This window comes from Accipiter gentilis, chromosome 12 (genome assembly GCF_929443795.1).
Source record: "Accipiter gentilis chromosome 12, bAccGen1.1, whole genome shotgun sequence".
In the NCBI taxonomy this organism is placed as follows: Eukaryota; Metazoa; Chordata; class Aves; order Accipitriformes; family Accipitridae; genus Astur; species Astur gentilis.
Genome location: NC_064891.1, coordinates 23,709,028 through 23,997,385, shown reverse-complemented (window position 1 = coordinate 23,997,385; position 288,358 = coordinate 23,709,028). Strand labels below are relative to the sequence as shown.

The 288,358-nt window shown below is 38.4% G+C and overlaps 2 protein-coding genes across 5 annotated transcripts in view; one reads left to right on the top strand and one right to left on the bottom strand.

The window, feature by feature from the left end:
• The window catches only part of DCLK2 (doublecortin like kinase 2), a 94,129-nt gene extending 73,533 nt beyond the window's left edge, over positions 1–20,596 (bottom strand). For 2 of the 4 annotated variants that reach the window (XR_007507802.1, XR_007507803.1), the window contains exons 1-2: positions 19,420–20,596; positions 5,419–5,753 (exon numbers count right to left, since the gene is read on the bottom strand). Coding sequence is in view for 2 of the 4 variants with exons in the window: in XM_049815178.1 (XP_049671135.1) it covers positions 5,419–5,753; positions 19,420–19,837 (753 nt within the window). In the remaining 2 variants the exon portion in view is untranslated. The remainder of the gene's footprint in view (positions 1–5,418; positions 5,754–19,419) is intronic. The other 2 variants (XM_049815178.1, XM_049815179.1) reach the window with 1 other exon arrangement.
• Positions 20,597–93,271: 72,675 nt separating this feature from the next.
• Positions 93,272–215,231, top strand: IQCM (IQ motif containing M). Its single transcript, XM_049815576.1, is given in 15 exon segments — positions 93,272–93,406; positions 112,085–112,388; positions 117,814–117,904; positions 121,513–121,589; positions 131,926–132,017; positions 149,012–149,102; positions 149,232–149,325; positions 149,327–149,458; positions 150,777–150,943; positions 154,719–154,783; positions 154,785–154,854; positions 190,706–190,816; positions 190,819–190,860; positions 215,094–215,167; positions 215,169–215,231. Coding segments are annotated over 15 exon segments (1,608 nt in total).
• Positions 215,232–288,358: the final 73,127 nt, after the last annotated feature.

The window sequence follows — 288,358 nt, the reverse complement described above, 5'->3', positions numbered from 1 at the left end:
AAAAAAAACCAAAACCCCCAAACAAAAATCCCAATATATATACCTCTTTCAAGTTGATATTCTGCAACTCTTATGTTGCGGCACTATCCACTGTGGCACCAAGAGGTCTCGGAGGTAATGGTCCTGTTCCCATTCTCTCATATGATGTTGCACACACTCTGCTGATATTTAAGTCTTATAAACCAATATAAAGACTGCAGTCATTTCTCCCCCCTCCCCTTCCCCGAGTAGACATAACTCTCATTTGTGTAATTTGCTACTTATTAAGCAGATTAACGTGTTTTTTTCTTGTGGACATCAACGACTAATTTTGAAAATCCTTTCTATCCAACATATCTGTTCTTTTAGTAATTATATTGTCAATCATATCTATAGTGTCAAATCACCAAGTTTGTTTGGCAAATTTTAAATTACTTTCTAAAAGTTGACTCTACCTCTTCTAACCCTCAGCCTTTAAGATGAATGCTGGGACTACTGTGACTGTTCAAAGTCTTGAAGCTAGGTGAGGAAAGACTCCTTGCTTACAAATGCCAAACTTCTGTGGGATCTGCATTGCAGAGAATTACTCCCTTTGCAGCTGCCACTGACATTCCTCTATAACAATACATAAACCTTTTTAAGACTTGGTGAAGAATGAAAGGGCTTAAGGATTTTTTCCCCTCATGCTTGCAGGTTAATGCAACATTTCAGCTTAAAGTCCTGTTTTAAATTTCAGCAGAACTAGAACTGCAAAAAAGTTGGAGCTTTCTATGTTCTTGCAAAATTGCCTGTAGCAGAAATTCAAATCTGTGCTATTTCCAATACATTTATGAAAGTGCCTATACTAGGTTAGAGCCTGAGACATAAGATAAAGATTTCTTTTGGCTTCAGTAGCTTTCAACTACACATAACGCCTGCTAACATGGAAGCAACTTTCTATTACAGTTGTTTCTTGGCCTGCAATGAGATATCAAACAGTGATATAACAGTATAATTAAATGACACTTTAAAAAAAAAAAAAAAGTACTCCTAACTCTTAGGGCCTAGTTCCTTAAAAAAAAAAAAAAAAGTGTACTGCTGATGAATAAGATACAGTTGAAAACCAAGTAGCCTTTCCACTGTCATTAGGTAGAAGAGATTTGAACTAAAGGTTAATATTTGCTAAAACTACTCAGTTAACTGCAATAAAATTATTTAAAAAAACCCTCATTCAAGTATGACTTTGCATACAAAACTGGAAAACTGAGAAGGTCAAAGTCCCCATGTTCCAAAACTTGTCTCAGTACTAAATAGTCAGCTCTCACTGAGGTACTATATTAATGAAGATTTTCAGATCTGAATGACAGAAGCCTACGTGCCAAAAGAACTGAAAAAAGAATATGGAGAATATCAGTTGTATAATAAACGAGAGGTCTCCTGCTCATCCCTTGTTCGGTTTCTGCCCTCTATGGTAAGTATATTACCAGCTCCAGTTGGTCTCCTTAGTATTTCCACTACAAACCAAATACAAAATTCAGTATACAAAAGCTATCATGTCTACTAAGAATCTTTAAATCTGTCACTGGAAAATAAAAAATTACTGAGAGGAGAGCATGATGAGTCTGTAATATCTGTTTTCTTCAGTTATCCATTCACTTTTAATGAGCACCTTATGAAAAACTTCATTAACAGAAACTTAGGGAGCTTTTGGTTTCAGAGATAGCCACCAACATACCTGTGGCCCATCAAAAAAGACCTTTAAAATAAGGCTTTTTTGTGGTACATTGTCACTATTTTGGGAATGAAGTATAGAAAAGGTGCTTCGTCCACCTTTTCAATCCCGTTATGGATATTAATCCATGAAACTGCAACGCAATGCAAGCTTAAGAGTTCTGTATGGCTTTTTGTGAGTTTCTCACAGGAAATACCCCCCACAACCCCTCTATACATTATATTCTTTTAAACAATTAGTGCAGGTAATTTACAGTTAACTTGCTGCCTTACACTTCGCAATGACTGCAGCTTGAAGCTTGTTCAGCAAGACAGAAACCCTCCATTCTCTTCCGAGATAACAAAGGGTTAACTTCCCAACTGGAGAAGTTTCAGTCTGACTGTCCTTGCCTCACAGTAGGATAGTGACAGATTCCAGGAAAAATGCAGCCAAGTAAGGAAAACACTTTGGTCAAGCAACTATATTAGGCAAACCTCAATGTAAGAAGCACAAAGACTGGAATAGCAGAAGCCTGCACTGCAGAGTTAAAGCCTAGTTACTTTTACAGGAATATTTTCTCTCACATAGAAACCATCACAGAAGTCTTGGGGAGGTAAAAAAAATTTGGTTGCTCAACAACTTAAAAGTGAAAAAGGCAGCCCTGCATCAATGTAGTTAAGAAATTCTGTACTTGGGGGTACAAAGCACTAATATGCTGTTACAGCACCCATATTGAAACTGAAGATAAAAGGAAACCTAGTAAATGTTAGAAAATCTGTTAAAAGCTAGATAATTGTCTGTCTTCATACACAATAATCAAGGAAAACTCCGACATGGATGTTATTCTCTGTGTTACCATTATCATCTCAAGATGTTGCTACAGTCAAGATTAATGAATTCAGAAGAGTAAAAAACTATTTTGAAGACATCCTTTCTGTGGTACTGCTCAAAATTAAGAAGATTTCTTCATAGATCACTGGTTTGATGATCATTTCTTACTACATGTGTTAAATAGTTCTATTGGAAAACAAAATCACCCCATAAATTAACAGAACAACGCATTCCTTAACAAAAGGATACAAATTATATACATGCATGTTTTAAACACCTGAATTTCAGCATCAATTCCATATTAAACAGAAAATAGAACCTAAACCTATTCACTCACAAAAACCACAAAAAACCTTGTATTTCCTCAGAGATAAAATTATGAAGGAACAGGAAAAAGAAAAAAAACCAAAACCCTGAGAAACACAAGAGCTACATTTATAGGAACATAGCCATTTACAAAATGCCTTTTTTTTTAATGGTTGCCTTTCAAGCTGTGCCAACACTACAATGAACATAAAAGATCTGCCTCCCTAGCAGATTTAGAAGAATAAGCAATTACTACATTAGAGAAAATGGGCTCAGAAATTTCCACCAATTGGTAATTGGCAGCAAAGCAACTCTTTATTTGCCAAACCCCACAAAGCCCTGGGGCACCAACCTCTACGTATACCAGCAATGAACAAACAAAGAAAAAAAAAATCCCATACTGCCTCAACACTGGGGTCAGCCCTTCACTTTGGGGAAAGAGAAACAAACAAACAAAAACCCCAGAACTCTCTATCTTCCTAGATAAGCAGGAGGCAGCTTTTATTATCAGAGTGCTTAAAGCCACAGGTCTTCTATCTGAGGCACCATACCCCATGCCCACTTAAATCACAATTACATTATGATTGTGCAAGCAAAGGCTCTGTGCAAAGTCTATGGAAAAGCAAATGGCCTTCCTTCCAAATAGAAGGGAGGTCTCCACATTTATGCACTATTACTGCTAAAACAGGTTACACAGAGAGGCTATTGTTGTAAGGAGCAGCTATTTGCAGGCTGTTAGCAGTGAGAACTAGGGATTTCTCAATCCTGCTTGAGAACACCTACATCTACATCTGCAGTCCAAGTTTGATTATTGCCTTTACCACAAAAGAGCAGGAGGAGGTACTGCAGCAATTAGAAATCTTATACTTATCTTGGAGCAGTACCAACGACTGGTCATCCTCACGGTGGACTGAAGACAGCCATCATCCAAAATGGGTGACAATAACATGCAAGCAATATATGTGAGATTTAATGCTAATTAATTTTATTGATCCCTGATGGACTACTGCATCTTCCACATCAATGCAGGCCTGTGAGTTTCTACTGTATTAACGATGCAGTAGAAGAGGTGAATCTGAACCAAGAATCCTAGTTTTTGCAGTTTCCTTTCTATCTACTTGCTTGAGAAGATTAAAATCATCTTATCTGAGACAGTAACAGAAGACTGCATGGGCAGAAGAGACTAATTACTGTATAATAAGTATCCTCAAAGCTATTTTATTATGAATTTAAACACAACTAAATCACATTTCAGATGTTCCTAGAAAGGATTCTTTCTTAACAAATCGTGTTAACAAATCTCATTAAAAATCAAACCTATTAGAAGAACTGAAGAGGACATTATAGTGCCACCAAATACCGAAAAATCAAGAGTCTCAGTGATGCATTTGCCTCACGATATTTAATACCAAAGAACAGAACAAGTTCTTTTCGAGTACTTAATTATAAAAAGTGTATCCACAGCATGCACAACATAACCAGAGACAGACCTCATATCGAGACAAACTAAGTGTACTTGTTCTGCAATACATTGCTAGCAACTTTCAACACAAAAAGGTGCTTTTTAAGTAGTCTATAGGATTACAACCATTATATAAAGCTTGACAGTAAAAATTCCCACATCTGTTTGAACACAGTTGAAACTTTTACAAGTAGTTCATGCAAATATATAGGTATGCAGGTGTGCAAAAACACCTGTTGAATGAGCAAGGACCATAATATTTAGTCAACAATACAATAGTTCAGGTACCTGATACTAAACATGATCTACTTTGCAACCTGAGTTGCTCTGTATTACTAAAGTCACAATGCTGTCAAAGCTCCACATCAGTGTCAAATAAAAGTATCAAGTATCAAAGTACTGTTCCCATAAAGGGCTGAGTCATTAACCTGACTGATCAACAGCAAATGTATTCCTGACACTTAAACCTGGTGCAGCAAAACATTTTGTGGGCCACTCCTTTGTATTTCTGAGTGAGAATAAAAGACCTACCACATCGTTAATCCTGGCAGCATGTTTTTGCAGTGGTAAAACTAAAAGCAAAAGCAAGTTGCAAAGATATGACCACCCCCCCTAATTATTAATTTCAGATAAAATTCTTGACCTTAGATCATGTCAGTTACTACCTCCAGAAAAACTTTTCAGTTCTTTTGCTACTTAGCAATCTGTGGAACTGAAATGGAAGGAGGCAGCAACATTTTTCTTATACCACTCAGCACTATGCAGCAGTCTGAAAACATGACTCTGCTTCTGAAAACACATATGTATTTTAACAAGTTTGCTTTCAAATGTTTCAAATAAACTGTATTACTTAATCAAAAGGTACCTTTTTTAGCAATGCAATAGAGTTAGTATACAAAAACCATATTTTAAGATTTTTTTAAATTTTTTTTTGTACTTAGAATGTAAAGTGGTCAACTTCTTTTGCATTATATACAATTTTAATTTTTTGTAGATATTAATAAAAAATTTAAAAGGCTGCCATTTATTAAACTGTCCTTATTCAGAAGCAGGTTAAAGCATATACAGTAACAAGAATTCAAATTATGAAAACAAAGAAGATTAGATTAACTTATCATTATTAGATGTTGACAGCAATTTATTCTCCTACCTGCTTTCCATCCAGTGTACAAAGTCTCTTGACTACACCCGAATCTAACTTAATGGCTTCTGTGATGTCAGTCAAGACCTGTTCGAAGGAGTGAGCAGTCTTCTTATTCAGCAGAATTCTCACAGCTTTCCGCGGTTTTACTCCACTCCTAATAACAGTCACTAATTTGGGTTTAATGAAATCTTTACTCTCCTTCACTTCACTCTTTGTGGATGTCAAAGATGTCAAGGATCGAGTGGACCCAGTCCTTATGTTCACACACCAGTTTGGATTGACATTCTTGGTGTAATCAACTTTGCGATATGGTTCATTGGATGCACATACATAACTTTCACCTGAAAAGAAGATGACATTTTCATAATTTAAGGGGGTTTGCAGCTTTTTTTGTCAATTTTTTAAAAAATGACAAGTTTTTCAAAGGAGTGATTTGCCTGTATTTCAACCACATGCCGTTTGAATTGGAGGACTATAAATTATCAGAGTTTTCTACCCAAACAATATTCTCATAGAGTGGTTTCAACAGGTTTCAAAAGACCTCTGGTTAGTTAAAAAGAAAAAAAAACAAAAAACACCCAAGACACTAAAGGGTAATGAGGGAGTTGAAGATATTTCCCATTTCTTTTGGATCATAGGTTCTGACTGCAGTCATTTTGCAAGAGTTAAAATTATTTGAGCTCATAATACATGACATTAAGAGCATTCTCCTACAGCAAACATCCAGGTCCTTCCCTATATATTCCTCAAGTATATTCTTCAAGATGTGTACACGTATACCTATGTTTAATAATGAATTATTTATAAAGGAGGAAGTTTTAACAGAATAAAATTCAAGCATCTCAAGATCCTTGCCCTGAAGGACACATTAATTTAACAGGAGTTACTGCCTTTCTACCAAGGATACACTGTTGAAATGTATTCACTTCAACATCTTTTAGACCAACAAGCACCTGTTGAGGCCACAAGTGAGATTTTGAGACTGCAGGAATATGAAAAGACATTGACACTTCCCCATTTTAATTTCTTTCCTAATTCAAAGCCTGCACTGCTGATATCTCCTGAAGTCATGAAAGGGAGATCAGAGGACAAAAAGTGTTATCACAGGCTAGTAATACATACCTTTGCATAAAATTATTTAAAGTGGCGCTAGCCATGATGCAGACCTAAGGAATTTGTTACTTTTCTCCATTCCCTGACATAATGCAAGGCTGGAGACTAACTGGCTTTTTTTTTTTTTTTTTTTTAGAAGAGGAGAGTTTTCTCTTCAAACTGCTGTTTGTTGTTCACCACAACTCTAAATGTCTGACAGCAATATTCAAGATGCAGATCATGACAAAGGACATCTTTAACTCTGGGTTATTTCTGTAACCCACATCCTTGGGGTCTCACAAGATGACATCCAAAGACTTCTTCTAAGAGGCAGAGTATTGCCAGAAGGATGAAAGGGAAGCATTCCAAACTGACGTTAACACAGCATTCCTCCAGGCAGAAGAGCTACCTGTACCTTAAAAAGCTTAGCCTGTTCTAAGATTAAAGCTACATGCTCAAGGTCACTGGTGCAACAAACCAAACTCACCTCCTATATACACAGCAAGAGGAGTAAAGAGTACATGCACATCTATTGGACAGTATTGCATAAGTTACAAAATGTATACCACCTATGTTTAGATACACACTAGAAAACTTTTAAACAATACTTTTACTTTCTGAACTCTAGTTTGGAGAGCTGATTTAGCTTAGAAGTTGTATAGCTTATTCTAAAAGCAAGATAGTAAACTATTTTCAAACCCCTGAAGAATTACTGTGAGCTGAAAGACTTTTTCATGTTTCTTTCCCATACCAATTACACTGCTTTCTAATTTAGTTTGTATTTAGACCTTGTTGAAAGTTTACTTGCTGTATTTGAAACAGAACAGATTATAGTTAAGTCAACAATTATTTTGTTTGGTAAAGTTTGGCAGCCATTTCTGCCTCCACAAACATCACTGGGACCGTATTCCACTGAGGTGCAAAGAAACAATTTGGTGTGCCTGTATTCTTTCTCTTCACTCATACCCATCATTGCTCCTCATATTCATAGACCAAGTGGTGCACAAAACAGAAACTAATACAGACAAAACCAAGACTCTTCCTTTCCCCGAAAAAAGAGCAAAGAAAAATGAGCTGTTTTCAGCCCATAAAGTCCTTAAATGGGATTTGCACACAGCTGCATGCATACTAGCACTAATCTACAGGCAGGGGGAAAAAAACCCCACACAGTTTAGGAAGAACCGTGGTGGCCTAGATGCTTATGCTGCCGCAGAACTACATGCTAAGTTTCAGCAAGTCTCCAAGCAATCTGATTTAGTCAGACCTGCTTTGAGCAAGACATTGGATGAGATGATCTCAGAAGGTCTCTTCCTAACTAAATTATCCTATGATTCTAAATAGGCAGACAGTTCTCTTTCAACAGCTGTTTTCAGAAACCTTTCACTCATCCATCCTGTTATTGTGAAATAGCATGAGATATTCAAGTTTCATTACAGCAGCTCAGCTGCAACAGAAAGCAAAGGCTTCCCCTCTACATCCTCTAATACAGCCATGAAGCTGTCTGTCTCTAAACACAGTGCTGCCAAATAAGAAGCATCTCAAAGAAACTGGTAGTTCTAATTCATACCAATAGATTTACTAACATTATAACTGCTGATATTTTGTTATTCTCCCCTCTACAACTAGTTTACTGTGTGACATAGAACCCTGGCATGGTTTAACCCAGGCGGCAACTAAGCACCACACAGCCGCTTGCTCACTCCCGGTGGGATGAGGGAGAGAAAATCAGAAGGCTAAAAGCAAGAAAACTTGTGGATTGAGATAAAGACAGTTTAATATGTAAAGAAAAAGCTGTGCACGCAAGCAAAGCAAAACAAGGGATCATTCACCGCTTCCCTTCAGCAGGCAGATGTTCAGCCATCTCCAGGAAAGCAAGGCTCCATCATGCGTAATGATTACCTGGGAAGACAAACGCCATCATCCCGAATGTCCCCCCTTCCTTCTTCCCCAAGCTTTATATGCTGAGTATGATGTCATATGGTCTGGAATATCCCTTTGGTCAGTTGGGGTCAGCTGTCCCTGCTCTGTCCCCTCCCAACTTCTTGTGCACCCCCAGCCTACTTGCTGGTGGGGTGGTGCGAGAAGCAGAAAAGGCCTTGGCTCTGTGAGCACTGCTCAGCAATAACCAAAACATCCCTGTTATCAACAGTGTTTTCAGCACAAATCCAAAAGACAGCCCCATACTACCTACTATAAAGACAAGTAATTCTATCCCAGCCAAAATCAGCACACTTAGGACAATTTTTTCCATGGTTACATGCTAAATATTTTATGGATGCACCTAGCAAGTGACTTTGGTTTTTGTGTATGCATGTTGGTTAAGAACGCTGATTATTATTTTGTCCTACAAAAAGTGAACAGAAGGTAATTTAGTCATTATTCTGGGTGCATGATATCAGGCATTCAACTTTGGAAAGTCCTTGACCACTTGCTTTGAAGTTTACTGATCTGCATAAGACTTTGGTAATGTTCAATCATCCTCTGATAATAATTTATATATAAATAAACCTGACAGCATCCTGCACATGACAATACATTTCTAAACACAGAGTGCCCTAGCATCTCAAAGATTTTACATAAGCTTCAATACATGAAGTTACCTATCACTTCAGAGCAACCTCTTCAATGCAGCCTGTCCAGCTGGCGTGCAAAAGAGTTAAATTCTAGCAATCAGCACTACAAGGTACCTCAAAATTCACCATCATTGAGCATCTTCAGAATTATCCTTTCAAAATCAAAAAGAATGCACTTCCTAGACCATTAAAAAAACCAACAAATGCACACAAGACAATTCAAAGTTACAACTTAGGGCCGAAGCTTAAATTAATAAAGTTTAAAAAAAAACCCCAAACAACACAAAACCCTCTCAAAATTAAGACTATTTCAAAACAGACTCTCCAACTTGAAATAAATTAATTGCTTTATAGAAAGAAGATAGAGAACAAAAGGTCCCTTTGCTACAGGATTTACCATAGAAGAATCTCAATATGGTATGCTAGCTTTGTCTTTTATGGACACATATCATAACAGACTATATACTACCATGAAATGTGACCTACTGTCAGAGCAGTACTACAACACCATTTAGGACAAGAGAAATTGTCCTGTTATAAACTTTTCAGTCAGTATTAATCCAAAAGGATCTTTATTTCTTTAAAATAGTAGTGTAAAACTCTTTGCCTTCTACTAGTTCCCTTGCTCGATTAATGAATAAAATAATTTCTTGATTATCTGAATAGGTTGCAATACCCATTTACTACGGATTTCTTCTTATTATTTCTATTCCTTTATGCAGAGGTCTTAGTTTTCTTTTTCTGATGAAAAAAACAGGAAGTGCTTTCGACTTAAAACAACATAATACCCGTAAAGAATGAATTTCAAATAACTTGTTTCAATTGTATGTAGCCAAGACTTAAGTTGAAGCACAAACTATTTTAGCTTTAAAAAAAAAAAGTATCTGGCAAAACTGATTGCAAAATTTCATATAATTGGCAGATATAGGAATGACTAATTAATTTAAAACTGTAGTATATTACAGATTGTTTACTAAGTGTTTTAAATTCTATGCCTGCTTTCTTATACCAGTCACATAAACTAAACTTAGTAACACAGGTTCTACACAGAAAACAGATTTTACAACTACACCTGCAAGGCAGGCACATATGGCAGGATTAGAGCAAGGAGTGTAAGTGAGAAAACACATGCACCAAGTGATTTGCTTGGTTCATGACTTAAAAGACAAAGACCAAAGTTTTTACTCTATTGAAATTACTACTTCAACTGATGATGATTTCACCACAGCCAGAACTTCACCCACAGTTTCCAAGTTCTATTGAGAACCTTGCAAAATACCAAAAAAAAAATGCTAGAAACAAATATAATTAGGAAACCAATTGTTGCTTTCTGCATAAAGAATGATTTTCTAGGAATGAGTTAAACATTGATTTGTTTAGTTTAACAGAGGTATAGGACTGATTATTCAACAGAAGAAAATATTTAAGAAAAAAAATGGCAAGGTAGGTTAAATCACACCTATAAAGTTCACTACAGGAAACTTTCCTACAGAATAGTGTAATGAAAAAGCATGCCTAAGAAAACACCACCCCTTGATGAGCAGGCATTAATTTTTTAACACTCTGCTATTATTTAATTTGTTATTCTAGCCATCCTCCTAAGTAGAAAATGCATTTGTGTATGTCTGTCAGGAAAAAACATCAAGTCATTTGTAAGAGTATTCTCTCTCTTTTATGTTACATTTTGTAGGTAAAAACCTGACAGTGTAATGTTATACATAATATTTGCTCACAGCTTTAACTTATGACCTGATTTTGAATCTGCTTGGGATTAATTAATGTATAAATACACACTTCTGATAATCTCCACACTCTCCCAGAAAACCAGTATTTATGAAATGTAACATACAGCACCTCATTATGGGGAGGTTTAAACCAGTCAAACTGATGTCAAACATTGTTAACAAAGTAACAGATAACTTTACAGTTAAAATTACATACATAAATAAGCCTGGCTTCACTAAATGCCTTGAATGAGTGTCTAACCTAAAATCATATAATCTCAATTACTAAGAAAATCCTTTCTTAGACTTCAGTGGCATTTTGATCAGGCTGCAGCTCAGGCTGTAGATTTTTTTGTCATTTGTACATCTACCAGCCCTAGAAAGTTGACACAACTTCACAAACAGGCATAAACAATACTTCAAATATTTACATTGCTGACTTTGATATGGTCAATTTTATGGTTTGAAGGCCCACTTTCCATTTATAGTCTTGAAATATTTTAAAGCTAATGCATACTAGCCTTAACTGGCACATAGTCATAGCAGTTACATTACTGCAAAAAAAAGACCATGTTTTTAGCTCACATTAGCATTAACATGAATCAGCTCCCTAGTTTTTAGACCAGATCATGAAGTTAGTCACTAACATTACATTGAGATTTGCAGGTAAAGAAGTAAACTATAGACTAATGAAGTAGAAAAGTCTATTAAGCAACACTTTCTTCTTTTTTTTTTTTTTTTTTAATGCAGAAAAAAATGCAGGAATTACAGACGTAGGTTACAGCTGGGACTCTGAATGCAGCCAGACTATTCTACAGCAGAAAGTTTAACCAGGCTGCAGAGCGGTTTTGACAGAAGTATGAAACATCCCTATAAGTTGGCATTGTAATTTCAACGGAGCATATGTGTCATCCATCCGATGCTTCATGACAGTACCCAGAGCAATCTAAAAGTGTCAGTTCTTTCACGAAGAAATCCTGCTACCACCAAAAATTCCTCAAATGGGGCATATGCTCACTTAAAAGGAGTAACATCTGCTGATATTTTGGGTCACAATACAAACAAATGGAGTAATGTCTTATTAACATCAGAAAAACAACTAGAAGACATGAAACATGGCCTATTAACAAGAAAACATTACCTGCCTTTAAATAATTTACCTGTACTGCATTAATAACCAGATGCACTATCCATGAAGCAAGACCTGTGTGTGTGCTGTGCATATACAGTTTAAGCACACTATAGCATTCCAGTTTCAGAGAGCTAACAGTCGAAACATGCATGATACTTGCCACTCCCTCATAACAGTAAAATACAGATGAACACAGAGAATGGATAAAAGAGAAAATAAGACTACGTTGGTCAATTTGACTGATAAATAGCCATAGACCACCAGTAGTCTAAATACTGGTTTACTTACTTAAAAACTGATCTACAAAGGTTTTCTTTTGCCATCTGTTTCTTCAATGCTGTTATTCACAGGAAACATGTCTAGCTCAGCTTTCAAGATATAAATGCAAGGATAAAGAGAGTAGGGTGTATGTGAACTCTCAAAAATTCAGCCATGCAATTTTAGGTACTGATAGGAAAAGAGGGATGTATCTTGTCCTTTTGTATCACAAGTGCACATCACTTGTAACTACGTGCAGTTTTGAGGAAACACAGCTGCCTGACAACTTGGGGTTCTTCACAGCACAAGTTTTGTGAGCTGAAGCCCACTGCTAGGCATTTAACCTAGAAACATTCAGACTTTTTGTCCTTAAAAACAGACTACTGAAGAAAGACTTGTAGATATTGCACTCTCCTTAGCATTAGGTTAAAAAACAACTGTGGATACGCCATGTAGTAGGTAATGCAAGGAAGCAATTAAGTGTACAACACTCAAAAATCCCAAGTTGGGATATTTGAAACAAAAGTCTTTGAACAAGGTTTTCTGGCTTGCTTTTTGCAAGTTGTTAACAAGCACTAACCACTATCTCCTGAGAATCACATAAAGCATCATGTTTTTAAATGACATGCTGCATAACAGAGAATGATATAGCTGACACAGGTAAAAACATCCCTACAGAAAGAAAACCATTAGTCTCCATATTTTTTAAGCTTGTGCTCCCAGGAAGCAGGTTTCTAGGTACATTTCATCTATCCATCTCATGTTCCTCAGCTTCTTTTGGTGGAACTCATTAGTTTCAAGGGTGCCAAAAGCTGCTTATGTAGCATAACACAGTAGTTATTAGGGCTACTACCCTTCTCACTTTAGGAATCACAAGAAAGTACCCTTTCTGTGTTCTGTAACACAAAGCCAAGCAGATTTCCAGAACAGTACATTTACAGCATGTATAAAAGGACTGATCTAAAAAAAACACCAACCCCTTTTATGAAGGATTAGGTTATTTAGATCTCTTTCCTTCCTTTCACAGAACTTCCTTCCTCATCAGTTTCTTATGATTCCTTCACTTTCACATCACCTCCAATAACCTGTATAAGTCACAATCTTCATCTACAGCATTTAAGCTCCCCATGCACTTTTTAAAACCTGGGATGACAACCAGGATTTTAGCAGAAGACTAATTGCTCCTAGTTCTCTTTTGACTTTATTTAGTCAGGAAGTTCAGGTGACAGCTCCTACAAGCTTTCACAGAACCGTTGAGGTTGGAAAGGACCTCTGGAGGTCATCTGGTCCAACCACCTGCTCAGGCAGAGTAAAAGCTTTCTTTCAGAAGACAGTTAAGGCCACCTGGTATCAAACTCACCCAATGCCACATGCCTCCTCCACAGTAAGTAAATAACTCTTTTTGGGTAAATTACATTTCTCCCATCCCTGAAACTAAGAGATGCAGAGTGGTGGAACTGTTTTATTTTGCTTGGATGGGAAGTTAACTAACAATTACATCCATATTTCACATCCACACCCCACTGCTCCAGGACTGTGTAACTATTTGAACTTATATTTGTTATTCAAACATGTATTTGGAAGCATATGCTCTTAATGTTTTTTAATCTTTCTTTTATCCTTCCTTTTTACCGTTTGTTAAACCCGCTACATTTGCCTCTTTTTAAAGCATTACAGCTTTTGGCTTTAGCGCAGGAAGGTAATCATACCTTCTGGAAAAAGCAAAAATACAAACTGCCTACTTGGTGTTACCATCTGCTTGTCCTGACAAAAGATATTCTTGACCTAATATAACAGCATGCATTGACTAGAATCACAGATACTTAAGGAGGATTAAAATGTAATATGCAGTAACAATAACAATGATCTAAGGCAGAAAATACTTGGATTGTTCAATACCTCATTTCAGAAACATTCTTTTACTCTGTATTAGTGTGGCAGAGCCCATTTCCTCAAAGCAGATGTTGTCCTGTGCTACATGTCTTAGCCATGCATTAGGACTGCCCTGCTCAGAACCTTCCCACCTCCTGCCCAAAGACTTCCCTACAGGTGCCTGTTGATCGTCTGCACAGCTGTGCAGACAGAACTACTGACATTTTATAAAGGACTGTATTAATTAAGCATTGTAGTTGAAAGAATGAAGACTCTTAGCAATGCTTCCTACCTAGGGAACTAGAGAAATTCCCTATCACATGCCAAATCAACATAACTTTTCTTGCCAGGAATAGTCTACGCTTGGTTTCCTCTCCCAAAATCCAACAGTATCTCCCAGCTCTGCAGGAGACCTTAACAATCAGGATCCTCCATGTCTTTGACTACCAAGACAATGAAAGCACAGAATAGCAAGACAGAGCATGACTGACATCAATGTAAAACACAAACCTCAGCACTAAAGAACTGCACAGTTCTTACTATTACCATTGTGCTATGCTTTAGGAAGCTTACATTTTTAAAGAAAACTGAAGGATTTAGACAGACACTTAGTTAACTTTGGCAGAGAATAAAAATTAAACTATTATTCTATTATTGCTATTGAAGGGAAAATATAAAATTACACATGGAATCTCCTATTCAAAACTAAACAGTAGTGTAATGTCTGATAGTAAAGTTGAAAGAAAGAAAACTATATGAAAGTCGTAATATTCCCAATCCCCATCTCCTCTCTGGATCTGACTGCTCAAACAAGATCAGGAGCAGACAATGAAATTCTTCACTCCTCCCATTCCAAGAAAGTAATGAAAACTGTCAAACTCATAAGCCATCATGTTCCCTAATCTACAGGGGCTGGGAATATAAATGATATTTGCCTAGGCTGGTCCAGCAGAGCATGCTTTTTTGACTGTCATATCCAGTTAAGAAAAGCAATATGCTTAAAATGCAGCTTGCCAATTTTTGACTAACAAATGTGATCTGGTCAAATTTTTAACTAACTCACCCTGTAACAGTAATACTTGAAATCTACAGTATGTTTGTGCATTAGCTATTTTCCTCTTAAAATGATAAACAGTAAATCAGGTTGCCAAATACAGCCAAACCCCAAAAAGCGTTCATCAGTGAGTCAATTCAGCTAGTTTGGACTATTATGATACAGAATTTGATATTGCCAGCTTTTACACCCCAGAAAGATATTAACCCAATAAATGGCAAACAGTCCTTAAAGAGCTTGCCTGCACTGGTGCACGTCAATGTCCAAGAGCTACACACACAGGCTTGAGTTTAGGGAGGCTTAATGCAGATCACGCTGGCTTGCCAAAAGTGGCTGAGCACTCACCTTCTGCTCACTTCATAGAGCTGCTACTACTGAACCTGAACTGGTGTGATTCCATGTACCAGTTCAACAACACTGATGAAGAAATAGTTAGTGACCTACTACGCCATCTGGACACTCACAAATCTATGGGACCAGATGGGATCCATCCAAGAGTACCGACGGAGCTGGCGGAAGTGCTTGCCAAGCCACTCTCCATCATCTATCAGCAATCCTGGTCAACAGGGAGGTCCCAGAGGACTGGAGGCTTGCCAGTGTGACGCCCATTTACAAGAAGGGTCAGAGGGAGGATCCGGGGAACTACAGGCCTGTCAGCCTGACCTCGGTACCAGGGAAGATTATGGCCAGCACTCACGTGGCAAGTCCAGGACAAGCAGGGGATTGGGCCAGTCAGCATGGGTTTACAAAAGGCAGGTCCTGCTTGACCAGGTGACCCACCTAGTGGATGAGGGAAAGGCTGTGGATCTACCTTGACTTCAGCAAGGCCTTTGACACTGTCTCTCATGGCATACTCCTTGAGAAGCTGGCATCTCATGGCTTGGACAACTGTACTCTTCACTGGGTGGAAAACTGGCTGGATGGCCGAGCCCAGAGGGTTGTGGTGAATGGGGTGAAATCCAGTTGGCGGTGGGTCACAAGTGGTGTTCCCCAGGGCTCGGTGTTGGGGCCAGTTCTGTTTAATATCTTTATCAATGATTTGGATGAGAGGATTGAGTGCACCCTCAGCAAGTTTGCAAACAACACCAAGTTGGGAGGCAGGGTCGATCTGCCTGAGGGTACGAAGGCTCTACAGAGAGATCTGGACAGGCTGGATCAATGGGCCGAGGCCAATTGTATGAAGTTCAACAAGGCCAGGTGTCAGGTCCTGCACTTGGGTCACAACAACCCCACACAGCGCTACAGGCTTGGGGAAGAGTGGCTGGAAAGCTGCCCAGCAGAGAAAGACCTGGGCATGCTGGCGGACAGCCGGCTGAATATGAGCCAGCAGTGTGCCCAGGTGGCCAAGAAGGCCAACGGCATCCTGGCCTGTATCAGAAATAGTGTGGCCAGCAGGAGCAGGGAAGGTGATTGTCCCTCTGTACTCATCACTGGTGAGGCCGCACCTCGAGTCCTGTGTTCAGTTTTGGGCCCCTCGCTACAGGAAAGACATTGAGGTGCTGGAGTGTGTCCAGAGAAGGGCAACCAAGCTGGTGAGGGGCCTGGAGCACAAGTCCTGTGAGGAGTGGCTGAGGGAACTGGGGTTGTTTAGTCTGGAGAAGAGGAGGCTGAGGGGAGACCTTATCGCTCTCTACAACTACCTGAAGGGGGGCTGTAGTGAGGTGGGTGCTGGTCTCTTCTGTCAGGTGGCTGGAGATAGGATGAGAGGAAATGGCCTCAAGGTGTAGCAAGGGAAATTTAGGTTGGATATTAGGAAAAATTTCTTTACTGAAAGGGTTGTCAGGTATTGGAATAGGCTGCCTAGGGAAGTGCTGGAGTCACCACCCCCGGAGGTGTTCAAAAAGCACATAGACAAGGTACTCCAGGACATGGTTTAGTGGACATGAATGATGGTTGGACTCGATGATCTTTAAGGTCTTTTCCAACCTAAATGATTCTATGATGTGCAGACTAGTCAATTAGGTAATACATCAAGTAGCCATGTTTGGTCTTGTGTTCAGCCTATAGCTGGCATACACAACAGCACTTTAATTTTATCTTCCTTTCTGAAAACTAAAAAGCAATACAACAAAACACCATTCAAAACTAATTCTGGTGCTACTGCAGTTCAAACCGTAGAATATCACCAATGTTCAAGTATTTATTCTAGAGCAGAAATTCAACTTTGCTGTACAAGAAATAAAATAAAATCAAATCAGATCCTCTTCTGGCATCTTAAGAACAAAACAGCTGGCAAAAAGCTCAGATAATTTTAAGGAATGATCTATTTGCTACTCGTTTGCTTTCTTCCCGCCCCTGTATATGCTTTCCTTTCTCTATATAGTGATTAGACTTACACTGGTAAAGTTTTTGGCATGCTAATTGGAGAACATACTAATTCAATTATGATGCTACAGCTTTTTCTTAAGATTCCCAAGAGTTGTATTGGTCATGGAAAGATGACCAAGTAATTGGGACTCTTTTTTTCCACTTTTATTTTACTGAGAAAGCAGGGAAGTGGCATTTCAGTGGTGACATTTGTTTTGCTTTATTCTTCCAGTAAAGAGCAATGACAAAGGTCACTCTTTGTATTTGACCAGACAGGAAGTTTTTATTTTAAAGTTAATAACTGAAAGCAGAGTTGTGAGAGTATACGCTGCATTTATACTGTTGGCCAGCAAGTCATTTTGTCTTTGTTTTAAGCCATAAAAGCTTAGGATCATTCCTTCTGCAACATTTCAAAAGTCAGCCCAAGTAATCATTAGTTTATCCAATTTTTGCTTTGTCTCCTTTCCCTACCATTCCCACTCCAGCATCTCTTTTTTTTTTTTAAGCTATTTCTAAATTAATCACCAAATCATAGAAAAGTCTTTGGTTGATTTCACATTTATTTTGTTATCACAGAGTTGGCATTTGACTCTACAATCATTTCATATTTCCTCTGTTTTGACTATGGAACAGCCTTATGGTAGATCACATGATGGGGAAAGCCATCAGGCACTATGTTACTATTATGAAGTGCATTTTCACACATACCTTTTTTAAGTGAGACCCCCTTGATACAGCAAATGCTGTAGCCTCTCCCTTCCTCTTGCATGTTCTGGAGTAGCTGGTCCCTAACTCCCAGTGCCTTTACTGGTGGATTATATAAAGGTCTTCAGGTTCCCTTTCTCATCAAATTCTCCAGGTGTGATTCAGCATTGCTTTGAAAATGCAAGTTTCCAAATCAAAGCTTAAAGGACTCACAGCTGAAAGCCTAAAAATGATGAGGCATTAAAAGACCTACAAATCCTACTACTTCATTAATGCGAATCAGCTACACATGGCATAGAGTAACTGGGTGGAGGACTGCAGTGGTTGATATATTAGATAACTGAGAAGCATCAAGTGTAAACTGATTGCGAACCTCACAACATGCACAACATAACCAATACATTAGAAAGGCTGATTCATGTAATGCTGAGTTTAAACTGCATTTTAAGACATCAGTTGAGAACACAGGTGAATTCTGCTCCTTGTCCTGCTAATTATCATTCCCTACCAAAAAAGAGGCATATGTTACATTTAGAAAAAAGTACATCTGGCCCCATTTTGAGATGTAGTCAAGTGCTGCTCTGCTCAGATTTGCAAGGTCTACGTAACCTTAGCAGCTAAGTCCCATTATCAAAAGCTACTTAGGGACAATTCTGAAAAGCATTTGATTCTATAAAATGCTTTTGAAAGTCAGACAAGGTAGATAATTCCCTCTATGACTCTGATCATATTTGAAAATAGGACTTTACACCAATCTGTTTTAGTGGTAGGGTATAATATCCCTTTTCACAGCACAGGGGCTTTCTCTCTGTGAAAGCTTAAGCCACAGCAAGGCATCAATGACTGTCAGAGAACTAAATTACAGTATTTCCCTCTCTTACAAATGGAGGTGACTGAAAGGTAGCCAAGAACTTTGCTATGGTTCTTGTAGATGAAAAGAGTACCTGCTGCTTAACTACCATTAGAGTCAACCCCCACACATTACAGACAGCACCTGTCTGGGTGATGGGAGAAGTGGAGGGTCCACACTGGGAAAGCGAGGCCTACCGCACCTCACAGCGGCAGGCAACCCCAGCCCACTTGACCTCAGGGGCTCCCATGGCTGCCAATTTTCAGCAAGGTGACCTCTCTCAGCCCTGAACAGGGTAGCGAGAGGAAAGCCCACCCCAGGGAGAGCCTGCAACCCGCCATCGGGCCCCACGCCACCTCTTGCTGGACCTCGACATGCCAGGGCAGAGCTGCCCACAGCCTGCCCCCTACTTGCCCCCGGCCCGGTAGAGCCCCCCTCACCTTCCACCAGCTCATCCAGGCTGGTGAGCTTCTTGCTGCCATCGATGGTGTAGATGGTGCGGACGCCCTGGGGCAGGTTCACGTTGTCCGACAGGGACCGGGTGAGCTCAACGAGGAGGGCGTCGAAGGAGCGGAAGCGGTCGGTGGAGATGGCATACACCAAGCCCTTGAAGTACCTGTCCCCGTTGCGGTAGAAGCGGGCTTTCCGGGCTTTCTTCTCCGAGCTGAGCGCCTGCAGGGTCCGCGTCCGGTAGAGGCTGCAGTGGGCGCTGTGCGCCGGGCTGGGGATCAGCCCGTTGCCCCGCGGCCCCGCGCCGCCGCCGCCGGAGCCGCTGCCGCCGCGGCGCGGCCCGGCGCGCTGCTGCCTCTTGTCCCGCTCCTCGAAGTGCTCCAGCTCGATGCTCCGGCTGCTCGCCATGGGGAGCTGCCCGCCCGCCCTCCCAGCTGCGCTGGGACCCAGGCCGGCTACGGGCTGCTAAGCCTGCCCCCACGCTTGCAAAGACTCCGGTCGCTCAATTCAGCATCGCGCCCGGCCTCTCTCGCCGGGAGGGCTGCGGGTGACGGCGGCGCCCGACCTGCCCCGCAATCGCGGCTCCGGCTGCCGCTAGCTCCGCCGTTACCCGCTGCTCCGCCCGCAGGCGAGCACAAAAGCATCCCTCATGCCTTATCTCGGCGCCAAGCGGCTACAGGCGATGCCGGGGAGGGTGCGAGCGCACGGCCGGGAGGCGGGAGGCTCGGGGAAGCCCCACGGCCGCGCCCCCGCGCCGTGCCCATGCAGGCTCGCACAATGCGGAGGACGCCCGTTGCGCGCAGGTCCCCTCCTCAGCCCCTTCTCTGCTGACTCCGCGGGAGAGAGGTGGTGGGGGCGCAGCGCCTGTTCCGCCAGCTCCCGCCTGGCTCCGGATCTGGCTCTGGTCCCGGTCCCGGCGCGGGGGCACCAGGACCCCTGCGGCGCCAGCGGCCGCCAGTCAGCGTGAGGAGCGGCGCAACCTCCCGGGTCCTCCCGCGGGCAAGGGCGCTGCTAGCGCCCGCCTCAGAAGGAAAACCACCGCAGCGGATCCGGCGGGACGAGCGAGAGCCGCGGCCCGGCCGCTGGCGGTGAAGCGGCGGGCGGGCGGGCGGGCGGGGCTGCTGCCAGGCCCTAGAGCCGGGCGGGCGGCGCAGCCTTTGGCGGGGACGCGCGGCTGCTGTGAGGGCGGGCGCGAGGAGGGGCGGGCGGGGGCGGCGCCATCTTCGGCTCCAGGCGGGCGCCGTGGCGCCGCTGTCCCCAACGGCGGCGGGGGACGGGCGTTGAGCGGGGCGAGAGCTGCGTTGGTGACGCGGCCGGCTTCTCGGCGGGGCTCAGGTGACGAAGCGAGAGGGGAAGGGGGTCCTTGTAGGAAAGGAGAAGGATTCGGGGGAAGCAGCGCTGTCCCTCTCGCGGCGGTTCTGACAGGACTTGCCCGTCGAACCACCGCCCCCTCAGGCGTACCAGTAGAGCTGTCTGCTAGCCCTCTCCTGGCCTTACTTTGACCCAGTCACTCGGTTAAAATGCTAAAAATGCCTCGAGGGCTCCTTTCTATGTGGCCTTCTCCCTAAAATACATCTCCCAGAACAGAAAACTGCGTGTTCCTGTCATTTCCCTTTTTCATTTGTGAACACCACTGCTACTGAGCTTCCTACCTTCTCTGAGGAACCAAATAAGCCCAACTCCTGTTCCCACAGTCTTAACGTCCTCAACGTGCTTTAGCCCACGGTTCACAGATTCCCCAGGTAGTTTCTCAGTGCTCCCTAGGCCGCTCAAGTCAAAGTAACTTTGGCAGATGCATTGAAATAGATGCGATTTCAACTTTTTTTCAACTGATTTTCAACTACTACAGAATATGTTTTCTTTTCTTGATGTAATGAGTACATTAAAAATGTAAAAGGCATTTACAACTAGGTACAGGTCTTAGCTTTTTTTTTTTTTTTTCAGGTCTCTTGCTTTGGGAGATTCCAGTTGTGTTACATCATTACAGGGGGTCACAGTTTCTGCTCTTTTGTGCTGGGCCCATCCTTCTCCACACTGCTTACTCAGTGTCAGGAGGTGGCATTATGGTTGATCCTCTGCACTGCAAGCGTAACTGCTGCAGGGGGAGCTTCTTTATATGAAAATAAAATTAGTAACTGAAAGACACATACAGGAGAGGATAGGTTTATGAAAGTCCTTTTCACACTTAGGACAGAACTCTGTTCAGTAGAGATGTTCTACAAAGCTTAGGATATATGTTTTCTGTCTATTTGTACATACTGGGAAAGGGAAGAGATTTGGCTAAGAAGATTTATCTATGTTTGGTTTTATGTTTCAGCAGTTTTTGAAAATATTGTTTGCCACACTTTCTATGGATTTATTATTTTTCACTTTTTGTGTTTCAAAATACCAATAAAGTCAAGCATTATCTTACCATTATTACTGGGTTTATTACAAAGTAGATTAAAAATCTAGCTACAGTGTTCCTAAAGACAATACATGGAAAACATCAGTGAATTTCACTCTTTCCTAAAGTGTCAACTTCTGTGATGCCTGGAAACCTCCACAAGCAAAAGGAAGTGATAAACCATGGAGCTGGATTATCTCCTCTGGTGGTAAAATCAACAGAAGGAACTGAACAAGGCAGTTTTGTTACACCTGGGGCATGAATACACCTATTAAGACTAGACGTGCAGGTCTTGCCTAGGAACTAGGACCTAGAAGCCACAAAACAGTAGGTAACAACTTTCTAGGCTGGTTTTGATGTGTAGTTTCTAGTCCTGTTTACAGGCAAAATTACACAGGTGAAGTTCAAACTCACCTGTGTAACTTTGCTCCAAAGTGGATTGGTCTCAGTTGTGAGGCTGTATTTTTCCCAAACGGTACCACATTGCATGGGCCTGTCTAGTCTTTGCAGAACAAGTCAAATTACTTAGTTTAAACAGCTGAAGATTATTTGGCCTAATCTTTTTCAATTTGCTCAGAAGCAGACCATAAACCCTCAGGGAAGTTTAGTCTTCCCCTCATACACACCTACCTCCTCCCAGCTGTTAACTATTGCCTACTATCCACAGTATAGTGCTCAGCTATGTGTAGAGGACTCATGCAGATGAACATCTAAAATATATATATGAATTTAATATATTAACTGTGTCTATGACTGAATTTAGGTTTGAGAATTCAGTGTCAGGGTAGACATTTTATTGCTTTCAAGTTGTTTTGTTGGGTGGTAGGATATGTCATGTGTAGGACTTGCTTTGACTTCTGAAGTGTCTAGCTAGAGATGGGATGGGGGGGAAGGAATTTTATACAACCCCTACAGTAAAGTGAAACTAAAAGGGAATTCTCACACTTTTGACCAGGAAAATTCTCTCTCTGCCTGAAAGGGAATCCCCACTACAGAGAGTTTTTGGAGTCTGCACAGCCACAGTGTTTTACAGAGCATATAAACATGAAATTGACTTCTGGCCTGCAAAACTAAACTACTTCTATATTAAGAGGCTATTTACAGAGAGGTTGCAATTAGACCAGCATGTGTAACTGCCAAGCAAATTCCTAGTGGCACCTCAAACATGTTGCCACAACTTGTGCTCTTCCTTTTTGCTTCTCTTCAGATGTTGTTTGTATTTTTAATAAGCTCTGTAAGCACCCATTGGGAAGGGTTCACAGTGCTTCTATTTGTGTGTGTGCTTTGCCTTTTCCTTGCCGCCTTATTTCCCCTAGAGAGTTATCTGTAGTCAAACAGAGGTGTTTTGAAAGACTTTCAAAGATGAGGAATACAACCCCCAAACAAGCCCATATGCAGTTGAACTACATTTGCTGTCACACATGAGAAAATTAGTGTGCTTGATATGCAGTTCTGTATGGAACTTAGCTATGCAATCCCATTATCTTCTTTCCACTTCATCTTTACAAATAGGGTTGATAAATTAGCAGTTCACTTAACAGCAAGCAATGTTACATGCATAAATGATACTTTGCTTATTAACCTAAATCTCCTGATACCATGAAAATGTTATTATAATTCATTCTTGGGATATTCTTATTCTATAAATATACATTTCCTATTTCAAAAGAAAAGAACTTCCACTTTTCATGTCCATCTAATTAATCAGTTCTCCTTCCTGTCTTTGCTTTGGTTTTTTTTAATTCTGCTTTATGGTGGTAGGCATAATGAATTCTTGGTTTAAATCTCTTCCTGCATCTAGAAGACCTCCTGTGTGTTTTGGTTTATTTTGGTTTTGTTTTGGTCCATTGGTTTGGGTTTTTTGGTGGTTTTTTTTTTTTGTAACAAGCAACCCTCCAAGAAAATTCTAAAAGGAAACCAAGAAAACTTTACCACCAGACACAATGTCTCTTCTTCTGTTACCTGAACTCCTTACCTTCCTGATTGGAATCAGTGGAATTCAAGTTATTTAGCACATTTAAAGGGTTGACAGGCAAAATAAACCAAAGTTTAAGCAACTTGCTAGCGTAGCAGAGAAGTCAGACCGGAACCAACAACCTTCTCTTCAACCGTATTCTTTTCATCCACTCAACAGTTTCTCCATGAACCCCATATAGAATATAGTATTGCTTTTAAAATAGCAAATGTGAATGTAGATAACTATACAGAAACAAAACATACAAAGAAATACATCAGCATAGGTTTATGCCACATAGGTGGCATGAGGAAGATGCTTTAGCCCTCAGTCAGGCATAATCTCCTTATGCTGCATGTTCTTGTACATTAACACTTGCTGATTAGTGGGAATGTGAGTCTGAGGCTCATTGAATATTGAATTATCTTAGTACATCTTAATGTATCACAGTTAGAGAAAGGTCTGAATCCAGTATCTGTGATAAGCCATTGTAAATGTGTATTCAAAATACCTCAGAATTATTCACCTGTTTCAATAGACTAGATGAAAATGCCATACAGAGGTTCAGTTACTTGTTAAAAGACTTTGTACACTTCCGGAAGGATTCCTTTTTAGGAATTTAAGAGTTCTGAAGTATTAAAAAACAGTAGGAATAAAAGCCTTATAAAGCCAATGTGGAATCTGAAACACCAAAATGTAGAGATGGAAAGATCCTCATAGTATTGTCTATTTCAATTTGCTGTACCCAGGAAGACTCAAATATGCCAAAACCATTCCCAGCAAGGGCCTGGTTTTAAAGCCTCTTCGTGGGTGAGATTTCATATCAGCCAGTAGTTTGCTCAAAGGAATGGTTTTCTTAAGGTCCAGTTATTTTTTCTTCCAGATTAGCATCTTCCTGTAGAACTTCTCTAGCACATTGTTGTTATTCAACAGAATCACTTTTGTCCCATTTTGCTGTCCCTGATGTGGGAATGGATGAGAGGAGTGGGATGCTACCTCCATCCAGAGCAGCATGAATGAAGTTGTAAAATATTCTCAAAAGAAGTAAATACTTCACATAAACCTAGCTTTTGCGATATAGTGAACATCTTGGAAGAGCTAGGATACCCTCCCAATAGGCTCCTCCTGAAGACAACTGAGACCTCAGTCTTTTTGCACTCCAGTAAAAATCAGTTCCTAGTTATCGTTGATTGCTCGATGACATGAGGTCATGATCCTCCCCCATTCAAATTTGAACAGAGATTGCCACATTAAATAAATTGAATATGTGTGTCTGATATAAATAAATACATAACTCCCAGTGCCTTTAGTGGTAGATTATGTAAAGGTCTTCAGGTTCCCTTTCTCATCAAGTTCTCCAGGTGTGATTCAGCATTGCTTTGAAAAGGCAAGGTTCCAATCAAAGCTTAAAGGACTTACAGCTGAAAGCCTAAAAAGGAGGAGGCATTAGAAGACCTACTGAAAGCCTAAAAAGGAGGAGGCATTAGAAGACCTACAAATTATACTTCTTCATGAATGAATCTACATTGCAAGATATTTGTGAATTTTGTTTTTGCCAGCTGTTCAAGATGGTTACATTAATTTGTATGACTCATTTAGGCTTTGAATATGGCAAACCAAGAAGGTATATTAGAGGAATTCCATCTTTCCAATACCACTGTAACTGGATAAAAATAGAAATAAATTATTATTCTTATAGAACAGTACAACATTGGTCTGTTATCAGATTATATATTCTGTAACACCTGATAAGTTTCACTTCTACTGGTAAATTGTTGTATTGCGCTTACCAATCTAACAGTTCAGTTTCTATAATTCAAAAAAATATTAAAGGCATTTTGCATATGGGAGTCAACAAGACTGCTTGATATGTTTAATATGAATTAACCACATGTTTCCTATTCTACGCTTAGGATGTCAGCATAATTTTATCTGTAAAAAACAACAAAATGGATAACCTGAAGAGGAAAAAAGCATGATTTACAGAAAAAGAAATGACTCTTTTACTCTTTTTTTTTTTTTTTTCTTAGCCCATTTAGAAAGAAGTCATTGGGGTTCTTAAAACATGTCTATTACCATTTTGCTGTTAACCCTATCATCATTTTTGTGTAATCATTAATAATTTTAATTCCATCTGTTGCTGTTTCAATACAAGATATCAAAGTTCTGTATTTTCAATAGAAATGGCAGTCTGGATAGTTGCTATGAGCCTGGTTGAACAATCCATGATCCAGGATTAAACAGATCATTTCATCTCTTGTCTTACTTGAAAGTATGATTAGTCACACAGTCCTAAAAATAGGAAGCACGTAGGATCTTGAAAAAACCCCTGAAGAATTATGTTATTTCAGAGGTTAAATAATTAATAAGAAGATTCAAATAAGTCTTTCAAAGATCATTGCCAACAGTTATTTGTTATAGTGAATTACCAATATACTTAAGAAAGAAAAATTAATTGTGTTTTCTGAGATAGCTACTTCAGCAGAGAAGTCTAAAGTTCACTAACAACCCATACCTGATGAAATATGGAAAGTAGAGATGAAAACAACAATGAAACAGTAAGTGTTTTGAAACAAATGAACTACTCAAGGAATTTTTTAAAAGTGTAATTTTATAATGTGGTAGTTACTGAAACAAAGCCAACTACACAGAATTCTCCCATCTACACTCTTGTTCCTAGAAGTTTTTTCCCACCCAGCTGGGCTTGCTGCCCTTGTTTGTCCTTGTAGAAATATCTTGGGAATGATCTTGGTTGAATATTAACCCTCACTTCCAAAAATGGGATAGGGAGAAAGGTATGATAGCATATTTAGCTAGCTTTGAGAATAAAGCCATTGTACATTATAGCTATATGTCAAAGGCATCAACTTTTTAGGCCTGTGAAGAAACAGGCAATAGAACAACTGCAGAGAATGAAATGAGTAGTAATTTTCCCAGCTGCTTTCTTCCAGTGTCACAATTGACTTCACCAGCTTCAGGGGTATTTTCATCCAAGGAATGAGTTTTTGTAAAAAAAGGGAGACCGTACAAGTGACATCTTTTGATAATATCACCAAGCTGCAAGAAAATGGGAGGTAACACCTTGCATCAGAGCAGTTAATACAGCTGTTAGAAAAAGGACAAGCTTTTAAGCACACAAACCTCTTTCACATCCGAAAAGAACCAATATATTTAGTACCATTTGGAAACAATTTTGGTCTAAGCAAAATTAATTAAGTTATTAACTATGTTATTCAAATTTGAGATCAGAGTGGCATATTAGCAAGAGAAAAAGTAGCAAGTTTACTAGTCTTGTGATACAGAGAGTAAAATAGGTGATTATTGCCTGTTGGAGGTAGACCCATAACAAGGAACTGCCTATAAGAAAAACATTATGTGTAGAAAAACTCCCAACTTTCATTGAATCTATGAATTTTAATACCTAGTAGAAATAAGAATTTTACTTCTTAAGTATGCTTTCTGGAGGAATCTTGTAACCCTCGAGTATTTTGAAAACCATAATTAATGCAGCAGAGAATGACAAAGATTTATAGAAATACCTTGAACACTGGAGGAGTGGAATGAAATGTAGAAGTAAAAGTATAAAGTCATGTACTTAGGGATTAATTTCTACTCCAAGGTGGAGACTCACCACTTGGAAACAAGAGAAGGAAAGAAAGAGGGGAATGAACTGTTGATCAGAAGTTTTCTCTAAGCTGCAAGAAAGGCAAATGTAGCCTTTCACCACCTTCTTCACCTTAACATTATCAGGTGCAGTATTTAATGAAAAAATGGTGCAGGGAGCCTCTTTCTGAATGAGCAATGGCTGAATGTAACCTATATTCTTATAAAGAAGAATTAAATTTTAATTCTTTGCAGAGAGGAAGGAAGCTATTATTGCTGGTATGTGTTGCTATGTCTAGGGTGAGCATGGTCATGTCTGTGGGTGCATATCTTGCTTTGGAAGCCTGTGTATGGGCCTTACCCTTGTTGCTACTTGGCTGTGGAAGTCCTGGGTCATGGTGCTATTCACAGTAATAGACTTCATGAAGTGTCAGAGCCTTTTCTTGTTTTGTACTGTACCAATACAGCAACGGACATGATCAAGAAGGGATGCATGAATTGCTGATGAGAATTTTATAGCATTATTTAAAGGTCTGTTACCCAGCCAGCTACTGACGGGGACTGAGTTGTATCCCCTTGGAGTTTTTTCACCCTTTTTGTGCTGATGTATGCTCTGTGCACATCACTGGAGACTGGTTTCAGTTTAGAGCTCTAGTAACTTTTGTTAGAGAATTCTTGCATCTAAAGATAAGTGTTCCTGTGGAGTTGAGGGACCAAACCCAATCCTGTCCTTCTAGGTTTTTGTGACTGCTCTAATAATTCTGGTGTGAATATTTTTGTGTGTGTTGTCAGATTTACTGGAGAATGGCATGCTGCTGTTTTGTTCTTAATTACAAGCAAAGGTTTTAGTTAACTTTAGCAAAATCGTTTCGTCTGTTCATAGGCACAATACAAAATTAAGTTCAGTCAATGGAGTCAGCTCCTGTGCAGAAAGGAGAAAGCAGTCATTTGGCTTTCATGTGAGAAGAATCTTGCTTTAATTTTTAAAAGGAAATCAGATACAGGTTTGTGAAATATTCTTTAATCTTCCTACGTTTTGTCTGTATCAGTCATACTTTAGCTTGCATGTTTCAGTACTCCTTCTCAGAGAACTCAAGGAGCGTGAATCTAGTTTCATGATGAATTTCCTCAAATCTCAGAAATGGGAGATTTAAAATGCAATATAACCCTTTTGTCCTGTAGAAGTAAGGAGAAGGAAACTGTGCCTGAAATACTCAGTTTTATCCCTTCCTTATTTCTTTCCATAATGACAATGGGCTAAGTGCCATATGTACACTGAAAGGACTTAGTCCTAAACTCATAGAGGTTACAGTCCAAAGTTCTTATCTTGAAAGGGTGTGCATGCAAATGGTAATTCATTGACTTTAAAAACTGCTCCATGTGTTTGCAGAATAGGAACCGAAATACGAAAATTGTGACAGACACAAGAGTTGCAATAAAGTATCCTGGGGAAGGTCTTCTCCTTACCATTAGATGTTTGGATTTTTGGTTGATTTTTGTTTGTTTGTTTCTTTTTACAAATTAGAGAGTTCTTTAGTCACTCCTATGTTCTTCTCCAGCCATATACAGAAAATATTAAGTCACTCGAGTACAGCGAAAGCAAAAAAACATCCACTGCTACTCAGTTTTTTCAGTTACATACACACAGGTGTTCTATGTCTCTTCTTTCCCTCAGCGGTCTAAAAGTTATTGCATTTAGGCTATTTTGTACAAGTCAGTGGTGAATTTTAAAGGTGAGAAAAATCTATGGAAAAAGCCTTTCTAGGAACTTCTACTCTCCTCTAGTAGAGACTCTTTACAGGTTTTTATAAAAAACCTGAAAGTTTTATGGATATGTATTTATATATATATACACTTACAGTTTCAGCATATGTACTACTTTATAGGACAGAAAACTGTAACACCTGGAAACTAGTAGCTAGCCAGAGCAGATAACAGGGAATTAGGCTATTAATCTGCTTAACAAGGACATATGCCAAAGTAGTTTAAATTGTGCTAGTTTGTAATTCTATTCTTATATAAGAGGAATTCAAATTTAGCAAGACATGCAGGAGTAAAAAAGAGTGTAAGCATAACAGTTCATTCAAAGTCCAAATCCAAGTGCAGTAACTGTCCTATTTCAGTGTTTCAGCCATTAATACACAGGCTTATGGTTCAATGCAAGCTCGGTTTACACCAGCTGGATGGTATATATGTGATTGGTGTGCAAACCTACGTGTTTCAACAGGTATTCCATCTGGTTTTCTGTTCTGTTGTCTGAGCCTTTACTGGCAAATTAGTCACGGGAGTCTGCTGTTGTCATACTATGAAAATAATTCTAGTTTGAGGTTTTGTTTGTTGTTTTTTTTTTTAAAAAAAATTGGACACTTGTATTGCCCACTGACATTTTTGTTTTGAATAGCAGGAAAACAACTGTGCTGTGAGCATGGTAGAACTTTTGCCACTCTGCTGCTTTTTTACTGTAAAGCAGGAAATTCTCAGTGACTTAGTAACCTCTGAAATTGTAGGTCAATATTGTTTGGCCTTGGAACATCTATTGCAAGAAAATGCTTTGGATTAAACCAGGAGAATAAGGGATTAATATTTAGTTTGTAAAGTATTTCTTATGTGAAAACTTTTGCAGATAAAAGGTCATAATCTTGTTATTACTTGATTGATACTGGATTTATTTTAACACCCCACCCCACCCCCCCCAAGGAAGATTTTTAAACTGGGGGGGTGGGGAAATGGTGGCACTAACTTTGCATTAGATTGGAGATATGTAGGTAGGTAATGAAAGAAAGGCAGACTGGTGCTAGTTTCATAATAGCAGAAATAAGCTCCATGTCTTGCTCCTTTCTCTAAAACAATGATAGTTCCTTCCTTTTCAGGTAAAACATGATTTAATCTGGACATTGAAAATCTGTGCAGCTAAATGAAAATATAACTGTAGGCCATGCAGGTGTTCTGTATGAATTTAATCTTGTTTGCATGAGCAACAACAGCAAAATAAATTAAAACTAAGGGTGTGTGAGGAATTTATACTATAGTTGACAGTATATACTGTTTTGTATTCACAATTATTGTTCACTGCAATAGCTATATCAAACTAGTACACACATTGTAACACATGCACAATCATGCCTTTATTTTGCTGCACAGGAATACACAGGATGGTATTTGATTATTATGATTTGTCACCAGTCTGAACTAAGCTGTTGAGTGGGTCTTGGATAGCTAGCCAGCTGGCTGGAGGGGATAAACTGACCAATTTAGCAGCCCTTACATTACTCTTTGTGCTAGAGGTGAAGCCTATAATTATTATTATTTTTTTAGAAGATTCGGAGGCCCGTACATTCACAGAAGAATCAACCCTAAGTAACGTCCTCCAATCTGGCTGTCACTTGTTAGCCTGTAAAATTCATTATTATAGCACGTTAAATACTGCTCAGCCAGTTGCTGAATGGTGAGGGTTTTGTCTGCATATGAGTAAAATACCATCTTCTGACAGCTGTATGAGTAGTCAGGGAAAGCATAGGTTGTCCTGATAATTGGTTTGGTCAGATTACTCTGTATGGTGGCAGCACTGCCATCTTGTGGATAATTCGAGGAGGTGGAGAATTTTTGCTTTATTTTATAAATAGAGGGTTTCTATTTGTGTAGGTTAATATATATAGGAAAAAGGTTGTGGTATTGTTATAAGCAAGGAACAAATGAGAAAAGAACATAATTTCCAAATGCATATTGGTTCTTTAGCCAATCATGTGTTTGTATCCTATTACACAGCTTAGTTGTTTCTTCAGTTTTCATTGCTTTTCTTAAGTTAAGGAATTTATTTCCTACCTATGGCATTTAACAGTAACAAAAAGGTAAACTTAAATCTCATTTTCTGGAGTACAATTCTTTGTCTATTAGAAAAAAACCCCACAAACTCAGAAAAAAACCCAGAACAAACAAAAGAACCCCTCTTGTCTTAAAGAATCCTTTTAGAACAGATTGCTTGACTGTTGTATCTTTGTGTCTCTGTCACTAGGAGTACTGTATGACCTATTCCTGTCATGCTCGTCTTCAGTCCTGTTGTGGATTAGATTGGTTCACAACAAATTATTGGGCATTTCTTAACTGAGAGCTAGGAAGGGTTACGAGAAGAGTTTATGCACAACTGTAGAAATCTCTGGCTCACAAATTTGATCTAGCTAGCCCTATCTTACACTGTGTGCTGTTATGTACTGAAAATAAATAGGCGTTTTGTGTTGTGTACATCTCTGGTCCAAAGAAAAAAAAGCATGGGGAAAGGCTATTTGGGGATATAGACATCAACATAACTTACTAAACTTGATTAATCTAAACCTATTTCTTTGTGGAAGTCTGAGAACTAACATTTGGAAGAGGTCAGATGACTTTTTGTTGCCTTACTGCTATTGCACAAGTACGCTGGCTGTAGCTGAGAGTAATGAGCTGTAAGAGGGTCTCTCCAAACATATAGAGTCATAGAACAGTTTGGGTTGGAAGGGACCTTTAAAGGTCATCTAGTCCAACCCCCCTGCAATGAGTAGGGACATATTCAACTAAATCAGGTATGTACATATATATATACACATAGATATAATGATGCATAGTACCCAAAGAGTTTACCTTTAGAGCAGGCCAGACAGAAGAAGGGAGGAAGAAAGGGCATCTTATCTTCCCTTTAGAAAAGGGAATGAGTACAGCAATAATGTGTGGTGAGACTCATAGACCTAGAACTCATATCTCCTTTTTCCTTGACCCCTTTCATCTTCACAGTTTTACATATTGTGAGCTATTTACAATGGCAGCAGACCAACAGGAAAATAAAACAAGTGAATTGATCCTTATTTAGAAATCTTGTCACATACAGCAAGTTAAGTGAACATCTGAATGGAAATAATACTTAAGCATTACTAGAAACTAAGTTAGTGATTCGCACCATTGAGGAGAGGGCTATGTGTCAAGATGAAGCTCTCTCTGAGAGGACTGAAAAGTGGTATGAAGTCATTAGAGTACAGCTATTTTACGGGTAAAGCTGAAGAATGTGTTGATGTTTTTACGGTATTTTGTGAATACCGTGTGCCAAAATATAACAACAACATATATTTTGAGACTGGATGGTACGCTGTGAAGAATGGGGACCATAAACTTTGCAGGTCTTAAGTACTAATACTTTGCTGTAGGTGTCAAGTCCCTCAGGGTGTTTCTGTTGAACATACCAGAAGGCTTATTTGGAGCCCAGACAGGAAAACAGAACAAAATGCTTGGGGTGAACTAAAGGATAGTCCTGAAAAGCAGAAAAGAATAAGGTAGAAATGGCATCAGAGTACATCCTACGGCCCCCAGAATTTTAAATACCTGGGATGAAATAAGGCTGTAAGTAAAAAAGATGAGCATAAATCTTTCATTCATTTGAAAACAGTTTTGCCTTGGTTATGATTTGTTCCTGCTGTTTCTATTTAAATGTGAGTCTCTTTTGGGAAAAATAACCCAACAAAACCAGAAACCAAAAAAACAAAACCTAACAAACCCACAAAGCAAAACCAAAAAAACACCACCCACCCACCCCCCACCTCCCAAAATCCCACATCAAAACTCAGCCTAGTGTGAATCACTGTGTTCAGTTTTGGTCACAGTTCTTGAAGGGAAAACTTGCAGCCTAGCCCAGTCCAGTCAGTCAAGTCAGCCCAGTACTGAATGACTGCAGTAGATATTCTGGGTGTCCTATGTCCATTCCCTCTGTTCATGGAGCAACTAGTTCAGGGAAGGGTGCCCTCATTTGGCTGTGAGTATCCACAGAGAGAGATTTAATAGGTACTACAGACAGCTTGTTTCCACAATATGTTTTCTTGTTAATTTACACATGTGGATGAACCCTAAGAATAAAAGAATCGAAAGCTATTATTTGGAAGGGTAAAAAAGGAGCTCTGGAGTTCAGTTAAAATAAAAAAAACCCCAAACCTTGCTCTGACAGCTGAAGCTAGCAAACGTGCAGACTCACCCTTGCAGGCTATTGCTCCTTGGACTGCTTTTTCTCTGGTGGAAAGCAGAGGGCAAATAAGTATTTAAAAAAAATGCACAAAGGATGTTTATAGTTTCTTTTGAATGAGGCCCTAGAGGCAGTGGCATGAGGTAGCTGCTTCTGCAAAGGAGCCAGGTATGTTGCTGGAGAAACTTCCCTGTGTCCCTTGTTCCGCTTCTCAAAGGAAACAAAGCTTGTGTGTGTTTTTTAAAAACATACAAAGGCTCTGACAGTTTCAGTCAGTTTTACCTCTGGTGCTTTAAGCTGCTGCTTCCCCATCTGTCTGTCTATGAAGAAGGTTACTTTTCCTGTCAGCTCTTCAGCTCCCTCTGTTCTCTACCTAAGGTACTAGCTGTGGTATGGTGTTTGCTGGTGAATTAATGAACTACAGCAGACTCTGAACTGTGACATTTGAGTAGTTTTACAGATTTGCTTTTCTTGATCGCTATGGGGGAATAGCTTTTCATAGAAGGGAAAACTGTAGGTGACAGTAACTGCTTAATCAAGTGCACCCAAGTTTGAAAGACCATACGTTAAAAGACATGATGACCTGTAACTGATTTTTAGCTGTAAATGGGGAAGTACTCCACAGATCCCAAATTTCTTTTTCATCTTATCAAAAGTGGGTTTTGTGGTTTGTTTTTGTGGCTTAGGTTTGTGGTTAAATAGTTTGTTGAAACTCTAAGAGAAAACAAATTTGGAAGAAACAAGCAGTACTGAAATAGAAGGTTAAAAAAAGTAAAGAACCAAAAGAATTAAAGAAATTACTCTCTGGTTCTTAGGTAATTGTACTGTAGTTAGCATGCAAAAATGACAATTTACATTAACGTTTCTAAAAATGGTTTTGGAAGAAAGTTAAAATTAAAATAATTAAAGTAACTTCAAAAATGTAGCTGCAAGGATTTAAGAATCTCTTGCAAATGTTGCAGAGAAAGCAGCAACAAAACAAGAATGTTGATGCTAGAGCATGGTCAGCAAAACCCCTGGCATTAGATAAATAGAAGATTTGTTGTCCTTGCTAAAAGGCAAATGAGATAATTATGAAAACACAGCTACATCAACAAAAATCAGACGACTTGCAAGGTAACTGGTTGGAGTTGGTTTTAAAGAAAAAAAAAATCATAATTTTAAAGACCTGCAATAAAAACCAGTTACTCAGAGCAATGTGATCTCAGTCATTGGTATCAGCCACCCTGTGTACTGATTTGCAAAGTATTAGTTGAATTAAAAGTAATCTTATTTTTGAAGTTTTATAATGTTGCTGGTTGCCTAACAAGGTATTCAGCTCCTTTTTACAGCTCTTTCAGTCAAGCTACAAAGTCATCTGCCTCTTTGCTTTAAAATATATCCATTCTATCCTGCTTCTCAACTAATATTTTCTATGCTTTCAAATTGTTTTCCCAGAGGAGAGAAAACAAACCACTTTGACAGAATGCTGACAGACATCCAAACAAAACTGCAGCACAGGAGAGATCTCCATCTTTCAGTACTAGTGGAGAAATTTAGAATTCTTTTATGAAACTGATATTTTAAAACTAGATTTGTGATCTTTTTTGCTGAACATGTCTTGTTCTTTACAAACAAGATACTCTTATTTACATTTAGTGAGGGGGTGCTTTCTTCTAGTTGAGAACAGCTGGGTGCTCTGTGCAGTGGAGGATGATTATATGCTATGTGCTAGCACTTATTTTAAAACTTGTAATGATATTCAATTGTCGTTCCACAGATACTATGATGCTCAAATGCTAAGAAGCAGATTTTGCTATTTAAAATTCTATGTCCTACTAGGTTCCTGATTAAGCACTGACTTTGCACAGAGCCTAGCAATATGTTGTATCTGGGGTCTGAAGTCTGCACAGTGATTTGTATGTTCAGGCTGGAAAGCTGAAAGGTACAAAGCAAACTAGAATCACAGAATACCACTAGATTGGAAGAGATGTCTGGAGGTCATTTTGTCCAACCTCCCGTTCAAAGCAGGACCAGCTTCAAAGTTAGATCCAACTTTGTCAAGATCATGAAGCAGAGAATTACACAGCCAGAATTAGAGTTTTGACATTCCTTTGATGTAAAGCTGCTAAACAAGTCACCAGAATCTGTTTCACATACTCCATCTGTGAAGCAGAGATAAGTCTTGCATAAATACCTGAAAAGTATTTTGATCTCTCTGGGTAAAATAAAAGCTCTAGACAGGAGTGGTTCTCTTCAGTACTAGGGTATAATGATTTTTTTTTTTCCCCCTGTTTGTGAAGATGTGGAGGAAGTAAAAAAGAAATTTTACATTTCCTGTCAGTATCAATGAGGATTATAAGTACTACTAATATCCTTTTCATTGAGTAAATAGGTCAGTTTTGCCTTTGCTAGCATTCTTGCTATTCAGAGGTTGAATTGCCCTTTTTGCTGTTTAGCCACTTAGGGGAGATGCTGTGTTTGTGACTGCAAAAGTTCTGAAAGCTTCTATTTCTGTTCAGTTCATGAAACTATTCACATCAGGGAGAGCAGAAATACGATCTCATGACATTATTTATACGAACTGAAACAAAAAGGTCATATTCTAACTGCGCTGATTTTAGTCTTCTCCCTGAACACTGATGAATAAATAAGGAGACTTGAATAGTGCATGTTAGTGACAATGGTTGAACAGACAGCTAAATCTAAACAAGAATCCCCATGCTGAAAGCAGAGTTGCACGTACTGACTGGGCAAAAGGTTACAGTTCTCTGCGTTTCTGTAGGACGGCTAACACAAGGTTTAAGTCTTCTACATGTAGCAATTAATTCTCAAAACGCTATCTGAAAGCCCTTCTTGTTTTACTGGCCCTCAGTCCTGTTGCAAAGGTGAGGAAATCCATAGAATGTAAATTGACTCAGATTATAATGTCAGTCAATGACAAGAATAGAGAAATATTGTTATACCCTCTGTCTTGTTCTAACTCACATTTCACCCTTCTAGAGTAGATTGGCAGAGCAAGGCCAGGGCAGGCATATAATCTGGCACAAAATATGGGGGCTAGGTATGAAGTGTATGTAAGGGATTTTGAAAAGCAGAGTTAGGGCAAAGGATGCCTGAAGGATTGATGAGGGATCACCTTTAATATCTGCTACTCACCTCTTCAGTGTTCTCAGCAAAAATTTTGCCATGATTCGGCCATGACATATCAGAGTTCTGAAAGATAGTTTAAATTTCCTTTCAGGATTTTTCAATTTCTTCCTCCTGCCCCTGAGCTATTTGTCTTCTGCCTTGCTATTTTGCTCTTTCTGGTATTTGCAATATTTCCTAGTTTATTTTCTTCTGGAAATTTAATTGTTATGCTGTTTTACTTCCCTACCAACTCATTAATGGCAAGACTTGTAGAGTAAGTCACATTTGTCAGGAATAAGTCTGGTTTATGTTTCCTATAATTAGGAAAAAATTTAAGTGTAGATGTAATGCTTGCATTTCCTGATATACCTCCTCAGCTCAATAAACAGAAGTGTAATCAATATTCTTTATTTGCTTTCCAGTGATTGACTTTCAAAAGGTGAAACAGTTCAGGCAAATCCCTAATGAATGTGGCCATTAGTCTTTTTCTTTCCCTCATCTGGATTTTTGTTTTCTGGTGATTTAACACAATACTATCATGCACATGCGAATTGAAATCCCAAAAGATTCTATTACATAATTTTAAAAAGTTCTATTTACTATTGCCCCCACTCCCCCCCCCCCCCCCCCCGGTTTTTTTTTCTTTTAAAGATATGTTTAAAATGATGATTGGGTACAGTTTATAACCCATGATGTTTCTAGATCACAGCTCACTTACCTCCTGCACAGGAAATGGTTTAGTTTCATTATTTGGCCAGTAACTGGAGCTGAATTTACTAACAATAACCACAAGATTTTTTTTTATTTGTTAATACACCATATTTGGCTTTTTTTTTTTTCCTCTTTTTTTCTCCTATAGCTTGGTATCTCTCAAGGCATGCATGCCTTGAAGGACAAATACCTCTCTCCTGAGTTCGGAAGTTCTTAGGTACATATGGTCATGTTTAAAAGTCCTCTCTTACCTACAGTCAATACAATGCATTACATATCTCTACCACTTGATGACTTGCCAGTTCTATTCTCAACTTGCCTCACAGAAGGCATGTTTTTATAAAGCAGTGCAATATCTCAACTGTTTGATGTGCCTCATTAATTTCAGCAGCCTCCTCATTTATTAAAAGTTCTTCGTTGTCTCCAGTTTTATTCTTTTCATGATTTGTTATAACCCATCCAATTTTCTCTTAAATGATTTGACTGCACCAATTCATTCTGCATTTTGGCTGCCCTTCTCTTTGCCGCAATAACACACTCTGTATATTTGTATTCTGTTGCTTCCATTACTCAATTTTCTTTTAGTCTTAGATTCACAATTAGTCCCTGGTTGCTTCCTATTCCTTGTATTCTTTTCCAGAAATTTTGCTATACAGCTGATAATATCCCTGCTTGCAAAGGAGTGTTCACAAAATGTTCCATTTCATTTTTCTCAAACTTAAATGAGAAATTACAGAAATGACAATTTTTTGACAAGTCAATGGGAGTCAATAATTCCAAATGGCTAGTACTCCGAGTAGAGGTTACTCTAGTTAGTCTAAATGGAGGTTACTAATATCACTGTTTTTTGTTTAAAAATCAAATGAAATAGATACTGGTAATTGACTGTCTAGTTGGGGCATGGCTAGTCTATTATTATGAGTCTGTATTGTGCTTTCCTTGAAATGCATTCCAGTGTATTTGCCATTTGTAATAATGGCTTGCTGCTTTTTGTACCAGGTGTTAAATTAGGTGAGCTTTACACTGCCTGGTACTGAATAGCTTTAATGTTGTATGCTGCTGAAACGTAGAGGGTGTTAACAGCAGATGGACAGCTACTCTGCTGCAAGTGCTCACCCCAGGAGAGGACAAAAGGTTAAGTATCTACTGCAATCCTTGCATGTGTTTTATGATTTAGGAGAGCTGTTTACACTCCACCTGGGCTTTAATAGGAGCTCTTCAGACCAAGACTCCCTGCCTATGGGAAGAATTAGTTTCTTCTTTGGATGAACTGTCTATGCTGTGCTAACTATTGGAGCTGGGAACAACTTGTCCCCAGCTGATCCTAAAACCTAAAAGGAGTTGTGGGTTGACTTCTACTGAATTAACAGAGCAACTGTTTATCATTAGACACCTATTGCCAAACCTCTATCAGCTGAATGCTGTTGCATCTGCCTCTTCTATTCTATATTCAATTTCTTCCATATATTTGCCTTCCTTCCTCCTCCATCTCCTTTCTCTCCTACAGGTAGTAGTGCTATGGTCAGGCAAGCAGGGATTATAAATTTCTTTAGCTGCAGGAAAAGTGTAGTGACTGGCTGGAAGACCTGTTTGCTCATGCTGCTCAAGTTAGCTTTCAAACTGAGCAGATTAAACATTAGCATTGTATCAGCCAGTGCTAAGGTAAGACAAGTCAGGACTGTGTGATGATAGGAGAGGTGTGATCATTATTACATGTTACAATTTCAAATTTGACATATCGGTGTTCTGGACAGGGTTATGTAAAACTTGGTGGGGAGGGACTAAACCATTGCAAAACTGCAGGGAGAGGGACTATCCCAAGGACATGAGTCAGCAACTCAGGAAGGCCTCTCTTAGAAAGCTGGTGTGCTTGGGGGAGGGCATTACAGAATGAGCACCATTAACAGAGCACTTTGTTGTAATACAGAGAATACCAAGATCCTCATGAAGATCTTCTACATAGCATTGATGTTTGTCCTGGTTAGGCACTTGGATTATATTGTGAACCACTCTGCTAGATTTATTTTGACATCTGTCTTCCTTTTTGCTTTCTGAGAGGATTGTGCTCAATGGAAAAGGTCTTGAATTTAGAGTTTAGGAAACTTTGTGATGACAGATAGCAACTTGAAAGGGTTGATACATTTTCTTTTTTTCTTTTTTTTCCCCAAATAATGAACTGTTTGCATGTTTGAGGAGTGAAATAAATGCTATGCAAATTAGCAGAATAGATGGAAAACGAGTCTCTTTAGATTCTAGCCAAATAAACATTAAGCCTAAGTTTCCTTTTGTTTCATTTCACAAAACTTCCTATTAAATAGGACACTGTCAGCACCAATTTACTATTTTAAAGGAATGTGTTTTAGCATCTCTGCCCTGTAAACAGTTTACTTTTTCTTTATTGTGTCTGGAAATTTGCAGGCAAAAGGAGATAGCTAGCTGTAAGTAAATATCCCAGGAAAGGGGATTTGGTTGCGTGTTACCTGCTGGAGATTCAGAAGTCTGCACTGCGTTGTTCAGCTATTATCAGAGGATAAAGGAACATGAGAGATGGGACTCTGAGAGATTTAGGGATTCCTTTCTAAACAGGTTCAATTTATGTTCCTAGCATTTCTACAGAAAAGGGCACAATACCTCAAAAATGACTTAATTCTGAAAAAGCTTGTGTCACTGTCTTCTCACACCATTGTGTGTTGATGAGTGGGAGGCTGGAAAGAGGTGGCTGGAGTATACAGCAGATTCAGCTCATTTAACCAGGGGTGTTCAGGTCAGGGAGATACCTGTCAAATCCTAAACTTCTAAGTTAGGCACCAAATTTGATACCAAAAGGTGTGAATACTCTGCTTTGTGGAGTCCCTTTTGATGACTTACCTTCATTGTCGTCCACGACTCATTAAAAAATCACTGAATATTGAATATTTGCCCTATACAAAAAGCCAATAGATTTGAATAAAGATGAAAGCAATGTGGTACTATAGTTATTCTAGTTCTTATACCATTTATAAGAACCGACTTTTTATTGTTGTTTATAACTAAGATAAAATTTTCTATAATACTTTTTACAATTATTTATTAAAATCCCTACAGGAGATTTTTTTGTATTATAATCTTATATAAATAGCCTGGGTTAATTTTTTGAATCTGTGTGAACAATTTTATCATTTAAAGTGTGCTTATGCAGTTTTTAGACTCTCAGTCAAACTAGTTTAATTTAATCCAGGTACTAATTTATGTATTCTCTAAATCAGTCTTCTTCCCTGGGTATCTTTGCAAGTGGAAGAGAAGACATCATCTTAGATATGCTTCTAAAATTGGCTTTAACTCCTGTACTACTCTGTGTGAAAAGTCAGACTTCTTTAATACCATAATTTTACTGATTCTCTAAATGTCTCTGAACGTAGCTGGTGCACACAACACACATCATATTTTGGTATCCAGGTACTTGAAAGCCGAAGTAAGAAGGTAGTTTGTAAATAAGATGCTCACAGTAAGGAAGGAAATGGCTTTCTTAGACTGGTGGAAGGAAAAATTTCCATCTTCCGGATGTAGTGCAATTCTCATTTCCTTTCACCAGAAAACTGTTAAATTGTGATCTGTCACTGGTCTCGTATTGGGTTGCATCAGTTATATACCTTGGAGAACTAGATTTGGGAGGAGGCGTGCAGAGAGGGAAGTTGGAAACACTTCATTGGCAAGCTGTGTGGATCAGACTGTTAGAAGAAGACAGAGAAGAGATGGGTTAGTTACATAAGGGGGTAAAACATGCATAAGAATTCAATGAGCTACATGGATACCACCTTCATTTGTTTATAGCAAATGCCAAACTTACCATTTCACTAGGATACACAGCAGCTTATATCTCTACTTATTTTTTTTTAAAAAAACTGCTACGTTGTCTTTAAGATCCTGTAAGAACAGTTTACTTCTGGCACATTTCCATTGTGCTGAGTCCTAAGTCTGCTGTAACAGAATGTCAACAGTGGAACTTCGATGGGAAACACCTCTTGTACCAATTTTCTTGTTGTACTGATTTTTTAATTTATTTCAATAATGAAGATTACTGAAAGGAGATGGGGTTTCAAGTGTACAAAATAAGCATTTGATGCCTAAACATCACTAAAAGTAATACCACTGAAAATTTTCTATTCTCCTCCCTTACGTTTTCTTAACAAAACCTAAATAAAAATTAAAATCAGAAGGGACCTGCGCTTTACAGCTGATCAGACCTGTAGTTCCTCATAGTTATGTTTTTATCATTGCTGAATTACTTGCATGCAAATTCGCCTGCAGATGGATGTTGATCACTGTTTATGTGATGTTTATCACTGCAAATGCTGTTGTTTGGTGTTCAGCACCATCCTTTAGTTGAGGTCAAGATTTGAATGAACATTGAAAAGGTTGACATTTCTGTCTGTAATGCACCTGCTGTGTACAGGATAGAAACTTCCTCCCTCTTCATATAGGAGGTGGCCTTCTTCATGCAGGAATTAAAAGAATTTAAATAAAATTTAAAAGTTTTTAATAAGAAATTGTTGCTAATGTAGATTCTAGGCATGCCTTAGAGGATGGAAAGCAAAGGTTACTGTGCCATTCTGAAAAAGGTGATGTAAGTGTGAAATACAGATGAGAGTGAGTGAACAGTTGGAGGTTGTTGTTTAAGTAGTGCTGAACCATTACTTGTGTTATATAAACTACCACTTAGAAATGCTTCTTTAGCAGAGAAGATGGCAAATGCATTGCTAGTTTTTAAAAGGACTTTGGACAAGATGTGGAAAATTCCTGACTGTTGAGTCTGATGTCTGTACAGTGCAGTGAAGCTGTATATAAATATAACGTTTCCAGGAAGAGCTAGTGTAGCTTCTGCAGGGGACAGTCATGTCTCACAACTCTGCTGTAGTTCCCTGAAGGAATCATTGTTGTGTGCTTGACAAAGGTCATCTAACTAAGGTTGACTTCAGAAGCCTTCAGAAATCCCCCCAAAATACTTAAAGAAACCAAACTGCCATAGGATAAAAGGAAAGGTCGTCACATGCACTAGTAAAAGTTGAAAAGATAGGAAACAGAAGGTAGAAACAAATGTTCAGTTTTTTCATTGTAGGATTTTCACTGGGCAAATTCCACTGAGATCTGCATTAAGGCCCATGTTATTAATGTAAATAATCTAGGAAAGAGAGTAAAGAGAGAGGTGACAACATTTGCTGATGGCATTAAGCTGTACAGAGCAGTGAAAAAGAAAACTTACTGCAGAGAAGAAAGGTCTTACGACATCGAGGGATAAAATGGCAGATTAAGTTCACTGTAGAGAAAGGTAAAGCAACACATCATTTATGGGATGAAGAGTTCTGAATTAGCTGTTACAAGTCAAGAAAGAGATACTGTAGTTATGAGTATTTTTATGAAAATGTGAGCACTGTGCTCTGTGTTGATTACAAAAAATCAGATGGGTGTTAGGAACGACAAAGATGGGAATAGACAACAAAACCAATACCATAACTTTCCTGATCTCAGAACTCGATAGGAGAAAGAGAAAAAAGGAAGACTGAAGTTACAGAATGACTTCCACATGAGAAGTGACTACAGACCTAATGATTCTGTGAAAGTCTGCTGATGAGGAATATAATAAGATCTATAAAATGATGAGTGACGTTGAGGGAACAGATAGGGTCCAAGTGATCATTGTCTTTTCTGGTCTGTGAAAGAAGGGCATCAAAAGGAACTATCAGAAGGTTCAAAACAAATGAAGAAAATGTGTTCATATAGTGTGCATCTGAACTGTGGAGTTTGCTGCTGAAGGATGTCATGCATGCCAAAAGGTTTGCACAGGTTCAAAGCCATGAAAGAAAACTCATCTAAGTTTATTAAACACAATGATAAGACTTCTAGCTGATGAAGTTAATTCCCCAAGTCACAGATCACTGGAAGCTGGAGGAGTACTGGGTCACATCACTGCGTGTTTGGTCTGTCCTTATGTGCTCTTCCATAAGCATCTACTATTATACCAGTACTGGAGAGAATAAATGGACTATTTTTATGTTCTCAGATATTGAAGATTGCAGAGTAATTTTTGTAAGCTGCTAATTTGTGTTTGTACAGTATATAACTAGCTAGAACCTAAGCAAGCCCTTCTGTGTAAACTAGCATTTGGTGACATTAAGATAGAGAAACACACAGATGCTATATTCTGGGACATGGACAAACAAGAACATGACACAGTAAGATACAGAAGATGTATCAGAATGGTGAGGCTGTGACTTAAGTTTGAATTCTGCAGTATTCTCTGAGGTCTTATTCTCAGTTAAAGTATCTTACTTATATCATCAGGGAATTGCTTGAGTTAAAATTAAGTTCAGAGGCTTTAATGCAAGAAAGTAAGGGAGATTTTTGTCTCCTACCCTCTGGTAAACCTATCTAATCTTTTTGCCAGTACAGTTTTCTGTTTCAGGTGACAACATCTTTAAGCATTATGGTTGCTGAATGGGACAAGTGTGGAGATCTGCTGGTGATCAGAGCTGAGGAGCAGAAAATTAGTGAGAAGCATGCTCCTGAGGAAAGTGTAGGCCATGGAACAGCAGAACAGAAAATACACCTGCTCCCTGCTAGCACCTAGATTGTCTAGAGGATGCACAGGCTTTGTTGTTTCTGTGCGATATGAAGCTACAAATATGATTTTCCAGAGGGGGAAGTAATTTCTTCTACAGAGAGGATGAATCTATTCGACCTTTTTGGAGGAGATAGTTTTCCTGTGGAGTTGATGTGGTATCAGTCATAATATTGACATTATTATATTATATTCCTTTTAATGTTCTGGATGTGGGAATTTTCTTGGATAGTAGATTTTTTTTTAAAGACTACATGTAGGACAAAGGTGAATGAAGTTGCCTTAGGTGATAATGGAAGCAGCTGCTTTGACCTTTTGGATGACTAGAGGCCTTTCTAACGACTGAAGGTTTTTTTCTGCCAGTTTTCCTATTCTGGGCAGGTAGTGTGATAGAAAACTTGCCCTTTTAAAACTGTTTTTTTCCTGGGAATTGTAAAGGTAATTTTGAGAGGACTTGGATAGCTGTTTTTTCTTCTGTTAGTTGAACGTTTGTTTGCCTTGGGAAATGTTCACTTTTTCCCTTAGGTGTCACTATTTATCGCTGCTAGACTTCCAGAGGATCCATATTTGGCTGAATGGCACAGTTTTGCTCTATACTTCAGGCATCTTGGCAAGTGCAGTGTGTATAGCCTGCTCTGCCAGTCTGTGCTGCCTCACATACTTGTCTCCCTCCTACATCAGAGAATAGCAGTGACAGCCTGTGTAAGGCTGTTACCAGAGTTCTATATTAGTGCAATGTTCTAAAAGATACCTTGCCAGTAATTTCTCAGTGTGGGTTATGTCTTAAAATGGGGTTAATAGTTGTATATAATTATTTTCTTTAAAAAAGAGTGGTATTGCTAGTAAGCACGAAATTTCTCAGAAAGCTAATTTGTGTGCCCTTTAATTTTTTTAATTTTTTTTTTCTCTCTTTAGTTTTACTTCAGAAAGATTTAGATTCTGAGGAATTTTTCCCTTTCTAGGTCAACTTTTCTTTCATATCATTATTTTTATTTAAAAATAATAAATTTTTATGTTTATTAGTGATGGAAAAAACATTGTTGTCAGCACTTACCATTTACTTAGAGAATTAGTTCTTATCTCAAACCATCTGTCTGATGGCTTGGGTCATAATACTGACTTCTAAGCAAGCCTATTAATTTCTTCCTGCTTCATGCGACTGCTGTATACTCCGGCATACAACTTCAAAACTTGTAAAATTGCCAAAGAGAGAGTTATTTTACCTGCCATGATCCATCTATTCCTACAACGAATATCTAAACTGTCACACCAGGAGCATTCGGTTATTTACAGTTACATTCACTGATCTCACTACAGTAGAAGTGGGACTCCTCTGCAAAGTCCTTGCTCTGAGCGCAACAAAGGCGGCAAGCTGTGTCTACCACCACGTCCTCAGTAGCTTGCTTGCTTTGGTAGACAGGAGTTTGAAACAATTCTTAGGGCCTTGCTGGAAGATGTGGCTCTTATGAGGTGCTGAATCCTTATCTGGTTGGTATGGCCCGGCCTCTTTGACAACTACCATTGCCCATTCTTGAGGGTGTTGCCAGCTCTCTACAGTTCACAAAATGATGGGGAGGTTTCCTCTAGTTTCTTGCAGTTTCCATAGCAGACACCTTGCTAGTAATTTAGGCTTGCAGAAACCTTAATTACTCTTATAGAAAGCACAAAAATCTAATAGTTGCAAAAGTTGAACTACCATACGTAAGAAGTTTACAATATTGAATATTTACAACATAATCTAAAAATATAACTGGAAAAAAAATAATGAAAGAAAAAAATCAGTGAGTTGTCAAGGTCTAGGTGATTTTTTAAATTTTTGTTTATTTGTTTTACAATGTGAAGGTATTAGAGAAGATTTTAGTAAGGGTGGAGTCTTTTGTTTTTAATCCAAGTATGACCTAGAGTTGTGTGTGTGGGGGGGGAATAGACCAGACTGGCTAGCAGATTACCCAGGGAAAACTCTGGTATTTTTAACCATGCAAATACCTAGTCATCTGTTTTGAAATAAAGAGGATTACTTTTGCTTGATAGCTCTGTGTTGTGGTTTTACTGTGCCCGGAGTATGAACCCTGCAGTTTCCAAATAAGGGAAAAATGGCCGTAGATCACATCATAGCTTTAGCTCCAGGAAGAAAATGCTGTGGTCATTTATAATGTTTAATCTAGGTTTTGACAATTGTGTGCATGCTAGGTCATCGATGACTATATAAGCAAGAAGTGCAGCATGGATTTCTACATTTCTTACATGGGAGCTTTCATCTTCAGTAAATGGAAAATAAAGAACAAACTCCACTTTTCTGTCCACAGGCAGAATTTCTTTTTATTTCACCAATAACTAAATCAAAGAGCCATCTGCATTTCCTGCGGGGTTCAACTCTCTCAGCTAGTTTCTCCATGAGCTGGCAAGAATATACACATACAAGAAAAAGTACAGAAGCAGAATGGCTAGCACTGTTTCTTTTAAATTACAAAAGGAATTTTTTCCCTTGTTGCTAAGCTATGTTTCTTGTTATAACTCCCCTAACAATGCTGTTTTAGAAGACTTGTTGATTTGGCAAATTAATAATTCTAACAGTTACATATGGCAAAGAGCAAATTTTGCCCCTGCTTGAACAATCTGAAAGGCCTGCAAATATAAGCAGAAAACTATCTGCAAAGAGGCTGTCCTTCTGCATTTGCACAGTATCGGCCAACTTGCTCGTAGTATCAATAAAATTTTATTGATGTTTCAATGTTATTTTATGAGGAGATAGCTTAGTGGGAATAGCAGGAAGACTTTTTTGTTACGTCTACTTCAGCTGAGAGGAAGACAAAGCTCTGTCACTTCCAGTATGTGTATCTTAAAGTTCAGGAACAGTAGAGTAGTGTCATACTGAATTCAGGGGTTTGGGTCAGGCTTAAACTCTATCTGATATGTTTCAAGAGGAGTGCTAATAATATAGTCTTGTTTTTGCAGAGCAAAGGACACTGGATAAAACATTTCTAATGGCAAATGGCAGTCAGGTCTATTAAAAGCAGAACAAATCATCTTGTATGGAATGTGGAGTGTAACCAATACTTGATTAGTTGGGTTTTGGTTTTGTATTTTCAATACACAGTCACTGGCCACAGATACTTGCACAACTTTTTCTCCTTTTCCTGTGTTAGTGATCAATTTTGTCCTACGTCTGAATACACACGACTTTGTACCTTTAATCTTGTGCATGTCTTTGGTATTCCACTGAAAATACATATTTTTCCAAGTACATATTACCAAGATAAAGAGGTAGAAAGTGCATTTTGAAAATTTTCTAACTGTTCTGTTGAGTGCACTTAATTAGAAAAGATGTCTGGCCATTTTTTCTCTTCCATGTTGTTTGGTTCCTGTTGAATCTTGGTTTTGAAGGTATTCCGAGAAAAGCATGAAACAGGAGAATATTTGTGTATTGGCTATGGAAGTACAATGCTATAAAGAAGCAGTCTGAAGATAGCTGATGTCTCTTCTAAACATCTCCAGGAATTAACTAATTATAGATAGTATCATCTGCCACCAATTTTAAAGTATGCTTAGAAAAATGTTTCTTAAGAGAACTTGGAACAATGCACCATAAAAGGTGAATAACAAGAAACAACTCTCTGCCCTGTATACTCACTACCTACTTATGCAGTGTGGTGTTTGGGGTTTTTTTTAGTTCTGTTTCTATGAAGTCATTCCTATTACTTTAGAGAGTCCTGGTTTATGATATTTTTGAAAGCCTGAGTTTGACATTACTGCAATGACAGGAAGGGAAGGAATCATGGCGTGCGTGGGAGTGGAACAGCAGTTATGCCCTCACCCTTCCCTACCTATTTGGAAATTTCTGTTTCAATGAATCTGACAAAACCATGAACATTTGTGTGATAGACGCACTAAGAGCAGACTGGTCAGCATGAGAGCGACTACTTTCTGGTCTCAGACATGCATAGCAAACCAGAGTCTAGTCTTGTGATAATGAGCTTGTTGGCTTGACCCAAAGATCCTGTTGTGAATTTAGTTGTTCACAATTACTTGCCTGCTTTAATTAAAATGATTGCAAGCTGTCTGCCTCAGTGACCTCTTTACCAAAAAATATTATCCAGAGGTAGAATTCTTCAGGGATTCAACTGTGCTTTTTTAAATATTCTTTGCCCTTGACCCAGGGCCTGTTCAGCCTCATGTGGCACTGTACGCTTCTCCTTGGATCCAATTAATTTCCAAGAAGCTGTTATTGTTGCAGCTATAGGCTGTTTCTGTTGGCTGTCTAGACAGTCTGGTGAGAGAGGAAGGCGTACTGTTGCATTGGCAGAAGTGGGGATCTTCACTTGGGAGTCAGATCACTTTGAAGATAGACTCTGGGCTTTTGTTACCACTACTTCTACTGCACCACATGCTCAGCAAGGGAGAATTATACCCCAGTATGGTGTGGCTGCTGGTCAAGAAAAGTTGAAATAACTTGAGAGAAACCAAGAGGAACTAGAGGAGCAATTCTCTTTGGGGGCTAGACTTTGAATAGCTCATTTGAGTGGCAGATCAGCAGATCTCCAAATGAGGCTGTTGTTGACTGTACTTGACTGAATAGGATAGATAAGAGCAGGCTGTCAATCCAGCTTCTGACAGTTGTCATTTTGGAATAGCTACTGAACAGGGTGAAGTGAATCCAGTTCCCAAGTATGTTTGAACTCTTGCACAACAAAATGAGAATTCCTTTCTAAAAGACTTTTAATGCATCCAAGGAGAACCATGACTGGGATGAAAGCAAAAAGTTTAGAAAATGCTAGGTACTATCCTAAAGAATTCTCAGCAATACTAGCACCCGTGCATTACACTAACTTTTGTCAATTCCTATTACTTGTTCTTTCAACTTTGAGATCTCAGGATAAGGTTTGGACTTCCTGAATTCCTGCTCAAAATCTGTTTCTACTATCTAGAGAAAAAAGGCCCAGGAAAATTATCTTTATTTTAGGTCTCTCAAGCCCAGTGTAGTATGTGTTTTTGTTTGTACAGACAGAAAGGTTGGATGAAACAGACTTCCATTTGCTATGTTCAGCAGCTGGTTTGATAGTTTTATTCACTCCTTCAATTCCTCAGAGTGTATCTCCTTCCAAACCAGATCTTCTCACTGAGGTAATGCCATATCTATCAATACTTTAAGAACTTTAATATTCTCTCTGTGATTGTCTCTCCTAACAGTTTTCAAGAAAAAGATCATTTATTCAGTGATCCTACTGCCTTTGCTTGTCTCAGGAGAGTGTTTTAAGAGAATTTGCAGTCTTTTACTACCTTATGTAGCAAGGCAATTCCTTCTCTTCTGTCAATTCTTGTAGTGTCTCAGAAAGAAACATCCGATCTTTTTCTTTGTTCTTCAGTGCCAAAGAAGAATAGAAGAATACAAGGGTCTTGCTGCCCACAAATCACAGCAGGAAGTTAAAAGCTCTAGCAGTGGTATAGCTTTTAGAAACCTCCTTGAATGTTAATGGAGAAATAAAGAGGCAAGGAAAAAAAAAAAGAACCAGAAAGTGGTTCAAGAGTTCCACAAGCAGTGGGCAATTACAATAAACTTTATTCCTTCTCCTTCAACACCCTGTGGAAAATGTAATTTATCATCTAAAAATGATAAGCTTTATTGTTGATTCAGTTTTACAAGTCCCTTTGGAGCTAGGACCATGAATAATCAAGCTGTTCCTTGCAGTAGCTTTAGCCCTTGCCAGCTGCCCCACCAGGTAACTGTTGCAACACCTTCATGTTAAGTCCCTTAATCCTTTTCCTTTCATCTCACCTACATACATCTGGAAATTATAATACAATTCCAGTATGGCTAATGTAGAAATTAACAATGAAGAATAACTACCTCAACACTGGGGGAAGTCTTAGTGACATTAATTGCTCTGCCTGTGATCCATCTGTCAAAGATTCTGTTATCACAGATCTTCCAGGATGATATTCCAGTGTCTTGGGTCTGTCCCTCATAAGAGGAAGGAACTGGGCTCTGATCACTTCCAACTCCCTCTAATTTTATGTGAGGGAAAGTGACAGTACTACTCTAAACACTGAATAAATAATGACTACGTCTAAACACTGGGATACACACCCAGAGACCTGATCACATGATTGCCCTACTTGAAGACTTGGCCACGGCATACTACAACCCTCTTCCACCCTTCATGCCTGTTTTTCTTCCCATGAGAAGCAAGGTATGGGGAAAAGTGTGGAGGGATCCAGAAAGTTTGTGAACACCTGTCTCGACATGGGATCAGGATGCAGACAGAGACTGCAGGTGGACCAAATGGCTGGGAAGGGCTCCCAGGTTCTGCAGTTTAGATATAGGAAATATTGAATATAAGAAAATATTAAATAAATTGCTGCTAAAAGCACATGTACAAGGAATGTGACAGTCTGGAGTCCTATTTAACAGATGCAAAAACTTAGGAAATTTTAGCAGAAATAGTAGAAGTCACTGGTTTAGCTTGTCCATGACTTACCATTTAAAATTATCTCAGTAATTTGAGGTTGTTTATGGGATGCCTTCCTCAGATCCTCTCACTTAGTGCAGGGATTTAATAATGGATACCTTATGGAAATCAGGATTTGACAGAAAATGACAGGGTGATTTAACGAGAGAAGGTCTAATGATGAGAAGTAGCAGTGCAACGCTCGGAAGTAGCTGGTGAAAAGCAGCAAAGCTATAAAAAAAAAAAAAAAAAAAAAGGAAAGAAACTTTTTCTTTGTAATAAAAGCAATTATAGCATAAGCTGGACTGATTTCCAAGCCACTCTATAACACAGCTTCCCTATATTCTTTGGGATGTTAAATAATTCATTTTAGTAAATCCCTGGTTTTCCCAAATCTAGGTCATCTCAAACATGGAGCAGCATGAGATTCTTTGTTAATCACCTGTATCCTATTTCATCCTCTGTTCCACTACACTAACAATAAAGAGAAAGACTTTAGCCCTAGATCAGCTTTTCCTGTTAGATGCATTTCCTGTTAGATACTACACTTCTGTAGTAACCAGGCGCAGAATTCAGAAGCAAAGCTACTGTGATTCCAGACCTTTACTTCCAAAATCTCTCTAACACTAAATTCTTCCTGGCATGCGCATTTGGCCCTTTTCTAGGCCTGCCTGACTCTTCACTAAGAGTAACCAGACATTTCAAAATAAATTACAACTCTTGGAAGCTATAAAGAATCGCTTCTGCCCTTCTGCCTCATTCCTCCCTCCTTTGTTTCATGCTGTTCTTCTCCCTGATGCATGACCAGAGTAGATTTCTGAGCATCTCATGGTTATTCACCAGGCTGCTGCTGATAATCGCGATGAAATCTCAGTAGCTTTCAACTAGGGAAAGTGTTATTTTTTTTTAGAAGGCATTTCTATTCCAAGTTATTGCATATGATATCTTAGGCCTTGATCTTATGAACATCATACTTGATGCCAGGAGTAGTCAGGTGGGTAAAGTCAAGCACATACATAAATGTTGGCAGTATTTGTTCTTTCCTAATTGTAACAGTGTAATAATTTAACAAAGTGTGTCATACATGTAAGGCGTGTTTATCAGGCCCACACAGAACAGCTGTCAGTAGTTTAGAACTGTAATCCATAAAAAGTATCCATGTCAATATATGTCTTTAAGTGTGGAAGTATACCACAAGTGAAGGTTTTTGGAAGCACCCATCATGTGTTGTATTGTAAAATTAGCTGGAATATGCTACTTGTGTGTTTGGGTGTGGTTAAAGTTTTGGGGTTGTAGGACTGCATCTTGTCACAGTTACAGAAATAATTCTTCCAGGTTCATTACAGTAAAAAAGAGCTCCTGTCTGCCACCTTGTGTAACACTGTCCAAAATACAGAATTGGATATTTGGAGGAAAACCAGTAGCAGTGGTTGTCAGATTTTAGAAATAAGTGCTGTACCTTCATATCATTGAGGTACGGATTCCCTTGGAAAAAATACCTAACAGAGTGCTAGAAAACTTAGGGAGAGAAGGACCTACACACATTTTGAATCCATATTGATTAGGAAAACTAGGCTAAAATATTTCCATGCAATAAAGCAATAAAGGAAATACAGATCACAGCCCTGATTTTAAATGAGGGGAACTAGAAAACTACCATTGCCTTCAAAAAGGGATAAAAATATCCTATCCTTTCTCTCTATATTCCTTGGTAACCTTAGTTTATTATTTTCATAGTGGTGTGAACATACTGCTTCTTGGGCTATTTCTCTTAAGCCTGTCGTGAATAAAAGTTAATAATGTTTTGCCTATCAGAAATGCTCCTTATTTTTGCCTGCGTAGCATAGGCTTTAATTTGTAATTTCTAAGTCCACAGTGCCACAGTGAGCTTCTGCTGATCTGCTCTTTGTATCTTGCTTCCAAAGTGCTCTAGATGATACCAGCTGAGATCTTTTTTCTTGCCCCAAGATATGTTTCCTGCTTCCACTGTTGTAGTCCAAATGGACTCTACACCTCTTTACTTAGCTGTTTCCCAAATGTTAGTCCTTAGAGCTACTGACAGCTTTTAATGGAGTTCATATCCATGCTGAGAAATGTGACATGCTGAGCAACCTTGGCTGACGCTGGAATCAGTAGGAGAAGAGCAGGCTCAGCTGAGGCCATTGAGGCCCAGGTGCATGAAGGTATTTAATTGTCCAGATTTAAACCTCTGATTCCCCATAGATTTCAATGATGAGTAAGCCATCTGATTAAGAGTCATGACAGACAACTTCTGCTCATTTTACTTGCATAAGTAATCTAGCAAAGGCAGTGGCACTGCTTGACTAAATAAGGTGAAGTGTTTGGCTATAGACTGATAACATGTAATTAAACAAACAAATGAACAAGTTGTTTAAATTACTTAGCTAAACTACCTTTGTTCGATATCTAAATGCCTTACCAATACTTAAAAATGCAATTAAACAAATGTGAAATCAAAACCAAGATATACAAATCTAAAATTAGAAAACTAATTAGTGCTGTATTTCCTGGTTCTAAAGGGGAAAAATTTGCCACCAGATTGAGAAAACTACGAAAACTTTCTCATTCAATTAATAAATTATTCAAAGATAATCTTGAAAATTAATGTACTCACAGCTGGTCTTCAACAAGTTGATTCTTTATAATGGTGACATGAAAGTGCAATGGCATTTCTTATGTAATGCTATACAGATATTTGTACATGTATGTGGTGCTATGTACAAGGAAATTTCTAGGGTGGACTTCATGTCACAATCCAACTTTAAAAGTTTCACTCTCTAAAGTTAGACATTTACTCCAACCTGCTGATCTAGATTGCCTTATTAGTCAATGAAGAGAAATAAGGAACTGTAAAATGTCTTTCTTGCCATCTTATGAAAGATAGGATGAACCACAATTTGAAAGTTCTCTTTCTACTGTCAGTGGAGGGGACTCTGGTCAGCTTGCCTTCTACCTTTGATTAACTTCTCAGCAGCTGATGTTTGAAAAGAGAAAAAATACCATTTTCTATGATATTAAATCACTGTTTTTACCAAAGAATTCGTACCATTGGATTGAAACAGTAAGTTATTAAAACTCTAGGAAATCCCCACCATCACTTCAACATGAGACTTTGGGAAGTTCCATAGAAAATTTAAAGCAGTGTGGAAGTAGGGTGTTTTTTTGGGTGGATTGTGATTTTGGAGGGCTTTTTTTTGGTCAAAGACTGGAAGATCTCTTTGTCAGTTTGTTCACCTCTGACTGTAGGAGCTAGTATTCCTGCTTGGGTACAGAATCCTTACTGTGACTTCTGAGGAATGCTAGAAGATGGGAAAGTGGGGAAGAATATTTGCTCAAAAATGTTTGTGTGACTACAAGATGAACAGCACCTTGCAGAATCAATCCCCATAACACCAACCAACTTAATGAGCATTATCCCTGAACCGATCTACTCGTTACTGCTGATCAAAATCTTGTGCTTGCTGTATGTATACTGCCAGACATTCTACTCCCCCAGAGTCGCCCCGTGCTAGCATCCTACACTGAAAGTTTACACTTCCTCGGTCTGCTCTAGTTTATATCAAATGGAGATTATTAAGTTATACACAGGGGAACAGGTGGGTGGAGCAGCTGGCATGAGAAGTGAGCAGCCTGACAACAGAAAAAAATCAGGGTAGATTGCAGTACAAAAATTTTCCTAGGAAATTGCAAATTTCACAATCTGTTCATGAGAACTGATGGTATAGCTCGTGTGCCAGGTAACAAGTCTGGGAGACTCTAGACTTCACTGGAAGCAGACTATTCAAGACCTTCAAAGATCCTGTTAGTTTTGGCTTCAATTTATTACACTATATCATACAATCCTACTCATTCTGGAAAGCAATTCTTTATGAATTTCATCAGTAGATTGAAAAGGTCACAGTGGTTTTTCAGTCTTAATTAACTGACTGACTGATTTACTGTATTTTTTATTACAGATGAAGCTTTAGAGATAGCTCTGTGAACTCTTAAAGTCATGCAGAATTTGAGGGGTGTTTCTTTGGTTTCATTCAGTGACATGAAGAAAACATCAGTTTGAACTGGTTCTGTGTCCTGGGTTTGGCTTGGATAGAGTTAATTTTCACAAGAAGCTGGGAGGAGACACAGCGAGGACAGCTGACCTGAACTAGCTAAGGGTATATTCATTACCATATGACATCATGCTCAGTATATAACTGGGGAAGCTGGCTTTGGGGAGGAGGGATTGTGGCTTGGGAATGGGCTGGGCATCGGGCTCTGGGTGGTGAGCAATTGCATTGTGCATCATTTGCTTCGTATATTCTTTTATTAGTAATATTGTTATTATTACTCCTCTCTTTTTGTTGTCCTATTACGCTGTTCTTACCTCAACCCACGAGGTTTTTCCTTTTTCTTCCGATTCTCCTCCCCATCCCACCAGGTGGACGGGGAGGAGTAAGCAAGTGGCTGCGTGGTGTTTAGTTGCTGTCTGTGCTTAAACCACAACATTTTGAAAAACAACAGTTAAAGAAAGCTAGCCAACTAATTAAGCTCTCCTTAACTTGGGTGCAGTGTAGGGGGTGACCTGGTGGAATGAAATGTTATGTATTCAGAAGTACTCAAAATTTAGATTATAATGAACTGAGATAGCCAAGGAGAATGCCGAAACAGTCAGGACAAACTGATAAGGCCAAAGTGGCAAACTTTCTACAATAAGTAAATGCATAGATGGCTATGAAGGAAGTAGGTGACAAGATCAGATGTGGCAGGAAAGACAAGCTGCCAGTTAGTGTCCAATACCATGGCAGTTTATCCTGTATCATTTACTAGGGAACCCAGGCCGAAACAGCCTCTTGGCTAGGCCACTGTCTCAGGACACAGCAGAACAACGTCTTACCTCTGTGAGCTGAGTGTTGTCATGGCTTATCTCTGGTTATCTCCTGTTTTGACTTGGGAAGCTTTTCTTGTGAAAGTTTCATTAAAACACATACATTTCTGCAAAAAGTTGCACTTCTGACAAATCAGCATTTTTCAAATGAAAAGTGTTTAATCAAGAAGTTTCCAGCCAAGTCTAATTATAGCATCCTCTTTAAATGTTTCAGAGTTTCAGACAGCACTTCAAAAAGAAGCACAATGAAACATTCGTTATTACTAAAGTCTTTCATATTACTCAAATTACAAGAAACAATTAAATATGTCATAAATGATATCTTGATAAGCATTTGACATGCCACTGAATAACATTTGGTGGCTTGAGTTTCTAATTTATCTCCTTTAAACTCAAACTTCCTTCTAGTTCTTATCTGAATTACTGTTGAACATAAGCCAAAGTTCACTCGGACTTCCTTTCTACACAAATTCAATTAAGAAATGTAAACATTTGGAGTCTTTCTTTGGGGGGGGGGAGCGGAAATTGTCAGTAGAAAAGATGCATGTGGGCCAAAAGAAGAGAGAGCTATTTTTATATGGAGAAAAGAGTCATTAGTAGCTTTTGACATGGACAAAGTAATTTGTTACTAGAGGCCGCAGGTTTCTTGCTTATGGCAGAAGGCAGTCAGCCAGCTGTGCATGAAAGCAAGGTAACTCATGTTTGTACAGTCACAGGGAATAGCATGCTGTTAATGACAGGAGAACATGCTTAGCTTTGGAAATATTTTGGCTATTGTGCAACATGCAGTGAGTGTTGGTTTGAAACCAGAATGTTAGAACGTTTTGTTGTTGTTGACATGCTGCTTCTCATGGCTTTTGTTGAACAACTTGCAAACTCCTGGTATAATCTAAAAGACCATGGTAAATTTTACAAAAGCAAAGGTAAAGAGAGAAATATGGTGGCAATAATAGAAGAGAGAATATAAGGCGAAAGGCTCAGTAGAAAGTACAGAAGCTCATCTGTGCATTATTTTAAGGCAACACTTAATCTGGAAGCATGGAAATTGTCAATGCAGGTTTGAGACCACGACACTGGCAAAAGCTGGATAATACATGCAAAGGCCAACACTTTTCTGACTCATTGTCTAGAGTCTGGTAAAGCAAGTGACAGCTGGTGGTGTTCTTAATTTCAGCACCAAATCCAAGGAAACCAGCTGAAGTATGTAGCTGAGAAAATTCATTACCCGTTTAAAAAGTTCAAAGGGTATGTTAGGGAAGTTAGAAAGACTTTGGCTTTTGAACACTCAGCTCTTTCACAGGATCTTCAGGAGTTATATAAACTTGCATAAGAATGCATGCGAGAATATTTCAGCTAAATGACTTTTAAAAGCTTGGCTTACACAAGGTATGAATTCCAAGCTAATTGACAAAATCCATTAGCTGAGACAGACAAAGGACCCCCCCCAAACCCACTAACAATTCAGCTCCCTGCCCCCCAAACTCCAGTACCAGTAAGTGCTTGAAATATCTATTTGCCTTTTTTGTATTGTTTAAATGTATTGATTGAAAAGCACATCTGGAAAGTTTCTACAGCCCCCAGTCAGAGATAAGCATTTAAACCATGGGATCCCAACATCCTGTTTAGGGGTAGACATTGATCTGGGGTATACCATGGCAAAACAAATCTGCAATGCAGCCCTTTTCTGATCACACTTGAAAGAGGAGGCTTATTCCATCAAGGCCTAGGAAATGACCCCCATCTCTTTTTTTTTTTTTTTCCCCCCTTTAAATTATGTTGCTAGTGTTGCTCAAGGGTAGACAAGGTCTAGAAAGGATCACCTGGGGGCTCTGAGAAATCTGTTCTTGGGTGTCCAGCTGGAACACAGTTGCAGATTCAACAGGTTGGTGTTGGGACAATCACAATTAGAGAGTCATTCTGGGCTGTTAAAAAAAGCTGTCTGTGCTGGAAGTGGCTAGGGAGCAGTACTTTACAGCATCTTGATTTAAAAACAGAAGTGGTTTTTGAATGCTAACTAGGCAGCTATTCATGAAAGCAAGTTGGATATTATTACTCAAATGTCAGATGGATTTATAACGTTGTATTAGTAAAAATTGTTTTTTATAATCTGCTTTAAAATACAATTTAACCAGAAAAAATTCAATCTGAATCTAGATATGCACACTTTAGCACATGTCTAACCTTAATTGAATTGTACAGAAACAGCTGGACCAAATCTTTGATAGAGGTTTATTCTTAGATCTTGAAAAGGAAGTTATTGTAGAGTTGCTCACATGGATCTGGAGGCAAACTGGCTTCTGACTGCTATACTGCTGCTCTACTATATGCTCTTTTAGTACAGCATACTAGGCTTTCATACTTTTTTGTATGTAGTTATCAATTATTGCTGAGACAGACTCCATCAGAATTTGGACCTGTTAGGGACTTTATTCTGAGACCATGTGGAGAGCAGACACTTTTCAGAAAACCAGGATGATCTTTACAAACAAGGCAGCTTTTGTTTGTTTACTGGAACACAGCATTTCAAGGTGCTTAAATCAGAAGGAAAAGCAAAGCTTATATGCACATCCATACTGGCAGCGTGATAATTCCACACCATTACCAGCTCTTGATGGGTCTTTCATACCACATCATATCTATGTTCTACATGTTTCTGAGTACGCTCCCTATTTCAGTACTAATTAAATCCTTCAGTGTCACCCTTCAGTGAAATTAGTCTTACCTGCTTTCACAGTGTAAATAGGGCTTCATTTTCAAGAGTCACTTCTTCAGTAGAAACACTTCCATGAACTGAGCTTAAGCACATGCTGCTGCTCTGTTTCCCTGGTAGCCCATTTCCATGCAGCATAAATATGAATCTTTTCCTGAATCATGGCCCTTCCTGTTTGCGAGCATAACAGTTCAATTATTTTAGTGTCCTTTTTTTCTTGTTCTTCCTTTGATCATCTGCTGTATTTTCCAGAAGAGAGTCTTCACTTATTGCAAATTGACCAAGCATTATCAAAGCATAGTTATATTTTTTTATGCTTTACACTTGAGAAACTGAAACAGCAAGAGAAGAAATGTCTGTGGTGACAAAAAAGTGGTTTTGGTCACCTACACAAATAGAAATCAGCCTTACATCTAGCCTGACATTATTATGTGCTTAAAAGGAAATGACACTGAGTTTTGCATGTTCTGCGTCCCTAGAAAAGGCAGGAGCCCTCTTGCTCTTTAACACTCTGTTTGGAATGTGTGCAACTGTCCTTGATGATTAAAGCCCACAGATGCAGATTAATGTAGTCTTTGGTCTTTTTTTGGCCATGATATTGTGGCTGAATTTACTACCCTGTGCATCTTTTAGATATATATTTTGCTTTTTTAGGTTTTCAGTGTTGGAAACAGACATAGTATGGATGAAAATTGGCAGAAAAATGTGAAAAGCTTCAGGATTTTGAGTCAGGTGGCAGAACATTCGGGAAGCTTCTGGCACACCACAGATGGTCGGTATAAACTGTTGTGGCAGAGCAGCTCTGCCAGGAACCCCATGGAGTTTATTTCTAAAGTAAACTTTTAAAAATACACAGAATATTAAAGCAAGAAAAATTAATATAGTTTGAAGGCACTGTTAATATGTTAGTGTGTTGTTATGTGGTTCCCTATACCCCCATCCTTTTTTTTTTTTTTCCTAGTTATTTAAGATTAGTATCCTGATTTTCCTAATTCCATCTTCTCTGATCTTTGTACTCTTTCAAACAAATCATGTAGCTGATCTGGAGGACACAGGGTACTATTGAGCCATGAGCTGAACTAAACAACAGAATTATAGATACTTTTATATTTACAAAAGAACCATGAATAGGATTAAAGAGCAAAAGCATAGTTTTACATAATATATATTACAGGCTTATGAATGAAACCAGAGCATTTAATAAGTATTAAATAATATTTATATTATTGATGTAGATAAAATATTTTTTATTTATGTGTAAAATTGTATAAGAATACATTTATTCTTATATATACATATGTTTATATATAATAATCAGAATATTATATATTATGTAAGATAAAACATGTTTTATTAAATTAAATCATAATCTTACTTGAATTATGCTATAAAGTGTGAAAATTTTGGCAGAGGATTGGGGATAGGAGTGGACGAGAAGACCCATTTGCCTAATACCAACACTCAAACGGATTTCCCTCCCCCCCCCCCCCCCCCCCCGCCCTTGTTGGTTTTGGGAGGGTTTGCTTTTTTTTTTAACAATGGAGAAAATGTTCTTAAGAGAAAAATAATTTTCAGCTGGAAAATTCCCACGCACACAGAACAAATTAGAATAACACAAAATTTGGGAATTTGATTAAGTTTTTTCAAGAATATTGTCCATGTTTCAGAATTTCTTGGAACTGTGATCCATGGTGCTTGGCAAAGCTTAGCTAACACCTGATATTTCAAGAAGAAACCTGTATCCATAAAGTTAGTGTTAGATTCTTAATCACTTCTTTTACTTCCCTTATTAGTTAGAGAAGTCAGCATTTAGAAATGTCAGTCAAAATGTGTATTTTTAAAGTGATAAAGGGATTCCAAGCTGTGACTCATCTCCTAACAATGATTCCATTGTACACTACTGGAAAAATGTAAATACTGTTTTAGCCAGTTTAGATACCAGCTAAAACTTTCTATCTCCAAACAGGTCTTAATATCAAGTTCAAAATAAATTAGTTGCCAAAATAAGAAGAGATTCACCTTTTGTACCGGTAAGATATATCCTCTAAGATAACACCATAGCCTCTCCACCTTAAAGTCCCAAACGTTGAGTACATCTGTATTTTTTCTGAGACATTTTGATGTGAAGTTTTACTCCAGATTTCATTAAACTAGGTCTTAAAAGAGGGCAAACTGAGGTTATCTGGGCTAATTTGATTGTGTCTAAAAGCGATGCATCTGTTGAATTTTCAATGAGTTTTTTTTGCCCTCTGCACCTCAGCCTTTCAATCTGGTGAAAGAACTTATTATTTCTTTCAGGCAAAATCCCCATGAAGTTAGTAGCAAAATTCCATGGGCTGGAGGCTAGACTTTTTGGGTCAGTGTATATGGATCTGTACTGAGAATTAAATTATAGGCTGAAGAGAATAGTTTGAGGTTGAACTATGCCCAGTGGAGTTACTTCCTTTTTTTTAATGTTTTTTCTCCCCACCATGTTTGAAAAGAAGCAAGTAAAACCCTTTCTAGGCTAAATCAGAGAGCATAAGCTATAATTGCAGTAAGAATGGACACAAACAAGCCACGTGTAAAGCTTGGAAGATGTCGAAGATGCATTACTGACATAATATGAGGAGTTAAGTTTGAGGAAAAACTTGTCTGGTTACTGATAACATACATTCAGCAGTACTCTCATGTCTTTTACATGGGATATGAATGCTGTGTTATGCATGCCTCACCATTTTGTCTTGCAGAATGGAAAGAGAGTTGGTAAAAATAACACACACAGTTGTATAATAGCTACAGTAACCTATTCTCATTATATATTAGGTGTAATCATCCTGAGATTTACTATAATATGCCGTTTGTTGTGAATCTGTATGAGAAACCATATTTTTTATGTTTCAGCCTCAAGACTGTTAGACTTGTGTGTTATTTTGTTGTTGTACCTTTCCACTTCCATAGCAACAATTTAGCTATTCTCAGCTCATAGTAATTGTGAGAAAATCAAATTCCATCTGTTTTTGCCAAATGAAGTCTGAATAAACCTTCATTTGTTAAACATCACTTATTTCCACTCCTAGGCTGGTTAAGCAAAGCAGTGTCTGTTGGTGTTGCACAAAGTAAACTGCCTTGATAGTGAGAAATATATGGGGTCACTCAGTGTCACAGCTAACCAATACTGCAAAACTGGGGTCAATGTAAGCATTGGAATAAGAGAGAGTTCTGAAAGCACACTTGAGGCCAGCACCACAGAATCAGGTTCTAACCCTCATGCTATACAGTAATAGTGCTGATCAGGAAATCTAGTTAAGTCTCAATTTGAATAATGTTTTAAGAATACATCAGACTAAGAGTTTCTTGTTACAATAACTGGCAAAATGTAGTGCCAGCATCTTTCCCTATACTTTTCTGCATCTTCTCTCTGCTTGTTTATCTGTGGCATATTGTTATCAAATGCTTTTAGTTCCCACTGCTAAAACTTGAGGGAAGGTCTCAGGCATTTCCATTTGCTGTGAATTACTCAATCAAGATTACATGTTCAAAATCCTCATGGCCTGGAGTAAAGACTTAGGCTATTCTGTAATATAACTCTTCCTTCAGAAATTCTTCAGGATGCCTGATGCTGTGAGAATTTCTTTGCTTCTTTGTGGGCAATTTCTTCAGTGCCTTTTCAGTGCCTTATTGCCTTGGTACTGTTATGAGATGCTCTTAGACTTTTCACTAGACTTTCTACTATTTGCAGCATGAGGAAGCAAAACTATAAATTCTCTTAGAATCATAGAATGGTTTGGGTTGGAAGGGACCTTAAAGATCATCTAGTTTCAATGTACTTTCCGTGGGCAGAGGGACACCTTCCACTAGATGAGGTTGCTCAAAGCCCCATCCAACCTGGCCTTGAACCCTGCCAGGGATGGGGCATCCACAACCTCTCGGGGGAACCTGTTCCTGTGCCTCACTGTGAAGAACTTCTTCCCTAATATCTAATCTAAATCTACCCTCTTTCAGTTTAAAGCCATTACCCCTTGTTCTATCACTACATGCACTTGTAAGAAGTCCCTCTCAATCTTTCTTGTAGGCCCCCTTTAGGTACTGGAAGGCTGCTATAAGGTCTCCCCAGAGCCTTCTCTTCTCCAGGCTGAACAACCCCAACTCTCTCAGCCTTGTCTTCATAGAGGAGGTGCTCCAGCCCCCGATCATCATCTTCCTCTTATGTCTTTAGTAATCTACCACAGAATTCAATGAGAGCTCTGAAAACAATGTCCATCTCCAAGACCTTGACAAAGCAAGGATTTCAGACATGACCTGTAAAACACAGGGAGGTGTCCAGGCTCCTTGTTTCACAGGAAACTGAAAATTAGGATGGTTCTGTTGATCTGACTGTACTCTATCTCTTTCTTCTCTGCCAATGGCAAGAATGGAAAATCAAGACTCAACAACCACTTACTCCATGGCCATTTCAGCAGGCCCATCAGAATTTCTGCAGCTGCTCTCCGCTCAGGGCTCATCAAACACCTCTCCCTTCACAGTTTCTCAAACGCCTCCACCTCAGCATTTCAAGTAACTCAAGCTGCTTCCTTTCTTGCTTGCTCTCCTGCTTTTCTGCCAAAACCAGAAAGACTTTATTAAGGGCTTCCCTATCAATCATCCTGAAGGCCTCTTTGGAGGTCTGATTAGTATTTCCAGCCTATGTTCAGGAACAGGTTGAATCTATCTGGTGCAATTTATACAAAGGGGTATGAAGGAAGGGAATGATTTAACTGAAGTGTGAAGTCTTGTTTCTATGGTGCAAGATATGTTACCATCTCTGTGAGCAGTAGGATATTTTCAGATTGTAAAGAGTTTTGCAAGTATTGCAGGGAATACAATCCTTTCATCTTTCTAAGCCCATACACGCTGGTTAAAGCGTTTTAGAGGAAGATAGAAGTTTTCTGTGACTCGTGCTTTGGATCCCATGTCCTATGATTTCACAAGAATATTAAACGTTGAATTCTGTTCACCCAGAAGAATGGAGAATGAGCTGAATTTCACTTTCACAGGCAGTGCTGGAGGCTGGAGAACTTCTGGGGCTAGGCTGGCTGTGCACAAGGCATGGGTAGACCCACCATGAACTCCCCATCTAGGTAGACTGCAGCCTGTCCAGCCTTATCTGCTAGGCTCCATCGAACAGGAAGTGAACAAGGCACCTGGCTGTAATTAAAAAAAAAAAAAAAAAAAAAAAAAAAAAAAAAAAAAATTTATTTGTGTTGCCCAAAGCAATCAGCTTGCATGCTGAAGAATGAGATTTTATTTAGATATACTACTTTATTCATGCAATCCTGGTTAACCTAATAACTTTACTAAAACTACACTTAAGTGAAGCGGTTTTTCTGGCCTGTTGCTGCTGTAAATTTTGCTTAGAAATCTGGCTGCAGAAAGTTGGTATTACGTGATTTAATTATAAAACATCTGTCAGAGCAAAGTAAAGAGACCAACTGCTGCCTGCCAGCTTCAGGTGCTGTTGAGTGAACTCCACGGAGCTGGAGTAGCAGCGGCGGCAGGACTGCACCTCACCACAACCACGCGTAGCAGAAACTGGCTGTTGCCTGGTAACAGGGACCATTGCTTTTCTTTTTCCAGAGGTTTAGCAAGCAAACAGCTGAAGCAACCGATTTGGTGAGCAGCATAAGGTTTGAAAAGAACAAATAGTTGTTGAGGAAAAAACACTTAAGCGTGAGATAAGAGATTCTTACTTGGATACAGCAAAAGCCAACACAACAGAAGGGTTGGGAGGAGAGGCAAAGGCGAAATAACAGTAGACTCATTTAAGGGCTGGAAGGATTATTATTTTTTTTTTTTTTTTAGTTCTTGTACACCTAGTGGCAATGAAGTTCTTCTACACTTGCTGATCCAGAAGCATTTTCAGAAAATTTTTTGTACAAATCTGTTCTTCCTTACCTTCCAGTCACTTCCTCTTGCTCAGATCTTCATGTTTATATTCCACTATATTTTGTAGTCTCTATTTGCTGTTCAGGAGTTTCTTCTGTTATACCTCATATGAAGTGAGGGCAGTACTAGTTTCAATAAATGACAATTCTGTTGAGAAAACAGGGGCACTTGATACATCTGGGTTACTACTGCTGATTCTGTGTGCCTCAGGTCTTCCTACCTGCAGTTTTAGGTAGAAGACAATACATCATCTTGCGCATCTGAAAGATTTTCTTCATAATCACAAAGGTTACAGAAATAGCCTGAAAGGTTCCCTCATCTGAGCACAAGGAAACCTTCACAGGTTCATCCTCGATCAGAGAACACAGAAACAAGGGTAATATTTTGCAGACTGTTTCAGGTAGAAGTGCTAATTTGAGTTCTGTTTTACAGGTGTGGGGAGGTACAGTCAGACTGCTCAGCTCAAATTTTCCATGTGGTTCCACAGGCAAATGTACATTGCTAAATTCTTCCCGTAGATCAAGTCACAGAAACAAATGGTCATGTGAATGAATGTAAAGCAGACAGGCTTATTTGTGATGGCTTTACCACAGATAGTTCAGGTAAATACACAAGTTCACAGGTATGAGTTACCCTAGAGAAGATAGCCTTGCTCTTGGTGTGTACTCTGGTTGCTAGTGGTACCTATATTTTATAGATTAGAGTTATCTCAAATATTTTTACCTTTGTTGTATTTACATTTTCACTTACATGTGCAGACTTATCTTACAACTCGGCAACAGGTTGTGCAACTTCATCTTTGGTTCCATACAGCATTTCTAATGGAGATCTCCTAAAATATATTGCTGGAAGAGAAATGGAGCATAAGGAGCTGGGTATGAATACATTTCCCAGTACAGCAGGCTTCAGGCTAACTTCTTTTTAGTGCTGCCTTGTGATTGCCTTGCAGCAATGAGCAGTTATTCACACAGATACTCCGGTGGGTTTCCTTTCTGTGAGATGCTACTGACCAGTATGAGGGAGAGCTCATAATCTGCACTCAAGATTTGATATCACCCTTGCACTGATACAATATGGATTTTCACTCCTTGCCTTCTCTGTTTACATTCCTCCTTCTTCAGTTTTCTGAAGTGCTCACCATTTTTTTCCACATATAAAATCCCATTTCTGCACAATCCTTTTTCTCTCTACATATGATTAGGTATGAAAAGATAAATCAAATGTCTAAGGCTTGGAAAACCCTAACCCCTTTTCTAAGGCAACAGTATTTAGGTTCACTGCCTAGCTGTCAAATTTATTCATCCCTCTCCTAAAGCTATTTCAGTCAACTGTAATTCTTATAAAGATATTTTGGAAATTACTATCTTTTACTTGAAGCAGAAGAAATGTGAAGAAATATGTCCTCCAAAAAGATTTTTAGAGGACACAAAATAATAATGATATATTTTAAATACTATTAAAGAAGTAAATACATGTATTTTCCAGTGGGTTTGTGCAACCTTATAAGTATTACAACTCACATTTTACTGCATTACTGTACGCTTCAACTATAGTTATTATATTTGATAATTAAAAGCATGTATCTTCAAAGAATAATGCAAATGAAAGTGTCAAAAATACTGGCATAACATTAAAAATCTTTTGTTAAGGAATTTCAAGGAGATTGTTCTCAAGAATGAGAGTTGCAGCTTTTGGCTTTCCTTCACTTGACATATTTTAGACCTAATTCAGTAGTCATTGACATCTGTGGCTCAGGGTTTTTTTTTTTTATATGCCGTGGCATTCAATGAACATACTGTACGTGCCTTTTTTTTAACACACTACTGGCCCCACAAGAAGATACATTTGCTTTTCTTCTTGCTTTGGGTCTGGAACTATCCTATTCTGTAACTGTTATTCAAGAGACAGAATACCTTTATTTGGGAGTATTCCAGCTTATTTCTCTGAACCTATTTAAAGGGAAAGGCTTTACTCAAGAGTGGAATCTGTCCTTTGTAAATAACTTTAAAATGAGTAGAATAAAGAATTTGGACAATAATTTAAGTCCCCAGAGTTAAATTATGCTATTGGCTGTTATGCAGACAGTTCAAAAAACTTCTGTGGAAACTTCTCTTTAAAAACAGTATTACTGCTAATTTCTAAAAGGAATATTACTAATCTTGGAAATTTATTACAGTATAAACTTTTCTAGCAGCTGACTCTGTACCTGCATTCTCTATCAGAGAAATTTTGGTAATGCAGCAAACAGAGGTTTGCACTCAGACTGTGTCTTAAAATGACCTAAAAATCTATAGATGTTTTATTTTTCATTTCTCAATGTGATGAGCCAGCTGGCACTACTGATAGGCCGTTCATGTGGAGTTGTGGCTCCTCCAGAAGATTTCCTGTAAAAATAATCAGTGAGAACTGAGATGTACTCAACTAAGATGATTTCTGTGTCACAAACCACTTTCAGTATTTGGTATTAAAAGCTTATCTGGTATTTTCAACTTGCTAAACTTTGAGATTTTTTTTTTAATGACATACAACCTAGCATTTTTGGCTCTGGTGAATGATCAGCTGTGAGAGTAACCTCTTTTCCTAGAAATGTTGTAAAGCACTTAAAAGCCAACAGAGTGCACTGTTCTATTGGGTTGTTAAAATAATTCATCAGAGTAGCAGATGTTCAACAAGTTACAGGCTATCATATTGTTGTGCATTATAGCTGCATATGCAAGCCTAAAGACATGTGGACAATATTATACTGCTAAGTCCCTTGTGAACATATTCTCAACAATAAAATGAAAAAAATTGAAAGAACTAAATGAAAAGGAATTCCTTTCAGCAGTCTTTCCTTTGGTGCAGTGCCATCGGCAAGAGGTATGCTGCTTCTGGATCTGCAAATGGCATGTAAAAGCCCCCTCTATATTGCACTGTCATGTGTTACAGACCTGTTAGTTTTGCTACCGTTAGGTTTGGCACCTTAGTCCAAAGTCTAGGTACAAGAAGCAGCTGGCTAATCCCAGGACTGCCTAGATTTCTGTCAATAAAGTCCACGTATCATGTATATTTTTACTTCTGGCTATGCCTAGAAATGTCAAATTCTGACAAGGCTGGGCATTTTGTTACTTGAATCTTGCCACCATTCATAAAGTGAGAGTTCCTCTGCCTTTTTCACTTGGAGGCCAACACTCATTGATGCCTACCCTCAACACAGGGAAGCACGTGGGCACCCTGTTTACCAACTGTTTAGTGATCAGGCTACTTGCCTGGGGTATGAGACTGCAGTTTAAAAATATCTGTCTGCTCTGGAGTCAGATCAGAGTGGTTCCACTTTGCATTAAATATTCATTAGGCCCCTGAGTGAAAAAGAAATGGAAAACTATGTTATGGCACAGGAACAGTAAATAGGGGCTAAAACTCACAAACCCAAGGACTTTCCATGGTAATTGTTCCAGGAGAGAGGGCAAAAAGACAGAAAGCATAGTTTCCAGCAACTTCCAAAAGTTCTCAGTGGCTTCAGTGATGTGGGAATGCGGGCAGTTCAGAACCAGACTGATGAACAAATGTCAACCCTGGCATCTTTCAGATTTGGTCTCATAAACATTTGCTGTGTTACAAATTTATGTCCTGCAAATCCTCTCCTCTGTCCATATATAAAAATCCCACTGAAGTAGATAGGACTGGGGAGGGGAGAGAAGATTCCCGAGTCTGAAGGCCACAAAGACTGCTATTACAAAGTTGTTCACCGTGCTGTAACCTAAAAACTGGACTTGAGATGCTTGGTGAAACTTCTGACTATCAGAAGATGGCAGCATTGACGAAGAAAACAAGTAGAGAAGACATATTAAAGTAAATATTGATTTACATTCTGGCTTTTTACTTTGAATAAAGTAGTATTGTAGCAAGATAATGGCAATACAATAACTGAATGCAAAAGAAACCTTAACATGTCTGTCTTGATGAACAAATCACTGTGTCTAACAGTGTGTTATTGTTAAGTGAGGCAAGATTTTCTGAGGTGGCCATCTAATCACCATATGCACGTAGCATTTGCATGAAGTTCAAAGTTTATTCCTAGTGAATACAGTTATTAAAGTCACATGTCTATGGTAAACAGACTTTTTGACCCTTTTTTTTTCTTTTTTTTTTTTTAATTAAAGTTAACATCTCCCAAATGTAGGCTATGTTTAGACCTGCTAGTCCAATAGGAGGCTTAATTAGATGTGATTTTGTTCAAATAATTGGCTCTCACATTCACTATAGCCAGGAAACTCTGTGTTTGACGTTACTGGCGCTGGCCTAGATTTTGATATGTTTGGCCTTATTGATGCGTGACTTGTCAATAATAAATGTGTGCTGAGACTATGGAAAGGTCCCCTTGCAGATTTGCTCTGTAGTTCAGCCTAAACCTACTCGACATAGATTTGTGTGTGAACAACATGCAAGTAAACGGAGCTTATGCTCTGCTGGGGGAGTGCAGTATTTATCTAATTCTCACTGCAGCATCTTGAAAGAGCAAAGCCTTAATATTTATGACTGAGGTAGATGATTGGTGAGTGTGGGCTTAAGGACATATGTATGTAGAGCATAACTTTTCTCTCAAAGAAACAAACAGTGATTTAACTTCTACTGTTCTGAGAGAGTCTTCCTAATTGGGAGCCAGCTGTAACAGGCAATACATTCAATTCCAAAATTTGCAGACAGGTAACTATAACATTTTACTATTGTGTTACTCTTTTCAAGCTCTTCACTTAGTGACATGAAAATACATGGGTTCAAAAGACTGCTTGCTTGGGCCAATGGAATCAAGCATGCGGCAGATTCATTAAAAAAATTTCAGTATCCATACATTTATGGCAATTTACAAGAAATGCATATAGAAACCAAGCAGCACAATTATAATGTCTTCACCATTTTGCAGAGCCATATACACTAAAGTTTATGGGTGCAGCATACTCCCTCTGTCTGCAAAGCTACAAAATAATTTGCTGTTCTGATGAGCTGGTGTAGTGGTTTCTGTCCTGTGCTCTTTCTGCTTCTTTTTTTTTAGTGCCAGCATAAGTTGGGAAAAGAAATACTCATTTACCTATGAGCCATGGCTCTTTATCCTTATGTACAACAGATATAGTATGGAGAAAGTTCCTTACTTTCTCATTGCATCACCACTCTATTTTCCTATTTTCAAGGTTCAAGCCATGCATTTTGTGATGTGACTTTTTACAAAGTTTCAATGAAGGAAGGATATGAATGAAAACTTCTTTGCAAATGTTCACCCGAAAATTCACTATTTTGTGGACTTCTAGGATTTGTCACTTGGAAAAGAGAAACCAAAGAGTTTAAATTCAAGAAATTACAAAATGAATACATACAGCTTTTTAATACCTTCATTAATATTTTTGATCTGCCTGCTTTATTTGCTGTCCTGGGATGGTATAGAAATATGTGGTACTGTCTTCTCTTCCCTTTCTCTGGATTGTGACTTCTTCAGTAAAGTGGCTCCAACACCTGAGGTGAACAGTCCCATCTTTTCTGTTATTCACAGTATCTCTTGGAGATAAGGATTTTTCCTTCTTTTCTTTTCTTTTCTTTTCTTTTCTTTTCTTTTCTTTTCTTTTCTTTTCTTTTCTTTTCTCTTCTTTTCTTTTCTTTCTTTTTTTTCCCCCTCCATTTTGTGTTCCTCCTTCCCGTTGAAAGAAAAATAAGCAGAGTTCCTCTTTTCTTTTCACTTTTGTCCTGCTTTCCATTCTCTCCGCAGAGTTTCAGTCTTGGGTATCACAGGCTACAGGACACATTCTCTACCACTTTCATTCTTGCAACATCACAGGTTCACAGTAGTTAAAAGGAGAATTAGACTTCATGTCTGTGTGACAGCTAGTTCTTCAGCTTCTTACCTACTTTTTGATAGCTCTGATGGCTTTATTTTTACTGTTCATATTGCTTGAGTAATATACCCAAATTTCCTATTGCTAGGATCTCATTAAAATATCTTAATTATATTTTACATATACAGTTGTGTGATAATAAGTGATAGTAGGGTGATAGGCAAGAGGAAGACAACATAATATGACAGAGAGACTCCAATGTTTTAAATAAAGCCTGTTTGGTAAAAAATAAATAAATAACATTCTTCATTCTTTTGTCTTTCTGCAAATCTTCAGAGTACTGTGATAGGAATGCAGTCAGATTTTGTTTGCACTTGTAGCATGTCTGTTGCTTGTTCCTGTCTTGGTTGTTCCTGGTTTTAATAGTCTTCCTAAAAAAATAATTCTTAAAATTTAAGAGCACCATGGCAAGATTTTGTACATATAATCCATCAATTTCATTGACTCTTTTTCCCTGTTCGAAACTTTCTTCAGCACTACACTCTCGAGTTATCAGCCTTTGCAGAGAACTTAACTTCACCTTTTCTCTTGCTGTTTCCATTTTTTTGCTCAAATTGTGGCATTCTCTTGAGACTTACAGGTCTTTGCATTTTTCATCATCAGGAGATATATATATATATGTATATATCCTGGTTTTATATGTGTATATACATATAAAAAGTATATATATATCTCAGAGGTCTTGATGTTTACCATAGAGAACAAAGAATTGGATTTCTTTCACTTCTGTCTTGTTGAGATTTTAGCGCTCAGTCATCTTGTCAATGAAAATCTTGTCACTAACTTTAATAGTTTGACTCCATAGCATTTGAGGTTAAAAACTTAACAAACCTACCTCTTGGCAAGGAGAGTATTTGTTTTCCTTCGTAGGTGCTATCCTCTTGTTATTGTTGATGGGAAGGGGGAGAATATCCAAATAAATGTTTCATATCATCCCTATACTACCTTAGGTTACAATGTCCTCTTTCTCCAGTTTACTCCTGTAGCAGCTGAACAGATTAAGACATGTAAGGATGGCCTACCTGTTTAAAAGTTTATTTAATGATCTCTGTTCTGCATTACTCTTAACTTGTCATCCAGACACTTTACCATTACTCACTCATGTGAGGTCATGGTATTGATAGAGAAGTGAAACTCCTGTATCATGTTACTAGCAGTTAGACAAATTTATGCGTTGGGTCCTTCATGTTAATATGGGGCCAAGTAGGTGATTGTGGCAATCTGGATAGAGCATTTGCGTTTTGTGGTTATGTCAGCATGAGTGATGAGTTCATTCTGTTATTCCTTTTGCAGTTTGGATTGTGCACTGCTTTTTGTGCTTCCATGTTCCCAATTTTTCAAAGGTGGTAGTTGAAAAGCCTCTTGCAGACTGGCTTATAGCAGTTTATTACAGGTAACTTTCAATCACTAAGCTCTTCAACATCTGATCTCCCTATTTCTGCTAACCTGAGCTGGCTTTGTATTAAACATCTGTATTAAATTAAAAGCAATACTGAAAGCATGTTGGCCTCGGAGGTCTATTCTAATCAGCATGTAGTAGTAAAATTTTAAAATTAAATTCCTGTAGGAATTAAGTCCACCAGTAGTGTTATATGTTTAAAATTAATTATAATTTCAAACCTTCAGTTCAAATGCCTCAGCTAGCTTTTCATGCTGTAACTTTTGTGTGCATAATTAGATTTTTATGGATTTTTTTCTGATACTGTGTTCATAATCTTATCAGAGCAATATATTGTGTCATTGTAAGTACTTATTATGTACTATAAGCCATGAACAACACGTCCTTGTAATAGACCACTTGTCTGGTAGTCAATGTGTATTGAATTTTATGCTGTATACAGCAAAAGGATTAATTTTTTAGGTTATAAAATTAGCATTTTTGAAAGATGTATTGCAGAATATGAAGAACTTCTTGAAGATTCCTGGAACATCAAATTATTTTTGAATGGACATTTTGTTGTAGATAGTCCATTCATTATGCATGTAATTTTGAAGATGTTACTATGGTAGGCAAATAGGAATGGGCATTTCATAGTGACAGTCTTACAATTTTCTGATTACCAGTATATGTTCACCAGTGGAAACTAAACATACAAGACTTGGCTGTTAGGAGAGTCAGTTGTCAAGGTGCTAAATATGCCCATCTCCAGATAGTGCCAGCAGTACAATACGTGCTGCAATAGTGTTAGAACAACAGTGATACTATCTCTTTATAAAGTAGGGGTTGTAGTTACTCAAGTGTAATAAATAACCTTGGTTCTATCATGGCATAGAAATAAAGTGGTTTTTATATGGTACAACCTGGCTATTTTTCTTCTGTAGAGCTGGCATGTGATCACAAAAAATATCTTTGGGAATACTTAGATGGCTTACAGTTCAGTATTAACTCTGAGCTGCTTTGTGATTTCAGTTCTTTTTCTGAGTTAAAAGGCGAAGAAGAAGGTATGTTTGTGGCTTTTCTGGTCAAGTCACACGTACAATATTTAGGTGTTATATTATGAGATTGTATTGGGTCTGGCTGAGACGGAGTTAATTCTCCCCATAGCAGCCCTTGTAGTGCTGTGCTCTGCATCGGTAGCTAGAAAGGTGTTGATAACACACCAGTGTTTTGGCTACTGCTGAGAAGCGCTGGCACAGCATCAAGGCTGTCTCTCCAACATTTTTGCACCCCTTAATGACAGGCTGGGGCTGGGCAAGATCTTGGGAGGGGACATAACCAGGACAGCTGACCTAAACTAACCAAACAGACATTCCATACCATATGACGTCAGCTCAGATATAAAAGCTAAGTAAAGTGAGAGAGAAAGGGGGGCATTTTTGTCTTCCGGAGCAACTGCTACGTGTACTGAAGCCCTGCTTCCCGGGAAGTGCCCAGACATCGCCTGCTGATGGGAAGTAGAGAATAACATCACTTGTTTTTCTTTGCTTTCACCCGAGACTTTTGCTTTCACTTTGTTAAACTGTCCTTATCTTGACCCACGAGCCTTTTGTTCTATTTTCTCCCCCCCTGTCCAGCTGAGGAGGGGGAGTGATAGAGCGGCTTTGGTGGGCACCTGGCGCCCAGCCAGGGTCAACCCACCACAGGCATTCTTGCCCATCTTTGTCTCTTACCGCATGCTTTTACTTTGGAGCAGTGAACTCTTCATGTTGGTTTAAGAGCAACTCTCCTATTTGCTTCATTCATTTCAACATGATATGGGAAATTCTTGTTTTCTTGAGAAATTTTTTTATCCCACTGGTGCATATTAGCTGTCCCCTTTAAAGAGGGATGGGTCCATTTTCTCTGGCTGTTGTCTCCCATATGATGCTGTGGAGCTAGGGATCAAATCAATTTGTAGGGTGCTAGTATCTCAGTCTAGAAATGGCTTAGATTTTGTAATAGTCAAGGAATTGATCAGCCTCTTGTAGAGGTGTAAAAGCTGTTATAAGGGAATATGTTTAAGTGTGTTTCATTGTTCCCATGTGTTGACTTACAAGCATCCTTGTATTCACATACTCCATTTCCACCTGCCAGGTCAACAGGTGCTCTCTGTGTGTTCCTCTGCTCCAGATGTTGATTTGAGTTCCCTTTCTGTAGTGTTGCCTCTCTACTTCCCCTTCACTTTAACTAATATTATTTCTTTTCTTTCATTTCTGGATGATTAGTCTATCAGGATTTCATCATATTAAACCATTGGGAGAAGGTCTAATGATGAAATTGTCATCAGGTGCCATCACCCAGTTCCTTGCTGAATAGCTTGACTGTACACCTGCTTGGTGAAGATGGCTCTGCTAGCCAGGTGTCTGATTCTGTGTGTCTCCCATTTTCCTATTCCATTTTTCTGGTTTGGGGTTTTTTTTTTTTGCAAAACCAGTAGGGTTCTGTTGAGTAAAATTTTGGGGTTGAATGGATGGAATATTTGGGTAACAGTACAACAAGCAAACAAGGAGTCTTATGCCACTGAAATGAGCGTAGTGACTCATTTTGCTGAGGGGTTTATGATGATTGTGGGCCAGAGGCTCAGTGGCAGCAAGCTTGCCCAGTCAGGGCAGCTCTGGTTGGAAGTGAAGTACCTCTAAGTGCACTTTCATCTTGATCCATGTGAGTTATGATCTTGGGGCCAGCTGGAGCAAAAATGATGCTAAGCATTTTAAAATAGTCACCAACATTTTCTACAGTTTGATGTCAGAAGCAGCAGTAACTGTTATGTTACCAAGAGCTGAATGGTGAGCTTTTCCTAACACTGGTCCTCAATACTGGGGATCTGGGTAGCCTTTATATCCTGGACTCCGAGGTCTCCAAGAGTTATGCCAGATCCAGATATAAATATCATTAGAAGCAATTATTAGGGTTATGGTTTTCCTGGTTTGTTTTGGGGCTTTTGCAGCTTTTTATTTCCTTTCTTGCATTTCTCCTTTTGTTCCACACTGGCTGTTTTAGCTGTTCCTACTGCTAGCTGCCAGCTGCTTTTGTTTTATTAACACTTCACTCTCTCATAGAAGAAGTGGGAGGGTTGCAATGCCCAGACTGGTGCATTTCTCCTCTTTTAGAATGGGTGCTGACTGAAGTTGAACAGGTTAGAATAATGGCCAGATCTCGACATTTTATAAGCCTTAAAATGTTTTGTGCTTTTATTAGAGTGACTAAATTCAAGACTTATGTTTGTATTTTATTTATTTACTGAAAGTTACATTTCAAGATTTTCTAGGTTTGTAGAGAAAAGCCTGAAAATACTACTTAAGTCATGATGACCGGAAGGCAAATAAGAGGATCCCTCAGATTGTTCTCTAAAGCTCTAAAGGACATTGGACTGTGACTCATGATTTTGAGACATTCTGGCATGAATCACTAAGCTTTTCCTAGTAGAGGAAGGTCTGCAGACAGTGAACAGCAAACCTGAAAAGAGTAGTGGAACACTAATTGGTACAGTCAGGTTTTGAAGGGGAGTTCATGACATACTGATACTTTGCCAAACTGTATTGCTATGACCATAAATTGCAGTGACTTGTGGTAAATGGACTCCATTTTTGCCTCTGATTTCCCCCTTTCTGCCTTCCAATTCTACTCAGAAAGTACTTTGCTTTTTCTTAGGACACTTAGCAGTAGCAAACCCAAAGCAAAATCAGTAAGTCTCCTTTTGCTTAAATAAAATAAAGCTTTTATTTGGCATAGAAATGGCAAATAAATGAAAATAAAATTGTATCATAAAGCTTCTCATTGAATTTCATTCTACAAGGTTGTCTGCAAAGGCTTCTTTTTAAACATAACACTCAAGGGGAAAACTGTACTGATTTTGGCAATCTAGTTTGTGGGCTCCATCTTTTTGCATTCAGATCATGCTAGTAGAAAGGGTGGCATGTTATTCAAAGTCTGAGCATCCAAACCAAAGCAAAATAATGGAATTATGTGCAAAACTGGAAACAAAGAATATTCAAACCTGCATGCTAAAAACGAATGTATGAATTCTTGGTTAGGCATGTAACTGTGAAGTCTAATATTGTGCTGCACATAGCTGATTAATTCTAGCCAAATTTGTCTAAAAGTTCTTGTTAGCAGTTCTAACTTCTACCAAGGCAGGCACTTGGCAAGGAGACTTCAAGTTTACTTAAACTTAGTTTATATATATATATATATATATATATATATATATATATATAAAGGCAAAACCTTGTATTTATGTAACTCCACACCTGAATTTGAAAACTGCTAACAATTGCTCTGTAGAGCAATAACTGAGGTTGCTTGTGGCTGTATGTTTTTATTAGCACTAAGCAAATTATTTCGGAAGGGGAAGTGAAAAGAAGTTTACTGAAAACTGGGCATTTCATTACTTTGCTGTTCCCTATCCTTGCTTTATTCATGTCAGTGAATGAGTATCTTATTGACAAAATAGTTCAAATTTCTTCATATCAAATAATTAAAAACACTTTTAAATTTGCTGTAAATAGTTTCGGTTTCATCATTTTAGCTGAATGGGTGAGACAACACCCCATATTTTATCATACCCCTTCAATAATACTGTTATTGTGGTGGTAGGGGGCAACTTGTTAACAGTACAAGGGCACAACTCAATTTCTGGGATGTAGCTCCTTGAAGATACAGTATATTTTGTCTTACAAAGAGGAATGGAGCCTTCCTTAGTAACTTATTTTATATATGTGGTCTACACATGCCTTTCAGAGTAATTTTAAATTGGGACCATTATATTCTTTAGTATTTACTATGTATTACTATTATTATACATTACTATTATTTACTATGTATTACTCTGTATTTAGTATTTATGCATTTATTAATCTACTTTTGCCTAGACTTTCTGTTTCAATCTAATCCACTTTGGTTCATATCAATGGTATATAAAGATGGGATTATTTCCATGGAACTAGTTAGAGGGTAAAGAAGAGAAGAAGAAAGAAATAAATTAAAAAAAGCTTGTGTACTTTTTTCTGGTGTATTTCACAGAAAGCACAGACTGTAAAAAAGGGTCATCTATAATCTATCAGAGGCATAAACCCAATGCCTTGGAGACTGTACAGAATCTGCTCACTGCTCATTTTTTGGCCACAAGCATTACCAGATAGAACAATTAGGGACAAATTTAACAGCTATCATGTCTTCTCCCTTTTCCCCCCACCATTATCTCTTTGAGCAAGCTACAAAGAAGTTACTTAATACTGCTGTTCATGTCAAGCCTCTGCATAAGTTCCTGTCAAGATTATTTTATGAGAAAAATGTTTTTATAAAATACTTTAAATTTGCCTTGGCTGTATATCACTTCTTTTGATCAGGGAGTACCTCCTGTACAAGCTGACATCTACACACCTTTCTCATTGCAAAGGAAAAAGAAATCGTTGATCTCCTTTTGATGATTTGTTGCTTCCCAGACCTGTCATTCCGTCTTGTGCATCCTCCTCTGCAGCCAGGAGCTGAATTAAGGCTCAATTGCTCTGGGTTTTGCCTTGAAAAACGCAAAACTTCCTGCCATATCTTATTGCTAGTAAATGCTTCATGGACAGCTGGATGCAGAACTGAATCTGAAAAGATGGAAAAAAATGAAAAGGATTAGAATACTGATAAGAAGGAGAGAGAACATATAGATTAACCTCAGTCTTCAAAAAAAAAAAAAAAAAAAAAAAGAAAAAAGAAAAGACTGACACTTAGGGAGGAACCTGTGAAAACACAGGGAGATGAGAAAATGTTTGGAGAATAACAAATATCAAGAAGAACTTCTTAAAGATGACTTAATATCTGAAAAGCAGTATTTACTAAGGAATGAGAACTGAAGAGACAAGAGCAAAGACAAGAGTAAATTTGAATATCTAAAATAATTTCTCTGGTTAAATGTTTTTTAAAGTTTGGAAAATATGAACATGTTATTTACATACATTTTTTACATACGTACATTATTTACAAAAAACCCCTCACAGATTCCCCAGTTTGAATACTTTTATTTACTGTGCCTCACAGATTAGTGGATGGATAACTGAAACACATGTGACAAAAGCTCACAGAGTCTAATAAAAACTGTCTTTCAGGAGAACTAGATGAAATCAGTAAGTCAGGAAAAGAATTACTTGGTCACTCTGTTTCACCAAGAGCTTTGCTAAAAACCTTTCCAGTAGCTAGCTTATTCCTTCCCAGTGCCAGTAAAGCCTTAGTTTTCATGCTTTATTGTCCTAAAAATAGAACCCTCATTATTTTTTTGGGATTTATTGAGCTAGAGTATAGTCTTGTGCCCACAGCTAGGAAGACTCCCTCTAGCATCTTGAGAACCAAGAAAGAAATATTAACTTAAAAAGTGATACACTGGTAAGTTATTGAAATGTCTTTGTATTTTGTATTTGTCATTTATGTCTCTGTCCCTGTCATGGAAGCTGCTGTTGAAATCTTTCAACATCAACACTCTGCCATTTAAAACTTACCCTGCCAGCATGCCATCTGTTTTGATCAGGGAACCACTTTCTACGTGAGCTGACTCCTACACACATTGCACTTTGCAAGAGAAAAATGTATTTGCTGAAAAGTAAAAAATCTAACCCTCCCTTGAAAAGCAATGCTCCTTGACTCAGTTTAAAAAAAAAAAAAAAATCTTAAAATTAGATAAGTACACTTTCTTCCCTCTCTCCCATTGTTTTAGAATTCTAGGCAATGGAAAAAAGTCATACTAAAGTGAGTCAAGCCTCCTTTGTAATCACGTTATGTACCCCCAAAGCTGGTTGCACATGTTGATATATTTCCAGTCAGGGCAGAGATACTGGCCTTTGAGTTTTTTTCTATAGTATGTTAACTTTGTAAGTTTAAAAACAAAACAAAACTAATTTTTTCATGCATGGCTTCTTCAAAGAGCAATGCAAATACATTTCTCAACATTTTTCTAGCTTTGTGAAAGCAACTGTAATCAATATGATTTACTAAAGGTTATATGTTAATTTTAATAACATACCATTAGAGTAGGTACATCTGGAGGAGATACTGGTCTTGAAATCTAACCCCATTCTTCCTTGATATGCTTTTTTGTTAACAGTTTATTAATGTCTTTCACAGTTGTAACAGTGGTCAGTGCTTTGTGGGTGAAGGGAGACAAGAGAGGGAGATGAGATGTACATCCACAGTCTACGCTGAGGCAACGTTAGCAATCCCATAGCTGGCTTTCAGCATCTTGCTCTATACCCAAAATTCCAAGCCTGAACTTGTGGCTCAAGTCCCTAAAGTGATGTGGTGGGCGATATTGATTACTTGATGGTTTTTCTTTTGGGTCATTTTATGGTGCTGAATGCAGATTCTAGGAACAGTTCTGTGACAGGGTTCCTCACTACAAATATCTCTTTGCAACACAGGATCATGGGGAACACAAGAAAGCACAGAGCAAATGGTGGAGGCAGTGATAGCTGCTACTTTGTGTGTGGAAAGCCTGACTGCGCATGTTTTAAACTTACTTACCAAAAAGGAGAAAAGTCACCAGGGGATAAAGTACTTATATTAGTAAAGACAAAGGAGTCCTTCTTTACAGCCTATTAAGGTTAAATAGCATGCAAAGGAATGGCATTATTCCTTTATCCCCTCTTTGAAGCTCACGTTAGAAAAAATGTGAGGACCTCCAGATTCTCTTCTGGAACTGCATCAGGTAATCCTTTCCATGAAGTTATCAAATTCCATCTTCTAACTGCTTAGGTTCCTTGTCAAGACCTATACTCTTCTGTTTCTAGTTTTGAGGCTGAATTTTTTCATGGCCAGTTTATAACCAACTGTTCTTGTGCTGACACCATCCGCATGCTTAAATAGTTCTTCTTCCTGTCTGTAATTTACCCTATAAAGTAATAATAAAGGGCATATCCATCATTTTACCAATCTAAAATAATACACATTCTTTTGGTCTCCCCCCATTGAAATAACTTCTTCCAAGTTGGTCCCAGCATGATTTACTAAGGGTCCAATACTGGCAAGGTGCTTCTTCCTTACAAGCTCAGCAGCAATCCCAATCATTACCTGTTTTAGGGAGTAACAAATCAGTAAGGGGAATACAGCTTTGGTTGGTTTAGAGTCACGTGAAATGCTGTGAAGGGCATCAGATCAGTCTTCCAAAAGAAAAAGAAAAAAAGAACCAAACACAAGTCCCCCCGCTAGTGTTCCTCTGACCCCTATCCTGCAAATTCCCCATGGCAGTTTCATAGAGTATTATCCTGAAATTTATTATTTTCTATAATTTATCTTAGTACTGCACTAAAATCCCTAATAGAGTACTGATGACACAGATGAAACTCTCCATCCACAGAAATATAAACACTTTTTAGGTAGCCTGTGAAGAGTGGCTCAATGTTAGTAAAATCGTGAGGCAAGCTGTTAGTGAATTATTGTCAAGGTCAGAGAATGCACATTTATTTTTCTGGTAGTTGTATCATTATCAGGCCCTTATGATATATCCACTTGTATGGAAAATGTAGCTAACTTACCTTGGTGAATTTGATTTATTAGCATTGCAACTGACAAGGTTGCCCGTTTGTTAGTGCTTATTTTATATTTGAATAGCTTTCAGCACATAAATTTGAGGAATTGCTTGAATACTTTAGCTGTTCTGTATTTCATGGAGAAAGCTAGACCAGAAGAGTGCTGCTGTTGATATTTCTATTTTGATACTGTCCACTTTTTTTATAAATTAAAGTGATGCCTGCATTTGTCCTTAGGTGTGTCTTGTGACCAGAATTTATTGCATCAGTAAAACTTAAATGTGAAAACTCATTAGCTTTATCCTGAATAAACTGTGACATAACCTTGCAATACAGTTTATTTTACATTCAGAGCTTATAATAAATGCTTTTTTTAAAAAACAAACAAACAAAAGACATGGAATTCAAAAGAAATTAACTAATTACATGAGTTCCTCAGATTAATCTTAAATTAGAGAATGGGTGGAGAAGGAATATGTGAGTAAGTATATGGTGCAGGATGGAAGAAGAAGCTCTCAAATGGGTCCGGAAATAAGGCCGTTAAGTTTCTTATTGACTTCAGTGCCGTTACATCAGGCAGAGGAGCACAGCTTAATTACAGCCAATATTAGCTCATCCTCCTCCCAGAAGGATGTACTTTTAAGTAAACACAATTGTATAAAGAGCCAAATAAAGAAAAAGCAAAACTAATTACTTGCCCCTAACATCTTGTGAAGTTTCTTTAACACGTCTCTATTCTTTCAGGTCTCCTTCTTTGCTGTGAGGAAGAAATGCTTCATTTAACTCACTTTACTCCCCTGTATCACTGTGGGCCACCACCTACATACCTCCAATTCTATAGATCTCAGGTTGTCCTGATTTTCTAGGGATCAGGAGGGAAGCCAATCAGAAGCACAACTTATATAAACTCACAGTGTAACAGGAAGAAGGGGTAGATTTTTTTAGGGCCCCATATCATGATGCTGACACTCAGGACTTCTCAACTTCCAGAATGTCTTCTCAGCTAGTTCTTCTCCCACAGTGACTGCATTTTTAATAATAGAGCAGAAGGAAAACAGGAAGACTCATCTCCCATCCTCCACTTTAATGAATGTATCTTTCCTTCACAGAAGGTGAATGTGCTAGTTTAACGTCAACAACAGCAGTGAGACTGACAGTCACAACTCTAAGAAGGATTGTCCAACCATGCAATGGCTTGGCTGTGATCAGGATGAGAAGCCTCTGGTTGAAGATAATCATGGAAATTCTGAGTTGATGTTGTTCAGTTATTGCCAGTTTATAACATCATTTACTGCTGAAGTAATTTTCAGATTATTAACGCCACCACTGATATCTGGACTCCTCATTCCTTCCAGCCACTCAATACTAACAATTGGAAAAATGCCTTTTTTTTGCAGGGGGTGGGGAGGAACCAGAAGTCGTCTTCTGTTGGATTTTAGTAGTATGATCTAAGCAGATGTTACCTGTAAGCTTTATTGTAAACATCTGTGTATCTACTGTAGAAATCAAAAGATACGCATATAAAATGCTAAACTGAGTTGAGTATGAAAGTTCAGTGCTTTTTCTCACCAATGAAGTCCACCAAGAATGTTTCAACTCATTGCTCTTTTCTCTTAATCCACTGGGTCAAATTCAGGCATAGGGTTTTTGTAATTTCAGGCCTCTGCTATATAAATTTACATTAACTGAAAAGCTGCCTTTCTGCATAGCTTTCACCTCATGTAAGAGCTATATTCCAGTGGGACAACAGAATAGCCAACATCAGTAGAGAAGCTTATGTGTGTAGGAAGTAACCCCCAAAAGGTCGGAAAGCAAAGCAGAGATTCCCAAGTGAAATACTGGGCATCACACACATGTGGTTGCCTCAGTATTTCTTGCTGGGAAAAGACATGAAAAAATATTTTGTTTCTGAACCCATTAGTGGTGTTAGGATTGGTGGTTGTTGAATTGGTCTATGTACAGAACTTTACGAAAATTAGGACTAAGTTATTTTAATTACAAAATACCGACTGTATAATTAGCACCACTTAATACAAAATGTGTTCAGTATATTTTATACGTAATTGAAATTCTGTAAAATTAAACTGTAATAATATAAATAATTTTTTTCAGGATAAAAAGTAGGTTAAGATAAGCAAATTTAATGCTTTAAACATTGAGATAAATATTCCCTAGTGTATTAAAATATTGTGGTTTAGACTGTTAATCTTTTCATTGAATAATAAATACGAGCTTCCCTTTTATGTAATTAATGCAACCCATATTTTTCAGTAGAGAAATGAAATGTTGAATCATACATAAAAAGTAGCTATGAGTATTTCATTACCAAACTTAATTCAGTCATTTCCACAGTCTTATGGAAAACGTTACTCACCTCTTGGGGAAAACTTTTGGCAGTGAAATGTAGTTTTGCTTGGCATATATTTTGAATTGCTTGAATCTCTGGTTAGTTAGTTCCATCTGGGGGGGCTATTATACAGACTGGTTCAGAACAATAGTTAGGTCTTAGTAGTATTTTATGTTTTCAAAGTCTTATTACTAACGTAAGGCATCCTTGATCACCATTTCTGAAAGGATATTGAGAGGTTAACCTGTATTTTCTAGTATTTTAGTTTTCACTCGGTTATAAAATATGCAGTCTAATGTCATTGTGTAAAATCTGTATACAAGAATGACAATTTCCAAAGCATTTCAGAGGACCATGAGTTTTATTTATTTCTCAGGCTGTTACTACATTTTCATGCAGCCATTTCTGTGGTGTAAAATAAGGACATCATCTGAAGTATGATTATGGTCTGAATGCCCAGTGAAGCTTTTAAAATGATACCTGACAACCAGTTGCATAGCTATAGATAGACTTTTTTTTAATTCACTTTTTACAAAGACAGTCCATTAGAATCCGAGAGAAATGGAGGAAAACAAACATTACTTCCCTCTCTTAACATTCACTGTAGCTAAGAAAAACTGTTACCAAAGATAATTCAGTTACACTTCCCCAATTCTGATTTGGCTTTTGTAAGTAAAGCCCTAAGGATTAGTGGGACATAGTCTTTTTATTAAAATACTTTTGTTTATTAATACTATGGGAACTGATATCTGGCATCCTTAGGCAGTCTGGAAAACTAGAGGCTTAGAATTATTACTATAGCATATAATTATCAGAGTAATATAGAGCTACACTGCAGTTTTAAATGGTCTAGGCTGGTTTCTGCTAGCAGAGTAGCTGCAGTGACAGAATGCCATGTGGACTACAAAAATATGTTTGAGGAGACCTGTAAATCCTTAAGATGGTAGCCTTTTCTGAGCTTTGCTCTGTTACTGCCACCCAGTACTCAAGCTAATTTGTGTAAAGCTAGTTCAGACACATCAATGCTAGCAGTGGCTGTGCCTGGTGTACAAGTATTCCAAGGGAATCTGATGTGTGCGTTCTCCAGAGAGAAGATGTTACAAGATCAGACCCTAATTATTTTGTAATTGTGCAAGGCTTTAATTATAAGACCTTAACGACTGGCTTAGTTTAAAACACTTTAGGGACATTGACTTAAATAAAATGCTGCTGTTGAATTATGTTCTTTCCCAGCAGCCTGAGCACTTTTTATTTCTCTCTCTCTCTCTCGGGAATCTGCTGTGCCTAACAAACAGAGGAATAATCCATGTAATTAAGAGATTCTGGGTGCAGGTTCCCTGTTTGTCCTTAAAAAAGCTGAACTAGTAGGCACTGGGCACCCAATTTTCAAGGCATGCACAGTATGCTCCACTTTTCATCCTAACAGAGCTCAAATATTCCCTATTCTTTGCTGTTACATAAATACAGCCAAAAGAGTTGAAATGGCCTTTGCAATCAGTTGCTTCCAAACTGGGGAGAGAGAGGGGAGGGAGTACTAGTGAAATTTTGGCCAAGGTCACCGGTAGAGGATAATTGGTATCAGAACTCAATAAATCTGCATGCAAAGCACAGAGAATCTTCTTTTGTACAGATGTAATCAGAAACAAAAGATCTTGATGTTGCCTTTTTTTTTCTTTTTTTTTTAAATGTGTCCTGTACTTGGGTAAGTATTGCCTCTTCCTACCTGAAGTGTGCACTGAGAGTACTGAGGAATGAAAACGATGTAAATGAAATGTCATAAACTTCTGCAAAACATTAACAATGTCGGCTAGGGATAGCTTATGAGCCATTGTAGATACTTTGCTTGGCCCTTACTGTTTTGAGGTTAAATTCCAACTTAAAATGCAAAACAGCTTGATAAATCTGCTTTGAGGAAAATGATCTTGATAAACTGAGGTCTTTGTCAGTAGGTGTGCAAGTTGAGATGATGAAAAGTAAAATGGCATTAATACAGTTCCTAGTACTTCCATCCTGGAGTCTCTAAAGATATGTAGTTGTGTAACATTTAATTATAGGAAACAATATTCAGCTATTTTTAAGCTGGTCAAAACTCAGAATTTCTGTCCGTTCATCCTGAATCAAAATAAAAAACTGAAAGGCTTAAGAAAAAGATTCCTGAAACTTTCATTCTAGGGATACTGAAAAGATGTTCTGGAAACATTTTATTTCAGTATGACTGAAAGTCTTTGAAGCATAAGTATATAAATTTTGATAAAATACTTTTGAATTAATGTAGTAATCATGCTCCATAGAGTAAGCTGTTGGGGGGGAGGAGGGTGTCAGGGAAGGAATCTGAAAAAAGAATAGTGTAGTTTTTAGTTGAGCAGGTTGTAAAATACTATGCTTTTAAAGAGTGTGTTTCTTTTTCTCTCTGGGAAAGAGACAAATGATAACTTTCTCCAGGTGGAAACTTTCCTTTGGGCACTTGGAGTCTTAATGCTTGTCAGTTTAAGTGTCTAAGCTGGCTGTGGGCTGTGTGTCCTCCTGCTTCTCTGCTGTTCCATGTAAGTAATACTTGAGATACAAGTGGCAAATAGATTTACATAAAATTCTGGGTTGTCTAGTAGAGAATCACATATTTTTATGAAAAAAAAAAAATGGAATCCACTATTCTAAATGTGCTTAAGCTCATTAAAATTATACCAGTATACTTAAATTTTGGGGTAATGACCAGTGTTATTGAATAATATGAATACACTCAAGAAATTGTATTCCAAGAACTACTGTTCTTTATGTTGTGCTAACATAAAGAATAAAGCAAAACAATTATCAAGTCAAACAGCAAATTGGATTCAATATCTCATAAAAATGCAACAATCAGTCATCACAATAATACCTAAAATTCCAACACCATTTGGTTATGGATCCCAAACTTCTAGTCATTGATATGAATGTTTATATAGCTGTATAGACAGAAACTAGATTTTTAATTTGTACCTGAAATGCTGTCTTTCTTAGTTCTTGTTCCTGTTTCAAGTATAACTCTCTGCCAAAAGAAGGGTTTATAATGCTGATCTGAACAGAACACCCTTTACAAGTGGAAGTTTGATAACTCTTGTGTATTAAGAGTTATCAAATGTACTAAAAGCAAGTAGAAAAGTCTTTCATATCCCCAGAAACTATCTTCATCTCAGTCCTTAGAGCAGCAGCTGTTTTCAAGCACTGAAAATTGCACAGCTTCTGAATCCAAGCTTGAAAATTGTTGTTGTGTATGTGATATGTGAATTTACCAGCTTGGACATCTTTGTATCTTTTCTGTGTATGATATAGAATGCCCTTTGGATGCCTTTCGTCTGTATTTTCCTTACATATTCACTAAGCCATCCTTGGAAGTTAGCAGCTTTGCAAATAAGACAGGAATGATTCACTTAAGTTTTTATGATGCTGCAAATGTTAAGTCATCTTGTTGCAGAGCTTACTGAAATTAGTATAGATTGCAGGATGAGCTTTTCATCTGTGCTCCAGATAGGGGGAGATTAGTGGGACAAGATCATCTTTTGCTTTTGTGGAAACACGGAAAGGAAAATTGGACTTTACTGCATTACTTTCAATGCATTTCATTCTCAGGCTGTTAGAACACAGCTGATATCATACTGTTCTTTCTTACAAAAAACAGTGTGGAAAGGGTCTTTAGATAGAATCCTAAACGTCATGTTTCTTGGAGATGGGGTCTTCTGCCACAGGTAAGAAGAAAAGTCTCTTGTGCGTACTCCTGGCGTAGTTGCTGTCTACATGTGCTCAATCAGACCTCTAGACTGTGTAGGCTTTCCTCTCCAGGGAGCTGATTCTCTTCTTTCACTTTCTATCTCTTTGTCTTCCGTATTCCTCTGTCATATGGTTTGGCTGAAGTGGGCTCCTTATGACTTTGGAGACACATATCCTGGTTTTATAATTTTTATAAAATTGCAAGGCACAGAACTTTCTCCAGTTATTTTTGCAAATCATTTTGTTGAAGCAGGTCCTTCTATTCAGCTGTGAGCCTTTTAAACAATTAGAAATTGTTTATTTCTAATTGTATGGTTCGGGGTTTTTTGTTGGGGTTTTTTCTGCATGCTTTTCCCTTTCCTGTTATGGCGAGAAGCTGGTGGTATTAAGCAGTATTTCTTAGATGCCACTTTGCTTGTTTACTGAAGACGTAACTGTTTCCTCAAGCACAAAAGGAATGAAAGAGATGGCAGTTTATTTTCCGTTTCATTCTGATTTCCAAATAGCACAGACTGTCTGATAGTCAGATGGTAAGTATTTCTCTTGCTGTTCCCCTGGCTTTTCTGGCTGTTTGGCTGCCTCCGTTCACACATCTGTAGATCTTTATCAAGTAATAATCAGGTCTTTATCTTCAGTCCACAGTAAAAGCCTCCTCAAACGTAGAGTCATACTACTGGGGGCAGATTTGTGTGAATGCTGTGTTTTAGGGAGCAAGTCTTACAGCTTCAGTTACTATTAAGCTTTTAAATAGAGCTTAACTGCATTTTAAATATACTTCAGAAAAAGGGTTACTGTGCTACACAGTTTCAATGAAACTTCACCCACCCCCCCTTTTAGCAATTGCTTCTAAAAAGACATCTTTTCTTTATTTGAGAGATAAAATGAAGGGGAATCCTCATTGTCTTTACTAGGAAAATAGTGATTAACCCAATAAGTGATTGAATAATTAATGATTAGAGTAATCTAATTGTAAAGATTTATCATACTGCTATAAACTGTGCCATATTTTTTCTTCTGTACCTCATGTAAAAAAAACCATGAACGAATCTGTGATGCAAACTCTGTGCTTTTGCCAACATCAGCCTCTTATCAGGAGACTCATCTCTTCAGAAGAGGAATTGATTCTTGTTTCTGGTATCAAAACATGACAAAGAAGCTATGTAAACTGGATTTTTGTTAGAGCCAAACCATTTCTTTTCTGTGAGATCAAAACCTGTGGCATGAGGGTATGGAAGAAAGATTCCAGATAGGAAATGCTCAGGCTTTCATAAATGTTTACTTTAGAGTAAGTAAACTTGGGATTTAAGGAGCCAGTAAGATGAAGTGGCCACTGTATTTAAAAATCTCTGTTTTCAGTTTAATTCTGGTTTTTTAGCAAATTGTTTTTTTGTATTCTAGTTTCTCATGTTTTGGCTTAGTATAGAGACAGATCTCTCTGTGTATGTGTCTGTGTGGGGGTGTATGTATATGTGTATGTACGTGTCTGTATGTGTATATTTAAGACTTGAAAAATGCTAAGCCCGAATCCAAAAATCATTCATGTTAATATCTTTTGGCTTTATATCCATCATTATTTGGAATGTGATTAAATCTCATTTACTTCACTGGGCCCAAAGCATGTGTTTAAAGTCAAGCATGTGCTTAAGTGTTTTCCTGAATAAGGATGCTTTCCTGAATGAGAATTTAGAATGAATGCACTCCATGTGAACAGGGAACACCTTTTTCCATGTAATTGTTCAGTGTCATACCAAAGTCTGAGCTTCTGTTAATGTATTTTCTTTCTAGTTAATGTGGAAAGAAATATTAGATCACATGGATTGAATTCCTTTTTTAACTGCATATTTTTTCTGTAGTTATAGCACATTATATTACTGTTAGAGCAAACGTCTAATTCAGGGCTGCAAAGGAATAGAGAAATATTCTTTAAAATGGACTAGCATCTCATCATTGGTCTATGAATTTATTAACTGACATGAATATTAGAGATTTGGTTCAGAGGGCTTGTTGTCTACCTTTGGTTATTTTCTGCATAAGCCTCTTTCATTTGTGACCTGTGCAGTCATTTATAAAACATTAAAGGTAATATATAGCAAAGTCAGTGAAGTAGTGTTGGTTTTGATTTTTTGGTTTGTTTGTTTATTGTTTTTTGGGTTTTTTTTTAATGCATTTTTTAAAGGTAATGTGTTTGTACTGTATTGCTACTTAGATAAATGGCTGTTTAGGATTAACTTGTTGTTTGTCTCTGATTAACAATGGCTGTCATTTTTTAAAAATGAAAACAAATATTTGTGGCATGAAATATGATGTATTTATGGCTGAAGCCCAGCATCCAGTTTTAACTTGCTAATATTTTTGTGGTGGTGATCCAAAAAAATTGACAATGTATTGACTCTCTGTTATAGTAATGCAATTTGTGATGTTAAAAAAATCTAATATCAGTTATCAAAATTTAGAAGGTATTTAAGAATACACATTGTTTCTAGGAGTCTCTCTGTAATATTTTTTTTTAAGATTGTATGTAAATTTTTTATTGTGAACATTTATTTTCCTGAAAATGCATTTGAGATTGTAACTACTTGCACCAATAGAATATTTCCCCTCATTAAAAAAAAAAAAAAAAAAAAAAAAAGGTCATCTGTGAGTCTGTCATATTTCTCTTCAAAAATCCCAGTGTATCCTTTGCAAAATTCAGGGTATCTTAAAGTCTACAATGAAATTCTAATATTGTAGTCTTGAAAAATATTGAAAAGCACACTGATTGGAGCCAGACTCTGCAAAATAGTAGTCCAGTGAATCTCAGTCTGTGTTTATATAAGGAATTCTAGTTTGTACCTCATTTAGAAAAGAAACAAACAAAATGATTGAGAAGTGATTGCGGTTTAGATCTATACATTAGATTGAGGTTTAGGATTTCAAGTTGTCTTGAATTTGTCTTACTTTTATTTTAGAATTTGTCTTGTTAGTTTTCAGCATGATTACTTCTGTAATCTAATTCATTCCCCCACAGTCATTTTCTGGAATGTTGATAGAGTATTTCATGATACAGAGCAATCTTAGTTACCTTGGAGGTACCAGGTTCCCAGTGCAGCAGAATGGTACAATATTCTGAAGAGTGCAAGTTGCCTTTCAGGAGTTAAAAAATTATGATGCTCCTTTTAAGAGTGTCCATATGCTTTCAAATCCAGTTCAAAAGACTATTATAAATTTTGAGCGCAATGAGAACTGCAATGCTTTCATTTTTACATTTTTCTTTTAGGTTTGGCATTTCCCCAATTTGCCTGATAGCTAGCATTCTGACATATATGTGTGTTCAAGTGCTTTCAAGTCCAATTAATGCACAGAGTGCAAAACGTAACTCCTGTACCTTTCAGCAATTGTGGGAGTTACTTATGGCATCAGATGAACAGAAAAAAAGTTTAAGGAGATACTGTGGGTTTTTTTCATGTCTTTATAGAGCATCCACCATAATTCTCTCTGATATTTTTGGGAACTACTGTAACAGATGTTGTAAAAATAGATAAAATGAAAAATAATATTTTTTGGTAATGTAAAAAGATTTAATTTAAAATTTAAGAACCTTAAAATAGACTATTCTGCTGATTACATTGTTTAGTGGCCCACCAAACTAGCTGAGTAGCTCTGTCAGTATCTTGACAAAAGTTAGAGGTTGTTACACAAAAGTAGACGTTATCTATTCACTCAGCTAGAAGAACTGAGTTCTGTGTAACTGCTTTTGCAAATGCTAGGTTTTTACCCCATGGCAGCTAATCTTCTCAGGCTTTCTTTACAGTGGGTGGAGTAGATGGGCTCCTGGAGAAGGAAATTGGAAGAATCCTCTCTCAATCTCCCTCTGGAGGACCTGACATCTCTTTACTACAGAGGAAACTTAGGAGATTTGCCTCCTTAGGTGAACCTTAGCCCTTTGGAACCCCTTTCAGGAATGACAAACATCTGCGTGATAGATTGCATTTTTTGCCATGATGTGCAAGGCTTTGGCAGCCATTAATTCCATTACTACTTCTGCTGGTTATTTTCCACTGCAATTGCTTATTGCTGTTTTCTATTTATATTCTGCTCATTTCGCTGGAGTGCAAGGTTATACCCAGAACATTCAGCATCTCTGCAAGTCTATTCTTTGTGGAGATACTAGGGACAGCATTTGATGTTAATCGGAAATGTGCAGAGAGGGCTTGTTCCAGAGTCTACTGAGTCAGGAGAAAGATTTTAGTGGAGTTCTATGTATTTTGGATCAGGCTGATGGTTCTGAAATTTCACCCTGAAAAATACTGGTCATATATTTCATTATATTTGAACATCAAAATTTAAGGTAATTGAGAGTTTTAAAAATAGGACTTAGTGTTGCTGTATATATGAAATGTATTAACTCTAACTTTTTATAGTTGTTTGCTATTATATGAATGTAATTTATTGTGCCTGCAGCAACCTGAGGACATGCTGGAAAATTAGATGATTCATTTCAAGTGTTTTATCCTAGTGAGCAAAATTTTAATCAGTCAGTTTTCTAATCCCAGCTCTGTTATTGGCACACTCTGTAAACTTGGCAAGGTCACAGAAGGACTCCATTGTAGACACAGTGTTGCATCTCAGCTAAATCATTACTGCATATGTTTTCATTTATCTGCATTATAGAATTTTTAAAGAAATAGAACTGTAGAAAGGTGCTCCTCTGATGAGCTATGCTAAAGATAAAATAATAACATAAATTATGAGGAATATAAGATTTATCTTGAGCTATGGTTGCTATTTCCTATGCAAAATTTTTACAACTTCACCTTAAAAAACTCCCTCTAACTTAGTAGAAAAGAAAGTAAAAAACTTCATAACACATGGACTACTGTCTTGTCACTCTTAGAAGTTTATCACTATATTGTTCATTGAGCATTGTGAATTGCACCACACAGTGAACAGGAACTGTATTATCAGTTTGCTGTACCTCAAAGCTTGCTGTTAGCTTTTATCAAGAAGATGCCACTTTTGACGATGTGGATGTTAATTCAGAAATATAAAGTAGTTCGGTATCCAGAAATATAAAGTAGTTCGGTATCCAAAAATTAGTTGAGTACATATAAAAAAATAATGCTAGCGATCGTGTAGAAGATATTCTAATTGCTTTAATTATCAGGCAGTAAATAAACAAGAATGGTCACGTTGGAGTAAAATTTTCAAAAGTATCCAATGTCCTAACTTTAAAGGAAATAAAGAAGCCTAACATCCATTGAAAGCAAATAGAATTAGGCTCCAAAACTCATAATTGACATCTGAAAATGTGACATAGACTCCAAGGAATGTTAAAAAGTTTTACCCACAGATGACCGTGAAAAACACAAGCTCTTCGGAATGATAGGCTGACACATCCCAACATTATATTGAGAGTGGGATCATGAAACATGTTATATGCTGCATTTTTGGAAGTAAGGGTTAAATTTCTTTACCAGGCAAATATGAATTTTTCCTTGGCTATCAGAAAGCAGAAGGCATTTCAGATTAACTGCCACATAAAACAAAACCAAAACAACCCAAACCAGTGGATATTATTAGCAAACTACAGAAGAAGAGAGTAGGAGCCGTGAAACAAAAGAGGTATAAAAGGAATGTCATTTTACAAAGACTCAGAAATGTTTGGTAGGTCATTAAATTAGGTAAATGTGTAAGCATGTTTTTACAGAATTTGAGTGAGAAAGGCACAGGTAAATTAATTCTAAGCAGGGAGGGAGATAAGGATTACATATATTGTAATACATATGTGTATTTTACATACATATGAGTATATAAACGTATGGCTCTTATAACCATAAAAATCAGACTAGGGTCAAAAAAAATTTCCTTAAGTCATACATCTTGCAGGTCTTTCCAAATAGCAGTTTGTATTAAAGCAATTCAATTGATCAGTAAGTTGAAACATCTTCAGCTTTGAATATTGTCTAATGGTATGCTGTTTTTCTGTTCTCTAATTTTCAAAAGTTTTAAACAACATTGCTCTCAAGCCCCTCTTTTGCTTTTGTACTGCATCACATATACTGCCATTGCAGTCTGTTGTGTTCAGTTGATCTACATTCGTTTAAAACAAGGTGGCAAACTCTGATTGCTGGCTGTCCCATGCTGGCGATACCACTTTACTTCTGTAGAAATGATGAAACCTGGCAAATAGGCAACAGCCATTAAGAAAACTGTGGAATGTATCACAATTAAGATGCCAGCAATACTGACCCCTTCTCATGCGATTATTTATTCAAGCAGTAATTTTTGAAGGACAGATACTGATGACTAACTATAATTATGCTGGCCTAAATGTTCCCATTTTCTCATTTTGCTGTTGCGATACACACCCATTTAGAGATTATCATCTTGCTATTATTTTGTGAGATAGTTTGAACAATAGACTTGTGGGAAAAGGTATAAACTACAGCTGAGAGTAATTTCAAAATAACTACCTTTTATGATACATATTAGCTTCTTAAATCCCATGCTGGACTTCAAGAGCTGCAAAACAAAACAAAAATCTCTTAGGGCATCTGAACCACAAAAAATACTCAGAGATCGGGAAAACTAATGAGAATCCAGCAGCATGAGAATGAATGTTTTCTGATAGAAATGGCTTCATTCTAAGAAATAACACAGAAATTGTGAAAAATGGGGAAGATAAATTCAAAAACTTATAGAAGCCACAAATTCATACAGCATGTTGGCAGCTGGGTGGAATAACTGGCCTTATCTCTTCTCTTTCAGTGCTCTTTCACAGTATTCTTGGTGCTTTAGTTTAGAGAAAATTAAATACCAGATTTTGGAGATGTTGAAACCATTGAGCTAGTTCTTGTTCTGCCTTATCACCTATTTATAATGCTATAATCTGTAGGAGTCTGCTTACACATTTTAGTAGTGGAAATCTTTGTACAGACATATATGAGAACCCAGAATGGAAGATTAAATCAGTTTAGTGTAGCCAGGCTCTCTAGCACATCCCAATGTGAATATGTGCGTATGAATATTCCCTTTGGCTTTCCATACAGACAACATGCAAAGTTAATTAGCGTACATACACTAGCCATTTCTTTCAAATTCAGGTGCCTAAAGGCATACTCTGGTACGCCCTGACAGGTCAGTGGAGAAGCCAGCCATTGTGATTTTTTTGAGCATAAAACAGCCTTGATGCAAACAAATTACCCTTTTATACAACTGCCCTGTTAGTTTTCCCTCTTCGCCTGCATCTGGCAACATCACAGTGACTAGGTTTTTATTGTTTTTGTTAGCAGCATGGGACTGAATAGTCAGGTTCCCACCCTGGGCATGGGGAGGGCCTTGGTGTTAGCTCTGGTGACCTGTTTTGAGTGGTGGCGTGCAAATATGTTTTCTTTATAGCAGCTCCAGAACTGTCTGGCCTTACCTGCCTGGGCTTTCTGCAGCATAAGAAGTTTGCTCTGTCCCATGCTGAGCAAAAAACTCATCCATCCACTGCAGCACTCTTACAGCTTGCGCCTTAACCGAGCGTGCTGAGACTTTGCTGACCTTAGTCTCGTGCTTGGCAAAGTTGCCCGCTGTACCAGGCCATGCGTGTCTCCTGGCCAGGCTATTTACTGCTGTTCCCAAGCGTGGTGTGCTTTTTTGTTTGGTTGGTTTGGTTTGTTTTTTACTTTTAATTAAACTATTTCTTCTTTCTACTAACATGAGCATTCATCCCAGCAGCCTTGGGGGACAGCCCTTGCTGGTTGTGGCTGCTGGTGGGCTGGGCTTGGCCATGGGACAGGGCTGGGCAGCTCCCAGTCGCGCCAGTCCTCTTCCAGGGAGTCTGGTTGCTTCAGTGAGTTGTAACGCTCCCTGCAGGCAGGTGAAGCCTCACAGGACAACGCTGGAGGACTCCGAGGGGGTTAAGGGAGCCAGATCTGATGTGGCCTAGTCTCTTTTGCAAGTAAGGATGAAATTGGGTGGGTACTGTACTCGGTTTCCTCTGGCAAGTGAGGCTGGTTGCACCAATACATCAGCGGAGTGGAAGATGGGTAGACAAAGACGTGACTGCAAAGTTAGAAATACTGCAACATGAACAGTAAAGGTACACTATGCTATTTTGTATAAGGGAAGCTTTGTGTAGAGAAAGCATATATATACTCAATGATTCTTCCATTTTGAAATACTTCTTGTTAGAGTTGTGAAAAATCTCAGTAAAATTAACTATGCCTAGTTATTTACAGGATACTGGAAATGTAGGCGATTACAAGAGAGGAGAAGAGGCAGGCCTTTTTAGAGACTCCAGACTTCTGTTGTGGTTGGCTAAGATATGACTACCAAGTGCGATTACTCTGAGAAAGTGTTCAGCAGAGCAAGTAAGGATCCCTTGTGCGTGACAGGAGGGCTAATTAGCCGACATCAATATGTAGCTGCGCACTTATGTCCTTTTTTAATTCAGCAAGGGAGTTAGGTCTCTGTGGAAAAATAGACCCTATCCCTGATCATCAGCCAGGCCAGGAAAAATTGTTTCTGTTTCTTGTACAGGCAGATTGAAGTTGGGAGATAGGTTATGTAAGCAAAAAAGGACATCTTCAGATCTTCAGGAACTTATTTTCCACTTAAGGGCGAAAGCAGAAAAGACTGACTCCTGGGCTTGTCTCTAATGCACTTGATGCACCAGCCCTATGTCAGCCTCTATTTAAAAACATAATCTGGCCTCCAAATACACAGAAAATAGTGCTGGTGTATTATCCATATAAATATTTTTGAATGTTTTCTTTTTAATGGCTAAGATAAACCATCAGAAATATAATGCCTGGCAATATTTTACTGGGTTTTATCATGTTGCTGTCTTTCATTTCAACCATAAGCATCTATTTGCCTGTCCTCTTAATTAAAAAGGTTGAAAAATATAGCAGGTGTGTAAATTGGAATGAATTTATGAAACATTTATTCTGGCAGATAGTTCAGTAATACTTGAATCCTCACAAAGGCGGAAACAGAGTGATGCTAAGGAAACTACCATTCTGGTGTAATCAGGGATTTCCGTTTTCCCAGGAAAATAGTGGATGTTAAAAAAAATATCTCCCTGGGGTTCTGCTGAGCTCTAAGGAACTTCAAGTATGTCATATGACCTGGCCCAAAGTGTTTTCACATTTCTTACCAGTGACAATTCTGCAGCTAGTCATGGCCACTTGTTCCATTATCTAATGGGGCTTATAAAATTCTCTAAATATTGAACTTGCATTTATCTTGTTCATGCCAATCTCATGGACTTTCTCCTTGCTTTTCTTAGATCATGAAGGAATTCGATCTATGTCCTACTCATAACCTTGTTTTATATTTAAAAAAATCAGGAGTGCTTTGCTGCTTTGGTATGGTGGAGATCTCCTCATCATTAGTGAACAACGTGAAGGACATCGGTTCTCAGGTCTCTCCTAGAACTTCCAGAACAAATATTCTGGAAGTAGAGTGGCTATAGAGCTTTTGAGATAGGCAGTTTTAGTCAGAATTCAATTTAAGAATTTCTGGAGTATTTTAAGTAATGCTCATTACCTTGTTGAACACAGTGTCTAAATAATATTAAAATTAATTAAGTGTCTAATAATATTAAAAAATGCATGTGTAAGGTTATATTACCATGTCTTGTTCTTACTTTCTTGAGTTAATGTATCTACTTTACTAAGCCTTTTGTGATGCGTTAACCCTGGCTGAACACCAGGTGCCCACCAAAGCCGTTCTATCACTCCCCCATCCTCAGCTGGACAGGGGAGAGAAAATATAACAAAAGGCTTGCGGGTCGAGATAAGGACAGGAGAGATCATTCACTATTACCGTCACGGGCAAAACAGACTCAATTTGCAAAACATACTCAATTTATTACAAATCAACCAGAGCAAGGTAATGAGAAGTAAAATGAAATCTCAGAACACCTTCCCACCACCCCTCTGTTCTTCCCAGGCACAACTACCCTCCCGGATTTCACCACCAAGCCCCCCCAGCGGCACAGGGGGACAGGGATGGGGTTTATGGTCATCACACGTTATTTTCTGCCGCTTCACCTCCTCAGGACGAGGGCTGATCACACTCTTCCCCTGCTCCAGCGTGGGGTCCCACCCACGGGAGACAGTCCTCCACGAACTCCTCCAACGTGGGCCATTCCCACGGGCTGCAGTTCTTCACGAACTGCTCCAGCGTGGGTCCATTCCACGGCGTGCAGTCCTTCAGGAGCACACTGCTCCAGTGTGGGATCCCCACGGGGTCACAAGTCCTGCCAGAAAACCTGCTCCGTGGGCTCCTCTCTCCACAGATCCGCAGGTCCTGCCAGGAGCCTGCTCCAGCGTGGGGTTCCCACGGGGTCACAGCCTCCTTCGGGAACCCACCTGCTCCGGCGTGGGGTCCTCCACGGGCTACAGGTGGAGATCTGCTCCACCGTGGACCTCCCTGGACTGCAGGGGGACAGCCTGCCTCACCAGGGTCTTCACCACGGGCTGCAGGGGAATCTTCGCTCCGGCGCCTGGAGCATCTCCTCCCCCTCCTTCTTCACTGACCTTGGTGTCCGCAGGCTTGTTTCTCTTACATGTTCTCACTCCTCACTCCGGCGGCAGTTTCTCTCCGTCCCAACTTTTTTTCCTTCTTAAAAATGTTATCACAGAGGCGTTACCACTATCACTGATTGGCTCGGCCTTGGCCGGCGGCGGGTCCGTCTCAGAGCCGGCTGGTATGGGCTCGCTCTCTCTCGAACACAGGGGAAGCTTCCAGCAGTTTCTTACAGAAGCCACCCCTGTAACCACCCCCCCCCCCCCCGCTACCAAAACCTTGCCAAACAAAACCAATACACCTTTCATTAAGGTTTTTTTCCCACATATGTAGTAATGTTTTTGGTTTGTTGCCTTTTTTTTTCCTTCTTCTATTTTTTATCTGTTAAATGTAAAATCCCAAATAAATGCCTAGGTCCAACTAATAGTGGAATAGCTGCATCTCTTTGAAAGCCCTGTGAAACCAGCTCCCTAGCAAAACAAAAGCATACACTATCATCACCCAGTGATTTGCCTTTTCTAGTCTGTTTTTACCTGTGTCTTCTGTCGTTCTAAAAAAAATCTCTGATTTTAAAGAATTCTTCAAAAGTTGATATATTTTGTGGAAACTGAAATGAATCAGTGATCCATTTGAATAAATACTATATTGTCACACATTTGCTATGTAATTTATCCAGTGATTCATCAGTTTAGCTTTCAATATACATAATACTGATAAGATTTAGTAGATCATATATTTGCTTCAAAAGATGTATTAGATTTGGTAGGTCCTGACTTCAATTCAACATAAGATGACTTTCTCTGTCTTATGAGGATATATGTGATTTCCAAAAGCAATGTATCTGTTTTTGAAAAATCCTCCACTGAAAAGGGAAAAAATTAGTTTATTGTAAGGAATGAAACATTCATTTTAGGAATCTGAATATAGAAATTACCTACATTTATATTAAAATTTCATAGCAAAGCAATATACTGTGCATGTCTTCATGTTTCATATACTGAAAGTAATATTTTGATCATGATAACTTCACTGCAAGTATTGCTGAGTTCTGAACTGAAAAGCAGTTTGCTCTGTAGAATAGAAAAATCAATTTAGCATAAGGTGATCTCATTATACTCTATTTATCCAAGATTACAACAATTTAGAAGAAGATTGAGAGTGAAAGTAATTGTTCTTTTATTAATCCAAGTAGCTTTTAAAAAAAAATCTACTGATTAGGAAGCTCTGCTTGAATTCTAACTTGAATCTCCCAGGACTTATTCCAGGAGGTTCTGATTTCAGTGATGTGTTCTGATGATATCATAAACAACTATGGCCATACCTTCCTGAAGTCACACAAACAAGATGGACTAACAGGTTAACATGATCTGTTAGTATATTCAGTATTAATTTGCCATAGAAATGTTAATATTTTTAGATGTTCTGCAAATATATGCTCTCTTGCCAACTGGTGATTTAACAGCTGAAACTTTAGGCAATACTTTCACTTTTTAGTGATGTAGGTTTCTGATTTTAGTTTGAAAAATTAGTACAGTGCTTTGAAGATACAGCGCAATCCCCTGTGCACCAAGATTCTATTGCTGACCCTTATGGATGCCAAGTCTCTGCCTCCTATTCTTTTGCATGTAAGGGTGTAATATTTCCTGCCAAATGCAAGGAGAAAAGAGAGGAAGGACACCTACTGCCAGGAGGTCCAGACTTTCACATCACATCTCCAGCATCAATGTCCCTGAAAATGTCTTTGGACTTGAATGAGAGTTTTCTCCCCTTTTTTTTCTCCTCCCACTCCCCACAATTTGAAATCCATGATTTTCGTTTGAATCTTTCCTTAGTTACTGTATTGGTAAAAGTGAGAGGTTACAGTATACTGGACACTTAACACTTAAAATATTCATAAAATTCAGCTGAAGAAGTGATGATTATGTTTTCAACTTGCAACCACAAATGTTAGCTCACCGTTTCCGTAAAAATCAGTTGCACATGACAATTTTTAGCTCAGCTCCAGTGAATCAAATAATATAGTTGCTGAAGCAGGGTCATGCAGTCTCTATAGGCTTTTATTCATTAAACTTTTTTATCTGATAAAACCCCCTCAAAGTTCTTTGTAGACTCTCATACAAAATTCAGCCATTTAAGTAAAGAATGTCAAAGAAGGCAGAAGTCCTTATGCAGTAATTAAACTAAACATTTCCTTACATTGTGGGGATGAATGGTGGACAGAGGGTCTAAGAATAACAGGAAGATGCTGGTTTATGGGTGTAAGCCAAAAATATGCAAGGATCTCTGTAACTGAGCAAGCCCATGATTCGTGTGTCCCAGATCCCATTCCACTTTGGATTGTGACCATCCCTGCACTCTGCCTCCTTGCAGGCCCAGCTCTGTTCTGCTGTATACCAGTCTGGAAGTACACAACAACCTTTTAGGAAGCAGAACAACTTGCATATTTAGTGAAGTCAGGTGCTCTAGTTACTTTGATCTTTCTCATGCATTTTGCTTTTGATGTTGGCAGAGAAAATTTGTGGCAAACTAAGTTCTTGTATTACACCATCTAGGTATCCACCTAGTTGGTGGTTTAATAAGTGAGATGTAGAATAAATGGAGAGAAGACTTAAAAGGACTGGTAAAACGGAGTATTAGTTTAGAGTATCTTTTTGGTTCTTAGGAGATCTCAGACTGAAAAATGTGCTGCTGCCTTGCAAATAGATGTATAATATCTCTATATAATAATACCTATAATATATTATATCAAAATAGAGATAATATAAAATATATAATATATATAGTATATGGTGTATGATATTTAATATATAATATAATATGTAACATCTAATAACATATATAATAATAGCTATATAATATACAGCAATAGACATATAATAATATATATTTTATAATAATAATAATAATAGATGCCCCATCCCTGGAAGTGTTCAAGGCCAGGTTGGCTGGGGCTTTGAGCAACCTGGTCTAGTGGAAAGTGTCCCTGCCCATGGCAAGGGGGTTGGAACTAGATGATCTTTAAGGTCCCTTCCAACCCAAACCATTCTATGATTCTATAATTTTTTACGTAAGACACCAGTGCTAGGAAAGTTTCTTTTTGGTATATAAGGCCACGTCAATGTTTTATAAGGCTGTACAGAAGATCAGTGACTATGACTGATATAGCTATTGTGCTTTTTAATGTAGTACTTTAGTGCTATTTTAGATCAAGGATGAAATTCCAGTGGTGGTAGTCAATTGGACAGTGAATCCACTCCTCAAGTGTAGTATAGAACCTGCAAAGAGGCTTCTTTCAAGGAAAGTATCTTCCTATATTTTAATTAATTTTTGGTTTTTCAAATTTTCATCACAATTGGCTTTGAGACATTAAGTGGAAAGATCTTCATAAGTGAAATTGTTTCTGAATAATCCTAAATGAAAAGTTCATAATGGTTAAAACTAGAACAGATGAGTAGGAAAATAAATATTTTTAATCCTTTCTCTCTATCCTCTCCAGAACTAGCCAGAGGTCATTGTCCTGCTTCAGTATTCCATTTTCACAGAAGTGATCTCAAAAGAGGTAACCTTTCTGATGTCCTAATCATCTTTTGTTGCAGTTACTATTTTTATTTTTTTAATTTTTTTTCAGTACAAGGTGTGGAGAAAAATGAACAGTTGAGTGAAATTTGCAGAAGAGGGAAGTTTATGGGCTTTACTTGATTTGGTACTTGGGAGTATGCCTCAGAACAATGGTGTCTTTAAATGGTGTTGCGCTAAAGAAAGAGCGGAGCAAACAATGCAGGTTTCTTCAGAATGAGTCAATAGCTATTGTGACTTCATAGAGACATTTTGATTTCCAGAGAATTGGTAATAAAAGGATATGTGATGCTCCACGCTGTGTGGTAGGACAGATTCTGCAGTGTGTGGTAGAATGGTTTCTGAAGGCACCTGGTTGACCAAAAAGAGCTAGACTGGCAGAGTGTCCTTTACACATTGTTTGACAATTGGATTTTAAGATATCTACATGTCCCTGGCTGTGCTAACAAGCTGTTTATAGTTAACGATTTCTACTTCCTTTAACAAAATGCTTAGTAAGTCTCCTGCTTGGAGATTTAAAGTAGCTAATTGACTGTCATTGTGGGGGATTTCTCTATTGATAAGGTATGCTATCATAACTTCTGATATCGTTCACAGAGTGGTGAAAGTAATATTACTTCAAATATTTGTTGAACTGATCTGTAATCTCAAGTTCACACTTTTTTAAAATTTAATTTGTTAGAGTATTTAGGTAAACAGAGGCATTGACTTAAAATGGAGCAAACCTGCAGTATCTCAACATTGGGGTTCTGAAAAGAAGATTATTCTGCACCTCTGAATATTGAATGTCCCAGTGTAATAAAGTTCTGAGTATGCATATTGTTTCGGAAATACTTAAATTTAGGTCTTTTATGTTACGTCTTGAACTTGGTGTTTCTTTATGAAGGACTACTCTGCATATCCTTATGGCATAGAGATAAACCATCTATACACTGTCGAATGGAAACAACTGTATACATCTCTGAATAGTGATGATTTCCATCATCTCAAACCACCCTTACAAAAGTTTCAAAAGTTCTGTTTTGAAAAGTTAAACTACCGGTGCTCAGAGCTGCTACTAAAATCTCTCAAGGCTTTATTTTTTCTTCAGAATACCTTTGCTTTGCCTTTTCCTCCCTTTGTCAGCCATATCTATTATATTTGATATTGTATTTCTCCCATGCTGGACTTACTTTTTCACATTGTGTGCCTTGTTGCTAACACCATTCTATCTCAGATGTATTTGTGGTGTGATACCTATTCTGTTGTGATGTTTTCCTGCAGTACTGCTTGTTATCTTATATTTCCTTTTCTATAGATACATATATCTTTAGACTGACACCCCCCCCCGCCTCCCAATGTGATGTTTACAGCCTGGCACTTATTTTGAACGGTTGTTTATGGTAGGGAGAGTTGGGGACCAATGGCTGTAGATATCTGCACCTCATCACTTGGAAGATAAACAGAAAAGTAGAGTGGATTCATTCCACTGTTGAGATAACAGGGGAGACACCGAGATTCCTAAGTCCCCAGATATAGCCAAAGAAAAAGTGACATAGGATTTTGGAGGCCTAGAGCTCCCCCAAACATAAATCATCAGAGAGCAGAAAAATCATACCATCCTATGGCATGTACCTTCAACTGACAATTCAGTGCTCAAATCTGTGTTGCTACCTATGTTATCAATGCTATACACAGAAGGAGAGAGTTTCAGTTATTCCTTTGGAAGTTATAGTTCTTTCTAGATGCAAATGTATTTCTTCACTTCTTGCTAGTCATATCCCATAAATGAGGAAAGGCAGACAGGTTTTTGGCAATGAAAGAGAAACTTCTCTTACCTGTTAATTTTTATTTTTGGAAAGGAGCCACTTGATCCAGCTGACCTGCACAGAATTTAATATTCACCAACAATGTTTTTGACATGCAGTATTTTCATGCTGCTTTTCTTTCTCCAGCAGGTTTAGATATTTGCAGCTGACCCTATAGTTTCCTCTTTTTTCTTAGCCTTTAACATTTGCAGTTATGAGTCAACCCAATACTTTTATTTCCCAAGTGACTGCTAGAGCTAATACCATTTTGGAATCGATCTGCAACTTTGCAGAAGGTTGCATTACCATGATGTCATTGCTGTATTTTTCTGCAAGGGCCACTGAGTATTCTTATCTCTGGTCCCCTGTTAAAAACGAACAAACAGAAAACCCCAAACAAACCAAAAAGCTGAGCACAGGTCTCTTGGAACAGCAACTAAGAGAAACTTCTTTACTAAAAATATTGGTTGTTTAAATATACCAGATTAGCAAAGTCTTTCGTAAATGGTACTTAGTTGATTTTATATATATCAGGAAAAGCATGAAAAAGCCAGTGCAGACCCAACAGAAGTCAGGAGGGCTGTGGGTGATATTCAGGACTATTGTTAACATTATAACAGCTATAGAATGCTTTGCAACAGCTCCAGGGGTTGTGGCAGTGTCTGTAGCACCATTCACGTACAGATGATGAAAACAAGATAAAGAACTTCAGTCATAAAGCTTAAGTATCGAGCTTGTCTGCCCTGTGAATAGTCAGGGACTCCCCCTGCCCCAATCCTCTTTCCAGGGGGTTGGGCAAATTCCAGGCCCTTTGCCATGGAGCTCCACCTGAGCCAATCACCCAAAGAACTTCTTCAAGGGAAGAAGGGATCAATCTGCAAGATGCTCAGCCCACCTGCTACCGCTGACTCATGCTGGTCTTCTCGCAGGAGCTGCTTTTGTCCTATTTGTGCCCTTCATTTTTAGCTTGTGAGAGAAACACCTGCCACATTTGGGTGTATTTCTTTGCACCTCTGATTGTTTCTGTACTACTAAATCAAATGAAGGCCAGGATCTATTCTCTGGTCCTTGAGGTCAAATGGGACAGACAGGCCACATCCACAATCCTGGGCACTTGGCTGTAGTCTCCCCTCAGCTCATGTTTATCCGTACTGTCAAATAAAAGAGCAAGAGTCCCGTTCAAACACTGGCCTCCTTCTGGCTATGGTTTGTACTACTCCAGAAAGCTTCCTCTAAGAGAAGACATCATCTCCTGGCCTCAAAGGTGGGGCTTGGTCCTGGACCACCATTTACTTACTTATATGTAGACATTGAGGCTTTTATAGACATTCCCCTGGCTTCAAAGTGCGTGTTGAGGACCCACCTGAAAACAGTGCCAGAGCTGGGACAGGAACTCCAGGAAGGCTACCTGGTAGTCCTGTGTTAAAACAGATCTTTTCAGTCTCATACCACCTATCTGTAACACAACTTTATCTCAACAAGGAGTAGTAATGGCAAGTGAGATTTTGCCTTCCAAGAGTTTCAGGTCATATTGCTTCCAAGCAGTCTTTTAAAAAATTATTTTATTTAATTTTATTTTTAAATAAAGCCATAGAAAAATACAGCTGAAAGGACCCTCAGGAGGACTTTTGGTGCAGTATTATTCAACCTCCAAGCACCTGATCTGTGGTAGTTCATAAAGCTTCTTAAGGTGATCTACAAAATGACTCCCAAATCTGAAAACCCTGCACATACACTCATAAGCTGCTGAAATGCAAGCTCAAGTATCATCATTAAAAAAGATCGGAATGTTCCATTAAAGAACATTTTACAAAGGAGTTAGTTTATTTACCTAAAAGCTAAATACTTTTTTTTTTTTTTTTTTAAATTTTTTTCTGGAATGTGCCAGGTAAATCAGATACAAGATGACCCCTTTTTTCTCAGATCCATCATCTGCTCATTAATTACAAATATAGTTATATATCTCTAAGTATCCATCCAAAAGCAGGATCAGCTGTAGCTATACCATCCAGTATATGCTTGCCAAACCCCTAACAATGGTGCTCAGCAGATTCCCATAACAATCCATTCCAGTGTCTCCTATCTATTACATTGTTTTTCCTCATAATTAACCTATATCTACCCTACTGCAAATTCAGTGGTTTATTTCTTGTCTTGTCAGTTGTGGATAGGGTATACCCTTTACAGACAACTATGTACAAAAGCTTTTTGTTTTTCCCATTCAATCATTTTATTAACTGTCCTTGTGAAGTTAAGGCATCTTTGCGTGTATGTATGAATAAAAGTGGTTTGCTGTGAACAGGAATGGAGGGAGAAAGGGGAATTAAATGAGAGTCTCCCCAAAAGTCTGCTTTTGCTTTCATCCTACCTGTTGTGTACCTTCCCACTACCTAACTTCCAAACATATTGTGAGAAGCAATATGTTTAATGACAGCACTCCATAGTTATTCCTTGCTATTTAATAACTGGTAGGAATGCAGTAAGGAGCAGAGTTAGAGTGAGTCTAATCTTGGTTAAACTAATAGTTTGGAGTTAAAACAGTGTGGTGAATTTATAAAGAACTGCAGATTCATTTCACAGAGACATCCCAGAAAAATAAGGCCCTGCTTACTGCATCTGCTCATAGTAAAATCCTCCTTTGACTAAACACTGCTACTTCATCATTGTCATTTTCAAGAATCAGATCAGGAACTCCAGGCTCATTTTGATGAAGAAGAAGTCTTTTCAATGATTAGAATTAAGAGGTTTCTCACAGAGTCTCCTGCTGCTCGACTAGTCATTGTTTCAATAACAAGAAGTTACCCTGCGGTGATGGTATCAAACTTTTCTGCTTCCCATGGTGCGTTCAGAGGTCAGCTGCAATGAGAATATAGAAGTGTGTTTCACAGAATGAAAGGAAAACTGAAACCTTATAAAAATCATCACGAAAGAGGTAAAAACTGATGTGCTAAGAAAATAGGATTATTTTTTTGTTCAGATAAGAGGATAAGGGAACAGGTTATGTTTCTGGATATCTTTGGGAAAAGAGAGAAGTAAAGGATCTGCAGAATTTAGAGTTACATAAAGTAGTGTTGGTTTTGGCTGGAATTGCCACAATGTGAGGGTTGAAGGTGAACTTTCTTTCTGCATTCCCCTTCACATTTTGAAAAATTATTTTCATCTGTGCTGTACTTCTAAGATGATTTTTGAGAAAAATAACTCACGAAGCTTTAAATTCAGGGACAGGGATGTTGATCAAAGCCTTATTTTCAAATATGGTACTCCATATTTGGGAAGAAAATGGTTGTGTTGTACATCTAAATAACTTCATAATTTTTCTTTTGGCTCCTTTGCTTCCTTCCGATTTGCCTCCTACTGGCTATTTATCATGGAACCTACTGTCATGCAAATATTACATTTTATTTTTTACATAATTATATATTTCTTCTCTGTATATTTTTTCTTTCCCTGCAGAAATTATCTACATTGTTGTTATTATTATTTATTACAATAAACAATAACATGTATTTGACAAAATAAAATCAGCATAATCTCAAATACATTACTGCAGCTTAATATTTCATACTGTTCTCTGTAACAGAGAATCTTTTAGAGATAGAAAATAAATTTATTTGGAAACATCACACAGAATACTTCAAGCCTATAATAAACAATATTTAAACCTTCAAAAATGAAGCTGATGCCAAAAGCCTAACAAATTAAAAGTATTTCTAGGTGATTAGTCAATGTGTGTACAGTACTTAGAAAATGAAATGCTATGTCCTTGCTTAATTATGAGTGTCCTTGGAATTACTAGATGCAGTCTGAAGAAATATGAAAACATATGGATGTTCATTTTCATTTCTGATGCCCCTCTTACCCTTTTGTGTCTTCCTTCCCCCCGTTCCTCTTATAAAACATATTTTCAAGAAAGCCAGAAAATGCTGGGTCACCTACCCCTTTCCAGCAGAAGAGGATTCATTTAGTATATGGTCTTTCTGTATAGGCTGCCATTTCTCTATGGTGCAATTTATCTTTTTTTTGTTGCAGTGGGATTTAGGAATCCCTCTATTCTTCGCAGTTTCAATGAATTCAAAGCTGGAAAAATAATCTAGACTGGCTTCCTGCATAAGATTGCTGAGGAATTCTTGCATGTTGCCACAACTTTTGAAATAAATCTTTTAGATTAACATCCAGTCTTGACTTAAAGATTTCAGATTATGGAAAATCTAACACCTCTCATCTTGCAACAGGTACCTTGAGTGTAAACTAGTGCACTTAATTTTAATTCTACATGTTGGGTTTTCCTACACCTCTCTGATTAAAAAGCCAGTTACTATTTGAAATCTTTCCATGTAGGCACATACAGACTATGGTTTGTTGCACAAACCTTCTGTTCTTACGGAAGAGTTTCTCCCTCACTGTAAATAGGGAAATGAGAAGCTGATAGTTGGCACACAAGGTTTACTGCATCTTTGTTTATTAGAAGTAACACAGTAAGTGTTCTTGGTTTGCAAGCAAAGAAACAATTCAAATTTTTTTGATTCGTTTAGAGATATTGTCTGTATTTGGTGAGGTGGTTCTAAAGGAATTGTTCTTTCAACTTTCTCTAAATTTTTCTTTATTTCCAATGCTATGGCTGTTTAAAAAAACCCCCAAACCAAAACCTCCAAAACCCAAGCAAACCCCCCGCCCCCCCAACCTCTGAACCCCATTTAATGTCTCCATATATTGTTCCATCCTCTTTTCAGATCTGTATTTGTCTTAATCCTTCTTTGACTGGCTAATCCAGATTCCTTTGTCCCTTCTTTTTGAAGGAGCGGTGAAAGAAAATATATTCCTCATAGTGTTTTCAGCTGGTGACTAAACTTGTTTATTTTCTGCCTGGTCTGAACATGAGTGGTGATAAGGCAACATCTCTTCCCTAACTCTGGTGTTGTCCATTTTCCTGATTTCTTGGAAAGTAACACTGCCAATTTCTCATTTTAAGAGCAATGATACCCTTTATATTGAGCAGTATTAACAGAAAGCAAGGGAAAACACCTTCTGCAGGTACATAATCAAACTATTTAACAGCTTTTAGTTGCCATCTATCTGTATGAATTCTGTATACATAACATATGCATGTTCCTCTAAACAGCTGACTTTAAGCTTATTGGCTTCCACACTTTCTGCTGGTTTACTCTAGCTTCTCTCAACATGGGCAAATAATTTTCTAGCATTCTCTTGATTAAACTAAGAATATTGACCTTCTCTGGACTTAAGGTAGATTTTTCAGGTGTCAAAATATGCTTTAATCGACTTCTGAAGATATTCCATTTTTAAATATGGTTTTTAAAATGGAAATGTCAGACTAAACATAGTGTTCCAGCATTGGTAACATCAGTTTTTGAGTATGGAAATAATGAAAAACATCACCTGCTTTTCAATATTGCTTTACTTTTTCAAGGATTGAATTAGTTCATTTAGCAACAGCTTTGCACTGGGAGTTCACAGATTCTTACCCACCTACAGTTTCAGAATCACTTTTTTCAGCATCCCATCCTATAAATATGACCCACATTCCCTCTGCCTAAATTTAAGACTTTGCATTTGTCCTTATCAAAATTTATCTTGTTCAAATGAAGCCACCTAACAAATCGAGACAGATCATTCTATAGAACATTTGCCTTATTACTTGCCACTCCACCAATTTTTGCGTGCTCTTCAAGTTTTACCAGCAATTGCTTTGTATTTTCTTCCAGATCATTGAAAATTATATTTAGGACTTAAGATTTAGATACTGGTTAGCCCATATTAAATATACTGTGATTACACAGGCCTTCCTCTTTTATAGCTGAAGAGGAATGTAGAATATATTTATAGCAGTTATAGCTAATAACTAATTAATCATTAAAAAATAAACTTTAATCATTTAAATATCATTTAAGTTACTGTATTTAATACTATCCACCCCTCACTCCAAGAAATCAGCAAGAATGTGGTAGCTCAGAATATGGAAATAAGTCAAATGCTTTACAGTCATGTAAGTAAAGTATATTAACCAATTATCTTCTCTCAAGAAAAACTCTAAAGCTTGCAGACAGAGTGCTCAAGGTACAATCTTCCATTTCCATAAAATCAATTAAACTTTTGGGGGAGATAAGAAAGCCACATTTCACAATCCTTTTTTTCTAATAGTAGGATATAAGCTCCAAAATGTTATTTAAATTTTAAAACAGCAGTTCATTCTGAGCTTGCAGAAGATTATTGCATTATGATGTCCCTGCTGGACCATGAAGAATGAAATCTGAAGCTAGGAAATGGTGTCAGGTGTTTTGGTTTTGGGGATGGTGGCACCTCTGTCTCCTTGTTGGTCTGTGCCTATAAAAGGAGCTCCAAAACAGAGTAAGCCAATCTAAGTCAGAGCTGCTCTAGTCCTTTTTCCCTCCCGCTGCACAGAGCTGCATGTTTTGTGGCAATATTAGCGTTCACCTGGATCTGTGGTAAGCAGGCTTTGGGAGTTAAACTGGCTCAAAACTGTGAGGTTAGTGATGATGATGATGATGATGCAGGAACCTGGCCAGCTCAGCTGTGCAGTAGCCGTGTGAGAACATGGTCTGAGCTGAGGAAGGTCAGCATCAGTGTAAATTTGATTTAGCAGCCTGTGCAATTTTTTTTAGGTCTGTCGTGCCTCTCTGTTTTGTAAACTGGAGTCCCATGATTTTCCAATTCGTAGACTGGCAGGATCTTAAAAAATACTGGGGTTTGTCTAGCTCTGTTTTGTGCGGGAGTCAATGGGACTTACCTTCCTGCTAATGATGGACTGGGAGAGGAAGGAGTTATTTACTCAACTGCAACATTTCCTTATGGAGCTAGTGCTCACAAAATAGTTCAAATGTATAAGCAGCTGTAAGGAGAATAGATAAACCATTCTTTACCATATTGCGCATTAATTTTTTTCATGCAGGCACCATCTTGGTGTTAAATAATTTTTTATTTGTAATGAACAAATCTGTGCTATGTGAGTAAATGTAGAAATTACGCAGAGAAGTGTGACGGAGCGGGCATTTACAAGGTGAAGTGACGTACATTCACAGATAATTTTTTCTACAGGTAAATGATTCGAAATTAAATACATGATGTTTTCCATGGAAACATATACTATAAAGAGTGGTTCAACCTGATTAAACAGCTTATAGATGTGGTGGGCCACATAATTATCTATCTATACACCATACCTCAAGCTGTAACATGCAGGCAAGTCTCCCTTCAGTAATTTCCACTGCTCCATCTCTTTAGAAATATAAATTCATTGGCTCTGCAAACAGAATTATTTACTTCATTCCTGTGACTACACCTCGAGTCACTTCTAGTCAACTTGCTCCCTCAACACTTTCCTGAAACTCCTCTCAACTAGCCAAATCTTGGAATTGCTTGGAATGTCTTCCACTCTTTTCTCTCCTTTATTTTCTTTATACTACTAACTTTCAGTTCAATCTTTCCCATGAAAATGGTATCTTTTGCAGGGTTTGGTGAAACATTCTTCTAATTTTCTGCCCACCTCTCTGCTTAATTCTACAGCATCTCATCTTTCAGTACGTTGTTTTTCATACTGTGAGAATGCCAGGGGCTTTCTATCTGTCCCTAAAGGGCTTTCCCTCTGCACTGCATCCACTACCATTTTTATATTGGTGACTTCTTTCTGGCCCATCTCCTGTAACTATCTATCTTGGTTCTCATTACCCATTTTGGTAGTCCTCCTGTCTTCAGCTTTACTGTTCCCAGACCGTGTATCTCTCCAGATCATCTATATTGCCCATCATAGCCTGTCAATCCTTTTAATGTCTCTTGCCTTCTTGCTAAATTACATTGTTTCTATTCATTATCTTCAAGTTTCTTCCACAGCTTTACTTTTGTCCCATGTACTTTTACCTCTACTACATCATCAGTACTCTCTAAGCCTCTCTAATGAAAACAAATTTGATGAGTGCTATATTTGTGCCTCTTCTATGCCTGACAAGATCATAACCTTCTTGAGACAAGCTATATAGGAAACCGCTCCCTTTTGCACATCCCTTCTAAAGCTGGTGTCAAATTAAATGTCTCATGAAATTAATTAATTCATAATGTTCTGGGATAAGGCAGCTGGGGATAGCTGCATTTTCTTCCTTTTCCCTCTCATTTGGCGTTGCTTGTCTTTGATTGTAAGTGCTTTGAATTTAGCATTGAATCTGTACACAAGTTTGGAAAGTGACTAGCCCAGGATGCAGAAAATAGTTTTTAGGAAAGTTTGTCTTGACTTACAAAGAACGAAACCATCATCATCGTAAAATGTTTAAAATATTACTACTTGCTGTGTTTAGCACATACAGCCAAAACCTGTTAGCTGCCTTCTCCAAACAGTGCATTGTTATGGTGGTTTTTGTTAAAATACTTGAAAACTCACAATTCTCCTGATTTAGAATCCAAATAGGCACCATTAAGCCAACAAGCTCTTGAAGTGTAAATATCACCCAGCACCTCTAAGTTACCAAGCAGAAGACAACATTGTTTCTGACCGTTGAAAATTTTTTCATCTGGGCAAAAAAGAAGGGATAAAGGAAGGAATGTGGCCCCTTCAAAAGGATAAAGTCAACAGGAGAATGAAAAGTCTCTCTTATTGCATCTTGAACAGAGGGTTGGTGGGCGAGGAAGTCACAAGCTTCAAGGAGCATACAACAAATTCAGATTAAGGATAAACCTCTTGAGGAAGGTCTCAGATGATAGAAGTTGTCATAGAACTGCTTAAAATTACCTCCCTTGCTTACTTTACCTTCCATCACCAATGACTATCAAATAATTATTAACATATGTGCAAACGGAGAGGGGGAGTCCAGGCATAGCTTGAGCACATTAGTCTACTGTATTTGTGCCGTGGAAAGATGTGGTCAACTTGCTTGTAGCAGCTTGGAGAAGCACGTGCCACCACACAGAGCAGCACAAATGTGGCCTTTGTTGGGGTGCAGTGCAGGCCAGCAGCTCCCAAAGGAGAGGAGCCAGGAGCTCGCCGTGGGACCACCAGCAGGTCCCATCCCTCCACCCCGGTTTGGGGAGCAGGGCAGCCCGCAGCTGCCATCACCAGGCAGGGACACAGGGATGGCTTACACTCAAGACATGTCCAGGAAGGGTGTCCTTTGCCAGGATTGTGCTTGGGGTGCTCATTTGTGAGGTGGTGTGGCCATAGCAGGAGCTTATGTGTTATTCACTGGGTCCTAGGAAGGGGCCCAGGACGACACTGCAGGGCTGTCTCAGAATGTACCTTGGGGAGAACTTCAGACGGATGGCTGAGATGTTGGGCACGTTTTACCAAGGACACTTTATTTTCAGGGGAGTGAGAGAAAAGGGAGAATTTAAGTGTCATTTAACACCAAAGTGGGAACTTGTTTGTGTCCTTAACTGAAGCTAGAAATTCTGGGACACTGAATGCGTTGATACACATGACCCCTTTCTTTTTGTATCTGTCTTACAAAACCTTTATCTTTTTTTTTTTTTTTTTTTTTTTTTTTCTGCTCAGCTGCTACCCTTCTCAAGTTTGGTCTGAGCTGTTTGTTCCAGCACAGAGACTGGTTCTTTCTACAGCCCCTTCCTACTGGTTCCAGTAGGAACTGGCTTAGTTATAAAAGACCTTTAGAATATTTTCACCTGCTGACAAGAGTAGTTGAGGCCTTGTGAATCCTTGTGAGCGGGCGCCTCTTTTGTGGTATTAAGGCCTGTGGCAAAACCAGGCTCAGAATTTAGATGGAAGAAGGACTCTTTAAAATACTGTGTAATTACTGCAGTAATTCACCTCTGTTGAACTACCTATAGATATGTGTGTAAAATGATTGTCAATTAAACTTTTCTTCATAAAAGCTCTAGTAATTTTACCTACGTGAGAGTTACAAAATGCACCAATATAGTGATCCTTGTTAGAACAGGGACCTACACTGTATGTTCTCTAGATAAGACAGGGATCTCTGTACTTCTTATCTGGGAGCTACCAACCATGCTGTGGGTGTGATAGAATACTAAATAGCAGTAACATATTTAAAATATAATTACAAGTATTTGACTACATTCATCCATGGCATAATGGGGCAGCTGTATTATTAGGCTGTCCTTAGGAAATTGAATTACTCTAATAAATGGAAATGACTGTTATTTAAATGGAAGACTATTTGCATAAAATAGGCCAATGCTAAGTGACCAGCTGTTAAATAGGTGCAAAATCTAATCTCAGAGTTCTGGGTCAAAGATGGATGGGTTCTTGCCAAAGACTTTCATATTTAGGCACTTAGCCTATATATAAAAATTCCGCAGTAAGAAGAAGCTTCAAGATCTGAAAACTGCAGCTCAATTTGTTAATTTTCTTTTTTCATATTTTTTATTTAAGAACAAGCTAGTGAATGTCATTCAACAAAATCAACAATTTCTCTTAAATGGAAATAAAGAATAAAAAGTCAAATGATGCAGCTTCATTTCATAAGGGAAATGAAGGGAAATGCCACTGTTGTGCTTGTGGCATTTCTGAGATAGCTGTTTACTTCACTGTTATCTTATTTGATATCATCAGCTTGGAGATAATTCAGTGCAAAAGAAACAATTAAAAACTATCATCATCTTAATAACATATATATTCACTTTATCAACAGAAATGCAATGTGTCCGTATCTTCCCAGCAACTTTCCGTACCTTATTGTAGCTGGGGCACAGCTCAGACTCCTGTGAGTGCTCCTTCTATTTTGGAAGATAATGCCAGCTTTTATGACAGCAAAGCTTTTGGAAAGGCAAGCTGGAAAAGAGTTTTTCAGCAAGATTCTTGGTTCAGAAAAAGGTTGTACAAGCTACCTGAAAGACCACTCTCTGTAACATTCAGCCCTACATTCCCTGAGAAGTCTATCAAGAGTTATAAGGCTCACATCCACCTATCTCCACAGTACGCTATGGAGCAAGAAGGTGAGAAGCTTTTCCTTTCATGTGTAATTTTTTAAACAGAAGGAAATTCAGTATTTTGCTGTTTGCCCAGTGCTGCCTTTTTTGTCATGAGACCGCATTCTCATGTGACTTGACATTGGTACTTTTCCATGTCCATTAATAGATTTATGCAGCTGATGGGCTACATTACAATCTTCTTGGTCTGTAAGCATGGTGTAGCTTGGTTTATGAAAAAAAGCACTAGCAAAACTGCACAGTGAAAAAAATCTCAAACAGAGCACAATATTGGAAAGGTTTTTTTTTGTTTGTTTGTTTTCTGTTTCTCACAAGTAAGTTTTTCTGCTGAAAGCAGATAATTTGAATATAAAATATTAATTTGCCAAAAGCTTCAGTTTCCATCAAAATCTTATCAGCCAGCAGTTTTTTATTTATTTTTCTGACAGTGACTCTCTGAGTTGCTCTGATGTGGAAGAAAATTAAGCAAGATAGCATATGAATCCTGTGACTGTTCTGTGGCATTCATGTGATGTCATGTGATTGGTCCTGATTTGGGCTTAATTTATTTATTCCATGGTGTGGAATGGAACTTCACTTTTTGTGAAGTTAAAGAATTTTTTTCACTGAAGACCCTGATCTCTGTATATCAGAAGGGGACACATTCTCCACACATCTTTGTGGTGATTTTGCTTTGAAGACTGGAATTTAATACCCTTTTAAACATGAATGTCCTGGCTTTGTGTGTTCCCCTGCCATCTGCTAAAAAAGAAAACTACTGTAATAATAGACATCATAGAAATACTTCCAGCATTTTCAGACCTAGCCAGCTGATAAGTTTAACAACTTTCACTGGCTCTACTTGAGGTAAACCAAAACTTACATAGGGTTATAAAGGGCTGCTGGATGCATATCTCTAAGGAAAATATCTGTAAGTCTGTTTTTTCCTTTTCTGTAGAGCAAATGTTCAAGCCATTCAAAATTGAGAAAACTGCATTTTGGGGAAAATGCCTTCAAGCTTTACTTCTTCGGCCTTCTCAAGTATTTATTTAGAGATAAAAGGAATGAAGCCACTAAATACCGCAAGATATAAAGCAAATCCAGCTTCCTGTCATCTTTAACCTATAGACTTTTATCTGTATTCTGTACAGGTGGCCCAAGTCCCACAGTACTATGAAATTTGGTAAGTTCTGAGGGAAAAAAAAAGATCTTTGCAATTTAATAAGAATGTTGAGAAAGTCTACCTGGCAATTCTGAAGCCCCAAAGAACCACTTTTACATTTATGTTTGTTATTTACTTTTTTTTTGTTTTTCCCCATAAAGAAAGAGTATACCTGCCATTGGTGGACTGCACCTCATTTCAAATACTCTAATTCAAACCAGCTTCTCCTTAAGTATCCATCTAGATATTTAGATAGATAGCTAAAGCTAAATATATTTATCTATATTTAGATATCTAAATATCTAGAGTTGAACAACAGCAAACAGGAACAGGTAGAGGAGACTGATACTGTGATATGTAGGTGAATATGTGACCACTTTGTAACAGGTGACATGGAACTTGCACTGGCTCATTTCATTAGCTAAGTTTGGGCCCAAAGTTTGTTGACTGGTACCTGATATCTTATTGACATATGTGTTGTTAAGTAGTTCTCTCTAGGCATGAGAGAAAATGAGAGCATTTCTGGAGAGAAAGTGTCTAGGGCAAAGTTGTTTCCACAAAGAGAATCCCTAAACAACAGAGAAAAGTGAAGAAATTAGTCTCTCAACACCAACAAAAAAGGGGGAAAAAATTCTGAAATTTCTTCCAGTTTTAGTACTCTATTCATTGAGTTAGGAACATAGCAATAGCATAAATTATTTCTTTTTCTATGTGTCTTTATTCTTGTACTGGTAAAAGTGCAAAATGGACAATAGTAGCTCTTCTCTGCCTCAGTTAAAATTCCAGTTCTCTAGTGGATAATGGGCCAAGACAACTCTCAGAGATTTTACTTTCTTCCCTAAAGAAAGCTTTCTGAAACCTTGAATTATACTTCCCAAAGTGAACAGAGTTAGTGAGTTGCATCTCTTTTAATATTTTCTTAATTTGGGAGCCCTTTCTTTTGGAATACAAGGATAAGATAGCTACAGAATGGATAGAATGGGTAGAACATAACTATATCAGCCCACTGTGGTAAATTTTTATGCTCAGCATGAAATCCCTGTTTCCACATGTTGGAGTAGGCTTGAGCTGCTACTAAAGTGAACTCAGAAAAGGTTCAGGGACTTCTACAAAAATAAGACCTCCTGAGTGTGTTTGTTCACCTAAATATTTCAGTAGACTCAACACAATTATTAATCAGAGCAGGACTGGAACAGAATGTGTAAGTAGTCCCACTTTCTTTGCTCTGTTTATAAAACTGCCCAAATTCCACTAAATAAACTTGTCCCTAAAATAATCAGTTTCATAACTTCCTGTAACCTCTCAGAACTAAACTTTTTTAGATACTTGTGAAGAGAAAAGTGTAATGCATTAGCATTGTATTTGTTTAACTACATAAATACAGGCAAGCAGATTTGTTCATTTTAGCCCTTGGTAATGCCAGTCTTTCAGAGTGCTCTCCTCCCTGTTGAGTTTTTCTAAAGACACTGTTGGTTTTTTTCTAAATGTAAGTGGCAAAGAAAAGTGTCCCAGGCATGTAATTTTAGTAGTATCTTCTTCCCTTATGACTCATTACTGCTGAAATCAACACAACTTGGGATGTGCTCAGAACTTCAGTACCTCTTTAATGTTTTCAAATAGTAACATCTGTGCATGTTTATGACTTCATGCTCTGCCTTAGCGTCAGTCTTGGCCAATGTTTCTGGCTGTTAAATGGTTGTACTGCTAGAGAGGAGGGTCCCTGCACATTGCAAGAAGCAAGAGAATTACCATTATTGAATATTTCATTGAGCAGAACAGCAGCAATGTTGCAGAAACAGACCTACTTTTATCAGAACCATACAGGTGTGTTTAGAACTTGTACCATGTATTCAAAGGTAACTGATAAATGTTCCCCCCCCAGCCTCCAAGTCATGACCAAACCCTTCCTTTCACTTTCTACCTTCATTTAGAGACAATAATGCTTCTGGATTTGAACACCTCTGGATCTTCTTGCAGACTCACTTATTTCAGCTTGCCATATACCATGATGGCTGGCTGAGGGGAAAAGAGACAGAGATGAAGAAAAGGCCGGCTTGAAGACAGATAGTGAGAAAAGGAGAGAGCAGATCTCAGGGGACAGTAGTGACCTAAAACACCCCTCCTTTAGGACATGGCTGAAAAGTAATCTAGTAGTGGAAGCCTACAACCATTCTTGCTTGTACTTACGCAAATGTGCATTTGTATACAGGCTATATAAGAGAAATATCTTAAAGAACAATTACACATAGTCTTGATGGAACTTTTGTCATCACCTGATGCTATATCTTGTGTATTAATACCAGAATGGCTGCTCTTTGAACAAACAATACAATTTGCAAATTGTCAGACATGAATCTGCAGCCTGGCAGGACTGCTGGTTTTGCTACTCTAGACAAAGGGCAATTATACTAGATTGATTTCTGGAATGCTTTCAGGATAATTATCTGTGTCTGACTGTACTCCATCACTATCTTGGTCTACATCTTTATACAGTGAATTCAAAGTTTTGTGGCATCTAGATATAGCAAATAAATGAGCTATCTTTCAAAGCTCAAAGTGCTAATAAAACTGTGAAGTATGAAATGGCAGTGCCAAAGTGTGAGAGAGATGTTGCAAACTTGTGTGCAAAGAGGAAAGACAATATCAGCTGGAAAAGGCATGGGATCAATGCAAATATTAAGTCTTCTCATAAAAGATGTGTACCTGGCATTTGGAACGGTAGTATACTGCATGCTGGGGAAGTTACAGATGTCCTGTAAAGCCTTTCTGTGTACTTGATGACACATAAAGAAATCCTGAAAGGTTTATGCCAGAGACAGAATTTTTCTGCTTGGTTTCTACATTTGAAATTCAAATTCTCCGAGGAAAATTCTCTGTTGATTGAGGACTAATGACATGTTAATAATCACAAGAACAAAGAGACTGAAAGTTGTACAGCTCAGAGGAGAATGGGTTTAGGGTCATTCTGTTTAAAACAGAGTTTGCAAAAATGCATGAATGTGTTGAACACAAAACTGAGGAAATATCCAAAATAAAGAGAAGGCCAAAAATATGCAGCCTGCCTAACTCCCCCCTGTGGAATCTGTGAATTCACTTATGGCACTGAAACAACTTTTACCTGTGTTAACTCAACATGTACACATTTTAAATGCAAAAGAGGAATGATCTTTGATTTCAATGTGATATATTGTAAAGTACAATATAAATCAGGGAGAACTTTATATTCCTAAGCAGGTACAAATCAAGACATCAGCACTGCTACTCTGGGTTTAGCATTCCATCTGCTACAGATACATGCTTTGGTGATATTTTTTTCTGTCTGATACTTGACTGTGGTAAGACTAATTGGGCGTATTACCAGGCTAATGGGAGTGAGCTATTACTGGTTGAAAGTTGCATGCACTGCATTGCATCTGCTGCAGCGAGGTGAGAGGAGTTCACAGGATGAGTTGGAATTGACTGATTTCTGAATCCCCCTATATTCTTTACTTTCAAATTACAGTCCACACTTGTGTTCCACTTTGATTTACTGAATTTAAGGTAGTTCATTTGTTTTCTTCCCAGTGTTTTGCTTCTCTTTAAAACATATGAGTGTTTTCAAGAGAGACACTTAAATAAATATGTTTGCCAGTATGCTGAACTGGTATGGTAGGGCTTGGAGGAATGAGCATCTTCAGTTCTACCTTGCCTATAGTGTACTGTGGTATGATTATGTGGGTACTAAAAGAAACAGAAAGATTCCAAATTCATCTGTCTGTGTGTGTCACCACAGTACAAAATGTAAAACAGTTTTAAAAATTAGTATATGTTAATTTGGGGAAGTAAATACAGAGGCAATATTTTTATTGTTTAAGGAAATCTTCTGAAGGGAGTGAGGGGAAAGGAACAGTACTTACAGTGTACATATTTGAAGGCTATTGAATGTTTTTGCTATCTTTGGTAGTTCTAAAACAATTGCTCTATGTATACATTCCTAACAAGATCTTTTCTAATGCAATTTTGAGGCTTAGAAGTGGTTTAGTTTTCTCCATGCTTGTGAATATAAAACAGAGCTATGTGGAGTGTGTGGTCCACTTGCATAATGGTTTGGAGTGCAAAATTAAATGCAGAGTGACATTGGAGAAGATATCTGTTTGCAGTATGTGCATGTGTTTGTAGTTTTCCTGAGAAGTTTCTCATACTCTTGTAGAAAAACATGATGACTTGGTGTCTCTCTTGAGCTGGCTGTGCTTGTATGTATAGAAAGAAATATATGTTAAATTTTTGTTATATCACTTGCCTTTTTCATAGAGAGAATAAGTTTAACTGAGTTGTTGTCTGGGATTGACTCTGTGAGTAGAGCTTTGGAGAATGAGAAAAAGGAGAACAACTCACCTCTTAGGTAAGACCTGGGATAATTGACTAGACTATGAATTGTTTTTCCTCTCAAAGCCAAATAAGTAGTTGACTCTGCCTTTTTACAGGTTATATGCTATATTTACTGTAAATTTCTAACTGTAAATTCTTTGAGAAATTATGAAGTTCTACAAAATCTAGGAATAAAAGTTCTGTTTGATTGCTTGTTTACATTTATTTTTATGAAGTTCACTATTGCCTCTTCAATATGTACATTATTCCCAAGATTTCACTGAAAAATGCAGCATGAGCTACCTTTCCAACGGTATACTTTAACAACTTTGGTTCTTATAGTAAGATGAACTGAACCTTCCTTTTTATACACATAAACTTACTAGTTTAAACTCCTGATTTTTTTCCCCATTGACCTTAGCGGTCAAATTCATATTTACATCCTGTGATCTCTGGTCAGACCCTATACCGAAACTAAAACACTACTGAAATGTAATAAAACACTACTGAAATGTAAATTAAAAAAAAGGCACTTATATAATTTTTAGAGCACCTTCTTTGCCTTTTTGAAACATCAATGAAATAACCTACCATATCTACAAAACCCCCAAGATCTTTGGTTGCCTTGACCTAAACAAGGTGGTGATCATTACAGCAGCTGAAAATCTGACCCAGTTCTGCACCACTTCTTGTGAATCTGCATAGACCTTGGCTGCACAGCTCTTAACTGTTTGGTAAGTATTTACTCATGGCTGCAGCCCATGTGCTCTTATGAGACTATGTGTATGAACACATGCCCACCCACCATCATGAGTAATGGAGCACACTCCAACCTTGGCTAGTTCTTTATGAGCTGAATCTTCCCCAAAGTTGCTTTATTCTTTTGATAATTTTAAAGATTTCTCAAACATCCTTCTTACTGTTTCAGACCCCCTTCTAAGAATGCCTCAAAACTGTTGACAATACCTTCCTTTTATCATCTGAATTCTAGCACTTTAAGGAACATTCTTAGTGGAACATTTTCAATTTCACTTTGAGATTAAAATATTGGTAGGAGAACATAGAGATCTAAGTGTGTACTTCTAGAGGCTTATAATTTTATCTGTTTAGCAGGGTAATTATATTTGCCTTGTACAAGAACAATTAAATGGCTGCTCACAGAAAATGGTTTAGCTCTAACAGTGAGCTTTAGTTGCTTCTTTCCACATATCCTCAAAGGAAGACAAAATTCTAGCTTATGAAAGACCTTTCATTTGCTCCTGCTTCCGTCCAAAAAGCACAAACCTTAATATGTTTACTAAAATGTTTATTTGATGATTTTACAGGGTTTCCACTGTTTAGTATCCCCTCTCCATCCCCTCTTCTTGTGTGCACCTAGATAGAAAAGAGAAGTGGAATCATAATGAAGGGAGGAAGTCGGGAGTAACAAACAAGGAAGAACACTCTAAAGCAGACAAAGCAAGGGGGAAGGATGGCTATGTGCAAATGGATTTTGCATTGAGGTCTATAATCCTGAATTTTTGGGCTTCTTTTTTTTTATCACTTGGGTTTACCTGCACTTTTGTGACAATATTTTGTAGACACAACCCCCGTTACTGGGAATCCTTGTGTGTGCCTGTTATGATCTCCCACACCTGTAGTTGCATTTGCACCTTCTTACATGTTTTCTAAGTGAAGGTAGTAACATGAACACATTGCCTAGCTACTTTAAGGGCACATGCACATCCACTGCAATTGCATGTATCTATCCAAGTGAAGAGACCTGGCTGAAAATAAAATTGATACCTACCATCATCAGTAGTACATGAACCCTAAACTCAAAATCAATGTAAAATCCTATTCAGATTTTCTTTTTTGCCTTCTTTTACATCAGACTCTTAAGATTCTTCAAGAATTCCAGGAAAGCCCATTTAGTCTCCCCAAATCCTTGTGAGTTTATGTAAGGTTCCAGTGATGATATTTCCAAGGAAAAATAAACTATAGCTATAGCTGTGATGTTATCTTGTGTTGCTTTCAGTGTAACCTCTTTTCAGCCTGAGTATCTCATGTAACCTTTCCTTACACCTGGAATTCACAAACAACTTAAGATCAGCCCCCTGATCACTCCTGAAGTACATTATAAAAGAATCTGAGTGATTTAAAACTAAGGCATATAATCTGGATTTTATTTTTGGAAAATGTAACATATCTCAGTAATAAAGCAGAATTGGGCACTATGCTTCCGGATGAAAACTGTTCTTGATGGGTATCTCAACGTAGTGGGGTAAGCAAAAGGTTGAATACCTTTAACACTGGTGAAATCTGATAAGCCTGTAGTAACTTTCTGTACATACTGTATCCTAGATCTTCATGAACATGAATTTGGCTATTAAATAAATAAAATAGGAAAAAAAAATTCTTTACAAGATAGCATACTTAAATACCAAACACCATTACATACATAAGTTGTGACAGTGATTTCTTTTCCATTAATTTCCTGTTGATCTTTTGATAATATCTGGATCCTTGTGACCGTGGTTGCACAGTAGGTGTGGAAAAAAGTGTTCAAGTTTTAAAAGCACTTTGTGTTACTGTTGACTATGGCAATTCTTAATAACCTTATTTCCAAGCCAGGGCTGAAACTGAGCTGTGCTTATCCCGTAGAGTTATTTCACAGCAGTCCTAGAAACTGGCCATGGGAACAAACTTGTTCCCTGGGATGGGTATATTTTATGCATCTGGCATTATGCAAAATTAAGCAGACTTAAACAGCTAGGTTAAAACAATTTAGATAAACTTATTTATGGTAATAGAATGTATTTATATATTTAATGGAGCCCAAAAGCACAATCTCCATGACTGAATTAATATTCAGCAACTATGTGACTGGTACTCATGAACAGTGAGTAGTTTTCAGTAACTGATTTTTCAAATAGAATATACTTTTTTATTTCTGAAAACTACCCACCATGACAGCTACACACCACATTGTTTTAATGGTAAAATAAATTAAACATCTGGAACTGACAGAATTATTCCACAGAGTAGCCTGTGAACAGATGAGCAGACAGATTGGCATGACTATGAAGAAGCAAAAGCCAGACCAGCCTGCTCCCACCCATCCAAAAAAGAATGAAGCTTCACAGAAGACATTCTTCTTGTCTCACTGACACCTATTATTCACATAACAGCTACAGCATACCTGTAAACACTGCCAATTGCCCAGTCTTCTTTACCAATATGGACAAATCTGTGTTTTGCAGTGCTACCATAGAAAATATTTGTTTACTTTCATTCTTTGACTTCCATACCCACAATACCAACATGCGTGGCAGCTGATTACAGTCACAAGGACAGAAGTCAGTCTGTGAAGAACTAGAAAGAAGCCATCAATTTATTTCCTATTATCACAAAGCAGTTTTTAGATTGTAATGACTTCAAGCACATCTAATAAGAACAGCTAATTTAGAAATTAAAGTCTCTAGTATTAAAAAGTCCCCAACCCAAAAGCTAGTGTTTATTCAAATGGTTAATTTTGACTTTTAAGTGTTTAAAACCGTATTTTTGAAGTGATATTTTACACAGTATGAGACTTTAGCTTACAGTGTAAGCTTGCAGAGATAGAGAAAATATAAAATTTTGCTTTGTTTTTATTTTTTAAAGCAGATCCTTGGATTTCTTGGATCCCTGTGCTTCTCCTAGACCATATGGTATTCCTGGGTTTCAGATCACACACAAAGGTAAAGAGAAGTAAATTCTGTTCTGGTGCAGAGAGTAGATATAAGCTGATTAACCTATACCGAGTATTAGAAAAGAAAAATTATCTTGAGTTTTTGGAGGGAGAGGTATTTTTAAAAAATTCCTCATGTTGAGTGTATTCTTTCTAAGGTTCTGCAAAACTTCAAAAGGTTTACAACATTGATGCTAGACGAATTTAGATTATCTTTTTTTTAAAAAAAAATAAATTCAGATGCTTTTGTAAATCCATGTATCTCAGGGACAACACTCCATATTTATCTCCTAATCCCTTCCTACTGAATAGGCTTTGCTGGCTTGCTTGAAAAACTTTATGCTCTGTCCTTCAAACCCAAAGTGAAATGTATCTGTTTTCTTGTGAGCAATTACACATATTTCTTTGCATACATGAACATGTACCAAGAACTTGGCTGATTGACAGTACTACTGTCAAGTCTCATTGTGCCCCTTCCTGTCTTGAGCAATTCTAGCATGCATCGAACCCCTTCCAAACGTTACTTGGATACTTGGGCACCTAATCACTGTCAATCCAAACAACAGTCAAATAGCCTGGCCACGGTCTGTTCCCCAGTTTTGTGGTTTAAGCCCAGCTGGCAGCAAAGCACCATGAAGCTGCTTGCTTACTGCTCCCGTCCCCTGTCCCCGGTGGGATGAGGAGGAGAAAATATAAAGAAAAGCTCGTGGGTCGAGACAAGGACAGGGAGGGATCACTCACCACTTATGGTCATGGGCAAAAGACGGGCTCAACTTGGGGAAGAAACAAAATCAATTTAATCTGCTACAAATCAAATCAAAATAAGGATAATGAGAAGTAAACCCAAATCTTAAAACACCTTCCCCCCACCCTCCCCTCCTTCCCACCTCAACTCCACTCCCAATTTTCTCTACCTCCTCCCCCCAAGTGGTGCAGGGGGATGAGGTTTGGGGTCAGTTCATCATGCGTTATCTTTGCTGCTCCTTCCTCCTCAGGGGGAGGACTTCTCACCCTTCCCCTGCTCCACCGTGTGGTCCCTCCCACGGGAGACAGTCCTTCACAAACTTCTCCAACGTGAGTCCTTCCCATGGGCTGCAGACCTTCAGGCACAGGCTGCTCCAGTGCGGGCTTTCCCATGGAGTCACGGCCACCTTTGGAGGCATCTACCTGCTCCGGCGTGGGGTCCTCCTCGGGCTGCAGATGGGCATCTGCTCCATTGTTCACCTCCATGGGCTGGGGACACACAGCCTGCCGTCTCACCACGGGCTGCAGGGGCATCCCCTCCTCTGGCGCACCTCCTCCCCTCCTTCTGCACTGACCTCGGTGTCTGCAAAGGGGTTTCTCTCACATTGCTCTCCCCTCCCCGCTGTAGGTCTTCTTAAATCTGTTCTCCCAGAGGTGCTACCACTGTCATTGATTGTGTCGGCCTTGGCCAGAGGCAGGTCTGACTTGGAGCCAGAGAAGCTTCTAGCAGCTTCTCACAGGATCCACCCCTGTTGCCCCCTGCCCCCTGCCAAAACCCCACCACACAAACCCAAAACAGCCAGGGATTTAGATACTGGCTTGAAAGCTTGGCTGATGGTTTTCCCATCAGTCAGGTTTCCCCATCAGGCACTTGGGTGTAGAACTGGTCTGTGGTCCTGAGACCTAACACCAGTTTCTATCTGCTCCAGCCTTGGTACTTGATCCTGACTCACAGATATGTATCCCTCTGTCCTGCCTCCTGTCCCAGTCTGTTCCTGTTGCGAAACAGCCAGCCTAATTCTGCTCCAGCCTTCTCCGGAGCAGGATGGACCTCCGTCTTGCAGGATGGATCTCATAACCCTCAGCTGAGGCTTCCCTTTGCCAGCATTGACTGCTTGTATTAGCTTTTCACCAAACTTTAGCTTGTATGAGCTTTTCACCGGTCTAAGCTGCTGTACTGTAAGCCCAGCTGAGTGCCTGAACTCCTATTTCTCTGTGGAAACTCATTAAAAATAATGTGACTGAGAAGAAATCTGCATTAAAAGCTCCTGATGCAAAATTCGAGACTTAATGCTTTTGGGACCTAAGGAACTTACTCAGTCCCATCTCTTTCAGTCAAAGGGCACTGAGAAATAGATACAAAGATCTGACTCTTGTGAAAATAAGACACTTATCTGACACAAGTTTTCCTTGATAAACAGAAGCAATAACAAAAATGTGTTTGCCATAAATGCTTCTTGGGCCTTTCACAGACTTAACTGGGCTGAGTCATGATAGTCACTGAATATTTTCTTAATCTACTGCACTTAAAAGTCCCCATGTAGGCTGTTGCTATCAGTAAAATGATCTGTCTGCTTTGATCTCCCCTTTTTCTCTGCACTCTATAATCTTGGTATAAGGAAACGTAAGACTATGAAAAGCCAATGGATTCTGAAACAACCAGGTATTGAGAATGAGTTAGCATCCATTCTATCTTCCAATGCCTTCTGTTTAGGTCTTTTACACATTTCAAAATCAAATTTTCATGCAAGCAGACAAAAAATAAGTGATTTAAGCTACTATCAATAGGATACTGCTGTCTCAATGAATGGGAATGTTTAGACTACATCCACAATGTGTTTTTGCAAATATTGTTTAAAAAGGCAAAGAAAGGCTCTGAAGACCTTTATTTGATTGTTCTTCAGGATTAAATTGCAGCATGACAACTTGCCTTAAACTGACTCAGTGGCAGCCTAGAGTTGTCCACCCCCAGATCAGATCAGGCAGTGAGCTAGCTCTGAATTACAGTTTGTGCTTTGGTCCTCCATTCATTACCAGGAGGAAGCAATCTGTCGCAGTCTATTCGGCACAGGATTACTTTTCCTTCCGAGCTGGTCCAGATCTGCTGGCCAACAAGACTGGATATCCTGCTCCCACCACTCATGCTGTGCACATCGCTGTAAGCAATGAAGAGTAGAAACCTCTGTGGAGTCACTGAGAGAGCTGTGATACTATTCAGTGGAACAGAAAAATGTGAGGCAAACACACAAGAAATTGTAACTGTCCTTTTTAAAGGATATAGTTGGTTTTACTTTATGATAGTCTCCTGTTTGGGTCTATTAGTCAAAAATATGTACTCTGGTTCTTTGAGCTGATACTTGTGAGCAAGTCCTAGATGTGCGCAAATTTCCCTACGCGAGTGATGGCAGATTAGATTACAGTGCTGGGGTCATGAATGAAAAGAGAGAGGAAAATAATTTGACAGAATATTTTCAAACAAAATAATTGTTTGTACTATACTGTACTGTACATTTGTACTATAGGTAGAGAAAGCTGAAGCTGAGCATCAGCTCATCTATGAGATGATGTTTGTTACATATCTTTATAAAACCCCCTCATATTTATAACCTTACAATATCTGCAAAAATGTTGATTTCAAAGAAAATTTTTTTTAAAATCTGCTATTTAATGCTTTTAAACCTTTTAAGTCCATGCATTTGTAAAAATGTTTTATTTTTTTTACAATATACTAAAAGAAGAAGAAACTGCAGGTTATACTTCTTTCTGAGGTAAAAGTGATTCTTTCCTTAGGCTGAATAGATTTTATCATTAAGGGCTAAGAACTGATAAATAGTAGTGAAAATGGCCAGGAATATGCAAAAAAAAAATGTTTTCTAATAATTTATTTATTGAGTAGTGCCAATATTCCTCAAACCATATTCAAGCAACTGTCAAACTAGCTGAAAACCTAAATCTTCAGTAAAAAATAGTAAATTATTTGATAAAAAATATCAGGATTCATTCTAAAATGTTTTTAGCAAATGACATTAGTCCAGCTGTCTTGTAAAGTAAGAGGACCAGAACTTTTTCCATATCTTCTGGGAACAAACCCTGACTAATTCTGTAAATGTTTGTACAGATTTGGTTGTATTCCTTTGAGCCTAAACTGCATATTAAATTATGAATATTGTCAAACCTCTTGTAGGAAAGGCTTGATACACTGTTTAAAAAGCTAAATAATTCATTCAATTAAAAATATGAGGCAAGAGCTTTAAGGCTGTAGGGAAACATGAGTTCTTGTATGTTAAGATCAGTGTTTGTGTGTATATCACCAGGCATACGTAAAAATGCATATGAACTCCTAAGATCTACTGATCCGCTTTGCTTACAGATACAGCAAAGTAGACACAGATACCTTGTTGATAGTACAGAATGGATATGATCTGTTTATTTGTTAATGCCAAATAATGAGCAACCTGCCTTTTTTTAAACATTAATAGCAAGAAGAATAACTCTCACTAATGTTCTGTGAGGTTATTAACATAGCTCCTTACGGTATTTACATGACCCTCTTAAAGTTCATACTACCATTTTGCATGATGGAGAGGCAACACATATTTTTGTCAGCTTTTCTTGCTGGCAGTCTTCCTCCAGGACCCTGGAGAGACATTCCACAAGAGCAGAAGTGTGCAAGTGAGGAGAGACTGAGGGAAGAGGGGTAGATATGCTTCTTTTGCTGTCTTCTACCAACCTTTGTTGAATAAAGTTCACGTGAGTAATAGGATGCAGAAGAACTGGATGGGTCTAAGGTAGTGTAAACTGTGGAGAAGCCCTGATTCTTTTCTTCTGGTAGTCCATTGTGGCCTGCAAGAGCCCAGGGGGCTTGCAGGTTGACCTGGGGCCTGTTTTTCATTCCTCCTCCTCTCAGCAGAAGTGTGAAATCTCTTGAACAGAACTTTGAGGCTGTTTTTTTCTCTTTGTTTTCTGCTATAAGTTATTCCTCCTATAAAGGTGATAGAATGCAGAATATTTCTCTTTCAATGAGCTAGATAGCTAAAGATGTCAGTTAAATCAAGGGTCTAGCTTATCTCTATCAGCCAAAAACAATCCAAGCCAAAGGAGCTGATGACAAATATGTGAGAAATCAAACATATTTGATGATAAGGAAATAATGCCAGAAACCTTGCATTGACTTGGTTCATCCTTATTCATGAACAGAGATGAGTCACAATCAGGCACTGGTTTGAACTTAGTTCAGCTTTTTCATTCTGTTGCCCACCTCTATTTCTGTCATATGGAATAATGATCTTCTAGCAGTATACAAGGAGGCAAGTTGGAATTTAGTTTTTGCCTAGTAGGCTGGTTTGGGTTTTGATGGTTTTGTGTGGGTTTTTTTTTGTGGTTTTTGTTTGTTTGTTTGTTTAAAGGTGCATATGCTCAGCAAAGAATAAACTTCAGCTTCAATAGTTGACATTCCTCTGTGTAGCTGAAAACAGAGCACTGTAATGGAAAAGCATTGACCAATTTTGATGGGAAATGCTGGTAACAACGCTCTTGTTGCCCATTCATGCAGAAGCATTGTTGAAGAAAGACTCACCGAACATGTTAGCAGCACTCTCAACATTGTGTGAGGTGCTTCACATAAGCAATCTGATATATAGTTTGAAAAAATAATGCTATGATTGAAACACTTGCAAGACCACTCATCTTTAATGGTTGGACTTAAGGCTATGACAGATCTGGTACTGGAAGGAAAATAGAATCTCAGAAGCCATATATCTATCAATATTTTTCAAACCTATGTTTTCTACAGTTAGGTCCTATATGAAAAAAATACATTAATAGTAGCACTTCTGAATGCCCTGATGAAAATTAACTTTTACAATGAAAGTCAGTTTTCCTCCCCTGGCTTAACAGATAATGCTAATAAGAAATCTTTCATTTTTTGAATGAAATACTTGGTGCAATAGAGGCCAGAAACTGAAAGGCCAGGTGTTGGATGGTACAGCTTTATCTATGAGAGCTGAACAGTTTTGAAAATCTGATCTTTAGAGCTGAAGGACTGCCAAATCTGGAGGCCTTACTATGTTGCTCGGGCTCACTACTAAACAGGGGTTGCAGAATCACACTCTCTCTTGAGTTCACCCAGTGTGAAGACATCTGCACCTCCTTCTTCCTCTGTAAAGGAACATTGGCCAGTTGCTGAGCTGCAGCAGAAGAGTAAGTCTAGCTCTAATTCTCTTTTGTGTCACTATTTTAGGTGATCTGTAGTCAGTCACACCTGGGTAGAATGAAAAAAAAATCAAAGCTGGGATTCAATTTAAGTCCTCAATATAAATGGGTTTTTAAGAAACAATAAAATTATTCCTGTCTGCTTCAGGCACATTTACCTAATTATTTCTTATTGTGTAAGAGAAATGGCCAATTTTTCTGTCAAAAAGAAAAAATTAGTTTCAGATGAGGAGGTGTTATCCTTTTTAGATTCCAGTGTAACCAGTTTTCAATTATGTGCTCCTAAAATGGTGGGGCTATTGGTAATTAACACTATTACAAGTATAATTTCAAACCACCTAGGCCAATTTGTGGGGGCTATGTTTTACAGTGACTCACTTCCATCTTACAACAGGAAACTCTGGAACCAATTATTTTTCTTGCTTTATTCATCACAGTTCATGGTCATCCATCTATCAGAAAAAAATACACTTCTTTAATAGCATGAAGGTACACAACTGATGGGGCTTTTTCATGGGAAAGCTTGTAAAACATTTCATTTCATAAAGGACAGTGTTAGCTGGAAATAAGATTTGCAGGAAGGAAAGGAGAAGAAAGAGCTATAGCACTGCAAATAAACAGTACATTTTCAAATGCAGCTTGAATCATAAAATGAAAAAGGTGAGGAGATTTCACTTTCTAAGACAGGAAAACAATTTGACCTTTACAGAAGATATTCACACTACATATTGCTCAGGCCTTTTGATGCTTTGTTGATAAAATCAAAAGCTGTTTAGAGCAAATTAGAGTTAGCTTGATTTTGAAGCAACTGAAAAAATGAGAACAGTTTACAGCAGTGATAAAACAGAATTTTGCTCTCCCAACCAAGGCCATAGTTGTTTGAACTACAGTCTTTATTCTTTCCTCTGTTTCTTCTGACCTAGTATTATTTCTTCTTCATCTTGTATTTTTGCATTACAGTTTAACAGAAAAGCTTCACTGAATGGAACAGGGTTTAGTTTGGGACTACAGCTTTGTATGTATTTCTAAAGGGATTTGTAGGCAATCTTTATGAGTACTGCTATATTTTTAGTAGTCCTCTCACTTGCCTATTAAATACAGGGCTTAACAATAGTAATTACTGCACAAATACCAGGGTCCCAAAGTAGTACCATTTACTTCAATGAAGAGCTGCTGTGAAAGCACATTTGAAAAATAACCCATGGTGACAAGAGATGGGGAAGAAGGGAAAGAAACTGCAGTTGAAAGGGCTTTTTCTGAGGGAGCATAATTCATTCATGTGTATACAAGATTCTTTTCCCCGTTGTTTGCATTTTCACTACAATAAAATAAGTCCATGGAAGTGCCTTGTGGGCAGAAAGTGAGTTCTGTAATGGAAAGGTTTATATGACTGAAGTAAAGAAAGGCTGTGAAATAGGGTACTGCTGGGAGGCTGGAAATGAGCTGGATCAGCTAGGAGGGGACCAGCTATATAAGGGGTAGAAGGGAAAAGATTAACTGTGGGATCAGACTTAGAGAGTAGCAGGGCACAACAAAAGACCTACAAGGTGTAGCAGGAGAGAAGTCAAGGAGTGCCACTGAAGACATAGTATCTTTTCTGAACTGGAAACTTTAGGGCCATCTTCCATCAATATCTCTGTGCCAGTGCAATGACAGTGAGGGACTCCCAAGGTATTCAGGTGTGTGCTGGTTTAAGTTCTATTTTGTTTGTAAATCCAATATTGCTTTGGTGGAGGTGAGCTGTTGTAGTGGCATGTTTTCATTATTTGCAAGAACTGGTTGTATACTACAATGGAAAACTCTATATTGATTTATTTTTTTCATGTTATTTTTCTGCTCTTTCCAGACTGCTGGAGACTGAGAACTGTTGACTTTATTAAGCTTTTCCCTTTTTTAGAAATGAAAGTTTTCTTGAAAAAGTATCAGTCTTTTAAGGATTTATTTTGTTTTTGCCAAAAAATATATTTTTCTTATCTCTTTAAGTATTTTCTATGTTTATGGAGCTCACAATATTTTTCTTTTAGGTTATAAAAGAAATTAGTGAAGGAAGTAAGGAAAGAGAAAAAGGCATATGTTTCCTTTCGTCCCAAAATCTTAAGAATAGAGAAGACAGGACATTTGACATGTTTTTCACCCATTCTAGCATTTCACATTTTGTCTTTCTTTCATACATTATGTACTCCAGATCTCAAACAAACTTTTGTGTACATGCTAATACATGCTAATACTGCCTTGAGACAGGTCCACTGCTTGGTTCAGTAGACCATGTCATCACTGCACTCTGGCATTAGGGGAAAAAAAAAGGGTCAGTGGCTTTGCTCACATTTTCTTTTAAAGAAGATAGCTTTGTAGATCTGCCTCACTCCATGTTTAACCAGTGAAGTAAAATTCATCACTACCCCCCCACCAAAAAACCCCCAAACCACCCCCTCCCCTCCCAAGCCCCAGGCTTATCAGAGATGCTATCTCCAAATGCTATATGGGAACACTATTTCTAACTAGATTTCTGCCATTCGGGTTGAAGACTCCATTTTTTTCCTCAGTGAGCTGTGGGTGTGCTAACCAAGCAGCTGAACTGGATGAATGATACTCTGATCTTACAGGCACTTGGAAGAGATTTCAAGATTTCTACTGCACAGAAATAAAGCTGATGAGACTGTCATGACACAAACACAATATTCTTCTTAACACGAGCAGGAAAAGAGACCCAATTTTAGATGTTACTGTGGTTTTCTAAGTGCCCTTGAAATGCATAGCGTGTAAACAAACCTATCCTCTGGGTTGGATAACTGGACCAACACATGCTGTCTTGATTCTTCAAAGCGATTGCTTTACTTGCCCATATCAAACTCAATTCTAAAGCCTAAGAAAAGTTGAAGGATATGTAATTTCAACATACCTTTTGCTTTATTTTGACCACAATGTAAAACGCAGTCTGAGTTTTTTATGATTTGAAACATGCTTAGAAAAAACATGGGGAAAAAGAAAGGTAAATTTATTATAACTCTAGTATGGGCCTGCTCTGTTGCAGTATATACCAGCTTTACCAAAGGACATTTTATCAGAGTTTGTGCTAAGCAGAGAGGACCATAACAGAAAGTTGAGTTTACAGAAAGCATGTTTATTTCAAGTATTTCTTGCATGTAGATGTTTTCAACATGAGCTGGCAAAAACGCTTTACATAAAATGTGCAACAATGCAACTACCTTTTCTAAACAAAACAAGGTTGTTCTGTTTGCTTGTTAAGTCAGCTTTAGCAGTTCTTAGAAATGTCATTTATTAAATGTCAAGCTAATTACTTGCAATATCAACCCTGAAAAGCAAACCTTTGTGGCTGCACTTTCAGAAGCTTTATTTGTTTCTGTTCACAGTCTGTCTGGTACATTTCTAGTAAACAAATTCATGTTTGTCCAAAGGTATTAAACTATTTGCTAAATATGTATCTTTGTTTAGAATATAGGAGGATGTTTCATAATACTTTAATGAAAGCAAATGCAGAATATCTCTTTGTTTTAAATAATCAGGTTTCTAAAATGTGACTGTGATACTCAACAGATGAATTCTAGAAAATATTCCATGTCTGGCAGGGACCACTTCCACATCTGTGGGGTAGTGGGGATTGGTTTTGTTCTTGCCACTGAACCCGACACCAAAAGTACAATTAGTACTGACTCAATAGCTATTTCTATACCATGAATCATTATACCTTACACCGCCTGCTTGACACTGGAAGTGTGCTACCAGCAGTAACTACACTGTTAGGAAGAGTAACAGACCTCCTTTTGTTGAGAAAAGAGGTTAGTAGAAAGAAAACATATTTCAGTGTTGTAAGTGCTTGGTCTGCAATGACATGTAAATCAGTGAAAATGAAATGAAAGTTGTGAATCAGTAGAAATAAAAGGACTGAGAATTTCCATACTGTTTACACTACAAAAATGGAATTATTGCATTTGAAAACTCTTAACAAGATCTGAAGTAGCCTAAAAAAGTATCTGCAAGGGAAAATGAAAATGAGCACTGTCATGGTGTGTTAGTTAAATCTAGTTTACATAGGTAACCCTAACGTAAAATTGTAACAGTCCAAAGGATCTGGCATAGGGTGAAAGTTCAGAGTAGAAATGACAAAGGTTGAAGCTTTGAGATGAAAGAGCTTGGGAACAGAAACAGTAATTTTTGCAGTGGTAGCTGCTATGGGCACAGGTAGTTCCCATTCTAGAAAGTATGCATTCTGCATTATCAAAAAAGGCAAGTGCTGACCCAGTAGGAAGCAGATGTCAACTCCACTTCTGAGAACTGAACCTACTAATTCAATAGCTTCAGTACAAATAAATAACGTGAAGTAATTTGGATAAATAACATGTTTTTCAAAACCACACCTATCTTCACAACAGGCAAAGTATACCACAACTGGAGAGGTGTGATTGCACCAAATCCTGTGAAGGAGTACAGCCAGGCAAGGCAAAAAAACGTGAAAGGCAAGGAGGTATGTGAAATGACCAAGTATTGGTCAGGAAGGATCAGCTCTGTGCACATTAGAAATTCTTGCATTTTAGTAATGAACTTTGCTTTCTACGTCAGGGATCTATAATATAAACAATGGTGTTAGCAAAACAGGGGAAAAAAGTTTATAGCTGGGGCAGTAGCCAAGATTTTAGGTCCAGAAAATTCTCAGCTTACCGGACATCCTTACATTATTATGAGTACTGTTAGTCCATTACTATGGACAAAGCAGTGCTTCAATATTGGTGCACTACCATGAGTAGAACTTCATGAATCTAAGTCTGTTGTATAATGTACATGCATATGACATATTACATACAGACCGTCGTATAAAGAACAGATCCCTGTTTTAAACTAAACCAAACAGTGTATCTAGATTTGTGGAATACATAGGATTTTAAATGCTGATAGTGACTATGTGTTTGATAACACAGGCTGATCTCAAAATTGAAACAAGTTTATCTAGACGTACCTTTTCTTTAAGAAGTGGGACAGGTCAACTGATATTTGATTTGCATCTTTATGTCATGGCTCTCTCATTGTTTCATCAACTTGATTTTTATAACACGCTATCCAGAAATGTAAGCTTTTTTCCCTAAAAAAGCTGAAATTATTTGACATAGCCTCATGTAATGTAAGGCAGAAACTGGGTAATTTAAATTACCATACCTTTATACCAGTTTTAACAAATATTTTATGAAAAATCCCGAACACCACAAAGATTACAGATTCTCATATTCATATAGTTAAAATGAGGGAAAGCTCAGAAAGCAATAAATACATTTAACAAAACTTTACACATTCTGTATACACGATTTAGAAACTATATGGTTTTGAGGTACAAAGATTAAATGTTAAAAGTAGTTTAAGGTAGCAAGCAGCTGTTGGCCTAACTTCCCTACTTAAAGTTTTCTGTTTGACCTTAGAAGTGAATAGATCCTACTATTTAATAAAATTATTTTAAACATATTTTAGCCTTTTGGAAAACACTTATGAAGACTGAAAGGCTTGCAAGAAACAAACGTAGAAGTTTTCTTTCTTCTTTAAATATTTCTTCTGTTCTTAAAAAGTAGCATGTATCTGTGAATAAAGCAGAATATAAAAGAAGACAGAAGGTTTGGTACCTTAAATTGAGTTGGACAGGATTCTGGATAGTGACAGTTGAAATTCTAGCACCTCTTCAATTGAGAGATATTATCCCTAAAAGCATTTTATAATGATAGTTACTTTCAAATGAGTGTTGTGGTTTAGGCCCAGCTGGCAACTAAGCACAATGCTGCCACTCACTCACTCCTTCCCCTCCCCAGTGGGATGGAGAGGAGAATCAGAAGAAAAAGGTAAAACTCGTGAGTTGAGATAAAGGCAGTTTAACACAAGAAGAGAAGAAATAACAATAATAATAATTAAAAAAAGAAAATGTGAAGCAAGTGATGCACAATGCAATTGCTGACCACCCAGAACCCCATGCCCAGCCCATTCTGAAGCCGTGATCCCTCCTTCCCCCTGGCCAGGTGCCCCAGTTTATATACTCAGCATGATGTCATATGGTATAGAATATCCCCTTGGCTTCCAGCTTCTTGTGAAAATGAACTCTATCCCAGCCAAACCCAGGACAATGAGTCATCCTCACATAGATACAGTCAGATAATTGTTCTCTGTATTCTTTGGAAAACACTATGAACCTTGCATTTGTATAAACAAGATCTTTTCTTTCTGTACTGTAACTCAGTTCTCTTTGTAAATTCTTCTAACAGTCAGTTAATTCTCAAAGAGAGTAACTCTGGACTGATAAGGGTATTTTCACCTAATGAATCCAGGACCTTGCTGTAGGCAACTGTGTCATTTAGATATTTATTAAGCACTAGTTTTCAACTAGGTAAGTTTTCTTTCGTTCCTACTACTTCCATGGAAAAACAGCTCTTGTCTCCTTTGGTGGTCAGAAACCTTCAGTTTTCATCCTAAATTTAGGCAAGGCCAGTTTGTGTTTACTCTATTTTGTCAACATTGCCATTTGGCTTTACAGATCTTCTCTCTCCTTGACTTTTTACACTCACTCCTGCCTGAATCAGTTGTGCCCACTGTCAGCCTCTGCCTCTCTGGGCTGAAAAATGTGAAACTACTTTTTTCCTCTCATGTGAGACACTCTTCATTGCCCTAATTGTCCTAACGGCCATTTCTCTGCACTTTAACCAATCGGAATTCACCTTGTTGGAATGCTGAGTGACCACAGTGATACAGAATATAACAATTCACGGAGTAGCATTAAGCTTTACCTTGTCTGACATTTCTAGGATCAAATTTACTTCTACTCAGCTATGGCTTATTGTCATGCTGGAAATTGGTTACACATCCAGGTCTTCCTCCTCTACCATTATCTCTAACTAAAAAACTTGCATAGAATTTCTTCTCATTAATCAGTTTATGAACTTGCACTTTCACTGTTCGCTCTGTTTCTACAGCTACAGCCTGCAATATTATCCAGTTCTTCTTTTCCTATATGACACTTTGATCTTCCAGGTTTATTGGTGCTGTACTCCAACTATGTGTCACTTCACTGGTACACTCTTATTCTATGCTGAATACTAATAGAAGTATTATTATGTTCACTAGTGACACAGATTTTGGAGGAAATCCACCAGTAACCTCCTGGTAGCCCATAGTTTCTTGTTTAGATCAGTGCACCACTGGCTCTCCTTTTCTCAGCTCCTTATCCACTTACAAATAATGAGAAACCACAGCTAGGAACTAAATCAGCGTTAGAATTAGTCGAATGTAAAAAATTGCACAGCTAAGGAATTAATTTTTTACTGTATTTGAAAAAGATAAGTTTGAAAGTGTAACTAACTGTGCATCTATGCATACTAAACAACTTATGGTTGTATTTTGAGATTTACTTGTTCTCCATCTTAAACTTTGTATTTTACAAGTGGCCTCAGAAATTATCTGCAAATTGGTGACTCATATTGTTTCTGGTTTGAAAACTGTACTAGAAAGTGTGATTGTCTATATTAATGGCATGCCCAAAGATGTCATATTTAGTATCTGCTACAAACTTAGGCTGATGGTGACTAAAAGCAAAATGTAATATTCAGCCTTAAGAGTATTCTAACAATTGGAATGTCTTAGGAATTTATGTTAAGATATTCAAGCTGCAATAAAGGTGTTAACTGAAGAATCCTGTAGATGTATGCAATGACAGTGCAGTAACCCTTGCTAGCTGATGATGTGCAAACCTTTCTGAGAAAGCCTTCCAGAGGAAGAGTGAAAAGTCCACGGACTACACTCACATTTAAAAGATAGTATGGAAAAAAAAAAAAAATAGAAAAAAAGAGAAATAAAGATCAGATGGGATGGGATGGAGTTAGAATCCTTATCCAGCTTTAGATCAAGAATAATGTTCAGATGAAGAAGTATTGCTGAATGCAGTAAATTTTCACCTTTGACAGCATGTAAGAGTCTTGGGAAGTCTAGATAAAACAGGTTACCTCTTGCCTAGAGAGGCATCTGATCATTAAGTCTAAATTAAAATTGCATTTTATATTTATTTCTAGTGTGTTTTTTCTAATCTTGCATCAAAATGCCTGACCTTATTTAATAAAGAGTTTCTTGATTATTAAGTTTGCTTGATGTTAAGAATGAGATAAGCATGGAATGCTACTTCCATGGAAGAGTAAAAGGAAGGACTAAGTGTCATGAGCAGACGTTGCTGAGAAACTATGTCCCAGGGTGAGTTTATGGAATTTAGGGAGCCAGAGTATCTCCTGCTACACTGCAAACACTCGTATTAGGAACATGGGCTGAGTTTACTGTGTAGCACTTATTGAAAAGTGGTTTTTTCAGCAAGGACAAGCCATCATTTCCTCTACAAGGAGCAAATGACTGAGAAATATAACCTGACTTTAGGCAAATCCTGAAGCTCTACAGCTGAAATGTTTCCCCCACCCCAAAATTAGTTTCAATGGCATTTTTGTCAGAATTTCTCAGGCCTAGAATATCTGCTCTGGGGAGGAAAGGAGAAAAACAGAAATTCTAACCTTCTCATGAAACCAAGCATGCAGATGGGGTTTTGGGTAGGCTATGAAAAAGTAAAATCAAAATAACTTTGCTGATTTATTCAGGGCATTTTATTCAATATAAGTTTCTGGCATCACAAGTGAATGCCTTAGCCACTGTGTAGAACCTTTTGATTTTGTTCTGCAACAAAACAAAACTGAACTTCAAAATCTTAAAATGTCATGTGAAGTTATGAGTGAGCCTGTAATGAACACATTATCCAAAGACAGGACAGTACTCTTCATTTGCATAGGTAACATAGCTAAACTACCTTCTCGAAAGAGGCTTCGATGGTAGGCCTGTATTGCCAATGCAGTTACATTTTGTTTTCACAACTGAATCTGGGGCACATCCTTTCAATTATTTTCAACATCAATTCAACTTTCTATTTGCAATACCCATGTTCCTGGTAGGTAAGTTACCATGTAAACCTATGTGCTTGCTTCATGGAATCTTTATTTGATTAAAGCCAGCTACAATGTCTAATCTACCAAGAAGAAAAGCTAACCTGGATTAAAATACAGACAAGAAGTGGTGAAGAAGATGTAGAAAGCATGTCATGCACGAAGACATCTTTGTTACCGAACGTTTCATGTGAACAAGAATCACCTTGCAGAGTATTTCCATGTCTGATTGCATTTTCTTTAATGAGAAAAGGCAACAGAGTTCACTGTAGCTTATGAATCTGGATAAAACAGTGAGTGCTCTCAGAAAGTGCCTGTAGCTTTGCTTACATCTACACACAAGGGGTATTGTTGTTTCAGAATGGCTTTCATATACTGTTTGAAAGATTAACAGAAACAAAAAAGTGAGAGTGGTTCATTAAACTTTAAAATATGCTTAATACAATCTTTCCCCAAAAGACACGTGAGGAAGAATAGGTTATAGACAAGGTGTTACATTACCAGAATGCCATTATTTTGAATTATTGATTTATTTTCTTTGGGAGGAAATAGAATATAACCATGGTGTTTCAAGAGCTGAGATAGCTTGGTTTGCTTGCAGTTTGCACTTTAGTAGGATTTTGCACTTGACCTAAAATAGGAGACAGTTATTTAAATCAAAAGCTCTTCCAAAGCTAGCTGTGAATTACCCATTTCTGCATTATGATTCAAGGCTGATAAAGAGTTCTACTGTTTATCATGCAAAGTGGTTTCATGGTTCAAATTCACCAGTTTAGACAGAATATCATAATAATCTGAATTGAACAAAATATGAAACATCCTTTTCCACTCTATCTGATTCACAATAGAATGATCAGCTTCTATTCTTACCATGGATGTATGGTGCCAGTTTCAGTGTTCCAGGATGCAACTGCAGGTGTTTTTCCTGTGCTACCTTGTGGGTGTGGCAGAAAATCTTTGTATATGGTCCAAAACAACCTCTTTAAGGCACTTTATGTTCATTCTTAATCTTAACCTTTACCTTTAGTTGCTGGCTGGGTTTAAACCACGACAGTCCATACTGTCTGTTCTAAAGTAACAACCGTTAAGCTCCTGATGTACTGTGACAACTCTGTGTCATGCCAATCAAAATCGCTTCATTGTTTCCTTGTGTTACTTCATCTGTCTGTATTCCTGTTGTCTCTTAATTTTTATTGCAATTGTGAATTATCTGAGATAGTAATTGTTCTATACTTCTTGTATTTAAGCGTGTCCAGCACTATTGGGCACTGGGAACAAGGCTAAGGTCTTGAGTTTCTGTGGTGTGGTACCACTAACTATAATATATGAGCTGAATTTTTTCTCTGGTTGCATCCTAGTCACCTCTTCCAGTCTTTCATATGACACCCTTAGTCCAGTTTCTTCTGGACTGCAGTGATCTGTGGTCTTACTGCAAAAGCGTTTGGGTTTTTTTTTAAACTTTGGGACAGAAGTCTTAACAGTCTTTTGAGTCATCAGGGTCCTGCATTTCAGCTTCTTCGCAGTTTCAGAAATTGCTGGAAATTTTAAAATGATATTTTGAGTAATTTTCCTCGTTGTAGATTAATGTAATTATTATATCCATATATATCCTGTCCTAGTAAGAAAATTTAAGGTACTCACAAATAGATCTTGGGCCCTGTACAAAAGAGGTGGAAGACTAGCAGAGCTAGAATGGAATAAATTAGTTTGCTGCCCCCGATTCTGGAGTAGCTTTCCATGCAGACATTATTCTTAAATAGAAGTTACTTTTATTCCAGAATAATTATTCTGCTCACAAAGCAGCTCCGGCTCTGAGACAAAGCTGAGACTTCTAACACTTTGTAAGTTTATCTCTGAATTCCTGCTGTGCAGATGGCACAGTGGGCTGGGGAGCAGCAGGACTGGGAAGCAATAGAGGAGTTGGCAGGTTGGTGAAGAAGCTAACAGGTGGCTTGTGAAGTGGAAGCAAGGTCTTCATTGCAGGCCACCCTTGTCTCAGGCAGAATAAAATTTTGAATTCAAAGGGGAGAGGTAGTCTCACATGAAAGCATATGCAACCTACTGGACCACATGCTGGAGACTTGAAAGGTAGTTTGGGAAGTAAAGGAAAAGAATTGTAAACTTTTGGATGACCCTAGCTAAAAATTGGAAACCTAGAGGGACGAATGGCTGTTCGAAGGGTAGCTACACACTGAGATGGTGGATCAGTGCAAATAGAGGGCTGTTGAAGAAAAATACTCTATGAGGTCTTCAGATGAGGTAGTTTGTTTTTATTTTTTTTTTTTTTCTCTCAGCAACCTTATCAGAGTACAGATTGCTGTAACAGCCAATTAAATTCCTTTTGCAAGTGGGAAGCAGGAGAATGAACTCAATTGGCAAGTGGCTCTCAGAGTGTGAAGTGGGAACAGCTCATTCCGAGTCAAACACATGCTTCACTGCACTGTTTTATGTGGAAGATTCTGAGAAGATAAAGCCATTTGACTCCTTTGTTATAGCAGTGTATCAAATAGCCTGGCGAGTGCAAATTGTAAAGAACCTTTGCGTGTATTTCTCACCTCCCACTTTTCAGGGGTTGGTGATATGATTTTCCTTACTGTTAAGAGGGAACATACTTCAAGCTATGTGGTCAACTTACTTTAAGGAAGTAAGGTAAAATATACCTTACTTGAGAAAGAATACTTAATACTTAAGAAAGTAAGGTGAAAAATAGTTTTCACTCAGCTGTATTAAGCCTTATGGGTAGCATTCTGCTGTTCAAGGGTTTATCTTCTCAAAATGTTCATTTTTTAAGTGAACAATACTTGTAAGTGTTTGAAACTTGATTGATGAATATCAGAGATATTCACAGGTCTGGTCCTGGCATATAATGATCACACGCATAGTAGGATTTTAGTTTCTTTCGTCAGCTCATAATCAGAATCACATACTGATAAGCACAGCTGGAGGACCTAAGAGTCCCTTGGACAATGTCTTGAGTATTTCCATGGAGAAATTTTGTGTGAATTATTAAGACATGTTGGAAGTAACTTAGAAAGTTATCGAGTATCTATCTTGCTCTGAATTCATACATTTATACCCAGACATGTGCAAAGTCACTTACTGTAGTGTTGGATCTGTGCCCAGAAATTCATTTTTGGAGAATGACTCTTGAGGTTTTATGCAGATAGTATGCTTATTGCACCTCTATGTCCACTCTTTTCTCATGTTTTCTCTCAGACAGCTGGTGTTAACATCCAGACTGCATTAAAATAACTAGTCACATCTTGATTGCACAAGAAGTGTAATTTAATCTTCATATTAAATCATAAATGGTCACTTTATTAGGCATTGGCTTGGCTTTAGACCACATGAACTAAAATGTAGATTGCCTTTCAGCATATACCTTACATGCCTGACAGGGTTTCCAAATGGATGAATGGGATTGATAAGACGATAGGCTTTAGCCAGTCTCGTTCTGGGAGGACCAACTTCAGGACTCACATCCCTACATCAAAATCAGAAGCAAAGACCAAAATATAGCAAGCTAGTATAAAAGCCAACCAAACTGGACAAGACTACTCGGTGGTGACACAGAACTTAATAAATAAATTACCAAATAACTATACATGTATGTTATGGGTTACTGTGGTAGTTTTTTTTGGTAGCGGGGAAGGGGCCGCAGGGGTGGCTCCTGTGAGAAGCTGCTAGAAGCTTCCCTGGCTCCAAGTCGGATCCGCCTCTGGCCCAGACCGACCCAGACAGTGACGGTGGTAGCGCCTCTGGGAGAACGGACTTAAGAAGGGGAACCTGCAGTGAGTAGTGGGATTGGAATGTGAGAGGAACCCCTCTGCAGACCCTGAGGTCAGTGCAGAAGGAGGGGAGGAGGTGCGCCGGAGGAGGGGATGCCCCTGCAGCCCGTGGTGAGACGGCAGGCTGTGTCCCCCCAGCCCACGGAGGGGAGCGGATGCCTGTCTGCAGCCCGGGGAGGACCCCATGCTGGAGCAGTTGGGTGCCCCCAAAGATGGCTGTGACTCCATGGTAAAGGCCATGCTGGAGCAGCCTGTGACTGAAGATTGGCCCACGGAAAGGACTTTATGTTGGAGAAGTTCGTGAAGGACTGTCTCCCGTGGGAGGGACCCCACGGTGGAGCAGGGGAGGAGTGAGGAGTCCTCCCCCTGAGGAGGAAGGAGCGGCAGAGACAAGGTGTGGGGAGCTGACCCCAACCCCTGTCCCCTGTTGCCCTGTGCCGTCAGGGGGAGGAGGTGGAGAGAACTGGGAGTGGGGTTGAGGTCTGGGGGGAAGGTGTTCTAAGATTTGGTTTTTACTTTCTAATATCCTTGTTTTGTTTTGATTTGTACTAAATTAAATTGATTTTGTTTTTTCCCCAAGTTGAGCCTGTCTTTTACCCATGACCATAAGTGGTGAGTGATCCCTCCCAGTCCTTGTCTCGACCCACGAGCCTTTCTTTATATGTTCTCCTCATCCCCCTGTGGTCGGGAGGGAGGAGTGAGCGAGTGGCTCCATAGTGCTTTGTTACCAGCTAGGTTTAAACCACAACAACCTAGGTACAATGAGGTACTAAGACTATTCCTGAGCATGTGCGTGCATTTTAGCTCTGCCACCAGGTAACAGTTAATTGCACTGGTGGCTGATGATCCTAAAATATACAAGGGTGTGCAGAGCCAGGTCTTCTATTTGCAATAGCGATTGCCTGAAGTGCATTAACAGCCTCTAAGAGGAATGTTTTTCTCTAACAGTTGGCTAACTCATACCTCACTGCTTGAAATCTGCAATACAAGTCAGCACACTGACTTACAGCTTTTAAAAACTGCATTCTTTGATTAAAAAATGATAATCAGTGTCTAGCATTCAGGCTCTCTGGGTAGACTTGCAAAATAAACTGCTTGAAAGAGTGGTTTAGTTGTACTTAATGCATTGCTGACATTAATCTAGCATGTACCACATCTGATTTGTCAAAGTCAGTCATGTTTTGTTATTTGTTCATCACAACATTCTGGTAATTGAAAAAGTAATGAAAACATTTGATGGAGGGAATTGCTCTATAACATACACCTGAATGAGCTCTGAATTTGGCATTTTCACACAGGTAGGAACTTGGGACCATTGTGGTTAGTTGTCTGAAATTGCTAACCAAAGGGAGTACAAAACACAGTAGGAAGTTGGGTATGGAACGGAAAAGAACTTAGGGCTTAACAGAAAATGTCACCATGACTGTGTACCTCGAAGCAGGTAGCAGTGTGGAGAGACGCTACAGTCAGCAGTTAGTGACAGAAGCCAAGCACATCAGGTCAAAAGAAGAATCAGGGGAAGTGTTGGGACAACAGCATGGCTGGGAGCTGGGCTGAAGTCTCAGGAAGTCCATTGAACACAATAGGGTCTAACGTAGCAGATAATAAGCAAGGCTAGTGTGCAGTTGAGTACGAGACGCTGGTTTGAGTAAATGAGACTGGGGAGCAGGATCTGAAGCATAAGGTAGCCAAAAATATGTGGAAACATGCAACCAATAGGACTCACTTTTTCATGAAGTGGATAAGAGCAAATCACCTGTCAGGCATGCAGTCTTTCCTTCAGCTGATTGAACGTGTCAGGTCCTTAACTGGCAGGAAGACTCCTGAGGCTAGCTGTGGCACTGATAATCTAATTGGAATTTACTAAGAATATCAAAATACCAGTGTAGCTGGCTGCTGATCAGGACAGAGTTCTTACTACGTCCATGTCTTCAATACTACATGCCAGTCATACTGTCCTAAAAAAGAACAGGAATCTAGGAGGTAGTGTATGGGATTGCCAGAGGTGTGAAATAGTTTCTGTCATAAAACAGACTAAATAAACTGGGTATTGCAAGGTGGGAAAATGTTTCATGCTGTATTTACTGATAATGGATATCATATACTATTTTACCATCTGTAGATTCAGTATCATAAAATCTAGGTGATACGTAACGGATCAGGAATATAATCTTGACAGTAGAGGAAAGGCTAATAAAGAATGGTATATATTTATTTCCTACCTCAAGAACTAGAGGGGCCTGATGAAATCATCAGGTAGCAAATTTAGAGCAAAAATATAAAAATCTTTTTCATATAATGCATAATTGAATTGTGGATCTGGCAGCCACAGGTGTTGCAAAGTCTGAAAATAGAAAAGGGATCAAAAAGGGCGATTAGAAAATTTGATGTCTGATTGGTTATTCAGTGGCTATTAAACATAACGGTATACATGCTGCCTTCAGCTCAGTCACTAAACTGCTGATAATCAGAAGTCTAGAGTGGCAACTAATCACCCTTGAAAGTGTCATGTTTCTTATGTCTGCCTATACCATTTTCTTGGCCATTGTTAGGAAGAGCATATTGGGATGGGTGGAATTTTGGTGTGATGTCAGTTATCTGTTCTTTAAGATGCTTTGTTTATCGCTGCATTTCAGGAACACAGGGATTAAAATGACAAGGACATCTGAGGGAGTTACAGTTACCTGCTTCAGTTATATACTGGGTTATTCTTTTTTTTTTTTTTTCTTTTATCCAAGTCTTTTACAGATGATGTAACCTTTTTAAGAGCTAGGCAGATCAGAAATGCATCACAACAAAAGCCAAACACCATGATCTATACAAGTTATAGCAAATGTTTGTGGGTTTTGTGTTTTCATAATTCATTACATGAAAACACTGTTAGAATTATAAGGTAGCAGGACAGAGATAGTCTTTGAGGAGATAGAAAGGAGAAAGCAATTATTTCCCCTTTATGAACCTGTACATCTGGGCTTAAAGCAAAGTATTGCTAGGTTCATCCCTAACATTTGCTGTTACTAGTTAGGTTGGGTTTATTTCTTAAACTTTTTAGTTTTGCTGGGTAAAGCTGTAAGTCCTGTCTAAATTTAGAACCTTTTAAAGTATATGTACAGTTCTTGACATGTATGGCAGTTATGAGCTGAGCTGTCTTAGATTTTACCTATCTAATTCACTAGGTCTTTCTTCTGTCTTTCCAGGTTACAGTAGACTTCCAAGCCAAGAAAAAGAAGAACATCAAGTGCTAAGTCAGAAAGGAGGAATATAAGTTGCTTTTTTCCAATTCATCTTTTGTAAAAATGGCAACAGATTAAACTGATGTACTTATTTTCAAACTTATTTTTCAGAGTTTTTCATTTGGAAATTAATATTGAAAACTGACAAAGGCATTAGAAAGCATGAATAGGTCTTAGTCATACATTTACACTATTTCCAAGTAGAATCCATAGATTCTCAATGTCATTAAGTTGCAAAACCTCAGAATGGTGATTCTGGGTTCTTCTGTGTGATGAACAAGATCTGTTTGTTTGATGTGTATATTAATCTCCCATTAACATCACTGCAGCCTCAGAAAACTAGGAAAATTTTAGTATCAGGCCCTGTGACCAACTAAATTGGGCCCACTGAGGTTGAAAACATTGTCTTCAACTGAAAGTGAAAGCTTTGTTGTGCCTGTCCTTATGGCTTGTCTTTATGCCTCCATATTGTTTTACTGTCATATTTTGTCTTCTGTGTACATCCTGACTGAATAATTTGGGATGTATTTTGGAGTTTAAACAGTGTTTCATCACCTTAATTTATGTCTGCATGAATTGTAATACGCTGGTCATCAAAATTCTACTCAGCCATACATTGATTATGTATATGCATATCTTCAGATTTTATTTGTAAAGTGATAATTTCTGGATTGAGAACATACTGACACTTATGAGTAATCACTGGGCTCCAGTTCAGCACTCCATCTGTATTCAGGAAAACACTTAAGCTTAATTTTAACTTTAGCTCAGGTAAGCATGCAATTGCCTCCATCCAAATTCAGAATAGCGTTTTAAGTATGTGCCTAACTTTAGGCATATCCTTAAATCCTACTAAAGCTAAAATCAAACACATCCTTAAGTGTCTTCATGAATATGGATAACTACTGAATGTGGTTTGATGAAATGAACTCTGTTGGCCACTAAATAACAAGAAATGCCTGGCCATGATTTCATTAATGTCCTAGAGGCAGCGAAAATATAACAGAGAAATAAAACAATCTATTTGTGTCTTGAAATTCTAAAAGCTAAGCTGTGTACTGCTGAAGATAAAGTATTTTATAAACTGCAGGGGGTCTTTCTATCCTTTAAAGAAGACTGTATCAGTAGGAAATCAAGACTTCATTCTCAGTGTCTCTTTAAGTTCAGAATGTTCAATAAAATTCTGTTTCATTCTTTAAACAAGACATTTCAGATAATGTATCTAAATCTGTTTAAAATTACAAATGATAACGAGAGTGCAACTGGTCACAGAAACTTATAAAGAAAATGAGTAAACTGTATACAGGTGGTAAGGATGTTACAGCTTGTAGCACGTTTTTTATGATTTTGTTTTATTTTCAATGCTAGAGTGTTCTTTGAATGCTAAACCATTCTTTGTTTCAGTCCATTTTTACTTCTGCTGCTTCAATTTCTACAATCTTTCTGCACTATTTATGTGAAAAGCTCTTTGCATTTTTTATTTCAGATCCTCTCCTATTGCAGTTCATGAAGTCTTTCAACAGTAGGCTGTTAATTCTTTGCAGATTAATATGATTTCAGTGATAATCCTTTCATTTGTTGAATTTTTAAGACATATAATCATTAAAGAAAGTGCTTGACAGATTTTCCATTAAAGTAGTACAAAGCAGGTGGTATTTCTTTAATGTATGTTGGTAGCACTTTATGTTGTTCATTTATAAAATTAAATTTGCGGATGAAGCAAATAAGTCTAGGGTTAGTTATTGGTCTTTTCCTTTGGTATTATGCTTCAAATCCAGTCAAGGAAAAAAAAAAATATTCAAGGGTTTGCAGACAAACCAGGGTTTGAATACTCTTTTTGCAACTCCATTGCTACTTTTCATCTGGAGTAAGGGTCATTTTGGGTTCTGTCCTGATACTGTAAAGCATCAAGTTAAGCATGTGGAGAAAAAGCAGGTTATAATTTAATACATGAGATTTGCCTTCAGGTAGGCCATAGGATGTAAATGGTATACAGGAGTTATTCCAGCTCTCTGTACAAGGCTAATTCTTGTCTTCATTGAAGTTAAACATATGACTGAAATACTCTTCTCCAGATGAAACAGAAGTCTATAATTGTCTCGCAATAATGGCACAGATAAATCTCTTGCCATTAGGGTTTTTGTTTTGCTGTTGATTCCCAGCTCACTGCCCATGACTGTCCTTTTCATCCAAATTCTTTACACTCTTTTCTATCTTCTTTTTCCTCTGATATTTCCCATATTAAATTATTTCTCATTTTCCTGTTCTTTTATGCACACTGATGAAACAATAGACAGGAAAAGAAGGCACAGGTATTAAAATACAGTGATACTTAGTATTCTTGTAAGCCACATTATAGTTAAGATCTCAGAAGCAATGCTTCAAAGTTAATATACAAACAGCAGAATTGCTTTTTAGCTAGAGATCTGAAAAACATTCAAAGTTTATTTACTCTGTTTAAACAAATAGGTAGTAAGTGTGGCCTATCATAGTAGGCTGAATTTTTGCTTTTTTTTATACCGAAAACTCATAGATACTTTAGGCAGAAGGGAAAGGGAGCAGACACCACAACTCTTTAAGAAAATCAGGTCCTGAACTTGGCAAACCTTTAGCTGGTTTTGTCACATATTTGCAGCTTTAAAATGATTTGGCCTTTGCAACAGCCAAAATAAGTGTCCTTTAATCACTTCCAACCTATTAACAGATGGGCAAACAGCTTTTATAAATGGGGTATACAAAATACTCCAATATCAGCCAAAACTAATTAGTAGAATTATCTGAACTGAAATTTGTAAGTGATGGAATATATATTAATGCAGATAAACTGTTTGATAGAAATTCCTTTTCAAACATCATGCTTGGTATTTGTTCTGCTCTAGTATGTTCTAAACAGTTATTAAAAAAACCCCCACACTTTTTTTTCCTGTTTAGCAATTTTCTTCTATTAAAATAACAAATTTGCCTGTAAAGTTATCATTAGACATAGTGTAACTGACAGTACGTTAAGCAAGAGGTAGTTTAGTATGCATTTTTTGTGGCATATAAGAGAAAGAGCAGTGTAACTTGAACGCAACCTTAAAATAAATTAATCTTTAAGAACAGCACAAAATACTGATATAAGACATTATTTATACAGCAGTTCCAGCATATTAAGTATTTCTTTACACAACACTATTAATCAGAATATGTAAATTGCATAAAATTAAATTGTGAGATTATGAAAAAATTACCCCATGTATAATTCAGTAGGAAGAGCCATTCAATGCATTGCCATCAGATCTGCAGCTTGAATTTGATTTTACAAAGACATCTGTAGTGCAGACAGCTGCTGTACCTAAGTGAGGATTTGATTGTACACTTGATCTTTCAAACAGCCACTTGTCCATATCTTTCATATAATTTTTATTATCATGTATCTAAAAAAGAGTGTAATGGTTACAAAATCAGAATTGTTCTCAATATGTTTTCATCTAAAAAAAAAAAATTAAAAATTTCTTGGTTTTAGGAAGACTTTCTCTGCTTCCATCCAAGTGCCCTGCTTTCCCAACATAACCTACTTCTACCTCAACTTATATAGTGATTTGAGGATCTTGTTTGAAAAGACAAACTATATCTAGAATTTGAAATAAATCCAAAAACATTTCAAACTTTTTTTTCCGGTAAGATAGCACAATGGGACCTGCCCTCCCAACATAGATAATTGTCTCTGATAAACTTTTTCTCAAAATTTGGAAAATTATCTATAGAGATACTGTGTATGTTGTGTATACCTATGTATCTAACAAGTCAGGTAGTTCCCTTCCTGTCCATCTGACATAATGTTGTTCCTTGGGCTTTGAAGACAGTAGATTTGATCAGTCCAGAGATGTGGCCCTTGGATATCCTCATGCTTGACACATTCTCATCTTTCAGAGTAGACAGGCATCACCTGCAAACTGGCTAGACCTGCCTAGAAACACTTGTGTTGATGAGTCCGCTCAGGGTATTTCCCGTGCAACCTATGAAAGTGCAATTTCTTTGAAACCCTACAAGCAAATTAAAAAGCTGTTGTTCTCTGATAGAATCTTTGGGGTAAATAATAAATGCACAGCCTCTGCTGCTATGGAGCTGAATTAAGCTGGTAGAGGGTTCAATTCTTTGTTCAGTGGAGAAGGTTAGAGGATGTATCAGATTATGAGTGAGTGGTGAAATTGTGGTCCCATACTGTGAGGTTATATGAAATACCTGGAAGACTTTTTAGCCAGTAGAGAGATCAAGATTGATGGAACAGATTTGTCTTTGTGGCATAGAGTGGAATGATGAATAAGTGCAAATGATATTTTTTAATTATAAGAAGATGGTCTGATGAGAAATCCTGCAGGCTCTTGGCTAGAGGGAGAAAGTGCTACAGAATACCAGAAAATAACCAGTTTGAAATTCATCATCTAAGTTATTTTGTTTAACCCCCCCCCCCCCCCAATATATTATAACCTCAAAACCCAAAACCAACCAACCAAAAAAACCCCAGCAAAAGACAAGCTTTTGAGAAATAGTCAGATCTCAATTTCTCAATTATTTTATCTGACTAGCACCTTGCTTAATTAAGATCAGGCATCAGAAAAACATTTTCCTCTCAATTCAATGATATTTCAAGCAGATTGGTTTAGTCTTGGCACAACCTGGATGTGGTAAATAAAATTACAACTGACTTTACAGCACACAGCTACTTCTGGCCTTAACTATAAGATGACTATTTCTGTTCACAATTGTACCTTCAGATAAAAAGAAAGCTCTAAATGTGGTCGATGAAAAATCCTCAGCTATGTTTTGGTTTACATTTCTGCCAGTTACACTGATTGAAATGCAAAATCTAGCATTTTGATTATTCATCATATATATTTTGATCATTTCCTCAGTTGGGACACAGTCAAGTGATCACACAGGAGGCCTGAGAGATGAAACTTTGGAGAGTTCCTTTCTACTCATTCTGTATTAAGAGAAAGTTGAGAGCTTTCAGGGTTTTAAAATTGCTTTTAGTAATTTAACTGTAGCAAATACACGTACAATTCCGGTTATTGAGTATCTTGGCTTTTCTGGTGTTTCTGCTATCTTGTTTTGACAGGAAAATATCCAATACAGCATTTCATGGTGTGTTCTTATGAAAAGGATTGGTTGCAATAAATTTCTGTGTTCTTTTAAAATCTTCTTTTTTTTGGGTAGGGGAAATTTCCTGACAACTTTAATTGAACACACATTAATGAAATCCATGGACGTTAGCATTCAGATGGAAGAGACACTTAAAGGTTTCAATGTGTCTATCTGCTATAGTTTGTATTATCAGTTCAATTGTAAGAGCTGGTAAGTTATTTTTTTTTAGTTTTATTCAAATTATTTTTTTTTGAAATACTGTATTTTCACACAACATATGACTTTTTGTGTTCTCCATCTTGTAAAAACTGTACAGTTGAATAGGAATTCAAAATGTTAACAATGTTGAAAATAATAACTTAATCCTTATAGTTTACAAAGCCATGGGCATTGTGCAAATCTACGCAGCTGCAGCAGAACAGTTGGCAAGCAGATTTGGATGCTAATTCTGTAATTGTAGATGGTAAATGACCAACAGTTTCTTTTCAATCTTTTCAAGCTATTCATGTAAATAAAGGGATTCTACATGATTCTATAATTTTTTAGGTGCACATTGCAATTTGTTTTCTAGAATTTTGATTCATATTTCAAGCATTTGTCCACCGAACTGAAAACCAAATCTTCTGTACTTCAATTTCTAGTGACGAATGCCTTGACCTTCAAACTCAGAAGAAAAATGTAACTCACCTTTGAAGCTTCTCATGGTAGTAGAAAGCATCCTAGCAGTAGAGAAGTACTTAAAGCAGTCATTTGCATTCAAAGAGATGTGAGAGGGTAGCTTGAACACAGGGCATTCAAGAGAGTAAAGATTAAGATAATGTCTCGATTGTTTAATACACGTACCGCATATTCTAGTAGTGTAAGAATTCTTGATTGTTACTATTTTGCTATGAAAACCCCCCGGGTGCTCAGCTAGTTTGTCTGTCATAGCTGTTCTGCACCTTCAAGGTGAAGGAGAATTCAGTGATAGTGAATGCTCTGCTGGGACCCCTTTCCACCACTTGATCTCAAGAAGGCTCTCTATTAGTTTTTAGAAGAGCCTGTGTGACATTTGATCCCTCTGCCTTCAGATAGTCTTGTTGTACATGCATACTGCACTGCTAATTCTGGGGCCTGCAGTATTTCAGGTAGCAAAACAGGCTGTAACTAACAGACTGTTTATTGCACTCGTCTTCTCCCACTCTGTTTTAAGCTTCAATTACTGGGAAAAAAATCATGGATGCTATAGTATAATTACTGTTTTTCATGTTTGTCATCTAGTATTGCTAAATGAAATGGCAGTGCCTGAGAAATGACATACTAGAATGCCATAATATGCACTTTCGCCTTCTATCTCGGAGTTTATACCAAGTTAAAAGAGTTTATGCACGTTGCAGGTTGAGTGCTAATGGAGGCTGCATAACTTCAGTTAAGATATCATTTTTCTGGCAATGTCTAAGCCTCCTGTCTAAGAAGTATACCATAAGAAAACTTGTACCTAATTCAAATAAGTGGGTCAAGTAGGAACTAAGTCATCTATTAAATAATCTATTTTATTAGTTTTCCAGAATCTTAACATAAGGTAATAAAAATCAGGTCATATTATTTGGTAATCATCAACCTTTAAAAATATTCCTTCACTTTATATACTGGAGGAGAGGGAGTTTTTGCTGCTGATATAATTGATGATGAGGTGAGACAGCATTTTTTTGGTATCTACTACTGGGCAGTAGAAAACAAATATGTATTTTTTGTCCCATTACATACTTTTAATCAAAAAAATGAGTGTTGAATACAGTTTCTCACCTTGCCAAGTTTCACTGTTCCACTTTTCCTCTGCTGAGATACAGAACCTTGTCTTTCCCCAAGATTCTGATTATGTGCAGATAGTATTTCACATAGTTTCTGATCTACTTCTGTAATTTGGGATAAAAAGTGTTTATCGCTAAATAGTTTTATCCAATCACCTTTGGAAAGGATAATCCCTTATCAGCAATATGAAGTAATTGTTTTTACATATCTGTCCATATGAGTTTACAGTAATGGAATTTGGTTTTGCTTTCTTTTAAGATTTTCTTATATGCTGCACTCCTCTTAGTTCCACCTCCTCATCTGTTTCTTTAGTCACCCTTCCCTTTTTTTCTTACAGTATTGACAGTGAAACATATCTGTAATTAGAGTCTACAAGTCATGGACCATCCCTACCAGCAGTTGTAAGGTACTACTGCAAAATGATAGCCCGCACTAAATGTCAAGCTGGTGTTTTGGATGTCTCTGCACCACTTCGATATTTTGAATTAGAGGAGTGGATGGACAAGAAAAAATGTAAGTCATCACATTTTTGGGATTGTGTCATTGTGTTGCAGTTCTTAGACTGTAACTTTGTTAACTGTTAAATGATGGGCAGTGTCACAAACTGTCAGGAAGAAGGATTTGTAATGACATAGTAGGTGAGAAAGTGGAAAACTGAAAACTGAGTATCATCACAATTTTTTTAACACTTTATCCTTTGCATTCATTCTTGCCAAGATTCCCCACCCCCACCCCCCCACCCCACCCCCCCCAAATTATTGTGCTATTGTATTTTGGGGGGATTGTGTGGAAAATGAATAGCCCTTAAACATCTCCCATAATGAAATTAATAACTTGTACATTTAGAGAGCCTCTTTAAAGAAGATGTCTCTGCAGATTTTCTTGAGCAATGTATTATATATTTTATTCATGGAACTACTTTTTATACCTGCCTTTGTTTCCCCTGTTTCTTCATGAGTCTAATTCCTCATGAGTTTGATGGCTCACTCTACAGTCAAGAAAGTGTGGTAGAGAAGATAGATGTTGCTGTTCAGCTGTATGCTAGAAAAATTCGTGGACACACACAATAGAATAAACAGCAATGGTCAGGAGGAGCATGAATGACAATAGCTTGAAGGCACAATCAAGAAGACACAGACACAGGGGCTGCTTCTCCTGATACAGAAGCAGAGAAGTGTTGAAAGAAGAAGAAACAGTTGACTAATACCAAAATTGCCTGTTCCTGAGCTCCAGATGCACTACTCACTGCCTGCTGCATTCTTCTGAATGTCTTTATTTGTGTAGTTCTTAGCACCCCAAGGATTATATATAAAGATATTAAGGAAAATAAAAAGCAGTTTAGACTGCAAAATTTAATCTAAACTTCCTTTTTGTCTGACCCATTGCTCTTCAAATTCCTTTTCCAGAGTAAGAGCTGGCTGTCTCATCACAGAGGATATTTAAGATTAGATGAGTGCGTACACTAGAAAATAGCCTTCCTGATGGGAAAAAGCTGAGAAAAAGAGAATTAGTATGAGTTTTCAAACATGCATCAAAACGCAATACTGCAAGTTGGACTTAGGTGACCATCTCATACCTATGGGTTAGAAACGTACTGCTTTTTTTCCCCCCTCTCCTTTAAATAAGCATTAGCATTCCAGAGAAGTAAAAATGTGCCACCTGTTTAAATACTGGAATTAGGTTCTAATTGATTTTTACACCTTTTCAGCTTGATATATATTAATTGTTTATATCTTGATTCCCATTTCCACTCAGTCCTTTAATTCTGCATTCATAAAGCTTTATAATTCATTATAAAGTAGGAGGATTGTAATACTGAATTTGAACATATTCAGTGGGTAGGCTTTGAGTTCCCTCCACATGCGTTACTGATGCAAAACATGTAATCTGAAGATTCACAGCATAGTTTCAGTTTTGACTTTTAAACTCCATAATCAGGTTTTATATTCCTAACATCACAGAGGGGGAAAAAAAAAAAAAGTATATATATGTATGTTATGGTTTAAGCCCAGCTGACAACAAATCACCGTGAGGCTGCTTGCTCACTCCTCCCCCCACAGTGGGATGATGAGGAGAAAATATAAAGAAAAGCTCATGGGTTGACACAAGGACTGGGAGGGATCACTCACCACTTATGGTCACGGGCAAAAGACAGGCTCAACTTGGGGAAGAAACAAAATCCATTTAATCTACTACAAATCAAATCAAAGCAAGGATATTAGGAAGTAAAACCAAACCTTAAAACACCTTTCCCCCATCCCTCCCTCCTTCCTGGGCATCACTTTACTCCCTATTTTCTCTACCTCCTCCCCCAGGTGGTGCAGGTGGATGGGGAATGGGGGTTGGGGTCAGCTCCCCACACCTTGTCTCTGCCGCTCCTTCCTCCTCAGGGGGAGGACTCCTCACTCCTCCCCTGCTCCACCGTGGGGTCCCTCCCACAGGAGACAGTTCTCCATGAACTTCTCCCACATGAGTCCTTCCCACGGGCTGCAATTCTTCATGAACTTCTCCGGCATGGGTCCTTTCCACAGGCTGCAGTCCTTCAGGCACAGACTGCTCCAGCACGGCCTTTCCCATGGAGTCACGGCCACCTTCGGGGGCATCCCCCTGCTCCGGTGTGGGCTCCTCCCCGGGCTGCAGACGGGCATCTGCTCCCCCGCTCCCCTCCGTGGGCTGGGGGGACACAGCCTGCCGTCTCACCACGGGCTGCAGGGGCATCCCCTCCTCCGGTGCACCTCCACGCCATCCTTCACTGACCTCGGTATTTGCATAGGGGTTTCTCTCACATTCCAATCTCCCTACTCCCTGCAGGTTCCCCTCCTTAAAGCTGTTCTCCCAGGGGCGATACCACTGTCCCTGATGGGGTCGGCCTTGGCCAGAGGCGGGTCCGACTTGGAGCCGGGGAAGCTTCTAGCAGCTTCTCACAGGAGCCACCCCTGCAGCCCCTCCTCTGCTACCAAACCCCCACCACACAAACCCAAAACAATATATAATTTGATTTTCCCCATATGTTACAAAAAATATATATAAATCAATAAAACTAATTAATTCCTAAAAAGGTACATGCTTATCCTAGGCTGCATAACTCATAACATACTGTCAAATGCTGGCTGATGGAAAAGTTTGTACTACTCTTCATATTGTAATGAAATGCTGGTTGATGATAGTGTCACTGATGCTTTAACAGGAAGTCTTAAAATTATACCTTCAACGCTTCTTTTTTTGTAGATGTGATAAGATGTTTCATCCCAATGTATTCTCTTTTTTTTTGTTGTTTTGTCTTTATGGTCTTCAAAGATTAGAATGCAATCTCTGCCTTAAAAGGCAGATGCTGTTTTTCTGAAATGTTAAATTGACATTAATTTGCTCTGCATTGAAGACAGAAAGAGACATGTTATAGACCTTCATGCATAACATAGAGTCTGATATGATCTATTGCCGTTAACCCTTACAGGAAAACTGGTGGTTTTGTTAATTAGTAGTAAATCGACTAGACTAGTATCCTCTGTCTCTCAGGGAGAAAGATTTGCAGAATTGTTCCAATTCTGCAAAAGTCTGTGAGCTAGGTAGATGAGCTGAAATGTTCTGTGGACATGAAAGTATTGGAGACTGTAAAGTTTATTTTTATTCTGTACTTTTCCTTCCCTGAGCAGTACAAAATAAATCACACAATACCTATACCTGAGTTAGTCTCTTTGACTGAAGCTTTATTATTTAATACATTAAATTTATCAAGAAAATAATTGACTGTTAGCCTACTGGTATAAGTCCTCTTTGTTCTTTTTTTTCAAGTAGGTGTGGCAAGGCATCTATGAGCATTTCCATTATGATAATACTGGGGACAATGTCTTACACTGTGAGTTTTCCCCTTGCCTTTTACCCTAGGGGGAGCAGTTTAATATACTGCTTTAGATAGGTTGAATGTATCTGCCAAGTAAAAAAGAGTGTTAACCACTATAATTATCCACTTACCTTGACCTCTTTCTACCACCCTAGCTCTGCAGAGTCCATCAGCTTTCCATATTGAGAAATTCTAATATGGGCAAGAGATGTTTTTCAGCCTAACTAATTCTCCTTTGCATTCAGTAAGGATGTGTGAGTTTCACTTCAGTGCAAGAGTAAATCAGCAGCAAACTACCCCATCATATGACCTCTGCATAGGCCTAATTCTTCATCCAAAGTTTATCAAGCATATTAACTTGAATCTGAAGAAAATATTTCTTAAAAAAAAATCAGTGCCTAATAGCTTACTGTAAATACATATCTGATGGGAGCTTCTTTTCTTCAGTTTATGAAACAATGTTTTCCAAGAGAGAATTTGACAAATAGATGGACAGAAGCGATCTGCCTGAACTTTTGGAGAGACTGTGGATATTCAATACCTGCTAGTGGAATACAGCATGCCTTCCAGTTGGTCTGTCCAGGCAAGTGGTTTCTTAAAAATGCTTTGCAATAGTACAAAATTTCAACTGCAGATGCTGCAGGCTTTGGGTTTTTTGCTTTTTTTTTTTTTTTTTTTTTTTACTTGCATGAGTAAAGAAGCTACTATTCTTAAAAGCATAGTTAGGACAAACCCTACCTGATGTTGATGATCTTTTCAAAATGGAACATTTTATCATTATACTTGAAATAAACTACATTTTCTAGAATTCCACTGTGTATAATAATGCTGGAATATAATCCCATACTATCTTGAAGAATACTTAAGAGGGTGTGATTTTGTAACAGGTCTGCACTTGCAAATGTCGCCAGGCAAAACATTTGCCCCCTTTGTAAAGTCAGAGGTGCTTGCCTTCCAACATCCTTAAACAGCTCAGCCCAACAAACTTTTACAAACATTTATAGGTGAATGTTCGTAAATAAAATGTCACAAGGCAAGAATCAAGATATCCTGTACTGTAAACAGGAGGGAGATCATTACCCTTTAAAAAAAGAATTAAAATTGTAACCCATTTAGCCCTTCAAATAAATCTAGAGTCTCACCTTTCTTCTGGCTTTTCTTTTTCCCAGGGCAGTCAGTGGAGGAGCCTGCAATGCTCTGCTCTTCGTGTGGAGCAGCAGCAGCAGCTCCTGGGTGAGACTTTTGGAGACAGCCTTTTTTGGGCACTTCACAAGTTGAGGTGAGAGATGCCACTTGCAATTTCTCCTCTAGCACACTTTTGGTTTGTAGTGACAAATGTAGGTGCTGTAAACCAAAGCTGGTCTAAACATGAATTTATATTACCTCTGTGTCTTCCTAAGTTTGACAGTCATCTCAACTGGGAGATTCTTGCGGACAGTGATCTTCTTTGGAGGTTACAGTTAATTTTATGTAGCAGCAATTCCAAAGAATGCTGTTAAAGTATGACTTTATTTAGTGAGAGAAACCCATGTTTAATTGGTGCTTTTGATTTGTTAATGACCTACATGTGGTTTCTTTTTTGTATGCTTTCTTCCACTTCCAGCCAGTTGTCTGTTAAAGCTGCATCTTTGAGAAGGTGGTCTCTTTGAGTGTCTGACTGCACATCATACTCACACATTATCTGCTTCTCAGTGTTGGCTCCTAATAAATGCAATTAATTTCTCGTGGAAAATCATGTATTACATGTCATTTAGGTCACATTCCTAAGACAGTGTGAATAAGACCAGGTATTTTTAGTCGTTTGCTCAGTCCCCATCACTATGGTAACAGGAGATTTTGTGACTGTGAGACAGATTTCTGTCTTACATCCTAGATTTGAGAGACTATTGCTACTTTTCACTGTGTTCACAGACAGACTAGGGAAGGTTCATGCTTCCCTACTCATTATTTAATTTATTTAGAATCTCCTAGCTATGAATTGTTATCAAGGCTTGTTCAGCTATTTGAGGCAGTGTGTAGGCTTCTTATTCATTTTGAGTTCAAAACTCTCCCAAATTATGAACGTGTAAATGATGAATAATTGCTGAAATGTGGAGATGTGCCTGTGTCTAAAGGGCACCTATAAAATGATTTCTAACATGGAAGCTTTTTGAATAAATGGCACTTATCTGTAAAGTGCCCTCTCTTTCTCAATTTTGTAATACAAATATCATTATTTCTGAAGATAAGTTATTAACAGAGTATAACCTTGCTAAATTGCCTGGGAGAGACACTGCAACCGGTTGAGTGTTTTGAATTGCTGAATACAGATTTGATGTAACTGTCTTCTGTGCCAATGCAGAACATTCTATACCATCAGACTGCCTATTCAGGAATGGAAAGATAAGGGGCAGTGGGGGTGTATGTGTCTGGGTAGAATGGTGGAGAGATCTACTGATAATTACTAGACTGAGATTTTTTTGGGTGAACATTGCATCCTGTATGGCCATGTGACCAATCCATGGAAGGTTAAAACAACAAAAAAAGGACCCTGGCCTTGTGGCTATTTAGTCTGAGCACAGGGTTAAAAAAAGGTTCAGATTTTATCTTGAAAATTTTTCTGTCTCATTTTACTCTTACTGATTTGTTTCTGATTTTTTTTGTTTGGTTGTTTTTTTTTATGAATCTACACATTGCTGAAAAAACAAGGCCTGTGAAAATAAGTGCCCAGATGTTAAATGTCCTGTCACTTGTCCATTTCCAGTAATGAAATGATGAGTACTGTCTTTGGCTAACAATAATCTAGACAGGAAAAACTTGAAGACTTTTTAATTTACATGTTCTCTTGAGAGTTTTAATTACATCAGTCATACAAACTACAAATCTGATTTGTATGGGATCTGCTTATTTGATGTAAAGGTTAGACACTGAAGATAAGGTAGTAAAATTATCAGAATAAACCAAGAATATTCATAGCAAAATGCTAATATTCATCAGTATATAACAAAGAGCTTGTTGTCAAAATAAGAAAGAAGGCTATCTGTTATAAAATACCTGTGAAATGTGAGTTAGAAATACTAGGTGGAATAGAAAAAATATGGAATATATGTAAGGCTACTAGACATACTGTTTTGAGCGTCTGTGTTTATACAAGCTAAGCTAATACAATATTTTGACCAAACGAGACTATATTAATGACACTCTTGGGAACTAAAGAAGACATTGGTACCTGGAGTGGACTTGTGAGTGCTGAATGGAGGCTTATACAGAAAAACATGTTTGCGATTTCCTTTTAAAATCTGCTTTTTAACTCCTGGGGAACAAAGGAAGCTTCCTTTAGGTCAAAGAAATTTAACCACAGATGATTCTCTACATGTATCCATACATATCTTGCTCCTCACAGTGTCAGGAAACATGACTGCATTACTAGCTAACACATTGCTCACCGAGGAGTTAGGAACTGACTAGAAATAATTGAATGCTTTTCTATCAGTGGTGAGGTTTAGCTGCTGGTTTCAAGAAGAAAACAATTAAAATTAAGGTCATAGTGCAGTGATTTTTAGATTTAATACACAAATAATGGTGCTATTTCATCATATTTCAAACCAGTTTGTGCTGCTACTTCATTCTGCTATTGAAAAGCAGGATGCCATGCACTATGCAGTCAGGAGAAAACCTCAGTGCAACACTGCTGTGCTTCATTTGAATAAAATAGGAAAAATAGAGGTAATGAACCAATCAATTTTGGCCACGTGATTTGAAGTATCCGTTGAAATTATACCTAACTGTTATAAAAAATATGTCTTTAAATACTTTGCAGAAAGCAGTATTGTAGCCTCTGTTTAAATACACCTTTTTTTGCTGATTGATTCCAAGTGCTACATGTTCTATTCAGGTAAATATTTCCACTGAGTTCAGAGCAACAATGTATACATGTAGGTTAGATACCGGGACTGCTAGTTATTTTGCTTCTAGATTGCTGTCCAGCAGTAATATCTTGTTATTTAATGTATTCTGCAGTCACTGGAATTACTAGCATCGATGCTGGTTGAGATTGGGTTAGGTAAATAGTTATGAGCTGATCCTGGTATCTGTTGTTAAGGCAAACGGTTCACAGTTGCAGGATTCTGATAATGGGAGTATTTTCAAATAAAATAAAATGTAAACACGGTAAGGATTTTCTCTGCAATTAGCCCTTCTGAGCTGCCTCCACTAAAACCCATTTTTTCCCATCTCTGTACTTTGTGAGCTTGATAACTAGTCTTGTATTTATATAAAATATCCAGTGTTTAGGCTAAAAATATGCGCTATCACATGGATTTATATCAGCCTTGCCTCACTGCTGATTGTTCTACATTTGTGGGGAGGTAGTGAACCATCTCTTCATTTTAGTCCAGAAGTGTCCATAATTTTCATATATTAGTGGAAGGTAAGGTTTTTAACGGGAGCTTTTAGGTTGCAGACTGGTCTGGCTTGATTTGAAGCAGCAAATGGTAGTGCAAAACAATGAACTCTAGCAGGCATGTCAAAGCAATGTGTCTTCATTAAAGTCAGTGCCAATTCCCTTTTAAGCTGCAGACAGGGAGGGGAGATGCAGAAGGTTCCTGGGATATGCTTCCTTGCACGGAGCTAGTAGTGGGTAGTAGAGCAGTCCCACAACGCCCTTGTCACAACCTGCGGTTCAGAGGTTGACTCATGCTGAACCTTCATCATTTTTCAGTCCCAGTGGGCTGTTCCCTGATAACTCGTACCTGCTACTGGGGCTTTTGGAAAGCTCTCATGGTTTTTGGATGTTCAGCTCAGAAAGGGCACCGTCTGACTGAAGCTTTCCGCGATGCACCCTGCAGTTATTGTCTCTCTCAATTCTTCCTTACTGTGGTTCATATTTGTGACACCTTATGCATAAATTGTTTATTATAAACAACACCTAATAGCAATTTCAGTTGCAGTCATGCCAGAAAAGCCTTATTTATAGAGCAGGACCTTTCTGTATCGAGTACCGTGCACTTTCTGAAGAAAAATATGCTTCCTGCATCACTGATGGGCAATTGCCTCCTAAACCTGTTTATTTTTCATTAAAAAAAATCTTACAGGACAAGCAACAGGAAGCCATGAATGCTGTAATAGGAACAAAGGTGTAATAGCTCTCATGCATCTGGCAGAACACAATACTGGGGAGTTTCTTTCATTGTACTGTTGCTTAATAATGTTCTCCACACATATGTGGTAATGAGCCCTGAGGCAGATGTAGGCTATCATTATGACCATTTAAGCCAAATATAACATCAAGAAATTTAAATTCCCCCATGGAAAAACTCTACAAGTGAGTTAGTAGTAATGAATAGATGCATTAATAAAATGTCTTAATAGAGCTATTGCAAAGCATTGCATTTCCTACATAATGGTTGCTGGATCAAGGCTAAATGCAAATCTGATCTAATGATCTCTTCACGTCTTAAAGACTGTGGGTCATTCACTGTCGACTGCAGCAAAAGGAAATAAAATATGTATAGTATACCCCTCTCCTTGCTGATTCTCGCCCAAAAGAATTACAGATTAATATGAGTTTAAAAGGTTAAAGAACTCCCACGACATCTGGAATGTTTGTCAACAAGCATGCAAGGATCCCTGCTGGATCCAAAAGCTGTCTAATCAATGTTTGTCCACAAACATCCTTTCTAACCTACCACATATATATAAACATAAGCTTACGTTTCTCTTTTTCGTTTTTCTCCTTTTAAAGAAAGGTAAATTTCATGCTTAAGAACTTAATTTGCTTGAGTGTTTTATACACTCAAGTTAGCATATCATCAGTATGCTCCTCCTGGGGTTGGCAAATCCGAACAGGAAATTCAATTTAGGTTACCCATGCAGCCTAGAGTACCCTAGGCCAGCCACCAACCTTGTTTTAACATGGTTAAAATGTTATTTCTTTCTGACAGTAATAATAGTCCAAAACATCATTACGGATTTATTAAGATGTTTTGATAATAAAGTTGAGACCTAAACAAAACAAATGTCCTACTTAGTTGATGAAAAGAGTTTTTGCAAGTCTGTTCACATTTTGCATCACATTCAGAATTATTCTAAAAAACCTGCTTTGGAACGACAATGCAATTATCTGAGAAGTAAATTTTCTCCTTTGCTACGATGTCTACAGAATAGTTGACAACAGTTGAACTAGTAGCATGCTGACACTGCTGCCTGTCATCCAGACTGATGCTGCCTTATTTATATTCTCCTGTATTGTCTCTTCCTCTTATACCTAAGCTATAAAATCTTGGACTGGCTTTTTGTTCCATCTGTGTAAGACTCTGGCACTGAGGGTCTTGTTCTGTGCCTAGGGCTCCTGAGCACTATACTAATACTAATAGATTGTACAAATAATGATGCATTGTCAAATCTGCTTTAAAGAAAGTTGGGAAATTTTTAAATTTAAGGGATGGAACTTCTCTACACCCATATAGGCAGAGTATAAGCCCTTACATTTGACTGGTTTTCTATGCCAGGTGCATCTCTCTACCCCCAAATATAGGAAGGATGATACCTATCACGGTGAATCCAGTGGCAGGTTATGCGTGGGAAGCATGACAGGATTGCAGTACTTATCCATCGGTGTATGGCCAGTGGTGGAACACAAAGCAATGTTTATGCTGGTCCGACTGCTTCTGCGACCATCTGGCTGAAGATTAGGGAGAAGGGACCTTCCCTGGGCCAGCGTTGTTCATTACAAGTGCTTATCCCAAACTTGTGGGGTGTAACCTCTTCATTGAAGCTTAGGATGTTTTTTCCCTGCTCTCTCTTAATGTCATCATTTTGGATCACTGCAATAGAGTGGCTTGATCAAGTTGCCCATTTTCTCTCTTAGCATTTTGGCCTGTCTCAGGCCCGGAAGGACAATTTCGTCAGATGACATCCCTTTCCACCTGGCAGTTTGTGTTTTCATTTGTGTCGCTAGAGGGAATTTGTATTTTTCTATAAATATTAGTGGCTCAGTTTGCTAATACATTCCATGCAATAATATCAAGTGCAATTCATTCCTTTGATACAACAGCACACACATTTAAAACCTTTTTAGAGGTGTAAGTAAATTAGCATGTGTGGCACACTAAAACGGTTAACAAAAACCCATAATGCTGCTTTGTCTATTTTGCATTTGTGGGCTCTTTATCTAGGAGATTTTCCAAACCACCAACTGGTACATGTAGGCAGTCCCTGTTTCATTATTATGGACAAACATGAAAGTATTGTAGCAGTGTGCACCCACTGATTTGTCTCCAGCTCATCCTCATCTGTCTCTCGCCTCAAGTTTTCTCTTTGCTGTGGCTAAATCCTATTCACCTGTTGAAATCTCTGACTATTGGTGTGTTAGTATCCACATGAAGTGAAAAATGAAGTGCCATCCATTAAGAGAACTCATCAAGTTCACTTGTGTCTTAATAGCATTAGGTTTCAAAACTTTTTTCATGTAGAATTTGACTTTAGTTCCTTAATTGAATGAACTGCCCTTGAAGGCCCACCAATACTGACGGTGCAGGTTCGTCGCTTCTTATGCCTGAATGGCAGCTTATCTGTTAAAACATCTCAGGATGACCTTTGCTCTTTTTGCAATTCTATTTTTTTATTGCCATTCTGTTTGTTGCCCTCTATAGCACAACCCTATGCTGCTGCCAAGACTGTTTCCACCATTTCTGAGCATTTGATTATTTCTTTCCAAGTTTACTACTTTGCACTTGTCTTTATTGAATTTTATCTTATTGACTTTGGGCCATTTCTCCAATTTAGCAAGATAATTTTGAGTTTGCTCTCCTGTAAAGTGCTTGTAACTGTTTCCAGCATGGTGTCACCTACAAGCTTTATAAGTGTCTTCTCTATTCCATTATCTTAGTAGTCATTAATGACAATATTGAATAGAACCGGACTCAGGACAGACCTCTCTGAGACCTCACTTTATACTTCATCTCGGTTTTGACAAGAAAGTATTTATCCACCCTTTGAGTAGGATATTTTGATCCCTAATAAGAAAAAATGAGTCAGTGGAAAATATGAGCTTAAAGATTAGGTAGCTATTAAGAGATTCACAAATTCTAGCATAGAATAGCAGTATGTGGGAGAGAAATTAAATGTTCAGCATTTATTGCTACAAATATGTCTTTTACATGATTTAAGAAGGTTTATTCTCCAATAATACATGAGAAGATTTATCATTGCAGTATTCTTGGTCATAAAGATATATATTAGTCTTTAGAAGTTTGAAGAACTTGCTGTCTGTGAGGAGATGGACCATATAAACTGACTTAACTATGACCCCTACTAAAATATATTTTATAATATATATTATAATAATATATTTATAATATAGTTTAGTATATGCACAGTACAATGCATCTATACAGATATGTGGATATGTATGTATAGTACATATAGAATATATAAAAATAAAATTGAAGACTTGCATAATATATCTTCAAATGAAATAGATCTATATCCAGAGAACAGAAATCACTTGTTAAACAGGAGGAAATGTGAATAGTTGCTGCTCCCATACCCCAAGATCTCTTGACAGGGCAATGAGTGTAAAGAGATCAAACACCTTATTTGATAACTATGAAGGGAGAATCATTCTAATGTCCAGTTATGTACTAGTTTATGAATTATGTTAGTTTCATCTTTTTTTTGAGATTTTTATCCACACTTTAAAAGCACAGTAATCTTTCCAATGGTGCTGTGTTGTAGATAAGTAAATATTATTCTCATTTCTTAGATGGACGAGTAAAGAAAAGTGTTTAAATTATTTGTCTCTGACCATATAGTGAATTGGTGTTAGAAATTTGGCCTGAATTGTTTAAAATTGGCTTAGAATTGGTTCTTATGGCTATGCTCATCAAATAGGTGATTTCTAAGGAGTAGCTTATTTTTTTGTCTGTCTTGCATATGTGTATGCACATACACACCCATATTTAGTCCTCTCCCCCAGGCATGTACTAACACACATGTACTCAACTCCAGCTAGTTCTTGTTGCCTGTTGAGACAGGTACTACTTATGAAAAAATGGTCCTTGAATTCTTTCTGTCAGTAGTGAATGTGTGCGGGAGACTAAGTAAGATACAAAGGATTTTAAACAAAAAGTAGAACTTGCTTTTCCTCATGAAAAATAGTTGTCAAAGTAGAGAAACTGCCTGATTTGTTTAATAGAACCCTAAAACCTTAACTTTGGGGTTTTTTCCTGTTAGGTTTTGATAACTTGACACATTTTAGGCAAATTCCAATCTATCAGTATAACAACATTTGGCTTTTTGTCACGATTACAAAAGTAGGAGCATAGGGGCTTTGCCCCATTAAAATTACTTTGCTGATTAACTCTATGTCATTATACAGGATCCTTTTCCAGTTGAAAGCAGTGGCAATAAAAAGCTTGTAAAATGGAAGAAATTAGATCTATAGCAAAATGGTTTTAACTGTAAAATTGGTCTATACAACTTTATATTAAAATAACAGGATTGTTCTATGCTGTCATCTGCTTGACACTTCATTTGTAGTACTTTCTTAAATTTTTCCTTACTTCAGCAAAGCTAGTCTTTGCTTTCTGCTGCTATGTAAATTATTTGAGTAACAACATTTTGTTATTTAAAATGTCTTGTCACATGTTCTTGTAATCCATTTTTGCATTTAAGGCGCTCTCAGGTTAGATGACATAAACTTAATCAATCATTTGAGTGACATAGATATGCTTCTTTTTTTGAAGAATAGCCCTCTATAAAACAACTCATCCACCCTTCAAACCTAAACAGAAAAGAATTCTATAGCAAAATTATATTGTGCAATATCATCATATCAACCATTTGTGATATCAACAACTGGTGTTGATAATAACCATTTCTGTTAAGTTCCTGTCCAGACAAATATCTTGAGACTTTTGGTTAAGATTCTGCCCCTTTCGCACCTGGTTTAAAAATGACACAACTACAAAAAATGTAATTAAAGTCTCGATAGTTATGTGAATTCTACCATTTAGGCATTCTGTGTATCAAGACTTATCAAGACCTTTGTTTCCTTCTGGATTATGATCTTTTTGCATTCTGTTGTAGTAACTCTATAGGAAGTAGTATTTCTTGTTCTAGTGAGTAATTTTTTTTTCCCTCTAAATTATCTTTTGCATTCTATTCAGTAGAAGGATTAAATACTAGTCTGGCTATCAACTGTTATATCTGCTCTATCAAAACCAACACAAAACATCCTCTTTAACCATACAACTCTCCTAGAGAACTACCGGTCCTTCTACCAGCATGTAATTTGGCTAACAATGTTTGTGTTTCTCCTAAAGAATAGAGACTCCGTTGTTGGTTTTGATCATGAGTAACTTTTTGGTTTTCTGTTATTCAGCTTGCTGGGATTACATTAGTCTCAGTTCTGCTACTCTATCTGAAATTGACGTTTAGTGTAGTATCATCGCTAATATTGTCCGTCACCCAGCAAGAAGCTGTTTCTGCGCTGGGGACATCTATGATTGTTGGAGTTTTCCCCTCTGGTTCATGAATTATTATTGTAATTCCTTTAAGTTTTGCTGAAAGCTGCATGCTTGTGGTAATTTCTTTTTAATTAATTGTTTGAACCTGCACCCCTTGTGTTGGATCTCTTTTATATAATGTTGTGATAACCATCCAACTTCTTGAAACAAAGTCTTTAGAACATGTGTGGAGGATAACATCCAAGATGTTTCTCTGCTGTAGTTCAAGACAGTGTCTAATAAATCTCTGTGTGTCAGATGACTGAATACTTTAGGATACCCATCAAGAGACAGCATTTTCTTAAAGGAAGTCATCAACACTGTCAGCTTAAAACTGCACTTAATATGTTTTTGCCACTTTGCAAACTATAAAAAATGATGGGTTTATGCATTTCTATATTAAAAATTGTTTTCTTTTAAATGGAAAGTAATAATATAATTTATATTATATATATAAAAATAAAAAATAATAATACCTATATGTAGATTTCCTAGTTTCTTATTCAAGAACATGCAATCATGGTATATGTAGTTTAATACAATGATGGATAAAATATCTGTAACTCTTTTCTTAGAAAACATTCCAGACTAAATGATTAAGTCTCAAATAGATATTTCAAAGTGTGTCGTCTTCTAAATATACAGACAGACCCTCACTTGTAGGGTTTAATTCAGAGGCCAATGACATCAATAGAAAAACTGATTCAAATTAAGCTCATCACTCCAAATAATTGGTCTTGGCTGTAGGTTCAGAGACATATGGGCAACTCTCATTTAAGTATTGGCATAATACTGTCACACTGAGTTAAATATTTGTGTGAAAGTAATTAAATAATGACTTAAGTCACTTATATCCCTGTTTTGAAACAGTTCATGATAGCAGATTAAATCTCTGTAAAACTTAAGTTGAAAGTTTATGCTAGTATAATGAATACAGTTAGTAAAGCTGCTTTTGCTACTTTATTTTCCAGTACTGAAAGGCTATTTGAATGTAGGGTCTAGGCAAAACCCTAAGAATTAAAACCTAAGATTTTTATTCCTGTCTTTATTCTGGGAAAAAGGGGAGGATGTGTGTTACACAGCTTTGCAGCAAAGTCCCTGGAAAATGCTGATATTTTATGAAGATTTATCAATTTCATCAATATCTCCAAGTCAAGGAGAAAATTGGCAATCTATTACGAGAAAGTATTTTGACAATATTCTGGTTTATTGACAGTTTCAGGACTGCTTTTTCTCCAGAACTTTCTTCCAATGAGGAGTCAGAAAAGAATCTCACTGTAGAGGAATTAGTGGGAACCACCCTGTTCTGGTTGTATGGATTTAACAGGGTTGATGGTATGTTTTGTGTTAAAGGCACATGTAAACGTTTGAAATTGCATGATCTGGAATAGAAATTGCACTTTTATAGATTTTGCTGTCTCTCATGGCATAAAGTCTTTGCCATTTTAAAATAAAATTACACCTGGGTAACAAAAGTTATTTAGATTTTCACAGCTTGATCCTATGCTTCCTGCAGTTGAAACCAAATCTTCTGCTGACAATAATGATACAGCAAAAGAAATTTTTTACTTTCAGAAATGACCAGGAAGCCGTTGCTATGTGTAAACTTGTATTTCTTAAATATAAGCCACTGCTTTTATATTGCCAAGTTCATATGCAAGTCTGTCCATGGAAGAAGTGGGATTTTCAAAAGCTTGTAGACCTGCGTTTAGACTGTGTGACAGATCGTGGTTTGGCACTCTTCAGAACTGTGGACCCTTGATCAACTAGGCCAGAATTAGGCCTTTTGTCAAAACACTAGGAAAAAAAGTGCTTACTACACTGGTTCTTTCTTTCCCTTAAATATGGAGTAGTTCAAACAATACCTCATGCAGAAGAAATCTGCATGTACTTTTTCTGTTATTAAATACGTTGTCAGCGATACCTTAATATAACAGCTCGTGAAATGTACTGGTCACAGATGTAATTATAGAAAAGACAGGGAAAGGGAAGAATGTAGAAAATGGGTATAACTACCCAAAATTGTCTGAATATGAATCCTAATAGGTAAATCGACTTTTTGGTACAAAAAGTACAAAAGTTCAATTTGGAACAATATGAAATTATTTTTTATTCTTCTGAGTTCAGCTCATACATAATTCAAATTTCACAAGAACTATCACCTGTATGAAATTTCAGCCAAATAGTGAAAAATTTGGCATTGTAGCTTATCTTCTGCCACCTTGAAAGGTAGAAGTTTCATTAAGTTTTAGAGCATTACTGTTTATAACCTTGGCTCTGTCAAATGCAAACATGTTCGTAATTTATCTTCAGACTTCATCCATGGCCTAAACAAATTTGAAGACATATAGTTATCTCTTCACACCAAGACTGCTGATAGTGTTTGTTTGTATACCCCAGTTAAGAGGCAGTAAAGCATACAGAATTCTTATACTTTTTTTCTAGCTGGTGTAACTCCTCCATCCCTTTAAATGAACATAAAATTGAGGTAAATCTTTTCTTAAATGTTCACAAGAAGTAATGGGCCATGGTGCTTTGTGGAAAACCTGAGATGGAATAACATGCGTATTAGCTGTTTCCCTGACATAGCCTTTGTCTGTTGCCTTAGGAGATGTAGCTCATATGTTTTCCATTTACCCCTTCTCTGAAGCATTATATCTCCTAGAAAAAGTAAATTTCAGCTTGCGCAGTTTTGAAAATACTATATACTGTATGAAATATAAATATGTAGAACTGGCTTAGTTACTGAAAGCTGTTTAACCTTCCAGGCTATCAAAGTGCCCTTTATAGAATACGGTGAGCTTTGGATGCTTTTACAGAACATTAAATACAAAATCACATTTTAAGATATCAGCCAGGGCCAGCATTAGGACTAGCTCTTTTCAAAAGCAGTGGCAAAGTTCTCATTAATTGTAATGGTGAATGATTAGGGGATAACATAGGAGACTCAGAGTTAACTCCCATATGCCATCTACATGTTCTCCAGCACCCTGCTGTCCTGTTAATTTTTATCAACATGGGAGATGAGGTTAATTTATATGAAGTAACAGCTGAAACTTTGAAATTCTGGTGTCTTTTGTTGGTTTGTGTCACAACCTGAGTGTTATTTAAAAATCTATTTTTTCATATTTAATACTGGATAATACTCTAGAGGCCTCTTTAAAACAGCTAATGTTCCCTTTGGCACTGAAATCCACTTACCTTAACTGACTTCTGTTATACTTCAACCTGATTCTCAGAGTCACAATGGTAATATTCATTTTAATGTCCCAATAGGCTCTTAGTATTCATCAAATATTTGATTTACATTTCTAATAAGGCTTATTGAATGCAGAAACATGAAACCCATACTCTGCCATGATTCTAACTACTGTCTCTTTCATTAACACTGTGAATTATTTCTCCAAAATAATTAAAATCTGTAATTGAATATACTAGAATAATTTTGGAAAATTAGTTTAATTATTCCAGTGCTTCTATTTGGAAAGATCAGATAATTTATAATAACAGAATAGGCAAATATGAATTTACTCTCCCAGAGTCCTTTCATTTATAGTTACCTTTTAAGAAAACATATATACTTGAAACGCATATGCTTGTTAAGCAACACAGATACAATGTAGATGTTTTGTACTCCAGAATTCTACTGGAAAAAGAAAATATCTCAGAATTATTTCAACAATTAATAGGTATGTTGTCCCATTTAGGAATTAATTTTTCTAGATGCATACTGTAATATAAAACTATTCTTTACCTGAGCTAACTTGTGTATTTAGCCACAGTAAAAGTGAATATGCAAATGAAGCGTGTATACTGTATGAAGAATTACTTCTACACCAGAAATCACTACGCTATGTATACAGAAACAAATGTGCAACTGAAATAACTGGGAGATGAATTGAAAGGGTATACTAGCAAATCCACAGTTTTGGAAGTATAGTGCTGCTGTGTAGGCAACTGCAAAGTCTTGCTAGGGTTCATCGGTGGCTTCCTGTGCAAGCACCTAAGGAGGTTTGTGATTCATCAGAGGCGTGACCAGGAGGTCCGAAAACGGGCCATAAATGTCTGAAAAGCATTTTTCAGCTGCTACTGCAACATATTAAGTCGTAGCTCTGACTGTCATTTTGACCATTATAAACATAGATGGGAAGTGTATTGAAGAGAGCAGAAAAGCCAGGCTAAGAGAAAACCTGAACTGGAAAATTTATAGGAAAGAGAACTGGAGTGAAAGAACAGAACGGAAGATCAGCACAATAATAAAATGATGGATATCTTAGTAACTTCAAAACATTTTCAAAAAATCTTCAAATTGTGGGGCTCCAACCGTCTCAGGGATCCCAGTTGGTTCTTTGACATGATGCCAGATGGTACCCACTCGGGACCTGCTCCCAGCAATGGTTATTTCTAAATTCTCTGAGTTATTGGACTGATTTGGTGTGGATAAGCATAGGGCGTGCACAGCTATACCAGTGCATTGCTCACAGGTCTAATTCTAGTTAATACAGAGGGCTTGCAGGTGAATGGCTTCCAGGCTGGCAACACTGCCATGCCTAGAAACAAATGCCGCATAAACTACTGATTTCTGTTATGGTAATCCCTGTATGGCACATTTCTCTCGTGATGCACCCAGCACTTCTCATTCACAACCTGTACTGATTCCTGCATTTTTTTCAGTACAGTTTGTAGTGTCAGTTTGAACTTGTAAAATCTTAAATGTCTGGTGTGTGAGTTACTTCAGGGGTCGCTTTTACTGTGTGATGGAATATAGTTTATAGCACTGCAGGGTTAGATCTTAAACCAGGACAATACCACCATGTCAGCACACGTGCAGAACCTGGACTAATTAGCCTTGCTGAGAGACATGGCTAATTAGTCCAGACTTGACACAAATCTCACTATGCTTCTGTGAGCTGAGCTGGTATTGCTGCATGGTGATATGTCTGCCTGCTAATTCATTCAGAGCTCTCTGCGGAATCTCTGAGTGGACCAGGTCATCAGCTACGCTCTCAGATAGCTCCCTTTTTGGGAGACCTTATGGCATGGAAGCTCTCAGGCTCTCATCAGGTTTAACCTCAAAGCACCGACAAAGGTGTCCACGTCCAAGATGGTTTCCTTATTCTAAATTCTGTTTCCATGTTCAGTCTGCCAACATTTTCTGTTCTTCAGTTCATATCAGAGGCCCGTTTGCTCATCCTGGCTCCCGAGCTTTCCATTCTTCCCTGTCTTGCTGGCTCTGGCAGGTGGGTCTTCAGTGGCAGAGTCCCCTTTCCAGTCCTGACAAGGCCACAGGCTCTGTGCAGGGTGCAGGGGACATTATTCATTACTGTTCCCAGCTTTCATGTTTTGGCTTGGTCGTTGTGAAGCAGCTGAGTGCTGAGACAGTGAGAGCAGTGCAGGGGGTCAACTGCTGGATCAGGCACCTACCGCGGGTGTCCTTCACCATATCCTTCCCAAACCCAGTACCAGGAAAAGTGGGATCAGATTTTTTTTGTCTAAAGACAATGATTTTCTGTAGTAGTGATATGAGAGGAAAAGGATAGAATCTGTTTGATTCAACCTCATTTCAGTCTGTTTCAAATCACTGGCTGGTAATTTCTCACCTAACCTTGCTTGGTTTTCTCTTTGGCTCCTGCAAACCGTATGAGAACGTAGCAGACTGCAGCATAGGAAGGACAAATAAAAGCCATGTGAGGGGAAGACAGGGTGTGTAGTCGGAGAGGAATAGTAGGCTATTTCCCTGTGTTCTTCCCTCCGGGCAAACAATGTTAAGTGGTTGAATTGCTTAGTGAATATTACTCTTTTCATCTGGTCTTATTCCATACATTTTACCAAACTGAACGGTGATTATTAATAATAAGTGAGATTTTGAATAGGTCTTATAAAAGTACTATTCCATGTAAAGATTGCTGATTTAGCCCCAAAAGTGTTATTACAACAGCTGTGTATAATCACTTTTTTTCTGAAAGAAATACTAGAGTTTGGACAGCTGGGGCTGCGTGTGTGCACTGGGGGCAGAAATAGCTTTTATTGTTGCCCTATTATTTCAAGAAAGGAGATTATTGAGTAACCTAAGAATTCTTGGAGCTGTTTAGCACTTTCCCTGTTCATGCCAGAGAGAATCACACATTTACTGCTAATGAGCAGAATGCAGCTTTATGACTTTGTCTGAATATTTTCCCTGAGATGACTTCCTTTACTACTAAAGTCATTGGCAGAACCCCTCCTGTTGGTTTTAATGAGGAAGGATTGGACCTTTAATAAGCATCACAGTCACGTAAGCTTGGGGTTTGTTTTTTTAGCATCGTGCTTTTTAAGTGTTTTTAGTTACTGCCTGCAGTGTATACAGCTGTGAACTTGGATAATAAATAAGGATTATTTCTATGAAGAAACCTTTGGCAGCAATTTTTGCTTTGCTGAGGTAAGCTGTTAGTCATCTGCCACCAAAGGGTAATCAGCTAGATTTTAAATATTGCTGTGTCTTTCTACTTTTACTGTATTTTTGATTAGTCAATAAATACATGTTCAGTCTATTTCCAAAGCCCAGCAATCAGTATAGATGCAAGATACATTGCTGAAAAGAAACAAAACAACAACAGCTAATTGTAAAGCTTTCGGTTGTTCTCAGAAAAGGTTGGGCTCACTTGGAAATTAGTGGAAGGTGGTAAAGCTTCATTATAAAAACATCACGACCAAAAAATTGTGTTGACAGGTGGTAAAGTACATTCTCAAGACTGAATAAACTTATTCACTGATAGTAAAAGTTAAGCCAGAGAAACTGCACTCCCTGATACTAAGGGTGAATTTGAGCTAGAGTACCCTGAAGGCAAACACAATTCAGATTCGAGAGCCTACATTTAGGCTTCTAAATCCATATTTAGGAACCTGCCTGATTTTCAGAAGTGCTTAGTACCAAGTAAAGGAGAGTGTCTTGTGTAATAAAGTAAATATAGAGATAAAAGAGGACACATAGTTTTCTATTCTTGCTTGTTATGAAATCAGAGCCAAAAATCCTTACCATCCTAACTCTCCATCCTGAATCCCCAAACAAAAAGTGCTGAAAAAGTCTAAGAAAAAGACGTAACAAAATGTACTGTGTAAATGGAATTGTTTGGCATATTGAGTAAATAAACATGGCAATGGTCTGACATGGTTAAAAACCAATAGATATATCCTGGCTTGCAGAGAGAGAGTAAGGAATTTAGCTGTTTGGGTTCTTACCTACCCAGCCAAAAAGAGACAGAGTTATTAGTTGCATTACAGGCAAACTGGGCATGTGCTATATTCAGTCATTGGATATACTGCAACAATACACTGAATAAAAAGTAATGGTTTAGCCATATCTAAAGAAACTCTTCTGATAAATAAGGAACATGGTGTATCATAAGGTACTTTTATGCACCTCTGCTGTTTTTTGTCCATGATATGGATGCAGAGAAGGACACGTGCACTGTGCAGATGACACTTGGTTCAAATCTGGTTTGAATAAACCTCTGCTTGGTATTTTAACTTGAAAAGCCTTTAGCTGATAGCAAAAGATTGGGATGTATAATATTGCTTCACGTCAATAAAGCAGTCCTTGCTTAAAAAGACTTCTTTCCTTGGAATAAGCAAGATCATATCTGTTATCATGTGTCAAAGTCTTTCTCTTTTCCATCCAGAGGGATTTTCATTTAAAAAAAAGGGAAATGGACAAAATAAAAATTGCCGTTGCACAAAATAGTCAGATTTGATTATACACTTGTAACAGATATGAAACTGGGAGCACTTTAAGGCCCATGGATAAAACTGTCAAGAGAAACTGCTTAAATATTCCACTTCCAAGATGTCTGTCAAGTTTGTAACGTGGGTATGGATGCTTGCAGATGTTCAGCTATTGATTTTGCACGGCTATATCTTCAACGGTGCATCAGCATGTGTTTCGTATGACATACCAAAGGATAGAATTCAAGGTTTCAATTAGATGACAACTTCTACTTTATGCCACTTTTTTTTCAGACTATGCCAGTTTTTAGGAGAAAGCTGTCCTTCAGCTCTTTGGTCTATATTCAGTCATTGGCTATATTTCAACAATACATCAAATGAGTTCTTCAATCTGAGCATAGAAGATGAATTTATCAAAAGAGCGTGCACCACATTGTTCATTTTGCATATCCCTGTTTGTTCTTAATCTTTGGAATGTAGTAGTGCCTAAGAGGACATCGTCAGATAATGGTAGGCCAAACTGTGAACTTGAAAACTTACGGTTTTGCAAAAGAACAAAGTAAAAGAACCATCCTAAAATTAAGAAACAGTGTAAAGACTCCAGTAACATAAGTAATTCTGACACACAGCAAAAGTCTGAGGAAAACTGAAGCACCTACAAAGCTGGAAAATGTATTGCAGCCAGCCAGTGCTTAGCTGCCATGGATGGCAGAAGAACATACAAAAGGATTAGTTTACAGTCAGGTCTGGGAAGCAGGGCACAAAAACAGAACTGCAGAAGCTTGGGAATTATGCCCAGTTCTGCTACAGTCTTACTGGGCAACCTGAAGAGTTGTTTCATATTTTTGTTTCTTCCCTACGCTCAGTTTTGACTGTTCCCGACCTGATGTTACAACACGGATGTTGATGGGAAATTAAGGTTTGGACTGTAAATTCCCCTGGGCAGAGCACCATCCTGTGCGCTCGTACAATGCCTGGCACAAAAGAGCTGGTATCTCTGTAGGGGACTGAAGGCATTACTGTAATATAAGTATCAATATTTTAATCATCTGCTTTATTTCATCTGTTATCTTGCAATTATTTAGAGTAATTTGGACATTTGTTTCCTTTGCACATTTAAAATGGTCCCAGGGAGACTTCAGTGGATTGAGGTTCAGGGTTTATGTGGACCTGATTATTCAAATTCCTTGCACCTGTGGGGGTTTCTTTTGATATTGCATGTTTCAAACTGAATGTTCGCTAAATACAATGAATTTAAAATATGGAAAAAATGAATTAAATGAAAACATTAGAACTGCATCTAAGTTTATAATCAGCACGATGTGGGGGATGGAAATGAATGTGGAACCCAGCTGAACAGTGTTGGCATAAGAACTCTTGACTTACAGCTGTTCCTTTGTTCTTTTTTGTTAGTTTTACAGCATTTTTTCTAGAAAACCTTACTTTGCATGAAAGACAAATTCATACGAGAAGATTGTTTAGCTTTGTGCATCATAATTTAAACAGAGTGAATCGAAATCTGTTAAAGTTGCACAGCATTCTGATGGAGTGGGCAGTTTAGCCTAATAGGTAATTTCTGTCCAAAATTAAAAACTAGTCTTTTCCAAAATGTAAGAATCAGCTTAGACAGAAATATTCTTACTGTCTAGTAAGGCTAACACATCTTTAATACCAGAATTACTGACATAAAAGAAGAAAATAAAAATCCATTACAAGAACTATATGTGGAAATTGCCTGTAAGCAGCTTCTCTAGATATTGCGAAATGAGACAGATGGGTTAAGAGCGAAGGACTCTGTCTGGTAAGCATTCCTAGTCTACTGCAGGTAGTTCTGAGATCCTCACAAGGCATGGTTTCAACTGTTGCTTTTTCCACAGAGAAACTGGTGAGGAAGGCCACCACCCCACTCTTTCTGTGAAAGCATAGAATAACTGAGGTTGGAAAGAACCTCAGGAGGCCTCTGGTTCCACCTCCTGCTGAAAGAAGGCTTAATGATGAGGTCACACCAGGTTGCTCAGCGTTTAATCCAGTGTGATCTTGAAAGCCTGCAGGAATAGAAACTGCACAACCTTCCTGCGCAGGCTATTCCCCTCCTTGACTGCCCTCATGGTCAATAAGTTTTTCCTTTTATCAAGTCAATGTACTTTGGGTTTTTTTGCCTGCGACATGTGGTTTTTTAAGTTCCAATGCTTTACCTAACCTGAAAAAAATTGAATCTGTGCTTCCATCCTCTTGGATTAATCTCATAATCGTTGTGATACAGGCTGGTTGGGTGGGTTGGACTGTATTACCTGTTGAAATCATTCTGCTGGGCAGGAAGGACTCCATGGATCGCTAGACTAGAGGAACAAATCTAGGGGCAGCAGGAGTCTAGTCTTGCAGCTAGTGGAAAAAGAGACTAGGAAGAAGAGGCATTTGGTTTCTGATCCGTACTGCAATAACTATTATGCATTTCATGTTAAATAGTCATTGGATAAAGTACATGAACAGAAACATAACCCAGGTTTCTTGCCACCCACAGAAGTATCCTGCTTACTGCATTAAAAAGTCATGCCATAGTCCTGGGATGTTTTTTCCCCACAGTTTCATCTAATGAAACTTGAATATTTTTTGCTGAGGTTGTCCAGCTTAAACAGGAAAGGTATCATATCCTGTATGGCCAGGTGGTGAGAAAGCTATTCAAACAGATGGACTTTGAGCCTCCACCCCCTCAGGTGGTTTAGCCAACGCTTTAGCATCAGTGCTCTGATGGCTTGCTTGTTACAGAACAGAAAGCACTTTCACTAACCCCTCTTCTGGATATCTTGGTGGAAGTGCCATATTCGTAGCTACACAGCCCATGCTCACAGAACAGCCACTGACTGGTTTCATCATGAGGCAGGTTTATTCCCTGCCAGGTTTGTGAACTTGGTTCAGGTTTAGGTTTTGAAGTCAGCCTTCATTATCTTTAACGGCAACGGTGTTAGATGAACATCTGCCCCCAGGTTCTCCAATTTGCAAGGAAATTAGAAAACACAACAACAAAAATATCTTGAATTTCTCAGGTTATTATTATTTTCCTTTGTTCCTTCCTTCCCACCCTTTTTTGCTTGCCTGTTCATTTGTTGCAGAAATTGTAGTGTGCAAGGTGCAGAACTGCTAGGCTGGAAGGGTTGGTCCTCTGGTTCAGGTGATCGAGTGCCACTGCAGGGCACTGGGTTCCTCTCCTACCTTCACCACCACGTTGCAATGGGATCAATCATCATCAGATTTCTTCAATCAGAGGTTTCACAGATTTTTTACAGACATTTTCTGTTTATGGACATGCTAAAAGCTCATGTGTAAAGTACAAGTTAATAGGGGCTGTATTTTAAATGTGTGTGCACTGCTACATAAATTGCAACTTCTTCTCCCCCCCCCCCCCCCCCCTCCCCCAATACTTAGTTATATCAAAGCAGGCACCCAAATTAGTGCATATTTAGCAAAGTGGCCTTCATCTCTCTGTGCTTCATTATATGATTTCTTAGAGGTGTTGGGAGGATAGATTAATTATAGTGAGAGCTGAGAGCACCACAAAAAAGCTGAGAAAACCACAAAAAAGCCTATGAAGAAATTGGTAATTTTGTATTCAGTGCAGAGTTTTGATGATGTGTGCTAAATAAGGTCTGGAATCAAGCACAGAAGGATGAAGATAAAAAGAAAAACTGAATAGCTCCCCATTCAGTTAGTGTCCATATTATACACTGAATACGTCCTGTAAGGGGGAAAAATGCAACATTAGTTCTCATATTTTACAACTTTTGAGTTCTTGAATCTGTAAATTTAATATTTGTGTAGCATGAGATTAGAGAAAATGCACAGCAGAAATGGCACAAAAGAGTGTTCTTCCATGAGGACATCTCAGAGATTTCATTTAAGCAAGATACAAGAGTTTGTGCAAATTTTTATGTACAAAGAGCTTTTGTTATTGTTGTTGTTAGTGCCGGAAATGAAGCGGCTTGTTATCAGTAAACTTCTCAGCAGCTGCCCAGCCGACAGGCTGCCACATTTCCTTGTCCAGCTACATGGTGCTGTGTACGGCAAGTACGTCTGGGGGTAGTAAATAAACTCGGAAGAGATCTAATATTCCTGAGCTGACATGATGTGCCCGCCTTTTTGTGAAAAGGAATTGAAGTGTGGGATTCAGATACATGAGAGCTTAATTTTTAAGCTTTATGATTAGAGGTACCGTCTTTACTGCCCTCACCTGTACTCTAACTATTTAAGTCTCCTGTGTGAATCGCAGTCCTCTCTGGAATCAAAAGGCAAAGGAAGCCTCGGTTTTTAATTTCTGCCTGTCAGTCACTCAAGCAGAATTGATGACCCATTCACAGGGATTACTAAAGCTACACAGGCAGGAACCCATTTGACAGGTAAAGGAAAACTCCCTTTTTGTTTGGTACCTTCGTGGCTGTAATTAACATTTCTGTTTTGTTCTAATTATAGTTTTTGTATCTTAGCCATTATGCTAATGGTGTTGTTCAGTAGTATGTGAGATTGCATTCATTATCACTGCTGAATTAAACCTTTATTAAAGAAAAATTCCCCCAGGCCTCATTCTGAAGTTAAGTAATTCATTTGGTTTTATCCTGGCAATTAGCTTATATACTGTAGCACTCATGATTGAGTTTCTATACCTCCCTAGATGAGATTAACCCACCATGGTAAATAAATGCCTAACAGCTCCCAGCATGTTGTTTTAAGCACATTATTATATAGCAAAAAAAAAAGACTCATCATTCAGTAAAACAGCTTTCCAGTTCCTAGCAGACAATACAGTCAGAAGGAGATTGTGCTGGACATTTGGGGCTCTGTGGAGCAACAGTAATAACAAATGAGTTTATGAAGCCCTCCATCAGAGCAGTTAATTCTTTCTTCAACTGCAATGACTTCCTTGTTCAATATGCTTCATAACTGAGATATGCACTATACTCAGCCACACTCACATTGTAAATCAAACCTTCTGAGAGCTTCCAGACATAAATAAATTTCCTGGATGATGTAGCCTAGCTCTCAGTCATGAGAGGGGAAGGAAGTGTCGAGGAAAATCTTATTCATCCACCCCTACATATTAATAGTTTGTGAAAGCCTCAAAAGCACTATTGAATTCAACAATACTTCCCTGAAGAAAAATGAGTTTTTTTGCCTAGCTTACCACCAGAACATGGAGGCATGGAGGAATTAAGGATTTACCAACAGTGACACAAGTAATCATCAATAGAAACAGATTCTCCTGTGGCCTAATCAGATGTTTTACTTGTGTTAACAGTTTTCTCTCTCATATCTCTTTATAGCACACATTGAGTTTAGAAATCTCTTACAAAATGTGAGTCAAATGCATTTGAAGTCTCTTTTTACTGATCCAATTCATCTTTTGCTGGTCTATGGGGAGAAGTAACCATTGTCCTGCCTTTAATTACAGCTACAGTTTTTGGATGTATTTTAAAATGGAAACACCTTAAAGGCACTAAATGAATCAGTCAAGCATCCTTGATTCCATACAAGACTTCAGTGATGGCTCATATATAATCATTGCATAAGATGAAACGTAACATGCTACCACAGCCAAAACATTAATCAACTACCTGAGAGTTTTACCTCAAGAAGTAATTTAGGATTTGACCTTGAATTTGTTTAGCTAGTATATATGAAATGCAGGCATTACCTCCACTGTGTTGTGAACCCAGCAAATTTGCACAGGTAGGAAAAATTAGTATACATTGATTTTTGATAAGCATCATTTAATCTCTTGTATATTCTGGCAATATCTACCATATATCCACAGGATGTAGGAACCACCTTAAACATCTCCACTTTCAATTACAAATGCAGGCTGCATGTCATTAACCTTGCCTCAATATCAAACATGTGAAGCACAGCAGACATAAAATAAATAAATGAAAAATAATATTGAAAACTGCTACATAATTTTCCCATTGGGGAAAAAAAAACAGAGAAAAGGAAGAAGGGAAACATAATGCTGTTCCTGTCCTTTAATGGATGTCATGAAAGTATTTCACTTCAGATTCTCAGAGGTTATCATCTGCCTCACCTGCGCTGCTATCAATGGAAGTTGCATGCCTAAAGATACTTGAGTTTCTGGACTTCAGCTCCGTGCAGCTGAAGGTAGGATGAGAATCTGAATAGAATTCAAGGTCTTAAGTAAATTTTATTAAATTATGTATTATATGTGGAGTTACAGATCACATAACACAATATTGATTACAGTAGGTGTTATCTCACCTTTTGGGATAATAAAGAGGTTGCTTGCTTAATACTCATAAGGTGTTTTAAAATGGTAAAGTGATGTATAAGTGAAAAATATTATTGTGCTGTACTATAGGTCGTTACGCTAGTAGGGTTGAATTTTGTACTGTAAGACCTCCAGACAGAAGTCATTCTCCTCCAAATGTGCTTTACAGACCACTGCATCCATGGAGGGCTCCGTGGCAGTATGGTACAATGATCAGGGAGGTTCAAATTCCAGGCTTTGCTCTTAACCACTTTATGGAGTAGTAATTACATCACTATGGAAAAAAACCTCTCATCAATGAAAAGGAAATTGCAGATATGACCTGCTGATCAGTCCAAAATGAGCGCTAACTGCTATTGAGGAGGAAAGGGAGGAGTAAACTTGGGTTTCAGCTGAAAAATCATCCTGTCAAATTGCATTAAGAAGGTTTAATCGTGTGTCAGTTATTTTGCGGCAAACCTTTTCTGTTTGTCAGTAAAGCTATATTTTTGATTTCCACAACAGCAAAGGAAATCAGGCTTGGTTTTTATCCCTCTTGCATTATTAGAAATCATGCTTTCATGGTAATGAAAATCCTGAAGACCTAATTCTTTTTTCTCTGGTATCTATTCAAGTGAAATGCTGCTTCTGCCCTGACCATCCGGTGTTGGGATGCCAGTAGATAATGCCATGCCTCAGGACATTCACTGCGGTTGTGCAAAATGGAAGTAAGTTTCCTCCATGTATAAATTATCCACAACATGATAGTCCTTTCAATCACAGCCCCTCAAAGTTCTCCAAAGAAGAAAGTGGAAGACAAGACAGAAAGAAATCTAAAACTGCAGATTTTTACACTGCTGAAATTGTCTTCTGTTGACTCTTACTGTGGATTTTTGTCCCTGCAAGAATGGGAGACCTAAACCTGCATTCTTAATTGAAGAGAGAATTGTTAAAAAAAAAAAAAAAAAAAAAAGGTGATATTCACCTAGCTTTTGATGATGGGACATCAGGCCAGCTGAAGTAGGCAGTGAACTGTTAGGTAGAACCTGCAAATGCGTTGATTCTGTTTCTAGACACTTCTGCCTCTACCAAGAAGTTCATAAGCTGCCGTGCATGCATCCACTACAGCAGATTAAGTCTTACAAGCGTATTTATTTAGCAAGACTGGTCATTTTTTCTCTTTTGTGTTGGGAAAAAAGCACTCCTGTTTATTCTTTTGAAAATTACTTTCTCATCGAAATGCTGGATTTCCATTAATTTTGTCGTAACTGTAGTCAGTGTAAACAGGAAACATTTGCACTTTGAATCAGGCTATCATATAAAAGTAGAAGACATTTCAGTAGGAGAATTTTGGACATGTCTGTTTGAATGCTCTGCTGTTTTATGATGGTACTATGGAGAAGACACTAGGAGTTTGTAACAGGAATGAAGAGGGTTTGGTCTGAGCAGTTTATTGCCTCTGGCAAACACTCCAACAGCAAAACTTGTGCAAAGTATTTGAAATTGTTATTATCACTGAAGAACTGTAAAAACCATATCCAACTGAAGAGAAAAGGACATGTAAAGATGTTCAAAGCTAGCTGATTTAATTGGTTGGTGAGCAGCATATTTCTCTCAGAGAGCTTTGTCTGTTAAAGTATTCAAATATATCAGCCTTGCGTTAGAGCAGTATCTAATGAAGTTGGAAAACAGTGCAACTCTAGCTTGCTTGTTGCTTTGCATCACTGTCTTCAGTGGTGATCATAACAACGTACACAATCATAGCAACGCTCCTTAATTTTAAATTAGTAGAAAAAGATTTCTTGCTAAAAGGAGATATTGTTGATTTTCTGTTATGCTCCAAGTCCTTGAAGTGGCAGACTGTGAAATGATGACTATAGAGGTTGATTAGGAGCACAGGCCTTGCTTTGTAGGGACAGGTCCCCAGTGCTGTTGCCTTAATGAAATCTGGGAATCTTGAGGAAAGCTTCCAGATATTCCAGTAAAAAGGTGCTAAAAAGATATATTTATTAATGGCCTTTAGAAAAATGTTAGCTTCACGTTTTATGTGCCATTGCCCCATTCACATCTGAATCACACCAATTTTCTGAAGTGTCCAGAAAATAAATGTTAGTCCATTAGTTATTTTCATAATTCCTTACATTTACTAGATATGGAATTCCTAAAATTTTAAGATCCTCATTCAGGCTGCTCTTCAGCTGGACTAGATAGCACTTTTAAAAAGATAAATTAGAAAAACTACCCATTTTAAAAGAGTGTTCCAGAATTTACCTACAACAGGGAAGTCTGGGACTCCAATTTCTTTTAATTTTTAGAATCCTTTCAGGAAAGTGGTCCTTAACTATGGTCATCTTGAAAATACTGGTGGCCACTTGAAGTGAGGGATCTTAATTCTGTAGGATACCAAACCTGCTATCTACAGTTAGGGTATAGGTGATATTAGCCAAATTTCCTCCGAAATTTCCTTTGTAAATAGAGTGAAAGTTGGGATATACTCCGATTCTGCTATCATAATTCTTTAACAGATGTTAGCTTGAATAGTCACCACTACAATGTGCTTTTGAAAACCCGCAAGTGTGTTTCACCTCCATCTGACTCTGTCTCTTAAGTTTCTAGGTATACACCCATGCATTTACTCCCACTGCAAATGTGAAGAGAGTATTAGGAAAGTTTTAGTAAATTATCAACACTACTTTTTATAAAATTTGAAAGGTGCTTCAGATTTCTGCTGGCAGATGACGAGAGCTAATCTGCAAGTAAAGAGATCACAACATGCTGTGCATATGAGCAGAAAGGCATGTTTTTATACCTGGCTGATACCTGTTCTTTTCCAGATTCCCTTAAAAGGAACTGGGCAGAAATGATACCATTCTTGAGTCTTACAGAAGCACATTTGAGTTCCATTGTAATGACAACCAAATTAAGCTTCTCTATATTAAGGCTGGGAGTGGATTTCCTGAAGAAACAGATAAAAATAGTTTCAAATCAGGACAAGTTTTTGCTTACTCTTTCCACAGTCAGGTGAAATAAGACCTTAGAAGGTTCAGAACCAGGAATGCAAAACCTGCAAATGACTTTGCCATGGGCAAATGTTTGGTAATGTTAAAGTGTTTTTTAAAAGTTGTTTGTTATATTATTTTAGGAGGTTGCAGGGTCAAAAATAGAATTTTCAGCAGGTCGAAATATCAAAGCATATTTTTTAAATCACTTAGACATACTAGTGTTTTTATTGCACATAGCACAGTAATGGCTTGCTGCCAGTCAGACACATTCTGTTTGCTTTATTTACACATTGAGGTCAATGAGATTCCAAAGCAGGATTACTCACTTGTCCCTAACAAATTTAGATTTGCCAGTGAAATGACCTATGTAGTCAGCACGATTGTCTTAAAACAAAGATCCTGAGTCCATCCTACATGAGTTAAAGGGGTCACTACTATAATGGTGATAACAACATCTTTGGTAGACCTACACTCTTCAGTTTGTTTAAAGACTACCAGTTATTATGACAATATGATACTATAACAGTAATATTTCTAATGGCATGTATGTTGTTGGCATTTTAATGACCTCCTTTCCACTTCTGGAACCCTGACTCTTGGTTATGAATGGTCAAGCATCTCTCATTGCCTGACTGTGTTGCCAAAGCTCAGGGTGACTTTGAATCCTTTGGTGACTCTTGTTTGTCTTTTCTACATGGGTAACCTTTATTCCGAGAGTAGTCAACACACATTAGGAAATACGAATTTTAGATCACTTCTGTAATTCCCAGTCCTGGGTTTTGTAATTCCCTAACACCTGAGTTAGGTGTTAGGACCACAAGAACTTGCATTTATGCAGTTTCTGTCTGCATATCATAAATGTTAAGTTTTTAAATGTTTTCTTCTCACTATTTACCCACGGAAGGTATATTGCTTCCTTTTCAGTGCTGGGTTAACAAAAAATGTATATTAGCCTGAAAAAGATAAATTACTTAATGTAATTTTGTAGCTACAGTCTTTGTCATACTTACAGGCTTGTTATTTACCCAACCAATTGTATAACCAATTGTTCCCATAATCCTCAGCATTTAAGAATAAGGTTTCCATGGTAATCTTAGATTTTGTAAACGCTTAGCATTTCTCTAAATGGATAGCTTAAATAAATAAGTGATCAGCTATCTTGTAGCCAGAATATACTTTATTGGTATAAAAAGCAGAAATATACCTCTGTTATAAAAATAGACTAGTTTGTTCAGCCATAATAAGTTCACAATCTGCAGAATCATGACCCTACTGATAGTGTTAACAAAAGCTTGCTCCTTAATTATCGGCATTGCATTCAGCTGCTGTTTCCCTCCTAAACTCAATTATAATTCTAATAGCAGCTGTGCTGCCATTGTTTGTTGCAATTAATTTTAAAGAAGTTTGATTGGATGTCATTGGTCTTTTTGACTAAATGTGCAAGGTTCAAAGTATCCACTGCCACTAATAGCCCTCATCTCATCTCAAGATTATACTAATTATTTACATAATTATATATTATACATTATAGAGCTATTATGTATTATTCCTAAATGATAGTTCTCCATCAAAGATGTTGAACAAAAGAATATATATAGTTTTATTGTCCTTACACATATTTCAGTGTTGGTGAAGATATGCTTATGATTACTCTCTGTTTCTGTGTTAGCCAACAATTGAAGTATCCTTCCAATACACTGGAAATTTATTAGAGGATTCAGGAGTCTCTATTGCTTTCAGTTATGACTCTTCATTTATTATTTCTTCTGTACATCTATGTCTGCAATGGATGTGATAAGCAAATACTTTTACAAGAACAAAAATGTCCTCTAATGTCCTTCAAGTTTTGTTGTCCTATTATATGACAGATCTTAGTTTGACGATTTAATGTAATAATTACAACACTTCATGATTACCACTTACATAATTCTAAAAAGCCAGCTCATCTCTAGTGTAATATAAGAATTTATAGGATGGAATATTTCAGGTCATTTATACAAGATAGGACAAAAACAAATGAAGAAATTGCTGCAGGTCTTGGATTTTTGATTGGATTCCATGTGTGGAGCTAGTTCTATTGACTTTATATCACTACTACAAGTATAACTTTATTTCAGGATAACTCATATATGTCAAAGAAAAAAAGCAATAAAAACCCCAACTTTGGTTATCTTAAGAAAAGGCTATCTGTTTAGTCACAGAACTGGATTTCTATGATGTTTATAGGTGAAATGAAGTGACTTGAAGTGGCAGTTTTATTCTGAGGACTGTGGAAGCCTGAAGTTTCATTTGGGCACATCTAACACAAAGGCAAGGCCATGAATTCTGCCTTCTTATCATGGAAATGATGATAATGGTCACCTGTGTGTATGTGGACATCAAAAGGCTCAGTGCCTGTTAAAAACTCTGGAGTGTCAGTGCATTGAATCATGAGGGCAGTCTTGCACTTTTTTTCTGTTTGTTATTTCTAATATCTTAAATGTTACACCCCCCACCCCCCCCGCCCCTCAACAACTCCACAAAACACTAAAAGAACCCTGCTGGAGTTGCAAAGTCAAGTGATTTATAGTTTGCACATCAGCTGCACTGCACATGCAAATTAGCCTCTACGTATATACATGGTGTAATGTTCTTCAGTTGCACAATCACGTACATATTTGTGAGAAATTGCTGTCCCATTCTGTACAAGAGATTCAGAGTTTATGGTGAGAGATGGCAGCCAAGACTCCTCCATTTTTTGCAGAAGCAAGAAGGTATGTAGCAAATGATGATGAGAATTGCAGGGAAAGAATGGTTACACAGAGTATTTGAAAATTGCCCACAGCAGCTCCACAGAGTTTTTTTGCTGATAGTTCATTTATGTAAAAGTGTTTGCAGAGGTGTTCAGTATTTTTGGATGCCTGACTTGGGACCTTGATGACTGATACACAGAAATGCTGAGGCTTCAGAGCTACAACTGACGTTTAGATTTCTGCTGCAGCTTGAAGCTTGTGTTCAAAGCATATAAAATGTTAGGAGAATGCCAAACACTCTGAAGATGAGATCCAAAATGGCTGAGAGTGCCAACCCACAATTCATGGATACCCTCATCCTTAATCTGTTTTGGTCAGATTTAAAAATGTATTTGCATGGCTAGTGATGGGCATAGTCTCACAGAAGAAATTTCAAAGGCACCTGTGTGCTGGAAATGAAGAGTTTTAGCACTTTGGGGAAAACTATTAGGCTCTTTCATGCATTTTTGGGTACCTATTTAACTGTGAAAAAACTGATCCTATGTGCCTTAGCTCTTATGCAGTGAAGAAGAAAATGTGGAAAATGGCCATAATAAAAGCTACTCCTCTCTCAGGTTGTTGCAAAGGTAAATTTGTTAATGTCTCTGAACATCTGATACTCTTGTGATGAGTCCCATGAAGAAGCTCATGAGGAAATTACTAATTCCATCTTCAGCTCAGAGCATGAGTACTGTGTGGTAATCGACTCCTGGAACAACAGACTGAAAAAGGAGAGAACAAAATACCAAATAGCTGCTCATAAAGTGAACACCGTCAGCTTGGTGCTGTGAAGGAGACAGGGCTCATGTGGATCGTGAAATTAAGGACCTTATCATAATGCACATGCAAAAGGGATTCTAATGCTGGAATAATATTTGACTTTGCAACCTTAGTAATGATATCAGAACACAGTTCTTTTATATGTAATATTCTATAAAGTTTTGGTTGACAGTCGTTTGGGAGAATACATATATCTAACTTATAGCTCTGCCACCTGTTATTAATAGAGTCTTCCTAAACCGGAGGCAATACAAGCTTTATTGCACCTCAGGCTGTCATATATCTATATTAGGCAAGTGATGGATGCACTTTTTCTTTTTTCAGAGTTGGCTACCAAATACTTACAACTGAAATCCTCTGGAAAACAAATATGAATCTGGATAATGAGACAAGTCTGCCATGTTGATGAAAATAAATGTAAAGTTTATTCTAACAGAGCTTCAGAAGCACAATCCATTTAGAGGAGTATTGTATATCTGTTCCAACTATCTCATTGTATGGAATATGAAAATGTATTTTAGAGTTATGCATGGCATTTCACACAGAATCCAAACTTTTAATCATGGTTTAAGATTTAAAGGGTAATTTCATAAGAAAAAAAAAAATTTCCACAATTTTAGTGTGAAATCTCACACACACACCCCCTTTCTTTTTTTTATTATATTCTTGGTATCTCTGCATATCTGGAGCTCTGGTCTGGACTTGGCAAATTCTGTGGATTTCCTTAGATTTCTGTTCCAATACTATCAGGCAATTATTTTTTGGAGTCCTTCATCCTGTGAATGTGTTTCTAAATACAGTGTGTGGGGTTCATGGTCATTTTAGCGTTTTTTCTGCTGCTTCTTTTTTGTGCAGTGGACAAAGAGCTAGCAGTTATACCATGTTATTCTACTTTGAAGCAAAAGCTTTTAAAGGTCTCATTTTGGTTCCATAGATGAACATTTTAAAATAATTTAAAATTAACTGAAGATTCTGTTTGGTTCCACAGGTTGTTTACATTTTGAATTGAAAAACTGAAGGAAAAGCAATGGAGGGGAGCAAAATAAAATCCCAGGATACATCATCAAGAGATTGCACTTTCGAGATTCCAGCCCAGCCTGCATCTGTTTTTCTTGTATGTTACTCTCTTTAGCTTGGATCTCTCTTACATTCCTGTTTATGTTTCTTTTAAGTAGATCTTCCTGCTTCCACTTTTTTTTTCATCTATTTACAAATTAAATGCAAAGTGGCATGCAGTGTGAAGTACCAGATGTGGATTGCTTTCTTACCTCTGAAGCAAATAACACATAGAATAACTACAAGTATTAGGGAAAAATGGTAATACCTTGTATTTGATTGGAATAATAGTTCAGAAAATACAGATGAATATTCAGAAGTAAACCTGTGTTTTCTAATAACAAAGGCATATTTTAAGAAAAAATTAAAATCTAGGATGAGAATAATTATAAAATTTTAAAAAGCAAGCAACAATGGATACATTTTTACAAATACATCACTGTACAGTTTTCAAAAGAGATGCAGCACTAATGGTAAGCAAACTAAGCAGGCATTCTTACGTTTATTGTATTATTGGTCATTCTAATCAGCTCTAACCATTCTAGCTTCTTATTTTCTCTAACATTAAAAATAATAATAATTATTATTTTGTATGAAAATAAGTGATAAGTGTACATATCTCTGCACTTTTTAGTATTTGCATTGAATACAGGATAGCTTACAGAAGTAAAGTCTTCAAAATGAATTATAACAACTAGAGAATTTCTGAAGAGCAGTGAGAAATAATGCAGGTAAAAGATGCTGCTGTGACTTTTATGGTCAGGTGATACAGACCTGATTCCAGTAGTAGAAAGTATTTATATTTCATAGAATTACAGAGCAATTGCTCTATTCCTTGGAGGGACACCACTCACTCACTCACTGCTTCTGGAATGGGGTAAAAGATGTTAAGTTAGCAGCAACGTAAGTCTGCCTAGTTGAATTTGCACTTCTTAATAGCTTAGTAAGGTATCTGTGTTCCTTTTGTTTTGTGACCTTGCTTATGGCTGTGATTATCTGCCTCACTTGCTTTTAAGACACACAAGATTTTTTTTTTTCCTCCGTCAGTTTGCAAAAGGAACTCCCTATATGCTTTTTTCCATTATATATATTAGAACAGCAAGAGTTAGGATGTGAGTCCCTAGTCCAGACTGAGTGCCTACATATAGAATTTACTTCTGGAATATACAGAAAGCTATGATATGCCAGAAAAAAGGCTATTGGTAGTGAAGAAGCAAAAGTAAAACGGTTTGTCTCATTGTTCATAAAAAGGCATGTATGTTCATCTAAAGCTTTACAAATGAAGACAGTTCAACTGATGGATTTTTTGAAAGAGGTATATATATGTTTGTTAAAATGGAGAAAATGATTTATTTTCTGGAACTTTGTGATGTATTCTGGAAAAGATGAACTCATCATTTATCCAAGTACTTTAGGGCTAAAATGAACAGGGAATAATTTTTTGTGTGTTTCCTGATAAACCTGGCTGTTCTAAGTGTTTCTGTGTTTGATGGTTTCTAGTTCCGCATGTCCTGTGGGAACAAAGAGGAATCTATTTTTATTGTTTGATTTTCAACATGAGAAGCTTTTTGTAACTGGCAGGGAAATGACCTTCCTAAAACCCTGCAAATCAAAACCTGGCAATTGGTTCCTAAACTGCTTTTGTAACTAATGAGATTGTGGACCTTATCCTATACAGGAATATTCCCATACGAGCATGATAGATCTATGTTCCATCTTCTGTTATATGTTGTAAGTCTTTTTAGTGTAATCAGCATGCAATTTAAAGCCTAGTATTTGACAAATGCAACGTGGTCTAATGTTGTAAAATGTTTGAACGGTATAAAGGGACATTACCAAAATAAAGTTTTTCTGTCAAAGTGCTGGGAAGCAATAAGGAATTAGACCAGTAGATTGTTCCTCCTGAAGTCTGATAAAGGGTGACTATTGTACTTGCTGGCGCATGTGAAAGTGTCTTAAGGCAGCCTGATTGTACTAAGGGGTTGAGTAGGAGCAATAGCACTGAGCAGGAGGCCAATAATATCTATATCATAGACATGCTTTGTCTTTGCCAATTCCTATTTCTATTGTTTATCACCCAGCTTTCAGCATGCCTTTGTAGCAGGCTGCAAACTAACTGCTTTGCTAGCTAACTTGGCAATTTGAATTTGAATTCTCTGTTTTGTAATTCCTCTGGTAGGTTGGCTGGTTTTTTTTTTTTTCTCTTCAAAATACGTAATATGGTTTGTCATTTCCCAGTTCTGGGACCTTGGCTGTTCTCCATTAGTTCTGAAGAATAATAGCCAGTGGCTCCAACACTATTTCTGCAAGTTCCATTAGCTCGCTGGGATGAATTCCATCTGATTTCTGTGAATTTTCTTTTGTTGCAATAAATGTATTGTATATTAAAAGATCAGTTATTGCATTACTTAAGAGGGCCTGTTCTACCAGATTTTTTAGGAAGAAGGCTAGGAATGTGTGTATTAGTGTCTGGATGGCAAGTGAGAGCTGAATTTACAAAGGACAACTGAACTGCGGCAGTGATTCTAGGGGACAGAAATGTAACGTATCACAATACCAGCAGATGAAGTGGTGAATGGTACATTTGGAGATGTTGCACACAAATTAATTGTCTTTATAAATAGCTATTAACTGTTACTCTTATTTAAAATTGGAATAGTGACAAATATCTATTTTAAAAATTATTTATATTAAAATGAAAGCGCTTCTTGTTTATAAACCTTACTCTTCCCTAGTACCTCTGCTTGATTAGTCCTGCATCTTAGGTTCCAAGTCAAGTTTAAATGAACTTTGTTGTCCTTTCTCCTTGTCATGTGTTTTGTACATTTAATTGTGATATCGGAGATCAATGATCCTTACATTTATTTTCCTAGACTGTATCACTCGATGACATGATTCTGAAACACTTTTTTAACAGTTTTGTCCTTCAGCTGTAAATTGTGATTCTGTACTTCTTCATTAATGATCTTGGAGTGCTTACATAACTACTTAAGAGAAAATATTAAATGTAAGATGGTTCCATTAATTTAAGAGCAGGGACATTCTATTTAGACTCCCCTTTCCTTGCTCAAGGAGTACAGCATTTTTCACTTTGATAAATGATTTGCCTTGTTATAACTTTTTAAACTAATGGGTATAGAAAAAAACCTGTTAAATAAAAATGGTATGACAAAAAGGTGTGACATTCACTTCATTTTATACAGAAACGAATGCAACACAAAGTGGTTTTGTTGAACTGTAACAACAAAACATTGGAAGTTCAGAGCTGAACTGACCTTAGATTCTTTCACCTCCAGGCATAGGTTCAGATATAGCCCGAGTGGTTAAAGACCAAGACTGCTAGCAATGCAGTGCTATAAGGCGTTTGGCTCATTTCCCTTTTCTAAAGGATGCAACAGGTCTTCTTACCCTAGGCATCAGTATCAGCATCCTGGACACAGGTTGCAGCTGGATGTTAATCAGAAGGGAAAACTGCTCCCACCCCATGCCCATCCCTGACACGCTTCTGGAGAGGTTATTCTGATTGTTGCTACAGAAAGGTCTTATCCAGAAATGTACATTGCTTTCAGTGTTCCTGCAGTCAGGAACAAGTCTATATCTTCCAAGGAAGTGAGCCCTCCATGTGTGAGTGCCAAAGCTCCTTGGTCTCATGAGGACTCATGCTTCCTGAGTGCAGTAGAAGGACATGCATGAGGTACACTTACAGGATCAGACTCCTTTATGGACTCCTTTTTCATGTCAGAGTTGTTCCATTTCTAAAAATAAGTTATGATCAGCTGCTGTTGAAGATCAGTGTATAAAGCGTGGTGAGAACAGCTTCTTACTTGAAATTTTAGCTCCTTCTGGTTTTTAATAGGGTACTGTTAACAAATATTTCATTTAACCATTTAATTTAATGGTCTAACTTCAGGTGTGCTACAGTTTGTGATCAATAAACAGTAAGAATCAAGCTTGAGATTTTCAGAGGGGCTGGAGAATAATTACATATTCATCTCCCATTAAGTTCTGAATGCCTTTGAAAATTTTAGTCATGCCTATTGCTGGACTCTACTCGGAAAAGATTGAAACGTATTATTTAGTGAGTGTCATTATAGAACACATCTGCATGTTGAGCTAGCTGAAGTATTAGAACAGTAATCAATTAAATCTTTCCAAACTGGAAACCCTTGTCCTGTTTTTTAATCACATCCAGCAGCTCCACAGCTTATAAGCCTACATACATCTCAACCTTTTAACTTGCAGAAGTTCACAGTTCCATCCTAATGTGTTTCAGTTAAGTAATAAAAGGAAATCTATCTGTACAGCTTATTACTGTGAATGTCAATTGCATTTTTATATATATCAGAGGAAAGATATTGGTCATTATATATTTTTTCCTCTTCTTCAGGTTCCACTGCTGCTGTAAGAAGCATCAAAAAGCATCAAACAATTGAAATGACTTTCACATTATTTCCTCCTCTTGGTGCAAAAGTGAAGAACCAAATTACTGTGCCACTACCATGCACACTCTCATGGATCGAAAAGATGGATCCAAGAAATCAGGTAAAAATTTCAACCCCACAGAAGAATATTGATGTAATGAAGGGCACAAAGGTGTTGCACCTTCCGCATCATCTACTAGAACCTGTATATGTGGTATATGCATCTCCGCAAACAAATTTACCACCACGACCACCCCTGCCACCAAAGAACAGATGTATACTTTCCAAAATTAAGTTAGTTTGCCTATTGGCTTTCCATAGGATGAGATAAAATCCTTAGTTTTTGGTAGTTTCCAACACAAAACCTACTAATTCAGCAATGAGCATCACACTTAACCGGTAACATTTTTTCTGTGTGTGTTAATATTAAGAAGGGCATTTTCAGTTGTCATCTGTTTGAAGGTTCAAGTCCAGGGGCAGAGCTGTTTTTCTGCCACTTCTGCCTCAGAATCGTCGGCAGAGGAACTCCACATTTACATGCAAATGAATCTGGATGTGCACAAAGAATCCTCAGTGTGTGTGCTAAAGAGGGGAAGTGAAAAGGATAGAGGAGAGAAGGCTGCCTCCCTGGGTTGTGCTAGCATTGAGGGTATAGTGCTACTACAAAGTCTAAGCTGATACATGTAGCGCGTGTCAGGGCATGATTCCACTGAGAAAGGGACAATTACTGCAGTCAGGGATTGTGTGAGCAGGAGAGAGGTGAAAATAAAAGGAAAAAATAAATTAAAAACCTCCAAAAAACTATGAAGAGTGTAGCAGGCTGGGTTTTTGGTTCCTTAACGTCAGAATAAGAAGAGCTTTCCTTGTAACAAGCTTGGAGTCAAGTGTCAGACTGAAGTCTGTATGGGGAATGGTCCACGATTTACACTTGTTATACCCTTTCCCCTTTGACATGTAATGGCCAAGCTGTATGTTAGAAACTCAAGGCCAAAATCTTGTCGGTTCACACCTTCATGGGAATTTCCTGCAGTTCATTTAGGCTCTAAACCTGTTTCTAGGATGCTGGCCCAAAGACAGCACTCTGTAGGTTGCACAAAAATGTGGAATTTAGGGACAATGAAAGACAAAGATCCATCTCTGCAAGCATAGATTATTTTTCAAATCTGTATATAAAGCAGAAGATTGGTGGAAGGAAGGAATAAGTGGCAGAGGAGAGTGGGAGCCATCCCTTGTCCGGAGAACGTTTAGTGTTCTTGTGCTGCATTCAGATGAAAAGAGCACTGGATTGAAGTTAAGACAGTTGTGCTCATCCTTGATGTGTTAACAAGATAGTCTCCTTCTCCCGTCACTTCTCACAAGTGTCCTCATGACAGCTGCTGTGCTGAAGAAATTATTATTCAAAAACTAACTTTCTATCTCACTCGAACTTTAAGTTGCAGGATCTGTTTCTAAACTATTTTTTCATTACCATATTTTCATAAGTAATAATTCATGATTCTAACAGCTGTAAGCCTCTGACTGAAAACGAAATGTAAAAGGATTTATTTATTTTTTTTTTTTTTTACCTGCAGACATAAAAGGCACTTTTAAAGCAAACATACAAAAGCTTTTCCCTGTTTTTGATGTGCCATTAGCACTGTCTTTAACTGTGCTTGAACTGGTACTATGATAAGCTGAATTATACTTTCTTTGGGCCAGATCCCTGTCTGCTGGGAATAGCCATAAATTCATTGATTTTAATGCAACAAGGCTGGTATACAACACGTGAAGACAGGTGCCATTTTTGTGAGATTACTGAAGTCTGCCAAGACTTGAAGTATTTAAGTGCTCTCATGCTAGTCAATATTCTAGGTAATGACTTTTCATTTAAAATGCTTATTCCGATCTTTGATAGCGTATCGGTCTGTCAGATCTTGATTATAATTTAGACAAGAACAGTGGAGGAGACAAAAATAGATTTTCAAATGAGATTATGATGTATATGGTAAGATCTACCTCTGCAGGGCTTTCAAACTTTTTTGCTCAGTGACCAGAGTATTGCATCTTCTTGAGTTACAGCAGTTATTAAACTGGTTGACAAGAGAGATGCAGTAGTTGCCTTGAAAAGACATTAGTCTATTGAAGGAGGACTTTCTGTAGCTCAGACACTCCTCTTCCAATAAGAACTTTAGCTCTGGATAGCCCTGGAAATTTATTTTGTGTTCCACCATTAATACTCATAAACACTACAGGATTCATACACCCCCTTTTTGCTTACTGTGTGTGTTTTTGTGGCTTCTGAGATGCATTGAGCTTTGAGCGGGTAACTGTGAAGCAGTGAACACCCACTTGCCAACTCATCTGTAGGCAGGGCTTTTACTATCTGGTAAAGATCTAAGCCAGGATAAATAATCCTTCAACAGTGATTGTATTTAATTCAGAAGTTCCCATAGCATATATTAATACCATATCTGTAAATTATGGATTCTGGTGCAGTGTACCATTAACCTCTAATCTAAGTATAAAAATTGTACATGTGCTTAAATAAGCAGGAATTAAGCTTTGAAACTTTCTGAAAAACAACAGTTTTTTTTCATATCATTGATATACAAGGCATGTTTTCATAACACTTCTGCATTTATATCAACTATTATTGCTCCTATATTACCAGTAACTAGTGTGCTAACATCTCTTTTAGGGATGAGTAATCTTCACTGTATTTTTTAACTGGAAAATGGAAGATAATATTAATTTCCCCTTGGAAAAATGACTATATGAAAATGCATCTTCCTACTCAATTTATTTGGCAGCTCTTGTATTCATATTGCTTTACTGGTTAAAGAGTCAGGACATCAATGTTTAATTCACATTGAATTTTGTCTCTGTGGTGTTTCGCAAGCATTTCAACTTTCCATATATCCCAGTGTCAATATTTGAAAATGGGACAGTATATAAAATTCACTTTTCTGAAATGCTTTTAGGTGAAAGAAAGCATGGTTTCCTTATTTAAATAAAGGCATGGGTGATTGATCAATCCTTTTATTTTGCTGTGTGAGCACCTTGAAATAAATACTAAGCTGTATTACACTATCAATGATAACATAGAGTCAGCTTTTCTCTGTTAGGCTTGTGGTACAATATTTCCTTTTGATAGTTAAAGGAAGGACACAGTTTTTTACTTTATCTTTTACAGAAGTCTTGTTCCTCTATGGAACCGGGACATGGTCTGGGGTTTTTTGCTGTAAAATAAGACTTTTTTGCAATGTTTTACTGCAACAAAGAAGCAATACCACAAAAACTTAACGTTGTTGTGCTTGTTGGAGATATATATATATACCTTGAAATTATCTATATTGGTAATACAGCAATGGGCTTAGTGTGGCTAATTCAAATGGAGAAGTAAGGTTGCAAAAGGTTTTTGAAGAAAAGTCTTTCCTTGAGAAACTAATTTAGAAACCCACTGTTTACTACCAGAGCCTCTAGAAGTCAATGGAAGTGTTCAGTGGTGATGTAGATCAGTCCCTTATGATGTGCTGGTGGATGTCCACAGCAGTCTGTTTACTCATCACTAGCTATCTCACGGGTGTAAAGAATCTCTGCCAGGGATGGTTTCCTGGTGATATTCAGAAGAGATGCAATTCCATCAACATTTCCTTTCGCTGCTAGACTAAACTGTGATAAGAAGGCCCTGAATATACCGTGTCCTGTGATTAAGAGAATTGTAATATTGTTCAGTCTTATCATGTATGTGAGAAGAAGCTTTGTAAACATGGACTCAGAAATTCCTTGGGGAAAGAAAGAAGCAGAGAGGAAGCAATGTAAAATGGAAGGCTGAAGCACTCACACTTCAAGGGGTAGAGGGATTATTCTACTACCTGAGCAAGAAAGGATATGGCAGGTGTTTAAATGTCTGTATGTGGTGCATATTAGCTCTTTCTTTTAGCTTTGATGTGATTTTTCCCAGTTTAATTTACATGCTATAGCTTCGAAAATAAAGAGAAGATATTGAAGAGCTATCAAGGCAAGCTTTTCATATGGTGTCAGTTTGGGATAAAGGAACAAAAAGTTCTAATAATATCTTTCAAGCATTAATCTCTGCAAGATGTCGTGAAGACCAGAATTAGAGCAATATGTGGTCTTTGCCATCTTTGACTGTTGTGACTCAAAGACACTTTTGATCACTTAAAAAGAAAATTCAACACTTAAAAACACAGAAACCAGTAGAATTTCCACAACAATCCAATTCCCCATTTACATCCCAACAGGGTCAATTTTCAATGCATTTCACATAAGAAAAAATATACTGTTCTCACGATTGTTTGTGTGTGTAGTTCTCCATACCCCATGCTGTAAATATACCCCACAGTGTCAGATCCATGCTGTGACCAACAATATATGCCCAGTGGGCTAGGATAGCTATATTGACTGTATGTTTACGTTTTTTCCTTTGCATTTTTGCAAGGCTACTTCTTCGTCTGTCTTAGTCTGGCAGTATGGCTTGCTATAGTTCAGGGGATTGTAAAGCTGTCTCATATTGGAATGCAGCATTTGGACTCACAAATGAAAGCTCAAGCTCTCTACTGTGAGGCCTTTATTTTCTAAATGTTTGCAGGTTATGTGGCAGGACAGAAAAGCTGCACATCAACACGAGTGTTTGCAGAAGTTGCAGATAATGCAGTGACATCCTAGTGCCTCACGTAAGGTGAGAATTGTGGTTTTTTTACTATGGGGCATTTCACATTAGAGCACACCTTATCTTCCTCAGCTGTGTTGGATATCAAAGGAATCTGAAGTAAAATTCAGCCTAAAATTCCTTTTAAAACTTTGGAAATGACAGCTTGACTGCTCAGAAAGGAAGAATTTTATTTCATAAAAAGTGAAAACAGTGTTTGAAAACTCTTTAGAACAAGGCAAATGGGAGATGTCACATCTCTTCTAGTCCTATTTTCATATGAGTCTGTGGATGTGGCACTTGAGTTAGTAATAATTTGGCTATTAAATATATCCCATAACTTAAGAAAAGTCAACCCTTGTCTCACTTTGTGTTTAAGAGGTTCTTGGAGCGGCTGCAGTTTTCTAAAATTTCATCCATCACATTGCAAAGTCGGAGTTTGAAATCTGACCTGTATGCATGTTTGTGACTAGTCAATTAAATCTCACAGTTTTATTTCTGTTTCCTGATTTGATTAACTGAGCTCACTGAAACACAAGTAATGGAGCATGAAAACTTCATATTGACTTTCAAATAGGCTATGCATCACTCAAGCCTGTTCATCTGAAAGTTTGCTCAAAAGATGCAGAGACATGCCCAAGGTAAAATTATGGAAAAATACCACTAAGTACTGAAATTATTCGAGGCATGTATTAGCAATGTGAAGTCTGAACCATTTTGAAGTGTTCTAGGATTATCTAGAGCCCTAGAAATGCAGATTTAGGATAACTTCTAAACTGTTCTACATCTACTAGACTAAACTGATATTTCTTAAATGTAAAACATAACTCATTGCAACTTGTGAGGGCTAGTATTAGTGTAGCATTTCTTTTTCAATTTTTGAAAAAAACCACAACATAATGCATCTGCTAAGAACAAACTTTCCAAAAGACTTTAATAATGAGAAATAAAGAATTGTATATCTATGTACGTACATATATGCATTTATGTATAAATATATAACATATGAATGTTATACATATCTAATTATTATTTATTTTATCACATCAAATTGTTTAAGGAGAGTGCAGCTACTGATTTTTTAAATATTTTTATATTTGACTGAAGTAGTTGGCATCCGTTTTTCGGCATCCTCTGAGTGAAAGATGTCAGTATTCTTCAGTGATACTTTTTTGTTTAAAAATCTCTTTCAATGTATTTGAAATACAAATTTCAAACCCTTCAATATAAAATAGAAAATTTTTAATCAAGCTGTCACTTTTTTGAAGTACTGCTTAACTGAAGTATCATTATTTCATTGTGAACCAAGACAAATTTTAAAAATATCAAAGATAACAGCCAAAAATATTTTTATGTTGTCTTAACTGCTGTTTATTACTGGATTGTCATTTGCTGCTTATCATGAAGCAAGATATAATCCTTTCTAAGGAATGATAATCAAATAATATCATAAAGAGGTTTTTTTTTTTATTTGCAATTACATTATTTAATGGAATTACTTATCAACCTAGTGGGCCAAGAACATGAATCCTAACTGAAAACCAGAGTCAAGTCAGCCTTTGTTAGAGAGTTTATAAACTCCAGGTATCTTAAAGGTCTGTAAGGATCTTTCAAAGAGGTCATAGAGAATTCCAGTATGAATATAGCTGGAGTTTTGCCCTTGAATTAGGGATTTAAAGTTCTGAGAAACATTGTTGATGAATTCATGGTAGAACAAGAAATATTTGTCCTACTCCGCAAATACTCTGGACATAATTTGTGTCCCAACTGTTACATGCAGAAATCTGTGCTATAAAAAAAATGAGTGAAAATCATTTTTGCTTGCAAATTAACCAGAATGCTGGAAAGTTAATTTAATTTAAAAAAAAATCTGTCTTTAGTTACAAGAATATTGAATTAAATTCATGTCCTGAACAGGAAATAGAATGAAATTATCACATTTACTAACAACACTACTAGTCCATTCATTAGACATACCAGCAAAATATGTGGGTTTTGTTATAGTTATTGCCTACCTTTTGAGAGGTCCCTTGAATAAGGATTTCATAAAATAGTAAAATGCATGCAGTTCTTTATGAAGAACTGTAGAGTAAGAACACCTTTAGTCACTGTATTAAAACATTATATACAAAAGGAAAATTTAAATTTCAGCTTTTGTGGTTACTGGCATAGATATGCAATCAGTAAATCAACTGATTTGCTAACATTTTTCTCAGTTCAGAGGAGACAGCAGAAGAAAATTCTGAGCAAATTCTAAAAGGCATTCAGGTTTTACTTTAGCGGTTGCAAAAAAGCCTTGACTTCAGACGACCGTAATTACCTCAGTGAAATTGCTGCACTGTATGATGTCTACAGCAAATATACAAACACATACAGTTTAAATAACTTAAAAACTTTGGAATTCCACAGAAAGAAGAGCTGTGTTTCAAAATTCTGTTGGGAATGATACAAGCATGACCCTGAAATCAGATCCCTTAGAAACCAAAATTGCAATTTTACAAAGAACAGGTTACTCAGAACGGTGAAGCTGTAAGCAAGATAGGGTTTCAAAATAAGAATTGGTTTTTAACATCACAATTACCACCAGATAGATATCTGGAGATAGCTTAGTATCTTCCTGATAATTTTAAGAAAAACGAGGCTTGGGGGGAGGGAAGGTAATTGTACTAGAGAGGCCTTTTGCTTTAAAAACAAATGTAGCTTCATGTCTACAGTCCAGAACTTTGGTACTGTCTAATCTGTGATTCATGTTTGCAGTCCTTAGAATGTGACATCCACATCAATCCATAGATTGATTTCTAAAACCCTAAAAGTAAGTTATATTTTATGAAAATAGAAATTCTTTAAATCCTACTTTCTTGGCTCTTGAAACATGTTTACTGCTTATTACCACACACCTATTTATATTCTTTTTGCCTGCTCTAACTATTTAATGTACTAGTTTTCATACATGCATTTATGTTGGTTTTCTGTAATGTTTAAAAATTAAATTGTTTAAAAATATTCAAAATACTTAGTGAATAAATTGCCTGTCTTTGAAATCAATATACGCTACATGCTTTGTAATCCTGCTAAAATTCCTGCTTGCATTTGCTTTGGGTACTGTAGGCAAAACATTGCTTACAGCTAGTTCCCTTGATGCCAAAGGAAATTTTGAATATAACAGGAATCAAATTGCTGACTATCTTCTATGGCCCAGGCATTCCACTTCCTAGTATTTATAACTGCTCTCAGGGTTTCAATCACAAGAAGAAATGCTGAATCTGTTGCTTAGCAAACTCCTTCCTTCATTAACAGGAAAGACATTTCAGAAGATATAATTCAAATTAAGAAATTTGAACCAATGGTTTTAGTGATCTGATTGTTTGAGTTCCTGATTACATCTTAATACTGGTTGGTGAGTATGAGAAATTATCCACAGAGTCATAAGAAGCTGCCTACCTGCAGTTATTTTTCATTGCTACATCCCATAAAACCAGGCTCTGGGATTAATAGACTCATAGATCAATAAAAAATTGGCCACGATGTAAGAAAGTGCTAGGCATCAATGAGAAGACAGTTTCTAGTCAAAGTACTAGGAAAATGGGAATCCATTTATTTCAGGGCATTTTTCCCCCCAGAGTCATTGTTACTGGCCTTATTCCTGTATCTGATTTGTTCTCTTGAATAGTCTCCAGCAGGTGCCATATTTAATACAAATGCTTCCAGTCCCAAGTAACGTACTGGAGTTTTCATACTCGCTAATCTGTTTTCAGTTGGTTATCCTGAAAATAATGTCTGCTTGCCCTATTGGCAGCTCCAAAGACTATAGTGAACAGGTGGGGCGTTTTCTTTCCAGGAAATGTCAGTTTGATGTCTGGAAGCAGATGTAGTTTTCCCCGACTCAGTGCGGGTCTATCTTCTAACTTAATAGGAGCTCTAAATAGCTGACAGGTGATAATACATCTAGTCAGCTCAAAGCATATTCTGACTATACTGCCAGCTAGTAAATGGGAAACTTTCACTTCTGCAATGGTGATCTTAAACTGATCACCTTTTAGAGCAAGGAATCATGTTTAAAAAACTTCCTGATTAGAAAATCAAGTCAGCCACCTTCATAGATATACGTAGTTGACACAGCTATGTCTGTAGAAACATTATTTTGTAAAACAGCTGATATATTGGTTATCTGATATTAAAAATAATTTTCAGGGAAGAAGAGATTATTTAAATCTCCGTTATAGGCACCTCTTAAATGAAGGAGGATACAGAAGCCTGTGTCTAATCTGACCTCTGATGTCAGCTCCAGAGCAAGGATCCAAGGCTAAACCAATAAGTAATTCTTTTCTTCCAGAAACCCATTTTCACTTCCTGAGCATTTTGGGTGGATCAAGTGTGGCTCCCTGAGTGCAATTCTCATGGGCTGAAAGCTTTCTTACTGGACTCTGGTACTCTTTTGGTGACTTCTGCAGTCATACTAGTTATTCCAAACAAGCATTAGTCAGAGGGGGAGGAGAGGAAGACGAGGGAAGGAGAGTTCAGATATTAGGTTTCTTCCACTTGCTCTGAATCCTACTGCCTCCCTTCAGTCTTCCCTGGCCTGAGAGAGAACCATCTGTTCCTCTCAGCTCCCAGTTTTCCCCAGCAATTGGTCCAGCATTTAGAAAGCAATATTTTCTTCTAGATATAATAATTTGTTCTCTGAGAAGCACTGCTGAGGATGCTCAGTTAATATGCGACTTGCATTCCTGCTCCAGCTAGTTCTTGGTGTATGTTATTGCAAACTGTGTAAGCCAAAGTGAATATCTGATATCACGCTGAGATAGCATCTAACTCCAGGTTATGGTCAATTCCTGATTTGGATCACAGCCCACTTAGAAAGTAGAAAATCCATTTTAGGGTTACATGGAAACAAAGGGGATTTAAATCTGTTCCAGCACCATTAATACATAGGAGCAACAGTGTAATGATCAGTTTAATGAAACAGAAAAGTTCATCACATTCTAACCACATGCAAGGCAGATGACCTGTTTGGGTTAGCTAAAGAAAATCCTGTGAGAACGTAGGATGTAGAAGGTGTGAGAGCTGAGCTGTATTGTAGATGGGCTGACATTCTTCAGGGATGGCGATCAGGCATCCACAATCACAGAAGATCCCCTGTCTCTGGGGTCAAAGCAGTTCTAATATGAAAAGAAGAAGATGGAATATTTATGTCTATGAAGATGGTGCACAGACCTTGTGGACATGGTGCACCAAAGCCTCAGTCTTCTGGGGCTGCCTGCAAGACCATCTTCAAAAGGAATTGAGTAATGGTCAAGACGATCTCTGAGAAATGATACTGCACAGTTTAGGGATCCGCTGATCCTACATTTCCTCTGGAAATGCAATGGCTTTTACTTTTTTTTTCACTTAGCAAAAAAGATGGGACCTGTATTCCCTTTGCCTTCCTTGATGTAACCTGGTAATCTGAATTATGAGGATTTGGGCCTTGTACATTTGCAGTTGTACAAAACATAAACTTGATTTTCATGAACTTGCTCTGGTATGTAATCATCTCCAATACAGAATATGCTCCTGAATGTGGTAAAATTGCTTTATTTATTATAAGATGTTAAAACAAAAGAAAAAACGTCCGCTCAATTTTTGATACCTTGTTATATACCCATTCTGGGTGAGAAAGATCTTTGAGATTTAGTACATGCAAAGAACCACAAGCCATGAGGAGCAAATATTTAAACCTCGGTCCTGCAAATATTCCTTTATCATCAGGAGATCCAAATTAATTTGACTGTATGGTGGGTAAATCATTTGCCAAACCCCACTTTTTAGAACAACAGTGATTTTGAGCTATATAAAGTGAGATTCCAAATAACACACCAAACGGATGATTCTGTCAGTTGTACAGCATCGTGTACTGCAGGAATGTAGATTATATATGTGGATAATAGAGAGACAGACAGACAGACTGACCAACCGACTGACCAACTTTATTTGCTAAGCCTGAGATTCAAAGAAGAAAAATTGCCAGCAAGTTAAAAACTCCTGAAAAACAAGATTTAAAATAGAAAGGAAAGGATGACACAATTCTAACAATAGCATTGTGAATGGCGACATTGTCATTCTGAATGGAGATCTGCTTGAGTCAAATTGAATAACAATGCTCTTTTTCTTCATTAAGGCCATTAAAATCTGTAAGGCTATGGGACCTGGATAGACATAAAGGTTTTAAAAAGCAATGAGGAGAGACTAATGCTCATTGCTGCATACTTACTTGAAGAGCCCAATTAAGTAAAAGTTTGTGCTAATTTGTGCTCTCTGAAAAATCTAAGTGGAAAAGCCTCATTTTTGCTATTGCATTGGTTCAGAAAAAAACCCTACAATTTTTTCTCTGTATCACCACATAAATATTACGAATTCTGTTTGGAGTGCAAAATGATTTTAACTATTGTAACTGGAGATAAATGTTATTTGTGCATAACATCAAAATATAAGAATGCACCAAAAATTCTGTGCCTCACTATGCTGTTTCAGTGGAACGTCTCTGGGAATATTGCTGTTTTCTATTGTTTTTTGGAAGTGCTAATATTAGCATGAAATGTGATAAGAATTATTTAAGAACCTAATTACATGCTCTCTATTTGGCATTTGAATTTTGCATCTTTGGAATTTGTCTTTTCAGAGTGCTTTATTTAGTTTCTATTAATACTCTGTAATTTTATAATTGTAGTGGGAGGCTAAGGAGAATATGGAACAAGGAAAGATTTACATATTTCTTTGATACAGTGTTTTGTGATGGGCTCTGACCTTTTTTTTTAGACTGATCTTAAAAAGCAGTTTTGCTAAGGCTGGCATGAACACCACAGAGCATGGAGAGACCAGATAGGGAGACTATTCATCCTTTATTCGATTCATTTGTCATATGAGTAAGGGAAGGCTGAATCAATCAATCAAAGCTCTGCAAAGCAGTATTAAGCAATGTAATTCTTGATTAAATCTTGCTTTCAATGTAGATATCAGCCTGAAGAAAAGATCTTTTAAGCTAAATCTTACCATGAAAGCTAAAAAAAAATATTGCTTTTTCTCTTGCCCTAAGACTATGCTGAAAAGCACATCTGAAAAAAATTGTGGCTGTGACTTCATGTTTGAGTTTTTGCCTGTTAAAACATATTACTACAGGCCTCTTTTTTTTGCACTTGTAACCCGAGTAAGAAAATGGCATGCAAGAAAGAAATCTTCTGGAAAGATTGGCTAATGGCTATGTAAACAGCAAATGCCTGCCACATATGGGCATTAGGAGTTTTTATTGCAAAGACTCAGTGACTACTGTGAACAGGGTAGAGCTCTGAAATGTGGTAGCAAGGCAGATCTTTGAGGTGATGCTTGGAAGTAGTTTGGCAATGTCCCTACCAGAGGCGTTGGGACTTTTTACTCAGGGCCTATGTTAAAAAAAGGACTACAGCAGCTAAATGACAAGGCTGTACTGTGCTGTTTGGGTGTTCTACAAGGGCCTAGAGTGGTGTGAACGAAGGGAACACATAATCAACAAAGCAGGGCTTAAGCAGAATCACCTCAAGGATTTGCACGTAAGCAAGGAAGTACTTGGAAGGCACAATTATGGGGAACCCCCTCCCCGACCCTTTCTGGGAAATTCACATGCCGGGGTGCCTTGCTGAAGTGCCCGTACACTAACACATGCAGTACAGGGAATGAGCACAATGAATTAGGGGTCTGTATGGAGCTGCAGGGCTGTGATCTTGATGGGATGATGGAGACATGGTGGGATGGCTCACGTAACTGGAGTGCTGCAATGGAGTGATTCGGGCTCTTTAGGAAGGACAGGCTGGGAGGATAGGAAGGAGTTGCTCTTTATGTGAGAAAGTAGCTGGAGAGCGTGGTGCTCTGCCTGGGAATGGGTGATGGGCCAGCTGAGAGCTTATGGGGACGGAAGACATTGTAGTGGGTGTCTGCTATAGGCTGTCTCATCAGGAGGAACAGGTAGATGAGGCCTTCTACTGAAAGCTAGAAGTAGCCTTGCATTCAAAGACCTGGTCCTCATGGGGGATTTTAACCACTCCAATATCTGTTGGAGGGACAACACGGCAGGGCAAAAAGAGATTCTAGGAGACCATTAATGACAACTTTTTGACAGAAGTGATATAGGAACCAATGAAGGCAGGTGGTCTGCTGGACCTCATACTTACAAACAAGGGAGGGCTTTCTGGGGATGTGAAGGTCAAAGGCAGCCTTGGCAGCCTGCAGTGACTAAGAAATGGTGGAGTTTAGGAAACGGAGAAGAGGGAGCAGGGCAAAAATCCAAGATCACAGCTCTGGACTTCAGAAGAGCAGACTTCAGCCCATTCAGGGAACTGCTTAAAAGAGTCCAATGGGATAGGGTGATACAGGAAATGGGAGTCCAAGAAAGCTGGTTGATATTAAAAAATCACCTCCTCCAAGCTCAAGAGCAGTCCATCCCAAAGAACAGAAAGTCAAGGAAAAATGCCAGGAGGCCTGCCTGGATGAGCAAGGAGCTCCTGGCCAAACTCAAACACAAAAAGGAAGTAGAGTCAAGGTGGAAGTAGGGAGAGATAACCTGGGAGGAATATAGAGACACTGAGTACGCAAGGACACAGTGAGGAAAGTCAAAGGCCACCTGGAGCTGAAGCTGGTGAGGGATGTCAAAGGCAACATGAAGGGCTTCTACAAGTACATAAGTAGTGAAAGGAAGACTAGGGAAAACATGGTCCCACTGCTGAATGGGGCAGACCTAGTGACACAGGACATGGAAAAGGTTGAGGTACTGAATGCCCTGTTTGTCTCAGTTTTTACCAGCAAGAACGGCTTTCAGGCCCTGGTGTTCAAGGGGAAAGTCTGGAGCAAGGCAGACGTACCCTTGGTGGAAAAGGATCAGGTATGGGAGTATTTAATCAAACTGGTCATACATCAGTCCATGGGCCCTGATGGGATGCACCCACAAGTGTTGATGTCATTGCAAGACCACTTTCAATTATCTTTGAACAATCATGGCATTTGGAAGAGGTTCCTGAGGGCTGGAGGAAAGCAAATGTGACTCATGTTTCCAAAAAGGGCAAAAAGGAGGACCCAGAGAACTACAGGCTGGCCAGCCTTATCTTGATTCCTGGGAAGGTAATAGAATAAGAGGCAATGGGCACAAACTGAAACACAGCAGGTTGTATGTGAACATCAGAAACACTTCATTGTGTGACTGAGCACTGGCACAGGCTTCTCTGAGAGGCTGTGGATTCTGCATCCTTGGAGATACTCAAATTTCATTTGGACATGGTCCTGGACAACCTGCTCTAGGTGGCCCTGCTTGAGCAGGGCGGCTGGACAAAATGACCTGCAGAGGTCCTTTCCAAACTCAACCACTCTGTGATTTTGTGAGCTGACAAGAAAATTGAAAAAGAAAGGCTTCAAAATATTGTGAGTGTCCTGAAAGAAGTGGGCTCTCTGCTGCGCCTTTGGCAAGGATGAAGTAAAATTTTCAGGAGGCTTCCTCAATAACAATGAGTGGAAAAACTCAGTTTCTACTCTCAGTCTACTTTTTGGGAATTGGAGAATGTGCCCAGGATACAGCAAATATTAGGGCATGACAGAAGGGAAAAATACACTTGATCATGGAAGTGGGCATCTGAGTAACTCTCCAATTTGCATTTCCTGTGACTGTCCCCTTTCCTCAAATAACATTACCTTCTGTTTTTCCTGTTAACAGGGAAAGATTCTAGATTTCTCTACAGATTTTGTATAGAAATTATTTTAACTATCTTATTTATAGGGCTAAATACAGACCATAAATGGAACAGTATTTGAGGTCAGCTCGAATAAACAGAGTGCATCAAGAGGAGAGAGTTACTGTGATTTAACAAGGAAACCCAATCTAATATATTTTTAGTTAGTTGGATTACATCCATGCATGGCTTATAACCATCATAGTAATTCTGAAGACAACTTTCCATCAACTAGTAATAATAGTTTCCCCCCCAAAAAAAGGAGGCTTTGTACTGTGCTGCCATTTCTTTGCTTGCTCTGGAAAGATCAAGAAAGATAGAAGTAATTGCCACTAGAGTCTGCAGTTTGCACAGAAGTTTCCCATTTTCTGACAGTGGATGTCTGATGTCATGAATGTACAGATGATAGTGTTTCATCCTCATAGCTTCTCAGAGCATAATTAATCTAAATAAATTTTTGTATCTATGAGAGCTGAAAACACAGAGAACAATAAAATTTAGAAGCCCCAAAAGCATAAAATATTTTTATCTATATTTATTAATATAGGTCAGTTAATTCTGACAGAAGATTTGAGTGTTGTTTTCCCAAGATTCACCCATTGATAAAATAGTAAATCCTTATAGGACAAAAGATGTGTTCATTACTAACTATGTACTGGCTTTCAACTGATGAGGAGTTCTTTGCTCCCAGGTATAAAAATTATTGAAAAATTCTTCTTGGCAAAAAGGAGAAAATGCAAAGGGATTTAATTGAGTAGTATGCATTATCTCTTAAATTCTTGGTTTAGCATTTTTATTTCAGCATTTCTATTTCATCACCTGACTCCCTGGCCACTTTCGCTGAAAGAAAATGTTGACTTTTCGGGAAGTTATGAGCTTTGTTGAATGGTTGGAATTTGACTAAAGGCTGAGTAAGGATTACTTGCATGAGAGAGATTTTATAGCAACAGCTTCCCAGATGTGGGACTATGTTTGTATGTTTCAGGAGCGTTCCATGAGGACATGATCTAATATTCTGTTATGAATCCTAATTTTCTCAGTTTCTCAGTGTTCAAAGAATTCTTGCTGCAAATGCAGCAGTAGAAATAATACTGTTCTTTAGCAAACAGTCTTGGACAGATTGCAGAAATCTGTTAAATATTAATTCCATTAAGGCTGAATATTCAACTAAAATTAATTGCAGTGCTATGTAAAAAATAATTTCATGAACTTATTTAAAAAGGGATGCAATAAAACGTATAGACACTTGTAAGCAGTATTTTAAATAATGCAGTGAAGCTTATAATAATTTAATCTTATATTTGAGGGTAATATAGGTACAAACTTTGGAAGAAAAGATCGTATATATATACTCACATATATATATGTGTGGATGTGTGGAAGTTACACACACACACACACATATATATGTATATATAAACATGACCGGTGAACTGGGAAATAAAGCAGAAAATAAACTGGCCTTGGACAGCTAGTCTACAGATGTCCCATCTGTGCTTGTCCAGATTACTGGTCTTCTGAATTCCTGCATCCATGTGCATGAACCTGTTAGCACTTCCATTTCCTGGTATGTGGGTTTTAGCATGAAGTTATGACTGGATATGTGTTGATCCAGACTGATGCGTGATCTGGACATTTGGGAAAGCTGGTTACTGGAGCATGGTATAGCCTGAAAAATTAGCAAGGAAGTACAGATGCAGTGGCTGTGTCCTCAGTGAATATGATTTGAGATAGTAAAGAATTTAGAATGTTAGGAAAGAATTACAGTGTCTGTTCTCCATTTGCTGCACAGTTTTTTAAGGGAAATAAACCTTTTCAATTTATTTTTTTTCTTGCTCAGTATTTCTCTCTATCCCTTCTCATGTGGCCCATCAGCCGTGTGGATATTTTGCAGAAAGAATAAAGACAGATATATGAGTAGGAAGGGAGAGGGACCTCAGTAAAACTACTTTTTCCTTTCATATACGTCTTTTCTTGTGGTATATTTCCCCTCAAGAACATTCACAGGGTGAAAACAACATAAGGGCTACTGAAAATATGTAGCAATGTACTGCATGCTTCTTATCCTCATTAATTCAAGATAGATAGCATGTGAATGTAAAATATCTCCCAATATCACTACAAAAAAGGGAAATGCAAGATGAGCAATGCAGTATTTGTTTCAATGAACTTAGCGTGGAGTTCAGTGCACTGCAAGGGACTATGGAATAAATATTCAGAGGTATTCAGTTTTCTCACCCTGCATGCTGGAGGGTTCAAGAGAAAGCTCTGTGGGGTGGCTAATCTGTTTTTCCAAACCCGATAGGTATGTAGACATCCTTTCTAACCCCTGGTTGGAGAGTGCAGCCACTGTGGGGAACTACTTGCTGCTCATATCCAACATGGGACTAGGTATTAAACTCAGTATTAAAGGAGTTTGGTGGGAAACTGAAAGTTCCTCTGCGAGAGCAGCAAGCGAATGGAGACCTCACCTACCACACAGGCACTTCACCCACCGGTCCAATCTAGGCCATCAACAAATGAGTTTATGCTCTGATGAGAAGCTGGCACGCTCTGCCTTGGCAGCCAGTCCCAAAACTAGCGGGTTCATGCCTAGTCCTGCCTCTTTGTTGGAGTCTGTAGCTGGTGCACTTGTGCGCCGCAGTGCTGAAAGGCTCCAAGGCCCCACTGGTCTGGCAGGCTGCTGCTTACAGATACAAGCCTTGATCCTATGGTTTTGGATGTCATGGAAAGGTTCCATTAAGTTTGGTGGGCTTATGAAAAGAATCTGTTCTATTTCATGCTGTATCGAGGAAGATTGGGATACCTGACTGTCCAGTCTCAGACATTTTATGAAAATATTGGCTCAGGACTCCCTTCCTGTGCTTCCTGTTCTTTTTTCTAGTTGCTATGACCAAAACCAATCACCATTTCAAGATTCCTGGCACACATATGTAAAGATGAATCACTTTCTGTCATGCTTCTATTATTGCAGTTATGTGGTGAAAAGGAGAATGCAATCCAAAATACAGAAGCCCCAAATCTTCAAATGCAAATGCCCTTGCAAATGAACCCTCTACCCATATGGAGAGAAAAGATCCAAGCTTAGATTCATGGTATGTAGCCTGGCTCTGGTTCTGTGTGTGAGAAAGTTTGCTGTAAGACCAAAATCAAATTATCTCTGTGTTCACAAGATGGTTACCATTAAATTAATCTCTGCACCATCTAATTTCATTTTCAGATTTTTGCATAGTTTATCTTAGCTAATGAAGAATGTTGACACAGCAAATCATGTTGTGCAGAGAGGGACTCAAGTTTACTGGCTTTAAAATGGTTGTCTTCAAAACACTTCTGGGCAGAATGACATAAACGCAATAACAACCCAGACTTGTAGCTGCAAATCTGTATTAGAAAGCTTTATATTAGTGTTAGGGTATCAGGGACGCACTGTCAAAGAAGGGCAAAAACGCTAAGAGCCTGAGAAAGGCTTTATTTTGTGATTATTTAATTCCTAATGAAAGAAAAGTAGCATAAGAAAGGAAGTGATTCTTTTTCATCATTGCAGACTGCATGTTAATGTCAGTATATCCAAGTGCATTTACAGTGTGGTTTATTCTAAAAGTACCAATTTATTTGTACTACAGCATTTTTTCTGTAGTTTTGTTTCAGGCTGCTATTTTAATGTCAGGGAATCCAAATTTGGAACCTTGTGACACCTGAGATTTTTCTAGTAATTTACACAAGATTTTCTTTTTCTAATTCCTTCATGATTGTTCCAAGGGTTTTTATTTGATTTTATTCTGCAGAAGATTAGACCTTAATATTATAAATGTTTTCATTGGGCCTGGTATATGAGGCTGCTAGGGCAAGATACTATCTGGGTAACATTGCTTGCATTGAGTGAAATGTATTCCTAGGACAAAGTGCCAGGACAAATAATTCAACGTTTCTATCACAGGAGTGCGCACAATATATTTGCTGTGCCACTTTGAAACCCATGGAACCACTTCAAAGACAGCTTCTTAACTGTGGCCATCCTCAGAAGAGTTAACTGCTTGCTACTGTCTCCTGTGTGTCATCCCACAAAGCTTGAAAGTCCAGGGAGTCCTACGGTTGTACCTGCAGGAGCCAAAATGCGCTCCAGCTTCTGCTGTCACTCCCGCAGCAGGGTCTGCTCCCAAAGCCATTCATCCCTGTCACAGATGAGGCATGAAACAATAGAGATGAATATTCTCTTGAGAAAAATCTGAGGAGTTTTACTTTAGTTTGGTTGTGAGAAATGGCTGGTACAGGGAGAATGTGAATTTGTATTCATTATATTACATGTATACTATATTACAGGGAACATATTCCAACAGCAGTGTTATTGTACAGCATTATACAGTAGAAAATGTGAGCAATAGCACTTTCAGGACGTCTAAGAAAACCAAAGATAATGCCTCTTCATCCTTCTACCAATGTTTATTAGTCCCACACCAATAAGACCACCCTTTATTGGCAAACACAATTATCTCACTTGGCATCTGAGAAGCTTAAATACTAACCAGTCTGTGGCTTTTCCTTCTCCCCTTAATACACAGAGGATTACCCTTGTGAAGGACTACATAAATAGAAAATGTGATGACTTTGCTTTAACTACAGTAAGCCTGTCTTTTTTTTCCTGGCAACAGTTTTAAGCATCGGTGTTGCATTCATATTAAGTGTGAATTCCCTCGTGTAAATCCCATTAAGGTTAATAGAATTTTAGTTTTACTGCTTAATAAATTTCAAAGTGGATTAACTTTTGAGAAATATATAATCAACCATAACGCACAGAACAAAATCCCATATCAGCATACATATCCTGTAGCGAAGATATGGGAAGTGTTAATGGAGACGTGATGAAGCAGCTTTGTATTATATGTAAAGAAAATAGAATACTTTCACGTTTGTAACCTAGCTAAAATTTCAGTATCATTTGTCTTTTATTTGTTGTTTTCTTTTTTCACTTCTACTCATTTTGAAATTGCATTCTTCCAGCTTTTGTGCTTCTGGATTTAAAATAATAATGAATGATTTGAGACACCAGCTTTTCCAAGCTGTTAGATCATAATGCAATCTTATATATGCAGTAATCACTGGACCCACTGGGGGAACTGGACAGTGGGAGAGCTGGTACTCAACTCCGTGTATTTCAAGAGGATCATAGAATCATATTTTAAGAGGATCCCATGACTTTGTCACATACATAACACTGTATGTATTCAAACTTTGAGAATCTGAAATTGGCTTATAGTATTAAGTATAGGCTTCCTCTAAAATTACCATACTTGTCTTTCAGGAGCTTTCAGAGACTCAGGTCTCTCCAGTTGCCTGTCTTCAAGCGCTGTTACATTGGATTTGCCAACTTTAAAAGACATGCTTAAGGTAGAGGAACCTTTTTTCAGTGGAGGCAGGCAACACTCCTGAACTTTTGGCCATTGGTGCTCTCTGAAGTCAAGGTGAGGGTGTGTCTCCGTGGACCGGCAGCCTTTTCCCTGACCCTCGGTGGGGCAATGCCATTCCTCATGGGTGAGGGCCAGCCCTCTCTTCTCAGCCCCAAATTTAGCTAACAAATATAGACAAAAGGTCTAAGCTTTCTAATGCTCGCCCATCTCTGCATTTCTGCTAGAATTCTTAGCTTTTTCCCATTGTTCTCATCCCTCTGTACATCTCAACATCTCGCTTTTTATTTGTGTTGCTGGTGTGGTGAGTTGGGAAATCTGCCGATGTGTAACTGTAAACTGCAGCCAAGGTAATGAAACAGCAGACTATCTGATTATTACTTATATTCAGGAGGCTGACCAAAAATGTCATTACAGGTTTCCATATTTATTATCTCAGAGAATTCCATACCCAATAAGAATATGATATTTTTTCTTTACATGCCAGCCCTGTAACTCTGCCTGTGATCTGAAAGTCAAGCTGTCATCTTTGCTTTTAATTAATTTTTTGCCACAAAAACTGACATTACAATATCGCTGCTAACTTGAGCCAGCATAGGACTAAGGCTGGTTTTATAGGTCCATTGCTTCTGCAAAGAGCTGAAGTGAAAAAGGAAAGAAGTAAAAAAAAAAAAAAAAAAAAAAAACCCAAGAAATTATTTTTGTTATAAAAATAAATAGTTATGGTCCTAAGAAGTTACAGGAACACCAGTAGTTTAAAAATAAAATGGCATGTCTTCATAGTCCTTTTTAATGAGTATAACAGTACTTTTAATCTCTAATGGCCGTAAACATGCAATAGCATCCATCTAAAAAAGCAAGGTGACTTATGCTTCGCTAAAGCACATAATATCTTAAAATTGAAACTTAAATACGATTCATTCATGCTAAGAAGAATTAGCTAGGAAGCTCAAGAGAGGTATCACTCAAGATTTCAGCCTATAACTTTGTTTTCCTGGAAGGATCTAAACTGATCCTGTTTGCTTTACCTTCCAGTGTTCTAGGTTATGCTTGATTTTATCTTCAATTTCAGCAGTTTTCAGTGCCTAGCTATCCAAAATATGAATACCTGTATTTGTGATGCTACCTAAAAATGCTTTCCCTTAAGAATCATTCATAGTTCTTTATCTTTCTTCTGTGTCTAGAACTTGCAGTTAGATTTGCAGCCAACCATGTGACAAAGTTGTACACTTCTGCCTTTATTCAGTTTGGGATAACTTTGTCCAGGGTGAGTTAGGCTGCTGTAGTGCCGATGCTGACTAGTGTAACATGTATATTTGCTGCTGCACTTTTAACACCAAGTGATACATAATTTTTCTGTAGCTTTAAAAAAAAAAAAAAAAAAAAAAGATAATCAGTGGTTGCAAAAAGCTTCAGCATTATCCTAACTTTCAAGATGAGGAAACTGAGGCAGATGACTGAGGCAATCTCTTACAGTGCACTACCACAGTCACAAAGTGTGTTTGAGGCACTTATCAAAGCAATGAACAGTTGAAGAAATGGACATGTCAAAACCATTTCACTTAAATGATCTGTTTTAGAGTTTCCTAATTTTTTTTCCCCTAGGAAAACTACTCAGTATCAGTATCTCATTGCAATGTGTCATTAAGAAGTTGTAAAGTGGCTGCCTCTGCTGTGCAGTATACTTGTACGGCTTCAGCTGTGAACACGAGAAGTTAGTTTTTAGGTAGCATGGATTTATCTTGGAGAGGTGGCTTTTTGTTTATCTATCTGCTCTATAAGTATCTTGAGGATCAATTGTGAAGGATACTTTGTGTGGTCAGTTTTTTGTTGGTTTAACAACATTCTGGTTCTTGGAAGTTTTTTAATGAAATTCTTCTGGCATTGTTTCCTGTACTTCCCACTACCCAGTCCCACTTTTGACACATCTCAGTCCTGATGAGACTTTGAGAAGCCACAAGTACTCTATCCACATGGAGAGTTTTGGTGAGACAGTCTCCATGTGCAAAACCTGAAGAGACCAAGTGCACCATGCAGAGGAAGAAATCAATTTCACTTGATCCTTCTTATTTGGACTGTTCTCTGAACTATCAAAGGTCCATTTTTTTTTTTCTTTACTTGAGCAGAATAGGTAATAGCAAAGTTTAAATACGTGTATTATTTAAATCTTTACTTGGTACTGGATTATTTTATACAGTTAAGCTTTATGGATATGGGTCTATTTTCCACTGATCCTGCCAAGAGAGTTTCCATTCTGGGGCTTCCTGCTTATGTCTTCCAGCTGCTTTTCTTTCTTACCCCTTCTGTTGTTATTCTCCTCCTGTCTCCTTGTTTTCACTATTGATGGAGGAGAGGCTTGGTTAGACTTTGAAATCATAATATAAATGTTCTTGGCAATTGTTTCTTTCTATACTCTTTATAATTATTCTCTAGCTATTCCAGTTGTATTTTCCAGTTGGAGACCATCACTGAGGACTACATTTCTCAGTCAGAATGTTAAAGGTGCAAATAATTTTTTAAGAGAATTCATAAGGAACATGTTCACCATCGAGACACAGCAGGAGTAACACAGTGGCCATAATGGTGTTGGCTGTGTTGACCAGAGTGATGCAGGAAAGACGACTCTTTAAGCAGCTCTTCATTTCCTGCCTAGTTCCTAACCTGCCCCACAAAGTCTGTCTGCAACACAAAGCCTCCTACCAATCTCACCCTGCAAGTTCACCAACAGCAGTCATGGGATTTGTGGGACTTGTTGACCCAACCTTCTTCGGTGGTGTGCTACTGGTTCGGCGCATGAAATAGGGGTGTGCGTGCATGTGTCTGTGTGCATCATTTGAATGCTCTGCTGTATTAATGGAAGTTTTAAAAGGAAAAAGGAAAAAGTTGGTTTACATCTGTGGAAGTAATTTGAATGCCTGTTACTCTGACGGCATTAATTCTAGTCTTGACAGAAGTGAATCGATCCTCCTTCCTGCAAAAATAACAACTGGCATGGAGGCAGCGAAGTGCTGTTTTCTCACATGTGAAAGGATTTGCAGAACTAAGTCCTTTGTTTGTTTGTTTGTTTGCCTCTGTGTGTGTGTGTGTGTGTTTCTTTTCTCTACTTTTGGAACATATTAGAAAGCATCCTGCTCTTGTTATTTCTTTTGAATAGTCTATTTTCTGTAGAAAGTAATATCCACATGGTAAACTCCTATTCATTAAAACTGTGCCAAATATGTGCCATTTTAAAGCTAAATATATGTTATTTTATTTTACTTTAAAGCAAGCCAGAATACATACCAAGAACATAGCTCTGGATGGTGTTGGTCGTATTTTCAAATGAGTATTTACTGTGTGAGGCACTTCAGTGCAACAAGCTGAGTTGGTAAGGGGCTGCTTTATGAATGAAGTACAGAAAGCAGTATTTCTTCCTCCTCTTACTGTGAACTTACCTTCTAATTGTAAAAATACCCATTTTTCTATTCTTGGCAAACCATTTGAAACATGACCTTGTGCGTGCGCCTAATGCAGTCATACCTGTCTCCCTAGTACTCCACTTTCACTCGCATTTTGGGAATGTTTCTCCAGGGGACATAAAGTTTATGAAAAAGTGTTCAGTTTGGGGGAAGTAAAGTGTTAGCACTTAGGAGCTTCTGTGTCAACTCTTACATCCTTCTGTAGGTATGATTGGCTGATGTACAGGTGTGTATTTTTGGTCCCATTTTTCTTCCCTTTTGGTAGGGTGCTAATAAGTCTTTCCTCTTGCCATGTGCCGGTGATATTTTTCCTCCTTGGTTTGGTCAGGATGAGAAAAAGTTCTTATACAAGCTCTCCCATTCCTCTACTATACATCAAAACAAGGCCCCACTTCAGGCCAGAATAAATACAATGGGGAGATTCCTGAACGACATGTTAAATATCTTCCTTTTCCATTATTTTTCCATTCCATTTATAAAATGTTAAAAATTGCTCTTTCTCTTTTTGAAAGGAATGCATTTTACATATCTGGCTCAACTTTTCCTTTTCTACAAAATAAAAAATGTTACTGAGCAACTGTGTTAGCAAATGCTGAAACTAAAAACCTGTATGTTACAGCATGGCCAAATGAAGGATGTGTTATGAGGTTTATAAGTTAAAAAGGAAAAGTTTTATGAAGAACTGAGTTATCCAAAGCAGTGGTAACTTGTCTTTGATCACATGGTAAATAGTTCCACATGGCCTGCAAACTTACTGATTTAGGGGAATCCACTAACTGAAATTAGGAGTAATTTGGCAATTTCACATCTTAGTTGGACACCTGAACTGACCTTTGCTTGCAAATACAACATGGTTCTGAAACAGAGGCAGGTCAAGTCTCTCTGGCTAATAATTTGTTTATTTAGAATATGAGCTTGGTTTCCTTGAAACAGTCTGAAAATTCATCCTAGGTTTTCTGAATAATCTCAGCTGGGAAAAGACATTTATCAGACTTCTCCCAAGAATGTAGAATTTAAGGGTTTTGGTGTTGAAATTTATTGGTCTTTGTTGTCAAACTTCTGACTATTACACTTCTCATATACTTCTAATTAATAAATGTTTATTTTTTTTATTGCAGCATTTTCCCATCAAAAGTCAAAGAAAGCTGGTTTTCAAGTGTCAGCTGCATTAGCAACTTCTTCATTGAGACAGTGGAAAAGAAAATCACCTCTCTGATCAGGATTTCCTGTGCCACTGCATTAAAAGTATCTGGTGAAGTCTTTAGAAATCAAGTTCCAGTGTAGACACACTTTTGTAGGGAAAGAATATTACATCTGAGAATAAGCAGGACACAGGGCTCCTTCATATTGAAGACCTCCTTAAGGAGGACATAAAAATAAATGTGAAAATCCAGCAGGTTACATAATTTTAGACCTTTTTAAAAAATATATGTCTCAATTTACATATCATAGGGTGAATCGGTGTGCAATGTACATAATGGATTGTCGTGGTTTAACCCCAGCCAGCAGCCAAGCACCACACAGCCACTCACTCACTTGCCCCACCAGTGGCATGGGGGAGAAAATCAGGAAAAGAAGTAAAACTCATGGGTTGAGATAAGAACGGTTTAACAGAACAGAAAAGAAGAAACTAATAATGATAATGATAACACTGATAAAATGACAACAGCAATAATAAAAGGATTGGAATGTACAAGTGATGCACAGTGCAATTGCTCACCACCCACCGATCGATGCCCAGTTAGTTCCTGAGCGGTGATCCTCCCACCCCCACTCCCCCCAGTTTCTGTACTAGATGGGACGTCCCATGGTATGGAATACCCCGTTGGCCGGTTTGGGTCAGCTGCCCTGGCTGTGTCCTGTGCCAACTTCTTGTGCCCCTCCAGCTTTCTCGCTGGCTGGGCATGAGAAGCTGAAAAATCCTTGACTTTAGACTAAACACTGCTTAGCAACAGCTGAAAACATCAGTGTTATCAACATTCTTCTCATACCAAACTCAAAAACATAGCACTGTACCAGCTACTAGGAAGACAGTTAACTCTATCCCAGCTGAAACCAGGACATGGATTCAAACATCAAAACACCATGACATAGTACATTCATAAGCAAACTGTAAAATTGTACCAATCAGTAACTTCCCTATGGCAACACATAAGTCAGTAGGTTTCCATTTTTAGGTCTTTTTTCTTTAACCTGTATAAGGGACAAATCTGTATTCTGACAGTCTTCCTGTAAATGGAGAGGCAACATCCTTCTGTAAAAATTCAGTAAATATTTCAGAATTTGGGACCGAGAAGAGTAAATGGCACCTCTAATTTTTCTTATTGGGTGCAGTGGTACCTCTGTCCCTGGAGCTGGAATAAATCTGTTGTGCAGCAGGGAGGCAAGTATTGAGGACTGCAGGCAGGGCTTGTTTCTTTTGTCCTGTAAGCACAGCTGACAACTGAGGCGAGAAAATTGTTAAGGGATATTATTCTCACAGAGTTTTCTTCCCCATTGCTGCACAAGCACACCAGCAGCTGGTTCAGCACTCAGCCCACCTGGAGGTGAGAGGCAATGGGGACCCCCTAAAATAGATGTGCTGCTTAGGGAGAAGTGTCTATCCACTGCCAGCTGACGCCCTTTAGGAGCTGCCAAATGTCCATCCCCAGCTGTTCATGCCCCTTCTGCCAAAACAAGGTGCTTAAGCATCTGGCAGAAGAAAGTCAATCGGTTATCATTTCTGAGATGAAAAATGACCTACCAGGTTATCAGTTACCCACCCTCCTGCTGATTAGTTTGAAGACATAAGCATGTTGCATATGAATAGCTGATGCAGCTTTGAGGGTAACTTGGCGGCAGAGGAAAATTTGGAGAAGAGCTGAAGTGTTTGCTGCTGCTGCTGCTGCTGCTGCTGCATGGATTCTGACTGCTTTCTTTCATTGGAAATAGTGGGGTAATTGGAAGGCTTCTTCCCTGCTTTCCTTCATCCTTTTTAACACAAATGTAAAAAATTATCTGCATAGATGCTGCTGTGGGACATGTATGCTGGCTCTGTTCAGCTACTAGAAGGAGGGTACCCATGTTCCCCTTTGCCTGTTTCAGTCTTTTTCAATAGTTTAATTATTACTATTTTCTATTATTTCTTTTTCTTATTTTTTTATTATTAACTAAATTTTTCTATTATTATATTTCTATTATTTTCTAAAAATTCTTCTCCCATGCTCTAGACCTTGTAAACAATGCCTTCTAACAGCGAACACCCTAAGTAAAGAAACTAACGTTAACCTGAGTGGTTTACTCCCCCATCCTCTACAGACAGCGGGTGCATATCTGCCATCAGTTATCACTGCCAGACCTTTGGGTACGGTTCACCACTGGTTCCTCTGTTCCATTACTCACCGTAGCACCCTAGTGCAAAACTGTATCAAGGACTGAACCCTGTTTTTCATTTGCCCAAGCCAGCTGCAGCCCACAGCAGGCTGGTTGTCTCCCTCTGACTTGTCCAGCTGTATTTGTTCCAGCTGTGAATGCATTAGCATCCACCATTAGGAGTGGCATCCAGGTTACCCTGGTGTCCTGGTTTCAGCTGGGATAGAGTTAATTGTCTTGCTAGTAGCTGGTATAGTGCTATGTTTTGGGTTCAGTATGAGAAGAATGTTGATAACACACTGATATTTTCAGTTGTTGCTAAGTAATGTTTATCCTTTAGGTCAAGGGGTTTTCAGCTTCTGATGTCCAGCCAGCAAGAAAGCTGGAGGGGCACAAGAAGCTGGCACAGGACACAGCCAGGGCAGCTGACCCAAACTGGCCAACGGGGTATTCCATACCATGTGATGTCCTGCCCAGTATATAAACTGGGGAGGAATTGGCCTGGGGGGGAGGGGGATTGGTGCTTGAGAACTAGCTGGGTGTTGGCTGGTGAGAAGTTGCATTTTGCACTACTTGTATATTCCAATCCTTCTATTATCATTATTGTAATTTTATTATTGTTACTATCATCATTATTAAGTACCTTTCTGTTCTATTAAACTGTTCTTATCTCAGTCCATCCATGAGTTTTACTTTTTTTCCCCAATTCTCTCCCCTGTCCCGCTGGGTGGGGGGCAGCGAGTGAGCAGCTGCATGGTACTTAGTTGCTGGCTGGGGTTAAACCACGACACCTCAGCAGGCAGCTGCCCTCTCTCCCCACTCCTTCAAGCCCCAGGGGAGAGTGTGGCTGTTCATCCAGCTGTGCTCAAGGGAGCAGCAGCCCCCACACCTCCGCCTTGCCTGGCTCAGGTGCTGTGAGTCAGCCTCCATCCCCAAATCCAAACCTCGCTGGCTGCTTTACAGTAAAAGCGGTGGCTTGCGGTAGCAATGAATACGGCCACGGCATTTTTCTAAGCAACTTACAGTTGTTTTGGTGTTTATTGATACCAGCTTGCTTTACATGCCTCTTTGGAGGAATAAATGTGCATTTAGTGGAATGACGATATGTCACTCCAGATCTGCAAAAGACAGTGTAAGGTCAGTGAAGAGAAGCCTTCACTTTCCAATAGTCGGTTTCGATGTATAAATTGGCACTTGATGCTCATCAAAGAACAAGAAATATTGGATGTGTTCTAAATGTCCATTGTATTTTTGAGCCAACTACCTGATGGAAGTCATCACTTATATGTAAATGAACTGTCAATGCCTTGCCTCCGCTGGCAGTCGCTGGACTGTGAAGGGTATGTCTTAATAAGAACCAAAGCTCTTCACAGACTTTGATTTACTGGAAATAAAATAGAAAAGTCCTCTGAGACTACAAAGGACACTTGTTTCAGATAAAATGTCTAGACAGTAGCAATATATTTGGGGCTTTTATTATAGCAAAACTGCAAATTAGAATAGAGTGCTGAGAAAGTTCCTATGACCCAGCTGAGTTCAAAAACACTGTTTCAGAATGATCCTTGAAACACTTACACTCAAATTAAGTTCATGAGCATTCAAAAAGTGAAAGAAAAGATGTGCCAGGTCAACGTTCAGGTTTGCTGGAACTCTAGAGCTGCCCAGACTTTACATTCTCTCTGACAAGGAGGGATTTGCAATTCAGCTGTGATTTAAATCAGTTAAAGAGAACACAAATCACGCATTGTGTTTCACTGCATTAGATAACAGTGTGCTTTATAGTCCATTCCTGTATAATGGCCTTTTTCTTTGATTATTGAAAATAAAACACAACAGAGAGATTGATTCTGTGAAATGTTACATTTTGGGGAAGAAACAATCAAAATGAAACTGAAGCATGCTTTGTCTAAGACGTGTCTGTCTTGTTTTAAGGAAGGCAAATCATACGGCATTTCTAATAAAGATATGGAATTTTCAGAACATCCAGTTTACCTGAGAACTATTATTGTTACTAAAATTATTATTTTATTGTCATCATCATGGTCAGTTTTTTACCACCCAGAAGTTTTTGAAGATTTACTGAATTTAAAAAAAAAATTATTGGGGTGAACCTATGCCTTTTATCACAGTCTGTGTAACTTGGGCTCAGTATTTTTGCCCAAGAGAATTTACATGCCAAATATAAATACTGTATGTGAGAGCTTGCGTACTTAAAGTAGAACCTTGGTCACCTGTATGGCTAATGGAAAATCCAGAAGGCAATGCAGTGAAGCATCAATTTCCAGCACCAGAGTGCTCTGAATCATCTTCCGTGTGATTTATCACAGCTTTCCAGGAATCATACGGCACTCCTTTGATCACCTCCTTTTCCATCTGTACAGAGATCAAATGGAAACACATGGTGGTGCACCCTATCAACATTTCTTCCCAGTTGCCATCTTTGGTATTGGAAACTCTGTCTTTGGAAGAAACACATTAGTCACTAATTTTCTGAGAATTAAGGCATTCAAAAGTCGTGTTTCCACATAACTGAGACAACAGCTCTGGGAAGCATGAACTGCTTGGGAATCTATGTGACACATTGCATCAGATAATTAAAAAAATTTAGGTTTTTTAGCTGTCAGGTTTTTTTCACAGTTCAGGTTTATGATGCTTGGTAACTCATCTGTGACGTGGGTCTCAAAGCAGAGATTTGTATGGTGCTCTCAGTCTTTGAGTGCTAGTTTTGAAGTGGAAGGTCAAGGTGGGATTCAGACAGAAGGCTGAATAATTCTTGCTGACCTGAATGAGATAATCCATTTGCCATCGCCATCCAAATATAAAACCAGAAATAGTTTAAGAGGATCAGGCTGAGTCTGCAAGCAATCTGAAATCTTCTCTCTAGAGGTACAAAAGACCCGTTCCAATTCAATAAGCTACTAACCCTGAAAGCTCAACAGTAGCAGTTTGGTGTCCCTTTGAGTGCATAGAAATCTAGATTCAGCTCAATGCTTGTCTACCTAGGTAGTCTATTAAATGATCGTGGTCTATGGTTTTAGTTGCACTGTAAAATTAACATAAGCCCTAAGGTTAAATGGTACACATTGTCAGCATGATGACTGCATTAGCTGTAGCTGTTCCAAAAATAAAATTTATTTGATAGTAACTGAATTTCTACATAGTCCAACAGATGAGTCATCAGATAATGTCCACAGAGATCAATTTTATTTATACTTTCAGAAGATTAATATTCACTGTTTTCTAAATCTAAGGGTATGCATAACAACAGACTGAATTAAATCTAAGAAATGTAAATGGATAATCAGCATGTCTTTTGGGGATTCCTACTGATTCAATATTTGATACTCTGATCATAGCCACAGTGTACCATGTTATCTTTTATCCTGTCATATGGCTGGTAAATACCATTACAAATACAAAATTAACGGACTCAATCCCATACAAGTATAATTGATGCAAATCAGTAGATTGTTTACAGACTCCTCAAGAAGGCTTTGTACCCCATCTATCCTGGCATGCAGTCCTTCAAATATTTGACAAGTCACTGTTGTCAGAGAGTTCAAAGAATGAAAAAGCCACATGCAATATTAGAAAATCGAGGCTAAAAAGCACAAAGAAATCAGATTTAGAACATTATCTTTAAATGAGCAAAGGGCAACATTCCTACCTATGTCTTCTTTGTTTTGAAGTATGTGATTCAAACATTACCTGTTGTCATGGAAATCATGAAAAGGGCTGTTTTGCCCGATTCCCTGACATTAAACCTATAGGCAGTACACTGTTGTAGTAGTTTCACCACCTGAAGTATTATCTGGAACATCTATTTTGCGTTCAAGTAAGTGCTATATTTAGAACCCATTTTTATTCTGTCTAAAGTATACAGTACACTAGACCTTAATGTACCCTCTAACCACAGACATGGGCACAGAAGATGTAGGCTAAAAATAGTTATTACTCTACAAGCAATAATTTGTTTGAAAGCCACCACCTGAATTCCCAAGCAGTAGTGAATGATTAGGACTCGCTTGTCTTCTCTGCTGGAGAGAAACCTCCTCAGCAGATCCTCTTTTGCAGTTGGCAAATTTAAAATTTGGACAAAAATAGTAATAGAAAAGTTAGAAAAGTTTCAGCATGCCATAAACTCCTGCAGGAGGACAAAGTACTATTTGAGAATTCCTCTCACCAATAGTTACTTTTCAATGCTTTATTTTCTCCATTGTGAATAAGGTAATTATCAGTAGAAGTAGCAGTGAAGAAGAAAAATAAAATTGTTTATTATGGGACCAATCAAGCCCAGTGAGATGAAGGCCAAATTGTTTTTTGTGTGTCTGAGTTTGATTTTTAGTCAGTCTGGATGTGTTTTTTGTTTAGCAGAGAACTTCAGTGAGGAGTATGTTATTTTATGACTGAGGCCAATAGAAAGTCATTGGCATAATAAAACTGCAGATTTTACAATTTCAACGCAGCTGCTCTGTGACTTTTAAGCAACTGTGAAATCACATTGTTTAAACTGTGTTTATAAGGACTGATGCCTGGATCCATCTTTTTTCTTTCTTTTTTCTGGAGAAGTCAACAGAAATCCCTCAAATCAACAACTGGTATTGCAGCCTAATCATTTTAGTGAGTGTTCGCAAACCTTTGTTTAGAAATAACCACTTGGTCACTCTGTATTACACTCATGTATGAAAATGAACATGATGTTACCAGTACCATCAATGAATTTGCTAATACTAGTTCATCAGTGAAAATCCGTTCGTTTAATGACAAACACACTTGTTTGGGTAACGCACCAATTACATGCAGTGGCCTGAGCAAACTGGCATTTCAATTGTTTTTACAACTCTTATGAATTCTTAAACTGCAGCAGTTGGTAGTATTTGGACATATTGTTATACTGCATTATCAAGAGTATATATATACCCCATTTATAAGAAGTATTGCTTGTTTCTCATGGACCAAATTCTTTGCAGTGAGAGGTGAATTCTGGACCTCAGCTGCAGTCAGGACCTATGCCTTTCTGCCCTGAGCCTGTGATCCCATAAACACTCACAGATGTGAGTATTTACGCAAGTGATATCTAAGTGTTTTTTTTCTGAAATGCCAACACTTGAGTAAACTTACTTGTTTAGCAGATTAGGACTTAAGGATAGATTTTAGGTCTACAACTCGAAACTTTATATATCAAAGTTGAATCCCCCTTTATTGGCAACAGGACATCCATGTCTGGCAGCTCTCAATAAATTAAAAAGTCCTGAGGGTTCAGGCTGCCACCTTGCATCTGCAGGTGTGTTGGGCACCACTCCTACAGCTGTGGATGCAGCTGGGGAAAGATGGGTGTTTGCAATAAAAAGGGGCTAGTGATGTGCGGAGGAGAGATGTGAAGCTGGCAGGTTTTGTGTGCTTGCTGGAAGAATGGTGACAAGGAATAACTTGTCTATGGTAAGGGTCACTATTAAGTTACAGGGTAAGAGCTAGTTCTTGTGGTGATTGACCCTGAAGATTAAGAAGACCAATAGGTCAAAAGTCCTGTAGAAAAACTGAAATCTAGTTCAGAAGTTTCTGTGTATTTTGTTTGGCTTTTGAGCTTTGCTGAGAGCCTCAAAGAAGGAACCCAGCAGCTGCTGCCTTGAAAGAAAAATGAGATGTAGAGGAGGCTCTGGAGAACCAGGGAAAATGTGACAGAGCATTTGAATTGGAGACAGCAAGTTTGTGATATATTTGAAAAAGGGCATAGACTTCAGAGGAACCTAGAAAAAAGACTACATACACCTTTATCTGTATTTTCTGGGATAAAAGTACTGAGGATATCATCAGGATGGTGTACATAAATCCTATGATCAACACAATGGGTGAAACTGGAAACTCTGAGAGCTCAAATGGAAATGTGTAGCAACTTTTTCACTGTTTCTTATGACTTAAAAATTACTACCAAGGAATAAAATTATCCTTTTATCTTCAGTAGATTAACTCAATTTATTGTATCTGATTCCAAGGGTCAAAATCTCTTTATTTACACAAGTTTTACTCATGGTGGTTTGTAGGTGTCAGTAGCGTTATTCTAACTCCTGCAGATATAGAGAAAAAGGAAAGTTTACCCCCACAGGATTTTTGGGTTTTTTTCATGTTACAGCCCATGTGGGGCATGAGACAAAAGTATAGTCTCATGTTCTTAGGTAAGTAAGTGGCCACACTGAAATAACTGTGCATCACAGGACCAGCTCTCAAGATTACAGCCACCCTAAAGTTACCACAGCCAAAAGGTTTTTACACACTTATTGCCTCACATGTAGGGGTTGTACATTGTAGCCTAATGCATAATCCACAGCAAAAGATGTGTAGTGCCAAGGCACTATTCCTTTGCAATACAAGGTATTTCCAGGGTGTGCGTGGGGAAGTTAATAAAATAAGGCACGTTTTGAGTCATGTATGCGTGGACGTACCTCTGGATGTAGGAAAGCTTTTGGAGCTGTAGAGACATCCTTGACTTTTATTAATAACACCATCTCTCTCTGGCATTAATATGGTCATCAGTAGTGGTTAGTTATTCCTATACTTGGATTTGAATGATGCCTCCTGCACACTGAGGAGGCAAGAGGGAAATTGTTACCATTTCCCCTGCATACAGTGCTCCTGCACAACTGAAGGGAGACATCATTTAGCCAGCAGTGCATAAAAGGAGTGGGTTAATGCATGAAATGTACTGGTTAGATAAAACCTTGACTCAAGCCTAATATCTTTTTAAATATGCATACAAAAATAATAACTCAGGGATTCAGTTTCTATTTTGTTTTTCCACTGCACAAAGAAAACAAAAGTACATCTGTTGCTAGTCTTTCTCACTCATTTCTTTGCCATCTCAAATTAAGATGAATTGCTCATGCTTGTCTCTTGAACAATAACACTGCTCAAATATATAAACTGGGATCTCCTTCTGACAAGTTTTAATTGTGGGATGAGTCAAGCTGGCATTTACCTAGAAAGTTCACACATGCAAAGTCTCTAGTGTCAGACACTGTCTATGCCTCATTATAAAAACAGGAAGCTGAATTTCAGAAATGTAGTGAAGAAAAGGTGTGGCATTTGCAGTGAGTCTGGAAATCCAAGCACCATTAAGAAACTTCTCAGCAATGCATGTAACAAGTGCACATTAGGTTCCCCTGCAAGGAAGGGAAGGCTCTACCCAACTGGCACATCAGGAAGGATTCCCTGGGTCCATGCGTAACAGTAGGAAAGGAGAGAGGAGGTAGATGGGAGCGAAGAACCCAGTAAATTCACAAACTGGAAAAAGGAGACAGCCCTGCTGCTTCCTGAAAAGAAAGTCTGTTTGAAGTGGGTGTTTTCCCAGAGGTTTCAGCAGAATTCGGGAACCAGATTGTATACATACAGTTCTAAAACCAGGACGATGGCTAATGCTTAGCATGTTTTTAAAATGTGGGAGTGTAGTCTTTCATAGCTATAGAATGAACAAAGGAATGAATGAATATGGTACTGAAGGTCTACTCCTGAGGACAGAATTAATCTCTGTTAATGCATACTTATGTATGCTACAAAAATATGAAAACAAAATTATTCAAGAAATCCTGCCTTTCCATTCATGTCTTTCGAGGCTGCCACCTTGCTAGAACATAGACATCAAACAGCAAAACATTTGGGCAGCCCCAGAGCTGGAGTCAAGAGAAAAGTACTGAAGGGGATTCCTATAGTATGCCTGAAACTTGAGAAGAGGGGGCAGAGTAACATGTTGGTTTTCTGGTCTTGATAGAAGACTATGTCTCTCTGACCTTCTTGCAATCTCAAATGCCCTGTATGCACAATGTGATGCTTGAACTATTAATTATTTGTAAGCCTAACAGATTTGATATAGTGGCATAAATAACTATAATTATTGGCAGAGGCAGTTCCTCCAAAATTATCGGGGCAATGTAGAATTGACCCACTTACTGCTGACCTGGGATGCAAGCAAATGAGTTTATACCTTCTGCTCACGTCTAACCTACTGGCTGCAAATGTGCCCCAAATTAAACACATTTAAATTGTACTGTGTTCTTGCAAAGGTAGCAAAATTTATTCTGGACCTGACTTGGTGCCATGAAATACAATAGGTTTTTGCAATACCTTGATATTATATAACTGGCACACAGTACAGCACACACAAAAAAGCAAATATTGTGTTCACTGTGCTCTACCAAATGACATTTGAGAGACCCAGGGAGACATCAGCATGGTGGGTTAGGATGGGGCTGCAAGGCAGCAATTTATTTCTGAGTGGGTAAGGAGCACCTTTAAACCTACCCACTAAAACAAGAATGGATTTATCTGTCTTTCCTTCCTGTTCAGCAGAAACAGAAAGAAATCAGTAAGTAAGAAGTTCTAAGACTGCGAGCTTATAAAAAGCAAGAGCCTTAACTTTCCAGCAGAAGTGAGGATCTGGTAACATTTATATACTTTGCTTTGAGTTTGCAGAACATAACATACATGCTGCTTCTTACAAAACAAAAAGAAGGTGGTGCTTTATCAATGAGAATTGGGCTGCTTTTGTTTCTTCCTGGCTTCTCTATTTGCTTTATTCTTTTTTTCAAAAACTTGGTGCAAGAATTGAGAGAGCGGGAGAACAGCACTGAAGTAAAATATACATTTCAGAAAAACAATAAAAGCAAATATATTTTAAAAAGCAGGGGAATACTTGATAGCCTACATATTTATAATTGAAAGCTGTTCAGAAAGGAATTACTTTTTTGTTCACTCTAAATTGTTCTAATCCCAAGACAAAAATCTTCCTGGATTCCAGGAACTAATAAATCCATCAATCAGCAACCAAGGGATAAAAACACCTGAAATTGCCAATAGGAAATAAAAGATAATAACAAAACCCCTTTGTTGAAAATAAATGTTTGTCAAATGTAGAAATGTAAAATTGGTATTACAGAAAGCAGAGTCAAAAATATGTCTCTTTTTTTTTTCTTTTTTTTCTTTTTTTAACTAAATCAGGTCACAAAAAGTCCTCTTTAACCATGGAATTTGGAGCTCTGATTGTTTTGTGTAATGTCTTAACAACACTTTAATGGAGTTTTGATGGGTCTATGTAAAAAAAATGATCCCCACAGTTTGGCCGAATTTTAATCCGTGAACTAAAACCAATCTGATTTTGCAGCAAGAGTATCTGAAAGTGGATATAGTGCAGTTCTTTCATTGATATCCCGTTAGCTTTTGGAGCTAATCCAGATGCACTGGAGGTTTACATGCAAACCTGACTCACTATGGGTCTTCCATTCATATCTGATCTGCTTCCAGATCTGATGTCAATGGAAGCACTGTATACTCTATGCTGCTGCTATCCAGCTTGGCCTCCCTCCAGAAACTTAATGTTTTTCTTCAGTTGCATCAGTGCCTCTGAGCAAAAAAAGAATGACATCCGTATGTTTTAAGATTAAAGCCGAGTCAACATTTCAAGTGAAAAAATGTATACATTTGTAGAACTATAGTAATATGGGGAAAGGGTAAATTTCTTGAAATAATATTTTTGGTGTCAAAGTTGCTGAGGTCATTGTGTATGTTGCTTTTTCTTGAAAGAGATCAGCAGAAAGGTACATGTAGATTGCCATGGTTTTCTTTTGGCAGCTAAATTTTGAACCATATAATTTACTGTATGTTTTTAAATCAAAGAAGAGAAATTGGCAATAAATACGTCAATAAACTCCCATTTAAAGCAAGTGAAAGAGCAGTTAACTCAGAAAGCTGATGAAGAGAGCTAGGAGCCTATTGCTGCACGTGAACAGAGCTCAAAGGTGTTTTCTGAGGAGAAATTTGTATTATTGCAGCTGCATAATGCAACAAATGCAAATAGATCCCAAACAATACGAGTCACTTGCACGCACAGTGAGACTAGACTGGCATTTTAGTCATTTATTGAAGAATTCTTCAAACACTTCCACAAACTTTAGCATTAAACATATCACTTCAAGGGAGTTTATTTTATCTAAACGTGCTCCTGCAAGGCAGTGCTGCACTGGCTGTGCCTGGGCACCTCTGCCACAGGGTATCATGTAAGTTTATGTTCCCTCCAGGATGCAGAGGACTGTGCTAGGGAACCAGTGCTCCCTCCACCGTGTAAAAACATCACGGACAGAGAGAAAGTCGTTATAAATGGATTGTGGGGAGGGTAATTTTACTTGTAATCTGGTAGGGACACCAACTTGTATGTTACTCCAGGCTAAGCAGGACCTTACTGGAGGCATAGTGATGGTGAGATCATCTCATATGCTTACAGAACAACTTTAGGAGTCAGCACTCATTTTGTTTTCTTAAGTCTCTTATACAGTAGTATTATTCTTCCAAAAGCATGTGCCCTCCAAATATATTTTGTAATAAGTCATGAAGGAGATGAAAGGCTAAAAGGGACTGTGTAGGGTCACTCCAAGAGTGGTTTTTTTTTTTAAATCTTCCCTTTTTTTTTTTTTTTTTTTTTCCAATGAGAGTGAGATGGGAAATCCTTGGTCCTTACCAAATTTCTTTATTTGTTAAAAACAATTTCTGAAGCTGTTTCCATATAGTAACAGGTAAAGTGAGCAAAATTCTTGGATCTCTATGAGATTAAGATGACTTCAGCTCCTGTTTTCTATGGAAACTTACTGACAGGTCTAAGCACCACCTAGTTAGATACACATGACCCTGATTTTAGCTCATCTGTGTCACGAGACCAAAAATCTGATTATGGTTGTTTGAACTGTTTATTAGTTTCCCTGAGTCTTTATTTACAAAATCACCACCAAACACCATATCCAGAGCATTTGTAATATACCTAACTGCATTGTAATGCATAATATGGAGTAAACCGTGTGGCATTCTGCAAGGGTGATCACTTTGGAAATGGCTGAAGCAGTCCAGGATAGGTGCCTATATGCTTCTTTACGCCAATGCCTGGTGAAAGGATTGAGGGATTGAAACATAAATGCAGAGCGTGTCAGCATTTGCCTCTTCTTCTGCATGGTGGGAAGGGGAAGAGGCATAGCGTGCTCAGCTGGGAAAACAGAAGAAAATGGCAGCTGCCACCACTGCTACAATGCACCTCTGCCTTCTGGTCGGTATGTAGGCATGGTCAAGTGCACTTCGCAGATATTTTTCATAGATTTCTAGAGCATTTTCTTACACTGCTGTGTAGGATAGCTGCACATGAGAGATCTTTTTTTTTAATTAAATCTAAACATAAAAAGAAAATTTCACAAATCTGTTGGTCTGGCTGTTTCCCAGTCATATGTCATCTGAATTATATTACCACAATATTCCAGACATTAAATTAAAGACAGTAGGAACAAGTATAGTTGACATCTGTGCAAAATTTAAAACTAAGGAACTTCCAGTGGTTTCTTTAATCCCAGCCAAATTATGGCTTTTACCACACTCTTCCTTCTATAATGCCAATTTTCTTCCCCTCTCTCTCAAATACATTCACAAGATCATGACCATGCAGCTGCAAGGCATCCTGTGCTGTTCCTGTGTGGCCTGGCCATGCCAGCAGTCGCACCAAGGAGAGGGTGCTGGCTTATCTTTGAGGGGTCACTGGCCTGGTTTCCTTGCTTTTTGGTATCACCAGGAATGTGCAGTGCCTGGAAGAGGTAATCTCTAGTGTGCCAAGCATAGCTTTCGTACCTTATTTTGCCCAATTTAGGGAAGAAATCAGTAAGAGCTAAGTTTCTTTGCTAGGAGGAGTGTGTAGCACTAGAACATGGTATCCAGGGAGACTGTGAAACCTGCGTCCTTGGGGGTTTTCAAGGCTTGCCTTGGCATAGTCATGGCTGACCTGAGCTAGTGCTACAGGCAGGGGCTTGGACTAGATCACATCCAAGGTCCCCATCCAGTAAACATTTTTAGTAGTCAGGGCTCTATCATTGGGGAAATGGCCATTGCTAGTGGCGGAGCAGTGATTGCTTAAGTGTAACTGTGACTTGTGACAATCTATCCACAGTGAGGTGGAGGAGTTTTGCTTTTTCTCCTCTTCTTAGGCTGAAAGATGTTAATGGCTTCTAGTCTACTGAGTGTACTTCTAGTCTCTACCGAGCAGTCAAAGATGTGGTTAAAGTGAATGAGCAACCTTTTGTTCAGGGCAACTAAATGCCCCGAGTAGTAGTGGTAGTGCAGAAAGCCGCAGCTCAAGGCAAAGCCTGCTGTGGTCAGACCAATTAGAAGCTAAATCACGTGCACACACTTACATGAGGGAGAGAGAGAGAAACAACACAGCTACTTGGCTGAGGCTGGCACGCTCCCGCCCCAAATCAGTGGGGCAGGCAGAGGCTGCCTACCCTGGTGCTGCAGGTTCCCCCCGACTCCTTCCCTTCAGTCCACCACCATCCCTGGGGCTCCTCTCTGCAGTGTGCCTGTGCCACAGGCTGACCCACACCGGAGTGAATCAGGTTGCCTTGCGATTCCCTGCATCTCCTTGTTTTCCTCTGTGTTTGTTCAGCTGTGAGTATATTTGGAAACACATTGGTGGTGGATGGGTTGCTTTGACATTGCAGAAGGAAGAGTGTGGTAAAGGCACTGTGTTTTCCACATTATCTGATTGATAGCATTCTTCTTTCCTCTTAATAGAAACAATCCACTATGGCTTTGAGATTGCCTTAACCACATAGGCCAGAAAAAAATGGAAAAATGTTCTGTTTTGGCTTGGTATATCTAAACATAAACAGTATCTTCTGTGGAGCTGATCAGACAAAGGTAAATATAATGTTGTGTATTGCCTCAGAAGAAATATCATTCCTCTACCTTTAATATTTCCATCAAGAACTATTTTGATATGGAAAAGCTGGGATTTTGCATGGCCTTTTCCCAAGGGGGAGAGGGGTAAAATAACTGAAGAATACATTGATGCTTTCTACCACAATGAAATGAATACTTTGCATAGAAAAATATGTGAATGCTAGTAGAAATTAACTTTTCATATTCTGCTCTAAATATCACTTCAATATACTTCACTTTTTGTTATATTTGGAGACTCTGAGGTGCAGAAATGAAAGCTGGGAGTATACTCTCCTGTTCTTAAAACTTGAAGCTATATTCTGCTATGTGGGCTTAGAAAAGGTGGCTTACAAAGACTGCACATTGCTATGAGAGCAATACCACGTCTTAGCCTTATTTTTACAGAGCACCAATGTCCCCACCATGTCTATTATTTGTTTGTTAGGTGCTGGCAACCTGCTTATGGTGCTGCAAGGCAGCAACGTGAATTACGACCATCCCCTGTAACGTTTTCACTTTATGGTCCAGACCTCAACTTGATTATCTGCACAGGCCAAGTGAGTTTTAATGAAGTGTGTGGGGAATCTCCTGTGAGTAAGTCTGTGCATATTGTTCTCTCTGAGGGATCAGAGAGGAGGGAATGATATGTGATGTTTTATTTCTATTTCCTTGTTCTTTTTCATTTACTTGCTATTCAGTTATGATTTTTAAACAGCTACAAACAATGAGATTCAAATACAAAGTCCAACTGTTTTTAACATCAACCAGATATCTGATATCTTTTGGCAATCTGGGATCCAGAAATCAATGAATAAATTGCCATCATCCAGTGAATAAAATAGTCATCTGAATAAGTACAGCACAGATGTGCCCTTTCACTTCACCAACATGTACTGTATGCAGAATACCTTAAACATGATGCAATTTCATGTTTCATAATACATGCTTTTTTGTGAAACATATGTCTTCAGTTGTGATTGAAGGTACTACTATAAACCTGACGGCTATTATTATGTCTGTTGCAGTTGGCTAGTCATTCTAGAAACCATTTTTTCCCTGCTAGTAGAAGAGATCACTTTAATATAAATTAGCTCAATAAAAATATTTATTAAAACAACAGTCAACAATCTGCTCCGCCTAGCATGCATCTTGTATGGTATTAGAGTGAAAGCACATATTATCATGTTACTAAAAAGAAAACTACTGAAATAAAAAGATTTATAAAAGAATAACAGTAAACAATCTGCTCAATCAGGCATCCTAACTACTTAGGTGTGTAATTATAGAAATGACACAATGTTTATGCAAGTGTCTTAAGAATAACAATAAAGTGCAATGTGTTTTCTACCAAGGACGATTTACTTAAATAAATATGCTATAAGCCCAGCAGGGCCACTCACATGACAACAGAGGAGTAAACAGGGAGAGGCATTCCCTAATGCACAGTCAAAAGGGCATAAAGGCAAGGCTATGGAATATGAGGTTTTATTGGTGTCTGAAAGGTTAGTGCTTGGTCTCATTTTTCTCTTGCTGTGTTTCAAGTATTTGTGCAGAAGGGGTGGGCAGTGTAAACAGAGCTTAAAGCTGTGACGCTCAAGGCTCTCCACTGTGCCAGGTGAATAAGAAGCCGAAAAGCTGGGAAGATGCCTGTTTGCATTTAGTGCTCATGTGTGTCTCGCTTTGTCACTGTCTCTGTTCCACTTTTTATGTCTCATTTGCTCCTGGTCCAAGAAAGAAATCTAACCTCTATATCTTCCTTCCAGATATCTCTCCTAATCACGCAACTTATAGAGCAAATTCATCCTCTTTTCATCAAATTCATACTCTTTATAGCCCTCTTTCATCTCGAATCTTCCCACTGTGACAGGAAAATGTGCCCCGCAGCAGTGCCTTATGATGTCAGAATGAGAGGCTTCTGGCTGGATGAGCAAAAGAGTATTTAAAAGGCAATTTAAAATGTACAAGTTCTGACCACATAGTCCTCACTGGCCTCAAAAATGAAAGGAAAGGCCTCTCTATAGCTTGGCCTGCAGTTTCCTTTCCACACAACTGCTTGCTCACTCCCCCCGCAGTGGGATGGGGGCAAGAATCAGAAGACTATAAGTGAGACAACTCGTGGGTTGAGATAAAGACAGTTTAATAGGTAAAGCAAGAGCCGCGCATGCAAGCAAAGCAAAACAAGGAATTCATTCACCACTTCCCGCTGGCAGGCAGGTGTTCAGCCATCTCCAGGAAAGCAGGGCTCCGTCACACATAACGCTTACTTGGGAAGACAAACGGCATAACTCCTTCCTTCTTCTTCCCCCAGGTTTATATGCTGAGCATGACATCATATGGTATGGAATATCCCTTTGGTCAGTCAGGGTCAGCTGTCCCAGCTGTGTTCCATCCCAACTTCTTGTGCACCCCCAGCCTCCTCGCTGGTGGGGTGGTGTGAGGAGCAGAAAAGCCCTTGGCTCGGTGTAAGCACTGCTCAGCAATAACTAAAACATCCCTGTGTTATCAACATTGTTTTCAGCACAAATCCAGAACATAGCCTCATACTAACTGCTATGAAGAAAATTAACTCTATCCCAGCCAAAACAAGCACATTTCTGCAGTCTCTAAAATAATACAGAGTAGAAAATACTGCTGATTTGAGGGGTGGCCTTCTGCACCTATTCTGTGCAAGAGTTCATGATGGCAAAGCATCAGTCCCTGGAGTGTCGGGTCCTCACCATTTATGACCAGCCTGTTTTCTGTGGCATTTCAGCAGATCTGGTCAACTGCTTTAATATAATAGACAAAATAATTTGTGGCAGTATTTGGGCCACATTAGTAGCCTGTTCCCAGTGCAGTTATTTTCCTGCAGTACTATGGCCTGTTTAACACTCCCATCTGAAGTGGGGTCTGCGGTGTTTTCACAGCTGAAACCCCACTCCTTCAAGTTACTGGTCAGCAGGATGCGGGGGAAACAGCACACCCCTCCAATGCTTTGGCTACATCCCACTCATAACTGACTCCAACCACTAGTAGACATTACCTTACACCCTCATCCTGGGTTGGCCCCAGGTGACATCCTAGCAGTGCTAGTAAAACTGGATTGGGTTGCCCTAAGGCTGCAAAAAGATTTGGGCCACTTTTGCCATAGGTAGAATTGGAAGATGGGATCTAGGTTCAGTAATCTGGGATGAAAGCTCTGAAGACTTGGGTTCAATGCATCTTCTATAATGGTGTGATAAGACAAATGGGCAGCAGCAATTGCTGCTGTGGGGAACACTGTTTCTTTTCTTACATAGCCCGTTAGCCCCTTCCAGGTACTTCTCAGGCCTGACCCATAGTGGTCTGCAGATCACAACTGGTTTGAGGTTTATCCGGGCAGGATTTTGGTTTTCCTTTTTCAATACATTATTTGTATTATGTTATGGTAGCAGATATGTAGGAATATTTATGGCTCTGGCTTGAAGAATTTCCTGGCTGTGGTAGAGCCTCTAGCCCCTAAGGAGCCTGGAAAGTAACTGGCTCAAATGAAGAGCATGGGAAGCTTAGTGTTGTTATAACACTGACTTTGAAAACTAAGCTTATCGTCATTTTTACCTGGGATAGTTTCTCTTAAATTGTTGCCTTTTCTCCTTAAATAAACCCGACTTACTCCCATATTTTGTAACTTTCCTCATGTTTCCCTAAGGTTTCCAAAGGGGATCCTGGAAACATCAGTATAGTGTTTGCTTTAAATTATACAAGGAATTTAACACACTTAGAAATAATCCAGACTTGAACCCAGGTGCCAAGAATGACTAGAAATATTTTTAAGTCTGTGCGGATTGGGGTCACTAAGGCCCTTGGTATGAACAGCCAAATGCTCTGCACCCTCTGCTCACTGAGCTCAGGAGGGAAAGAGGACTCCAAGCAGCTATTGACCAAAGAAGAACGACAAAGCAACACCTGTAAGTGCAAATCCATACGTGGAAGTACAAGCTCAGCAGCTAAGGATGGGCACTGTTTCAATAACTAGTAATGAATCAAGGCATTCCTGTGCAGGGGCAGGCCTGGGTGTGCATGAAGAATTAACAAGATCCAGCAAATCAGCTGCTGGTTTGACATTCAGAGACAGTCCTCCTACCAGCAAAGTTATCCCAAAAAACTACAGAGCACATATCGCACTTTTAGATCCTTTGTTTCAGGGTGGTGCATGTCACATCTTGATTGTATGGTTGCACCCCTCCTGTTGCTGGGCCACTTGCTGTGGGGCCGTGATTTCTCCAAAGCAGGCTTGACACAGGGTGCTAATCCCCAGGCTTCGAGTAGGGGAGAAAGGCTTTTAAAGCCAACTATGTTTGCATTCAGGAGCTGGAGGTGAGCAGTACGGAGGTTTGCATGAATGTGCTAATCAAACTGGGGCAATCCGTGAGCCTTGCTGCGGTGCGACCCTGCAGCGTCGGTACAGCCAGCCAGTGCCAGTTTACCCAGTGCTGCGGTGGTCAGGGAGCCCCTGGGTCCTCGACCTGCATTGGGCCAAGCTGTTCCCAAGTGAACTGTGGGAAAGTTATATGACTTTTGGGGCACTTAAGGAGACTGTGGAAAAATGTTGGAGGGCTGTCAGCACTTGCATGATTTAGCCTAAATCCTCTCAGCAGAGTGAATGTTCACAGTCTGAGGGGAAATCTCGCCTGTAGCTGTGTGCAAGCCAACTAACTTAGTCTGAAAGGACCAAATTAACCTTGGATAAGAGGTTTTTGTGCATGGATGGTTAGTGGATTAAAAGAGATGTCTAAGTGAAAGCCCAGGCTAAGAGAGGGGAAGGAGCAGCCCTGGCTGCGTACCCGCTCAGCACGGCCCTGCTACCCTCCCGCTCTGCGCCGCTGGCTTCAGGGCCGCTGGGCTGCAGGCGGCCTGCGCCGCCCAGCCTCCCCTCTCACACGCCTTCCAGGGCTTCTGGCAAAGCTTAACACAAAACTTGGACCCACAGTGTAAAATTTATTTCCTGAGAGCTGGTAATGGCTTTTGGGTTTGTTTGGGGTTTTTTTGACTCAACCACCCTTGCTCAACAGGCAAATACGGGACCTCCCGCTGCTCCCCAGAACATGGCCGCCTCGGCTGCAGCCTGCCAGGTCCCCTCCCCAGGCCCAGATGCCCACCTGCATTCGGAGACCAGAGACCACGTCAAGGAAAAAGGGTGGCACTGCATCCAGGGGGCACGTTTCGTACGGCAAGAGGATCTTGCGTATGATCACCCTATCGTGCTTTGTTTTAAAAGTCGTTGTACTTTGGAAAGCAAATATCCCGCATTACTTTTGGTAGGGAGAAAAAAAGATGACTTTAATAGGATCTCTTTTTAACAGAGTTAAGTCACTTATCCCTTACGTGGGAAGTGGCTGTCCATTTGACGTCAGAAAGTTGTGCATCATCAAGCTGAATACAAACAATTACTTCACCTTTTTCAGAGTGAAAAATTTGCATCCACCAGGCCTTAGGTCCAGCAGTGATGGCAACACTGGGAGTTCATGAGCGCAGTAACCCTTTTTGGACATCATCTTCTGCTTTCAGTAAGCAGCGGGACTAGCATGGGACCCACATCGCTGTCTATGGCCTGGGTGGTATGTTCTAGCTATTCCACACTCGCTGAATGGAGAATAAAGATGGCTTATGGCAGCTGGTGGCATTTGCAGGACATATAGTGGCTGCTGCGTATCGGCTCCATGCTGATACAGGGTCAGCGATTGCCTGACAGATTGAGATAAGACCAAACCTTGTCAAGATGCTTCCAGGGTACTGAGCATGTAAAATAAAAGGCTGTCTAGAAATCCTGCTCAGCACTGTTAGTGTCTTGGAAAATGCCACACACAGAAAAAGGACAACAGCCAGCATGCATATTCAGAGCAGGAGCTACAGGCAGGACAACTAAATCAGTAGGTCTTTAAGACTCAAAATAACCTTGAAGCTGCCTTAAGCCATTTTGTTCAGGGTTCCTTTTGTGTTCCTACGGAAAAGAGGGAGTAGCTGACTTGCTGTTGTACTGCATGCTCTCCTGTGGCGCCGAATGGTCTTCTTGAAGTCAGAGTCATGCAGTAACAGTCTCAGATGTCTTTTAAGTTGAAATTTGGGTCCAGCCTGCTGTGTAATGAGCAAAGAGTAGGGAATCACAAAGATGCTTATGACCATTTTCTGATTCTCTGAATTTGACTGGAGACTAAATGGATTAGACCAGGATCTCCAGTCTGCCCTCATTATTACACTAAAAATATTTTACTGTGACTTTGCAGATGGCAAGCTTGACATAATATCCACCCCATTATATTTAAGTTTTAAGCTACCCTTATAAGTAAACTCGTTATTTGCCATACTCTAGAACTAAAGCAATGCAAAGACATTTATAGCAATTACACTGATCTTATATATCAAGCAGCAACATGAAATTAATATAAAAATACGTGTATTTATGTATTTTTACTTTACTTTAACCAGCAGCTGGAGTTAATAATAACTGAATTTCGGAGTTATTTATAACTGAAGCTTGGGCTATTCATTTTTATGTTTAGGACAAACCCCCTGAGGTTTCTGTGACCAGGATTTTGTAGCCAGAGACAAGAAATTTCACCATCACTGGAAACATTCATATTCCTATCAAGTCAGATAGTGAAGGAAAATAATCATCTTGCAGGAACATGCCCAGATAAACCCAAGAGGTAGGATTAGGTTAGTCATGGAAGATCTTCTCTCTCCTAACTCCTATATATTGCAGATAGAAGGAATCACTGGGAAAACTTTAAATATTCAGAGGGAGACAGCAAATACAAAAAAAAAAAAGGTTACATGCCTTTGTTTTTCAAAACCTGTCTAGAGTTGCAACCAGCATCAAGCAGATCCAGCAAATGGATGAACTAATGCCTGAGAACTGGAATTTCACTAGCCTAGGTTTAAGCTGGCTAGGAAACAGTTTTCCCATCCTGCAGAATATAAGATTTGTCTTCTTCCCATTCCTTTCACCAGAATGGAATCCAGAATTTACAAAGACTTTTTGTAAAGCATGAAGGTCATTCCTGCCAGGTAGGTCCATAGAGGATCTTCCCAGTCTTTAGAGAGCCTGCATTACAGTGGCTGTGTTGTCATTTTCTGCTTCTCAGGTGGGAAAGGCTTCTGTAGTCAGACTTTTCCACTCTTACTTTGGCAAAAATTACACACTGGACAAGAAAGATTATACAGGTGAAAGTTCAGTGGAAAATACTCTTTTGAAGCATTTTGATTTTGATGAAAAAGCCTTTTCTTTTCCTCCATAAAAGGAAAACACGACCCCCACCCTCTAATATCTCTATTTTGCATGCAGGCAAACACAATTCCCCCTAACAATAGCTCTATTTTGCATGCAAGCGTACACACATTTCCCTTGGTTATTGTTTGTAGAGTACTTTGAATAGGAAATCGTATTTTGTGCTAAGCATTAGTGCAGCTTGCTGGCAGCTTGTTTGCCTGGTACCCTATGTGCCCCACCAGGCCCTGAGACACTTTGTGCTGCTATGAAGCAGCACCTCTCTTTGTTGCCTCCATTTCTCGTAGTTTCTTGGTGTGTGCAGTAACGATTGTACACTATGTTTTAATTTGTATTTTTAAGCAGACATGGTCTCAGCCATCCCATGTGACAAGAACAATTAGTCTGACCTGCTATATGAATCTGTTCCTGCCTCTTCAGCTGCCACCCTTTTGGCATTTTGTATCTTATATAGAGGAAGGACAAAAGCCAAGCATTGAAACTCGAATCATTACATTAATATGTGTGAACAAATAACATGAATATGCTTCTGAAGCCCAGATACTCTGCTTTTTCATTATTTTCACTGTCAGAAACAGATCTCTCACAAATGTTTGTCACTGGAAAGAGTGCACAGGAAGGAGGGACATAGGTAGGTAGGTAGACAGACAGACAGACAGCTACCTAAAAGAAAGGACAGAAGAGGCAAACGTGGAAAGTTTGAACTGCACTGAGCATTATTTCCTGGAGACTTTCACAATGGAGTCAAAAGACCTTGTGTCTAGCAGGTAATTGTAGTCTGCCAAGGTTTGGTGATGGAAAAGCAAACAAAACATCATTCATAAAATATGTCCACAGTACATGTGCTACAACCAACTGGGTCAGCTGGCAGTGTAGGAAGACCCAGATGACAAGACCTGGGAAGTCAGAGCAGCTGTGCTCTAACCCTGATTACTATTTATTACTTATTCACTTTGTTTTGCTTAAGCTGGGACATGCAGACCAACACAAATTTGCTTTGCCTCTTAGAGTATGTTTGAAGAGACAAAACAGGTGTCTATCAGTGGGTTTACCTCATGTGAGAGTGCTTACCATAATTAACAAGGCAATGTCTGTCAGGGCAGGACTTGCAGCATTTGCTAAATTCAGATTCATCTAAAGCATGGGCTCACATGAAAGGGCATGTAGCCCAGGGTCCTACAAAGCAGGAGGCCTATTGCAACTGTGTTGATCTTGCTTGCCTGCAGCCATCTCTGAGGGTAAGTCCCCTGAAGCCAACCTTGCTAACTGTAATGTTGCCAGGAGGCAAAAAACACCCAACAGAATAACCTACATCAGCAATAGGACTTTCTTTGCCTATTGATTGCCTGTAGTAAGATTTCTGACTGCATAAAGACAGATTTCATACTGCCAGCCAACACTGCTTTTTTGCAGGAAGTCATGATTATTTTTTTTCTGTTTGTCCTGTAAGTGGCATGGTGTGAGTCTTCTCTGAAGAAGAAAGCACATAGCTGCAGTTAGCTTGGGAATCAATTTGTTCTGAAGTACAAAAGCCTGGGCTCTGCACTAACCACAGCAACATGGCTTCTGTTTCAGAGTTGTCTCACATCTGTCTGACGAGAAGCACAGGCAGCTGGAGTTAACATCTACCTGGAAAATAGCATGTAGACATACCCATATGTATGCTAAATCTTTTAAGCATAGACAAAGCCTATGAGAAATCAAAGGTGACACAGCTTATGCTCACTTCAGCTAGAGAAGTTTGATGTTGATCTTTACCTAGCTATGAAGCTAAGGATTTAGGTCTTGCTCAGGAATGGGACTTTGATTCTGAAAGATGGATATAAATAGTGCATTCAGAGTAGATTTTTTTTTTTTTTTTTTAAATGTGTTGGTCAAACTGTATGTTTGAAGGAGGGAAGAAATGCTGTTTTCCTGAATTGGCCATCATTGTGCATGGCTATTTCTCAAGATAAGACAGGCTTGAGTTGGATTCCCAGGTCTTGGATAGAGTAACTTTTAATTTATTCAGCATGTTTTCCCAAATTAACTTGCTTAAACATCAGTGACAGGCTAGCAGCGGTATGGTAGAGGGAGAGCTGAGCCATGGAGTCTGAGAGAGCTTCCTGAAGGTCTGTATCTTAACCAGCCATGCAATTTATGTCTTCACAGCTGCAATTTGCAGCAATAAGGATCGATGACAAAGTGACAGTTTCACTACAGGCCAAGTGGCCCAATAGTCTGGCCTCAGCATCAGCCAGGAAGAATTACTTTCACATTTCTTGCCTGAACTTTAGTTTCTTATACTTGTGCTTAAGTTTCCATCTCTCTGTTTTTGTGAGTGAGCTGTGAAGCAGAAGCTGTAGTCTGTGAGGGAGATCCTGCAAGTATTTGAGCCACGAATTACTGTCATTCTGCCATACTGCTGGGCCTCATTTTTTGTGCAAATTCAACTCTGTGTTGTTGTCCCTGATGAAGTAAATGATGATACTGAGCAAGTCTTTTCAATTTTGTCTGCTTCTAAATGAACTCTAGTTTTATTTCTCAGCATAATGCAGGCCCTACATCTAGTTTACTTATGATTTATATTCTGTTAAAAGATATGAGCCTTCATGAAGCCTACTGGCTAATAATTAATTAAGCTCATTTTAAGTCATTAATCTATTGTTCTGCATGATCTTTCCAGAACACATTTAAGATGTCTGATGCAATGTTTATTTTCAGCCCTTTTAATGAAAGTCTTCCCTATAACTGCCTGCTTTTATTTTCCATTTGCATCACCTGCAAATGATTGTCTATACAAGCCTAATGGTTTACAGTAACCCTTAAAAAATTAGATACTTGAGGTGAACCCATTTCAGATAATTTTTTTACAAAAGCCTAGTATTCCACCCCAGCACCATACTATACCTTCTGAACAGAAAGCCAAGTGCACTAAATGTATCAGCATTATGATAGCGCAAACCCATTTGCTGTGGTATTGAGGACTGACACAGAAATGACCCTGGGTCTCAGTACATGGAAATTACTTGTAATTATTCTATATTTTCCAATCCTCAACCTGTTCATCTCATAACTCTTTGGTAAAGACTCCTTTGAGCTGTCTCCAGCATTATCAGGGGAAATTCTGAGATCTCTGTTGGAGCTCTCCAATTTGCAGCCGAATAGCTGACCCATTTTTGTTTAGAGCAATGTGTCTTTGGTTATAAAATCATCATTCTTTATAAGCCTCTTGCAGGGGGACAAATGGATGTATTTTTTACTCCATGTGACATTTTTAAACTGATAGACATTATTTGCCCAGAGTTTTTTTAATCTCCATTTCATGAAAAATGAAGGTCTTTGGCCTAGAATTTCAATTTGATTTATATTCACAATTTCTCTCAACATGTTTGAGCCTAGCTGATATAAAAACATGAACATTAGGTTTAATCATTACCAAAGGTTGCCATGTGATTTAATAGTGAGAAAGGATGTTGGTTTTCCTCATAATTTTTTAATTTCTCATAAACCAAATATCAAATTCACTAACTTTCATTCCAAAATCAGTTACTTTGAAAACCTGTAGGAAATGAGACCTTGAAAGAATATCCTACCATAATTTCTGTCACTCTATCCAATCTTGCTGCTGTCTCTTGTTAGTTGGCATCATTACCATACCTTAAAAGTAGCAACTTTGTGCAGAGAAATGGCACCATACTGCTCAATCTATCTGCTAGGTAGGAGTCCTTCGAATTTTTGCTGCATATTCTACCAAAATTTTTTGTGTTTATTAACACTAGTGAGTCAATAGAACTGTGAAAATATGAATATTTCTCTATCCCAAGTTATCAGGAAATAATGCTTTTTCTCTTATGAGGCCAAGATCTTTAAGAGTGGACAGAATGTAAATCAGAATTGAAAAGGATTCAATTCCCACTTGCCAAGGGGAGGTTCCCATCTGTTCTCACTGAAGTGTGTGGGGAATTTTGCTATTGATTCTCTTGTGGGTCAGACCTTAATTCAAGGGAGGAGAGAGCATTTAGCTCTTTTGTCTTGTTATCTAAAATGAAAATGCTTCAGCTAAATAGGCTTGTGACCATCTGAAGAAGCTGCTTAGTAACAAACATTCTCAGTTTTTCAAAGGTGTAAATCCCAAGAAATTAGGTGGTCTTGCCCATCACAGCAGCAAATCTAGATAGGTTAAGGGGGTGCTTCAGTACCTCTTGTACCCCATGGAAGCCAAATCTAACTCATCAAGGCCTCTTCCACTGAATATACACCTTGCTATAAAAAGAGTATTCAAAAATGTTATGGGTCATCAAAGTTGTGCCTACCACCAGGCTGAGGAATCTCCTGGCAAAGAGCCAACAAAGCATATCCTCACCTTCATCTTTTGCCGCTAATCCTTCATCTTTTGCCACTAATCCATGTGAACAATGTGCTCTTGATACAGAGACTACAATCTGATCTGACCACTTGGACAATATTTTTTTTCAGTAGTTTCTCTGGTTCTATCACTCTGAATAGTCACATCTTTATGTGGAAGTGTTTCTTTTGTTACCTTCAGAACAGAACTGGGGACTTCAGTTCCAGCTTAGGGTGGGGTGGGCTACATGATAGACAAATTTTCCAGATTTTTACAGCTGCTGAGTACAAAATGATACCGGTTGCCCTCCAGCTTGCTCCCAGAGCAACATAATTGGAATATTTATTTTCAATGTGCAGTTTGTTACTTTCCCCTTCAAGTCAGTCTAGTCCCTCTTACTCCCTTTTCTTTTTGCCTTTGCAGTGTGTAACATATGTAATGTGAAGGCTGTGTTTAACACCAGACTTTTGCTGTTCAGGGAAATGAGCATTGGGCTCAATTTATAAAACAAAAACATAAAGTAGCCCTAAAAATTAGTTTATGAATAATGGAAATTAAGAAATATTGCAAGAGGTGATTAAAAAAAAAAACAACAAAAACCCTTTAAAGCAATTATGAAGCATAGACTATCTATCGAACTCAGTGTAACAAGAGCTCACGAAGGAACTTTTCTAGTTGGTAGATAAATGTGCATGCAGAGAGTTCCCTATTCTGCCTAGTCCCCAGAAACCTTCTCGGGAGTATCTGTAGCTGTCTTATCAAACTTAAGAGTCCTGTCTAGGAGTATGCTGATGTGGGAAATCATCAGCTGGTCTTACAGCAGCCGTGGTCTTCACTGACTAATCAGAACTCCAGAGGACATCTCTTGTGATTCTCATACATAGCTTCAGTTTCAGAGTCTCTGCTCGTCAGGATGCACTGAAATGTTCACTTGTATATAGGTATAACACACATGTACATTTTTATCAGCCAGCCTTTTTTAAAAGACTGTGTCTCATCAAATCGCTCAGCTTTTTGTAAGAACTTTAAGTTCTAGTTCTCAATAAACATGTCGGGGGGTCATGCAACGTAACTTGCAGCTCAGCTGCTGGCAGGGGATGTAAATGTGCATGAAATCTATATCACTATAGAAAGATTTGTGGAGTCACTGCTTTCATATCATGCTAATTACTGCCTTGACTTTTTAAAGAGCACGTAGTTTTCTCTTGCTTTGGTCACTGCTTTCTGAGATAAACTATTGAAATTCAATGGAGTTGTGGCAGTTGAACCAGTTAAGGATGCCACCTTCTGTTTGCTCTTACAGCTTCTGAAGGATGTGTGATTCAAATTCCATTGGGATTGCTCTTTTATCTTTGCAGTCAAAGATGTCCCTACCTTTTCTTCTACTTTTCCCAGAGCAACATAAGAGCTATGTGCTAATGTGTGCTGCAAAAATGTGTTTCAAAACAGTAGACTGTAACTTTCCATTTGAATAACTTTGATTTATTTCAGCTACAGTTCCAACATTTCACATTAGTGGGCATGGTTGACGGTCAGACTCAATGATCTTAGAAGTCTTTTCCAACCGAAACAATTCTATGATTCTATCTTTAATTGTATTTTCTACTAAAGTTCATAGGAGCTTGTTTGCAAAGAAGTAAGCTGGTATTACAAACTGTCTTATAAAATCTGAAGTTCCTTGCATATTCTTGCAAAAATAACCCAAACAGCTAGCCAGTTTTGAAGCAATAACTAGGAGACAAATACTATAGTATGTTAAATCACACAGCAAGAACAGTGAGTTATTGCAGTCCACACATACATAGTCTGTAGATTGCTCAGAAAAAGCTATCCATCAGAAAAAGAACATATCTACACAAATATAGTTTGTAATCAGTTAAAGATGTGAGGAGTTATATCTGTAAAGGACTCATTTGCTGTAATACAGAGGCATCTAGAACAGAGATACTGAATAGAATAGATCTGTGTTAAACACCTTGTCTCTAACTAGTTGCTGAGCACCACATGGTACCAAGAATAAAAATAGCCCAAGTAGAATGGAGAACTTCAAATCTCTATCAGAGCCCAAACTCTCTGGAAATGTGGAAGACAACTGAAGGAAATTCAGTAAGCACTTTGCTCTGTGTTTGTAAGCAAGCAGTGCCAGTAGAAATGAAGACATTCAGAAGGTAGTCTTGTTTTTGACAGTGGCTGGTTCTGAAAAGCTTGTTGCAGTTAATAATTTTCTGTTAAGTAGAGCAGAGGCTGACTGTAGTACAGAAATGTGAGTAACCCTGAATTCCATGTAAAAATGAAATGTATGTGTGAGATTGGCTGAGAGTAAGCAAAGCCTTGCAATTTTGAGGGGTAACTAAGAGGAGACTGGGTCCTAATGGGAGATGGGAAGAATATTCAGAGAAACACTGGAAAAATCCAGAGTGAAGCTGAACAAAGCTCTTATAAGCTGCTGGTTAATGCATGTTAGTGAGGAAGGAAGTAATTCAGGACAGTGTACAGAGTGAACTCCACAGTTCTCTGACACTGCAAGCCTGATTTGGTATGCAAAAATGTCACCAAACCCCCAACTCCTTAAGGTAAAAAAGGGTGCAGAGCTCTATGTTGGATCAAAACAAGAACAACACAGCAACTTGCATGCATTGGACAACCACCACTTAAAAGGATGGTGTGCAGAAAAAGAAATATATATCAAAAAAGGCAATGCATTGTACCATGTTTTTAACTGATTGCAGACATTCCCAGAGTGTGGGCAGTGCAGGCAAAGCCTCTAGCTCAGATGAATACCACATAGCAGCAACAAATAATGCTCTGCCAAAATATGAAGACTGTCAACCTGAAAGTAAATATGACAGCTATTATTTCAAAGCTGCACGCTGACACATAAACCAATGTTTCCAGAAACTCTACTAAAAGATCTTAAAGAAAAGCCTCAAAAATAGAAGATAAACTCATGAAGAGTGCTATTTACACATCAGCTAAACAGTAACAAGTGTATGAATGCTACTTCTTGAGTTAGAAGGATGCCAGCTCTTTTATTTTATCCAGGGGTATGATCCTGAAGTGACAGAAGCCAAAATAAATAAGGATACCTTTAGAACATCTCAGAGGGGAGTGCTTTTGCCCCTGCTGGACTACTACAGAGCTGACAGTGCCCTCCCACTTCTATAGCAGCGCTGCATGCATTATCCTGCTGGACTTGGAGACTGTCACACCAGAGGGATGCATGTGGTACACTGTGGCGCTATCAAAACAAATGACTTGATGCTTCTTGATGTTAGTATTCATTTCTCAGAGGCGACATACAAGTTCAGGTGTCAGTAACATCACAGACTAACTGGACGCTGTTGTTAAGGTTGGTTAGCAGACAGGCTGGATGTTCCTGGGATCCTGTGTTATGTGAACGTTGCTCACTTGCCATTCACAGGCTGATCTGGGGAATAACTGCGTGGCATCTGGTCTCTTCAGAGACATGTGCTCGGCACTGCCTGGGCAGTACCTAGTGCACAAGGGACACAGGGAATGACACAGTCATTGCCAAGGTCCTTGCTGCAGAGTGGTGACTGAACAGCACAGAGAGCTTGAACTCATACAATTAACTGTTTCTATTCTTCTACAATGCCCCAGTCAGTATTTTCCTGTAGCCAGAGCTGGGATTTTAGAAACCAGATCTGTTATGCAATAAAACAGAGCAGTGACTAAAGTTCCTCTGCCTGACTTGGACAGTAAAGCTAACTGGAAGAAGTCCACCTTTTTCTTTTTGTCTCCAGTATGAAATACTTCAGTGAAAATACATTGGAAATTTTGTGTCTTCGTCAACAACTGGAAAGTAGAAGGCCAACTTTCTTTTTTCAGTTGTTAAGTTTTGGTTTTCCACTCCTTTGAAAAAGACAGTTCTTTTTGGCTACAAAAGCAATTGCAAGAGAAATCATTAGCAGAGTTTTCCACCTAGCTCAAATGTCATTCTTCAAGCAGCTCTACCCTTTTCAGCTTTCTTCTGATGGTGGTGTTAGACCAGGCAATTTGTAAAATTTGGTAGCTGTTATCGTTTGTGATAGGAATTGCCCTGAGACATTTGTCCAACAAATCCATTTCCTCTTTTAATTAGGATTGATGTACAAGTTGCATCCCGATGTTGAATCAGTCTCCAGCCAGCTCTGAACTTTTTGCAGTTGATTACAATGATTGCAGTTCTTTGGCCGGTTCTTCCATCTTAACTTCCCTCCTTTAAAGACAGTGGCAGTGGTTGGTTTGAACAGAGCAGACAGCTGAGTGACAGTTTAGTAAAAATTATGTCTAATTTAACAGAACTGATCAATGTCATTTTCCTTTTAAAGAAATATTCTCTGGAAGGTGCTGTTCACCAGAGCACAGCTGATATAATGATCTGGATGGCATAAAGGGCTTTAAGAAATGGCTGGAAAGAGCATACACGTGCACGGGGTAACATTCAGTTACATCCAAGCACAGCCTCTCTATTGATAGCAACATAAATAAGAAAGCCACAAATAACTTCCAGGGCTTAATTTCACATCACTACCAAATGTGCAGGATAGGACATGTTGAGCTTGTTGGGCTATATGTCACCTAGGAGCTTACTGAACCTGTATTCTGTCAGCCATTCTGGCTGCTGCCTGGTTTCCAGATCAATGTGAAGATGTTTTGATGAGTAAAAGGCAAATGACCTGTGATGTACATGTTTGAGAAAACCCCTCTCAGTTAATGATAAGCTGACTGCAACTGCACCATGAAGGAGCTAAAATCTCGTCATTATAAGACGGAAGAGGTAGGTGTCAAGTTGCTCACACTTGGGACCCCAATTTTTTTTAAAGTCTTTTCTTCTCTAGATTGGTAATAGCCTCATGTCTTTAGCTTTCCCACCTAATTTTTCTACCGAGAGGAGAAAGGTGCAGTATGGTGTATGTTGGCACTGAGGAAGGTGAGGAGAGTGGCTAGCACCAAATACAGTGGCCACTCTGCCCTGATATTGATTTTGCTTTCAGAAGAAGTGTGAATAAAAACAATTATTCTATGTTGCTAGCAATTTTTCCTGCATAAAACAGAGGTCATACATGACTCTAAAAGGCAAAGATTTGGGCATAATAATTTAGTAACATGACTGAATTTTAGGATGAGGTATTTAATCACATAGGAATAGCTGCATACCTCATTGACTATGAAAAAGCTCCCTGCATGCTTTTTGGAGTGTGCCACATATTCCAAAGCATATATTATCCTGTAACTATTAATGGTAAGTAATTTAAGATCACTAGTTGCCTTTTCAGAACAACTCAGACGTGATGGTTACATTTCTGCCTTATTGGACTTGCTTTTTGGGGGGCATTTAGTCAATCCTGGCTTGCTAGATTAGGAACCTCTTGAACAAATATAGTTCACTTCTTTGTTCATTTTGATATACCCTCACAGAAGCCATTAATTGCCCCATGAGCCCAATGGACAATTAATGGTTTCTGTGGTTAATACATCAAACTTGTTATATATAAAACTTCTACGTGGAGCATAGCATAAAGTTTAAAGGGTACACACAGCAATCAGGAGTTCCTATTTCTACATCCAGCTTTTCCACTGACTTGAAGTAACTGTAAGTTATGACCCCAAAGCCCAGGCCTAGCAGAGTGCTGCAGAGCATCACCTCCCAGCATGGACAACCCAAGGAACTGTCTACAGCATGCTAATAGGATGGCTGAAAGAGTGAAATACCAACAGTTTTGGGGATATAAGTGGTTTATTTTGTACTTTATGGAGATTTCTTATAACCCTTGGGTTTTAAGAACTCAGACAACTATAGCCTTGTACTCAAAGAGCTAAAGGAAAGCTCTTTTGGTTACATGAGGTTAGCAGGTGTTGTAAGAGCTGAGATACCATCTCTTCATGTGTAGTAGCCCTGCGGTCCAGGATTTATGCCAACAATGGAAGAGCCAGATGCCAATAGGCATGCAATGCTTCCCCAGGAATGTGCCCAAACCACCAGTTTGGGTGCTGTAGGCCATGCATGAACATTTCATGGAGTGGGACTAGAAAGGGGGACACCTCCACTACAAGCTCACTGCCTGAAGCAGGGCAATACCAAGCTGTGCTACTCCCCTCCTTCCTTTTCAGTCCCATGAATCTTAAGGTATTTAGCACAGGGCATCCCAGCTTTGATAAAAGGTCAGTGTTCCTTCCCAAATGAACTTGTAGGGTGCTCACGCAGGGAGACAGCATTGGGGCTTTGGCTTTCTCAGGCCAAGGAGGGAGCTGCATCCAGAGCTCCCCATTCCTCCCTGAACTTTCCAAACATCAGCAGTCAGTGTGTTGGAGACAGGCAGAGGAGCCACACCATTTTGACTATTTTGCTGCCAGGCCTACTCTAGGAACACTTTCCCACCAGAGCAAATTTGTCAGGGATATGTAGGAGGGAAGGTGTAACCTTCAGTCTCTGCTGGGACTTGGACCAGAGGGAGGTACTATGGCAAAAGCAGTATGCTCAGAGGGGCTGCCTGAGGTGCCTTGAGTACATTTAAGCAAACAATCCAGTTTGGGGATTCACTGCATTAACTGGCAGCTGAGCAAGAGTGTTTAGGACTGCTTTTCAGTCACTCTTGCAATACTTAAGTCCCTTCCTGGATTCAGATCTTAATCTTGGTTACTCAGTTTTGCCATCTGTTGGAGTGGAATAATGATTTCTTTATATATAAGCTTTATATGAAGAAATCTATGGAGTTTAATTTATAATCTTTCAACTTGGTTTAATTAATTCAGAAGGAACAATATACACACAATATATGTTATTTCTGATGTAAAATTAACAGTGGATGTTTCATCACAAAGTGGTTACAAATATGTTACCCTTCTCATCTTTCTACTTGTTTTCTACTTTTATCAACAGCTACTTAGTTGTCACAAACAAAAGGTTTGATTTTTTTTTTTTCCTCTAAACATATACCACTATACTTCCACCAAAATATATAGATGTAAGTTATTCTAAGATCAGAAAACACAGTGAAGAATGAAGCACAATATTAAAAAAAATCCATTCATTCAGAGATGATTCAGTAATTTATTGCTTTCACATACTGAATGTCACAAAATTCTGGAATCATAGAACATCTCCATTGTTTATGGTTGAGTAACTTTTTTTTTTTTTTTTTTTTTTTTTTTAACTGGAATAGTGTAGACTGATTCTACAGAAATTTACATATGGAAATAACTTTGCACACAAGTAATCTTGTTTAGTTCAAACAGAACTCGTGAATTCATAATGTTACTCTAGTGCATAATTAGGACTGTTTTCACTTGTATATGGAACATGTGTTGTCCTTTGTTAAAAGGAGAAAATATGCACACGTACATATATGAATAGAGATAAGAAAAGGAAAAATATACAAGCTGAAAGCAAAATCCCTGCTTCTTCAACTGCCCTTCAGTTTACTAAAATAATGTTTGTTTAATACATGTTAAACAAAAAAGTCAAACCATGTTATCTTACAGTTGGCTATTTTCCTAATGAGACTCAGTTTGTCCTCCTCTGCTTTTAATTCTGAGTTTGACAACCTGAAAAATGCATCTTCAAAATCAGTATATCTACTCTATGAGATAAATATTGTCTTTGTGTATTAAAGGATACATGTGCTTCCAATACAGAAGGTGTGATAACTAGGACTACTGCTAACTTCTTTTCTTGGCTGCCGTCCCACCAAATGAGTCACATTTAGTCAAGATTTTGCCCTTATTACATGCCTGGGGTCAGTATCCTGGAGATTCAGTGGTTACTAATGGTTACTCAGCCAGAGAAATGAAGGAAGAGGTAAGGCAGAAAAAAAGCATATACATAAGGTGTATTTTTCTAAGTCCTGCTGTGAAAGTGCAAGCTGAAGATACTTCCCCCCCAAAATATCTGCCTTTTTGGGGTGCTGCAAAACTTGCACTTTTTTTATGGTCTCAGAAAAGGAGAGTGATGGTAAGCCCCTTTTTGAGTAGTCTTTAAAAAAACTGTGACAGTAATGCAGGAAAAAGACAAAGATCTTCTTTAAATCCAGTGTCTGTGAAATAACAGTTTGGGGACAATATACTGTAGGTGCTTCCCACCTCAGTCTCCCAACATCCAGCTGTATAATCCATGCTGTAAACAAGAACATTAAAATATGTAGTCAATATAAAGATAGATTCTAGATATAGCTAACTTCAACAATTGGCCTAATCATATAAGATTATTTTTTCTGTAGTTCATGTAATTGTCTTTTTTCCAAAAGTCTGCTCGTGTATCTGGCTGGAACTCAGATCATATTGTTGTTTCGTATCACTCTCGTTTGACCTAATACCCAAAATTTTTATTCATGGTTAAAGGCCTAAGTGAAATGGCCACTTAACCAAATGCCTACATTTCAGCAGCTTCACCAAATGACCAGTTTGACAGAATGACTGTGATAGGACTTAGAGCTAGTGCAGCTCCCTTATTAATCATTGCTCATTGACCTTTAACAGCAGCCAAATGGTATCTGAGTGTAGCGAAGGTGTCCAGAGGGTTTGTGTGTTGCAGGAGGAGGGGATGGAGTGCAGAACAAAGAGAGAGGAGAGAGGGTTATTCTTTCTGAGGAGGACATTTTCCCCATTGATCTTAACCACAAAAATACCATGACGACAAAGGTGCATGGACCAGATCATTGAATCTTGAATGTTGCTGTGCAATTAAATGCTGGGTCTTGCTATTTGAAAAGAATATATATTTGTCTATCTAGGGCACTGAAATGAATAATGCCTGTTACTGAAAGAAAGTTATGTGGGAGTAAAATAGTCCTTGGGACTGGAATTCAGTTGCCAGCTTAGCTCTCTGCTGCACAGTTTTGCGGCTAATCAGGGCACACAGAAAGGGTTTCCAGCTGCTCTGTGCTTTCCCTGGGGAGAGATTTTATTGAGTGCTTGTGTGTATATGTGCGGCAGCACCTCTTTCAAGCAATGTATGCAGTGGCCAGGGAGGCTTATTGCTGAGTCTGTTTTGTTGATGGGTTTTTGTTTGGTTTATTTGAGGTTTTTGTTTGTGTATTTGGTTTTTTCTTTGTATCCCAGAGGAAACAGCTGGGAAAAAGATTTTGGAGTAGGCCTGCAGGCCTCTTATGCCAGTTTATTTGAGCTGTTTGTTATGTTTGAGTTAATTTGTCCCATGTTTAAAAAAAATGTGGACTCCTAAAGAATGTAGATGTGCATGAGAAACATTAAAAATAAACAAATACTCCAATAATACCACCCAAATTGTCCTAATGTTGTTGGATAAAATACATTTATATGGGTATTTTCAGTGTGATGAACCAACACTTGGGAACATATTCCTAAAAGGAGCTCATTCAGCATTGGCTATGACCGACTTTTTTACTTGAAGTCAATGAAAATACATTTGCAAGTAAGGATTACTCATGCACGAATGGTCTTCAATGATGGAACTTGTACCAGCAGCCCACAGAATGAGACAAAACCTCCGCATAGTTGTGTTAAAGGTTGGGTTTGTATTTGCTAGGGCAAAGATGGAAATTTATTTGTGTCTAACAATGTTAACCTAAAAATGCAGCTTTTAATAAGGAAAAGTTCTTTAAAACAATTGTGTAAAATCTCCATCTTTAATATGGTTTTCATTTGCTAAATAGCTTCTTCTCCCATTGCGATGCTTGAGTTCCAGGCTTCGAAATTTTGCAAGAAACACTCATTTTTCACATGATTAACAGACAAAAGGAGCAGACAGGCAAAATGACACCCTCTGTTCCTCTAGTATTTTTAAATAATTAGTCCATTTTATTTTAATGTAAAATAGATTTTCTCAATTTTATCGTAAGAACATGATATATTTATGAAAAAACCCTAAGTACAGCTTTTTCTCAAAATCAAACCAATTTCTTGGATTTTTTGCTCTTGCTTATTAGAGTATTTCTTTACCCTATACCAATGAACAAGAATTAATCACCTTTTTTATGCTGAAAGCATAAAAAAAAAGCATCACTTTGTTGTCCATCACTTCCAGGGGCAGATCCTCGGCTGGTGTGAGCTGATCTCCAATGAGGTTAGTAAGCTTGTCTCTAAGCAGAGTGCTGAAGTTCCAGTCCTACATTTTCAAGGCCATATAACTGAAGGGTTTTATGATATAAATATAATTCACAGATTGTCTTTCAATTTGTTGATAATTCTGACACTATAACTGTTGCTGTCTTAGTTACTCCCTCATATATAACTGATTGTCTAAATTGCTGGTTTACCTTTTTTCTGTCTTTCTGGGTTTTCTTCCCTTGGGTTGATCTCACTTTTTACTATATGCCAAAGGCTGGCGTTAGGTAATTATGGACACAGTTTGATACTTGCTTCTAAAACAGTTCCTGTAAATCCTGTGGCCAAAAATCCATATTTCTTAGCAGCAGATTCTTTGCTTCATTTCCATATACAGTTTTTTGCACACAGATTGGGTTGTTTGCAAACATTGGTACCATCTAACTAAAGACATTCCTGAGAGACCACAGCTGATTTTTTTAGTAAGTCTTCACTGACAGGGAGGAGTAGGATTCCATCACCTCAAATCCAGTGTCACTGTAAAATCAATGCATACAGTTTCAGTGAAGAGCCAGAAATACGCTGCATGCACTGCTTCTGCTTATGTGTTTATATTAAGCAAACTGTGATTTTCCTTGTTGATCTAAGATACAGCATTCAGTCTGTGGAAGAGACTGGGAGACCAAGACAGGAACCTAAAATACAACCCAGCACATGGTGGCAAGAGAGAATGCACTCCGAGGCTGTAGTACATACCTATGTACAAGACATAGGTATGCAAGAGGATGTCTTTCCTTACCAAATGGGTTAGGTATACATCTGTAGCCTGTCAGCTGGATACAGTGGAGTAGAGAGCAAACTTTTTAATTTATCCTTAGTGCAAATAGATTAAGTGCAGCTTGCTTTTATTTCTGTTGCCTACATCTATGTAATCCGTGTCTTTGCAGTTGGTTATCTCTTTTGGATTTTGTAAGTGTAAGTAATCTGCTTTTAACTTCTACCTAACTTCACAAAGAACTTTTTCAAGGTCTCTAGCTAGCACCAAAATGTTCTGTGGCTGCGGCTGTCCTTACAGCCAGAGGTCTGAACCACCCCTGCAAGTGCCTAGCAGTTGCCTGCTTTTCTCTGTAATGCTCAAAGGCAAGAGGATATATACCCATGTAAGATGCAATAGTCTGCTTTGAGAGTGAATAATGCAGTGATCTAAGGGAAAAAAAAAAAGTCTTTCTATCACCACAAAAACTCTGGCATGTGGCAATTAATGGAGAGCATGCCTGCACCTGCAGAATCCCAGCAGAGTTAGTAGCCACCATTCAGGGCACATCCATAATACATCAATACTTAATACTGATCAGAGAGCAAATCACTAGCTGAATAAGGAAAGTCTGCATACCTGCTCAGACGTGAAATAAGTAAATGTGGAGAAAAGGTAAAATTATTTTTCTGTATCTTGGTTGCATTTTACAAATATAAGCCTTAGAAACAAAATCAGCCTATAAAGTCCTTTGTCATTATTTCCTTCCCATTTCCCTTCCAGCCCAGCTAGTGCATTTGCAGGTGAGCTCTTCGAAACGATCCTCCCACGTAAGAAGCTATGGGAGCTATGAAATATTACCGCAGTCCAGTTATCTCTGAAATGCTGATCTGCCTGGCTAACATGGAGCTGAAATGCAGTTATTCCCTTTGACATGAAGTCAGTTGTGAATTTACCAGATGAATTTCCTTGACAAATGGCTACCACCCACTCAATCCATCACTTCAGGGAAGCTAGGCTGCCTCATACTTTTTCTTTCCTGTGCTTTTATCTTTTGTTCTGCCTCTCAGAAAGATCAAGGGGTAAAATCCAACCCAATATTCAAAAGTATGTGATTTAGAGCACCAAACAAGTAACAAAGAGATCTTTTAAAATTGTATATTATACAGCAATCATGTACTCCAGAATTTCCTCCTTTTTAATATAGAAAAATCAGCTAGAATTCTTCATTAATATTTTAATTGGCTTAAGTGTTGAGTTCCCAACTATCCACATGGTAATTTACACTTATACTGTAGCTGGTGGGAGTTGGTTTATTTTTCTTTGTGCTAATCCAAGGATCTCACTTCCTGCGACAGGAAAGCTGCAGATGACAGTTGTACTGCAGGGGTGAAAGGCACAAAACAAAAGGTAAATTATGTGTGGAATAATTTTCCTAAAAACTAGAAGAAAAACATTTATTAATATATTATCTATCATACCAGGTAGATTAAAATAGCTAATAAGCATTTTGTGTTGATGAACAACTCTCAGCCTTGTCTTATGTAAGCAGCCAATGGTGGAAAGGTGCATTTTTAAAGAATTAATATGTAAAAAGCAATTTTTCTGTTCAGCACCTAGTCTGAGAAGAGGGAGGGGATGCTCAGCAGATACGCATCATCTTGGAAAATTAGGTGGCAGAGCAGCCTATAAATTTCCTAACCTATGCATGTGTAACTTTTGACAAAAGCTCTGGGGTTATCCATGAAAGCCACCACCCCAGTGCCTTCTCCTGCAGGGCACTGGCACAGCACAGAGCTGTGGACAAAGCAGGGCTGGAAAGGGGCTGCCAAGGGAAAACCTGGTCCAGCAGAAGACTTCTCCTTGGGGACCTTGGCATCTGGGGAGAGCAGGGTGCCCTCGGTAAGGCTCGGTGGATGGCGGGGCCAGGGCATGGAGACAGAGAAAGCCCAGACCTACAGCTGGTGTGAGCTGGAAAGGGGCTGCCAGAGGAGAGGGCAGGCTGCCAAAATTTCTCACCTTGTCTGAAGCAGGGTGTTGTCCGAAGCCCATGGCTGACAGGTCGCATGGAGCTGCTCTCATGCGTCCCCCTCCCCTGCAGGTCCTGGACCTGGTGCCCCAGTACCTTGTGCCTGGGTTTTCTGTGCCAGCAGTCCCTGACGATGGGACAGGGAGGAGGCACTGCCCCTCACTTGGCTTCCCCACTCTTTCCTCAAGAATCATGGTGATTGCTTTAGAAAGTGTGTCATCTTTGTCACTGTATGGTTTTGCTGTTGTCGGTGGCATTGCTGTTGTTTTTTAATTTATTTCTTAAGGGGATGAGGCTTATAGGAGCGTGGGGTTTGCCTGGATGTCCGTCTCTGTTGGTTTGGGGTTGTTTTTGAGCCCAGTGGCAGATTTCAGCCAAATGTGACAGAGGGCTAAAGCTCTCCCAGATAATTAAGTAACAAATGTCATGAAAATAGATAAATGGGTAGAGGAGACAGATGCTGGAAATGCCCTTACTGTGGGAAAAGCTGCAGAGTGGTATCTCACATCATTAGGCACTAGAACAACCACATGGGAAAGGGGCCCCTGTAAATGCCCCGAACACAGAGTTAGCTTCAGCTGGGTTTGTGTTTCATGCATGCCAGAGCGGCCCACTTATAAAAGCTCCACAGAAAGCAGGATTAATTCCTTCTGTGCCCAAATAGCTAATGGTTTACTGATTGGGGCCCCCTCAAAATGTTCTTTGGATTCAACTGTTTACATTTTTAGGAAAGATATTATCTATCTGTAAACAGGTACGCTTAGGTGCATATGATTTAAACAGAAAAAATGCCAGTTCCCTTATTCTCCTCACAACCGCTTTACTTGCGGTAGGATCTGCACTTCAAAGACTTAGAAAAATGGGCACAGCTAAGACTACATTGTTTTGTACCAACAAAGCTGTACCTGTCAGGAGAATTGAATCGCCAGTGTGGGCAGGGCTGCACATGTTTATAGTGCGTGGGATTCAAGAACAGAGAGTGGAGCCCAGCTGAGAAATTAGGAGAATCAGCTCACACCATGGTATAGCAGTGCCCTAGCCATAATGTAGATGCAACAGTTACCCCAGCCAAAATGGCTGAAGCTAGCAAGATCAAGAGCTCCATATATTTCAAATTAACCACGTTGTTAAATATTCAACTGTCACGGTATCCTGGAATAACACCGACTGAGAGATACATGGGGACAAATAAGGCAGGCAAGTCCTACAGTGGCCAAACATTCCAGCTGTTTGTGGCTGCATCCGGAGCACAGTTGGGGACCAGTGCCAGATGGTCCTGGCAGTTTTGGGAATACAGTAAATTCCAGCTCTGGACAAATTACCTGAAAATTTAGAAGATGCCAGGAGGGTCATTTGCAAACCCATTCCTGGGGTTCTGAAGCGATCACCCTTGCTCCTACCTTTCCACTATGCTGAAAACTCATGATGGGTTTTGTGGGACTTTAGCCACAGTCCAGAAGAGTGGAGGTCAGAAAATAGACACCTCTTGGCTTTGTAGCCCATAATTTGGGGAGTGGTTTAGATCTGTGGCTCAGCCCAAAGTTCAAGGGAGGGAGTAGAGTCAAACTTCGTTCTGTAGTCCAGCTCTATTTAAAGATACATTTTAAAATAAAAGCCTTTTCTGGATAGCCTGTGCAGAATTTATTACTAAGCAGATGCTCAGTTGTCTTTACAGTATCAACCACTTTAATATTCTGTGCTATTTCCAATATCTCTGCTACCGTCAAAAAAGAGAGAGAACGGTCTTCTCCTTTAAGTCTTTATTTTAACTCGGCGCTGGTTGTGCACTCCCCTGGGTGATTTCAGGTTACCTGCCTTGTGTGGCATGACATGGAGAATGACTATGAGTAAAGCACCATAGTATTTTAGCACATGTTCAGTACCAACAAGGCAGCATAAGCGAGGGGAGAAAACAGAAGCCTAATCATTACTCCATGTTCCTGGTGCCTAAAGAGAGATACTGTCCACCCACACAGTCTGTGATCAATGCCAAGTCTTTTGCAAACTTAGGGCTTTAGTTCAGCTTCTCTGATTTACACTTGTGCATTCTTCCTAGCTCCCACCTTTTTGGGGACATAACGAACTGACAGACCAGAAGCTATTCTGCCACAATGCACAAAAAAGGCATGCTGGGGGTGTAAAGGTGAGCTATAATTGCTGAGGAAGGTCCTCTCATTCGGAGAGGCTAAGAACAAAGCCTCTTCATACCTTTGTGGGCTTCATGAGATAACACAGTGGCTTAGACTTGATAGGATTTCACCAGGCTGTATGCAGTCACACAGAGCTGCCCACCTAGGACCTCTTTACCCCTGTTCCCCTGACTTGCCCACTATTGCCAATGTTTTAAGAGCCACTGCATCTTTTTTTCAATCTGTGTGGGTGCTCCATAATGTCCCAAGCAGGGAATGGGTCTCTTTTGAATGAGCTCTGAAACACGGCTATGGTGACATCATTTCATTATAAAGGTGCCAGTATGAGATGCTCAGGAAATTCAAGAACATTTATGTACTGTCCTTGTTAAAAATAGATCACTTAAAATATTGTGTTGTGTTGTAATCAAGAACAGACATGTCTCAGCCATGGGCAGATAGTGGAGAAGCTTCTGAGGAAGATAATTCGCCCACTGCAGACACATCGATTAAGAAAATGCTTTTCACTTTACAAAAAAAAAAAATAGAAGAAACACAAAACACTGGGGGGTGGACATCTTAACATGAAAATCATGAATCTTATGTCAAAATTACCTAATGACATACAGCTTGGGTAGGAAATATGCATTTTAAGGGTCAAATTCCCTAGTAATATGAATAAAGGTATATTATAGAGGAGGTCTGTGTAAAAGAGCGAGTATGGGCTAATCCATCTAAAATTGTCTGAATGCTATGCTTACCCTCCTTTTGGCAATTTTTATAGTTCTGGTTACATTATAAATTAGAGCATCATCGATTGCCCCAAAAACTTAAAATTAGTTGAGAACTTGTGTTTCAATGAGAGCTTGCTGTAGGAGGCATAGACTCTAATTCAAACTCATCTTTTGGTGCAACAAGCATAGAACCTGTACTGTTTTAACAAATGCAGATAGTCTTTGAAAGAACCAGTTATTGGTAAGACTTTGCCTGTTTGTCCCATTTTGTCTATGGAAAAAGGTGAAGACAGGCTTTTTACACTGGAAGTTATAATCAGGAAAGAAAATGACAAATTAAAACAGGTTAACGTCTGGTGGATTAGAGGAACCTAATCTATTTGCTTATGAATATACAATGGCAATAAGGATTATCAGCAAGGGAAAAGGGGAGGGATTTTTAATCTGAAATAGCTACTATTTGCAGCTCGGCTGCCTTCTGTGGGGTTCTGTGTGCATGCAGAAGGGTACATGTTTGCTTAAACTTAGAAATCTCACTGAGGTTTTATATGTGAGAGTAACGTAGTTTCCTAGTAAGTAAAAGGCGTCCATGCAGGATTTTTATTTCTTTTTTTTTTTTTTTTCCTACTTTCTCCCTCTCTAGTTTCCTATCAGGGAGAGTATTTTTATTCCTCTGTGGCTCCTACTAATCAGGGTCATATTTCTCCCTACATGTTATGGGTCCTTATCAATACCAGGGTAAATTTTGCCACTGATGTCACTGAAGATGGAATTAGGCCTTTATATATAAGTATATTAGTGATCTAGAAAGATAAAACAAGGAAAATAACATAAAGTCTCACAATAATCATATTCTTTTATATATAGTTATAATAATAATAAATATAATTATTTAAAAAATCCTAAATTGAGAATAAAAGTCTGCTAAAACCCTGTTTAAACAATATGTATCATTAATTCATACATGCTAATGGAAAGAGACTATGAGGTCACGTACAAATTAGGAGGCTTCGAGATTACAAGGTTGGGCTGGTGATAAAGCAACAACCCAATTAACTATTAATTGGGTTTAATGAGTACTCAGACCATCTCCTCTACTGCAGGGCCTGATCCTCCTATGCACTGCAACATATGGAGTCTTTTGTATGCAAACTAAGTAGGTGTACATTGTGACAGAAACAGGAAAATTATAACTCTACTTATTGCTTAGCATCTTAGCAAAGAAGACACTAATGACTGTACATTGCACAAGATTGTAAAGAATTCTTTTGATGAAATAAATGTTAAAATCTAAATTTCTTGTAAATATTGTCAAAAGCATCCTTTTAAAACTGTCTGCATTGTTATATTCAATTAACTCCGGTTTACAAGATTCTTGACACAGATTTTCTTTAATATATACTAATATTATGTATTTTGCCTTTTCAGATCTATTATGAATAGAGTACTTTTGACTATTATGAATTCATTAGCATGATGCAATTTGTATTTAGAGTGTACAAATAATCTCTGGCCTCAGCAGAGCTGAATGAAAACACCGCCATGTAGCTCTCAAGGCTATGCTGGAGAGCACTATTTTTCTGTAACTAAGATTCATTATCAAGTAGGAGGCAGGGCTCCTCTTCACAAGGAGCTATATAAGAACAAGAGTAATTGTCAAGTCGTATTTCCTTTCTCAGGGTGTTGTATTCCTTGTCAACCCAAACCTAACCTGGGGTCTGACCTGGGGATGGTCTTTGCAGCAGGGCTGGCTCCAGGTGTGGAGAAAATGTGCTGCAGAAAGTGGTGTAGAGAGAGATGCTGAATTTGAAATGAATAGTGAATATAAAGATGCAATTTACAAACCATTGGTTTCTGTAATCAATACTATCCGGAGACTCATTGTACTCCGTACCAAAGGGGTGTTACCCCCAAAATCCTAAAGACACCCAGATGCCCTGGGCTTCACTTTGGGACCTCTCTGTGCTGCGGGGACAGTGAAAGGATGAGTGGAACTTGAGGGCAGCCAAGAGTCTCCTCAGCCTGAAGAAATGCCACCAGAGGGTGGTGTGAAGCCAGGCTAGCTCACCTTGTGCGCCCTGTCCTTGCCCCTGCCCTGGGGGGTACCTGGAGGGACCCCAAGCACCTCGAGGCTGGTGCCTGGGGTGCAGGCAGCCAGCAGTGCTGAGCGGGGCCCTGGCAGCCCCTTGAGTCTCCCACCAGTTAGCTACACGCGTCGAATCCTTGAGTATTTTAAGACAACCCTAACTATGCCAGAGCCTGTTCTGGCCTGTGGCCAGGAAAGAGCTGGAGTAATCGGAATAGGAAAATGTCTCACAGTGGTATTTCCCTCAGCTGCCCTCAGCTGCGCCTGGCAAGTCCACGCCACAGATGCAGAGAGAGGCCTGTGAAGGTGGTAGCCTGCAAAAAAGACGCTGCGCTGTTCTGGGACTGCGGGTTCAGGATAAAAAAAAAGGAGTGGCAAATATTTCACTCGGGGCTGTTCAGCTGGGATTTATCATGAAGGTTTAGCTGTCCATCTCACCCACCAGTTTACTTCCATGAGCGGAAAATTGATTTTAACCTCGTGTGGTTGTTTTTGCACCAAGGATTGGGTGTGAAACGTGAGCACTTTCATAAGCCTGATCCGAGAGGCCTTTGTACCAGTCATGCTTAGGGCGGGTGGCCCCACATGGCCAAGAAAGAAGAAAATCTAGCCCCTGGTGGCTCTCTTTTTTTAAAACGAAAACTCAACAGACTCTATAAATTGAGCAGTGCCCCAGTCAGAGGAAGTGCCCTTTCCTGACAGCAGAAGTCAACAGGGCAATCAAAAGGTTATTTAAATCCTGCCCTCTGGAGCCTGAGGTGCAATTGCCTTGTATTAGTGTTCATAACTAGAAAAACTGTTCGTTATTGTAACGTAAGTTCATCCAAACTGGGTGTGGCTGGGGTTTTTTGTGCTTAAAGGAACGATTGATGATGTTGGGGCAGGACGATTCAGATGGTGGGTATCTCACACAGTGTATAGCATCAATGGTCATGCTAGTTAGGATAGACTTTGAGGTCAGAAATGGGCCAAGTCTGGCCCTAGTATGTAATATACGTAGAGGAGCTACTAAGCTAAGTTTCGTTTGCACTACTGTCCCGATCCAACGTCGGGGAAGGTTTTGATATGATCCCAAGAGCGAGATTAAGACACACAAATGAGGTCAAATGCCATATACCCAAAAAAGTTTTATTATCAAAAGTATCAAAAGTAGAAAATATTAGCGATAGGAGAGAATGGAAGAAAAGGCAGAAATCAAGCAAGCAGTCAGGATAGAGTTGCAAGGATGGTCACAACCATGGATCCAGCGGTGTCCTGTTGGTCCTCAGTCTTCAGTTCTTTGGTGGTGGGTGCACACCACGGCTTGTCTTCACGTTTTTTTATAGGGCATATTTCGATGATGCATGCACATACGTACTGTTCATGCACTATTCACACACTGCAGGTTTTGTCTATCACAAGACCTTCTCGTGATCAACACTAGAAACCTGTATCTTATCTCAAAGACTACAGTTTCCATGAGAATGGTAGTCTCCACATTCCTGCATGCTTCGTCTGGCTTCAGCCCGTTTCCTCCCCTGGATGCCTCAGTGGCCTGGTAATCGTCCTTATGGACAGAGGAGTGTCCTGCTTAAACAGGTCACCTCAGAGACAAAGAGCTCGAGATAAGCAGTTCACAATTCAGTCTCTCACATCAAACAATCCTTGAGATGAATGGCTTGAGATGACAATCCAGTCTCTCACACCTAACAATCTTTGAGACAAACAGCTCCAGACAACAATTCAGTCTCTCACAACTACCAAGGCTAGTACACCTCGGTTTTTAAAAGGCAAGTGATCTCCAGGGATGACTTAGAAGCACTAGAGAAAACAGTATCCCTCAGCATTACTACCTCCTTCACTTTTCACTGTCTGTAAAGATGCCCCTCAATGCTCAGTAAGACATACTATAAATAGGGGGAGGCAAGACAGGTAAATACTCAAAACAGATGAGGAGCGGAAAGAGGAAGAAAGTATTATTAAGATAACATTTACTTTGGCTTTCCTGCATCAAGGAAGGGCATCTAACAGAGAGTACAAATGTGTGCTGCAGTCTGAATCCAAGCAATCATTATGGTCTGATACATGAAATGGCTGCTGATGTTCCCAGAAATAGACTCTGTGAAATACATCTTTTGCTGATTTTTTTTTTTTTTCCCCAGCTTGAAAGGACAGAGCAGACGTAAACCTAAAAGACTAGTTAATAAAATATAATTTTTACCAGAGGAGTGAAATTAAACAGGAGGATCTTGAGCTGAATTCTTTATCATCTAAAGTATAAGAAATAAGTATATTCATTATGATGATTGGCTTGTCTTCCCGCTCCGAGGAGCCTGAGTCCAGACTGTTCTCTCTTGTTCTCGGTCTTGTTCTTTGACCAGCGTGAAGCTGGTGGTGAATCTATGCCGATCATTAAGTAGCATTAAGGCGAAGGTTTCAGGATCACAGAATAGGTCTAAGCCATATTTAAGAGCAGAGAGGTCAGTTCAGAGCCTACTTAAACCTCTAAGTTGTGTGACCAAGGAACCAATGAAACAGCTGTGGGTGACAGGCCTGTCAAGTGAGGCTTCTGGAAAGGAAGGCAGGCAAAGAGGACACTGATCTTCTCACCCAAAGAGTTGCTGCAAAAAGTGTTGAGTGGATGTGAAAGATGAAAGCCCTAGCAGGAGACATGCCTTTTTGTGCTTTTTTGGCTAAGCTTCTAACAGTGAGCCATGAAGCTGTCATTCAGCCCTTGTCAGCTGTAATATGTAAGCCACATGCAAGGCAGCTCCATACAGCTGAAAGGAGTGCTCCTAGATAGTGAAGTCGGATTTGTAGCCTGCCGTCAGGACAGCCAAACATACATTGCTGCGGTGTGAATTATGAAAGTTAGTTTCCAAATGGCTAAGGGGCAATAAACATTAATATAAACTAGACATGGGCCCACGCCAAATAACCCCAACTCTCAGGGTGTTTGGATTGCAAACATTTGATTGGGATCCAAGCTTTGCAGCTGGCCTTATCTCTGCAGTGGCCAAGCCAAAACCCCGGGGTTTGTGGCCACCTGGCACATTCTGTGATCCAAGGATGCAGTCAGTGTCTGATTACCTGCTCCTTTGCCACTTCCAGCTAACAGTCCTTTTTATCAACTGTCCCATGTGCTTCCTGTCTTGCTCTGGTACTCTTTTTCTGGCTTCATGTTTTTTCTCTCTCTTATTCGTACTGAAAGTTCTCTGTATAAGGGACATGCTTTAACTCTGTCGTGAGCAACTTTGGGTAGAATTACGCAACACTGAAAAATCATCAATGGAAAGCATGGAGTCTGAGCGTGAACTTTGTACCTTCCATGCAAGGCTGAAAAAGGGCACTAGGCTACTGTGCTTGTGAAACAGAGGTGGGCAAGAAGTACATTTAATAAACACACCCAATTCAACTCGGAAGACCTTCCGATGTTTTAAAAGACATAGTAGGGCTGGTTAGCAGTAGGTGCATGCAGAATCTGAGCCAGAAATCTCCAGCTGTTCCTGGGGTCAAAGACTGGACTCTGCAACTGTCTGTGTTTATTCTTTCCACCTCAAATACCACTGACTAAGTTTCAGGTGGAGATTGGCAGTCTTATTCCCTGTGTTTTTATTTGCTGGGATGTAATGCAGAGAGAATCACTTGGAGTTGCCAAAATACACACTTGATGCTCTGTTTCACCTCCAGCAGCAATAGCCACGAAAGGAGTTGTGTGATTACCCTACTCTCGGTGGATTCTCCTTTTCTCTCTGGACCTTGGTAAAGGGCAGAAAGAAAACATCATGCCTTGCCCTAAACCTTAAAGCCAGACCAGCATTGTGATTCCAGCATTGTGGATTTTTTCCTGTCTTATGTAAAAGAAATAGTCAGACATGATGTAAATGTCAAAGAATGATGACTTTTGCTAAATTCTAAGAGGTTAATTGACATATTAATTATCAGTAATTAATATATGCATATACAGACAGAAGAAGGGGAAATTTTATTGATGTGAAATTTGTCCATTAGCTACACTTCACACTCATCAAATCCAATGTTTCTGAAGCAGTAAGACTACTGATCTACATTATGGATTCTGACTGGGTAATTGTGATGTGTATCTGGTTCTTTAAAACAGAACAAGGGGATGCTGAGCTTGCATCTGGAGTTGTCTCAATTTCCTCTTCTCGCTTAGTGGCTGAAAAACACACGAAATGTTATGAACATTTCATGTCTGGTTGTAACTGTTTCTGTTTTTAGCTGAACAGGTTTCCTGAGTCTACATTTCTGGCTATGGTAATTGTATTGTTGACTTACGGTCATGCAAGGAAAAACTTTGTAGATTCCACACTGATAAAATATCTCCAGGGATCTTATCTGAACTTCTAGAAAATAAAAGGTTAATAATAGTGTCTGAGACAGTCAAGTAAAATCTTCAGTTTCCAACTTTTTGAGAAATAGCTCTGTTCACTGATATTTAAACTTAGTGCTGTGGCAAGTCTTCATGGCTTTATATCTGATCAGTGTATATATTTTCCCTCTGTTTTCCACTGTTCCCATTGATATGGGAACATGCTAGACCAAGTTTTCTATACAGACCTTTCTCTACAGGCCTCCTGGATCAGGAGTATGCCTTTCTTTAGAATTTAAAATTTTTTGAAACAGTCTGGATCGAGGACATACCTGGGTGTCTAGATTCCCAGTGACAGTCTTGAAAGTAGACCCAGCTCTGCTCTGCCCAAGCCCTACAAGCTTCAGGGGACTGCCAACATCATCAAAACACAGTTCCATAAAGCGTGGGTGTAGGCATGAAAATTACTCCATTAATACCAAAGCTTTATGTCTCCACTCACGTGGGAGTGCAGAGTATGTCTGACAATGTCTTCAGCTGTTCAGGGATGAACACTAATGCGCTTGTGTTTTCTGCTTGGTTATGGGGTTGGAGTGGGTAGGGAGTTCTGCTTCTTTTTCAGCTCATGTCTCATAAATACGCTGATATGTTGTTGTCATCTTCTCCACCCAGACTGCTGCAGGAACCCCAGTTTCATTGCCTGTTCTCACTGTTTGTTTTGGTTTTTTTTTTTTTTTAAATTAATTCATTTTTTTGCTGGAACAAGATTCAGAGGTGATGGGTTTCACAAGGGCTGTCCTGGCACGCATGATCTTTGACAGTCTCACTGACACTATGGGGCAACCCATCATTTGTATAGGGGATAGCAAGTAGGCAAATTACAGTGCAAATCTACCATAATGTAGCTTCAGCCAGAAACAGACAGCTCCAGGTTTTGCAGTATCACCTACTGAGACCCCAGGAAAGGTTGGAAGGTCAAACTGTGAGCTGTTTCACTTTCATCTCTTTGTGAAGGCCGTGAAATTCTTTGTAGACATTTTAACAAATAATGCTTCAGAAATATATTTTCCCCTAACATCCTGCTCCTTTTTATTTCCCGAGTATAAAAGCCAACAACAACTCAGCACGCATGTTTTAAGTTGAATAAAAGGAGCTGGTAAGAATGCATGTTTCACCCTTCCAGAGGGGTCATTATAAAAGAAGTGAGGTTAAAAATAATGTTAACGTGATCTACGAAAAAATGAACTCTTCATTTTTCTGCATCTTTTAAGACATTCTGAAATGTCTCTGCATGAGCCCTTGTCTCATCCTCCTTCTTTTCCCTTTTACCCCACACCCAGCCTCTCCATCTCAGAAAAGGAAAGGTTTTGGTACCTCTGGCTATAACTGAAAGAGGGGACCCTCAATGCTCTACCAGATCCATCTTAGGATGAAGTCCAGAAGCATATTTTCCCTCCTTATTTTTCCCTTTTGCCTCTGGCACTATGTCACCATGGGAAGAAAATCAGGCACCCAATTGTAATGGTTGCAGTGATGTTGCAGGATGCACCTCTCTGCTGCTCTAGTCTCCATTAACCTATACAAATGCAGATCTTCAGTGAAACCCAGAGAATATGCAGGAAATTTGAAATGACATTGCTGGTGCTCTATCCTTAAAAAGCAAATGTTACTGAGTGTTTAAAGACAACTTTTTTTTTTACAAAACAGTTAACAGATTCAAGACCATCTTTGTCAAAAATGCAGAACACATCCTGAAATAATTGTAAATGTGTCCACCTTGACCTGCTACTCCTGGTGTCCTCCATGGACTGTGGAGTTCATGGTATGCTGCTGCCACAGGGAGCTGTCTGCTGAACAGCCTTCTTTTAGGAGGATGCTCAGCATCATCTTAAAAATATGTTCCCTTCAGGTATCTTAGATGGATGGCAAGAACTACAAATCTGTCCATTTAGGCACTTCTATAAGCATTTTGCAAGCCTAAAGGTCTTTCAGCATCTTATATTTAAATACTGGATCCTAAATACCTGGAGAACTTGAAATGAAGAATTCCCCACCCTGAAATTTCGATGTGTGGTACAAATCAGTTTAGCAGCAGAGTTGTGTTTTCTGGATTCACCACACAGGCTTATTCTCAGTGATGAACTGGTACTTGCTGGCCCTGGAGGCAAGCAAAACCACAGCAGTGGTTTAATGGTGATCTCCTGGGAAGTACAGCAATGTCAGAGCTCAGGATGCTGGAACATCTGTATTATTAATGGACTGAATAGCACAGTTATTAGCACTATGTCACTAATAATCTTACCATCAAAATGATTATGATTATTATTATTAATATAACAATGAACATAATTAACAATGACAATTCTTAACATTAACACAGTTATGAGCTCTTTGTATATTCTGTGAGGAGGTGTGCTCTGGTATACATAGTATCTTTTTATTTTATCCTCCCAGATTTTCTCAGTCCTCTTCTGCTTTTCCCCCACCTTGCAGCCACTGTCTTTCCATTCCCATGTTTAATCCTTCCTCTCTGTTGTCCCAAAAGTCACTCATGTCCTTGGCTCTTCTCCTACTCAAGGGAATCGTCAGTCTCCAGTTCCACAGGATTTGTCCCCAGCATGTCACGAATGTTGGAGATGTGTAACCAGGGCTGGATTCACAGCACACGCGGGACACTCACCTTCACCCCTGGAACTAGGGTAGGAAGCCCTAGTTTGTGGTGGCATAAATTCATGTTCACTCTTGATATGTTTCTCTAGAACTCTCATGTGTAGAATAAGATAAAATGGAACAGAATAAAGCAGAATAGTACTACTGAACATAATTAAAAGATGAATATAAGAAACATCACCTTATAACAATTAGTATTAAGAATATAATTCTTATGAAATCTAGGCATCTTACTGAAGTGAAAAGTCAAGTTCAATGTGGATACTGCCTTGGCTACTTAAAAATTTTGGCTAAGCTATACTGTGTGCTAGCTGGATTTTGAAATTACTAACGGGATTTGCGTTGGCTTCAAAGTATATTACAGCAGCTCATAAAGCTCCATATGACAGGGACAACTTTCCTGCTGTTTTAGTGTTTACTGTTTCTGTTCTGGGATGGATGGCATACAAAATGTGGGAGAGGGGTATGGCATCTTCAGACTGAGGCACATCCCTTCTTTTTTAACCGCCAGTCTCAATAGTAAGAAACCTGTGCCTGCAGAAGGACCAGCTGTTGAGCCTGGAGCTTCTGAGACAGAGACAGGGGCAAGTTGACACCTTTTCCCATTTGTTCAAATGCAGCTCAGAAATTACAAGCAAAAATTGCATTTAAAAACAAAAGAAACTGTCCCTTGAAAATTTGACGCCATGCTTTCCAAGGTTCACATTACTACTGTGGCTATTTCAGTTTATGACTACTTCCACATCACCTTCAGGCCCAGATCTGGGAAGCAAAGTCTGGCATGGGCTTCTCTACTACCATCAGTGCCACATGGTATCACACATGCAGTCTCAGTAATGCAACTGTAGATGGAACCTGGTGGCTCACACACACGCATGCATATGTACACATCTAAATAACAGCTGCATCTCATCCCAAAATTACCCAAGTGCCATCTCACCAATAGATATTCCAACAGACCACAAGGTGTATGAGGCAAGGACTGCTTTTTTAATGTGTACGTACTTTTATAAATATACATATGCACACACACATACATATATTTATGTATGGAGAGAGGGAGAGAGACATGATATATATGTAAGTACAGAAACATGACCCTGACGGTGCCACTAGGTGTGGGCAATTATGAAACTAGCTAAAGATAATATTAATAATGTATAAACATTCTTTTCTCCAGGTATGGTTGTTTGTTCTCATGCATGGTCAGAAGAAAAAAACAATAATGAATTCTAAAATCAATTTATAACAGTGCCATCAGCAACATCTTTGCATTTCCTAGGTGTTTACAGATCAGGGACCCTGTCAAGCCTGGCAGTTGTGTGGGTAATCCCAAAAGGGGAAAGTGCAAAACTCCACCTTTCCCAGTGGAAATTTTGCAGAGGATGCTGCCACAACTGTGGTTGAGTCCTACCATCGTTGAAAAGGACAGGGAGGAAATGAGACGTGTAACAGCAGTGCCTGGCTTCAGCAACTGTGGAAACTTGCCATGTATTCTGTGCATCATTTTTATAGCCCTGATCATGACATATGATAGACGCCAGAAAATAGTCTCTTATCATCATTTCACAGACAGTCTCTTTTTCAGTATGTGCCCTGGGCATGATCCTGCCAGTTTCACTGGCACAGATACGGAAGAAAGTATTTGCTCTTCTCTGTAACCTATTTACAGGGATTTCTTCTGAACTCCCAGAATTTCCCCTGGAGTAGGACAACCCCATGCTGTTCTCAATTAGTGTTATGAATAACATTTTCCAACAAAAAATGCGGCTGCATTCAGCCCAAAAGATTTCTGTCACAAAACATTTGCCAAATACAGCCCAGGATTTAATTTGGAATTTTGACTTCTGGGGTGTCCTGCTCCTAAGTTGGGGACCTTGGGATTCCAAGTTCATCAGCTCAGCATAAGCTAGCTCTTCCCTGCTTGGCATGGGAAGCAGAAAAGCCCAGGAATCTTTGGCTATAAAGTAGGCCACAAACCTTGGAGTTTCAGGCAGCTGTTCAAGAGAACCGACTTTCCTTGCATCAATGAAATGAGGAAAATGGCAATTTTATTGAGCAGATGTAAGTTCTGGGGAAAATATTTAATCAGGGAAGTATCATATGTCTTAGGTTTGGAAAAAAAATGCTCTCAATTTCTAGTCCATAGGAAATTGTGAAACCTTTTAGGTTTTGGTTAAATTTTGATTAAAGTGAAATTTGGAAAAGATTGCTTTTTACACACCAAAAAAGCTACTTTCCCACCAGTTCTCCTTCTGCTGCAAGCTAGGGCTAATTAGGCAAAGAGGTGGCCAAATAAAATGAATAGCTGTGCCACTAATCTCTCTCACATCAGTGAGACTTGAGGAAAGTTCACAGCATCATTGATGCTATTGTAACTAGGCTTTGAAAGCAGGATAGGAAATAAATGTCACTGCCTTGTCAAAGAGATGTAAGACTTATACTAGCTGTATATTTGCCCTCTGGGCAGTAGGAAAGCAGTGGAAAAAAAGATGGAAAAAATAGAAGCACCTGAAAAGTATAATGGAAAAGTGAGGCAAATAACCCAAACTGTTTTGTAGTTATGCCTAAGAATATAAATTTCCATTTACCCTACCCAGTCTTGAAATACCAGGGGTGTTCAGGAACACATCACAGGAACCTCACTATGTCTCATCTCCATAGCTCCCAGAAAAAGGGAATGATGCAGTGTCATGTAATGTCCTCTTCATGCTACAAATGCACTTCAGGATCATGAGGGGGCAGAAGCCACTGGCAAGGCTGACCCTAACGTGGGAGGTACAGAACACAATGCTGCCGCCTGAGACGCTTGGATTTGGCCACTGAAGAGCAGGAGCTGAAGGGTTTCTGAGCATTAAAAAGCTGTAGCACCTGGTCCAGGGCTTTCTCTCTGTGCAGTTTTACATAACCAGAATCTCTGTCGTCTTCCTGCACAAGGAAAACAGGCTTACCTAGCCAAGGAGAAGGAAAAAAGTTACCCACCTGCCAGTGGACTGGCAGACTCTAAATACACGTACCCTTGTGCGCTCACATACAGCAGTTAGGTGCAATTCATTTGGCTGCACAAAGCGGTCAATAATGCCATTGCAAGCCAAATGAAAACAGAGTTTGTCTTGAGTGAAGGTTTTTGTTCTAAATAAAATGAACCTGATCGGCAGGTGCTTTTAAAGAAGTTCCTTTTATATGGAAATGGAACCCAACGGGGGGGACAGAGACACGATACTTTATGCAAAGGTAATTAAAAAAGAGATGGTTTACATGGGAATATGGGACCTTGTGTCTTTGCGTACTGTATTTTAATGAAACAGTGGTTTTCTTTTTTTATTTTGTGGAATGTCGACCAGCAGGTCAGTTGCACAAGATGTTCGCTGCTCCCATTTTCCCATTGCTTGTGCCTTTGGCTTGGATAAATTCCTCTGAAAACCAGCTTTACAGAGCACTGAGTTTGGGCAAGCATACCAGAGGCACTGTGTAGCTTAGCTAGTCAACGTGCTGCAGCAGTTGGCCCATGACAGTAAACCACCTCCCCTTAAAACTAATGTCTTGAATTAGTAAATAAATTCATCAGTTTCTAAAGATAGATGAGACAGAGGGACAGCTCTCAGGCTGGGCAGACCAATTACTCTGTTGTGTAAGAAACTTGGCCTTCTGGGCAATGTCAAAATTTGCCTGCAAAGAGTTTGGCCAAAGGTGAACAGCAAACAGGAACCGTGATCGCTTTGCTTTGTCTGACCTCCCCATGGTTTTCTCTAGTATGGTCTTGGAGCTACATTTTACTTGCATTTTAGATTTTATCATCATTTTACATTTTACCTTTAGTGTTGCTGTGAGAAGAAGGCTGGGATAGTTTTAAAAAGAGGACTGAGCAAAGAGGAAGGAGAAAGGTACCAAAACCTGTAGCCTGAAATTATGGTTTTAAGTCAGACTCCTTGTATGAATATTGATCTTTCCTGGTGAAGAAGACAGAAGGCAGCTGTGAAAACACCTCCTGACTGCCTCACTGAGACCTGCAACTGGTGGGATGAGCATTACCTGTGGTTGCACACATGCCATGGGGGAACGATCAGGCCCACCAGGCTTTCGAGTTGCACATACAAAGATCTGAACTCTAACCAAGGGGGGAGATTTTTATGAAGAGATCAACATGAACCATGCTGCTGAAAGCTCTCCACTGCTTCACACTTGCAATCTGGCACATGGGCTCCTCAGAACAATAACTGATTTAGCACTCAGCCCAAAGACTTCATCAGTTTAAAAAATCACAGTTTTCTCTGAACACTTTGTGCATTACATTACTATGGAAGACAAATTCCAGTGGAAAAAAAGAAGAGAAGTATTAGTGAAATGGTTAAAGAAATGATTCTATTTTTTCCTTTGTAAATCTGATGGCATTTTGCAGACAGTTCCATGTTTTGCTTGTAGATTTTATAGCTCTGGTCTCTGATTTATGTGTTTTTGATATATGACCAGAGAAAAACATTTTTTAAACCAAACAAAAAATTTGTCTTTTTTTACCCCAAAATGGCCTGGGGGAATTGTGACATAATCTACTGCTATTTAAAGCTCACTTTTTTTGAAGTTGGTTAGAGAATTGATCCTGTATCTTTAAAAAATAGAATAGCAAAATGTTTATTAACTGCAAACCCAGAATCATGACAATTATCTTCTTCCATTATGCTCTTAATAATGAACAAGTCAACATATTTACCTTCAAACCGCAACATGTAACTACGGAGAAATCCAACTGCCTCAAGTCTAGAAGGCACAAAGCTCTTCAAAACCCTGAAGTAAAATCCATCTTCAAACAAAATCACAGTGCAATGATCTCGGTCTGACTCCACCTTCCCTTCTGTGTATATTTGGAATGAAATCCTGGGCTAACAAAGAATGAACTTGTTTCCTTGCAAATGGCCAGCAGAAGGCCTTTTCCTCACTTCTGTCTGTCTTACTGAAACCTTCTGGCGAGTAAGCAGGACAGACTTCGTGAATCAGCCCTATGCCTGACTTATGCGCAGAGGTGAATGCTATCCTGAAAGAGGGGAGGAAAAAAGAGGAGATTCAGAATGAGCCTTGCTAGACTTAAATAGCAGTTTTAAATTTTCAGAAGTAAGAGTGCAAATTATTAAATCTGCAGCTGTCTAGGTGAAAGCAAGTGATTGGCTGATCTCAGAAGATTTGGGACCAGATTCACCCATATGGTTTGAGTCATTCTGACAATAGAAAACAGCTGTAAAACTGTTTCCCTGGCCAGAAAAAGTTGGGTTTATGGTTGCTTTGTGTCTCCCAGCATCTGATGAATACAGTCCTTTGTCTCAAGAAGCATCCGAAAACCCAGATGCTTATCTGCATTTCTCAGCTAAATAAATTGTGATAGTAATTTTGTGGTGATAGCCCTTCGTGAGCTTTTTCAGTCATTTTTGGTATTGAGTAATTGGTAAGAGAATGCTTGAATACAAATTCTTTCTGTGCCAAGAGGAGGTTATATCTTTTATGAACTCCTTTTATTAAAAGGAAGACCCTGCTCTGGGAAACTTACGGTTTGGGGATAAAAGTGCAGAAGGACAGTTAACAATCGGCCTAGATAGAGAGAAAAAGACAAACAGTGTGGGAAGAAAGTTTAAAAAGGAAGAGTGACTGAGCACTTGCACTTGGCTCATTTTCATGTCTTAGTAGGTCTGCAGGGGGTTGTTTGTTTTTTATCTCTGTTTCTTTGATGGACTCAATGGGAGGACTGGGGCTTAGAGGTTTTATGAGATGAGTATTTTGAGAAGAGACTTTAAAGAATAAGGAGTGGAGGCATAGTGGATTGGATCAGGAAGGAAATTTCAGGCAGGAGGGCTCCATTGAACAAGGCACCAGAGAAAGAGCTGGCAAAGCAGATGTGCGCAGCTGGAGCCAAGTAAATGAGGCAAGCACCCTTGGAGGAGACCAGAGCTCTTCCAGCAGACTTTCCATACTTCTACTCCCGCTCCAACTTCAAGCCTGAAATGCATGGAAATAGAGAGTGGGGAGGTGCTGATGGAAACAGGATTGCAGTGGCAAAAAACTAACTCAACATCCTCAACTTTCAAAAAAGATGTATTTATTGCTCTGAATTGAGAGTTTGGTAATTTTGTCTGTTTCCACTTCCTTGCACCAGCAGATAACAGCATTTTCTAATTCTTTTTATAGATTCATTTGCAAGAAGTCTGCTGTGTTTTCATGTTTGCCTGAGACCACTTGCACGCCTGTATTCTCTGAATGCAGAGACTCTGGAGACTGAGACTGAAAGAGGTCCTTTATTGTTTGCTCTCTTGCTCAGTCTCTCTCTTTCTTCCCCTCACACATATTCTTTCTCTTTTTCTTCTCTCCCATATCTCTGAAGGAAATGTTTTGAAATGTGCACTTTCTCAGTCTTGTCTGAATGCTCTTTCGATTAAAGGTCAAAAATACAATTCTTGTCATTGTGTAGATACCAAACAGAATGGTAAAAATGGAACAGTATCTGTTCTGTGGACTACATTAAAAATAACCAAAAGCAACAGCTTTAGGACTGATTGAAAAAGTCATGCAAATGTGTAAAATCTAACAGCCTTAGGACACAGTTTAACACTTTGAGATATATTGCATACTTTTATAAAGATTCTTTAAAAGTTGGCAGAAGATAAATCACCTTTTCCAATTATTTTGAAATTATGCAAGCTAGGCATACTACAACTTTTGATTATAAGTACTTACTGAATTGCATATTCTCCAAATATGACCCTTTCAAGGTCACACTCAGATCTAGACCGCAATGGCTTTCAGTCCACTGATGGTCTGAGGGCTCTCTGCCCTTCCGCTGGCAGCAGTGGGAGTTAGACAAGTACAAGATAGGAAACTCTTATTGCTTTGGGGTTAGTAAGACTTTGCACCCATTTTAAGTAACTTTGCATCAGTGAAATGGCAATGCAATGACGAAAGAGGCAAGATCAGTGTTTGAAGGGTCTTGAATTCACGTCTGCCTATTTCTCTATTCCTTATGACCATAAGATCATTATAAAATTTCATCAAGTTAACTAAAGCACTAGCTATTAAATAGAATTCCAAAGGTAAAAAAAAATATAAAAATCACACAGATCATAAGAAAAACCCATGTGATAAATATCAGTTGCAGGATATTCTTCAGCTGTTCCTATTGACACTATAAACAGTGTTATGCTCTTTGCAAATATGGAACACATATCTATTGGCCATGGGAGCAAAAAAAAAAAAATCATTCATTTAGTTTAAGCAATTCAATAGACAATGACATGCTAGCAGTAAAGGGAAAAACTTTCAGGTCCTTTTAGAAATAAGCATTGTATATACCTACATAGAGAGTAATGTATTCTCCTGCTGCTGAGAGTTAGTGCAAAATCAACATTCTCTGACTGATAGGGATACTTTTGAAAGGGATAGTCAGTGCTTAAGAGAGTACTTGTCACTTGCATAATTTTAATAGAATTAGCAGTCAGTTTGATGGGATTACTTCTTCTCATGATAATCCATTTTTTCTGTAATACTGAGAATTTTTGGTGACAAATGTGGCTACTGGCTTAAACAGATTTTTTTAAACCTCATTTTTAAAAGTCATTGTGTCATTGAGCATTGTTATTATTAGATATGGACACTTGCCAAAACCCAGAGCTGTGCAGTCCCAAATCAGGAGAAATTGGGGACTGCACAGCTTTCCATTTTGAAACTACCTCTCATTAATTAAAATTAATGATTATTATTTCTTTTTCATTGTTAAATGTGGATTCAAGAAAGAAGAATTATAGAGAATAAAAGTGCCCTGAAATGTTTATAAAATAGAGATGACATTGGACATACAGACTAAAGGACAGGCAAGGAGAAAGCAGATTTACTTCACACTAAAAAAGCCCAGGATAATAAGGTAGAGGATATTGGGAACAACTTTTACCTGGCAGTGCAGTAAAATGTTGGACCAAGCTGAGTACCCTGGAAGACTCCTGCCTTCCCAGGAGTCTTATAAGTAAGGGCTTGAGAAGGCAGTTAGTAGGGAACAGGGAGAACCAGCCTGGGATCTGTCTGAGGCTTAATTTCTAGGACTGTACAACCAGATGGTGGGGAAATGCCTTCTTTGCTAACCATGGAAAAAGACCACCACGGTACAAAATTAGAACCAGTGTAACTTCTTCTACAACATGTCTTCTGCTACTGATTTAGAGTCTGTATCTGGATTAGAAAGGGGAAGGCAAGGACCCATCTCTGCCTCCCTCTTTTCCATCTGCTATTTTGGCTCATAAGAGTTTTTGTGAACAGGAGTAGAGTAGCCTCCAGTGTTACATGATGCACAGCTGAGCCAGGACCAGGAAGGATAAAAGTGACCCTCACGCTGTGCAGTCATGACTGAGACTCTGACAAATCATTTGGAGGGATGGAGTGTAACAGTTGGTACAGAAGAAGGAGTCCTAAGGACCATGAAGGTATAAGATAAGGGATGAAATGGACCCCAGTTGTATCAATGGGGAGATCACATAGCCTTCTGGACCCAGAAGTAGTGTTTCCATGGCTACCTCCCTATGGGAATATGACGTAGTCTTCTTCCATTCTAATACCACTGTCAAACTGGAGGGTATAAAGTAGTAAAGTACCTTTTGAGGAATTCCCCATTGCTAGCTTATTTGGCAGTCCTTGTCTGTTTGTCCTTTGAGGTTTAGATACAATCTTCCCTCCCAACTCAGGTCATTAACACTTTTCAAGGAACTCATTTCATTTGGAATAAAAAATTAATATCAACCTGGGGTCTCAGAGCTAATCTGAGGCAGAGGCAGTACCTACCACCAAAGAAAGAGATCATTTAAAATCATCTCAACATATGAACATATGAATCTTTCTGAAGTATCTTCTCTGATTTACTAGAAATAGTTTCAATCTGAAATTTCAGATGAAAAAACTCTGGTGAAAACCATATTTATTATGAAAAGTTACATTAATTTCTAACTGACTTCTACATGAGCTTGAATGCGTACACACAGAAATGAGATTGTTCTTAGACCTGGGAGTAATATATGTAGACTAAGAAAGGGTAAGTAAGAAAAGTGGTATGAAAATATGTAAGTATTATAGTGCCTCTAGGGACCAGAAACAATCTCAATTTTTGCAGTACTATTCTTGAAAAGTGTAGCCACAAGAAAGTAGAAAAAGTCCCTCATCACAGAGACAGAATATGTCTTACACTTATTAGGTATTCCTTAGTATGATCTCCTTTTCCATAGAGACAGTCAAAACGTGCAAAGAGAAAAAAAAGTATAAACTGGATGCTGAAGACTGTGACAGGTGAGATTCTGTTGAAAGTGTAGTGAAAAATGAAGAGAGCAAGGACACTGAAGGATTCCAGTTTTTATTATCTCGCTTGGACTAATGCACATTTCAGTTGTATGTGGTGCATAGCATATAAATGAGATGTATTTGCAACACAGAGCAAAATCTAAGAAAATCAAGAAGACTTTTCTAACAGAGGAAATGTGGGGCAGACTTATCTGTACACCATCCTCACTGCGGTGTTTCTAAAGGAAGGAATCTGTACAATTAGAAATCAGCTTTGGTGAACTGAAACACAAATTCCCCAGGAGACCTGCTGGAAATCTGGACAGTTTTAAGGTCTGTATAGCACTTGGGCATTTTTATACAGGGCATTTCTCTGGATGCTCTGGAGTGTAACACCCTGGATCCCTAGGAGAAACTGTGCTGGCAGACCCAGGGGCTACAGCAGACTGAGCAGACAGTGCATTCCTGGTGCCATCAAAATCAGAGAAAGCTCCCTTCAGTCCTCTCGATGCTGCTCTACTAGCAAGCCTCTGGACAAGGTGCTGTGAGGCTCTGGGCATAGAAGTGGGAAAAATTTTGAAACCAACCCAAACAGGAGGAATAAACTGGCGAGTGATCCCACGTAAACATAATGCAGTACAGAGTAGGAGCAAATGATTCAATGAATGGGAGTGGGACACGGCTGGTTTGGCGAGTTCATGCAAATATCACAGAAAATACAAACAATGCTCATGGTTCATGTCTCTTTGTAGCTTTCATTGTTTCTGAATATGTACGGACCTCCGGTAGGATTGTACATAGGGAAAAGGCAGCCTGCAATGGGAGTTAAGCAGCTGCAGAAATTCATGCCAACACTATTCCTAAGAGCATCAGCTGTTTAGCATCCTGACCCTGTAGACAGGAGGAGAGTTTCTGAGTGACATATCTGCAAGATGAAGGACGCTTGTTTCTGAAAAGTTGATGTTTCAAATTGGGAAGAAGTTACATCATTTAAATGCAATAGCTTTTCTGTTTGTCCATATGTGTCTGAGTCAAAGAAGGGGCTTGCGGATGAGGGTCAGCATGTTCTCCCCTCTGCTTACCAGTTAATAGAATTTCATTTATTTGCAACCCTGTTTTCAATTAATTTGGGAAAGAATGCCAACCATATATTTTTTTAGTAGGTTTGAGTTCTTGATGAGTTTGGTTCATAATGTAGTATTTGTGTTACCTTGTTAGAGCACAACATTCTCCACGGCTTGACTCTTCTTTCTGCAGCCCATGGTGTGAAAGAACAGTCTGCCATGTTAACTCGCTGATTCTAAGACATTCTATTTTTTCCCTTCAGCTACTTTTGAAACTTCATTTTACATCTGAATGGCTTGGTTTTTAAATGTATTCTCTCTTCAATAATTGTGTGTTGTTGTAAACGTAACAACATCAGTGAGCGCCATAGCTCTCCTTCAACAGATGATTAGGTTTTTGAAGCAAACCATTGCTGTTTATCTTTGTTCCTATAGCTTTTAAAATGCTATCCTATTTGAATTTGCATTTGTTTGAACTTAATTTGATATTGAAAAGATCCAGAGATTTAACTATAATTAAATGTTTATTCAAGATATCTAGTTGTTGCTTATTTTACTAGCTATTAGGTTGTAGATAACTGCAGCTGAACATTTCTTTTCTAGTTTACAATATTTAGTACATGAGTAATTATTCCAACATACATGCATAAAAAAGTAAATGAATGTAGGAACAATCTTTCCTGTGGCTATATTTTTGTGTGGTAAATATATCCTTATGTTAAGGACTTGATGGAATACATAAGGCACAGAACATGGTACATATTACTTGCTCTTGGGTGGTCTAGTACATCATTTCTGCAGCTCAAAGCCCCTTGCCATTTAGTGAAGATACAATATAGTATTCTTCCATGACTATTTACATTCCCTTTTTTTGCAGTAACTTCAAATGCATACACTAGGCATTTCTTCCCTCTTGTCTTTTTTGATCTCCTTGAAGACAAAATTTTACTATGGTGTCAAAATATAATACAGTCCACTCATTCATTAGACACAGATCTTATTTACAGAAGTCTTATTTATTGTAGTGAGAAAGAGACCATATTCCTGAAGAATGGTCATGGAAGAAAAAGAAAGGAAAAAAAAGAATAGCAAGCTTTAGAAAAATAAATCATTGGCTCTTTTATCTCACCAACGCCTTTGTGCAGCTGGGGAAATGATTAAGAAGATACTGTAGAAGAGAAAATCTGAGAAGTCCTGCAAAATTCAATGTCATTATTTTAGGGCTTTCTGAGCAGGCAAGTTCTGCAGTCCTTTTGAAGCTCAATTATAATTCAGCAGGAAGAGGCAAAGGAGAAAGGTTTTAAATCCCCATTGGAAATGGAACTTACAGAGGGACTGGATATAGAGTGAAGATAATGAGATCATTTTGTCACTGATCTAGCCAGGGAAGATGCTACATACAGTTCTTAAATGAGTACTTAGTTCAACCAAGTTTTATATAAAGTCCTCCCCAATTTCTATTTGTAAAACCAATTTGGATTTTCATGGGGGAACACCCCCAGTTGTTCAAAACCAAATTAAAAGAACCTAAGAAACTGTAGCACTCTTTGCAGTGGTACTAATATGCTTCCACTTATAAAGAGACTCTCCTTTGAGGATCTCAAAGCACTGTGGCCATGAATCAAACTTCACAATGACTATGCAAAATACTTTAGATTATTTCTAGAGCAATCGGAATGATTTGCAGTCAGAAAATGCTGATTTGTCAAAATGAGAATGGGCTTTGTAAAAATTGGTCTTGATGAGGTTGAGTGTGTGGGGTTGATAAGGTTGAAGTGCATGTTTTGACTTTTGCAGCTGTCAAGTCATATTATATGCCCATATAGGAATGATGGAAGTCCAACTGAGGGTCACACAATTGTTTTGACCCTAACGAATGCAGACACTCCATTTTTTAAAAGTTTATTTTGAGGTTTTGATAATGAAAATCCTCAGAAATTTAGTTTTGTGGGATCTTAGAGCCATCTATCTTTTGTAACATTTCAAGATGAAAAGGAAGTGCAACTTTTTTAAACTTTTGAGTACTGAAAGATTTGAGATTTTAGCAGAGTTAATTATGGTATCAGGTTTTCAGAACTTCGACCCTGGTTCTGTAAATGCTATTGCATACATTAAAACTTAAACACATAAGTAGCCAATAGGCAATGGACAAACTCATGATCTTAATTACATATTTGTTTGCAGAATCGCGATTTTCCAGAAATTTAAAAAACCTGTCCATCTGAAATGAAACCAATATTTTCCGGCATGATTTGGCAACTGTATATAAACCATACATGCACCATGTCAACCACTACCCGCAAGCTGAGGTGCACAGAAACCTGAACTCACAGACACTGTGGATAAAACAGATATACATACACTATTCCTCACTGAAACTAGCTATTTTAGATATAATGAACAAATTTTAAATATTCAGGGAAATATTTAATATGTAATTACTGAAAACTAGCCAGTATGGATAATAGTGTATTTAATACTGACTGGTGCTGAACTGTAAAATATCATAGTTAAAAATCACATTAAAAATGAAACCAGGTAAAAACATCTGCAAATAGTATATACAATTTCCAAACTATCCTGGGAATTAGCAATACTAGCAATATAACTTTTTGTACACATAGCTAAAAGCAATAGGATATGGTCTTTTACTTCAAAGAAAGCCCCTGCATATATAAAATTGAACAAAAGTTTTTTTCATAGCTGGGTCAATGTTTAGGGACAGAGAGGGTAGTAACTAAAGGGCACTCATAATACTAAAGATGGTTCCATATAAAGCAGGAAACAACTCTGATCAGACATTTGAGATTGTATTAAAAAGGGATGCTAGTGGAGCAGGTAACGATAAGGGGGGAAGAAAAGGCAGGTAAAATCAAAAAGAGAGAGAAAGCCATCATCACATTATACATGGACTTCAAGGCAGCGTGATAGACAACACAAAGTGGAAAAAATGCTAATCTACAAGGTCAGCAAGTATGGTGAAAAGGATAAAGTAGCTGCACAGATATAAAAGAGGCTTAAAGTTAGAAGACAGAGGGTAATTTTGAACTTCAGAAAGAGGAATGCAACTAATGGACCTCTACAAAGGTAATCATTAAGGATGAGTCTGTTCAGTTTTTATATCAGTGACCTAGAAGAGGTAATGCAACTCGCTGACAGAGTAGGAGCTACAGTGAAAGACGAGTTATCAAGTGAAAATTGACTTAGACTAGAAACTATGTGGTTTAGAGCTGAGACTATTAGTGACAGAAATGAAATACACGCATCAAGCAGATGTGCAATAGAAAACACTAATAAAGAGAAGGATCTCAATGAAGTAATCTAGAATAGAAATTCTGTTTATTAGATTCTAAAGTTAAATAACTGAGAAAATTGCCATAAACATAAGTTAGAATAATATTTGCCAGAAGACAAATATTACTGAATATTCAAACAAATCTTTGAATGTGTGTTACAAATATATTTATGTAAATATATCCACACTAGAAGAGCACTCCAACTGTAAAGGTAACTATCAGCCAGCCCAAAACTAAAGGGAGATGTAAGCAGCTTTCATTTCCTTGTTAATAGGATACAGACTGGATGTGGTACTGTATACATTCAAGGCAGATGTAAGGATTCCAAAAAAGGAAATGTCAGAATTTTTTCTTGTACAAATGCATTGGGTTACTAATCAATTAGATGACCTCACAGGTTTTTGATTTTTTTTTTATATTCCTCAACATTTTCTTGTTCTAAATTTTGTGAAACAGTTATAAATGCAAAATTTTTTACAAATTTTACAAATTTTTTTCAAAATTGAAGGTGAAATTATACTATCCATGCTTTTACCTTTTGGAAAACTTGTAAAACCAGCATATTTTGATGCTGGTAGCAAAATACCTTAAACAATTAATACAGTGTCTCTTATTAATCTGAATTCATACACACAAATATAATTCACATTATATAATTGCTGCATAAGATATTATAAATTTTATTATCCTGGAAGCTTCTAAATAATGATGAAATTTTCTGTACTGCAAACTGCTCTTGGCTAAAATCTTTTCTTTTCAAATACATAAGCTGAAAATTGTTTCACTCTTTGACCTGTGAGCCAAGTTCCCCAAAGCCTGATGCAAATTAAAATGGCTGAGTTATAAATATCTCTGAAACTAGCTTTATAATGGAAACACAACCAGATCCTTCACTACAGCAGTACTCATGGGGACTGTTAGGGCAGTTTATAGAACTATCAGCACCAGACTATAAGTTAATGAGGAGGAGCAATTGACTGTAATAAAGCACCCCTAAACAAGAAGAAAGCATTAAAAAATGCAGGACCTGAAAATTCTTGTTGGGCTTTACATTAGCTATGTCCCTGTATATAGCTTCTTTGTTCCTCATTCTGCTTCAGGAAAACATTGACTTAGCTTCCTATATTTTCATGTGCTGAATTCAGTAAGTACACTTTTGCAGGGCTGAGGAAGGGATGTGTGTGAAACGTAAAGTTAGAAACCAGTTGTCAAAAAACAATTTACTATTCTCATCTAATCTCAGCCTTCCCTCTGTTCTGACAGCAAGATAAAATCAGAAATGGCTCCATTTGACTTTTGTGCCTTTTCACATCAATCTACTCCTGCAAATTTTATTGTTAACTTTTGAACACGGCACATAGTACAGGTGTCTATTGCAGACAATCAGTGCTAGAGAAAAGAGTGTATAAAGACACGGGTTAGTTAATGTTAGAGTATAGGGGTAATGTGGACAAGGGAGACAATTGCCATTATTCCAGTCATACAAATGTATCACGAAGCAAATTTAATGCATGCTATGACTGTCATTATAAAGCCAGCATTCACTATAGAACAGATAACAGAAAAATTCTTCTCAGTTGAGAGATGATTGCTGACAGCTCAGAGTGATCAGGTTTTTCTTTTCCAGCCAGAAGTCATTGCACTCTGTTTTAGAAAAGATATTTAAAAGATTGAGATTGAGTGAAACTCATTGGTAAATAATGGTGCTGAAGGTAGATGTGCGCACATTTGAACTCACCTTGATTATTTTACACTGGGACCTATCACGCTGCAGGAAGTGTTAAATACATCCCGTGTCTTTGCTTTAGTCATATGCATCAAGAACAAAGCAAATGACAAAGTAACCCCCACAATAATTTTTTCACCCTTCTTGTTGGCTATGTGCATTCTCTTTTCTGAACTACATACATATACTTCTTAGCGAGAGTAATAAAGACGATAATTTGGACAAGATGCAAGCTTCATAAAAAGATGCATATAGTTTTCATGTGTCTGGCTTGAATTAGTAGAGTGGTTTAAGAATGTGAAGTAATTCATTGTGTATAACTTCAACCCCTCCCAAATACTATTATTTGAAATGTAGTAGCATAATGAACCCTCTTAAAATTAGACCTCCCTTTGGGATCCCCTAAACCTGTGCTTTCTACCTGTTACCTTCGCTTACAGGATTGCTGCCACCTTCGTTTTCTATCTCCACGTAGCCCTCTGTGACAGTGATATGCAACAGGTAAAGTTGATATGAGGATGACTATGCCGTTTCACAGTTTTGCTCTAGACTGCAACAAGAACACAAGCCTTCAGAGTGCAGGAACTGAAATCCCCTTTGACAAAATGGGGTTGTGCTTAAATCTGTTTTCTCCAGTCTAGGCCAAGACACAGTTTGTTATGGCCTCCACTCCTGTGCACAGGGAATGAAAAGTGAAAACACAGAAATTAAGCAATCTACATTTCTCAATTTTGTTTGATCAGATCTCACTGTGCTCCTCAGCTAAGAATGTGACAATGGTTTTTAACCATAAAAATACGGACAACAGTTTAGCTTGAGTGGTGCTGCCAAGTTAGGTGCCTGCTATATGCCTGCCCGTGACAGCATTTATGGGAAACCACTAAATTGGTCTTTCACCAGTGTGCCTGCTCCCATTATACATTACGCCAGAGGACTTGCTGGCACAGATGGAGATTGCTCTGCACCCGTGATTGCAAACACGGACCTTTGCCTACAGGACCAAGAGCCATCTCCTGCTGGCAGGGCACATGCCCAAGGTCCACCTTCTTCAGCTTCTTAAGCCCCTTTGAGGCGAGCGGCCACAATCTGCTGAAGGATTAACGCATGAGTCTGGAGGAGTGTGAAGGGCTGGAGGGAGGGAACAGGACATTCCTGCTGTCCTCAGAGGAAGGGAGAGACTCCCAGTGTGCCTCCTCTCTCACCACTGCTGTTAACAAGGATGCTCATACAGCAAGAGACAGGGCACTTTGCACTCCTGCTGCGAGCTGGGAGCCGTGCATGTAATGGCTCTAGTGGCAAAAATGGTTATGTGCTACTGATACATGAAGTGCTGTATTGGATACAGCATGCAGAACTCCTTAGGATAAGGAATCTGACTTAATTCAAGTATTGTTTTTATAGTGCTGTATTTATAGGAAGTCTAAAAGATCAAGACTCAAGACCCTTAGATGTTATTACAGATGCTTTTGATTTTTAATCCTACAATTATTTGTATAATGGTGAAGAGAGAGAAAAATAATCCTTTAGCGTGTCTGCTGGGCTCTTCAGACACGACGTGTTCATAGACTTACTCTATATACTTCGTATGCTGCATAATTGCAGTGGAGGAAAAAAAAAGAGAAAATTGCACAATTAAACTAAATTAAATTCAGAACCTCTAATATGTCAGGTCACAGAAGGCATGTACACATTTAAATAGGACTGCTGCTTTGGAAACCAAGTAGCTCTGAAGTACATCTACATGTTGGCTTTCGACTCCATGCAGCTCCATTAGGCAATATTTTAAACATAAAGCCACTTAATGTTGAATGTTCATAAATGAAAAATTCCCCATAAAACATTCCCCATAAAACGCTTGTCAAACAGTGGTGCCCACCTATTTTTAGCACACCAAAAAAAAAGAAAATCACATTAATCCATATTGTTGTGAAACTCCTGTTCTGCCCTTGAGAGTCCTTTTTAGGATTTTAAATAATCGGTCTTACAAGGCAGCCTTCTTATTTTATAAATTCCTGATTTTTTAACAGGTAGCTAAAAAGTAGAGGAGCAACAAATCCAGAATGTCTTAGGTTTGAGGTGCCTTAATAACAGCACACAATTTCTTCATCTGGAGCTGTATGACTAACTGTTAAGAGTTCTTAATTCCCTTAAGGAAGTTTAAGTGTTGAATTGACAAAGATATGCTGATTACAGAGCCAAAATTTCTACAGTGACAGACCAGGCAGAAGGTATTCTCAGTAAGGGACCACTGTTATTAAATACACTGTCACAGAAAATTAGGCCAAAAGCAGATCACACTTAAAGAGACTGCACAGCAAGACACACCCTTTTAAATTAGACTGTCCTCCTGCACTCCACAGAGTTTGTTCTGTGCTGGAGTTTAATTTAATTCAACACAACTCTTGCTGTAGTCAACCTTTTGGCTTCCACCATCTTTTCGCCCATGTTTTTCATCTTACAGAGACTATTTTTAAAGTTAATTAGCTTATCCAAAATAAAGCAGAGAAAGATGCAAATCCAAAACTACCATTTAAAAGCACTATCGTATGAAATAAACTATACAGTGCTAGCTGTTAATTTTCTTCTATAGTAACTGCTTCTCTAAGAAAAAGAAAAGGATTCACAAAAAAACTATTTTGAAGTCTTTGTTTACGTAAGTCCCTTAAAATGATTTTTTTTTTTGCTTTTAAAATTAAATAGTAAATACGGAAATGAAATGTTAGATAATGAGGATGCAACTAGAGGGTATTGGAAACATGAATGCTAAGCAGAGTGATTTTACAAAGACAAATCTTGACCAACAAACAAGTGTCTACTGCCAGGATTTCACCTGGCCCCAATCCTGTAAGCTGTCTGCTACACAGGGACAACCTTTGTGCTTATTAAATATAAAGGAAATCTTCTAGACAAGAAGAATTGATTACTTAAGAAATAGCTTAAGAAAAGCTATGGATACCATGACACATGGTCCGCTTAATAGGACCTGGAAAAACATTAGGAAATATACAGCATGGTTGATTATTACCAATTCAGCATTCGAGTAGTACTTACACACCTTAGGCAGTGCTGGTGACCTCTGTGCTAGGCACTGCACAACCACCCTGAAACAGCCCATTCTTATCCCCAGAGAATTATAATCCCAATTTACACAATAGGGCTAGACCAGGAGAAAAAAACATAGACGAAGACCTAACTAACTGCAGCTAAAAAGGAAAACGGGGCATCCCAAACCTCAGCAAAGGGCCAATTTGTTGGCTACGCCCTCTTGGGAATTCTGTTTTTATGTATCTACCTTTCCTATGGGTATAATGCACAAAAACACTTGCCAAAATGCAGTCTTCCTGCCATTTACATGCCAAACATGAAAGCAGTAGAGTTAGGCCACATGTCCTGTACGTAAGCAGAAGAGAAACCTGCTAGGAAGATCTGCAGGGTCAAGAGGAACCAGACAGAAAATGATTCCAGAATACCATAATGAACATTTATTTTCAGTTTCAGAATCTCTGCCCTGTCAGGTTGCCTCCTATAGCCGATGTAACTTGCCAGTGAATAGGGGAAACATCTCACAACATTCTTCTTAAGAAAGCTGGAAATAAATGGTCTAGTTGAAACTGCTGTAAACTAAAAGCAACAATTTAAAAACTTTAGTCAACAAGAAATTGTCCATGGTTTGTCATGAAACAAGTATGAAGTCAGGTTCTTTGCAGAAGCTGTCCTGCATCTGATACTGAAGAATGTTTTCGTTCACTGCTTGTGTGACAAAATCTATTATTAAACTTTCAGACAAGGCAAAAGGGGGTAAAAACTTCAGAGTATAGGTTTAGGAATCAAAGAGTTCTTGCCAAATTATATAAATGGTCTGAAATACAATAAGAAATATTTCAGTAGAGATGAATGATAAGTATTCCACTTAAATAGGTATAATCAGCTGCACACAATTACAGGAAGAGTACAGATGTGGTAGGCAGTAACACTGCAAAAAAGAACCTGATGGATTGCAAACTCAATGTGAGTAAAACAACCAATAGTTACAGTTGGAATAAAACAAGTTTCATGCTGAAGCACATAAATAGGAGTGCCACATGTACAAAATACGAAGTAATCCTTCCACTTTACTCCTTACTCATGAAATCCATGCCCAGTTTGAGACATTGCTTCCTAGGAAAAATATGAAACTAACACAGCAAGGAAGAAATCATCAACAATCTAGAAACATGGTCTGTATGAATATATGGACTTGGCTTTTCTTAGAGAGGACTGAGAGACACCTGATGGCTGTCTTCAGGTATACTTAAGGCACGTAGAAATCCTCACATCCTCTGTCAGCAGCAAAAAAAAAATAGTAAGCTTAAAATCGGTAATGGAACGTGTGGTTAGACATTAGAAAAAACCTTTCTTACTCTAGAGACTGCACCATTTATTTTACAATCAAGTGGGCATTACAGGCCTGAATCTAGGGCTTGCTCTAGGCCGTTTGGGCTTAGGGAAGATGCTGATCCTTTGCAGTACAGCTTGATTCTGCTGCCAAGGGATGCATCCCCGCGCCCGGCCTCACGCTTGCCACCTGCCTGCCAGCCAGCCCAGCTCCTGCGCCTGGGAAGAGGCAAAGCAAAAAATGATGCTGCACATGGGAAGTGAAGTGCCTCGAAAGCCTGTCTCCTGCAGGGTTGGGTAAATTGTCCTCCATTTCATCTGTGACCTCAGGAACTGTAGATGACGTCTTTGTTTCTCCTTAGTGTGTAGCGGGGTTTTTTTTTCATGTCACCAAACAGGCTTTGTATTGGCCTTTGCGAGTCTGATGGGGCAAAATCTGTATCAGTTGCATCACTCCACCCTGTGCAACTTCTGCGCCTGAGACTCGGCGTACTGTAATTTTTCTGCACATTTGAATATGCCGGATATTGCTGGGCTGCTTTAGATACACATATTTTTTTTAAATTGGGACTATTTTTGGAAGGCTGAAAAATGTCCAGGGAATACGGTTCACTTGCATTCACAGGCAGGCTGTTTGTATACATTTATTAATCAGTTTAAAAAACACAAAAGCAACAACAAAACACTACTCTACCTTGTCAACTTCACCTGGCATTTACAGAGAAAAGCCCAGATGTGCTAGCAAATACCTGGCCAAGTGGCAAGCTTTTGTGTCTTATTAAGCAGCAAATATACAAGTTTCTTCAAATGCTTAAGGTTTTCCACTGATTTTCTAGCAAATACCTCTATTTTTCTCATTTCAAAACACCAAATGGCTCACACCAGGAAAAATATAGATTAGATAAAAATGTTTTCAATTTTTGGAAAATACACTCTTTTAGATCAACGTCTTGATTAGAAAAGAAACAAAATATGAAGATACCTCCTCTTTTTGTGCTTTCTATAGATCAAACCCAAGGAAAATAATTTAATTTTGCTCAGGTTTTTTTTAAACAGAAAATGAAGAACACTTTCACAGCCAGCAATTGACTTCAGGACACTGAGGACCTGACTTCTAAAAAGATTTTTTATATATTTTTTCATATTCATGTAACTTAGAAGAATAATTAACATCTGCCCTATGTTTGGAGAAAAGAAACAGGCAGTCCAAAAAAAGAAAGTGGAGTTGTGATCTTAAGTACACACAAATCCAAATTCAGCATAGCACACCTGGAATAATTGTTCTGTATACAATAAAAGTATGATTTATCTCCCTTAAATTTGTACATTTGCAGGCTTGATGTCTGCATCTAAGTTGGGCTCTTTCTAGACTCTTTCTAATCAGTGGAAGGAATAGGCATATCTGGAGAGAAATTCATTTGTCTTATGTTAGCCACCTACCTTCAAGATAAATACTTTTTATTTCATTATGTGTGTTAGCTGTGGAAACAAATAGCATCTGTTTCTTCCATTGGGTAAAAAGGAGTGTAGACAACTACATGGATCTTGATGTCTACACTGCAGAAATCTGAAGTGTTGAAGATGAAACCCAGCCAGGACAATACAAGTGATCAAACTCACAGACTGCTGATGTGCACTAGAACAAAGCCTTATTATACTCCAGGTAGATGACCTGACAATTTATACATTCCTCCCCACCAGCTTAGTTACACAATTAAATAATGGTGACTGCATCCCAATGATGTAATCTGAATTTAATTTACACCCACAGTTGCAAAGTTAAAATAGCCCACTGGAAAAGAAACTGAGCACTGGACTCACTCGGAGCTGCAAGCTGTAAAATGAACACTTAGCATTAGATAGCACTTGATGAGCCCCCTATGCAGGGCAAAGCCACAGAGACTGCTCAGGACAAGTGGTTTCAGAATTTTAAAGCTTACCAGGTAAATATTCTGCTTATTCAGTGTCTGCTAACACAGAGATAATTGCCAGTAGCTGCAACGAGTTGAAGAGTTACAGTAGATAATTCAATGTGCTATACAAATATACGTGTTCTTCTATTATTCATACCATGACATTTGTTGGTTGTCTCAGGAGTAACAAGTGAGGCTCCTATGGTTCATGAATTACTTGAATTATGCATGGTTATGGGTAGGCATTCACCATGTACAAACTGGTTTTGAATCATGCATTTCCTGGGGGCAATATTTCTCATGGTAACTAGCAAACTTTTTAG